The sequence below is a fragment of the Anticarsia gemmatalis genome, chromosome 30 (assembly GCF_050436995.1).
Source record: "Anticarsia gemmatalis isolate Benzon Research Colony breed Stoneville strain chromosome 30, ilAntGemm2 primary, whole genome shotgun sequence".
NCBI classification, from domain to species: Eukaryota; Metazoa; Arthropoda; class Insecta; order Lepidoptera; family Erebidae; genus Anticarsia; species Anticarsia gemmatalis.
The window spans coordinates 3942442-4193147 of record NC_134774.1 but is presented as its reverse complement, the minus strand read 5'-3'; the positions used below and the strand labels follow the sequence as shown (position 1 = coordinate 4193147).

General features: G+C 38.1%; 16 protein-coding genes, 3 long non-coding RNA genes and 1 other non-coding gene across 28 annotated transcripts; 11 read left to right on the top strand and 9 right to left on the bottom strand.

Moving 5' to 3' along the window:
* The first annotated feature begins 8730 nt into the window (after positions 1-8730).
* LOC142985530 (uncharacterized) lies at positions 8731-28429 on the top strand. 3 transcript variants are annotated; one of them, XM_076133751.1, is made up of 3 exons: positions 8731-8982; positions 9470-9645; positions 27617-28429. In XM_076133751.1, the coding sequence occupies exon 3, from the start codon at positions 27764-27766 to the stop codon at positions 28343-28345; it is 582 nt and encodes a 193-aa protein (XP_075989866.1). In that variant the 5' UTR covers positions 8731-8982; positions 9470-9645; positions 27617-27763; the 3' UTR covers positions 28346-28429. The 3 variants fall into 3 exon arrangements, with proteins under 3 accessions (XP_075989866.1, XP_075989867.1, XP_075989868.1); XM_076133752.1 differs by lacking the exons at positions 8731-8982; positions 9470-9645 and adding an exon at positions 17187-17337; XM_076133753.1 differs by lacking the exons at positions 8731-8982; positions 9470-9645 and adding an exon at positions 17202-17337 and having other exon boundaries at positions 27708-28429.
* Positions 17105-29738, bottom strand: LOC142985528 (solute carrier family 25 member 44). The gene is made up of 8 exons (XM_076133750.1): positions 29562-29738; positions 23210-23668; positions 21550-21701; positions 20825-20914; positions 20272-20394; positions 19666-19849; positions 18500-18627; positions 17105-17317 (listed from the first exon to the last, which is right to left on the bottom strand). Exons 2-8 carry the CDS (start codon positions 23379-23381, stop codon positions 17123-17125), a joined length of 1044 nt encoding a protein of 347 aa, XP_075989865.1. The 5' UTR covers positions 23382-23668; positions 29562-29738; the 3' UTR covers positions 17105-17122.
* A 249-nt stretch (positions 29739-29987) lies between these two features.
* Positions 29988-34159, top strand: LOC142985598 (calmodulin-like protein 4). Its single transcript, XM_076133873.1, has 6 exons — positions 29988-30120; positions 30192-30222; positions 30767-30880; positions 32337-32428; positions 32893-33000; positions 33585-34159. The coding sequence occupies exons 1-6, from the start codon at positions 30118-30120 to the stop codon at positions 33684-33686; spliced, it is 450 nt and encodes a 149-aa protein (XP_075989988.1). The 5' UTR covers positions 29988-30117; the 3' UTR covers positions 33687-34159.
* Positions 34160-35885: 1726 nt separating this feature from the next.
* On the bottom strand, positions 35886-44518 carry LOC142985597 (uncharacterized). Its single transcript, XM_076133872.1, has 4 exons — positions 44098-44518; positions 43412-43502; positions 42228-42346; positions 35886-41257 (listed from the first exon to the last, which is right to left on the bottom strand). Exons 1-4 carry the CDS (start codon positions 44234-44236, stop codon positions 41082-41084), a joined length of 525 nt encoding a protein of 174 aa, XP_075989987.1. The 5' UTR covers positions 44237-44518; the 3' UTR covers positions 35886-41081.
* Positions 44519-45846: 1328 nt separating this feature from the next.
* LOC142985595 (calmodulin-like protein 4) lies at positions 45847-75494 on the top strand. Of its 4 annotated transcripts, XM_076133868.1 has the most exons (14): positions 45849-46330; positions 50247-50375; positions 51041-51176; positions 53175-53257; positions 54631-54735; positions 55331-55407; positions 56866-56948; positions 57351-57483; positions 57872-58008; positions 58741-58875; positions 68982-69095; positions 70297-70388; positions 71345-71452; positions 75350-75494. In XM_076133868.1, exons 1-14 carry the CDS (start codon positions 46028-46030, stop codon positions 75449-75451), a joined length of 1737 nt encoding a protein of 578 aa, XP_075989983.1. In that variant the 5' UTR covers positions 45849-46027; the 3' UTR covers positions 75452-75494. The 4 variants fall into 4 exon arrangements, 3 of the variants coding, with proteins under 3 accessions (XP_075989983.1, XP_075989985.1, XP_075989986.1); XR_012960213.1 differs by lacking the exons at positions 71345-71452; positions 75350-75494 and adding an exon at positions 68420-68450 and having other exon boundaries at positions 45847-46330; positions 70297-70322; XM_076133870.1 differs by lacking the exons at positions 45849-46330; positions 50247-50375; positions 51041-51176 and adding an exon at positions 51220-51420.
* Positions 50271-68028, bottom strand: LOC142985596 (uncharacterized). Of its 2 annotated transcripts, none has more exons than XR_012960215.1 (3): positions 67451-68028; positions 63082-63535; positions 50271-50361 (listed from the first exon to the last, which is right to left on the bottom strand). It is a non-coding gene; the product is annotated as an uncharacterized LOC142985596 (long non-coding RNA). The 2 variants fall into 2 exon arrangements; XR_012960214.1 differs by lacking the exon at positions 50271-50361 and adding an exon at positions 58767-58902.
* A 7814-nt stretch (positions 75495-83308) lies between the features above and the next one.
* On the bottom strand, positions 83309-88575 carry LOC142985471 (uncharacterized). Its single transcript, XM_076133668.1, has 4 exons — positions 88159-88575; positions 87409-87499; positions 86796-86914; positions 83309-86171 (listed from the first exon to the last, which is right to left on the bottom strand). Exons 1-4 carry the CDS (start codon positions 88295-88297, stop codon positions 85996-85998), a joined length of 525 nt encoding a protein of 174 aa, XP_075989783.1. The 5' UTR covers positions 88298-88575; the 3' UTR covers positions 83309-85995.
* A 1308-nt stretch (positions 88576-89883) lies between these two features.
* LOC142985630 (uncharacterized) lies at positions 89884-145977 on the top strand. The gene is made up of 46 exons (XM_076133915.1): positions 89884-90384; positions 95061-95189; positions 95949-96084; positions 96932-97014; positions 99500-99604; positions 100472-100548; positions 102189-102271; positions 103354-103486; positions 104159-104295; positions 104739-104873; positions 105456-105570; positions 106255-106321; positions 106698-106854; positions 107410-107494; positions 108405-108483; positions 108602-108666; positions 109383-109549; positions 110054-110134; positions 110561-112985; positions 113549-113669; positions 114188-114313; positions 114736-114830; positions 116278-119150; positions 119882-119964; positions 120547-120648; positions 121428-121535; positions 122226-122369; positions 123143-123241; positions 123651-123812; positions 124982-125208; positions 125726-125861; positions 127521-127680; positions 128206-128303; positions 128748-128867; positions 129457-129685; positions 130703-130822; positions 132858-132991; positions 133638-133760; positions 134400-134604; positions 135646-135803; positions 137554-137625; positions 138500-138586; positions 139811-139919; positions 140236-141209; positions 141757-141844; positions 142203-145977. The coding sequence occupies exons 1-46, from the start codon at positions 90082-90084 to the stop codon at positions 142379-142381; spliced, it is 11694 nt and encodes a 3897-aa protein (XP_075990030.1). The 5' UTR covers positions 89884-90081; the 3' UTR covers positions 142382-145977.
* Positions 145978-147155: 1178 nt separating this feature from the next.
* LOC142985601 (uncharacterized) lies at positions 147156-151715 on the bottom strand. The gene is made up of 3 exons (XR_012960216.1): positions 151561-151715; positions 150174-150293; positions 147156-149229 (listed from the first exon to the last, which is right to left on the bottom strand). It is a non-coding gene; the product is annotated as an uncharacterized LOC142985601 (long non-coding RNA).
* A 586-nt stretch (positions 151716-152301) lies between these two features.
* LOC142985604 (uncharacterized) lies at positions 152302-156661 on the top strand. The gene is made up of 4 exons (XM_076133880.1): positions 152302-152393; positions 153619-153826; positions 154552-155243; positions 155593-156661. The coding sequence occupies exons 2-4, from the start codon at positions 153625-153627 to the stop codon at positions 156448-156450; spliced, it is 1752 nt and encodes a 583-aa protein (XP_075989995.1). The 5' UTR covers positions 152302-152393; positions 153619-153624; the 3' UTR covers positions 156451-156661.
* Positions 156662-160421: 3760 nt separating this feature from the next.
* On the top strand, positions 160422-162258 carry LOC142985495 (uncharacterized). Its single transcript, XR_012960209.1, has 2 exons — positions 160422-160615; positions 161180-162258. It is a non-coding gene; the product is annotated as an uncharacterized LOC142985495 (long non-coding RNA).
* A 400-nt stretch (positions 162259-162658) lies between these two features.
* TRNAV-UAC (transfer RNA valine (anticodon UAC)) lies at positions 162659-162731 on the bottom strand. The gene has a single exon. It is a non-coding gene; the product is annotated as a tRNA-Val (tRNA).
* Positions 162732-168143: 5412 nt separating this feature from the next.
* Positions 168144-169870, bottom strand: LOC142985505 (transmembrane protein 267). Its single transcript, XM_076133717.1, has 2 exons — positions 169387-169870; positions 168144-168720 (listed from the first exon to the last, which is right to left on the bottom strand). The coding sequence occupies exons 1-2, from the start codon at positions 169666-169668 to the stop codon at positions 168391-168393; spliced, it is 612 nt and encodes a 203-aa protein (XP_075989832.1). The 5' UTR covers positions 169669-169870; the 3' UTR covers positions 168144-168390.
* A 1828-nt stretch (positions 169871-171698) lies between these two features.
* Positions 171699-184988, top strand: LOC142985428 (tubulin beta-1 chain-like). Its single transcript, XM_076133592.1, has 12 exons — positions 171699-171835; positions 173803-173914; positions 174892-175014; positions 175310-175411; positions 176076-176203; positions 176884-177051; positions 177950-178064; positions 181236-181306; positions 181723-181862; positions 182844-183003; positions 183535-183636; positions 184096-184988. The coding sequence occupies exons 1-12, from the start codon at positions 171779-171781 to the stop codon at positions 184204-184206; spliced, it is 1389 nt and encodes a 462-aa protein (XP_075989707.1). The 5' UTR covers positions 171699-171778; the 3' UTR covers positions 184207-184988.
* Positions 184989-185523: 535 nt separating this feature from the next.
* On the top strand, positions 185524-192101 carry LOC142985487 (uncharacterized). 3 transcript variants are annotated; one of them, XM_076133690.1, is made up of 3 exons: positions 185524-185663; positions 186317-186504; positions 191696-192101. In XM_076133690.1, the coding sequence occupies exons 1-3, from the start codon at positions 185642-185644 to the stop codon at positions 191834-191836; spliced, it is 351 nt and encodes a 116-aa protein (XP_075989805.1). In that variant the 5' UTR covers positions 185524-185641; the 3' UTR covers positions 191837-192101. The 3 variants fall into 3 exon arrangements, with proteins under 3 accessions (XP_075989805.1, XP_075989806.1, XP_075989807.1); XM_076133691.1 differs by lacking the exon at positions 191696-192101 and adding an exon at positions 190052-190214; XM_076133692.1 differs by lacking the exon at positions 191696-192101 and adding an exon at positions 189110-189227.
* A 2233-nt stretch (positions 192102-194334) lies between these two features.
* On the bottom strand, positions 194335-210759 carry LOC142985635 (uncharacterized). The gene is made up of 15 exons (XM_076133921.1): positions 210426-210759; positions 209753-209927; positions 209019-209060; positions 208481-208573; positions 207817-207951; positions 206575-207159; positions 205510-205664; positions 205139-205189; positions 204407-204545; positions 199574-199670; positions 199242-199387; positions 198599-198730; positions 197729-197929; positions 197295-197444; positions 194335-196743 (listed from the first exon to the last, which is right to left on the bottom strand). The coding sequence occupies exons 1-15, from the start codon at positions 210497-210499 to the stop codon at positions 196609-196611; spliced, it is 2310 nt and encodes a 769-aa protein (XP_075990036.1). The 5' UTR covers positions 210500-210759; the 3' UTR covers positions 194335-196608.
* Positions 210760-211078: 319 nt separating this feature from the next.
* On the top strand, positions 211079-235510 carry LOC142985544 (uncharacterized). The gene is made up of 16 exons (XM_076133778.1): positions 211079-211441; positions 213361-213535; positions 213797-213835; positions 214881-214973; positions 216382-216516; positions 222798-222990; positions 223805-223991; positions 224440-224656; positions 225275-225405; positions 226058-226132; positions 226812-226950; positions 228005-228114; positions 228727-228877; positions 229540-229671; positions 230393-230593; positions 232983-235510. Exons 1-16 carry the CDS (start codon positions 211368-211370, stop codon positions 233148-233150), a joined length of 2220 nt encoding a protein of 739 aa, XP_075989893.1. The 5' UTR covers positions 211079-211367; the 3' UTR covers positions 233151-235510.
* Positions 235511-236221: 711 nt separating this feature from the next.
* On the top strand, positions 236222-237383 carry Polr1E (RNA polymerase I subunit E). Its single transcript, XM_076133662.1, has one exon. It carries the CDS (start codon positions 236292-236294, stop codon positions 237366-237368), a length of 1077 nt encoding a protein of 358 aa, XP_075989777.1. The 5' UTR covers positions 236222-236291; the 3' UTR covers positions 237369-237383.
* Positions 237384-237851: 468 nt separating this feature from the next.
* On the top strand, positions 237852-240338 carry LOC142985391 (histone-lysine N-methyltransferase PRDM7-like). The gene is made up of 5 exons (XM_076133519.1): positions 237852-237864; positions 238492-238568; positions 238695-238788; positions 239340-239446; positions 240330-240338. Exons 1-5 carry the CDS (start codon positions 237852-237854, stop codon positions 240336-240338), a joined length of 300 nt encoding a protein of 99 aa, XP_075989634.1.
* Positions 240339-244513: 4175 nt separating this feature from the next.
* On the bottom strand, positions 244514-250458 carry LOC142985637 (uncharacterized). The gene is made up of 2 exons (XM_076133923.1): positions 250270-250458; positions 244514-249616 (listed from the first exon to the last, which is right to left on the bottom strand). Exon 2 carries the CDS (start codon positions 249497-249499, stop codon positions 247157-247159), a length of 2343 nt encoding a protein of 780 aa, XP_075990038.1. The 5' UTR covers positions 249500-249616; positions 250270-250458; the 3' UTR covers positions 244514-247156.
* Positions 250459-250706: the final 248 nt, after the last annotated feature.

Below are 250706 nucleotides of genomic sequence, written 5' to 3'. Positions count from 1 at the left end.
TGGCTTCGTCCGCGTGGTTTGTGACTAGAACAGAATTTTCATACAAACTTTCATCCCCTATTCTATCCCCTTAGGGGTGGAATTTATCAAAATCCTTTCTTAGCGGATGCCTGTGTCTTAACATCTACCTGCATGACAAATTTCAGCCCGATCCGTCCAGTGGTTTGGGCTGTGCGTTGATAGATCACTATGTCAGTCATTCAGTCACTCAGTCAGTCACCTTTGAGTTTAATAGATAGATACATACATACATAAATATATACATACATACATACATAATATCACGCCTGTTATACCCGAAGGTGTGGGCAGAGGTGCATAAAGTTCGCGTTTCGCCATTAACAATGTTAATCCCATGTTTTTCGCGCCTTTTTCTAATAGAAGTAGGCAGAGACAATAGAACGCCACTTGGTACAATCCTTACAAACTTCCCTTGCTTCATTCACATACATACATCTTGACATACAGGACCGCCATTATTTAAATTATTATCGCATTTGGCATCTAAAAATCTTACTTCTTCTTCTTATCGTATAGTTAGTGGTCAGCCTAGTGTCAAAGTTGTTCAAGCAGCCCCAAGGCCTTTGACATGGCTTAACGACTGTTATCTTAGTTGACAATACCCGAGACCGACTTTTAACGTGCTCCCCGAAACACTCACCCAGTTCAAATACGTAAAAAAATTTCGGTAAACTACGGTTTTCATCAATTTAATGTAGCGCATCACTAATGCCCGGTTTCTGAGTACATTTAGCGGTAGTTTATCTATGCAATAGCGTCTTTTTATGAGTTTTAACGTTATTGCATAGATAAACTACCGATAAATGTACCTCAGAAACCGGGGGATAATTGTATATTTGTAAGAAATCTATTTTTGACGGATTCGGTATTTTTACTTTTTGATATAAATAACAGGTTTGCAATACACTTACACATTTAAATTCCCACACTGACGTCGTTTATACAAAAACCCGAAACTTGGCAGAGTTTTGTAGAAATGTGCAATGCAATTCATACATTATTATTATAATACTTTCTTACTATAGCCCGACAACTTAGTAGAGAGTCTTAGCGTGATTTATCTGGATTATAATTCAAAATTATGTGCCACTATCACTTGCATATATCTACGGGTCACTGATGTTCTAAATTATGAATGTTGTATACTTCCGCTAACGGCGAACTAAGCATACAAGACTCTTTACTAAGTTGTTGGACTATAATATGGCAAGGGTCTCCTCTCAAACGCATATTATGAAAATTCTATCCACATAGGAGTTAAAGTATATTTTAAATAGATTTTATTATGTATCTTTGCTCTGCTGGTAAGCGTTGGGCCCAAATCAAATTGGGTAGTTGACTGTGTTACCGAAAAATGATTAAACTAGTACTCGTGAAAGGTTCATCTAAAATGCTCAGACTATGTAATTTATTTCGTAAAAAATGTTGAAATTGTAATTATAACAGACTGAAACATTTTATTAGACACTCATTTGATACCAACAAAAATATGACACAGTGACGTCACTACGTCGTATTTCGATGCAAAAATGTGTTTTTGACATTTCATAAAGAGTAGCTGATTTGACTGGTAGTCAATTATCCGATTATGAAGGCTCTGTAATGGCCGTTTCAAAAAATACCCAACCTTATTCACGGAGTACTGGTGAATTAGACATTTACCCTCTTACTCATAAAAATATATGAAGTTATGAAAGGCTTATAAAGTGTTTTGTTTCTTTCACTCCTTAGCGAAATGAAAGAGAGAAAACATATTATAGTAGCTTTTTAACTAAAATAGGTTTATAGTGTGTTTATGAATAAGAGGGTAAAACTAGTTGATATATAACGTTTAGATTTATAAATAGATTTTAAATGCGAACAAATTGTATTTGTTGTGTTTTAAAAAAGATTTTAAAATTCAGTGTTTTTTATGCAAGTTTTATGTAACTTTAGAAACTAAGATCTCCTTTGTAACGTTGCCTGTAATTTAGAAAATGTGTTAATTCGAGTCGATACGATAGACTCCTTTACACACACTCTATAGCGCATGACACAACAATCGCTGGTGTAAGGAGAAAGCAAAGAGCCGTTGCCGCGCTGACCTCCCCGCGCCCGCGAACAACATCGCTCTCTCAGAGCACAAGCATTATACTGTACCATACTTCTTCTTATCGTATGGTTAGTGGTCAACCTAGTGTCAAAGTTGTTCAAGCCGCCCGAAGGCCTTTGACATGGCTTAACGACTGTTATCTTAATCGACAACAACCGAGATCGACTTTTTACGTGCTCTCCGAAGCACGGAGAGGCTCAGCTCAAATACCACTATGTGGTCACCCATCTATAGAATGACCGCGCCAACGGTTGCTTCACCCACAGATCGTTTACCGACCGGTGAGCGCAACTGGCTATGAGCGCCTCTAATACCACCATACTAAGAACGTGCGATAGAGTGTGAGATAGCGTGTCTTTCTTTCCCTTTACATGCGAGCGCTTTCACGCGCGATTGTTGTTTCATGCGCGATAGAGTATGTGTGTAAAGGTGGCCAGTAACCCATTAGTTAAACGGGTAAGTCATTTAATGACAGCTATGCTTTATAAGTGGTAGTACCAAGTTCGAATCCTGTGTGAAGAAATATGTATATTTAATGTGTATGTCTTGTGTGTCTGAATAGTGTTGTTGTTATCAAAAACCGTAAATTTTACATTTTGTGGCATGATTTTTATCTCGTGTACTTAAAAGTTTCAACGACTGATTTTTGTCGCTAAAGGCAAGATTTTTGAAGAAAATTTAGGCCAAATTTGAGCCCAAATTTTCTACTATCTCCTTGCAAAATTTCTTTAAAATCGATTCAGCGATTTACCTATAACTACGTAATAGACAGACTACCTTTTTTACTATTAGTATCGTTTACACGGTGTATGAATCGATCATCTTCCGTTTGCTTGACGTTTTGGCGCAGATTCTATTAGTTAAAGTCGTAATATTGACAAAAGTTTTTATAGTTTAACCCTCTAACTCACACTATAAACCTATTGTAGTTAAAAAGCTACTATAATATGTTCTCTCTTTCATTTCGCTAAGGAGTGAAAGAAACAAAACACTTTATAAGCCTTTGATAACTTCATATATTTTTATGAATAAGAGGGTAAGTATCGGTGTATATATTATGAAGAGTTCGTGTAAAAATATATATAGTGACTGACGTCATTTGAATACGTAATCAGAGCTATGAATATGTAATGCAACCGTTTTGGTATAGAGTAATAATAGTATAATAGTTTTTAACATAGGTCACTCTACGTACAGTCAGCTTCTTATATAAAGTGACAGATAACATATCCAGTTATAAAGGGACTCCTAAAGTGATCAATAATAATAATACAACCAAAGTCATCTAATTATGTAAGTCATTCATCTTGCACAATGATATCGGAACATGGACATCGTCAAATATGTGAGTTCGTTCAAAGTGCCATAATCATAGTAACAAACACGGCGCCAATGGTTTCTAAGCATCCAAAGTATTCAAAAATATGGAACAAACATTAGGTACATGAAAATGAACTATGTCACTATGCATGTCTGATTGGTGTCTGGGCATTAGAGTGTCCGCCGTACGTAAGGTCACCGGGTCGTATCCCGGGAATCTTACTTGTTTAATAAGTATTTTTTTTAATGTCTATTTGACTTAAAAGCTAAATTATGCTCGCCAATTACCCACGATCCTAAAATAAGAGATGAGACCTAAACAACCTTCTAAAAATGTACCTAAGTGATTTGAACTCTTCCTGCATTCTACGTATCATCACATAATTCCAGGTCAAAATAATAACTCGTAAAATAACAAGGTTTTACTTCAATTGAAATGGTTGTTTATTATCTTAAAATATATAACAAAAAAATATCAAAAACGTGTATATCCACCTTCAGCAATAATAACATCGCTAAGTCGCTGACGCACTGACGGATTGCACCGCGTTAAAACAAAATCTGTCTCCCCTTAACGACTCCCATACATTTTCAACGTGTCTCCTCAAGTTTTCCGTACTTCTTATCGTAGTATAATCCCATAGTTGAATCATTTTACCCCACAAGTTTTCTATTGGGTTTAAGTCAGGACTACGTGCAGGAAAAATTATTCGTTCCAAATCTCTTGTTTCATTTGAATAATTTGATACTACCCTGGAATTATGAACAGAACTGTTGTCCTGTATGAAACGGATTCTTTCGTTTGGATAAAATACTCGGGCCGTGGGCAACAAAACATCATTAAGGATATCTTTATATCTTTGGCCATTAAGTCTGCCGCCAACCTCGACTAATTCTCCCGGACCGCTTTGGGACATCCAACCCCAGAATCCGAGTGTGATACGTCCACTCCTGTTACCAGGTAACACATTTCTTTCTTCGTATCTGGTGTTGTTTAACCTCCATAAAGATAGACGACCACGAGCAGTAGAACAAAATACTTTTTCGTCTACAAAAACGACATTTTCAAAATTAAAATCTAAATAACGTCGTGCGAACTCTAATCTTTGTGCTTTGTGCCTCGGCGTAAGTGCAGGTTTCTTGGCGGGTATTCTATTATGTAAACCTTTCTCGTGTAATCGTCTCCTTATTGTGGTCTGTGATACTTGAAACTCAAATGCCAAATTACGCGTGTTTAAAAAACGATCGCTTCGAGCTTTCTGCACTATTCGCGTATCTTGATCAGTGTTTGTCCGGCGTGGACGATCAGTTGTTACATGGTAACGGAGAATACCCTCTGTATTCCATCTATCCGTCCATCGATAAACTGTGTTCCTCTGTAAGAAAGAAACTGAATTATTATAACATGAAAGAATTTATGCAGTACAAAATACAAAAAAATAAAATAACATACAATATAAAGAGAAGTCAACTTACGGATATTCCAAGTTCGTTCGCAATGTCTGTTACAGAAACACCTTCTTGTTGCAAGTGAATGATTTTGTGTTTCATTCCATCATTAATTCGAAATGAGGCCATGTTTTTCCAATTAAATTGTAATAATTACTTTATTATATTAATTTATTTGCATTTATATGAATGACACATGACATTGATATGTAAACAATGATGTACATTATCTATGAAATCTTTCGAGTATTTATGCAAATTAGTATTAATTACTCTTTGATATCTAACGCGAATTATAAATCATGAAAATATGATAAAATTGAGGATAGAATAAACAAAACACATGCCAATGACGTCACGTTCATAATGAAAGGAACAACCAATGCTTTATCTCATTCATTTTGTTTTTAAATTTCAAAAGGTAGGTACCTTAAATATTCAGCGATAGAGTTCATTTTCATGTAGTGTTCCATATTTTTGAATACTTTGGATGCTTAGAAACCATTGGCGCCGTGTTTGTTACTATGATTATGGCACTTTGAACGAACTCACATATTTGACGATGTCCATGTTCCGATATCATTGTGCAAGATGAATGACTTACATAATTAGATGACTTTGGTTGTATTATTATTATTGATCACTTTAGGAGTCCCTTTATAACTGGATATGTTATCTGTCACTTTATATAAGAAGCTGACTGTACATGACATTACGCCTTTTTGGTACGATCCTTACAAACTTCTCTTGCTTCATTCACATATGTACTATCGAACAAACTGAATCATGACCCACCATGTGCTCATTTTGTAAAACACGTCTATATACGCGTAGGTCGAAATTGGCTTGATCCTACGTTTCCTTGGTGATGAATTTGTTATCTGTCATTATTGCGACAAATCTTTGTGCGTTAATACAATAATGCTTTGCTACCGTTTTCAACAGGCTCCGTGGCGTAGTGGGATAATGTTACGACTGCGACGCGTCAGGAGTGGGTTCGATACCCACTCAGGGCATGGTTCATTCGGCCATTATAGGAAATAATGTAACTATAAAAATTTTAATAATATAGGGTAACCAGCATAGTTATTACCCGGTTAAGGAATTGATACACAATTTTGGTCAATAGTATCTTTATTTGGTAAAACATTGACATAAACTCTATTATAAACGCAACTTAAATATTCTTTCTAAAAGAACATCAGTCCTTTGTTTCAATAACTTAATACTAATTCAATATAAAACACTTAAAAACCAGAAATACTGGCGAATACTGTCAATTCAAATGTGTTATCCTTAACAAATATTGCAACAAACTTACTTTTTCTTTTCGAACTACACACCTGTCGCACAAACGTCGGACATGAGGTCTATAATTAAAAATGTTACCAATATTCTAAAAGTGACATATATCGCAATTAATTTGAACTGGTTACTTTAGAAATTAAAATAAACGTATTATTCCTTAACATTGGCAATCACCGTATGATGGGCAATGACTGTAGTGGTTACCCTAATCGTTTCACAGATTTCTCAATGACGTGCTATTTGATATTTGACACAAATAGGTTTTTTCGTAGTGAAAAGAGTTTAGACTATTTACATTCTAGATTCAAAATAAGAGTGATTTATCGAAAACGTATCTACGCACTGTAATAACAAAGGTCAAAGTTGTCTGTAGCGTAATACATCATAACACAGTCGTATGCATGTTTAAAATGTCCTAAGTGCAACTTTGACGATAGAGATGAAATTCTTACTGTTTTGACGGTGTCAAGCGAATTATCGGCAAAATGGGTCATGATTCAGTTGGTTCGATAGTACATACATGTTGTCATACAGAACCGCCGGTTACGAGTACTACGCAATTATATGTGTTTCTATAAATACTGTAATTTTGCGAACTAGAAAGAGGTCGCGCGTAGAATTTGGATAAAAGAAAAAAACGTTCTTAGAAGCCAGTTTTTTCAAAGAAAAATAACTTTGACAATGTATGAATCTGAGAACTATATCAATGCAAATTTTACCAAATCAGGTGTTTTGAAAAACGTAGCTAGTCTATATCTTAACCCCTCCTTTCATTTCCATGCAAAATTACATGAAAATCGATCTAGTCGTTTAGTTGAAAATGGGACAGAGACTCTCGCATTTATAATATTAGATTTTTTGTGTACTAGCTAAAGATATACGAAATTATAACATCCAAATGTCCATATCGGCGATACAAATTATTTAATTTGCTTTTTCTGCTGCTTTTTATATACCACCATTAATTGTGTTCTATTTAAGTGCCAATTGAAACCCGAATTACTTTTTATAAAGTTCCTAATGCCTTCAAGTGGCTTGGCAAGCAAAAAATATAAAACATTGTCCTATTTCAGTGCCCAGGGCTTCCATTGTCGTCACTCAATAACTAAAACGGAGACGTCGTAGTATTCGTTTCTGATTTAACTATTATACATGAAATATTGCTATGACACTGACTGTTTTCTAACAAACTATCTAGTCTTGAGGCTTTCTAGATCTCGTACAAATACTAATATTCTTGTTGAAAATCAATAGATATTTGCTTCGAAATTATTTAAATATTCCAAAATAAGTAGAGACACAGCTATGGTATCTATTTTCAAATGTAAATAAAAAGATAATAACATTTCTTTCTGTCCATGTATACAATATAATTAAAACAATAACCACACTAGGCGTTGCCTGTACCGTGGTATCAATAAGTAAATAATAGGCATAGCAGAACTTTAAACATGACTTAACTTTTTTTTTTCAGGAGTATTTCTATGCTGACCAAAAGCCGTTCTATTTCTGGTTTCCCGCTAATTTGTAACGTCTGTCTATCCATTTAGGAATATATATTATTCTTATTTAAGTCAAAAAGAGTTTATCAAACAAACACATCTACTAAACTAACAAAAACCAGCTATTTCGCGTGTGACACCATTTAAGACCTATTTAGATAATTATAGTCGATATCAAACACTGTACAAGCCGACGGCCTACCACGCCCTCTGAGGTAAAGACCCTCAGAGGTACAAACCCTCTTTTGGGGGCAAAAGGTAAACATACTGTAAGAGGTAATAGGCCTCTTTCTGTGTTGACCTCCTTGTTTTAATAGTAGATCTTATTTTTATCGTTTTAATAATTAATGAGTGAATTAAATAGGTCTACTCTCTATTAAATTATATAATACTCTGTATATTGTCTATTTAACTAAAACATTACTGTCTTTTTGGCGCGAAACGTCCGTGTGGATGTAGTTAATAAAACCATATGTATATTTATTAAGGACAAATGTCAGGATTCCTATGTTTTAATAGTTAACAAATAACGTGCGATTGTGATGCTTTGATAGAAAATTGGAAAGAAAAACCGTTATTAACCAGAAAAGTAGCGCATGTACGTATTTTATCCTAATATCTGACGAGATTATTTGAAATTGAACCGTTATTCACCGATAATGTCACCACATTTACATCTGTCAACGTAATATTCAATGCGACGATCAGTCATTGTTGAACCGTAAAAACCGTAACTTACCGATAATACAGCACTATTCAGATATATCTGTGTTTAGCTAGAAGCGTATTATTTGCGTAAATGCAAGCAATGCAAGCTGTAAACTTAGTATTTGTGATGAAAGTGAAATTGTGTACAATTTGTAATGTAAAACAAAATAAATATATTACATTTTATATTTTGTTTTAATGTTTACCTGACTTTAGCCTTGATGTTAATGTATCTATATAAGTATGTATTTAGAAGTATATAAGGATGTTTATCAGTTATTTGGTTACCATAGTACAAGCTCTGCTTAGTTTGGAATCAAATGACCGTGTGTGAGTTGTCCAATGATATTTATTTTATTACTTTACCCTACGGACCGAAACTGCGTTAAACAGTATTAAGAAGTACAGTTATTGTTACAGTAGAAAATTGTACTACCTACCTTTGATGAGAAATAAATATATTTTATTGTAAAAATCATCTACCCTCATATTTTGACATTTCCGATTATCAAATGCATTTTGACAGAACATGCAATAAAAGTGTTTGTGCAGTGTAATTTTAAGTGTAGCAGCTGTTTAAAAGTAAGTATTAACACATATCTTACTATATTTAACTGCTATAATTCGCAGTAATATATCGTGTTATAACCCAGGTAACTGTGTTGTGGAGGTCAGATAGACAGTCGCTCCATGTAAAATACTGGTATTCAGCTGCATCCGGTGAGACTGGAAGCTGACTCCAACATAGTTGGAAGAAAGGCTAGACTGATGATGATAAATATGCATTAATGTCATGCTATAGAATTATCTAGTCTTCAGAGTTCATTACTCCTTTACAACAGTCTAGGAAAAGACTACCCTTAATATAAGATCTAATTCAAGTTATTTCCTGCCTACTTTAAGGTTTCTATGAAAACAAAGCATCCGTCTCGATTAGGGTTTTATGTAGAACATTTTTAGTAAATATATAGTGCAAAGAAAGGACTTGCTGAAAAATACCTACTTTATTCTCTTCATACAAGTTTAATTAGGTACCTACATAAACAAAATCTTCTTTCTTTTGTTGCAGCTTCTAAAAATCGGTAAAAAAAAAACAAGAAAACATTACAATTGATAAACTACCTAAGTACCTACTCGTTTTACGCAGGTGTGTAAAATACGTACCTACCTTCGCTGTCGTTCTGCTGGCTTTATTTCAGCCTATAAGGAAGGAGAACGTATACCGAACATGTTTTCAAATTCTAGGTAAGTACTAAGAATTTATAAATTGAATAGCTGACTGGGTAATCGAAAAATGATTTAACTTGTACTCATAAAAGGTTAATTCAAAATGCTCCTACTATTTAGTTATAGTATATTTTTGCATAAATTATGTTGAAATTAAAATAATTACGACTGGAACATTAAATTCGGTACTCGGTAGATCCTATCGAAAATATAGTACCTACCTACTAGTGATACTTCATTAACCCCCGGTTTTTGAGGTACATTTAGCGGTAGTTTATCTATTCAATTGTGTTTTTTTATATGAATTTAAACGCTATTGAATAGATAAACTACCGCTAAATGTACCAGAAACCGGGCGGGCATAAGTCGTATTTTTATAACATAAAATAGTTTTTGACATTTCATATAGGCCTGTTGAAAGTAATTTGAAAAACCGTGGTATAAAACCCGACAGAACTGACCCTTGTAATCGTAAATAGGCACTCTATTTATATACTAACCACAGAGCATAAAATAAAAAAAATAAACTCAATTCCTAGTAAAATATTAGCAGTAGGTAAACATTATGCGGTTTTTTGTACTTTAACCTCAAAATGAAACAATATTGTTACGCATAAAATTATAGTTCCGAAACAGTATAATCGTAATAATTATATAAGTAATAAAATTTGCGCTACTTTCGTAGCTATGTGTAAATATTTGTAAAACGGGGTCAACATTTGATAACTTATCTTAATATTTGAAAACTAGTGTTGAAACGCGGCTTTGAGCGTCTAGTTTCATATTTTTATTAATTTACGCCTTTTTTTCTTACACTAAGTAAGGTCGATGACCGGAGCGTGGCAATATTCACCATGTGGCTTAGTCATATTATCATATTCCCAACCTTTTAAGAACTGCCGCCCTCGTAACAAGTAAAAACATCGATAATTCCCTTTACATAATATGTTTTTTGTTTTTCGTTATTGTTCTTTGGGCCTACGACCGCTCCAGGAAAAGCTTAAACGCCCGTTATCAGACTGTTTCGCCTCCTTTGGGAATCTATGCGCTAGGTCGTGGCCTCATAGATTAATATCCTAAACGGAACAAATATTTCTTAGACTCACAGACAGTTGTTTCGTGTCTGTCTGTAGTATAGTATATGTCCGTTTTAGTATTTTTGAAGAAACCTTTGCGATAGATAAGGAATGTCTGGGTAATTTATAACCTATATTAAGTATTTCAAGCTTTGCTAAGTTTGGATTAGGATGACCATTTGGCAACCACTAAGGACTATCGGGCAAAAGAGGTTGAAGATTTATGCTTGTAGCCGTAGCACTGCAAACACTACTGAATCAGCAATATGACTGACTGGAGATTTCTCTAAATAAATATATTTAACGTTCATCTGACGACAAACTAAACAAAGCTTGTACTATAACAAAACAAAAGCCTTTAGTAAATAAATTCAGACAGACATGTAAATATACATATTTATTAAATAAACAGATAAAAACTATTTATACAGTCATCGCGCCATATAATATTTAAAAGATAAAATATCGCGTGTTCAAGATTATTGTCACGCGTTTGATAAAAGATAATTTGAGTTGGCAACACCGGAGCACGAGGATTGACATGTTTTTGAACGGAAGTTTAGAATTCTTTGTTCGAATTCAGCGGGAAAATAAACAAAATGGCTTTAAGAATTGCTAAAATTCTTGATTCGTAAATATAGACATTTAATTTATTAGTTCTGGAAAAGTACCGATTAATTTGTCATGAGAAATATTGTCAAATTTTTACCTACACATTTGCTATCATCTTAAAATAACTATTAGTTACTCTAGCAGACACTTATCTGCAAGTCTATGAAACTGTTTATATAGCTCAGTTTCACAGCTCATTAAATATTTATGCTCATATAGTAAAGTAAAGTAAAGTAAAGTAAATCTTTATTGTATTGACTGAGTATAGGTACAGGTGTTATAATACATAATACGTTCTTGTATCAATCAGCCTGTTTAAGGCATACAATATTTTATCTTAAAACTAATTCTTAAATCTAGGTAGGTACATAAGTCAGAGGTAGAGTAATATAATATAGTTTATAAATAGATTAGTTATTTCTAAGGTCTAAAAATTCTTGGATGGTGTAAAAGCATTTTTCAATTAACCAATTCTTTAACTTTTTTTGAAAAAATTGAAATGGTAGCTCTCTCAGGGTCTGGGGAATTTTATTGTAAACTTTGACACACATAAATATACAATTTTTATGGTAAAGACTAGTATTACATTTTGGTACTATTATTTTTGTTGAATCTCTTTGGCTAAATAGATGCCTTTCGGATTTTTTTTCAAAAAGTTGAGGGTTTTTCCTTACAAACATTCCAATTTCGAGTATATAAAGAGAGCAAAGTGTTAAAATTTTTGTTTTTTTAAATAGAGGTTTGCAAGAATCGAGAGGTTCGGCGTTACAAATTGCTCTAATACATTTTTTTTGACCTAAAAACACTTCATTGATTGAAGTAGAATTACCCCATAACAACAGACCATACCGTAAAACTGAGCCAACATAACCATGATATGCTGTTATTGCAGCACTTTCTGAAGCGGTAACGCGTAAATGTCTAAGAGCATATATAAATTTATTTATTTTTGTGCATACATTATTAATATGGGCTTTCCAATTGCAATAATTGTCTACAGTAATACCTAAGAATTTAATATGATTGGTTGGTTCTATGCTCACGCTATCAAGTTGTACTGTTATATCTTTAGTAATTGTTTTGTAGTTTGAAAATTGTATGTATTTAGTCTTCGATGAATTTACATTAAGGTTATTGTAGGTAAGCCATTTTAGTATATCACTTAATGTTTGGTTAATTTCTAACTCATGGTCTGAACTATTGCGGATAGTGTTGGGTATTGTTATGCAAATGTCGTCGGCGAACAAGATACACGGATGATGTGTGATGTTAGGTAACCTGTCTGCAAGATAAAGTGGTAGCTTCCCCCGATTTCTGAGGTACATTTAGCGTTAGATTATCTATTCAATAGCGTTTAAACTCGTATAAAAAAAGAGTTTGAATTACTTTTAATATATAAACTACCGCTAAATGTGACTCAGAAACCGGGTGTTAGTTAATTCAAATGCTGGTTAGAGATTTAGGTACAGTCTCAAATTATTATTTATGCTGCGTGTTTTTTATCCTTTCAATTTTAGATTGCAAGTCGGGGTCATAGACCTCCTTGATACTCAGAGCATCTAAAACCATTGGTCTTACGATTGATCTCTCTCTGGTCGTGTTCGTCCCACCGGACTATGAGAGTGAAGGAATAAAGAGTGTACCTGTGTATTGTACACACACTTGGACACTATAGACAAACTTATGCTTAGGTCTATAACTGCACGTTAGCGTGGTCACCTCGCTACAATAACCGTGTGATAGGTTCGAATCTCACTTAGTACAAATATTTGTGTGAGCACGAGTATCTGTTCCGAGCCTGGTTGTTAATGTATTTAAATAAGTGTGTATTCAGAAGTATATATGTTACTGTAAAAGCCCGAACGGTGGTAAATCCTAAGATTTTCCGGTATAACCTAAGATTTACCAACTCGCAATGGTAAAAGTCCGAACAATTCTTTTATTTCGAACTTCTACCTATATTCACTTGATGATATCGAGATGTCGCCGGAGCCCCGCTTCGCGGGGCTCCTCCTTCTGGGTGGTTATTTTTTCTAACCTAACCTACCCATACCTACAACCACCCAACCTAACCTACCTTTCTAACCTAACCTACCCATGTCGCTTTTCCCAAAACTCCTTCTATATAACTATGTCACAGTATATAATTATACCGTGAAATAGTTATAAACATAGTTATGAAGGAGGATTTTTTTATATATCGTAACAAAGTTTTTTAACTCTGGCTTGTTCGGACTTATACCATTGAGAGTTGGTAAATCTTAGGTTTTACCGGAAAATCTTAGGATTTACCACAGTTCGGGCTTTTACAGTAACATATATAATATAAGTATGTTTATCAGTTATTTGGTTACCATAGTAAAAGCTCTGCTTAGTATGCAATCAAATGACCGTGTGTGAGTTGTCTAATGATATTTATTTATGCTTATGTGCTGTTTCATTGAAGTTATAATAGTACCTCGTTATCAGCTAGGACATTAATACAAGTAATATGCAGATTACTCATAGATTATAATAATATTTAACACTAGCTGACCCGCGCAACTTCGCTTGCGTCACATAAGAGAGAATGGATCATAATTTTCCCCGGTTTTGTAACATTTTTCACTGTTACTCTGCACTTATTGGTGGTAGCGTGATGATATATAGCCTATAGCCTTCCGCGATAAATGGACTATCTAACACTGAAAGAATTTTTCAAATCTGACCAGTAGCACAGAATAAGTAATAGTACTACCGTACAGAAGGTCCACTTCCGAACAAAAGTGAAGATTAGGCATAAAAAATTACCTACACTAACGACTGCCACACGAAATTGAAACTTATCGCGCTGCGCGAGCGTTCATAGTCCATTGGGTATCGCCGCGCGTCTCCGGTTTCACCGCCAGAACACAGGGTTATCACTAGTCGATATAAATATTAAAATAAATCAATAAAGAGAACAGTGTGTACTTATGCAAATACAATACTTCAAAACATGTTAATCTGTTCCTAATAGTGTTTGAAAAACCCATTAACCATTATAAAATAAAATTATAATTGTATTGCTGTCTGGCCATTAAATAAATATAGGTAGCTTTACTAACACGCAACATAACTTTACTATAGGTTAAATCAAAGAAGCGAATAGAACGAACGATTGGCCGCCGCCACTTTTTTCATAGGTATTCCGTGGATTGCGCCGACGATATTAAAAAATGATATTTATTATATTATTATGATATTTTCGATTCCGTATTGTCTTTGTTCACACATAAACACTACAGTATCTTTTAGCTTTTTTACGGGATTTTTTGTTGTTTAGTTGACATTTTTTTTATTTAAACAGAAAACAGATTAAGAAAATAGATAAGTGTAGCTAGCACTAAATCGCGCGACGCGGTCAGCGAGCGCGCCAAGTGGCAACCTACTGAGATAGGCCGCATATGCGGCCCGGCGGCCGATCATACCTACTCTGCGGAGTGGAACCCCCCTGCCAGTAGTTCCTGAGATTAGCGCGTTCAAACAAATAAACATTTCAAACAAACTCTTCAGCTTTATAATATTAGCATAGATGAGATACGTATGAGTGTTAGTTAATATTAGTCAGCTGACAGCTGAGTCAGACAAAATTATCTATTTTGTCGATAACGAGATATTCTAGGTAGGTATTATAAACAAAAGTATATATTTTGGTATTACAAGCTTCCCCCCGCGACTGTCCCCGTGAAAAGATTTCCGGGTGTAAAAAGTATCCTATGTGTTAACGACTGTTATGTTAATCGACAACAACCGGGGCCGACATTTTACGTGCCCTCCAAAGCACGAAGATGCCCAGTTCAAATACCACTATGCGGTCACACATCTATGTAATGACTGCGCAAATGGTTGCTTAACCAACAGATCGTTTACCGACCGGTGAGCGCAACTGGCTATGGGCGCCTTAAATTTTTTTGCCGTCTTTAAATTTGAATGGATTGAAAGTAAAAATAAATAAATTTAACCCATTACTGTCCCACTGCTGGGCAAGGGTCTCCTCCCGTAATGAGGGAGGGTTTAGGCCTTGAGTCCACCACGCTGGCCAAGTGCGGGTTGGGGACTTTGCATGCCCTCAATAAATGTTTTAAACAAATTTTAGACATGCAAGGTTTCCTCACGATGTTTTCCTTCACCGTTGGAACAAGTGATAATTATTTCTAATACACACATAACTTCGAAAAGTCATTGGTGTGTTGCCTCGGGTTCGAACCTGCGATCACTTGAGTGGGAGGTGTCAACTTATACCACTCGGCTATTACTGCTTACCTTACCTACCTACCTAACTATTTATAACACTCAGCTGTCACATATGACTGACTAATAAATTGTTATTATTTCTATAAATGTCGCTATGTTGAGTAATTATTGACAATGTAGGCACGAGTTTAGGTCAAAGTTCAAACCGATTACTATTTTATATAGTTTATTGTATTTAAATAGTGTTACTGATAGCCGAGTTTGTTTCCCACGCACTAGGGCTTGAAACCTAGGCAACGTAAAGACGTTTCCTAGTTATGTGTGAATTGTAGTCCGACAACTTAGTAAAGAACCTTACAGTGTACTATTTATCTAGAATATAATTAATATCTCTGTTTATCTTAAAATAAAGTATCTGTATCAAACAGGTCACCGTCAGCTGTATAAGTCGAGTCACTGATGTTCTACATTCTGTATGTTGTATACCTGTTGTGTGTCGAAGTACCGACAATTCCGAACAATGTACACTAAGTGAAAACCAAGTGAGGGTAGGCGTCGAAACTCGCGCCGCAAGAAGACGACGCTTAGCAGCCACATCAGTCAGCTCGTGACTACGGTCGTTGTAATGCGATCGAAACGTCGGGCAGCAAATAAGGTATCCTAACCTTTAAATTTTCAATCGCGTATAAAATAGAGTATATCCTATTTCATTAGATATCCCATTTATGAATTTCCAATTGGTCCACCGAGTGTGAAATTTTCAACGCCAAAGCAAACTTAAGCCTATATTATCTTCAAAACGTAATCTTATCATAACAGCTGTTTAAGTATGAATCAATAAATACTTAAAACAATTAAGATAAGTGTTGCGATGTGTTTACAACACGTGTTTCTGAAGAACTACTTGAAGCATGGAATTAACATATGAAAATACACGTGCTCATTTAAAAACAAAGATAGTAATAATTTAGCCCCACCTTACTACCTACCTAAGTGTGGTAATAATAATAAGTATTTGAGGTGGGCGTCTCTGTGCTTCGGAGGGCACGTAAAAAGTCGGTCCCGGTTGTTGTATACTAAGATGACAGTCGTTAAGCCATGACAAAGGCCTCTCGGGCGGCTTGAACAACTTTGACACTAGGTTGACCACTAACTATACGACACAGTACGATAAATGAACGAGCTCATTTGAAAACAAAAATAGTGATAATTTTCTATATTTACTCTTATGTTGAGTGCACTTAACCACTAGATGGCACTGTACTATTATTTCACACCAATATTAGTTCGCGTTCTTTGTCGCTAGATGGCATTGGACTAAATACGCCCATTGGTTTTAAATTTCACCGCTAGATGGCATTGTTCTAAATTAGTCTCTTGGAAGTATGATAGTTAGCGCTCTTTGTCGCTAGATGGCACTGCAATAAGTTTTCCGATTAGTTACAAATCCAGTCGCTAGATGGCATTGCACTACGTTTGTCACTTTATTAGCGATGTTAGAGGGTCGCTTTTTAGACACTTTCGTAGGGTTTAATAGGGGTAAAAGGGGGTTGGTGGTAAATAAAACAGTCATATCTCGTCGTGATCGTATATTACCAGCGCACGTGCGGCCGGTACTCGGCGCTGAGCGCGACCCGCTTGATGGACTCGTAGCCCAGGATGATGGAGAACGAGAAGCAGGCGGACTGCAGCAGGCGCGCCGACAGCCCCTTCATGTACAGCCCCGCCAGCCCCTCCTCCGCCCACAGCGACCTGAACACTTGCCGCATCGTGCCTACGCCTTCCACCTGACGAACAAAATAAGTTGGTAAGCATTTCATGTGGGAAAAAGCGAAATGTTTCGGAAATACTGGCAATTTGAATTACAGTTACTGAAAATGAAAGTGCTTAATTAGTTAGCTAGCTAAGAAACTATGGGCATATTGACAGATGCATAGTAGATGCTTTTAATGAAAATATCCGCGATTGTATGAGTTCTACAGGGATGATTAGAGATTCTCTAGGCATAACGAGAACATCCCTATGCATGACAAATACCTCAAATCCTCAGGCATTCCAAAGGATCCCGTGACATCCCAAATCTTCTTTTAACATCCTAACCCATCCCATCCCATAAAATCTTGACGCAACCCTACACATCCCAAGGCATCCCAAAGGATCCCGTGACATCCCAAAGCATATTTCAACATTCTAACGCATCCTGTCATAGAGAATATGGAAGCATACACATTCCAAAGCATCTCTTTGCATCCCAAGGCATCCAATATATCCCTATACACATAAAACTCCATATTTACCTGTACATGCCAAAGCATCCTTCAACATACCAACGCATCCCTACGCATCCTAAAGCATCCCGTGGCATCCTATGACATCCCTAGGCATCCTATGACACTCCAAAGCATCCCAAAACTTCCCGAAACATCCTTCAACATCTTAAGGCATCCTAAAGCATACAATAACATTAAAAGCCCTTATTTACCTGTAACCTAGCTCGCACGATGTCCAGTGGGTTGGTGAGGAAGGTGGTGGTGAACCCGCCCAGAGTGCCCGCCACGCATTGTATGAACAAGTGAGACACCCACGCCGGCGTGACAGACATCCCAATACATTCCTTACCATCCCAAAGCATTACTAAACATCCCATAACACGAAAGTAGGTAAAATACCCTAGCATCCTTCGCAATCCCAAAGCATTCTTCAACATATCAACGCATCCGTAACATTCGATCCTAAGGCATCTTTACGCATCATATGACATCCCAAAGCATCCTTCAACATACCAACGCATCCCTACGCATCGTATGACATCCCAAAGCATGCTTATTTATCCCAAAGTATTCCAAGACATCCCAAAGCTACCTACGACATCCCTACGCATTCTATGACATCCCGTAGCATCCTATGACATCCCAAAGCATCCCAAGGCATCCAAAAGCATACAAATAATATTAAAAGCCCGTATTGACCTGTAGTCTAGCTCGCACGATGTCCAGCGGGTTGGTGAGGAAGGTGGTGGTGAACCCGCCCAGAGTGCCCGCCACGCATTGTATGAACAAGTGGGACACCCACGCCGGCGTTATTTTCAGGAGTTCGTCTGAAAATAAATGAAATATGGTTTTAAAAGTACTGAGTCGAGAATTATAGAAAACTAGCTGACCCGCGCAACTTCGCTTGCGTCACATAAGAGAGAATGGGTCAGAATTTTCCACGTTTTTGTAACACTTTTTACTGTTACTCTGCTCCTATTGGTCGTAGCGTGATGATATAAAATATGCTTTTTTTTCACGAAAAATATTCTCAAAATTATTTATATCTCTTAATATTTATAATGAAATCGCGCTAAGGCATATCCGCCATTAAAACAGTTGCCATGACAACGGAATTTTGTTAATTCAGTGTCATTATAATATGGATTATTCGCGACTTCGTTCGCCACATGAATTTTCCCGGGAAATGCGTCATTTTCCCGAGGTAAAAGTAGCCTATGTCCTTTCTGGGGTATCAAAATATCTCCATACCAAATTTCATGCAAATTGGTTCAGTAGTTTAGGCGTGATTGAGTAACAGACAGAGTTACTTTCACATTTATAATATTAGTATGGATATAATCGTATCAAGAGGTCTCGGGTTCCATTCCCAGGTTGGTAACAATAATACAATCGGTCCCAAGTAATATTGGTCTTTTCTTATTATTATTAGAGATCTTTTTCAATGGTAAACTTTGAGGAGCTCGGCTTAGTTAACAACAGCCGCGCGGATCGATCTCTCGTGGTAAGCAACGCTTGCAGAGGTTGATCTGTGGATGGGTGACCATCTTATACATATCGAGTTCCTCCGTGTTTCGGAAGGCACGTTAAATTGTGGGTCCCGGAAGTCATTTTCGAAGATCATTGACAGTCGTTAACAATAGTCAGACGCTTGAAAGTCTGACAACCAGTCTTACCGAAGGGTATCGTGTTATAACCCAGGTAACTGTGTTGTGGAGGTCAGATAGACAGTCGCTTCATGTAAAACACTAGTATTCAGCTGTAACCGGTGAAACTGGAAGCCGATTCCAACATAGTTGGAAGAAAGGCTAGACTGATAATGATGAGTAACATCATCTTTAACCACAGATAGTTATCAAACTAACCTTGATAAGCAGTATACAGTGCCCACCACAGCGCCGAGTTGGGCACATACGCGGCTAAACTCGCGGCATAGCCTCTGTAATAGCCGAGAGGTCCGTGCAACTGGTACACCCTCACAGCCACCTCCCTCGCCAGGGCCGCTTTAGACATACGCTTGTCCAAATCTAGTCCTAGGGGGTTCATTTGCTGAAAAAATATAAAAAAAAAACATTATAAACTTATATGAAACATTTTTTCGCCGTGGTTTAGTTAATAACAGCCGCGCGGATCGATAGCTAGTTAAGCTACGCTTGCCGAGGTTGTTCTGGGGATGGGTGACCATTTTTTACATATGAAGTGTTTCGGAAGACACATTAAATTGTCATTTTCGAAGATCTTTGATGGCCGTAAACAGTAGTCAGAAGTCTGACAAACAGTATTATCGAAGGATATCGTGTTATAACCCAGGTAACTGTGTTGTGGAGGTCAGATAGGCAGTCGCTTCATGTAAAATACTGGTATTTAGCTGCATCCGGTGAGACTGGAAGCCGACTCTAATATAGTTCCTGAGATAAGCGCGTTCAAACAAACTCTTTAATTTTATAATATTAGTATAGATGACCACTTACCGAGTACCTAGCGCCGGTTCTGCCTCTAACCAGGCCTAGGACCATAAGATGTTGGCTCAAAACATCAAATGGTACAATTATGGTCTGACCAACTATGGACGCGCATCCACCTCCTATAAACGACTGTGGAGGAAATAAAATAAATATAAATATCATTGGACAACTCACACACGGTCATTTGATTCCAAACTAAGCAGAGCTTGTGTTAACCAAATAACTGATAAACATACTTATATACTTCTAAATACATACTTATATAGGTAAATTGACCACCAGGCTCAAAAAACAATAAATATACAATTTTATTCATAAGCCTAACACAGCTGTATTTTATTACGAAGTGTAAGGATCGTTTCCCGGGTCAGACAAGATGCTATAGTTTACAAAGTAACCGTCTTATTCATAAACACACTATAAACCTATTTTAGTTAAAAAGCTACTATAATGTGTTCTTTCTTTCATTTCGCTAAGGAGTGAAAGAAACAAAACACTTTATAAGCCTTTCATAACTTTATATATTTTTATGTATAAGAGGGTAAGTTTAGACACTTACCTTCATTTTAGGGCTGACGTCATATTTGCCTAGCTCGTGTCTCACGCCCTCATACGTAGAGATATAGAATATGCCTGAGATTATCTGAAACTGAACGAAAAATTACAGGTTAATATTATATTTACTTACATTTCTATTAAATACACATATTAATACAATATTTACCTACATTTTAACAAGACTAATTTATAAAGTAACCTATAAAAAATATATATTATAGAATTTATTGTTTAAGAAATCTCAATTGCTTTAAAATTCAATTGAATAATAAGACCCCTATACATACTTAAACACATAAATACTCACTCTCAACAACTATAGCACTCTAAATAGGCCCGAGACCCCCTCGCGGGCGGATATCTTAATGATAACGTGGATGACCCCCAAATATTTCCCACTTATAAATACTTAAATACTCATGCTAGACAGCCAGAAGCCTCTATAGAGTCCCGAGACCCCTTCGTAGACGTATATTTTAATGATAGCGCCGATGACCCCCAAACATGTTCTGCATACATTGTAATACTAGACTGGTAAATAATTTTATTTACTGTAAATGAACAAATACTCACGCTAGATAGCCAGAAGCCTCTATAGAGTCCCGAGACCCCCTCGTGGGCGTATATCTTGATAATAGCGTAAGTGACCCCCTTATATCAATGTTATGCTAAGCAATACCTAATGACCCCCATTCATATTCTACATTTGAATGAACAGATACTCACGCTAGATAGCCAGAAGCCTCTATAGAGTCCCGAGACCCCCTCGTGGGCGTATATCTTGGTGATGGCGTCAGTGACCCCCTTGTACGCCTCTTTTCTGCGTTGCACTTGTATTTGTGTTTTTACTAATGTTAGGGGGTAAAGCGCGCATCTTACTGTGAAAGAAAAATAATATAAGTTAATTATTTATGATAAAAAAAGTTGATATTTTTGGTTGAAAGGCATTCAATGATCTAGGATAATTATAAAATTGTTTGTTTGTTTGAACGCGCTAATCTCAGGAACTACTGGTCCGATTTGAAATATTCTTTCAGTGTTAGATGGCCCATTTATCGAGGAAGGCTATATATCATCACGCTACGACCACTAGGAGCAGAGTACCATTAAAAAATGTTACAAAAACGGGGAAAATTTTGACCCATTCTCTCTTATGTGACGCAAGCGAAGTTGCGCGGGTCAGCTAGTTTATGATAAAAAAAAAGTTGATATTTTTGGGTGAAAGGCATTAAATACTCTGGGATACTATCTATACTTATATTATAAAATTGTAGAGTTTGTTTGTTTGAACGCGCTAATCACAGGAACTGCTGATGCGAATTGAAGGATTCTTTAACTGTTGGATAGCCTGTTTATTGAGGAAGCAATAGGCTATATAACATTGCGCTACAAATATAAGGAGCGGAGTAGCAACGGAAAATATTTCTAAAACGGGGAAAATTAATACTAATAATATTAGTATAGATTTTATTTTCGATGGGCATTACTACATTAGTATTTGTTCTGAGTCTGGATGTCAATTTATCTATATAAGTATGTATTTAGAAGTATATAAGTATGTTTATCAGTTGTCTGGTTAGCATAGTACAAACTCTGCTTAGTTTGGAATCAGATGACCGTGTGTGAGTTGTACAAAAATATTTATTTATTTACACTTATTTAACGGTTATGTTAAACTGTCGACTAAGCGTTAGTTAACTTTTTTAGCTAATATCGTTATCATGATATAACAAAGACATCTTATAAATGAGGCGATTGTCATTGAACACTTATCTATACATACATTAATAGATAAAATAATGGCCTAGTTTAGACTTAGCCTAATTTTACTTTAATTTTTGCATAATATCTTTGTAAAAATATATTTTGATTGTTTCTAATGGCAGTTCGGAGTTTGGTAGTGTGTTTATATAGAAATAGGCACGGCCCCTATTACATGGGTCTAACATTGTTAAATAATAAGTACGATTATTCATACTAAGATTAAAAATGTAAAAATATTTTAATTTTTGTTTTATATTTTTTTTTGTTGTTCTTTATGTTCATGAAAAATACTCTTTTAATGACGATTAAGTTAAAAAATATATAAAAAGTACTTTGTGTGTAGACTAACTGCACTTTTAAGCTAAACAGCTGAACAAATTTAGCAAAAAAAAAGTGTATGGAGATATTGAAACCTTGGAGTCAAACATAAGCTATTTGTTTTTAAAAATTCAGTCCCTAAGTTGAAACGGCTTAACCGATTTTGATGAAATTTGGCAAGATGATAGATTGTACCACAGTGTGACATACGCTATCTACGCGATCATAGTAAATAGAAGTAATAATAGAACTACACGGGTAAAGCCGCCGCCATAAGCTAGTAATTTAAAGAAAATCAACTCACCTGTGAAACTACTAAGTGTGTACAACGGGAAAAACTTGCTCTTATCCATCATCCCCCATTCTATGGTGGTGATGAGCTGAGGGGGCGGAGTCTCCACCATCGTAGCCGCCATCGCTCCCGGCCTTTCTACCCCCTTTACGCTTTCCACAAGCTCCCGTACATACAACAACATCTAACTACTCTACAATCTTTGGTAATTAAAAGTTTTGCAAACTTTCAAAAAATATATTGGAATCAACAAAAAAATAAATATATATAATCTATTATTCACTTAATTATTAAAATTTCACTATTTTTTTTTGCTTTGCTTTGCTATAACTATTTTTTTTCTACGTCAACTTTTTGATTTTTTTAGTCTGGCAAGACTAGGTTATCTTGGCGTCCAATTTTTGTGGCCGCTGTATAGGCTCTTCCATGTTTTTATTTAATTAGTAATTACGACTAGACGGCACTATGATCCTGTGGACAAACAGAAAAACGAATTAGTCACATTATCTATACTAATATTATAAAGCTGAAGAGTTTGTTTGTTTGAACGCACTAATCTCAGGAACTTATTTTAGAATAGAAATACGACATAGTGTCGTCACAGTATCGTATTTTTATTGGTACCAAATAAGTGTCTAATAAAATGTTTCAGTCTGTAATAATTACAATTTCATCTTTATTTACGAAAAAAATACATCTGACCACTTTAGATGAACCTTTTAATTAAAAGTTTAATTATATTAGGGTAAATCTATAAAAATAGTTGTAAGGACGAAATAAATAAAATAAATTTAACCCATTAATGTCCCACTGCTGGTCAAGGGTCTCCTCCCGTAATGAGGGTGGGGTTAGGCCTTTAGTCCACCACGCTGGCCAAGTGCGTGTTGGGGAAGGACGAATAAATAAATAGCTAAAACTAGCCAATTGTAGCGACGCGGTCCATGTCTCATAAGACCTACATTTTCTAGCGTCCTTTGTAAAAGTCCTTGATTAAAATTTCGCTTAACCCACTGATCGTTTACCGAGCGGTGAGCGCAACTTGCTATGAGCTGAAATGATTGGATAGATAACAAGTACATCTATAATGTAAATAAACACTTCAGTTATATTTATATCGTAATATATTATATTCATATAGCAACTAATACAATGTTGCTTTGAAGATAAGGACCAAGTATAGCGCCCTGTAGTACTCCAGTCTTAAAATAAGTGAATATTGTCTGCGCGGTAGTGTGTCCAACTGGAGACCACGAGGTACCGGGTTAAATTCCCTGGTCAGACAAAGTGCTAGTCCTGCAGTAAAAAGTATCTTATCTTATGTTTAATCTAGGATATATACCATGTGTGTTATCCAAGTTATGTGTGTATCTATACTAATATTATAAAGCTGAAGAGTTTGTTTGTTCGTTTGTTTGAACGTGCTAATCTCAGGAACTTCTGGACCGATTTGAAAAATTATTTTGGGGGGAAGGCTATATATCATCACGTTATGAACAATAGGAGCAGAGTACCAGTAAAAAATGTTACAAGAACGATTATGACCCATTCTCTCTTATGTGATGCAAGCGAAGTTGCGCGGGTCAGCTAGGTAGAAATAATTATCACATGTGAAAGAAAACGTTAGTGCAACCTTGCATGTCTGACAGTTGTTTAGAGCAGTTCTTGAAGGTATGCAAAGTCCCCAACCCGCAGTTGGTCAGCGTGGTGGACTCAAGGCCTAATCCCTCCCTCGTTACGGGAGGAGACACTAGCCCGGCAGTGGTACATCATTGGGTTGAATTTGTTTGTTAAAATCCGTTAACTAGCGGTTTCGTGATAAAATAACAAACATACAAAAATTCAACCCCACAAACTTTAGCATTTACTAGCTGACCCGCGCAACTTCCCTTGCGTCACGTCAGAGGGTCAAAGTTTTCCCCGTTTTTGTAACATTTTTTACTGGTACTCTGCTCCTATTGGTCGTAGCGTGATGTTATATAGCCTATAGCCTTCCTCGATAAATGGGCTATCTAACACTGAAATAATTTTTCAAATCGGTACAGCAGTTCCTGAGATTAGCGCGTTCAAATAAACAAACTCTTCAGCTTTATAATATTAGTATAGATAGCAGTCCAAAGTTTCGTAACGTGCCCGGTATATGTCAATAAGCTCGCCCCCTATTACATGAGACTAACATTGTTAGCAAAATATGGGTGTGTTATACACAGCTGTTCACCGGAACTAAGAATACAAGCGTTGGTGTTATAAGAATATTGTTTGTTCCTTGTTCACCTTTACGTCGAACAGTTAAACCGATTTATATAAATTTTGAATGTTTATATTGCAAAATATGGTGTAATATATAAAGTTGAAAAGAGCTTTTTAAGCATGCGTTAACATCGTGATACTATTACAAATAAAAACATTGTAATATTGGGAGGTTGTCTGGGTAAACGGAAAAATTATTAATTTATTTATTCAAGTATCAATGACTCAATGTGTTAGTTATAATTTTACGAAAAATTTCTAAATCTCGCGACATAAGAACTTATTTTTCATTAAATAGTTAAAATAATAAAATAAACTTTATCTTAAAGTACCTAACAATGTATTAATAATTCTATGTAACAAAAATGCATCGCGTTGGGGGACCGCTCGTAAACTAACAATTTAAATACAAATAGTCTTATTAAGCAAGCAAGGTCCATCATTTATAACACCGCTCTTTTTGCGTCGGGGGTTAAAAAGTATTAAACTCGTACTCGTAAAAGGTTCATCTAAAATGCTCAGACTAGGTATGTAATTTTTTTTCGTAAATAATGTTGAAATTGTAAATGTTACAAACTGAAACTATGTCGTATTTATATACTAAAATGTATCTTGTACTGGTGAAAATTTTATTCCATTTTAACTGTTTTTGTACTGCGCCAAAACGTCAATAAAACAAAAGTAAAATGCGATAATTTTTGTTTAATATTAGAAAATAATCATTCTCTGTGAAATTCTAAAAGTTTCTATAACAATATTTCATGTTGTCGTATTTTTGCCTCTGTGGCGCAGAGATCCTTGGTTCGAAACCTGAGTCGGGCCAAAGTCTTTTCTGAGTTTTCTGTTAAAGAAATCTCAAAGATTCCCCAGAGAAGTTGAGGTCGTAGACCTCCGTGTCTCGGAGAGCACGTAAAGCCGTCGGTCGTGCGCCTGATCTCTCACTGATTGAGTCAATGAAATTTGCATTTTTAACTAAACTGCGTCCACAAGTCATTATACATATATAATGTACATTACATACATACATTAAATCACGACATTTCCTATAGGAGTAGTAAGACTAGAGAACCATACTTTGTATGATTCTTACAAACTTCCTTTGCTTCATTCACATCCATACATCTTGTTGTACATTACATTGTTATATTAACATAATACATAGTTGAACTTAATCAAGGTAAGCAAGAGACAACCACAGAACAGATCAAGTTGCATGATTCATAGCCCGGTTTATCAATCAATATCTAATATATATATATATATAATTAATACTAATATTATAAAGCTGAAGAGTTTGTTTGTTTGTTTGAACGTGCTAATCTCAGGAACTACTGGTCCGATTTGAAAAATTATTTCAGTGTTAGATAGCCTATTTATGGAGGAAGGTTATAGGCTATATATCATCACGCTACGACCAATAGGAGCAGAGTACCAGTAAAAAATGTTACAAAAACGGGGAAAATTTCAACCATTCTCTCTTATGTGACGCAAGCTAAGTTGCGCGGGTCAGCTAGTAATATATAAAACTCTTCCGTTAGTGACTGACTGATGGACAACACACAGTCGAAACTACTGAGCGTACAAACTTGACATTTGCTATGAACATTCACTTAGCAAGTGTAGAGGAGCACTAAGAGAGGGTTCATGTGAAAATCCATGTGGGTTATTATATTTTGGATGCTGAATAACAATCATATTACTGAAATAAATATTATTGAGACATATAAGACTACCATTACTTTCATATTAAGTTAGGACTTATAATATTAACAATGTTAATGCAATGAGATTATTAAGAGAAAATCATAGTATTTTAGTATATAGTAAATATTATTTTATCCCTCTATAGAGTGCCACAAATAGGAATAATTTAAGAAAAAAAACCTCTCCTTTTTCCCTAAATAAATCCTATTCCTGAATAGTAACATTGTAGCGGCTCGCTACATACAGCGACATCTACTGGGACCAGCGCGCAACCAACCACCACGCGCAGTGGGACTGACGTCACAAGTCCTAGATCGCGCTATCGAAGTTTGCACTGCAACTGACTATATATACAAGTTCCCGACTACAACAGTCGGGCAGCCTAGGCCCACCAGGCATGATCACCTCGCCTGGTCGGAGGATCCTCCCTTTGTGCTGGAGGAACATGATCACCTCGTTCCTCCACAGTGGTGACCCCGACGTGATTGGAAGCAGCCTTCACGAAGATCAGACCAGCAGCAGCAAACCTTCGCACCCTCATCACTCTTCACTCCTACAGCAGCAGTCGTACAACTCCAGCCAGCATCTTCGGCCACACCAGGGCACTCCACGAACATGTCGCTCACGCACATGACTGGCATACCCTACGGCCTCAGCGGCATCCAACCTGGGCATCATCGTCACGCTACTCTGACGCACCCAGGGCACCGCAACGCTTCGTCTCGACTCATCAGACAACAAGCACCTCGCCCCGACTCACTGGGGACACTTCACCGCACACCGCACACCGCACCTCTCCGACTCACTGGGACTTGCGGCATACAGTTCCGACTCACTGGGACTAGCGGCATACAGTTCCGACTCACTGGAACTCTTCAATGCATGGCACTGGAGAGACTGACTGACATGAAGAGAAGATCGACCTACGGTCTGAGGGGGAGTGATGTAGCGGCTCGCTACATACAGCGACATCTACTGGGACCAGCGCGCAACCAACCACCACGCGCAGTGGGACTGACGTCACAAGTCCTAGATCGCGCTATCGAAGTTTGCACTGCAACTGACTATATATACAAGTTCCCGACTACAACAGTCGGGCAGCCTAGGCCCACCAGGCATGATCACCTCGCCTGGTCGGAGGATCCTCCCTTTGTGCTGGAGGAACATGATCACCTCGTTCCTCCACAACATTACTAACTATTAAATACCTATAATATAAATACCTACCTATAAAGAATATATAAATATAATACCTATAATAATAAGATAATACATTTTTTATTTATATCTTTCAACCTAACCAGCTAAGCTATAGTATTTGTGTCTAAAATGCTTTTAAGACTTAGTTCAGTAGGACAATAGCAGAGATTGAACTCCTTATTTTGGCATAAATAGAATATACTTTTAACTATTATGTTTCTTTGACATGATATTAAATAATGCCCTATGATATTTTGTCTAGCATATTTTATATGAGAAAGTTTTTATTTGTACTAGAATATTCAATAATTAATATTAATATAAAAGTTTGTAGAGATTGTACCTACCAAGTGGTGCTCTTTAGTCTCTGGCCTCTGCCTACCCCAATGGGAAAAAGTGTGATATTATGCATGTATGTATTTAAAAAATTGTTTGTTTAAAAACCAACTATGCTTAACTAATGTCTGAACTGTACAACAATATACATAAATACAATATTTTTTACTCAAATATTTCGTAACAATATTTGTTAAGCATGAAGCATTGTTACTATGGAAATGTAGTTATAATTTTGAATGTATGACCTTCACTGAACAAATGAATAAATAAGCCGCAAAAAACTCTTACGACAAGGTTATTGAACTTTGCTAAGTTAGTTTCATTGAAAGGACATTGCAAATTTTATTGTTTGAGGATAAATTTCATCACTAAAATGTAACATAAATTAAAATGAATAGAATTCCAATAGGACTCATATTAGATTCCAATATGATATTAATATTTTAAAAAAATGTTTCGTACAGTTCGGAAACGGAAAAAAGTAAATAAGGAAAATTAGAAAAAAAAAAACAATGTGGTCAGACTATTCGACATTTCGAATATGTTAACTACCGTAAACATACAATTATGTCATACGGCCCTGAATCCATAATTTCTGTATTAAAAATCGATAATTTGTTTTATTATTACAAAAGGGCTGATAAATAATAACTTACACTAATATAGATGTACACGTAATAGGCTTAGTCGATAAACGACGTAGAAAAATAAATCGATACAATGTTATAACCTAATATGATGTTCTCTAATCTCTAACGAGATTTACAAGGGCTAAAGGACGTTTATTGTCGTCTTATCAATGTTAAGTACAAGGTAAAATGCTAATTTCGACACAAAAAGTAGCAGATTTTCAATGTTAAACGTAATTACTCACGTTATCGTATTCTCAATATCCATAGCAGGTGAGAGTCGATGGATCACTCGAATAACTTGTTGATCACTGAAAACTATATTGAAAAACGTTTTATGTAATAATTCGCTCAATTTAGATAATTACACCATGGAAAAATATGCCTTCAGTAATGTCAGCTGATAGGTCATCCATGTTGGTTCACAGATAATTAAATCTCCTTATTGGAATACGAGTCTTTTGATCCGAAAAAAAAATCTTTTATGAATAGTATTTTTACGTGGTACCTAACTGCTCTTTTGAAAGTTATATGCTTTCTGAATGATTAACAACAACGCAGATGATATAAAAGAAGTAGAATTAAATAAGCAAAGTAGATTAAGTTAAAATACGTAAGAACATGACAAATTATTTTTTTATACCAACACATGCTCAACAGCTTGCAAACCTCACGAACCACGTAGCTGGAACGCGTTCAACTACTTTGTTGACATAATTCTGAACTGTCAAAAAAGTTTTTGTCTTCGTTTCACTTCCTTTGCTTTTAATTTAATTTATTTACTTTAATTTATTGAGAAAAATGGTAAATATCATTGCTATTTGTGTAATATATTAATTGCTTTTATTTTCTAACACTTAAATGCTTTATTTCAGGCGCGTTATTTCAAAGAACAGGACATTGATGGTAAGATTAGTTATCAGATTAAAAATGTTTTTTTTTTTCAGTAGATTATCAGATCTGTAGATATGACTTCATATTCATAAAAAACTTAATTTTATTGTAATAAACGTAGGCAATTATGTATAAAACTTTATCTTAGTTGTAAAAACAGACCGAAAAATGTACAAGTAGCACAAACTAACTGCGCTTTCTTTATGCAAATTTTTACTCCGAACTAAATTTCGAAACACACATAGTACCTACTTTTAACTCTACCATATATTTTATTGCATTCATAGGCATCTATGATACTCCATCAGCTTGTTAAAATAAAATAATTAAACTAAGTACAAAATACAAACTTTTTTAGCACCTACTAATGTACTTACCTACTTGCTAGCTTTAACTAAAAATATATACCATTGAGAATTAAACCAAAAGCTCTACCCTTAATTTCTTCTTTTAACCACAATATAAGGCCTCTTTTTATCCTTAAGTTTAACTCTAATATTGTTTGTAGTTGAGATTTAAAATGAAAATGACACTATGATTTTTCTTTAATTTCCAGAGTTTCGTGAATGCTTCTACTTATTCGCTCGTTCAGGACAGATTACATCTCTGGATGAGTTGACAGTGGTGATGAGGTCTCTTGGCATGAGCCCTACTATACAGGAACTTGCAGGTAATATAATCATATTAACATGACTGATAAAGTTTTTCCCCGTTTTTGTAACTTTTTTTACTGATACTCTGCTCCTATTGGCCGTAGCATGACGATATATAGCCTATAGCCTTCCTTGATAAATGGGCTATCTAACACTGAAAGAATTTTTCAAATCAGACCAGTAGTTCCTGAGATTAGCGCGTTCAAACAAACAAACAAACAAACTCTTCAGCTTTATAATATTAGTATAGATAAATAAATACACAGATTATACCGCTGAACCAATTTAAAAAACTGCAATTATTTGGCACAGAGTGTAAGTGGCATTGAAGCTTAGCACTATTTGAGGTCTGTACATATTACTAAGACTGCTATCTATCTGTCTTAGCAGGCTATAATGTAATATTGAAATTGTGGTTTAAAAGAAGCAAATTTGTGGCTTAAAAATAGGCACAAATTTAATTCCAGTGTAAGGCACACAGAGGAAGTGGTATTATAGCTTACTAGCTGACCCGCGCAACTTCGCTTGCGTCACATAGGAGAGAATGGGTCAGAATTGACCACGTTTTTGTAACACTTTTTACTGTTACTCTGCTCCTATTGGTCGTAGCGTGGTGGTATAAAATATGCTTTTTTTCACGAAAAATATTCTCAAAATTATTTATATCTCGTAATATAACGAAGTCGCGCTAAAGCATATCCGCCATTAAAACAGTTGCCATGACAACGGAATTTTGTTAATTCAATGTCATTATAATATTTATTATTCGCGACTTCGTTCGCCACCTGGATTTTCCCGGGAAATGCGTCATTTTCCCGGGGTAAAAAGTAGCCTATGTCCTTTCTCGGGTATCAAAATATCTCCATACCAAATTTCATGCAAATTGGTTCAGTAGTTTAGGCGTGAAAGAGTAGCAGACAGACAGACAGACAGAGTTACTTTCGCATTTATAATATTAGTATGGACTATTATTTGAGGTCTGTACCAAACAGTTTAAAATAAACCCTATTACTAAGACTGCTGTCTGTCTGTCTCTGCAGGCTATAATGTAAAATTGATTTTGCGGTTTAAAAAAGCCACAAATGCAGTGTGAAACAGATAAAATAAGCTTAAGTTATTAAAATATAATTTAGATTCTAGAACTAAAAAAACATTTTTGTTACAATTTGGATATGAACTCATCTATACTAATATTATAATCTATACTAATATTATAAAGCTGAAGAGTTTGTTTGTTTGAATGCGCTAATCTCAGGAACTACTGGTCCGATTTGAAAAATTCTTTCAGTGTTAGATAGACCATTTATCGAGGAAGGCTTTAGGCTATATAACATCACGCTACGGCCATTAGGAGCGGAGTAGCAACGGAAAATGTTACAAAAACGGGGAAATTTTTTTTCATTCTTTCTTATGTGACGCAAGCGAAGTTGCGCGGGTCAGCTAGTAAATAATAATTCATGTATTTGTTTGCAGGTTATCTGAAAGGCAAGGGTGGTAAAATGTCTTTTGCTGATTTCCTGGAGGTGATGCACATACATTCCAGAGCTGAGAACTTGCCTACTGAGGTAAATACAAGTATATAAGTATGTATTTACAAGTATATAAGTATGTTTATCAGTTATTTGGTTACTATAGTACATGCTCTGCTTAGTTTGGAATCAAATGACAGTGTGTGAGTTGACTAATCATATTTATTTATTTAATTATGTTATCTGTACTAATATTGTAAGTGGAAATGTCTGTCTGTTAGGCTTTCATGGCTATACTGATGAATGATTTAGATAAAATTTGGCAGGGAGGGAGAATTTTTTATTTAGCTCTTTAGTATAAAATAATGGTATCACAAAAAAAGTTGTTTCAACAGATAAAAAAAAATATTTAATATGTATATCAAAACTAGAAACTTTAATTTAAAATGCTTTTTTAAATATTCCCATACAAATTACAATATTTTACCCATTATGACTAATAGAAAAGTAAATTTACTTCTCCATCATACTATACATTCACTATTTTTAATTACTTACAGGTGGTGAATGCTTTCAAAGCAGGCGATGCAGAGAAGAATGGAGTAATACCAGCGAGACAGTTGAGGAACTTGTTACAGAACTGGGGCGAAGGATTGTCTGCCAGAGAGGTTTGTTAAATGTACTAATTAATTGATCTATCCATAGATAAACAAGCGTGGCTTAGTTAACAACAGCCGCGCGGATCGATCTCTGAGGTTAAGTAACGCTTGCCGAGGTTGATCTGTGGATGGGTGACCATCTTAAACATATCGAGTTTCTCCGTGTTTCGGAAGGCACGTTAAATTGTGAGTCCCGGCTGTCATTTTCGAAGATCTTTGACAGTCGTTAACAGTAGTCAGAAGCTTGAACGTTATAGTCTAAGTATCGTGTTATAAGTCAGGTAACTGTGTTGTGGAGGTCAAATAGACAGTCGCTCCATGTAAAATACTGGTATTCAGCTGCATCCGGTGAGACTGGAAGCCGACTCTAACATAGTTGGAAGAAAGACTACTGTTGGATAGCCTATTTTATTGAGGAAAGCTATATAACATCACGCTACGACCAATAGGAACAGAGTACCAGTAAAAAATGTTACAAAAACGAAAATTACGACCCATTCCCTCGCATGTGACGCAAGCGAAGTTGCGCGGGTCAGCTATTGTAGATATTTAAACAAAGTTTTAATTTAAAATTATTATTTTTCTTTCCACAGGTCGACAATATATTCCGTGAGGCGAATGTGAACAACAATTCAAATGTGCGTTATGAAGACTTCGTGAAAATCGCGTGCGCGCCCGTTCCAGACTACTACTAGACAGAGGAAAAGATACCTTATTGTTGAAGACATAAAGATCAAAATATATAACAATCATTTTGTGCTGTTCCAAACTCGATTGATTTAACATTCCATTATCTCAGGAATAATGCCACTGGGCATCTCTTTCAAAATATTAAAAGCTTATTAGGTTAAGGTCATTTTGGGTAACTTTGAATCATTTGGGTAACGTTGCCAGTGGGAATATGAACTAGTTTCGATTATTTTTTCATATGAAACCAACACAATTGATAAAAGTTTATTTTAGTTTTGCAAACTTTTATCAATTGTGTTGGTTTCATATGAAAAAATAATCGAAACTAGTTCATATTCCCACTGTCAATGTTACCCAAATGATTCAAAGTTACCCAGGTTGACTGTAGCTTATATTTTTTATTATTATTATTACTATAATGTCGCCCGTCCAATTTATAATGTACTTAACGAAAATAAATTATTTATACGAAAATAAATACATACTTAATTTGCTTACCTCCTATTACATGGGACTAACATTTTTAATGGCGAAACGTGAGTATATTTCATATTATACACCTCTGCCTATACCCTCAGATACATAACAAGCTTGATAATATTATGTAAGTATTTCACCGCAATGTATTTTCAAAATATAATTTAACTAGAGGTCGTACGCGACTTCATCCGCGTGGAAACCCTTCCCGCGTAAATCCCGATCCATCGGGAACTCCGAGATAAAAAGTAGCCTATGTGTTATTCTGGAACTTCATCTACGTAAATACCAAATTTGATCGTAATCGATTCAGTAGTATTTGCGTGAAAGAGTAACAAACATCCATTCATACTCACAAACTTTCGCATTTATAATATTAAGTAGGATAAGAATTATTTAATTTCGTCTGGCAACTCACTACAAGCACCCCTCCATTATCTTTCACTGATGAATGCATAAAATATTGTTCTCGGCGTTTTTACGGCCATTTGATCGTGTGCGCTTGAACTGTACAGAGCTCTTACAAATTGTTATTTAAATATTGTATGCTGTGTGACGGCTAAATACGTGAAACTTTTATTACAAGTTCATACATACTATAATGCGAAAAGACTTTTTCCCCGACCTAATATGTGAAACTTTAAATAAGATAAGATCTCTGAACTATTTGATGCAATAAACAATTTTGAATTTGAATAAGTTATAAGTGACAACATGTGGTTCGAGCTCTCAGGTTAAGCTACACTTGCTAAGGTTGGTCTGCAGATTGGTGACCGTGTTATACATACTGAGTTCTTCAATGTTTCAGAAGGTACGTGCAGTTTTATTTTCAAAGGTCTTTGACAGTCGTTACTATATACAAGTAGTCTTACCGAGAGGTATCGTGTTATAACCCAGGTAACTGTGTTGTGGAGGTCAGATAGACAGTCGCTGCATGTAAAACACTGGTATTCAGCTGCATCCGTTGAAACTGGAACCCGAACAACATAGTTGGAAGATAGGCTATATTCTCCCTTTATAACTCGTCTTTGAAACTACATAATGAACCTCAATATTTAGTAACTGAGTGAAATTTAGACATAATATTCACTGCTTAAAACAAAAAACATAGGTACATTTTATTCGAAAAATTTAAATATTTTAAAAAGACCCCCATCAATTTCGCACTAGCATTAAAAAATTTAAGTACCCACATAGGACTTTTCTGTAAACCCGACAAAATGATTTTTTTTATACGAACTTTTTTTTTATTGGCCCTTTTTGTTTTAAAGCAGCGATATACACATCTATTTCAAGTGGCAATCGTATCCGTACCTTATTTTTAGTTAGGGGTAGAAAGCACCTAATGCTTTTTTGTATTAAAACAACGATATACAGACATTAATTGTTTAAATTGGAAATTGAACCTACATATTTTTGACAGCCTCCGTGGCGCAGTGGTTTAGGTCACCACGCCGATACCACTATGTCGGGAGGTCGTGGGTTCGATTCCCACACGGAGCAATTATTTGTGCGATCCACAAATTATTGTTACGGGTCTGGTTGTGCTTTGTGTCCGTTGTTTGTATGTTTGTAAAAGTCCCAGCGACACGAGAAATTCTTAGTTAGGGAGTTGTCTTTAAAAAAAAACAAAATAAAATGTTTTCTTAAGTTAGTTTTTTTTTAGTTAGGAATTGAAAGAACCTTTAGAGCACATATAGTTAAAGGGTAGAAATAAAACAATAGTATTATGTTTTCCAAAACGGTGTATTATTTGAAAATGTAACAATTACTATATTGATATGGCACTCGTGTTCGTGGTCCTTCTAATATTATACTTAACAATACTTTACACAAATATACATATATTTATACTAAATATATCATTTGTATAAACAAATGTCAAATTACATGAAACTTTCCTTTGAAATTATGCTTCAGAAATCGTAAAAAAAAGAGTTAATACTTTTTTTAACAATTTAATTTATACACGGGTAACTGGTTAAATAAGGGATGCTCGTCAAATGTAAATGCATTCATTTTAAAATCATTGACGAAAATATATCATTCTGGAAATTATTAGTAAGACATATTTTTTGATTGTACATTTTGATTCAAACGACTGTAAAACTGCCCGGAAATTAAAAATCTCTTCCTTTGTATAAAGTCGGTTCAGTAGTGATAAATACATAAATTAATTACAGAAATATTTTTATGCATCTAACCATTTTCTACTAAAATTTAGTTTATCCATTTCGAAAATGTTACTTAAAAATAAGATTCTAAAATTGATTTATATTTTCACATTTTTTCATTTTAAAATATAATTATGATAAATAAAAATGAAAAGTCGTAGTTATTATAATATAATATTGACATTATTATACTAAATAAATATATTTGTGTAAAGTAATACATACAATTAATAATTTAAATATATCTAAAGCCTACAAAAAGCACATTGTTGAGCTTATGTCAAAACTTACATCTATATAATTACAGTGAGATGATGACTGAACAAAATTATATCTATCTTGAAATTAACATAATAGACTGTGTCCATAAATCAATATCATTGGACAAATCACTACTCACTCCAATATTTTTATTTAAATATACAATTCCGGTGATAAATGACGAAAAATAAAAAAAAAATCTTTTAATCGGCTTCATTAAAGGAGGTTTTCAATTCGACTGTATGTTAACTGTTTTTCTATTTGTTACCTCATAATTAGAGTTCCGTATCAAAGGGTCAAAACGGGACCCTATTACTGAGACTTCGCCTCGCTCGCTAATTTTAAAATCCTTAATACCTGCTTTATTTTCAAGAGCGTTTTCCTTTTCACATATAGTCCAACATTATTATTTCATAATAAATTCGAGGCTTTACAAACTTACGAACTACGTCATTTCATGTGTACTGTCAAGTTAGTAATAGTTCGCACGTTTGTAATGGCACGAGTTTAACTTAGTCATAGTCACATGTATTTGTCATGACTCATGACGTAGTTCGTACGATTGTAATAACCTGAGCGTTTATTTCAGTCATCATCACACTGAAATTATTATTATTAATAATTAATTATCTAATTAATCGACTAGTTAAAACACACGCTAACATCAAACATTGGGTAACGCAAATAAATTATAATTATTTATCTATGGTTCTGCTTCGCTTTGTTTGTCTTTGGTAGACAATAGACTAGAAATTTGTCTAAATATATATAACCTAAAGGTGACTGACTGACATAGTGATCTATCAACGCACAGCACAAACCACTGGACGGATCGAGCTGACATTTGTCATGCAGGTAGATGTTATGACGAAGACATCCGCTAAGAAAGGATTTTGATCAATTCTACCCTCAAGGGGATTAAATAGGGGATGAAAGTTTGTTTGAAAATTCTGTCCTAAGTCACAAACCACGCGTACGAAGTCACGGACAAGTGTTTTTAAAAATACAATTGATTTAAAATAATCATACTTTTCTTAAAAATGGTATTATAATTCTTTATGTATATCTGTTAGGCTTTCATAGCTAAATTTGACACGATAATTTTTGGCATATAAATAAAAAAAACATGGGATGGGCAACCCTTATCACTTAGGGGTATGAAAAATAGATGTTGGCCGATTCTCAGACTTACTCAATATGCTCACGAAATTTTATGAGAATCGGTTAAGCCGTTTCGGAGGAGTACGGTAACTAACATTGTGACATGGAAATCTAATATACAAAATTCTCGCGTCACAGTTTTCGTTGCCATACTCCTCCGAAACGGCTTGACCGATTCTCATGAAATTTTGTGCACATATTGACTAGGTCTGAGAATCGGCCAACATCTATTTTTAGTGACACTTTTTTTAAAAAAAATTATGGCAAAATAACGTTTGCCGAGTCAGCTAGTTTTATATAAAAGACTAGTCTATTGTCTACCAAATATATTGTTAGGATATGGTCAAACGGTGTATATATGTATATATAAAATTATATATATTCACTATGTATTGGCACTGCAGTACAGAGGTAACTTGTTATCTACATCAACTAAATTTTAGTATTATGTAGTATTTATTGAAACTTAATTTACACTAATATTAAAAATGCAAAAAAAAATGTTTGTGACTCAAACACGCCAAAATGCTAAATTGAATTTGATTAAATCTGGTAAACATATAGATGACACCAATTAACGCATTTGATGCACTGAATTTCTCATTTTTAAATCTGTATTCATTTTACCCGGACGAAGTCGCGGGCATAAGGGAGTCTTGTGTATAATTTGATAAATATTTTTAAATTTCAACATAAGTGACAAGAAATTTTGTGCTAAAAGTTGTTTAATATTTGGTACATAGATCATATTAGGTCGGGGAAAAAGTCTTTTCGCATTATAGTATGTATGAACTTGTAATAAAATCTCTTTAGCTTCAAGAATCACAAATGAGTACACGGTTCATTAGGTTTCTTTCAGTGAGCTCGTGAGGTAGGCAAATATCGAGCTTTTTTGTGTAGAGAAAAGATTGTATTACAAGTTCAATGGGAAAAGACTTTTTCCCCGATCTAAAATTTTCGAAAAAAATTTTCTGTGGCAAGGAATGGCATCATTCCTTTTTAAACACGAGTGGAGCCGCGTGATTGCTAGTATATTTATGTAAAACATTAAGTTTCAACAAATAACAATAATAACATCTATATGAAAGCGATCAGTGAGTTTGTAAGGCGGTAGGTATAGGAAAATATTTAATTTGTCACACTAATCTTGAGTTAATGAGGTTCTTTAATTAACTGCATCAACTGCAAACTGCGAACTGCATACGACTGCAGACTGCAAACTGCATACGACTGTAAACTGCAAACTGCAGACAGCACTTCGCGTTACATGTTTGACGAATTCTGTGGCGCAGTGGTTAAGGTCGCCACGCTACTATTGCGTTGGGAGTTCGATTCCCACACGGAACAATTATTGCGATCCACAAATAATTGTTTCGTGTCTGGTTGTACTTTGTGTCCGTTGTTTGTATGTTTGTAAAAGTTGATGTGGCGAAACGTGTGTGAAAGACCTCTGCTTATTCTTTCTGATTTAATAGGCGTGCTCTAGATTATTAACTTAACCCATTCCAATCCCACTGTTGGGCAAGGGTCTCCTCCCGGAATGAGGGAGGGGTTAGGCCTTCAGTCCACCACGCTGACCACGTGCGGATTGGGGACTTTGCATACTTTCAAGAACTGTTCTAAACAACTCTGACACGCAAGGTTGCATCATGATGTTTTCCTTCACCATTAGAACAAGTGATTATTATTTCTAATACACACATAACTTTGAAAAGTCATTGGTGTGTTGCCTCGGGTTCGAACCGTCGACCACTTGCGTGGGAAGTACCAATTTATACCACTCGGCTATCAATGCTCAAGATTAGTGTCTCAAAAATCGTCAATATTAAATATTTATTTAAATGCTGTTTTCATTCATCATTAACAATCATCAAAGCTTTTAAAACTTTAAAACTAAAATGTCAATTTTAAGGTGAATTTTTGTTACACACATATTTGGTTCGGCATTAATCGGCCTATATTAATAGCCACCTCTCCACACAGCTTGTATCGCACGTTCCTAGTACGGTACAGTATAACGCTTGTGCTCTGAGAGAGCGATGTTGTTCGCGGGCGCGGGGAGGTGAGCGCGGCAACGGCTCCTTGCTTTCTCCTTACACAAACGATTGTTGTTTCATGCGCGATACAGTGTGTGTGTAAAGGTGACTAATATGTGTAGATAGATGAATGTTTAAGAAAAATGTCGCCGCGCCTGAATAAAAACCGAATTGTGCCGATCGCACCCGAAGGTACCCGATCGTCACAAGCCGAACAAGTGCAGTAATTGCTTCGAGTCGGTTTTGTTGTTCGATAAATACTGCAGAACCGAGTAAGTGTGTAGCATTAGAGAGAAGTTAATTGAGATTCATTTTTTTTAAATAAAATTATGTGAATTTAATAAAAACCCTGACATTTGTTTAAAAACAATTGGTGACTCGCGTAGTCTTGTTCACAAAGGTTTTTCATAAAATATGCGTTTAACATTTAACGGTAGTTTATCTATTCAATAGCGTTTTTTTATGAGTTTAAACGCTATTGAATAGACAAACTACCGCTAAATGTACCTCAGAAACTGAGGGTAAATCAGGGTTTTCATTAAAAATTTAGTTTTAACATGAATTTTGCACTTATTAGGTTTAGGAGTTAAAATTACTTTTAAATTTAACAATCCAAGGATTCCTAACTATAATTTAGTTAGCACAAAATATTAAATTAATTAAAAAGTGCTATCTAGCAGTTGCAAAAGTGCACAGGAGAAGAAATTTTCAAATGATGAGTATGTAATTTCGAAAACGACACATGTTACGCTATTTTCTACGTGACATACGTCCTTTTAGAAATGAAACACTCAATTTTATAATTTTTCGAGTCTACCAATTCGCGGTGTGGCGGATAATTTTAACAATATTTTTTTAGGATGGCAATTATTGTGAACACTTGAACAGTGTTGCCAACTGTTTTGTGTTGGTTTTTAATTAAAATTGTCCAATTTATATAATTTGTCTTATTTTAGCATTTCAGATTATTTCCATTATTTCCGTAATATAAATATTTAATGTTTTTCGCAGATATGCTGAACCAATCTTGATGTAATTTAGACTGGAGATAATGCCATTGCGTCGGAAGGTCGCGGATTTGATTCCACACGAAAAAAAAATATGCGATAAAGAAAACAAAAACTTAAACAAAACTCTGTCCATCATTTTGCAATCCTTATCATAGATGCCCTTTTAAATTTACCGCGTAATATATTGTTAAAATTATCCGCAAAATTTTCTTACAAATTACACAATCTTTACTTACAAGGGCACTAAGCTACACAGCCATTATTTTGCACTAGCAACACTATCAAACGTGTTTGTTCTTCACAGTGTTGCCAGGTTTCCGTCGCCGGAAGTTGCCCATTTGTCGCAATATTTGCGTGTTCTCATCATCTACTTCTCTGTCCATGCCGGAAGTGCCCGGGATTTGGCCGAAGAGTTTTAATTTCGTTGGTAGGTATATAAGGCCTAGGAGTGTTATTACTGGAAAGAAAAAAATACAATTATATATAGTTTTTTTATAGAAAGTAAAAAATACTAGTAGTGTCTGGCTTACCCCCGGTTTCAAAAGCGTTTTTTGTATGAGTTTCAATGCTATTGAATAGATAAACTACTGCTAAATGTACCTCAGTAACCGTAGAAGGTACAGATTTAAGTCACCACGCCGCTTTCACTGCGTCCGGAGGTCGTGGTTTCGATTCCCACACGAAACAATTAATTGTGTGATCCACAAATAATTGTTTTGGTTCTGGTTGTACTTTGTGTCCGTTGTTTGTATGTTTGTAAAAGTCCCCGCGACACAAGAGCAATTCTTAGTGCGGGTGTTGTCTTTAAAAAAACCATACTAGCTTATTCGCGCAACTTCTGACTGATTCAAACAATTATTTGTGGATCGCACAAATAATTGCTCCGTGTGGGAATTGAACCCACGACCCCCGACGCAATGGTAGCGGCGTGGTTACCTAAACTACTGCGCCACGGAGGCAGTCGATTAATATGGCAAAATCTTCATCAGGTCATTTAGTACTAATATAAATTAACTAGCTGACCCGCGCAACTTCGCTTGCGTCACATAAGAGAGAATGGGTCAAAATTTTACCCGTTTTTGCAACATTTTTTATTACTACACTGCTCCGATTTGTCGTAGCGTAATAATATATAGCCTATAGCGTTCCTCGACAAATGGGCTATCTAACACTGAAATAATTTTTCAAATCGGACCAGTAGTTCCTGAGATTAGCGCGTTCAAGCAAACAAACTCTTCAGCTTTATAATATTAGCATATTAGCATATAGATAAAGCTGTTTTAAAGTTTGTTTATTTGATGAAAATGGGCAAAATTTTGACCCATTTTCTCTTATGTGACGCAAGCGAAGTTGCGCGAGTCCTCTAGTCAGTTATAAGGCAAAACGTTCACCAGGTCATTTAGTACTAATATAAATGAAATACTTACTGTTCAACACGCAAGGGAACACGACGTAAAAGTTGAGGTCTGTTGAATGAAAGTAGAAAGCCTCGGTGAAGTATAATATTATCGTGAGCGTTAGAGACCAGTAGCCCATTGATACCACTCTGTAATATAGAAAAAAATAGGTAGATTCAGTCATTGTAACGACTATCATAAGAGTTAATATTTTACCTAAATTAATAAATGATTTGACGTTTTTAAACTCTCGCGACTTATACACATAATATTATAATGCAACGGGTCTTATACGCGATTGAAAATTTAAAGGTTAGGATACCTTATTTGCTGCCCGACGTTTCGATCGCATTACAACGACCGTGGTCACGAGCTGACGTCAGCAAATAAGGTATCCTTACCTTTAAATAAATGATTTGATTTTGATTTTGAGCTGTCTGGAAATTAGACCCTTTTATAGCAAATGTATTAATTTCCTTATGCAGGTCCACAAGAGCATATTAAGTTTATAAGTAAAAAAAAAACTGATCACTATGGTCAAATATGGGATACATAGGCATGTCAACTAATATTTCACATTTTAAAAAAATTGGTATGATAATAACCTATGTAATAACTTAAGGTCTTTAAAGTAACTAAATAGATTAATTGACTTGGTATTACATAGATCTCACAACTTTTTACGGCAGAAAGACAGAGCTGCGAGACTTGGGGTTTTTTACAGAATGTTTTTGATTGCATAAATACTTATGCAGGAGCAGTGATAGCCGAGTGGTATAAGTTGACACCTCCCACACAAGTGGTCGACGGTTCGAACCCAAGGTAACACACGAATGACTTTTCAAAGTTATGCGTGTATTAGAAATAATTATCACATGCTCCAACTGTGAAGGAAATCATAGTGTATATATAATTAGGCACCTTGCATGCCTAAAATTTGTTTAATACATTTACTGAGGGCATGCAAAGTCCCCAACACGCACTTGGCCAGCGTGGTGGACTCAAGTAGTACAACTACAGTACTTGCTGTAACAGTGAAGGAATACATAGCAAGCAAGCAAGTTACAGCAAGTGATAATTATTTCTCCACAAGAGCATATTAAGTTTAAAAGTGAAATAAAACTGATTACTATGGTCAAATATGGGATACATAGGCATGTCAATTAATATTTCAACATAAGGAATGATTTACAAGTAATAATATAAATACTTACGGTCTATAATGTATGTACAGTGTACAATGTATGAGAGCCAATGCTTTGAGCACAGAGTACATCCCCAACATTCTAGATATTGTGAAGTCACCTGGAATTACAACAAGTTTATTAATTAAACATTAGCCTATAAATAAAGCATTATAATGACATTTATGTGGTATGTGGATGTTAAAAGTAAATAGTAAGTAAGGGAGAGTGAAAATGATGATTGGAGAATGGAGAGAAAAAATATAATACAACAGGTTGATTTGTAAAAACCTATTCTGCTTATATACAGTTGAACTTTACAGCAAAAATAGTTTATTTAAAACCTTTAGACCCTACAATTATATGTACATTAAATCACAACTATTTAGGTATAGGTTTGAGAAAAAAAGAACACCACTTGTACAATCCATTTCAATTTTCCATTTCTTTGATGTTTAGTTACATTCCTATTAGATTCTTATTGATTATCTAAACATGTTCAGTCTAAACCAGTATTCTAGCATAATATAATTTAGCAGAAAGGAAGATAAAGACTAAACACAGACAGTAGGAAACACGTGTAGAACTTTTTATTGATCAAAACTCACGTGCTCGAAACTTCATAGCAATTTAAATATTACGACAATAAAAATGTTAATTAGAAATTGTTTATATAACAAAAACAGTACTTTTATAGACTTTTATGTGGTACTTACCGTCTAAATGCTCGTCCCCATTATTATTGAGAAACGATCTCCTTTCGATATAAGACCGGCCAGCGGTCCCTAGGTCCATAAATGCTACAAAAGCTATCCATCCTCGAAAGGCATACAAAACTTTATTCTGTACAGCCATTGCTTATAAATAATTAAAACTATTTTACACAACAGTTCCGGTACACACTTTTGACCTATTTGCAGCACTAATTATAGATTTAAAAAAACATTACAAAAGATTTATGGTAAACAGCTGGTTTTATTTCATTATTCCTAAATAAATAAGCGTCGTGGTTTATTTAAACTATCGCGTGTTTGTTACAGCGTGCATCGCAATGCGGCATTTTACCTGCAATATAGTTTTTGATATACATTTTATAAATATATTTGAAAATAACTTTGAAAAGGTGTTTCGCGCAGAATCGGCTTCTGTCAATTGTCATTACCTGTCAATTTAATGACAGGTATCCGACAATGCTGCCAGTAGTGGTAGCAATTTATAATTTCTACCAATGGTAGAAACATATTTAGCGCTACCTATTACTGAATAGCAAGCAACTTTGTCGTGTCACTCGAAGCTGCATACGACTAAATGTGTTTTTTTTTTAAATCTATAAGGAGTTTCATAAACCAAAACAACTTTTTTAAAGGACATGTGGTTTTGATAATAATAATAAAGATCTACCAGGGTCTGAGATTCCTATAAGAACGCTATCTACACTCTTATTTTCTTATTTTGGGGAATAACAGCGTCTGTAGAACATTGTTTTCCTTAAGAGTGCATCTGCTCTGAATCCTTTTTCATAGCGAGATTAGTCTGTATAGGTAACAGATTTATAGATATGTAGGTACCTAATCGATTCATTCAGCAGTGCGAACGTCAGAAATATGAAACGAAATAAACCATGGTACTTATTCAAGATTGCCTTTATTGTTACTGTGCGCAAGTCAATGTCAAAACTTGCTTCAAAATGCGCTAATGTAGGTATTGGAAACTGTGAACTGATATTGACAAATGAGTACCTACCTAGGTAGAATTTTGACGTTGACGTGCGCACAGTATAAAAAGACCGGGTGAAGAATAAAAAGACCGGAAAATATAAAGAATTTTAAATAATACGAAGTATGTTACGCTTAGAAGCCATTCATGTTGTTACTTTGCTTTCCATTTCAAATATTGACTAGTCTGTACGCGGTTTGATGTTGTTTGTCATGAAGGAGTATCTCGTCATTCTCCAGCCTTATTGCATTCACATTGATCCAAATACTTGTGCTATCTTCAGCCTTCTTTGCTTGACAAGTGAGCTAGATGATTGGGATAAAAGGAACAAACTAACTTTCAATAAAAAATGCTACAGTTCATATCTGTACTTTGCAATTTGCACACTATGTTCATACAACATGTTGAGCTTTTAAAGACCTACCGCAGGAAAATAGAATAATTTTTTTAGAAAAAAAAAGAACAGCTCATTAAATAAACATGCTGATAGAGGTTCTAGTGAGCTTTAACAGTGCATCATGCATGCTGTATGCTTTAGCCAAATATGCATGAAATTCAGGTTTACAATCGGCTTATGTTTGAAAGAAGTTTAGACTGAAGTCTAGTAAATAAGGATCTGGTGTTTATTAATATAATTTACTCAATGAATATCTAAATTTATTAAGAGCCAGAACAATTTGTTTGCGAGCTCGTCAAAAAAATTGCCATTAAAAATAATGTCACGTTATCCGCTCGAAACTGGTCACAAAATACCTAAAAATATCGTCGCCATATTGGTATTGTCAAAAACTTCGGGATATATTGGTGCCGATGAAAAAATGGTTTCAAGTCTTTTAATTAACGAGTTGATCGTTTTCGAGTGATCTTAAAGGACCAGCGGTGACTTTAGATGTTACGTTTGTCGTATGAGTTGTGTTATTCGGTTCTTAAATGATGTTTTCCATGGAGAAATGTTTAGGCCGTAGTGGTAATGGAACGGCGGAGGGTGCTGATCTTTTCGCCGGCGGTGGCGAGGGGTTGGGCAAAGAGGGAGTGCCTTCGGACGAAGTGGCTTCGGCAGTGGCAGCAGTCTCCGACGAGATCGGAGACATCCTGAAAGACGAGCTCGGGGACGCGGACAGGGCGGACCAAATCGGCGCAGAGCTGGCGGACCTGAGCGCGGAGCTCGGGCTGCTGGCCGGTCTCGCGGACGGCGAGCCCCAGCAAGACTTTCCGTCACTCTTCGAAATAGCCGTGAGTACCAATATGGCTGACTTCGCTGTCTCTTTCATTTATGTGTTTTTATACGGCTCTCGCCTGCAGTCTTCATCATATCCACTCCCAAGTGTCATTGAACTCTTCATAGGTAATCTAAGGCGTAAATCGTAATGTTTTGTGTACATTACACTGCATTATATGCATTGAAAAAACGTCTATATTAGCTATTGATTACTAATTGTTTGTGCAAACCTGTTTTAGCCTTACTTGATGAATTTTTATTCATAAAATTTTCATGATATTATTAGACATACTGGTTTTGGGTCTAGATGAGGATGTTTAGTATATATTTGTGTATAGTTCAATCCTCAGGTGGTTTTTTCATACATCTTAGTTGTACTTTTTTTGGTGCATAGATAATATATCTCTATATGCAGTATAGAAAAGAGTTTGGTACTAATAAGTATTTCATACCAGTGCACTTATTTAGTATCACAGACTGTTCTTTGCAGATTCAGTGCATATTCTCATTGATTAAAAAGATCTAGTTCACAATTTCTAATGTCTAAAGGGATAAAATTGAACTGATAAATATGTTGTAGTTCTGCTGCACTTATTCCTCATTAAACAAACAACCACTCATAATAATTACTAATAATTAACATTATCTATATCTAAGACAAGGGGGACTTCCCCATAAACTTAAGTTCTTTAGTTATTTAAAAAAACATCATGTGTTAAAATATTATTAAAACCTATACAACTGACAGTCTGATACCTTATTCAATAAAAATCATTACATATGCAATTAAAAAAGAATAACCGGCACTCTGTATGACAAGATGTATGAATGTGAATGAAGCAAGGGAAGTTTGTAAAGATTGTATCAAGTAGCATTCTTTGGTCTCTGCCTACCCCTATTGGAAAAGAGAGTGACATTATGTATGTATGTAAATAAGAATGTAGTGGTTTGAGACAGTTACTTTCATTAAGAAACACTAACTAATTCTCGCTTAGATTTTGTTTATGTGGAAAGAAATCCCAGGTCTTATTAAATTGCTTAAAATTAAAAGCATTTCTAATCATTTTTATGTATTAATAATATTAACTTGTCTCCCAGCACTTATTAAATTTCTTAAAATGAAAAAGCATCCATTATAGTTATCTACAAATAATATTGACATGTCTTCATATAGATACCTAGTATATGTATAAATTATATAGGTATTTACTTTCATGTCTTAGTGGTAAATGGAAGTATTGATTAGGGCTACATATTTATTTATTTACTCCGGAACCAGTGGTCTTGTGTGATAAGATGTATGTATGAACCAAGGGAAGTATGTAAGGATTGTATCAAACTTTGGTCTCTGCCTTCCCCTTATAGGAAAAGGGTGTGATATTATGTATGTATAATAAGCCAAATCTTTGTTCTAAGTAATATCTATTATCACACTTCTAAATATTTCAAGAAAAAGTATTGTTTTGTTTATAAGTGATCATTGATGCATTGTAAACAAACTTTTCATTTCATTTCATTCATACTGTTTACACAAGTGGGCTTTTATTTAACAAGAGAGATTAACTTGTAAGTAAATGTTAACTTCATTATTTCTTAATGTTCTTTTTTAACCCATTGCTGTCTCTCTGCTTGGCAAGGGTCTACTCCCGTAGTGAAGGAGGGGCTAGACCTTAAGTCTATGCCGACTAAGTGATTGTTAGGGACTTAGGATGCCTTCAAAGAATGTTTTAGAGTTCTCCCTATATAAAATCAAATTATGTTCTTGATTGTACATACATACATAAAATCATGTTATATGCTAAGGTTTAGGCAGAGGTGTGTGCATTATTAAGTCTTTATTATTTTTGTAACTGTATTCATTGTTGAAGACTCAAGTTATGAAGAATCAGTGTGAATACATACGTAACTAGAAATATTTGATTCATTTTGAAACTTTAGTCCCAACTTGAGCAGGGTGTGGAGGCCACTCTCCACCCACCAGGGTCTCATCAGGGTCCCAACTTCAAGTTGGGACCCTGATGAGAAGGAGACAGGCTCACGGGACTGCTGAGTCAGGCTTAGAACTATACAGTGGTCTTTTCTTATGTATACTAATGTATGAGAACGAGATTGTTATTGGCGAAATGTAGGTGTATTTCATACATTTCTGCCTGCATGGGTATAACATAGGTGATTTTATGTATGTACGTCTTTGACTGATAATGACAACTTATTTAGTTAATAGTCAAGGGTAAATACCTTTGTTATCCTAATATATGATAACAATATAAACAACATTATCATATAAATATGTTGTTATAAAAAGAAAATATAGGTTCCTTATCATTTTAATCCTACTAATATTATAAATGTGAAAGTTTTGAGTACGGATGGTAGGATGTATGATTGTTAGTCTTTCAAACAAGAACTAAAGATGATGGACAGATTTTAATGAAGTTTGTAAAATAGATTAACATATGATGCTTTTTCTTCAGGAAATAATTATAAATTTAAAAACAAACAAGCTTCAAATGGAGATTGCAGGATAGTCCTTTTGATTCATAGATTAACACATAGGATACTTTTTCTATAAAAAATATTATTATATTTAAAGACATACAAGGCCCAAATGGAGATGGTAGGACAGGTTCTTAGGTAGAGGTCTTTGCCCAGCAGTAGGATGCAGATTTACATAAGCATGGTATAAAGAAGTGTCTGCTAAGTTTTCCTCTGCACCCCAACGTCTAGAGTAGCAAGGAGGGGATGAAACAAAGGATCAGGAATGGTCGAAGTGTCAGCCAGGCATTAACTGGCACCCCCACCTCTAAGATAAGATAGGATAAGTGACTCTGTATCATTGACTATCATAAGTGTCAGCATTTGACCTAAATGAATAAATGATTTGATTTTGACTGCTATTTATGGTTTTTTTAGACAACTTGATTGAACAGTTAATTTAGGTATTCATATAACAATCCAATTGGAATGTTATATTCTAGTTATGTAGTGATACCAGGTTTTCAATGATCTCCATTTAATATACACATACATACATAATATTAGACCTTTTTCTCTTAGTGGTAGGCAGAGACCAAAGAACGTCACTTGGTACGATCCTTACAAACTTCCCTTGCCTCATTCACATACATACATGTTGTCATACAGGACCGCCGGTTACGTGTAGCACCTGACCTTTATACAACACATCACCGATATGATCTGTGTATGTCTTTCTAGGGCGTCTTACCATTCCCCTTAGACAGATTTTCGTTTCCGATTGATGCCCGAATTTTGAGGCACATTTAGCAGATTTTTACTGTTTAAAATGTCATATTATATGAGCTTAAACCCTATTGAATAGATAAACTACCGCTAAATGTACCTCAGAATCACGGCATAGCAAATTTTGACATGTTACAATATTAGAAATGTCCACACGGTACCGCGTATAATAGTTAGTTTGTAAACATAGCATGAGTCAGCATTTTACAACAGAATGTTTAGGTCAATGACATTGAAATCACTTTCATATTAGTTATTGTCAATGAGGCTAAGTAACAACAGCCGCGCGAATAGATCTGTCAGGTTAAGCGACGCTTGCTGAGGTTGGTCAGTGGATGGGTAAACGCGGTGGTATTTGAACTGTGTGGGCACGTAAAAAGTCTCCCGGTTGTTGTCAATTAAGATAAGTCGTTAAGCCACGTCAAAGGCCTTCGGGACTGTTATCTTAGAAAACTTTCTTCTACTTAGTAAATAACAGCCAGGACCGACTATTTACGTCTCCTCCAAAGCACGAAGACGCCCAGTTTTAATACCACTATGCGGTCACCCATCTATGGTATGACCGCGCCAAGATTTGCTTAACCCACAGATCGTTTACCGACCGGTGAGCGCAACTTTCTATGAGCTCGTCCCGATTGGTTATTCATCTACTTGTGTGTTGTCCCACAGATGGGTCACCGCGGCTCCGGCAGCGGGTCTTCATCGTCGTCGTGGTCCGGCGGCCGCGGAGGACGACCGAGACGTCACTCCCGGCCTCAGAGGGCACCCCGGCGGCGGCCCATCGCTAAAGGAAAAGAGGTAAACTTTTTACTATAGGTAAGGTCAATTTGGGTAACTTTGAATCGTTTGGGTACCAACCAACACAATTGATAAAGGTTTATTTTAGTTTTGCAAACTAATATCAATTGTGTTGGTTTCATATAAAAAAATATCGAAACTAGTTCAAATTTTCGCTGTCAATGTTACCCAAATGATTCAAAGTTACCCAAGTTGACTGTATTGTACAACTAGAGGCAGTGATAGCCGAGTGGTTTAAGTTGTTTCAACGCTAGTGGTTGCCGGTTCGAACCCGAGGCAATATGTATTGCTGATCAATTTACTACCTCCGTGGCGCAGCGGTTGTCGCCACGCCACCGCGTCGGGAGGTCGTGAGTTCAATTCCGACAAGGAACAATTATTTGTGTGATTCACAAAGTTGTTTTAGGTCTGGTTCTACAATTGGAACCATCGAGTACCGAGAGTTTGACATTTATAATGTATTAGAGGCGCTGATCAGATTTTCATACAAAATTTCTTGCTAGCTGGTTAAAACTCGATAGTTGTATAGAATCCAGCTCATTATCAGCTTAGTCTCTTTTCCAATCAGTAGTTTAGGCGTGATTGAGTAACAGACAGACATACAGTCAGACAGAGCTACTTTCGCATTTATAATATTAACTATGGATTTACTTTTCCTTGTACAGATGTGTCGTCGTCGCAGCGCGGCGGCTCGTCGCGCGGTGTGCATGCGCGTGCGGCGCGTGGAGGTGCTCTCCGACGCGTCCGACGTGGGCGCCGACTCGGACAGCGACGACCAGTGGACCGAGCTCGACGACGTCCGTGAGTATACGCCCTTATCACTACTTTACGAAGACAATCTGACAGAACATACGTCATATGTGTAGAAAAACACTCGACCGTTCACACTCAACCGATGATGCGTCGTTGCGAAGCCCATACAAGTTAAGTTACGCCCGACGCAACGACCGGTACCGATAATGTATCGCAGATAGACCTGCGTCGTACCTTAGACACGTCGTCCCAGCTCAGAGGCACGACCAGTGGACCGAGCTCGACGACGTCCGTGAGTATATGCCCTTATCACTACTTGCATAATAATAAACTAGCTTAGCTCGATCCGTCCAGTGGTGTGTGCTGTGAATTGATAGATCACAGATGTCAAACAGTCACCTTTGTTTTTACTTGGGGAATGCATGAAATTGCATTCTCTACCTCCGAGGGAGCGCTGGAGTATGTGGGGCTCTCCTAACCAGTAGGGCTAGGTCTAGCCACTAAACCACCAAGGTGTTGCCTCCTCGCCGCTTGGTGCCGAGCCTATGGGAACGCCTCTGGGCACACATCCGCAGCCCTGACGTGGCCGTCCACAGTGTGGGACGACACCCCGACACACGGGTGCCGTCCCCCCATATGCCCCCTTGTGTAATGGCCAAAAAGCTCCCCCGAGTTCGCCGGCCAGGGTGACGTCAGACAGTCACCTATTAGTTGTATATATGCCCCTTGGGGGACGATTTTCCAAAAACACTGAAACACGTGTTTATTTAGTTTTTATTAGTTAGTTAACTGCCTCCGTGCTTAGTGGTTTAGGTCGCCACGCAAATACAACTGTGTCGAGAAGTCGTGGGTTCGATTCCCACACGGAACATTTATTTGTGATCCACAAATAATTGTTTCGGGTCTGGTTATACTTTGTGTCTATTTGTATGTTTGTAAAAGTCCCCGCGACACAAGAACCAATATTAGTGCGGGATTTTTAAAAAAGAAAGAAACATTAAAGGACATAAGTATCTGCAGTTACCATATTAAATTTGTTAGTGCCTATCTAGCCTTTCTTCCAACTATGTTGGAGTCGGCTTCCAGTCTCACCGTAAGCATCTGAACACCAGTATGTTACATGCAGCGACTGTCTATCAGACCTCCACAACACAGTTACCTGACTTATAACACGATATCCTTCAGTAAGACTAAGCTTCTGACTACTGAGTATGGTTGTCAGTTAATATTATTTATCATCACTACATAGTATAAAACAAAGTCGCCCATTTTGTCTGTAGTCCCTTCGTATGCATAAAACTTTAAAACTACGCAACGGATTTTGATGCGGTTTTCACTAAAAGAAAGAGTATTTTCTCCGACAGGTTTTTATATATAATTGAAATACATTGAAACTATATTAGCTGAGTTATAGCGATTTATGTCCAAGAAGTCAGAAAAAAAATCTAATTGAAGATTGCATTTGTGCGTGCGCCGCTTATACCGTTGGATACAAGTAAGAACAATGTATAGCAAAAACATTGGTCTTTATTAGTTCTACAAAAAAGTCCGCGATGACATATATCCAGCTTTTTTATTTAAGTCACAAAAACTACTTTTCTGTATTAAAAAAACATTTAATTCGTTGGGTGATGTTTAACTGGTGATATAACCAATAATACATATATCCTTATCAAAATAAGTAAGTTCATCATCACGAGCATTTAATTTAGATTATTTTTGCAGTTTACAGTGTGTTATTTAGACATATAGTTTAGGAGATATCACGATATTAGTATTGCGGCACGGTACGGGCCGGCCGCGGCGGCGGGGGCGCTAATCTCAGGAACTACAGGTCCGATTTGCAAAATTCTGTCAGTGTTAGATAGCCCATTTATCGATGAAGGCTACAGGTTATATATCATCACGCTACGACCAATAGGAGCAGAGTACCAGTAAAAAATGTTATAAAAACGGGGAAAATTATGACCCATTCTCTCCTACGTGACGCAAGCGAAGTTGCGCGGGTCAGCTAGTTTGAACTAATACAGAATATTATTTGTGCAGCTGGTTCGTCGGACAGTTCCTCCATGAAGGAGGCAGCGGCGGTCACAGACATGGACTGCAATGGATACCAACACAAGGCTTCCGTGAGTATACAATACATTTAATAAATTTAACCCATTACTGTCCCACTGCTGGGCAAGGCTCTCCTCCCGTAATGAGGGAGGGGTTTAGGCCTTGAGTCCACCACGCTGGCCAAGTGCGGGTTGGGGCCTTTGCATGCCCTCAATAAATGTATTAAACAAATTTTTAGGTATGCAAGGTTTCCTCACGATGTTTTCTTTCACCGTTAGAGCAAGTGATAATTATTTCGGTTACCTATCTTAATCCCGAATTTTAAAATTCCGAACATCATAATCCAGAAAACGATTGGACATTTTATCAAAATCCCGAATTTTAAAATTCCGAAGTTTTATTTGCCATACAATCGCAACTCCAAATTTCACTTACCCATTTATTCATTTGTACGATGTTTCAGAATCCAGACACACGAAATCTAAATGCACAAAATCCAGATGACCGTAATCCATATACTAGAAAGCCCGATGTTTTAAAACACAGATTTTTGAATGTCAAATAATTGAAATCCAGATTTTTTAAATCAAGATTTTTCAAATTCAAATAAACGATATCCAGAAAAACTAAATCCATGTATTTTAAATCCGGTAATATAATATTAATGTACTAAATTTTGTTCGGTATTTTAGTAATCTGGCAACATAAATCAGTTTGTTTATTTAAAGGTACGTAGTTCTAACCTAATCTACTGAATCGAATTTGACACTTATATCTGTATCTAATGGGCAAGCAAAACAAAAGCGAGTCGGTTCTGGCACTCGCCGGCCGCTGCCGCGGCACGCTCGCTTCGCTCGCTCGGCTCGTGCGGGGGGTCACAGTTCTAACCTAACCTAACCTACTGAATCGTATTTGACACTTAAACCTATCTATAATCAAGGAAAGCAAATAAAAGGATTATTAAAATTCTGGTAATAGTTCATCTGGAATATGATTGTATGGAAATCAAATAAAACGATTATGAAAATCTGGTAATAGTTTATTTGGAAAATGGTACGATGGGAAATAAAAAAAAGTATTCCGAGAATCTGGTATAACTGTATCTGGATTATGAGAATATGGGAAACAAAAAAATACTTTTTGTAAATTTGGTTTTAGTGCATCTGGAAATTGATTCATCTGGGAAATTAAAAAAGGGATTTTAAAAAGTTGTCAATCATTACACCTGTCTTTTAAAAGTTCTACCAAGCGTTTTCGGGGTTTTAAGATTCGGGTAACAGAAATTCGAGATTTTAATAGGTTACCAATTATTTCTAATACACACTTAACTTGGAAAAGTCATTGGTGTGTTGCCTCGGGTTCGAACCTGCGACCACTTGCGTGGGAGGTATCAACTTATACCACTCGGCTATATGGATTTTATAAATAAATTGTTGTTGTACAGGCTGAAGCGCCCGCCATGGGTCAGTTCCTGCTGCCGCTGCTGAGCGCTGACGCGTCCACGCCAGACCCTGAACACTTCCTCATCAGACATGAGGATATATTGCAGGTAACTGTTTAACCCCAAACTTCGTAATGAACTATTACAGAAGAGTTAGTTTATATGAAATGTGAGTGATGTTTCTTATCCTACCCCGGAGAAGAACCTAGAACCTCAGAATCAACTATTATAACAGGTTGTCTATCTAGCCTATGAGCTTATTTTAATAGGCTGTTCCAGAAGTTACCCTCTTATTCATAAACACACTGTAAACCTATTTTAGTTAAAAAACTACTGTAATATTAGGTCGGGGAAAAAGTCTTCGCATTATAGTATGTATGAACTTGTAATAAAATCTTTTCTCTACACAAAAAAGCTCGATATTTGGGTACCTTACGAGCTCACTGAAAGAAACCTAATGAACCGTGTACTCATTTGTGATTCTTGAAGCCAAAGAGATTTTATTACAAGTTCATACATTCATACATACTACATATAATGCGAAAAACCTTTTTCCCCGACCTAATGTTTTCTCTTTTTCATTTCGCTAAGGAGTGAAAGAAACAAAACACTTTATAAGCCCTTCATAACTTATGCTTATACTTTTTATGAATAAGAGGGTAATTCTAAGAGCTAATGTTAATAAATATGTGTATTGTTACAGCTGCTCGCGTCCGCGGAGGAGAGCGTGCGCGATGATATACCACTGGAAGACGACACGCCACTCGAACAGTCTGACATGTGAGTACCGTAGTAACCAATACTGTTTTAAAAAGTACTAGCTTGTACTACCCGCTACTTCGTCCGTCATCTGAATTTTCCCATGGGAATGCGTCATTTTTCCGGGGTAAAAAGTAGCCTATGTCCTTTCTCGGGTATCAAAATATCTCCATACCAAATTTCATGCAAATTGGTTCAGTAGTTTAGGCGTGATTGAGTAACAGACAGACAGAGAAAATAACACGTTTATAGTGTGGGGACCCACCCCAATTTTTATTTTTTGTGCTGCAACGGAAAAGCATAATTTGTGAAAATGTCAACTTCCTAGCTATTACGGTTTACGAGATACAGCCTGGAGACAGACAGGCAGCGGAGGCTTAGTTATAGGGTCCCGTTTTACCCTATCGGTACGGAACCCTAAAAAAATAACTATATTTTCCTTAAATAGTTTATCAGTAAAGACCAGTCTTCTTATCGTATGGTTAGTGGTCAACCTAGTGTCAAAGTTGTTCAAGCCCGAAGACCTTTGATTTGACGTGGCTTAACGACTGTTATCTTAATTGACAACAACCAGGACCGACTTTTTACGTGCCCTCCGAAGCACGGAGACGCCCTGTTCAAATACCACTATGCGGTCACCCATCTATGGAATGACCGCGCCAAGGTTTGCTTAACTCACGTATCGTTTACCGACCGGTGAGCGCAACTGGACACAAAGACCAATAATATGTGACAAAAAGATATATTTTTTACTACGACGCGAAATAATGTAAAAAACATAAGATTGTCAAAATATTTTGTTGGCATTGTATCAATAACTGAGACTCATTGAGTGAAAGACGAATTATTTTTACAATACCAAATACCTATGCATTTTGGCAAACATTGTTAACAAAAAAACTATTAAGAAATGCATAAGAGTATAGCTATTTCATAATATATTTATAAGTAAAGTGTTAAAAATAGCTTTTAATTGATTAGTTCATGGTATAACTGACCCACTGCTGGGCAAGGGTCTCCTCCCGTAATGAGGGAGTGGTAGGCCTTGAGTCCACCACACTGGCCAAGTGCGGGTTAGGGACTTTGCATGCCTTCAAGAACTATTCTATAGAACTTTTTGCACGTTTGGCGCAGTGGTTTAAGCGGTTATCTCGCCGCAACAACCATAGCGCCGTGTGTGGTGGCTTCGAATCCCACCCGGGACAAATCTTTGTGTGATGAGCACGAGTATTTGTCCTGAGCCTGGTTGTCAATTTATCTATATAAGTATGTTTATCAGTTATTTGGTTACCATAGTACAAGCTATTATTTTGTCCAATGATATTTATATTATATTTACATTAATGTCCCACTGCAAGGGTTTCCTCCCGTAATAAGGGAGGGTTTAGGCCTTGAGTCCACCACGCTGGCCAAGTGCGGGTTAGGGACTTTGCATACCTTCAAGAACTATTCTATAGAAATGTTGTTGTGTTGTTGCAGGTTGTCCAACAGCGATATGATAGACTACGAGGAGACGCCCGTCTCACCCGAGGAGGAGGCCGCGCTGTTACACTACGTGTGTGGTGAGTCGCATTCAAGTGATAATACTAGAGGAGGGGGGGGGGGGAATAGGGAAATGAGATGTAGGAGTTAGGGGGAATGTGAGAATGACATGCGGGAGAGGTAAAATGAAGTTTGGAGGGGGGGGGGGGGGGCTTATCCTCCGCGACCGGGCGGGGGCCACCGCGAGATGGGGCCTGTAGTGGGGAGCCGGAGGTCGGTGGGAGTAGGCAGACGGCCGCTCCCGGGTAAAGGTGGTCGGAGGAGGGCCGGTAGAGTTTGAGGCTGAGAGAAGGTAGTATGTTCTTTAGATAAAGAGAGAGAGAGGGGGCGTACATACGTGAAGAAAGCATGGGACATAATGGGACGTGGGGAGGGGGAATTAATGTAAAAAGATATTGAAAATGTATTTTTCTTGTGTTCAGAAGCGGAGCGCGTGACGTGCGAGGGTGGTGCGGGCGCGGCCACGTTCAGCCCCGTGCAGGAGTGGCTGCTGGGCGTGTTCCACTCGTGGTGCGAGATCAGCGCGCTCATGTTCACGCTCATCGGGAGCAACATGTCAGTACCGCATCATTATGGACCAACATTTCTTATATCATATGACGATAGATGGCGTTACTTGTACGTTGTTGTTTAGTGTCGACGGCCGGTAGATGGCACTAGTTGTATGTTGTTTGGTTACGATGAGCACTAGATGGCGTTAGTTGTATGTTACTGTTGAATTCTTTTTTCCAGAATATCCTACGTCTGGTAAGTTTGGTATACTAGGGATTCCTTTCAGGATCTTACTAGGTATTGTTAGGTATCTAATTTTCTTGCAATGGAGCTCAATTCCTATCTATTGCGGTACTAATATGAATTCACTTGTAAACCTGAAATGTTAGAAAGCTAAGGATATAACTCATATTTAATGAATATTAATGGATTTGTTATGTGTTGCGTGCAGGAGCGTGGAGATGGTGACGGAGGAGTGGGTGTACCGCGCGCGGTTCGGCTGCCACTGCCGCCTGTGCCTGTGCCTCGCCAACAACGCGGACGCGCTCGCCGCGCTCGTGCGCGACGTCGTGTGGGCGCTCGCGCACTGTCAGTACCCCTGCTACCACCCTAAACAGTCCCCCCCATAAGCATTCTTATCTAGGACCCCCCCTAATAACAATTAGGATCCCCCCTTAACAGTCTAGGACCCATAAACAGTATAGGACCCCTAAACAGACTAGGACCCATAAACAGTCTAGGGCCCCTTAACAATGTAGGACCCCTAAACAGTCTAGGGCCCTTAAACAGCATGGGGCCCCTAAACAGTATAACTCCTACCTTTCAAATAAGTTTAGGACCCCTTCGTAAACAGTCTAGGACGACTCATAAACAGTCTGGTACCCCCCATACATAGTCCACTCATAAATAGTCTAAGACCCCTAATAATAATTCCAGGACTCAACAGTCTAGGACCCCTCGAAACAATCCTATCTAAACACCAGATTTTTGTTCCTCTTGTGATTGTGAGTCCGGGGACAAGTTATTCTGATAAAAGTTGTATATTGAATTACTATTGTATTATTTATTTTCTTTTAAAAAGACAACTCCCGCACTAAGAATTTGTCTTATGTCGCGGGGACTTTTACAAACATACAAACAACGGACACAAAGTACAACCAGACCCGAAACAAATATCTGTGAATCTCACAAATAATTGTCCCGTGTGGGAATCGAGCCCACGACCTCCTGACGCAATGGTAGCGGCGTGGTGACCTAAACCACTGCGCCACGGAGGCAGTCAGTGCGATATAGTAAAGTTGACTATTATTCCTCCCTTAGGTGGCAGCACGGTGGGCGCGGCGGCGCGGGTAGTCCGAGCGCTGCGGGCGGGCGGCGGGGGAGGGGCGCTGAGCCACGAGCACCTGCAGCACTGGGACCTGGCCACGCTGCGCCGCGCGCTGCAGCCCGCACAAGGTAGCTTATTATATACTACTACCTGACCTGGCAAACGTTGTTTTGCCATATAAATTAAAATAAAAAAAATAGTGTCACTTAGGAGTATGAAAAATAGATGTTGGCCGATTCTCAGGCCTACTCATGCTCACAAAATTTCATGAGATTCGGTCAAGCCGTTTCGGAGGAGTACGGTAACGAAAACTGTGGCGCGAGAATTTTATATATTAGATTACTAGCTGACCCGCGCAACCTCGCTTGCGTCACATAAGAGAGAATGGGTCAAAATTTCCCTCGTTTTTGTAACGTTTTTTTACTGACACTCTGCTCCTTTTGGTCGTAGCGTGATGATATACAGGGTGTAAACGACAGCCTACCGAAAACGAAAAAAAATGACTTTAGACACGATTCTGGTGCTTATGGCGTTGAAAATTTTCATCGGTTTTTTCTTGATTTTTCCGATTTTTTATGCGTTTTTTTTTATTTTTTCTGGTATTATTTCGTTAATACTACACAATGCAACATGAATATGAAAAAAAAACCGTCATATTACTGTTTTTCACAAAAAACAGCAATGGATTAAAACAACGTATAAATTCGCTATCAGCTGTTCGGCCAACGACACCGCGCCGGCGGCGGCCGGCCGCGACGGTCGACGTCACGCCGCTTACCTACGCGCGCCACACAGACACGATTACGCACACAGCTGTCAACCTCACACTCACTAGTATGCAGCGTTACTTAGTATTTGTTCTATGTTAAAAATGAAAATTACATAATTATCCCGCTCTCCGATAAAAGGTAAATTCATAAGATTTAAAATGTGTGATATCTTATTATTATTACACGTACAAATACATACAGAACAACAAAAAATCCTATTGATATTCTTTAGCGCTATAAAAATCTCTAATAAACAATTTAACATGTATTGTCGCTTTGTTCCATTTGTTCTTGCAAAATTCTATTCGATATTTACACGCTCATTCATACTTCATACAAGCGCGGTGCGACTCGAAAAGTAGATGGCCGTAGTGACGCGTGACGCCGCGACCGCGCGTGGATGTTACATAGATGGGATGCGGCAAAATGGATGCTAAGTAATTCTCCGGGGATTATGAATTATGATAAGTTAGTTTCTCTGATAAGAATATTAATGGATATTGATTGTTATCATTGTTATGTACCTACATTTTTTATGGTTTAATTAAATAAACGTTTCGTGTTTATTTTATTTACTTTAAGCTGATTTTATGTTATAAATATCAAAGTTTTTTAAACTTACATCAATAATGTTTGTAATGTTATTTGGTATTTGAATAAAACTACAATGCAACCAGTAACAACTGTGACAAGTAAAAATAGTAATGCCAGATCAATATTTTATTGAATCTAATCTCTCGCTGGGATCCTAACTCGTCGCTCGTCACCCAATCGGCGGCGCGCGCGCGGACGGCGCGGAGGGAGCGGGTGGCACGGGCGAGGGGCGGCGCGAGTGAGCGGAGAGGCGCCCGCGCCGGCGGCTCTCTTTGATTGATAGTTCGAGCAATTCGCTCGCGGAAGACGGAAGCTCTTCACCGGTGTCGTTCGTTATGTCCTATTCGTCGTGTCGTGTGTCGTGTGTGAACTGTTGTTTATTATTACTTGTTATTGTTCCGGTTTTGAGTTGTTAGTGGTTTTGTTGTTATTATTTTTGTTGTTATTGTTTTCGAAGATCAGTTGTGTTCGTAAATAAGAAGAAATGTTGATGTGTTATGTATGGTGAAGCACGTGGAAGTGCACGGCGTGCTCTGCACCTGTACGTCCGGATCCAAAGGTACTCAAACTCTCGCCATACACCAGGTATTTGCGTGTTGATAGACATTGATAACAATTTGTTTTAGCACTTTCTTATTATTGGTTACATTTTGCTATTATTGTTTGATTTCACGTAAGCCAAGTAGGTACCTACCTACTTACAATTTTACTATGAGCTATTGTAACATACGGGCCTGCTTACGATACCATAAACGCTACATGAGATTGTTATCTAATGATAGCGTTGCATACTAGTGAGCCCATAGACGTGGTGGTACGCGTACGTACCTACGACGCGTCGCGACATGTCGTCGCTCAGCGCGCCGCCGCCGCCAGAAATCTCGTAGGCATGCGCGGAGATACATCGCGTTGTTCACTATACATTGAACGCTCAAAAATGACGAACTCGGGAACCAATCATTTCCGAGAAATATCGTTGGAGTAAATTTCGTGCATACAGTGTCACAAACTTACCAGTAAAGTTTTCGGTTAGCTGTCATTTACACCCTGTATAGCCTACAGCCTTCTTCAATAAACAGGCTATTCAATCTATACTTATAATAAATCTGTAGAGAGGTCAATTCTGTACATTGAATATATTTAAAAAAAAACCAATGGGGGGTGTTTAGTAACGGATACTGATACCGAATCTGCAATTTATAATTTTCTTTTCTGTCTGTCTGTCTGTCCTCCGTCTGTATGTGTCGCTATCACGTAAAAACTGCCGGATAGAATGCACTGAAATTTGGTATATGCATAGAATAAGTAGTGGAGCAATTTCTGGGATACTTTTTATAGCATAAAATTTCATAGATTTTTAGAAAATTTAAAAAAATACGTAGAAATCGTTTGAACCTGCGTTTCCCTATAGAGACCATAGATGGCGTTGCAATCTATTTCACAACATTGAATTGGCATAGTTAACGCGGCGCCGGCCGTATCGATACCTGTTGTTTGCACCAACCAATAGATGGCGTTATAATCCGCAACAAAGCATGTTTTTCCTAATTAATTTATTTTGATTGCTTTATTGTAAAAAAAATACCTTTGAAACTGGCTATACATTTATAAGATTTTCAAACATAAATGTTGTATGATATATTACACAAAAATGTTGGTTTACGTGGGTCCGGTGCGGTCAGGATACCCTAGATGGCAAACCGAGTAATTTCGATTGTTGTCGTTGTTCGCCGCAACTAACAGATGGCGTTGTAGTTCGTAACACAACCAAATTAATTGGTTGCATTAAGGAAATAAATTGGATAGCTATGAAACAGACTATGTGGTAAGTTTTAAAAAATAAACAACGGATGATATATAAAAAATAATAACGGGTTACGCGGTTTCGGACGTATCATCGCAAGTATAACATTATTACGCGTGTGAAGAGCTCCGGCGCAGATAGGTCTGTCTGTAGCTATAATAATATTCTGAATCCAGACGGGTAAGCAATGGTCTGTCTATAATAAGGTATTATATTTTACATTGTAAACTGGTACGGATACAGACGAGAGCGGAAAAGAAGGTAACCACTGGAAATCAGGCCTGCCTGAGCCTGTGTCACATTGTGTGCCCTTCGGGTCCCTTTCGTAAATAACCATTAGATGACAAAAGGGTTGTTAGCATATTTATGTGTAGGTGTATCGAGTGCTTCGCAATTCGCGTGCTCAAACGAATAAGCAACAGTACGAAATTCACGCGAGCGGAGCCGCACGGGTCAGCTAGTAGTAAAATAATTCTTCAATTCGGACCTGTAGTTTCGGAGATTAACGCGTTAAAACAAACAAACACTTCAGCTTTATAATATTAGTATAGACTTTTATTTTCGATGGACTTTACTACACTTATTTAAAGGTTATTTAAAAATGTTGACTAACCATTAGTTAACTTTTTTAGATTATGTCGTTATCATGATAAAACATCTTATAAATGAGGTGATTGTCATTGAACACTTATCTATACATACATTAATAGATAAAAAAATATTACCCTAGTTTAGACTTAGCCTAATTTTACTTGAATTTTTGCATAATATCTTTGTTGAATTATTTTGATTGTGTTCAATAGCCCGGAGTTTGGTGGTGTGTTGATATGGCAATAGGCTCGGCCCCTATTACATGGGCCTAACATCTATACTTATATTATAAAACTGAAGAGTTTGTTTGTTTGTTTGATTGTTTGTTTGTTTGTTTGTTTGTTTGTTTGAACGCGCTAATCTCAGGAACTACTGTACCGATTTGAAAAATTCTTTCAGTGTTAGATAGCCCATTTATCGAGTAAGGCTATAGGCTATACATATCATTAAGCTACGGCCAATAGGAGTAGTGTACCAGTAAAATATGTTACAAAAAACGGGGGAAAATTTCGCCCATTCTCTAATGTGACGCAAGCGAATTGCGCTTGTCAGCTAGTAAATAAATTAACACTCACCTGTGAAACTACTAAGTGTGTACAACGGGAAAAACTTGCTTTTATCCATCATCCCCCATTCTATGGTGGTGATGAGCTGAGGGGGGGGAGTCTCCACCATCGTAGCCGCCATCGCTCCGTGTCTCTTTACCCCCTTTACGCTTTCCACAAGCTCCCGTACATACAACAACATCTAACTACCCTACTCTTTGGTAACTCAAAGTTTTTCAAACTTTCAAAAAATATATTGGAATCAACAAAAAAATAAATATATATAATCTATTATTCACTTAATTATTAAAATTTCACTATTTTTTTTTATTTGCTTTGCTATAACTATTTTTTTTCTACGTCAACTTGTTTTTTTTTAGTCTGGCAAGACTAGGTTATCTTGGCGTCCAATTTTTGTGGCCGCTGTATAGGCTCTTCCATGTTTTTATTTAATTAGTAATTACGACTAGACGGCACTATGATCCTGTGGACAAATAGAAAAAAAACAAATTAGTTGCATTATTCTAAAACAAGCCTGGTTTCGATAGTTATTATTTATTTTACCCCATTACTGTCCCACTGCTGGGCAAGGGTCTCCTCCCGTAATGAGAGAGGGGTTAGGCCTTGAGTCCACCACGCTGACCAATTGCGGGTTGGGGACTTTGCATGAATGTATTAAACAAATTTTAGGCATGCAAAGTTTTCCAATACACACATAACTTCGAAAAGTCATTGGTATGTTGCCTCAGGTTCGAACCTGCGACCACTTGCGTGGGAGGTACCAACTTAAAGTTGTCTTTCAACCACCTATTCTAACCCGCTGGGGCATGATTGATATTGATCTATCTCGTAGAGTTCAACCAGCCTTTATCAACCACTGTCTATGAAATGTCATTAACACATTTTAGTATAGAAACACGACGCAGTGACGTCACTATGTCATATTTTCGTTGGTATCAAATGAGTGTCTAATAAAATGTTTCAGTCTGTTATAATTATAATTTCAACATTATTTACGAAAAAAGCTACATAGTCTGAGCATTTTAGATGAACCTTTTACGAGTACAAGTTTAATTATATTGTGGTAAACCTGTGAAAATAGTTGTAAAGATAAATAAATAAATAGCTAAAACTAGCCAATTACGCTTAAACGCGGTCCATGTCTCATAAGACCTACATTTTCTAGCGTCCTTTGTAAATATCCTTGCGTTAAATTTCGCTTAAGCCACAGATCGTTTACCGACCGGTGAGCGCAACTTGCTATGAGCTGAAATGATTGGATAGATAACAAGTACATCTACAATGTAAATAAACACTTGAGTTATATTTATATCGTAATATATTATATTCATATAGCAACTATTACAATGTTGCTTTGTAGATAAGGACCAAGAATAGCGCCCTGTAGTACTCCAGTCTTAAAACCTATACTTAATATTCGAAAGCGACCCGCGCAACTTCGCTTGCGTCACATTAGAGAGAATGGGTAAAATTCTTTCCCGTTTTTGTAACATTTTTTACTGGTACTCTGCTCCTATTGGTCGTATCGTGATGTTATATAGCCTATAGCCTTCCTCGATAAATAGTCTATTCAACACAAAAATATATTTTCAAATCGGACCAGTAGTTCCTGAGATTAGCGCGTTCAAACAAACTCTTCAGCTTTATAATATTAGTATAGATTATCAATAGCAGTCCAAAGTTTCGTAACGTGCCCGGTATATGTCAATAAGTTTGCCCCCTATTACATGAGACTAACATTGTTAGCAAAATGGGTGTGTTATACACAGCTGCTCACCGGAACTAAGAATACAAGCATGGTGTTATAAGAATATTGTTTGTTCCTTGTTCACCTTTACGTCGAACAGTTAAACCGATTTATATAAATTTAGAATGTTTATATTGCAAAATATGGTGTAATATATAAATTTAAATAACTGTGATACTCGCGCACGAAGGGTTTCGTACTATCATCTGCTGAATTTAAAGTTTTTACCTGTTACCGTTTTTAATATTGAGCAAAAAATTACGAAAAATAACTCTTTTATTGTATGAGGAACCCCCTTAATACATATTAGGTCGGGGAAAAAGTCTTTTCGCATTATAGTATGTATGAACTTGTAATAAAATATCTTTGGCTTCAACAATCACAAATGAGTACACGGTTCATTAGGTTTCTTTCAGTGAACTCGTGAGGTACACAAATATCAAGCTTTTTTGTGTAGAGAAAAGATTTTATTACAAGTTCATACATACTATAATGCGAAAAGACGTTATCCCCAACCTAATCTTTATATATATAATTCTTCTGTAAGTGTGTATGTCACTGAACTTCTCTTAAACGACTGGACCGATTATGATGAAATTTTGTGTGTGTTCAAGGGGATCTGAGAATGGTTTACATTATTAAAAATAGTTTACAAATTTTCAAAATAAAGACTTGTTGACAGGACAAAGTCTGTCGGGTCCCTAGTATTTTTTAAAATTTTTAGCTTGTTGTTATAGCGGCAACGAGCATCGTATTTATTGTCTACCTACAGAGCCATAGAAACGCGTAAATATTTTCAGCTCTTGTATTTTCAAACAAACACTTAGTTACATTTGTATTTATTACTAAACTATGTACACAACTCATTATAAATAATACTATGTATCTTACTAATATTATAAGTACGAATGTTTGTAAGTATGGAAGGATGTGTATGTTTGTCACTCTATTACGAAAAAAATACTAGACGGATTTTAATGAAATTTGGTACTCCTATAGCTTATAACCTGGACACTTTTTCCCTGAGAAATCTTTTCTCGGGGACAAGATTTTTTTTCCTTTTTATATTTTTTTCTGTACACCACTTTTTCCCTTTTATAATTTGCTATTGAAGAGCGAGACCTCCTAGCACAGGTATACTTTTTACTTAAAAGGAGGTCTCTATGTAACATTTATTGTAAAAGTTGTACAAGAAAACGAAATAAACATTTTTGATTTTTTGGATGCAGTTGCGGGTGGAAGCTAGTTATAAATAATATTATGTACATAACATTGTTATAAGTACATAATGCATAGTTGAACATAATCAAGGCAACAACCACAGAACATATCAAGTTGCTTGATTCACAGTACACAGTAAATGTTATTCTATCCCTCAATAGAGTGCCACAAATAGGAATAATTTAAGAGAAAAAACCTCTCCTTTTTCCCTAAAAAATACTATTCCTGAATAGTAACATTACTACCTATAATATATATTTTTTTATTCCAATCTTGTCTACCTAACCAGCTAAGCTATAGTATCTGTGTTAAAGACTTAGGTCAGTAGGACAATAGCAGAGATTGAACTCATTATTTTGGTATAAATAGAATATACTTTTAACTATTATGTTTCTTTGACATGATATTAAATAATGCCCTATGATATTTGCCCAGTACATTTTTTTAATAAGGTTTTTTATTTATACAAGAATATTAAAAAATATATATTATTATAAAAGTTTGTAGGGATTGTACCAAGTGGTGTTCTTTGGTCACTGCCTGAAAGTAGTCTGAAAAAGTGTGATATTATGTATGTATGCATTTAAAAATTTGTTTGGTTATTTGCAAACTATGTTAAACTAATGACTGAATTGCACAACAATATACATAAATACAATATTTTTTACTCAAATATTTCGTAACAATATTTGTTAAGCATGAAGCATTGTTACTATAGAAATGTAGTTATAATTTTGAATGAATGACCTTGATTGAACAAGTGAATAAATATGCCGCAAAAAAAACTCTTACGACAAGGTTATTGAACTTTGCTAAGTTAGTTTCATTGAAAGGACATTGCAAATTTTATTGTTTGAGGATACATTTCATTACTTAAATGTAATATAAATTAAAATGAATAGAATTCCAATAGGACTCTTATTAGATTCCAAGATATAATATGATATTAATATTTAAAAAAAATATTTCGTACAGTTCGGAAACGGAAAAAAGTAAATAAGGAAAATTAGAAAAAAAAAAAAAACAATGTGGTCAGACTATTCGACATTTCGAATATGTTAACTACTGTAAACATACAATTATGTCATACGGCCCTGAATCTATAATTTCTGTATTAAAAATCGATAATTCAAAAAATGTATTACATGATATTGTTTTATTATTACAACAGGGCTGATAAATAATAACTTACACTAATATAGATGTACACGTAATAGGCTTAGTCGATAAACGACGTAGAAAAATAAATCGATACAATGTTATAACCTAATATGATGTTCTCTAATCTCTAACGAGATTTACAAGGGCTAAAGGACGTTTATTGTCGTCTTATCAATGTTAAGTACAAGGTAAAATGCTAATTTCGACACAAAAAGTAGCAGATTTTCAATGTTAAACGTAATTACTCACGTTATCGTATTCTCAATATCCATAGCAGGTGAGAGTCGATGGATCACTCGAATAACTTGTTGATCACTGAAAACTATATTGAAAAACGTTTTATGTAATAATTCGCTCAATTTAGATAATTACACCATGGAAAAATATGCCTTCAGTAATGTCAGCTGATAGGTCATCCATGTTGGTTCACAGATAATAAAATTTCTGACCTAGAATACGAGTCTTTTGATCCGAAAAAAAATCTTTTATGAAAAGTATTTTTACGTGGTACCTAACTGCTCTTTTATTTATTTATTTATTTATTATTATTAAAACAGTGTTTCTTACATGAAACTTATACTTATGGTCCACAAAACTGTTTGAACAGTTTGTCTGTGGACACGGTCGAGTCTCATTTAATTATAGCAGTACTTAAGATGTACATATATGTATATATTGTATAAGAGCTTTGATTATATATTATAAGTTTATGTATTATAATGTATTTATATTGTATGTATAAGAGTAATATTATATGGTTCAGTAGCTTGTGTTTTATACATGTATATTTGTATGTATGTTTATAGATATTTATAAAGTACTAAGTAGATACTTTTTTTTATTTTTTAGAAAACTTATTTTTAAAAAATTTGAAATTTATATGCTTTCTGAATGATTAACAACAACGCAGATGATATAAAAGAAGTAGAATTATATAAGTATAATAGATCTGGGTCTTATTATGTAAGAATATAACAAATATTTTTTTATACCAACGAATGCTCAACGATTAGCAAACTTCACGTAGCTGGAACGCATTCAACTACTTTATTGACATAATTCTGAACTGTCAAAAAAGGTTTTGTCTTCGTTTCACTTACTTTATTTTTAATTTAATTTATTTACCTTTAATTTATTGAGAAAAATGGTAACTATCATTGTTATTTGTATAATATATCAATTGCTTTTATTTTCTAACACTTAATTACTTTATTTCAGGCGCGTTATTTCAAAGAACAGGACATTGATGGTAAGATTAGTTATCAGAAAAATGTTTTTTTTTTCTGTAGATTATCTATAGATATGACTTCATATTCATAAAAAAACTTAATTTTATTGTAATAAACGTAGGCAATTATGTATAAAACTTTACCTTAGCTGTAAAAACAGACCGAAACATGTACAAGTAGCACAAACTAACTGTGCTTTCTTTATGCAAATTTTTACTCCGAACTAAGTTTCGAAACATATATAGTAGGTACTTTTAATTCTTCCATATTATATTTTATTGCATTCTCAGGCATCTATGATACTCCATCAGCTTGTTAAAATAAAATAATTAAACTAAGTACCAAATACAACCTTTTTAGCACCTACTAATGTACTTACCTACTTGCTATCCTTAACTAGAAATATATTACCATTGAGAATTAAACCAAAAGCTTTCCTCTTAATTTCTTCTTTTAACTTAATTATACTTATTTTTTCTTTAAGTTCAACTTTAATATTATTTGTAGATAGGTATAAAATCAAACTGACAACTTGTTTCTTTAATTTCCAGAGTTTCGTGAATGCTTCTACTTATTCGCGCGTTCAGGACAGATCACATCATTGGATGAGTTGACTGTGGTGATGAGGTCTCTTGGCATGAGCCCTACTATACAGGAGCTTGCAGGTAATATAATCATACTAATATGACTGATGAAGTTTTTCCCCGTTTTTGTAACTTTTTTTACTGATACTCTGCTCCTATTGGCCGTAGCATGACAATATATAGCCTATAGCCTTCCTTGATAAATGGGCTATCTAACACTGAAAGAATTTTTCAAATCAGACCAGTAGTTCCTGAGATTAGCGCGTTCAAACAAACAAACAAACAAACTCTTCAGCTTTATAATATTAGTATAGATAAATAAATACACAGATTATACCGCTGAACCAATTTAAAAAACTGCAATTATTTGGCACAGAGTGTAAGTGGCATTGAAGCTTAGCACTATTTGAGGTCTGTACATATTACTAAGACTGCTATCTATCTGTCTTAGCAGGCTATAATGTAATATTGAAATTGTGGTTTAAAAGAAGCAAATTTGTGGCTTAAAAATAGGCACAAATTTAATTCCAGTGTAAGGCACACAGAGGAAGTGGTATTATAGCTTACTAGCTGACCCGCGCAACTTCGCTTGCGTCACATAGGAGAGAATGGGTCAGAATTGACCACGTTTTTGTAACACTTTTTACTGTTACTCTGCTCCTATTGGTCGTAGCGTGGTGATATAAAATATGCTTTTTTTCACGAAAAATATTCTCAAAATTATTTATATCTCGTAATATAACGAAGTCGCGCTAAAGCATATCCGCCATTAAAACAGTTGCCATGACAACGGAATTTTGTTGATTCAATGTCATTATAATATTTATTATTCGCGACTTCGTTCGCCACCTGGATTTTCCCGGGAAATGCGTCATTTTCTCGGGGTAAAAAGTAGCCTATGTCCTTTCTCGGGTATCAAAATATCTCCATACCAAATTTCATGCAAATTGGTTCAGTAGTTTAGGCGTGAAAGAGTAGCAGACAGACAGACAGACAGACAGACAGAGTTACTTTCGCATTTATAATATTAGTATGGACTATTATTTGAGGTCTGTACCAAACAGTTTAAAATAAACCCTATTACTAAGACTGCTGTCTGTCTGTCTCTGCAGGCTATAATGTAAAATTGATTTTGCGGTTTAAAAAAGCCACAAATGCAGTGTGAAACAGATAAAATAAGCTTAAGTTATAAAAATATATTTAGTTTCTAAAACAAAAAAACCATTTTTGTTACAATCTGAATATCAACTCATAAATAATTCATGTATTTGTAAATTTCCAGGCTATTTGAAAGGCAAGGGTGGTAAAATGTCTTTTGCTGACTTCCTGGAGGTGATGCACATACATTCCAGAGCTGAGAACTTGCCTACTGAGGTAAATACAAGTATATAAGTGTGTATTTACAAGTATATAAGTATGTTTATCAGTTATTTGGTTACTATAGTACAAGCTCTGCTTAGTTTGGCATTAAATGACTATGTGTGGGTTGACTAACCATATCCAATTATGTAATTATTAATATTAGTATAGATAATAATCTATACTAATATTATAAGTGGGAATGTTTAAGAAATAAGGAAAGAAAAGAAATGAAATTTGTCTGGGAGATAGTTAAAAACTACGTATCAAAGGAGATCGGCAGATTTCGTACAGCTTAAAGTTTGTGTTGTTTCGTAACAGAATTTGTACCACTTATTAAGGGGACTAAGTCACTTATTTTTATTTGGGAGTATTATTTTTAGAAGTCCGGATTAATTAGAAAGTATTTGTTTATTTAAATAATAATTTTTGGTCTATGGCTTATATTTATTGACAACTAAAGAAAAAGAAAATCTCATGAGACGTCACTTTTCGTCTGACGTCTACGCATCCTCTAATTTGCTGTTGTTTTGGATTATGGTTTTGACAGCATCTGAGCAATTTAGCGAACTATCGGGGCTTCTAAAAATGGACATAACTTTAACCTCCCAACTTTTAAAAATATAAGAATTTTAAAATAAGCTTGTCTATCATATTAGCTACCAATTAAAACAAAAAGTAAACCTAAACATGACATTTTATAAGCTGTACGTATTCTTCATATAAACCTGCCGTTCACCTTTAGGCTATGGTTTTTCAAAATAACATCTTTTACTATGATAGAATGGTATCAATAAAAAAGTTGTTTCAATAGAAAAAAAAAGAAATATCAAACTAGAAACTTTAATTTAAGATGCTTTTTAAATACTCCCAAACAAACTATCACCCATTATGACTATTAATTAAATTAGCGTATATCTCCATTATATCATATTATTTATTTTATTGAGTATATTATAAATAACTTGCAGGTGGTAAACGCCTTCAAAGCAGGTGATGCAGAGAAGAATGGAGTAATCCCAGCGAGACAGTTGAGGAACTTGTTGCAGAACTGGGGAGAAGGATTGTCTGCCAGAGAGGTTTGTACATACAAGTTCTTTCTAGAAGGCACTCTTTTAAAGCAAAGCATCAAGTTGTGTTACGCCCATAGCCAGTTGCGCTCGCCGGTCGGTAAACGATCTGTGGGTTAAGCAACCGTTGGCGCGGTCATTGCATAGATGGGTGACCGCATAGTGGTATTGAGCTGGGCGTCTCCGTGCTTCGGAGGGCACGTTAAAAGTCGGTCCCGTTTATTGTCTACTAAGATAACAGTCGTTAAGCCATGTCAAAGGCCTCTCGGGCGGCTTGAACAACTTTTTACAAGTTCATACATACTATAATGCGAAAAGACTTTTTCCCCGACCTAATCTACTATATAAAAATAAGTCGGGTTTTCCTTCCTGACGCTATAACTCCAGAACGCACGAACCGATTTCCACGGTTTTGGATTCGTTGGAAAGGTCTCGAGCTCCGCGAGGTTTATAGCAAAGAAAATTCAGGAAAAAATTCAACAGAAAGGCGAAAAAACAGAGAAAATCATTTTTCTCATACAGCGCCATCTCTGATACATAGCATGTACTACATACCAATATTTGTATCGTATTTCTTTTAATATTTTTATTTGACAGCTACTCATTGTAGATGGTGCCGGTGCGTGATATATTGTTTGACAGAGAATTTCATGTGAAAAAACGGTATTGTGTTCAAAAAAGTAAAAAATATAAGTTATTCGTTTCCTAACATTTTAATTGGAAACCAACAAATCAATTACGTGTATTGTTCAGATTTTTATTCGATTTCAACAGCAGGCATTTTGTCTTTAAGGTGGTAAGTTAAACTGTGTAAATTATGTGGATCGTGCATTTGAGGTTAAATTCACTACTCTGTCCATAGTCCAAAATGCCTAGAGGACGACGTGCGAACATCGGCCGCCGCACAAGACATGCAAGCCAGCAACAAGTGTATTCACAGAACTTAAGCGAAGTAAGACAAAATATAATAAGAGAAAATGCCCGATTAAGACAGCGCGTGAGCACACGAAGATCATTGGCATCATACAATCGCTTGGCATTCCAATATGATCCCACTGCGAACTACAGTAATGATGAAAATTTAGATATTGGACCAATGACGACTGTATGCCGATATTGTAATGCGTTAAAGTTTAAAAGAGAAACGGCTGGATTGTGTTGCGCAAGTGGAAAAGTCAAACTGGATCCATTACTTACACCACCACAGCCACTGAAACAATTGTTCGATGGAAGTGATCACGATTCCTACCATTTTCTTCAACACATCCTTGAATACAATAACTGCTTTCGCATGACTTCCTTTGGAGCTAATATCATTCGAGAAGGCGGCTTTATGCCGACTTGCAAGGTAAAAGATACAACACACAGAACCAATCACTCACACTAACAAAATGAATTGCAACAATAAAAACTACATATACACCAAACACTACACCATCACACGATCAGAAGTTACACCGTATTCTTCAACAAATGATTGTTTGCAATTACAGATACAAGGACAAATATATCATTTGCATGGTTCAATGGTGCCATCACCGGATGAGCCGCATCAATTTCTGCAAATATATTTTATTTCGTCGATGGTGGATCAGCTGAATGTGCGTTGCAATATACAGGGAACACAACAGTTAAAGAGACGAATTATAGAACAGTTGCAAGCATTTTTTCACGCTAATAACGCTGTGGTTAATATGTTCAAAACAGCATTGGAACAAATGCCATCGGATACGCACAAATTTGTCATAAGAGCGGATTGTACCCCAACAGGTGAACACGTGCGAAGATTCAATGCACCCACCGTTAATGATGTTGCTGCAATTATTGTTGGCGATCCAACTAAATCGCGAGACATTGTCGTTCAGCGAAGAAGCAATATCATGCATCGTGTAAACGAGACACATCGTTTGTACGATGCGTTACAATATCCAATCATTTATTGGCAAGGGCAAGACGGATACGACATCACGTTGAAGATGGTCGATCCAATTACAGGTAAAATATTCACACACTAATTATATTGCTATTATTGGTTTCTATTAACAATTCATTTAATTTTGCATTTTCAGGTGTATCAACGAATAAAAATCTAAGCGCAATGAATTACTATGCGTATCGTTTGATGATTCGTACACATGAGGAGAATGTCATTCTGAAGTGCCGTCGGCTATTCCAGCAATTCGCTGTCGACATGTATGTCAAAGTCGAGACCGAACGTTTAGCGTTCATCCGATACAATCAGGCAAAGCTACGATCTGAGGACTATATACACTTGCGTGATGCTATTCATTCAGATGGCGATGTTCAGAATGTTGGACGTCTGACGATTCTTCCATCATCATATATCGGAAGCCCACGCCACATGCACGAATACGCTCAAGACGCTATGACGTACGTGCGAAATTATGGAACTCCGGATTTGTTTATTACGTTCACTTGCAATCCGAAGTGGATGGAAATTGAACGTGAGATGGAACCGGGACAAAAACCGCAAGATCGCCATGACATAATCGCCAGAGTATTTCAGCAAAAACTCAAGGTTATGATGGATGTGCTTACTAAGTATCGAGTTTTTGGTGACACACGTTGTTATATGTACTCGGTGGAATGGCAGAAGCGTGGACTACCGCATGCTCATATCCTAATTTGGTTGCTGAACAAATTACATTCAAATGAAGTGGATGACATCATATCAGCTGAAATTCCTGATCCAGTCACTGATCCCCATCTACACGACATTGTGACGACGCAGATGGTGCATGGACCGTGCGGTGCTTTGAATCCATTATCGCCTTGCATGGCTGATGGAAAGTGCACAAAACGATATCCGCGACCGTTAGTTGCTGAAACAGTCACAGGGCACGATGGATATCCAGTTTATCGTCGGCGTTCAAAAGAAGATAATGGTCGAACTATTAAAGTCAAAGTTCAAAATCAAGAGATTGAGATCGGAAATGAATTCATTGTACCATATTGCCCGCTGCTATCACGAATTTTCGAAACACATGCAAACGTTGAGAGTTGTCATTCGGCCAAATCAATCAAATATTTGTGCAAGTACGTCACAAAAGGCAGCGACATGGCTGTGTTTGGTATTGCGTCGGAAAATGCGAATGACGAAATCAGCAACTTCCAAATGGGCAGATACGTCAGTACTAATGAAGCACTGTGGCGATTATTGTCATTTCAAATTCATGAAAGATATCCCACAGTTGTACATTTAGCAGTGCATTTGGAAAATGGCCAAAGAGTTTACTTCACTGAGGCTAATGCCGCACAACGAGCTGAGAGACCACCATCGACAACATTGACTAGCTTCTTTTCAATGTGTGAAACAGATCCATTCGCAGCGACGCTGATGTACGTTGAAATGCCCAAGTATTACACTTGGAATCAATCAACAAAGAAATTCCAACGTCGCAAACAAGGCACCCCAGTTCCAGATTGGCCACAGGTGTTTTCCTCTGATGCACTAGGTCGTATGTATACTGTTCATCCTAGAAATGATGAATGTTTTTATTTGCGACTGCTGTTGGTAAATGTACGTGGACCAAAATCATTTGTGGTTTACCAAAGAGCACTTCAATGAATCTTCGAATAATTTGCGGACACGTATAACGCTTCGATTCAGTATTTACTTTGGATTCACTTTCATATACTTAGAGAAGTTCAACTAAATGACACTTCATTTTTGTATTCAAAATGAATTCATTACTGTTGTGAAATGCAATATTTTTTTCCTTTTAAAAAATATAAAACATAAAAAAATGTTTCTTCATCTCTTAATCACAAAACGAAATGTTACATAAAACGAAGCCATTTGGTGGCGAAACGGAGTTCGCCGGGTTTGCTAGTATTATGTAAAAAATGTTTGGTGTCCTAAAAATATTTATTTTCTATCCACAGGTAGACAATATATTCCGTGAGGCGAATGTGAACAACAATTCAAATGTGCGTTATGAAGACTTCGTGAAAATCGCGTGCGCGCCCGTTCCTGACTACTACTAGCAGAGGAAAATATACCTTATTATTATAGAAATAAAGATCAAAATATATAACAATCATAGCGTGCTGTTTCAAACTCGATCGATTTAATATTCCATTATTTCAGGAATAATGCCACTGGGCCTCTCTTTCAAAATATTAAAAGCTTATTAGGTTAAGGTCAACTTGGGTAACTTTGAATCATTTGGGTAACATTGAACGTGGGAATTTGAACTAGTTTCGATTATTTTTTCATATGAAACCAACACAATTGATAAAGATTTATTTTAGTTTTGCAAACTTTTATCAATTGTGTTGGTTTCATATGAAAAAATAATCGAAACTAGTTCATATTCCCACTGTCAATGTTACCCAAATGATTGAAAGTTACCCAGGTTGACTGTAGCTTATATTTTTTATTATTATAATGTCGCCCGTCCAATTTATAATGTACTTAACTAAAATAAATTATTTATACAAATTAATATTTAATTTACTTACACAATAACATGGGACTAACATTGTTAATGGCGAGACGTGAGTATATTTCATTTATACACCTCTGCCTATACCCTCAGATACATAACAAGCTTGATAATATTATTTCACCGCAATGTATTTTCAAAATATAATTTAACTAGAGGCCGCACGCGAATTCGTCGTCGTGGAAACCCTTCCCGCGTAAATCCCGATCCATCGGGAACTCCGGGATAAATAGTAGCCTATGTGTTATTCAGGATCTTCATCTACGTAAATACCAAATTTCATCGTTATCGATTCAGTAGTATTTGCGTGAAAGAGTAACAAACATCCATACATACTCACAAACTTTCGCATTTATAATATTAAGTAGGATAAGAATGAATTTCGTCTGGCAACTCACTACAGCTCGCCCCTCCTTTCACTGATGAATGCATAAAAGATTGTTCTCGGCGTTTTTGCGGCCATTTGATCATGAGCGTTTGAACTGTACAGAACTCTTACAAATTGTTATTTAAATATTACATGCTGTGTGGCGGCCATATACGTGAAACTTTTATTACAAGTTCATACATACTATAATGCGAAAAGACTTTTTCCCCGACCTTATATGTGAAACTTTAAATAAGATAAGATCTGTGAACTATTTGAGGCAATAAACAATTTTGAATTTGAATAAGTTCTTAGCGCCAACACGTGGATCTTTCGGGTCAAGCTACGCTCGCCGAGGTTGGTCTGCAGATTGGTGATTTTCCATAAAGAGTTCCTGTGTGTCTCGGAAGGTACGTGCAATTTTATTTTCAAAGATCTTTGACAGTCGTTACTATATACAAGTAGTCTTACCGAGGGGTATCGTGTTATAACCCAGGTAACTGTGTTGTGGAGGTCAGATAGACAGTCGCTGCATGTAAAATACTGGTATTCAGCTGCATCCGGTGAGACTGGAAGCAGACTCTGACATAGTTGAAAGGAAGACTCTATTCTCTCTTTTTAATTCGTCTTTAAAACTACATATTTAGTGACTGAGTTAAATTTAATCACATTTACTGCTTAAAACAAAAAATATAACTACATTTTATTTGGTATATTTCAATATTTTAAAAAGACTCCCATCAATTTCGCACTCCAAATAAAAAAATCAAGTACCCACTTAAGACTTATACACCTGATATTTTATTTTATAAGGAAAATATCAACATTTTTATATGTGGCCCTTTTGTTTTAAAGCAACGATATACAGACATTTTTCAGAGTTTTAATTGGAAATTAACCTACATACTTTTAGTTAGGGGTAGAAAGCACGTAATACGTTTAGTGAAAGCAGGGGCTCCCAACCTTTTCTTAGTCCGGGACCACTTTTATATTTTTCTGGTTAGCAGGGACCACTATGTAAGTGTATATTAAAAATAAAGTGTAGTAATCATCTTGAATTTTTTAAATGTTAATATCTTTCGCGTACCATATTTTGGCTTCCACGGACCACTGGTGGTCCGCGGACTGGTTGGGAACCACTGTTTTAAAGTAACGATATACACATCTATTTCAAGTGGCAATCGTATCCGTACCTTATTTTTAGTTAGGTGTAATAATACGTTTAGTTAAAGGGTATAAATAAAACAATAGTACTATATTTTCCAAAACGGTGTATTATTTGAAAATGTAACAATTACTATATTGATATGGCACTCGTGTTCGTGGTCCTTCTAATATTATACTTAACAATACTTTACACAAATATACATAATAACATTAGGTCGGGGAATAAGTCTTTTCGCATTATAGTATGTAAGAACTTGTAATAAAATCTCTTTGGCTTCAAGAATCACAAATGAGTACACGGTTCATTAGGTTTCTTCCGGCGAGCTCGTGAGGTACCCAAACATCGAGCTTTTTTGTGTAGAGAAAAGATTACAAGTTCATACATACTATAATGCGAAAAGAGTTTTTCCCCGACCACTAAAATTTCAAACTGCATGACATGTTCGTAAAAAAAACAATAGAAATATTATAAAGAACTTAAAGGTCTTTTTTGTTTACATTTTGAATCAAATGGCTTAAACTGAACATATAGGTAGCTATTATTTTAACATTTCGATTGTAACAACAAACTGACGAGGAATTGAAAACATTTTCTTTTTTATAAAGTCTGTTAAGCAATCATAAATACATACTTATTTTTATGTATTTAACCATTTTCTACTATGATTTCGTAGTACTTGAAAATAAAATTCAAAAAAATGATTTATTTTCTTAAAATTAAGTAAATATTTGATTTTAAATTATAATTATGATTGATAAAAATGAGCATTCGAAGTTATTATGATATAATATTGATATACTAAATAAATATATTTGTGTAAAGTAATACAATTAATAATTAATAATTTAAATATAATCTAAAGCCTACCGAAAGCACGTTGTTGAGCTTATGTCAAAACTTACATCTATATAATTACAGTGCGATGATGACTGAACAAAATTATATCTATCTTGAAATTAATATGAAAGACTGCCTCCGTGACGCCGAGGTTTAGGTTACCATGCCGCTACCGTTACGACGGGAGGTCGTGGATTCGATTCCTTCGTAACTATTTATGTGGGAATCGTAGTCTGGTTTTACTTTGTGTCCGTTGTTTGTAAAAGTCCCCGCGACACGAAAGCAATTTATTCTTAGAGCAGGAGTTGGCTTTTTTATAAAGAACATGTACGCAAAGAAATTCTCTAGTCTCTGCCCACCCCTATGGGAGCCAGGCGTGATTTTATGAATGTACAAATTAATATAGGTTAACAATATACATAAAAATAAAGTATTTGTTATAATTTTACATTTTAACATGATCTATAGAACAAACGCGTCTAATACAAAACCTAGCCTTTTCTTACAAAATAAAAACGTAATATTTTTTGTCGAAAAATAGTTTATCTATACTAATATTATAAAGCTGAAGAGTTTGTTTGTTTGTTTGTTTGTTTGTTTGTTTGAACGCGCTAATCTCGGGAACTACTGGTCCGATTTGAAAAATTCTTTCAGTGTTAGATAGCCCATTTATCGAGGAAGGCTATAGGCTATATATCATCACGCTACGACCAATAGGAGCAGAGTACCAGTGAAAAATGTTACAAAAACGGGGAAAATTATGATTCTCTTATGTGACGCAAGCGAAGTTGCGCGGGTCAGCTAGTTTAAATATACAATTATGAAGATACGTAAGTATAGAAAAGTTCATTCGATTGTAATACCGTTTATTTCAGTCATCATCACACTGACATTATTATTATTAATAATTAATTATCTAATTAATCGACTAGTTAAAACACACGCTAACATCAAACATTGGGTAACGCAAATAAATTATAATTATTTATCTATGGTTCTGCTTCGCTTTGTTTGTTTTTGATAGACAATAGACTAGAAAGTCTATGGATATATAAATGTTTAAGCTGCCCGAAAGACATTTGAAATGACTTAACGACTGTTATCTTAATTGACAACAACCGGGACCGACGTTTTAAGCACGGAGACGCTTAGCTCAAATACCATTAAACGGTCACCCATCTATATGATGTCTCCGCTAAGATTGCTTAACTCACGGAACGTTTACTTGTGAGAGCAGGCCATTTCAAGCGTGTTCACTAAGTCATGTCATTATATCGGAGTCTCTCGCTCACTACACATTGTCACATTACTATGATTCTTTTGATTATGACGTAGAGAACACGTTTGGCTCGAGTATAGCTATGAGCGCCTTAAAACTAGTCTATTGTCTACCAAATATATTGTTAGGATATGGTCAAACGGTGTATATATGTATATATAAAATTATATATATTCACTATGTATTGGCACTGCAGTACAGAGGTAACTTGTTATCTACATCAACTAAATTTTAGTATTATGTAGTGTGCACGATGAAATCATATTTAGACATAAAATATTACGTTCCATTCACGCATGTAGAACATTATAGAAATTTGTAGAAATAAGTATATTATTATTAGAAAATTCTAGTCGATAAAGAATAATAGTACGAAAGAATATTCGCGAACATTGTAAGCGGCGGCGATCCGTCGATCAAGCGCACCGACTGTTCCCGAATAGATAGAACGAGATAGATGTATAGGCGAGTCGCGTACGCGCGAGCGAGACGGCGGCGTTCTCGAACCTCGCGCGGTGCGGCACGGAGCGCTTGATCATTCCGTTTGATTCTAGATTAGTGTAGAAACTATATTTATGAATATAAATAGGGACGCGCGCTGCGTAACATCAGTTTAAGTTATAAACTCATGGTGATCAGACCACTAAGAAGAAAGAACATTGTATGAACATAGTGAATAGTGAACATAGCGAATATTATTGTATAGTTTAAGTTTTAAACTCATCAAGTGAAGATCACATCGGAGAAAGAAGAAAAGTACATAGTGAATAAACCGTACATAGTAAAGTATATGAACAGTGTAAATAGTTTATAATACAGTCCACTTTGAAGATTGAAGAAAATAAAAGTAAATATATTACTTCGCGTCAACTGGTGTTCTTATTGGAAGAATATTAGTCCTCCTCATTGCTGGTCCTTCGAGCCGGATTGAAACAGTGCCTGAACGAAAGAAGGATGCCTATTACGCGAACTGGAAAAGGAAAATCTATGGAAGAGTTGGCGACATCGGAGACTACTACTGCCCTCACGCCAGCCACAGAGATGTTGAACACCGCGACAATGTTGGAGCCCGCGACTTCGATGGGGTCAACGACCGCGACTACGGCCGCCACTACAGCTGTGCCTGCGATAACCGCCGAAGGTGCGAGGTCACGCGGGACGTCGCGTGTGTCAAAAATACGAAGAAGAGAAATTCTTGCGGCCGAAGAGGAAGTAGCCGCACTGAAGCTCGCTCTCGCCGAGTTAAAGTTGAGACGTCTTCGCGCCGAGATCGAGGACGAGGAAGAAGATTGTGCTTCATCGTCAGATGAAGATGAGGATGATGCACTCAGCCGAGTGGAAGAATGGCCGGACAAGAGCGAGGCCACCAAGGTGAAGGATCCTGTTTGGCGAGGACAGAATACTTCCAAGGAGGAGGGAGTACCTGCGCGTCAGCTGGACGTCACTTTGTTGGCGGAAGCGCTCGTGCAAGCTCTGCGGATGTCCAGAGAGGCGCCGCGGTATATTCAGGAGCTGCCTATCTTCACCGGAGAATGCAGTAGCTGGTTGCCGTACCGCGCTGCTTATCGAGAAACGTGCGGAATGTTCTCGAAAGTTGAGAACATCGCAAGAATAAGGAGAAGTTTGAAAGGAGCTGCTCGTGATGCCGTCAGCAGTCTTCTCTACAGCCAGCCGGATCCAGAAGCTATCATGGAGGCTCTGGAACGAAGATTTGGAAGACCGGACGCACTGGCTATGTATGAAATAGAGAAATTGAGAAAATTGCAGAGAGTAAATGACGAACCTCGCGAACTTTGTATATTCGCGAACAAAGTATCGAATATCGTCGCTACGATCGAGGCCCTTAAGAAACCTCACTATTTGTATAACCCGGAGCTGGTGAATATTACATTGAACAAACTCACACCTGTATTGAAAAGTAAGTGGTACGACTGCACCGACAAGTACAAAGAAGATGTACCGGACTTAAGGAGACTTGCCGCTTTCCTGAACGCCGAAGTTGACAAGTGTAGTACGTACGCACTACCCGAGAACGTCGCGACGACCGGCACACATATGAAGTTGCACAAGAATGAAAATGAGCCGCGCTACGAGCGAATTTATGCAGTGGTGGCGAAGAAACCACAGTGCCACGTATGTATGAATGAACATAGACTGGACGATTGTAGTAAATTTCGTAACGCGAGTGTGAATGAACGATGGGACATAGCGAAGAAGTGTAGATTGTGTTTCCGCTGCCTGCTTGGTACGCATAGACGTGATAAGTGTCGTGCGAAAGCTTGCGGTGAAGGTGGCTGCAACATGTCTCACCATCGGCTGTTGCACCATAGGAAGAACATTGGGAAAGCGCAGCTAGTGTTATCAGAGCCTGCCAAGACATCATCGAATGTAGAAATGGTGAAGATATGTACCGTGCGCGATCGTGAAACTCCCGCTGAAAAATGTAAGAAGAAAATGAAAATGCTCGGAGATCGGACCATACCGAACAAGTGGCTCACTAACCGCGCCAAAGGACAATTGCTGCAGTTCAATGACCCGTGTGGGAATAGTAAACACGTCGTGGCTGCAGCATGGAAACGTACAAGGGGAAGGTCGCACAGTGACCCTCCCTGGAGAAAACGTGAAGAGATTCACGGTGGAGAAAAACCGGTGTTGAGCGAGCAACGACGGCAGCGCTGGTTTTATAACTGCCAGCCTACACTCCAACACCGGCGGGAGCAGCGCACATCGGGAACATCTACAACCGAGGACATGGACATGGACATCGCCACGGACAACGCACATCCAGTGACGACCGAACAGAGGAGCCATCGTGCTGCCAAATGAATCGCGAGTTGCGACGGCGGGAGAAATGTGCACGATGAAATCATATTTAGACATAAAATATTACGTTCCATTCACGCATGTAGAACATTATAGAAATTTGTAGAAATAAGTATATTATTATTAGAAAATTCTAGTCGATAAAGAATAATAGTACGAAAGAATATTCGCGAACATTGTAAGCGGCGGCGATCCGTCGATCAAGCGCACCGACTGTTCCCGAATAGATAGAACGAGATAGATATATAGGCGAGTCGCGTACGCGCGAGCGAGACGGCGGCGTTCTCGAACCTCGCGCGGTGCGGCACGGAGCGCTTGATCATTCCGTTTGATTCTAGATTAGTGTAGAAACAATATTTATGAATATAAATAGGGACGCGCGCTGCGTAACATCAGTTTAAGTTATAAACTCATGGTGATCAGACCACTAAGAAGAAAGAACATTGTATGAACATAGTGAATAGTGAACATAGCGAATATTATTGTATAGTTTAAGTTTTAAACTCATCAAGTGAAGATCACATCGGAGAAAGAAGAAAAGTACATAGTGAATAAACCGTACATAGTAAAGTATATGAACAGTGTAAATAGTTTATAATACAGTCCACTTTGAAGATTGAAGAAAATAAAAGTAAATATATTACTTCGCGTCAACTGGTGTTCTTATTGGAAGAATATTAGTCCTCCTCATGTAGTATTTATTGAAACTTAATCTACACTAATATTAAGAATGCAAAAAAAATTGTCAAACACGCCAAAATGGTAAATTGAATTTGATTAAATATGGTAAATAGATGATACCAATTAACGCATTTGACGCACTGAATTTCTTATTTTTAAATCTGTAATCTTTTTACCCGGACGAAATCGCGGGCATATGGGAGTCTAGTGTATAATTTGAGAAATATATTTTTGAGTTTCAACATAAGTGACAAGAAATTTTGTGCTAAAAGTTGTTAAATATTTGGTACATAGATCATATTAGGTCGGGGAAAAGTCTTTTCGCATTATAGTATGTATGAACTTGTAATAACATCTCTTTGGCTTCAAGAATCACAAATAAGTACACGGTTCATTAGGTTTCTTTCAGTGAGCTCGTGAGGTACCCAAATATCGAGCTTTTTTGTGTAGAGAAAAGATTTTATTACAAGTTCAATGCGAAAAGACTTTTCCCCGATCTAATATTTTCGAAAATGTTTTTTAAGCGGCTTACATCGGCATAATTCCTTTTTAAACAGGAGCAGAGCCGCGCGTGATTGCTATTATATTTATGTAAAACATTAAGTTTCAATAAAAAACAATAATAACATCTATATGAAAGCGATCAGTGAGTTTGTAAGGCGGTAGGTATAGGAAAATATTTAATTTGTGACAGTAATCTTGAGTTAATGAGGTTCTTTTAATAACTGCATCGACTGCAAATGACTGCAAACTGCAGGCAGCACCTGCCACTGCGACTTACAATAGTAGCTTTGGCATGTCGATAATCAGAACCGATTGGTTCGAACAAATGTTAAATCGTAGTTTTAAGTTGCGTCTGATTGAACGCTGGTTTAAAATGAAACTATTAAGATTGTTTGATGTAGATTATTTTCATTTCAAACCAGTGTTTAATCACGCGTTAGTTTGAAATATAAAACTACGATTTGACATTTGTTGGAACCAATCCAATATGATTTTCGACTCGATACTGTCGATACCTATTTATTACATGGGACTAACACTGATAATCACGAAACGTGTATGAAAGATCTCGGCCTACACAGCATAACAGGCAACTTAACCCATTAATGTCCCACTGCTGGGCAAGGGTCTCCTCCCGTAATGAGGGAGGGGTTAGGCCTTGAGTCCACCACACTGACCAAGTGCGGGTTGGGGACTTTGCATACCTTCAAGAACTGTTCTAAACAACTCTGACATGCAAGGTTGCATCATGATGTTTTCCTTCACCGTTGGAACAAGTGATCATTATTTCTAATACACATAACTTGGAAAAGTCATTGGTGTGTTGCCTCGGTTTTGAAACTGCGACCACTTGCGTGGGAGGTACCAACTTATACCACTCGGCTATTAATGCTCAAGATTAATGTTTCAAATATTGTCAATATTTATTTAAATGCTGTTTTCATTCATCATTAACAATCATCAAAGCTTTTAAAACTTTAAAATTAAAATGTCAATTTTTAGGTGAATTTTTGATACACACATATTTGGTTCGGCATTAATCGGGCTATATTAATGGCCATCTTCCCACACAGCTTGTATCGCACGTTCCTAGTACGGTACAGTATAACGCTTGTGCTCTGAGAGAGCGATGTTGTTCGCGGGCGCGGGGAGGTGAGCGCGGCAACGGCTCTTTGCTTTCTCCTTACACGAGCGATTGTTGTTTCATGCGCGATACAGTGTGTGGGTAAAAGTGGCTAGTAGATGAATGTTCGTGAAAAATGTCGCTCAACATTGCTACGACTGAATAAAAACCGAATTGTGACGATCGCACCCGAAGGTACCCGATCGTCACAAGCCGAACAAGTGCAGTAATTGCTTCGAGTCGGTTTTGTTGTTCGATAAATACTGGCAACCGAATATGTGTGTAGTATTAGAGAGAAGTAAATTGAGATTCGTTTTTAAAATAAAATTATGTGAATTTAATAAAAACCCTGATATTTGTTTAAAAACAATTGGTGACTTGCGTAGTCTTGTTATCAAAGGTTTTTCATAAAATATGCGTTTTACATTTCGCGGTAGTTTATCTATTCAATAGCGTTTTTTTGTGAGTTTAAACGCTATTGAATAGATAAACTACCGCTAAATGTACCTCAGAAACTGGGGGTAAATCAGGGTTTTTAATTAAAATTAAATTTTAACGTGAATTTTGCACTTATTAGGTTTAGGAGTTAAAATTACTTTTAAATTTAACAATCCAAGGATTCCTAACTATAATTTTGTTAGCACGAAATATTAAATTAATTAAAAAGTGCTATCTAGCAGTTGCAAAAGTGCACAGGAGAAGAAATTTTCAAATTATGAGTACGTAATTTCGAAAACGACACAAGTTACGCTATTTTCAACGTGACATAAGCCCTTTCGAAATTAAACACTCAATTTTATAATTTTTCGAGTCTACCAATTCGCGGGGTGACGGATAATTGTAACAATATTTTTTTAGTATGGCAATAATTGTGAACACTTGGACAGTGTTGCCAACTGTCTGAGTTTTGTGTTAGTTTTTAATTAAAATTGTCCAATTTATATAATTTGTCTTATTTTAGCATTTCAGATTATTTCCATTAGTTCCGTAATATAAATCTTTTATGTTATTCGGCAATATGCTGAACCAATCTTCATGTAATTTAGACTGAAGATAGTGCGATTGCGTCGGAAGGTCGCGGATTTGATTCCACACGGAAAAAATATTTCGGCGATAAAGAAAAAAAATCTTAAACAAAACTCGGCCCATCATTTTACAATCCCCAGCAAAGATGCCTTAACGTTAAATATACCGCGTAACATATTGTTAAAATTATCCGCAAAATTTTTCTTACAAATTACACAATCGTTACTTACAAGGGCACTAAGCTACACAGCCATTATTTTGCACTAGCAACACTATCAAACGTGTTTGTTCTTCACAGTGTTGCCAGGTTTCCGTCGCCGGAAGTTGCCCATTTGTCGCAATATTTGCGTGTTTTCATCGTCTACTTCCCTGTCCATGCCGGAAGTGCCCGGGATTTGGCCGAACAGTTTTAGTTTTGTAGGTAGATATATAAGGCCTAGCAGTGTTATTACTGAAAAGAAAAAAATACAATTATATTTTTTTTTATTGGCAAGTAAAAAAAAAACTTTTGTAGTGTCTGGCTTACCCCCGGTTTCTGAGTACATTTAGCGGTAGTTTATCTATATAATAGCGTTGAAACCCATATTAAAAAAACGATATTGGATAGATAAACTACCGCTAAATGTACCTCAGAAACCGGGAGGTAGAGATTTAAGTTAACACGCCGCTATCAATGCGTCGGGAGGTCGTGGGTTCGATTGCCACAGGGGACAATTATTTGTGCGATCCATAAACATTTGTTTAGGCTCTGGTTGTACTTTGTGTCAGTTTTTTGTATGTTTGTAAAAGTCTTCGCGATACAAGAGCAATTCAAATGCGGGTGTTGTCTTTAAAAAAAATAAAAAGTATAGTAATATTATAAAGTTGGCGCGGTCATTCTATAAATGGGTGACCGCATAGTGGTATTTGAATTGAGCGTCTCCGCGCTTCGGAGGGCACGTAATAAGTCTTTCCCGATTGTTGTCTACAAAGATAACAGTCGTTAAGCCACGTCAAAGGTCTTCGGGCTTGAACAACTTTGACACTAGGTTGACCACTAACCATACGATAGTAGTAGTATAAATGAATTACTTACTGTTCAACACGCAAGGGAACACGACGTAAAAATTGAGGTCTGTCGAATGAAAGTAGAAAGCCTCCGTGAAATATAATATTATAGTGAGCGTTAGAGACCAGTAGCCCATTGATACCACTCTGAAATATAGAAAATATGTTTTAGTATAAAGGTATTGTAACATTATATTAGATTAGATAGCCGAGTGGTTTAAGTTGGCCCCTCCCACCCAAGTGGTCGTAGGTTCGAACCCGAGGCAACACACCAATGACTTTTCCAAGTTATGTGTGTATTAGAAATAATTATCACTTGTTCCAACGGTGAAGGAAAACATCGTGAGGAAACCTTACATGCCTATAATTTGTTGACATTTATTGAAGGCATGCAAAGTCCCCAACCCGCACTTGGCCAGCGTGGTGGACTCAAGTAGTACTACTACAGTACTTGCTGAAGGAAAACATAGTAAATGTTTTCCTTCACTGTTACAGCAAGTGATAATTATTTCTCCACAAGAGCATATTAAGTTTAAAAGTGAAACAAAACTGATTACTATGGTCAAATATGGGATACATAGGCATGTCAATTAATATTTCAACATAAGGAATGATTTACAAATAATAATATAAATACTTACGGTCTATAATGTATGTACAGTGTACAATGTATAAGAGCCAATGCTTTGAGCACAGAGTACATCCCCAACATTCTAGATATTGTGAAGTCACCTGGAATTACAATGTGTTCATTTATTAAACATTAGCCTATAAATAAAGCATTATAGGTACTTTAGCAGCATCTTATTACAATCATACATACATAAAATCAAGCAATAGAAGTAGGTAGACACATGGTACAATCCTTACAAACTTTCCTTATATCTAAACTAGCTGTTACAAAAACGAGGAAAATTTTGACCCATTCTCTCTTATGTGACGCAAGCGAAGTTGCGCAGGTCAGCTAGTTTGTGTGATAAGAGGTTTACAAATATCAATGATGATGAATATCCAATCACTGTCCTACTGTTAGGGCAAGGGTGAGTTCATCACACTGGCCAAGTGCAGATTGGGGACTATGAATACAACAAATTTTAGGCATGTAAAAGAGTTCATATTTTACTTTTTTATGTTCAATCACTTTCCTATTAGATTCTTATTGATTCTCTAAACCAGACCAGTCAAAACCACTGTTCTAGTATATAGTTTAGCAGAAAGGAAGATACAGACTAAATACAGACAGTAGAAAACACGTGTAGTACTTTTTATTGATCAAAACTCACGTGCTCGAAACTTCATAGCAATTTAAATATTACGACAATAAAAATGTAAATTAGAAATTGTTTATATAACAAAAACAGTAGTTTTATTGACTTAGCTTAAGTACTTACCGTCTAAATGCTCGTCCCCATTATTATTGAGAAACGATCTCCTTTCGATATAAGACCGGCCAGCGGTCCCTAGGTCCATAAATGCTACGAAAGCTATCCATCCTCGAAAGGCATACAAAACTTTATTCTGTACAGCCATTGCTTATAAATAATTAAAACTATTTTACACAACAGTTCCGGTACACACTTTTGACCTATTTGCAGCACTAATTATAGATTAAAAAAACATTACAAAAGATTTATGGTAAACAGCTGTTTTTATTTCATTATTCCTAAATAAATAAGCGTCGTGGTTTATTTAAACTATCGCGTGTTTGTTACAGCGTGCATCGCAATGCGGCATTTTACCTGCAATATAGTTTTTGATATACATTTTATAAATATATTTGAAAATAACTTTGAGGTGTTTCGCGCAGAATCGGCTTCTGTCAATTGTCATTACCTGTCAATTTAATGACAGGTATCCGAAAATGTTGCCAATAGTGGTAGCAATTTATAATTTGTACCAATGGTAGGAACATATTTGGCGCCATCTATTACTGAATAGCAAGCAACTTTGTCGTGTCACTCGAAGCTGCATACGACTTAATGTGTTTTTTTTTAAATCTAAAAGGAGTTTCGTAAACCAATACAACCTTTTTAAAGGACATGTGGTTTTGATAATAATAATAAAGATCCACCAGGATCTGAGATTCCTATAAGAACGCTATCTTCGCTCTTATTTACTTATTTTGGGGAATTACTGCATCTGTAGAACATTGTTTTCTTTAAGAGTGCATCTGCTCTGAATCCTCTTTCAAAGCGATATTAGTATTACAGATTTATAGATATGTTTCTAATCGAATCATTCGGCGGTGCGAACGTAAGAAATACGAAATTAGAGAAACTAAAATTATGGTACTTAATCAAGATTGCTTGTATTGTTACTGCGCGCAAGTCAATGTCAAAACTTGCTACAAAATGCGCTAATTTATTGGAAACTGAACTGATATTGACAAATGACGAGTACCTAGATAGAATTTTGACGTTGACATGCGCACAGTATAAAAAGACCGGGTGAAGAATAAAAAGACCGGATAATTTAAAGAAATTTAAATAATACTAATTATGTCACGCTCAGAAGCCACTCGTGCTGTTACTTTGCTTTTGCCCTCTGCCCAGCAATTTCAAATATCGACAAGCCTGTACGTGGTTTGTTGTGGTTTGCCATGAAAAGAGTACAACAGTATGACATTCTCCATCCGTATTGCATTCACATAAATGCAAAATGCTTGTGCTATCTTCAGCCTTGCTTGGGGCAAGTGTGCTAAATCACTGGATAGAAGGAACAAACTTACTTACAGTAAAAATGGTACAGTTCATTTCTGTACTTTGCAATTTGCAGTCTATGTTCATACCATACTGAGCTTTTAAAGGCCTACCGCAGGAGAATAAAACGGAATAAATTTATATAAAAAAAGAACAGCTTATTGAATAAACATATTGATCTCTCGAAGCTCTAGAACAGTGCATCATGCATGTCTGATCATACTGAATGCTTTTGCCGAATATGCATGAAATACTGAATTGCAATCGGTGCATGTTTTAAAGAAGTCTAGTAAATAAGGATCTGGTGAGCATTAATATAATTAATTCAATAAATATCTGAATTTATTAAGAGCCAGAACAATTTGTTTGCAAGCTCGTCACAAAAATTGCCATTAAAAATAATGTCACGTTATCCGCTCGAAACTGGTCACAAAATACCTAAAAATATCGTCGCCATATTGGTATTGTCAAAAACTTCGGGATATATTGGTGCCGATGAAAAAATGGTTTCAAGTCTTTTAATTAACGAGTTGATCGTTTTCGAGTGATCTTAAAGGACCAGCGGTGACTTTAGATGTTACGTTTGTCGTATGAGTTGTGTTATTCGGTTCTTAAATGATGTTTTCCATGGAGAAATGTTTAGGCCGTAGTGGTAATGGAACGGCGGAGGGTGCTGATCTTTTCGCCGGCGGTGGCGAGGGGTTGGGCAAAGAGGGAGTGCCTTCGGACGAAGTGGCTTCGGCAGTGGCAGCAGTCTCCGACGAGATCGGAGACATCCTGAAAGACGAGCTCGGGGACGCGGACAGGGCGGACCAAATCGGCGCAGAGCTGGCGGACCTGAGCGCGGAGCTCGGGCTGCTGGCCGGTCTCGCGGACGGCGAGCCCCAGCAAGACTTTCCGTCACTCTTCGAAATAGCCGTGAGTACCAATATGGCTGACTTCGCTGTCTCTTTCATTTATGTGTTTTTATACGGCTCTCGCCTGCAGTCTTCATCATATCCACTCCCAAGTGTCATTGAACTCTTCATAGGTAATCTAAGGCGTACATCGTAATGTTTTGTGTACATTACACTGCATTATATGCATTGAAAAAACGTCTATATTAGCTATTGATGATTACTAATTGTTTGTGCAAACCTGTTTTAGCCTTACTTGATGAATTTTTATTCATAAAATTTTCATGATATTATTAGACATACTGGTTTTGGGTCTAGATGAGGATGTTTAGTATATATTTGTGTATAGTTCAATCCTCAGGTGGTTTTTTCATACATCTTAGTTGTACTTTTTTTGGTGCATAGATAATATATCTCTATATGCAGTATAGAAAAGAGTTTGGTACTAATAAGTCCTTCATACCATTGCTCTGATTTGGTCTTGCATACTGTTAGTAGTTACTTAGTTGATTCAGTACATATTCTCATTGATTAATAAGGTTTAGTTCAAAATTTCTAATGTCTAAAGGGTTAAAAAGTGAACTGATAATTATGTTGTAGTTCTGCTGTACTTATTTCTCATTAATCAAACATCTACTCATAGTAATTGCTATTAATTAACATAATCTAATATCTAAACAAAGAAGGGACTTCCCCATAAACTAAAGATCAGTAGTTTTAAAAAAATATCTTATGTTATAAGAAAATCATTAGCTAAATTTTATTATAGTTAAATCCTGTATGTAGACAGCCTGATATCTTATTTAATAAAAATCATTACATTATCAATTAAATAAGAATAACCGGCACTCTGTATGACAAGATGTATGAATGTGAATGAAGCAAGGGAAGTTTGTAAGGATTGTATCAAGTGGCATTCTTTGGTCTCTGCCTACCCCTATTGGAAAAGAGAGTGACATTATGTATGCACATAAATAAGAATGTACAGGTTTGAAACACATGCTATCATTAAGAAACACTATATTTTTCTCTCTTACACTTTGTTAATGTGGAAAGAAATCCCAGCACTTATTAAATTTCTTAAAATGTAAAGTGTTTGCTAAAGTTATGTATTAATAATATTAACTTGTCTTCATTTAGGACATATAGATATCTAGTATATGTTTAAATTATATAGGTATTTACTTTCATGTCTTAGTAGTAAATGGAAGTATTGATTAAAACTACATATTTATTTATTTACTTCGGAACCAGTGGTCTTGTGTGATAAGATGTATGTATGAACCAAGGGAAGTATGTAAGGATTGTATCAAACTTTGGTCTCTGCCTTCCCCTTATAGGAAAAGGGTGTGATATTATGTATGTACTAGCTGACCCAGCAAACGTTGTTTGCCATAAAAATTTAATAAAAAACATTGTCCAGCAGACAAAATTGTGAATCTAAACCATTCTCAGATCTTCTTGAACACACACAAAAAAATTCATCAAATACGGTCCAGTCGTTTAAAAGAAGTTCAGTGACATACACACTTACAGAAGAATTATATATATAACGATAATAAGCCAAATCTTTCTCCTAAGTGATATCTATTATCACACTTCTAAATATTTCAGGAAAAAGCATTGTTTTGTTTATAAGTGATTATTGATGCATTGTAAACAAACTTTTCATTTCATTTCATTCATACTGTTTACACAAGTGGGCTTTAGTGAACAAAAGATTTTAACAATATTGCAAGCCTTATTTTTAAGTTTACTTATTTTTCTCTTAATGTTCTTTTCTAACCCATTACTGTCTCTCTGCTTGGCAAGGGTCTCCTCCCGTAGTGAGGGAGGGGTTAGACCTTGAGTCTATGCTGACTAAGTGATTGTTAGGGACTTAGGATGCCTTCAAAGAATGTTTTAGAGTTCTCCCTATATACAATCAAAATATGTTCTTGATTATACATACATAAAATCATGTTATATGCTAAGTTTTAGGCTGAGGTGTATTTATTAAGTCTTTATTATTTTCGTAACTTTACTCATTTATGAAGAATCAGTATGAATACATACATAACTAGAAATATTTGATTCATTTTGAAACTTTAGTCCCAACATGAGCAGGGTGTGGAGGCCACTCTCCACCCTTCCCAGCCTGCTCAAGTTGGGACCCTGATGTAAAGGAGACAGGCTCACGGGACTGCTGAGTCAGGCTTAGAACTATACAGTGGTCTTTTCTTATGTATACTAATGTATGAGAACAAGATTGTTATTGGCGAAACATAGGTGTATTTCATCCATTTCTGCCTGCATGGGTATAACATAGGTGATTTTATGTATGTACTTCTTTGACTGATAATGACAACTTATTTAGTTAATAGTCAAGGGTAAATACCTTTGTTATCCTAATATATGATAACAATATAAACATCATTATCATAATAAATATCTTGTTGTAGAAAGAAAGTAAAGATTCCTTATCATTTTAATCCTAGTAATATTATAAATGTGAAAGTTTGTGAGAATGCATGGTAGGAAGTATGTTTGTTACTCTTTCAAACAAGAACTAAAGATGATGGACAGATTTTAATGAAGTTTGTAAAATAGATTAACATATGATAGTTTTTCTTTAGGAAATAATTATAAATTTAAAAACATACAAGCCTCAAATGGAGATTGCAGGATAGTCCCTTTGATACATAGATTAACACATAGGATACTTTTTCTATAAAAAATACTATATTTAAAGACATACAAGGCCCAAATTGAGATAGCAGGATAGGTTCTTAGGTAGAGGTCTTTGCCCAGAAGTGGGATGCAGATTTACATATTCATGGCATAAAGAAGTGTCTGCTAAGTTTTGCTCTGCCCCCCAACGTCTAGAGTAGCAAAGGAGGGGATGAAACAAAGGATCAGGAATGTTCGAAGTGTCAGCCGGACATTAACTGGCACCCCCGCCCCTAAGATAAGATAGGATAAGTGACTCTGTATCATTGACTATCATAAGTGTCAGCATTTGACCTAAATGAATAAATGATTTGATTTTGACTGCTATTTATGGTTTTTTTAGACAAATTGATTGAACAGTTCATTTAGGTAGTCAAATAACAATCCAATTGGAATGTTATATTCTACTTATGTAGTGAGTCCAGGTTTTCAATGATCTTCATCTATACTAATACTAATATTATAAAGATGGAGAGTTTGTTTGTTTGTTTGTTTGTTTGTTTGAACGCGCTAATCTCAGGAACTACTGGTCCGATTTGTAAAATTCTTTCAATGTTACATAGCCCATTTATCGAGGAAGGCTATAGGCTATACAATATCATCACGCTACAACCCGAAATTTCACCCATTCTCAATAATGTGACGCAAGCGAAGTTGCGCGGGTCAGCTAGTTGAATATACACATACATACATAATATTACACCTTTTTCTCTTAGTGGTAGAGAGCAAAGAACGTCACTTGGTACGATCCTTACAAACTTCCCTTGCCTCATTCACATACATACATGTTGTCACACAGGAGCGCCAGTTACGAGTAGCACCGGACCTTTTAACAAGACATCACCGATATGATCTGTGTATGTCTTTCTAGGACATCTCCTCTGGCGTTTCCATTGACTTCAGAAAGACTTTTGTTTTCGATTGATGTCCTATTTCTGAGTAACATTTAGCAGTAGTGTATCTTTTCAATAGATTTCTTATTAACTTTTTTATTTATATTTTGTATTGTTTTTTCTTTCTTTTCAATAAACATTGCACACAGTAATTTATTTACTAAGGGCATGCTAAGTCCCCAACTCGCACTTGGCCAGAGTGGTGGACTCAAGGCCTAAACCCTCCCTCATTACGGGTGGAGACCCTTGCCCAGCAGTGGGACATTAATGGGTTAAACTTATTACCTAACAGTAAATCACTAATATTGACATTGTTATATGGATATATTGACATTTAAAAAGAGCAGGCCGTGAGTTTCTTGCCGTTTCTTCTCACGAGCTTTTCCGAAACGGTGATAGATAAAAAATACTATGACGATTTCGCATACTTGTTAAAGTTTATGAAATAAAGCATATTTGACTTTGACTAGTCAAAATTATGAGTTTAAACCCTATTGAATAAATAAACTACCGCTAAAATTACCTCAGAATCATGGTATAGCAAATTTTGACGTGTTACAACTCTAGAAATGTCCACACGGTACCGCGTACAGTGGTTAGTTTGTAAACATAGGATGAGTCAGCATTTTACAACAGAATGTTTAGGTCAATGGCATTGAAATCACTTTCATATTAGTTATTGTCAATGAGGCTAAGTAACAACGCGCGGATCGAGATTTCAGGTTAAGCGACGCTTGCCGAGGTTGGCCAGTGGATGGGTGACCGCGGTGGCATTTGAACTGAGCGTCTCCGTGCTTCGGAGGGCACGTTAATTGTAGGTCCCGGTTGTTGTCAATTAAGATAACAGTCGTTAAGCAACGTCAAAGGCCTTCGGGACTGTTATCTTTGTAGACAACCACCGGGATCAACTTTTACGTGCCTTCCAAAGCACAAGGGCAAAGGGGCTCAGTTCAAATACCACTATGCGGTCACCTATCTATAGATTGACCGCGCCAAGGGTTGCTTAACCCACAGATCGTTTACCGACCGCTGAACGCAACTGGCAATGCTAGCGCCTATCAATTGGTTATTAATGTACTTGTGTGTTGTCCCACAGATGGGTCACCGCGGCTCCGGCAGCGGGTCTTCATCGTCGTCGTGGTCCGGCGGCCGAGGAGGACGACCGAGACGTCACTCCCGGCCTCAGAGGGCACCCCGGCGGCGGCCCATCGCTAAAGGAAAAGAGGTAAATTATAAACACTAGAGATTTATTAAAGTTAAAAAAAATCGGTTCGGCTTTTCGGTCTAGCCGGGCGGTAAAAACAATATGTGTAGATCAGGAGTTCCCAACCTTTTCTTAGTCCGGGACCGCTTTTAAATTATTCTTGTTAACAGGGACAAAAAAAAAATCCCCGTTTTTGTAGCCTTCTACGATAAGTGGACTATCGAACACTGAAATATTTTTTGAAATCGGACCAGTAGATCCTGATATTAGCGCGTTCAAACAAACAAACTCTTCAGCTTTATAATATAGATTACTAGCTTTTACCCGCGACTTCGTCCGCCACCTGAATTTTCCCATGGGACCGCGTAATTTTCCCCGGGGTAAAAAGTAGACTATGTCCTTTCTGGGGTATCAAAATATATCCATATCAAATTTCATGCAAATTGGTTCAGTAGTTTAGGCGTGATTGAGTAACAGACAGACAGAGTGAGTTACTTTCGCATCTATACCAATATTATAAAGCTGAAGAGTTTGTTTGTTTGTTTGAACGCGCTAATCTCAGGAACTACTGGTCTGATTAGAAAAAATCTTTCAGTGTTAGATAGCCCATTTATCGAGGAAGGCTATAGGCTATATATCATCACGCTACGACCAATAGGAGCAGAGTACCAGTAACAGTGTTACAAAAACGGGGAATATTATGACCCATTCTCTCTTATGTGACGCAAGCAAAGTTGCGCGGGTCAGCTAGTACATACTAATTTATTTTTCTTGGTACAGATGTGTCGTCGTCGCAGCGCGGCGGCTCGTCGCGCGGTGTGCATGCGCGTGCGGCGCGTGGAGGTGCTCTCCGACGCGTCCGACGTGGGCGCCGACTCCGACAGTGACGACCAGTGGACCGAGCTCGACGACGTCCGTGAGTATACGCCTTTGTCACTTACTATCCTAGACTAGGTTTGGCCTGTGGATCAGGGGCGTAGCTACCGCCGTATCTGCCGTATCAATTATACGGCGCCCCCGGGCCACGGGGCCCCCCAAAAGTATGTAAGGAAAAAGAAATAATAATAATAATTTTTATTATTATTTAATATAATTTTCTTTTGTGAAAAATCTTTACTCCCAAACAATATAAGGGCTCCCAAACATTTTTTTATACGGGGTCACGCCAATGCTCGCTACGCCACTGCTGTGGATCTAAAAATTAAAATGTATCTCTGGCATAAGTATCATAGTTTTTGATATTTCGGCCATTTTGTGTGTTCTGGCCGAAATTTCAAAAACTATGATACTTATGCCAGAGAGAAATTTTAATTTTTAGATCAGTCGGGTGGTCGCCCATGCGTTGGTAAAGAATTATTCATTATTTACACCACACTCTGTATATACCTGACTGCCTCTGTGGCGCGGTCGCGACTGCCGTGCGAGACGTCTCGGGTTCGAATCCTGAGTCGGGCCAAAAAGACTGTGATTTTCTGTTAAGAATTTCTTAGAATTTGCCCCGAGTTGGTTGAGTTCGAAGACCTCCGTGCCTCGGAGAGCATGAAAAGCATTTAGTCCTGCGCCTGACCTCTCACTGGTCGTGTCTACCGTCCCACCGGGTTATGAGAGTGATGTAATAGAGAGTGTACCTGTGTATTGTGCACACACTTAGACACTATAAGAAAAGAGTGAATTAAGGTATCTTCAATATTTCAGTTTTCCTCCGTGGCCCTTTATTTTCCCAGCTTGTATACGTGTTTAAACTGGTTATGTTATTTGTGCAGCCGGTTCGTCGGACAGTTCCTCCATGAAGGAGGCGGCGGCGGTCACAGACATGGACTGCAATGGATACCAACACAAGGCTTCCGTGAGTATATAATACATTTAATAATTTAACCCATTAATAGTACGAGATCCGACCGCGTGATTTATACATTCACCTGTTTGATTGATGAAATATAATTTTTATCGATATTTATAACTAAACCAATGCAGATCCGCAAAGGTGGCCATCCAAATTTGGCCGCAATTAATTTTAATTAAAATGTAATTAATTATTTATTGTTGAACAATTACGTTCACTTGTTATTGTTAAAAAATATATTTCATTAGAAAGAAATATACCTGAGATACCAAGAAAGGTCAAGGTGCCATCCCTCACTTGGCCGCAACCTAATGTCAGCCAGGTGTAAACAGGTATAATTTCGTTAAATATATACGTTCATAATGTATTATCATGTTATACATACCAAATTGAAGATTAATTCTTTCCCTACATGATGAGATATAGGTGCCTATGCAAAAATGCCCGCAAATAGTGACTGCCAACGATTAAAGATAAATAAAAGCGAGAGAAACTTAAGATAAACACCGCATGTCGAATAAAGATAGAGCATGCCAGCTGCTTGTCGTTTTCATGCTACTGCACATGCGTCCATAGATAAGACTAAATACCGTACTGAATATTGCAATCACGTGTTTTTGACAGTCTTATGCGCCACGTTGTGTTTTTTCAAGTCCAAAATTATAAAACTTTGTTAATATTAATATTGATATATTTCATTCTTAACGTTATTAAAACGTAAGAATAAAATGAAGAAGTGTTTTTTGTTGTGTTACGAAAAGACTACAAAACTGAACTTCGACAAATTCTTGTACGACACTACTCTACTCCGACAAAATGGCACTCCGATGCGTTTTAATTTAGACAATACTAGAGTTGACACCTCCCACGCAAGTGATCGCATGTATGTATGTATTTTGTATGAAGGCATCGCCTATATTATGTTCATTAAAAAGAAATAAGATTTATCTTCACCGTTTCACCGTTGGAGCATGTGATAATTATTTCTAATACACACATAAGTTCGAAAAGTCATTGGTGTGTTGCCTCGGATTCGAACCTTCGTCAACTTATATACCACTCGGCTATCACTGCTCAAAAATAATATGCTGAAAAAACAGTTCATTAAAATACATTTTTTTTTAAATTTAATATATATTGGTGGCTTAGATGTGTCACGTCGATTCACGATATTGTCGAAGCACAACATTTCTGAGAAGAGTACTTCGAAGTTAACTGCTATCGACCTAGCATTATTGTCGAAGGAGTATGTCGTCGAAGTCGCATTGTTTCTTATTTAAGTTATGTCGAAGAAATGGTTTGTCGGTGTACAATAGTGTCTGAGACTAGGTATATCGAACTCTAGTATTGTCTAAATTAAAACGCATCGGAGTGCCATTTTGTCGGAGTAGAGTAGTGTCGTACAAGAATTTGTCGAAGTTCAGTTTTGTAGTCTTTTCGTAACACAACAAAAAACACTTCTTCATTTTATTCTTACGTTTTAATAACGTTAAGAATGAAATATATCAATATTAATATTAACAAAGTTTCATAATTTTGGACTTGAAAAAACACAACATGGCGCATAAGACTGTCAAAAACACGTGATTGCAATATTCAGTACGGTATTTAGTCTTATCTATGGACGCATGTGCAGTAGCATGAAAACGACAAGCAGCTGGCATGCTCTATCTTTATTCGACATGCGGTGTTTATCTTAAGTTTCTCTCGCTTTTATTTATCTTTAATCGTTGGCAGTCACTATTTGCGGGCATTTTTGCATAGGCACCTATATCTCATCATGTAGGGAAAGAATTAATCTTCAATTTGGTATGTATAACATGATAATACATTATGAACGTATATATTTAACGAAATTATACCTGTTTACACCTGGCTGACATTAGGTTGCGGCCAAGTGAGGGATGGCACCTTGACCTTTCTTGGTATCTCAGGTATATTTCTTTCTAATGAAATATGTTTTTTAACAATAACAAGTGAACGTAATTGTTCAACAATAAATAATTAATTACATTTTAATTAAAATTAATTGCGGCCAAATTTGGATGGCCACCTTTGCGGATCTGCATTGGTTTAGTTATGAATATCGATAAAAATTATATTTCATCAATCAAACAGGTGAATGTATAAATCACGCGGTCGGATCTTAGACTATAATGTCCTGCTGCTGGGCAAGGGTCTCCTCCCGTAATGAGGGAGGGGTAAGGCCTTAAGTCCAACACGCTGGCCAAGTGCGGGTTGAGGACTTTGCATGCCAACTTTACACACACACTGTATCGCGCATGAAACAACAATCGCTCGTGTAAGGAGAAAGCAAAGAGCCGTTGCCGCGCTCACCTCCCCGCGCCCGCGAACAACATCGCTCTCTCAGAGCACAAGCGTTATACTGTACCGTACCAGGAACGTGCGATACAAGCTGTGTGGAAAGGTGGCTAATAAATGTAAAGTTATGTTATATTTTGTTAATAAATTGTTATTGGTTGTCCAGGCTGAAGCGCCCGCCATGGGTCAGTTCCTGCTGCCGCTGCTGAGCGCTGACGCGTCCACGCCAGACCCTGAACACTTCCTCATCAGACATGAGGATATATTGCAGGTAAATATTCAACCCACTAGCAAAACTACTGACTATAAAATACAAGCCACGGCTTAGTTTAGACTCCAGTCCAGCCACAAATTACAAATGTACAAATAATGACTAAGAAAATTGACAATTGAGTACCATGTTATGTAATTTGTGAAATAAATCTGTTTTTTTTTATTAAATTTGAGGCGCTCATAGCCAGTTGCGCTCACCGGTCGGTAAACGATCTGTAAGTTAAGCGACCATAGGCACGGTCATTACATAGATGGGTGATTTAATTCATCCCGCTAGCTAAATACGCATATAGCCAGTTGCGCTCACTGGTCGGTAAACGATCTGTGGGTTAAGCAACTTTGGCGCGGTCATTACATAGATGGGTGACTGATGGTGTTTGACCTGGGCTTCTCCGTGCTTCGGAGGGCACGTAAAAAGTCGGTCCCAGCTGTAAGAATTTATCGGAGATTGCCTGAAGTTGAATTTGATACGATAATAATAAAAAGACTGCTGGACAAAAGTCTCCCTCTTAAATGATTGAGGGGTCAGGCATTGAGTCCACCACACTGGACAAGTGGACTTTGCAAGTGCACTACTGACCTCGACCGTAGCTCAGTGGGTTCAACTCCCACGTGATAGACTACCATAATAATAAATAAATATTTTTGAACAACTCACACACGGTCATCTGATTCCAAACTAAGCAGAGCTTGTACTGTAACCAAATAACTGATAAACATACTTATTTACTTCTAAATACATACTTATATAGATAAATGAACATCCAGGCTCAGAACATATACTCGTGCTCATCACACAAAGATTTGTCCCATAAGTCTTGAGGCTAAGAAGAGCTAACGTTAATAAATATGTGTGTTGTTACAGCTGCTCGCGTCCGCGGAGGAGAGCGTGCGAGATGATATACCGCTGGAAGACGACACGCCACTCGAACAGTCTGACATGTGAGTACTATACATAAAGAAGTACCGTAGTAATCAATACTCTTTATGACATACTAGCTTCGACGTGCGACTTAGGACACATGAATACTTTTCCCGGGGTAAAATTGAAAAAAAAGTATTATCCCATTCCATAGTAAAAAGTTATAGTATGGGATCCCCCCTTAAAAAAAACTAATATTAACCCTTTGACCGCCACGGTCGGCTATACTCGACAAATCAGAACGTGCTTACGACGCTATATTTTTGTTCTCGAAAGCGTTCTGAGCACGTTCTGATTTGTCGAGTATAGACGACCGTGGTGGTCAAACGGTTAATATTAGGTTTTTGTTTTGTATTTGCTGTTATAGCGGCAACGGAAAACATAATTTGTGAAAATGTCAGCTTCCTAGCTATTATGGTTTATGAAATACAGCCTGGTGACAATCGGACAGTGGAGGTTTAGTAATAGGGTCCCGTTTTACCCTTTGGGTATGGAACCCTAAAAAAAAATAACTATATTTTGTTAAAGTAGTTTATCTGTAAAGATCAATCTTCTTGTCGTATGGTTAGTGGTCAACCTAGTGTCAAAGTTGTTCAAGCCCGAAGGCCTTTGACATGGCTTAACGACTGTTATCTTAGTAGACAACAACCGGGACCGACTTTTTACGTGCCCTCCGAAGCACGGAGACGCCTTGTTCAAATACAACTATCCGGTCACCCATCTATGTAATGACCGCGCCAAGGTTTGCTTAACCCACGGATCGTTTACCGACCGGCGAGCGCAACTGGACACAAAGACCAATAATATTTGACTGATAGATATATTATACTACGACGCAAAATAATGTAAAAAATAAGATTGTCAAAATATTTAGTTGGCATTGTATCAATAACTGAGACTCATTGAGTGAAAGACGAATTATTTTTACAATACCAAATACCTATGCATTTTGGCACACATTGTAAACAAAAAAACTGTACAGAAATGCATAATACTATAGTTATTTCATAATATATTTAAAGTCAGATTGAAACTAATTAATTTAAGGTTTATTTATTAATTAATTATTCATAGTTTAGGTTAGTATTAGGTCGCGGAAAAAGTCTTTTCGCATTATAGTATGTATGAACTTGTAATAAAATCTTTTATCTACACAAAAAAGCTCGATATTTGTGTACCTCACGAGCTCACTGAAAGAAACCTAATGAACCGTGTACTCATTTGTGATTCTTGAAGCCAAAGAGATTTTATTACAAGTTCATACATACTATAATGCGAAAAGACTTTTTCCGCGACCTAATAATTCTTTATTAATGTTAAAATTATGTAAAATGTTTTACTTATGTGACAAATAAAGAAGTAAAGCCTATATCCGTGTTTCGGAAGGCACGTTAAATTGTGAGTCCCGGCTGTCAATTTCGAAGATCTTTGACAGTCGTTAACAGCAGTCAGAAGCTTGAGAGTCTGACAACCAGTCTTACTTAGTATCGTGTTATCCCAGGTAACTGTATTGTGGAGGTCAGATAGGCAGTCACTCCATGTAAAATACTGGTATTCAGCTGCATCCGGTGAGGCTGGAAGCCGACTCCAACATAGTTTGGAAGAAAGGCTAAGCCATGTAAGAAGTAAAGGCTATAATTAACTGTTGTTGTTGTTGCAGGTTGTCCAACAGCGATATGATAGACTACGAGGAGACGCCCGTCTCACCCGAGGAGGAGGCCGCGCTGTTACACTACGTGTGTGGTGAGTCACGATTATAATGCTGCCGTCCTCTAACTATAATGCCGTTATCTACAAAAACAATGTTTCGAGATATTTGATAAAAAGGCGCGAGAAAAGAAATATGCAATGCTGTTTCGTAACTATCTGGAAACTGCGATAGGCGCCCATAGCCAGTTGCGCTCACCGGTCGGTAAACGATCTGTGGGTTAAGCAACCCTTGACGCGGTCATTCCATAGATGGGTGACCGCATAGTGGTATTTGAGCTGGGCGTCTCCGTGCTTCGGAGGGCACGTAAAAAGTCGGTCCCGGCTGTTGTCTACTAAGATAACAGTCGTTAAGCCATGTCAAAGGCCTTCGGGCGGCTTGAACAATTTTGACACTAGGTTGACCACTAACCATACGATAAGAAGAAGAAGAACTGCGATTTGAAACATCTTTAGCAGCATCTGCATTATAGTTAGAGGACTGCAGAATACTAGTATTAGTCGAGAGTGTAGAAGAAGGGTGTGTACAGGACAGAGGGGGCGGGGGGAGTGAGAGAATGACATGCTTTGGGGGCTAGATTTAGTTTATCCTCCGCGACCGTGCGGGGCTGTACCGCGAGATGCGGCGTGGTGGGTCTGTAGCGGGGAGCCGGAGGCCTGTGGGCCCCGGTGTGACCGCGGCGGCTGGGAGTAGGCAGACGGCTGCTCCAGGGTAAAGGTGGTCGCAGGAGGGCCGGTAGAGTTTGAGGAGGAGAGAAGGTAGTATGTTCTTTGAAGAAGAAGAGAGAGAGCGGACATAAGTACATTTGTTGTTGTTTCGACAATGAGATGTGCATGCCTGAAGAGGGCATGGGACGTAATGGGACGTGGAGAGGGGGAATTAATGTAAAAAGATATTAATGTCCCACTGCTGGGCAAGGGTCTCCTCCCGTAATGAGGGAGGGGTTTAGGCCTTGAGTCCACCACGCTGGCCAAGTGCGGGTTGGGGTCTTTGCATGCCCTCAATCAATGTATTAAACAAATTTTAGGCATGCAAGGTTTCCTCACGATGTTTTCCTTCATCGTTGGAGTATGTGATAATTAAAAAGATATTGAAAATGTATTTTTCGTGTGTACAGAAGCGGAGCGCGTGACGTGCGAGGGTGGTGCGGGCGCGGCCACGTTCAGCCCCGTGCAGGAGTGGCTGCTGGGCGTGTTCCACTCGTGGTGCGAGATCAGCGCGCTCATGTTCACGCTCATCGGGAGCAACATGTCAGTACACCGAGTATATACACTATATATTATATATATACACACCAGTGTCACCGTGTGTTAGTTTATAACATATTAGAACAGGAGTAACATGTCAGTACCGACACCCCTACCTTAGCTTATATCATATGACGATAGATGTCGCTAGTTGTTCGTTGTTGTTCGGTGTCGGCGGCCGATAGATGGCACTAGTTGTATGTTGTTTGATTACGACGGCCGGTAGATGGCGTTAGTCGTATGTTACTTTTGTATTTTTTTGTCCTACATGTAGTAGGGTTGGTATATTTGGTATTAATAGGCATCTCATTTTCTTGCAATAGAGCGTTCGTAAGTTCGCTTCCTGCACTATTGACATGACCATACTTGTAACATAGGCTTCCAAGCTCAACATACAATATTAGAAAACTAAGGATAACAATCATCCATACTAATATTATAAATACGAAAGTAAGTCTGTCTGTCTGTTACTCAATCACGCCTAAACTACTGAACCAATTTGCATGAAATTAGATATGGAGATATTTTGATACCCGAGAAAGGACATAAGCTACTTTTTACACCGGGAAAATGACGCATTCCCATGGGAAAATTCAAGTAGCGGACATAGTCGCGGGTAAAAGCTTGTATTTTATAAATATTAATGATATTTACTTTCTTGTGTGTCGTGTGCAGGAGCGTGGAGATGGTGACGGAGGAGTGGGTGTACCGCGCGCGGTTCGGCTGCCACTGCCGCCTGTGCCTGTGCCTCGCCAACAACGCGGACGCGCTCGCCGCGCTCGTGCGGGACGTCGTGTGGGCGCTCGCGCACTGTCAGTACTCCTCCTACCCCCCCTAAACAGACCCTTCAACAGTCTAGGACCCCTAAACAATATACGACCCTAAACAATATAGGACCCCTAAACAGTCGAGGGCACTTAAACAGGCTAGGACCCCTAAACAGTCTAGGACCCCTAAACAGTCTAGGGCCCCTAAAAATTCTAGGGCCCCTAAACAATCTAGGGCCCCTAAACAGTCTAAGACCCCTAAACAATCTGGGCCCCTAATCAGTCTAGGGCCCCTAAGCAGCCTAGGGCCCCTAAACAGCCTAGGGCCCATGAGCTGTATAGGGCTCCTATAGGGCCCCTAGACAGACTAGGGCCCCTAAACAGTCTAGGATCCTCCTCTTAAACAGTCAGAACTGCTCCCCCTGCCCTAGAACAATAGCTAGTAGTAGTTTAAAGTACTTTAAAGTGACCATATTTTCCTCCCTTAGGTGGCAGCACGGTGGGCGCGGCGGCGCGGGTAGTCCGGGCACTGCGGGCGGGCGGCGGGGGCGGCGCGCTGAGCCACGAGCACCTGCAGCACTGGGACCTGGCCACGCTGCGCCGCGCGCTGCAGCCCGCACAAGGTAGCTCATTATATACTATTACTAGCGGACTCGACAGACGTAGTCCTGTCTAATAAATTAAAATAAAAAAAATAGTGTCACTTAGAAGTATGAAAAATAGATGTTGGCAGATTCTCAGACCTACTCAATATGCTCACAAAATTTCATGAGAATCGGTCAAGCCGTTTCGGAGGAGTATGGCAACGAAAACTGTGACGCGAGAATTTTATATATTAGATTACTAGCTGACCCGCACTACCTCGCTTGCGTCACATAAGAGAGAATGGGTCAAAATTTTCCCCGTTTTGTAACGTTTTTTATTCGTACTGTGCTCCTTTTGATCGTAGCGTGATGATATATAGCCTTCCTCGATATATGGGCTATCTAACACTGAAAGAATTTTTCAAATCTTAACAATTATTTGTGCGATCCACAAATAATTGTTCCGTGTAGGGTAATAAACAGTCCCACGGCCTCCCGACGCAATGGTTGCGGCGTGGTGACTTAAACCACTGCGCCACGGAGGCAGTCAACAGTTACTAAGCTAAGTTTTATTTTATCTGTAACAAAAATAAATGGTTTAATTAGAATATTTGTGTGCAGGTCCAGCGATAATCCACGAGCAGCTCATGAAGCTAGCGGCTCAGAACGAGACGGCGGCGCAGATCGTCAACAAGATATGCCTGTGCCGACAGTTCGACAAACCGCTGGACAAACAGTGAGTTACCTTAATTAAACGGTATTTACCCTCTTAAATAAATTAAACCAATTAATGTCCCACTGCTGGGCAAGGGTCTCCTCCCGTAATGAGGGAGGGGTTAGGCCTTGAGTCCACCACGCTGGCCAAGTGCGGGTTAGGGACTTTGCATGCCCTCAATAATGTTTTTGAACAAATTTTTAGGCATACAAGGTTTCCTCACGATGTTTTCCTTCACCGTTGGAACAAGTGATAAAAATTTCTAATACACACATAACTTGGATAAGTCATTGGTGTGTTGCCTCGGGTTTGAACCTGCGACCACTTGCGTGGGAGGTGTCAACGTATACCACTCGGCTATCAATGCTCTCTTTACTCTTTACCCTCTTATTCATAAAAATATATAAGGTTCTAAAAGGCTTATAAAGTGTTTTGTTTCTTTCACTCCTTAGCGAAATGAAAAAGAGAAAACATATTATAGTCGCTTTTTAACTAAAATAGGTTTATAATGCGTTTATGAATAAGAGGGTTAGTTTTATGCAAACAAACTGTCATTTTACGGTCACCGATATGGTCTGTGTATGTCTTACTACAGTGTCCTTTTTAACTAAGAAAACTACTTGGTCTCTGCCTACCCTTATACGTAAAAGGTCTGATATTTTTTATGTATGTTTGTATTAAAACTAGTTTATTTTGTGTTAATAGGAATGCAGTGGAGAGATTCGTCAAAATATTGGAAAATTTCAAAGCAGCTTCTACTATCACGTTCAAGGTAAGATTTATAGGGTTATTAGTTTTTGCTTGCGATTTTCCTACAAATTTTCATCCCCTATTTTATTCCCTTGGGGGTAGAATTGATCAAAATCCTTTCTTAGCCTATGTGAAACATCTACTTGTATGAAAAAAATCAGCTCATTCCGTCCAGTGGTTTGTGCTGTGTGTTTATAGATCACTATGTCAGTCAAGTCACCTTTGAGTTATATATAATTATATAGATATATTGATATAATATGCCGAATTGGATGAGATAAGCGCAGGACTGTACAAAGTAGCGTACTGAAGGAGAGGCCTTCACTCAACAGTGGGAGGAAATGGGCTGATTAGACAGATAGATAGAATATATTGATGTATTGTGTTGTTGTTGCTAGGTGGAGATGATCCCGGTGGGCGGCGGCGGCGCGGGCCCGCGCTGGGGCTGGGTGGCGGAGGCGCGCGCGCGCCTGGCGCGCTACCTGCGCCCGCACCAGCGGGCCAGCACCAGCGCCCGGCTCAGGGACATGGCCGCCCGGACCACGCCGCACGACCGTATGTAACACTCACAACCCCACTCAATATGCTCGACTAGGGCCCCTAAATATGGTTCGAAAATTTCCTTGCATACAGACCATAAATGCCCTTAAATATACTTTGAGAACACCCTTTAATGTAGCCGACGTGAACTCAAAATAAGATCGATAAAAGTGCCTAAATATGGCTGGCAGAGTGCTTCTAAGTAAAATCTAAATGAAACTTAGGATAAATATGGTTACGAGCACGAATAGATGGTCTGAAATTTCCCCTAAAGATGGTCCGATTATACCCTAAGGCAAGGGTTCCCAAACTTTTTTAGTCCAGGACCACTTTTCTATTATTTTTGTTAGCAGGGACCACTATGTAAGTATATTAAAAATAAAATGAAATAAACATGAATGAATTATGAATTAAATTTAAAAGTCATTCGCGGATCATATTTTGACTTCCACGGACCAATGGTTGGGAACCAATGCCTTAAGGTGATCTAAAAGGCCTTAAAATCTGTTGATGTTATCGAGATGGATGCATGTATGTACATATGTTTGTATGTATGTTTGTATGCGACAGTGAGCGCGTGGTCGGGCTACAAGCACCGCTGCGACTGTCTCACGCCGCGAACTTTATGTGCTCAGCAGAGGAAACAACTCCTAAGGTAAGTATACACTAGTTACAATATACTTATATACTGACTTACTAGAGGAGCTCGTGCCTTAGTTAACAACAGCCGCGCGGATCTATCCCTGAGGTTAAGCCATGCTTGCCGAGGTTGATTTGTGGATGGGTGACCATCTTATATATATCGAGTTCCTCCGTGTTTCGCAAGGCACGTTAAATTGTGGGTCCCGGCTGTCATTTTTGCAGATCTTTGACAGTCGTTAACAGTAGTCAGTAGCTTGAAAGTCTGACAACCAGTCTTATCGAAGGGTATCGTGTTATAACCCAGGTAATTGGGTTGTGGAGGTCAGATAGACAGTCGCTCCATGTAACATACTGGTATTCAGCTGCATCCGGTGAGACTGGAAGCCGACTACAACATAGCTTAGAAGAAAGGCTAAGCTGATATACTAACTATCTTACTAATAAACATGGTATAAGAAATCAAGTTTCTGAATACACTAGCAGATAGCCGTGTGGTATAAGTTCGTACCTCCCACACAAATGGTCAACGGTTCGAACCCGAGGCAATACACCAATAGCCGGGTCCGAGCGAGCAGCCTCGCAAGGCAATTGGTGTCTTGGTCTCTTTTCTTTGAGATCGAAATGAGCGGGACCGAGGTATTGCCTCGCGAGGCCGCTCGCTTAGTCAGAACCCGGCTCATGGCTTTTCCAAGTTGTGTGTGTATTAGAAATAATGATCACTTGTTCCAACGGTGAAGGAAAACATAGTGATATAACATTGCCTAAGAGTTGTTTAGAACAGTTCTTGAAGGTATGCAAAGTACCTAACATTTGGCCAGCGTGGTGGACTCAAGGCCTAACTCTTCCTCGTTTGGGAGAAGACCCTTGCCCAGCAGTGAGACAGTAATGTGTTAAATTAATTTATTTATATGTATGTTTTACAGAATCTCATTCTTCGGTATGATGCAAGCTGTGAATGAGTTCAACGGAGCCAAACCTGGGACCGCCGCCGACGGCGATAAGGTAACAAACCTATCTACTTTACAACGTGCAGCGTCGGCAACTGAAAGCAGTGGCGTAACTACAGGGTGGCAATATTAATATTTATTTTATTGTCTGTATGTTTGTTTGTGTTGTGCAGCCGCCGAACGAGGAAGCGCCCGCCGCGAGCAGAGAGTTGCAGCAAGGAGATGGCACCGGAGCCAAGTGAGTATCTTGTATACAATACTAACTTATACCCGCGACTTCGTCCGCATGGTTTAGTGTCTTAGGACTTATTTTATCTCCTTGAGGGTAGAATTGATCAAAATCCTTTCTTAGCGGATGCCTACGTCATAACATCTACCTGCATGACAAATTTCGATTCGACAAGTATGGGATTTATGAATATTTCTGTTTATCTATTCAGAATCAAAACACGCTATTGAAAAGATAAACTACCGCTAAAAGTAACTCAGATACCGGGGGTGAGTCAGTCACCTTTGAGTTATCAACGCATAGTCCAAACCACTGGATCGAGCTGAATTTTGGCATGCAGATAGATGTTATGGCGTAGGCATATCGCTCACTTGCGACGACAATGACGAAAAATTTAAAATTGTTATTTTTAGTTATTCGAAACCGCCTTAATGCGCTCTTTATTCTGGGAAAACGCGATATTTTTTACTCCAAAAATGGCGGCGTAACGAGAGAAAGTGACGCAACTATCGCAGTGTAGCACTAGCGACGATCAAATGTTTAAAAATGGTACTTATACTGTAAAGTTGAGGTTTTCGAAATGTCACATCATCGTCGCAAGTGAGCGATAGGTCAGACAGTCACCTTTGTGCAATATTATTTAGATATAAAGATTTCTTCAATTTCGAGAGGTCGTGATTGCAAGCTGAGTGAAGAAGGGTGTTAATATAGTGTTAATATTGCAGACCTCCGGAAGAGCGGGAGGGTAGCGGCGAGAGTGGCACGGCGGAGAGCGGCGAGGAGGCCACCGCGGACAGTGGCGACAGCGCCGACAGTGGCGACAGCGCCGAGGGACAGCCCGCGAACGACAACGACAATAGCGACAGTAACCCCACCATCGACCTGGACGACTGTGAGTACCGAGACGACATGGCGACGTCGCCATATACGTATCGTGTGAGAGTTATACCAGTTATCTTATTTGGCGACGTCGCCATATGCCTGTCGTGTGTAAGTTATGCCAGTAAAGTGGTTTGGTGACGTCGCCATATACGTACCGTGTGAATGTTATGCCAGTAGACTTATTTGGCAACGTCGCCATATACGTATCGTGTGGGAGTTATGCCAGGAAACTTTTTAGCGACGTCGCCATATACGTATCGTGTGAAAGTTGCCAGTAAAATTGTTTGGCGACGTCGCCAAAAACGTATAGTATGTAAATTATGCCAGTACAGTTATTTGGCGACGTCGCCAAATTCAGAAACACTAAAAACCTATTTCAGTTACAAAGCTACCATAATATGTTCTCTTTTTCATTTCGCTAATGATTGAAAGAAACAAAACACTTCATAAGCCTTTCATAACTTCATATATTTTTATGGATAAGAGACTTAGAATAATATTGGTATTGTTGCAGACGTGGCCACCGGCGCGGAGGGGCAGCCGGCGAACGATAACGACAATACTGACAGTAATCCCACCATAGACCTCGACGATTGTGAGTTAAATATTATATTTTATTAAATAGTCCGACAACTTATCCCACCATTAAGAGCGCGTTCCCACTATGTCGTGACGACAGATAGTCGTGTAGTTCAAATGTCGTCTCTAGCTGTTCCCATTGTAACGACTGTTTGTCGTCAAAAACTGTTATCGTGGAGTGACGACGGCATTTTATCGTTTCACGGCAGTCGCTGTATCGTTTGCACATCATTAGCAAGCTACCGTTAGATCGTCGCCGAGATTTTGACGGGCCGATGTGCCGGCAATATAAAACACATATGCACTTGTCCACACGCTGCCGTTGCCGTCGCACCGTACAAGCTAAACTAGCGAAAGCAAAATATTAAATTCGGCCCGAAACGGACAAACGCCCTAATACATATAAAAAGCTATTTTTTTACACGCTTACCTTATTTTATAGTGTCGGACTCGGACGCGGCGTCAGGCACAGCATCGCTCGGGCTCTCGACATCATCCTCGCTGGACTCTGCGTCGGAGCTGCTGCTGGCGGCCGCGGCGGCCGTGGAGTCCGGCGGCGAGGACGGCGAGGCGGCACCCGGCGAGCTGTGCCGGACCGTCCGGCACCTCATGCGGTCCATCGCGTCCATCGAGAGACTCATGGACCGCGTGCTCAAGCACTGCGACGAGTGGCCCGCCCCGCCCGCCAGGAACGACCATGAAGCTAGGTGGGTGTTTGTTTGTCGTATGCTGTGCCGGACCGTCCGGCACCTCATGCGGTCCATCGCGTCCATCGAGAGACTCATGGACCGCGTGCTCAAGCACTGCGACGAGTGGCCCGCCCCGCCCGCCAGGAACGACCATGAAGCTAGGTGGGTGTTTGTTTGTCGTATGCTGTGCCGGACCGTCCGGCACCTCATGCGGTCCATCGCGTCCATCGAGAGACTCATGGACCGCGTGCTCAAGCACTGCGACGAGTGGCCCGCCCCGCCCGCCAGGAACGACCATGAAGCTAGGTGGGTGTTTGTTTGTCGTATGCTGTGCCGGACCGTCCGGCACCTCATGCGGTCCATCGCGTCCATCGAGAGACTCATGGACCGCGTGCTCAAGCACTGCGACGAGTGGCCCGCCCCGCCCGCCAGGAACGACCATGAAGCTAGGTGGGTGTTTGTTTGTCGTATGCTGTGCCGGACCGTCCGGCACCTCATGCGGTCCATCGCGTCCATCGAGAGACTCATGGACCGCGTGCTCAAGCACTGCGACGAGTGGCCCGCCCCGCCCGCCAGGAACGACCATGAAGCTAGGTGGGTGTTTGTTTGTCGTATGCTGTGCCGGACCGTCCGGCACCTCATGCGGTCCATCGCGTCCATCGAGAGACTCATGGACCGCGTGCTCAAGCACTGCGACGAGTGGCCCGCCCCGCCCGCCAGGAACGACCATGAAGCTAGGTGGGTGTTTGTTTGTCGTATGCTGTGCCGGACCGTCCGGCACCTCATGCGGTCCATCGCGTCCATCGAGAGACTCATGGACCGCGTGCTCAAGCACTGCGACGAGTGGCCCGCCCCGCCCGCCAGGAACGACCATGAAGCTAGGTGGGTGTTTGTTTGTCGTATGCTGTGCCGGACCGTCCGGCACCTCATGCGGTCCATCGCGTCCATCGAGAGACTCATGGACCGCGTGCTCAAGCACTGCGACGAGTGGCCCGCCCCGCCCGCCAGGAACGACCATGAAGCTAGGTGGGTGTTTGTTTGTCGTATGCTGTGCCGGACCGTCCGGCACCTCATGCGGTCCATCGCGTCCATCGAGAGACTCATGGACCGCGTGCTCAAGCACTGCGACGAGTGGCCCGCCCCGCCCGCCAGGAACGACCATGAAGCTAGGTGGGTGTTTGTTTGTCGTATGCTGTGCCGGACCGTCCGGCACCTCATGCGGTCCATCGCGTCCATCGAGAGACTCATGGACCGCGTGCTCAAGCACTGCGACGAGTGGCCCGCCCCGCCCGCCAGGAACGACCATGAAGCTAGGTGGGTGTTTGTTTGTCGTATGCTGTGCCGGACCGTCCGGCACCTCATGCGGTCCATCGCGTCCATCGAGAGACTCATGGACCGCGTGCTCAAGCACTGCGACGAGTGGCCCGCCCCGCCCGCCAGGAACGACCATGAAGCTAGGTGGGTGTTTGTTTGTCGTATGCTGTGCCGGACCGTCCGGCACCTCATGCGGTCCATCGCGTCCATCGAGAGACTCATGGACCGCGTGCTCAAGCACTGCGACGAGTGGCCCGCCCCGCCCGCCAGGAACGACCATGAAGCTAGGTGGGTGTTTGTTTGTCGTATGCTGTGCCGGACCGTCCGGCACCTCATGCGGTCCATCGCGTCCATCGAGAGACTCATGGACCGCGTGCTCAAGCACTGCGACGAGTGGCCCGCCCCGCCCGCCAGGAACGACCATGAAGCTAGGTGGGTGTTTGTTTGTCGTATGCTGTGCCGGACCGTCCGGCACCTCATGCGGTCCATCGCGTCCATCGAGAGACTCATGGACCGCGTGCTCAAGCACTGCGACGAGTGGCCCGCCCCGCCCGCCAGGAACGACCATGAAGCTAGGTGGGTGTTTGTTTGTCGTATGCTGTGCCGGACCGTCCGGCACCTCATGCGGTCCATCGCGTCCATCGAGAGACTCATGGACCGCGTGCTCAAGCACTGCGACGAGTGGCCCGCCCCGCCCGCCAGGAACGACCATGAAGCTAGGTGGGTGTTTGTTTGTCGTATGCTGTGCCGGACCGTCCGGCACCTCATGCGGTCCATCGCGTCCATCGAGAGACTCATGGACCGCGTGCTCAAGCACTGCGACGAGTGGCCCGCCCCGCCCGCCAGGAACGACCATGAAGCTAGGTGGGTGTTTGTTTGTCGTATGCTGTGCCGGACCGTCCGGCACCTCATGCGGTCCATCGCGTCCATCGAGTGTTTGTTTGAACGCGCTAATCTCATGAACTACAGGTCCGATTCGAAAAAATCTTTCAGTGTTAAATAACCCATTTATCGAGGAAGGCTATAGGCTATATATCATAACGCTACGACGAATAGGAGCAGAGTAACAGTAAAAAAAAATACAAAAATGGGGAAACATGTTGACCCATTCTCTCTTATGTGACGCAAGCGAAGTTGCGCTTTGTAGATTTTTATAAACTGGGACCCATTCAGTAGTCGCTTTTGCCCAGCGACCATCCGACATGCGGCAGATGTAACCGGTATGTATGTATATAATATTGAAACCAACACAATTGATAAAGGTTTATTTTAGTTTTGCAAACTTTTATCAATTGTGTTAGTTTCATATGAAATAATAATCGAAACTAGTTCAAATTCCCACGTTCAATGTTACCCAAATGATTCAAAGTTACCCAAGTTGACTGTATGTATGTATATTAATTATAATTTGTATGTTTGTATCGCAGGAAGCGCGTGGACATGGGCCTGTCGGAGGTGGACCGCAAGCTGATGGCCATGTACCGGCGCCTGCCCGAGGTGCACCGCCGCCAGCTGCAGGTCTACCGCAAGCAGAAGAAACTGTCCACCGTGAGTGTAGTACTAATGCCTTATAGACTAGACTAGACCGCTGCGTGGCTCAGTGGCTCAGTGGTTCAGCTCACTACCACGACAGAACGCAAGCAGAAGAAGCTGTCTACCGTGAGTGTAGTACTAACACCTTATAGACTAGACTAGACCGCTCCGTGGCGCAGTGGTTCAGTGCTTCTGTGGTTCAAATCACCACCACGATAAAAATTGTTTAAATTACTTTGCATAAATAAATTTAACCCATTAGGCTAAGTTCATATAACCGCTCGGAGCTGAATTTTCGACCGAGCGGTACAAGATCGAAGTAAACAGCTAGTATCGTCTATCGGTCATATGAACTTAACCTTAATATCCCACTACTGGGCAAGGGCCTCTTCTTGTAATGAGGGAGGGGTTAGGCCTTGAGTCCACCACGCTGGCCAAGTGCGGGTTGGGCACTTTGCATGATGACTGATATATTAAAAAAAAATATGTAAATTTGTTAACACCATAGCTCTACTCAGTATTCTCCCTTGCAGGTGTGCATGCAGCTGGTGGGCGGGCGGGCCCCCGCGCCCCCTCCCCCCGGCTCGCCGCCCCCCGCGGCCCCCCCACAGCCGTGCCGCGCGCTGTGCCCCGAGTACCACCTGCAGAGGTTCAAGGAGGTAAGCGCTTACTATATTATTATATACTACTAGCTGACCCGCGCAACTTCGCTTGCGTCACATAAGAGAGAATGGGTCAAAACTTTTCCCCTCCCCCTTTAATACGGTAGTTAACTACCAGTCAAAACTTAACTAACTTAACTACCGTATAGAAATACGACGTAGTGACGTCACTATGTCATATTTTCGATGGTATCAAATGAGTGTCTCATAAAATCTTTCAGTCAACATTATTTACTAAAAAAGCTACATAGTCTAAGCATTTTAGATAATTTTTTTACGAGTTTAATATTTTTTTGTTAACCGAGTCAAATAGCCAATTGAGAACTCCCTCCTTTTGAAGTCGGCTAACTAAATAAGCTTTGAACAATAACATACTTTTAAAACGTTGACTTAAGTTATTGTATGTGAATGTATAACAGGTTCGACGCAAGGTGATGCACATGCGCGACCAGCAGCTCTACTACCATAGACTACGGATGTGGCTCGAAGACCAGCTGCGCCAGGAGAGAGAGAGGTAATCCATACTAATATTATAAATGCGAAAGTAACTCTGTCTGTCTGTCTGTCTGTCTGTCTGTCTGTCTGTCTGTCTGCTACTCAATCACGCCTAAACTACTGAACCAATTTGCATGAAATTTGGTATGGAGATATTTTCAAACCCGAGAAAGGACATAGGCTACATTTTACCCCGGGAAAATGACGCATTTCCCGGGAAAATTCAGTTGGCGAACGAAGTCCCGAATAATCAATATTATAATGACATTGCAATAACAAAATTCCGTTGTCATGGCAACTGTTTTAATGGCGGATATGCCTTAGTGCGACTTCGTTGTATTATGAGATATAATTGATATAAATAATTTTGCGATATTTTTCGTATCAAATTTTTATAACAACCTCATGTCTGTACATATAATGATATTAAAGAAAAACTAAGATGGGGGATGTTCATACAACCAATAGAAGCCAAAAATATGATTTTTTTTGTCTATCTGTCTGTCTGTTCGTTGTTTGCTTTTCACGCAAAAGCAACTGGACGGATTTTGATAAAACTTATTTTATTATATAGCTATTAGTCCTCGCTAACATATAGGCTATTTTCTTTGGAAATTCGCTCTTTAAGAGGGGTAGAAAGAGAGGAGTTTATACGAAACTTCGTCAGTTTTGGAGCTAATTCGTTTAAAATTAATATTTGGCAATATGATTAGAAATTAAAAATGAAGCAATAAAGTTTTTTGGAAATTCTGCCTTAACGGGGGTGAAAAAGAGGGGGGTAAGTTTTTATGAAACTCCGTCGGTTTTGGAGCTAAATCTATATAAAATTAAGTTGTTTAGCAAGCAAGTAGTCATGATCTCCTGGTAACTGTGAAAAGGTTTATAGAGAGTTAAAAAAGTGTGAGCGAAGCTACGCGGGTCAGCTAGTGTGTTTATATTATATTATTTCGGGGAAAAGTCTTTTCGCATTATAGTATGTATGAACTTGTAATAAAATCTTATCTCTACACAAAAAAAGCTCGATATTTGGGTACTTCACGAGCTCACTGAAAGAAACCTAATGAACCGTGTACTCATTTGTGATTGTTGAAGCCAAACAGATTTTATGACAAGTTCATACATACTATAATGCGGAAAGACTTTTTCCCCGACCTAATACAACCGCTTTGCACGGTGTCGGGTGCGATTTCCGGGTCGAGCAATATACACAAAAATGTAAAAGAGTGTTTCTGAGGCATATTTGTCAGCGTATACAACTGACGCACGGGTCTCGGGTTTGATTTCTAGGTCGGGTAAAGTGTAATTGGACGTTTCTAATTTATATAAGAATATTTCTCAATAGTAGCCCGGAGTTTGGTAACGTGCCCGGTATATAGTAATAGGCCAGCCCTCTATTACATGGAACTAAAATAAATAGTAAAAATTACTTATATTCAGTGTATAATAAAATATATTTTTAATTCCAGTCTACCAGAAAGCAACGTGACATTAATCGAAGACCTCCCCCGCCGCAAACGTCGGACCGCCAGTCCGAAAGTGCCCCGTCTAACCACTGCGCCCAAGAGGAAACTCAAGCCCGTCTCCCCATCCATTTCCAAGCCTCACAAGATACTACAGATGCTTAAACACAAAGCCCCGGCTCAAACGACACAGCTCTTAACCGACGACATAAAGAATGATGATGATTTAATAAAATCCGAAGCGGAACCACCCGAAGCGTTTCCATTAGAAAGAGAAGACAATATAAGTGATACGGAAACTATCGTAGGAGAGAAAGAGACAGATCTATGTAAGGATATGAAGGAATGTCTTGCTAAGTTCTCGAATTTTGCGTTGAATTCAGATCCTAGTGAGACGGCGAAATATCCCGAATCAGTGAGTCCTCCTTTACAGGAAATGTCGCCCACGACCCCTGAACCGTTGCCTGTATACTCATCTAAGCCAAATCAACGATTATTAAGTGTAAAGAAATTTTTGAAAGACGAAGAATTCATCACTCCGACCCCTGAAGCACTTCATATCCCATTAAACGCCAGACGGACTCCCGTGTTAGTGAAGGAGGAAAAATCTGAAAACGACAAGGACCCTAACATATATAAATATGTGTCTTTTGGCTTAGAAATAAAAAAAGCTATGGAGGAGTGTCAAAATATAATTAATTCTTACAACAGTATTAAGGATAAAAAAGACGATGGCCAGTTATCGCTTGAACATATATGCGAAGTGATGATGACTTTAGACAAAAATTCAGCAGATTTCCTTGAAAAAATGGACGAAGACACTGAAAATTTAGACATGAACACGGCTAACACGAAACTCGCTGAATTGGTTGAAAATATGCCGCAAATTCTAGCTAATATGCCCGAAATTGCGTCGAAACTTTCAGAATTTGCAAACGCCAGTTTTGAATTACCCGAATTCGCGTCTATCATGAACAGTCTACCTGACGTCAATAATGAAGCTCAATTGACTCCTGAAACGCTGAAACAAATACGCGAACTGAAACTCAGTAAGACGAGGGACAGTGTGAAAGTGACAAAAAATACTACGAAACGTAAAACTCAGCGAAAAATCAAAAATAACATCGAACCTAATGATTTAATTGGTACAATGACATTTGAACTCGACAATAAAGATATAGTCGAACTACTTAAAGATGAGAAAGATATACAGTCTTTAATGAAAAATAAGAATAAGGAGGATTTTAAAGATCTACTCTTTTCAATCAGCGCCCAAGTCGTTATAAACAAAGTATTTGAGTACCTAAAACAAAGCAAGTCCCCAGAACTAGCGAAATGTCTCGAAGACGACAAGGAATTATTCTCTCTACCTTGTTTAAACTCTGAAATGTGTTCGAAAGCGTCAACTTTGTTCGATAATTCGGTCAAAGATGCGCTTAGTATGGACGAATTGCGGGACTTGGTGAAATCAAGGTTTAATTCGTGGAAGCACTATGTAGCTACGAAGTTTAAAAGTATACCGGTCGAGTTACTCGAAAATGAGATAGAAGCTATGTTAGATAAGTTTTATAGCTACATACAAGATTTAGCCGCGAAAAATTTCGCACACGTCAATGATAGAATTGTGCAAAAAATTGATGAGTTACGAAAGAGTGGAGATTTCAAAGATTCCGATTCGGATTGCAAGGAGTCCGTTAAACAGATTTTATTGACTACTTCTGTAGGGAACACCCTAGATTTATTAGTAATGAAGTTCCCTAAACTCACTAATGATAAGAAACTATTAGTAAAAGGATTGAAATTTAAATATATGAATGTATTATCTCGATGTGTGGAGTCACAGCCGCTAGCGAATTGGCTGATAGCGGATCCAGAACTAGCGATAACAACTATACAGGAATTAATGAATTTCGAAGTGAAAAAAGCAGAGAATGTTCCAGAATTTTCTTCTCTCAATTTGGAGAGGAAGAGAGATTATTTCATAGAACGGTTACGAGATGTGAACAAACAATACATGGAGACTCTACCTAAGAAAGCATTGTCTGGGGACGAATGGCTAGTAATGCTTTATAAATTAGAACAGTATGAAGTGAAATTAAAAGACGCTATAAACAAATTAGCGCCGGTTAAAACGACACAGACGGCATCCGAAGCTGAAATCCTAGCCGCAAAAGGTCTAAGCAAAATTATAGGGAAAGCGAGCATTCGTGTAGTCAAAAAAACCGAACCGCCTAAGAAAAAAGAGGTACCTAAAGAGGTGAAAGAAGAAGACAAAAAATGTAAAAATGACGCTTTACTAGCCAAATGCGAAGCGATTTTAACATCAAAAGGCGAGAAATCCTTACTAGACAGCTTCTATACAATCAAATCTTATATAACTCAAGGTTTACCAGTACCGGAGACTTATAAAAAGCACGTAATTTCCATATGTTCGAGTATCGACGCTAAATTACTAGACGAGGATATTGAAGATAGTTTAAAATCTGATAATAACGAGAGCTCTTCACCAGACAGTTGTAAACCACAGACCCAGGAAGAGTTAGCTAAATACTCCGCACAAGCGTTAAGAAACGCGAAACAAACTTTAAACGCCGTCGCCTTTAAGAATATAAGTCGGAACGGTCAATCGAAATCAGAAAGCGAAGTTTGTGATACACCAAAAACTGATTGTAAATGGACTAACGATTGTTCCTGCAGTGCTTGTAAGGATAACGATAGTTCCTTATGCCTGAGTAATAATATAAGCGATATTGTGCAAAAATGTATCGAATTTGATAAGAAAGATAGAAAAGTTAAGGAGGTTAAGAAGCCGGTGGTGAAGCCTAAGACTGTCGCTAAGGCTTGCGAGAATACTAATCATCAACAACATATATGTAAAGGTATGTATATAATGTATTATTAAAAAAAATAAAAAACCCCCGATTTTATACATTTTTTTTTATCATTCTTTTTATATATTGGCTAATTAGGTTAAGCCGTTCTAATATTCCTGTCCCTAGGGATATAATTATATACCGTAATATAGTTATAAAGAAGAAGTTTTGGGCAAACCGACATGGGTAGGTTAGGTTAGAAGTGGTTATTTTTTTTTAAACCACCCAGAAGGAGGAGCCCCGCGAAGCGGGGCTCCGGCGACATCTTCAAACTCTCATTATAACTATGTTACGGCATATAATTATATCCCTAGGGATATAACTATGTTACGGCTTTATCTATCTTACTGCGACATTCCCATCACCAATTTTCTCATCATACGAAGCTATTTGAGACCCCGTCCGAATTTCCTTTAATACAAAAAAACTAAATTGAAATCACTGCATCCATTCGAGAGTTATGATGCCACATACTTATGTGCGAGTGTTCTTAGACATGTTTGATAAAAATCTGTTGAGCCGTTAAAAAGTTGTAGGGCGTGAAAGTGAGGGGAGGAGAGGAAATTACTCGGATGGGGTCGCAAATAGCTTCGTATGATGAGAAAGTTGGTAGTGGGAATATTAGAACGGCTTAACCTAACTAGCCAATATATAAAAGGTATGAAAAAAAATTGTGGGATTTTTTAAATATAAAATTTATAGATATTATATTTATTATTATTTGTGTGATATTGCAGTGGGTCACGGCGGGACGGCGTGTGCGGGCGAGGGAGCCGACCAGCCCTGCACCTGCTGCTACTGCACCGTGTTCGGACACGCCGTGAGTATATCATTAAATATATAATAAATAGTTGACCTGCGCAACTTCGCTTGCGCCCAATAAGAGAGAATGGGTGAAATTTTTCCCCGAACATTAATTACTGTTACTCTGCTCCTTTTGGTCGTAGCGTGATGATATATAGCCTATGTCCTTTCTCGGGTATCAAAATATCTCCATACCAAATTTCATGCAAATTGGTTCAGTAGTTTAGGCGTGATTGAGTAGCAGACAGACAGACAGACAGAGCTATTTTCGCATTTATAATATTAATATGGATATCCTATGAAATCAATATTAGGTCGGGGAAAAAGTCTTTTCGCATTAGGACGCGTAAATCGAAGCAGCAATATCGTGATGAATGATATCGTAGTAGCATTGTGACATTTAAAAATATTAGGCCGGGGAAAAGTCTTTTCGCATTATAGTATGTATGAAGAGAGAGACATAGGGGGGGCTGAAGATGGAGAGGGAGGGGGGGGGGTGAATCGTGGTAGCAATATCCTGATAAGTGATATAATAGTAGCATTGTGACCTTATATATACCGCATAGGCCCCGTTGTACATGTTAGTCTTGTGTATCAGCCGCCGCTGACGACGCCGGTGCCGCCCAAGTTCAACGAGACGCGCGAACGACTCAGATCTATACTCAACAAGAAGAAACAACAGTGCAAGAACGCTAACAATGTAAGTCTTATCGTATGGTTAGTGGTCAACCTAGTGTCAAAGTTGTTCATGCCCGAAGGCCTTTGACGAGGCTTAACGACTGTTATCTTAGTAGACAACAACCGGGACCGACTTTTGACGTGCTCTCCGAAGCACGGAGACGCTCAGTTCAACTACCATTATGTGGCGCAGTGGTTTAGGTCACCACGCCGCTACCATTGCGTCGGGAGGTCGTGGGTTCGATTCCCGCACGGGACAATTATTTGTGCCACAAATATTTTTTCGGGTCTGGTTGTACTTTGTGTCCGTTGTTTGTATGTTTGTAATAGTCCCCGCGGCACAAGAACAATTCTTAGTGCGAGAGTTGTCTTTTTAAAAAAAGTATACTAGTTGTGAAAATAGCTTCATCAGTCGAAAATTTAAGAAGATTTATACCAACTTTCATCCACTATTTTATTTCCTTAGGAGTGAAATTTATCAAAATTCTTCCTTGGGGGATGCCTACGTCATCGTAACTTGATGCATGGAAGGTTTCAGTTCGATCATTTTAAAATTGGCAAAAGTTTCATACAAAATTTCATTCACTTATAATAATTAATGTCCCACTGTTGGGCAAGGGTCTATTCCTGCGAATGGAGGAGGGGTAAGGCCTTGAGTCTACCACGCTGGCCAAGTGCGGGACTTTGCATGCTCTCTTGAAATGTGGTTCAAAGCCTTCGTTACTCTTGGATCAAGTGGTTTCTTATAGTAATAATTGAAATGATATGTTAATGTAATGTACATATGTATGTATGTGTCAGGGCGGCGAGGCGGAGGCGGCGGGTGCTCGCGCGGTGGGCGCGGCGGCCGAGGCGCCCCCCGCGCCCAAGCCGCAGCTCAAGCCGCCGCCCGTCGCGCCCAAGCCTCCGGTCAGTACCTACTTATTCTATATCATTATTTATTTAAAGAAAATTGATTAAACTTGTACTCCTGAATGTTCATCTAAAATTGACTGCCTATGCTGCGTAGGCGTGGTTTAGTTTGCCACGCCGCTACCGTTGCGTCGTGAGGTTCTGGGTTCGATTCCCACACGGAACAATTGTTTGTGCAATCCACTAATAATTGTTTAGGTTCTGGTTGTACATACTTTGTGTCGTGACACTAGAGCAATTCTAGGTCCGGGAGTTTTAAAACAATGTGAGTGTACATGTGTATTGTGATCATCACCTTCACCATGATCATCATCATCACCATGATCATCACATCACCATGATCATCATCATTATTTCCTCACCCGCAAAAGAGCGTGTGTGTAAAAGCACCTCATATCTCCGTCCCGCTCATTTCGATCTTAAAGGAAAGAGACCGAGATACCTCTCAGCTGCTCACTCAGTCAGTACCCGGCTAATGATTATGCCTTACATCATCAAAGACTTATACCTAATAGAAAGATTGTTAAAACTAATTGGCGATTAAAAAGAGTGTCCAGGAGTTTGTTGGCAGCTCTTCTCATTGGTTCTTCCGAACTGGCGGTAAATTCACTCTCTGTATCATTGACTATCATAAGTGTCAGCATTTGACCTATATGAATAAATGATTTGATTGTTTCTCATCTCCAGGCACTGCCCAAGTCCCAGCCGCCGAACCTGACCGCGGCGCAGGTGCAACAGAAGCGCCTCTCCATAGACAACCAGCAGCGGCAGCTGGCCGACAAGATGGCCAACATGGTGGTCACCGACAAACATCCTGACAACAAACCTAAGGTATGTGATCACAACGCTCTACACGTTGGCCCCAATATTGGCCCCAACGCTATTCCTCTAGAACAGGGGCTCCCAACCTTTTCTTAGTCCGGGACCGCTTTTATATTATTTTGGTTAGCAGGGACCACTATGTGAGTATATTAAAAATAAAGTGTAGTAATGATCGTGGACCATATTTTGACTTCCACGGACCACTGGTTGTCAACTACTGGTCTAAAAATTGGTCCCAACGTTGGAACGAGCGTTGGTAGTTAGCTCGTGTCAGTTTCATCAAAGGTATCTGCGCCAACGCTCGCGATCTGACGGGACAGAACTATACTCTGTCCATTATATTATTAGTCTTTTGACGGCATGACGATTGACGTATTTAGTGATATCCTGAAGATTCTTGTATTCCTTACCATTCCGATTATAGTACTGAAAAAATTAACCCATTACTGTCCCACTGCTGGGCAAGGGTCTCCTTCCGTATTGAGGGAGGGGTTAGGCCTTGAGTCCACCACGCTGACCAAATGCGGGTTGGGGACTTTGCATGCCCTCAATAAATGTATTAAACATTTTTTTAGGCATGCAAGGTTTCCTCACGATGTTTTCCTTCACCGTTGGAGCATGTGATAATTATTTCTAATACACACATAACTTGGAAAAGTCATTGGTGTGTTGCCTCGGGTTCGAACTTGCAACCTCTTGCGTGGGAGGTACCAACTTATACCACTCGGCTATCACTACTCTAAATCGAAATTTATTTATTTATTGTACAATTTTTATTTCAGGCTCTACAACGCACGGTACCTATACAAGTGAACGTGCCTCCAGGACTGAAAGCTGAGGGGAAAGTCAATCCCAACGCGATGGAACAAATTCGATTACAGGTTGGTGCAATACACGTATTATATCTATACTAATACTAGCTGACCTGGCTTAACCAGCGAACGATGCTTTGTCGTATAGATTATACTATAATGGCTATAAAAAAATAGGGGTAGTGATAAAAAAAGAGTATTTTTTAATGCCACATTATAAAAAAATGAAAAGAAAAATTTTCGTCAAAAAAAAAAAAAGACTGGTTGTCAGACTTTCAAGCTTCTGACTACTGTTAACGACCGTCAAAGATCTTCGAAAATGACAGTCGGGACCCACAATTTAACGTGCCTTCCGAAACACGGAGGAACTCGTTATGTATAAGATGGTCACCCATCCACAGAACGACCTCGGCAAGCATAGCTTAACCTCAGAGATCGATCCGCGCGGCTGTTGTTATAAACACTGATATTGTTCCAGCAACTGAAGCAAGCCACTCAAGCCCAGTACCAGCAGCAGCTGCAACAGAACCAGCTAAGCCAGCAACAGAAGAAGCCCGAGCCCATCTACGACTTGCCTATACACAACAAGCCCACGCTGACGGCTCATCAACACCATCAGATTAGACAACAACACCAGCAGGTTAGTAAGCCGTTCGGCGGCTTAAGCCCTCCGACGGCTTAAGCGATCCGGCGGCTTGTCACTTATAAGCACCATGGCTTGTCATTGTAAGGTGTCCGGGGTCCTATACGCCCTCCGACGGCTTAAACCTTCCGGCGGCTTATTGCTTATAAGCCGTCCGGCGGCTTATAGCGACTTGTCTTTTATATGTCCCTTGGTTGATTGTCTTATATAAGACACTCAGTGGCTTATCTCATATAAGCCCATCTACGACCTGCCCATACACAACAAGCCCACGCTGACGGCTCATCAACACCATCAGATTAGACAACAACACCAGCAGGTCAGTAAGCCGTCCGACGGCTTAAGCCATTTGGCGGCTAATCACTTACAAGCCCTCCGGCGGCTTATCATCTCTAAGTCTTCCGGCGGCATATATCTTATAAGCCCCCCGGTGTGTTATCACTTATAAGCCCTCCGGCGGCTTATCACTAATAAGCCCTCCGGCGGCTTATCACTAATAAGCCCTCCGGCGGCTTATCACTTATAAGGCTTCCAGCGGCTTTTCACTTATAATCCTTCCGGCGGCTTATCACTTATAAGCCTTCCGGTGGCTTATCACTTATAAGCCTTCCGGCGGCTTATCACTAATAAGCCATCCGGCGTCTTGTCACGTATAAGCCCTCCGGCGGCTTATCACTAATAAGCCCTCCGGCGGCTTATCACTAATAAGCCCTCCGGCGGCTTATCACTTATAAGCCTTCCGGCGGCTTATCACTTATAAGCCTTCCGGTGGCTTAACACTTGTAAGCCATCCGGCGTCTTGTCACTTATAAGCCCTCCGGTGGCTTATTACTTATAAGCCCTCCGGTGGCTTATCATTTCTAAGCCTACCGGCGGCCTATCAGTTATACGCCCTCCGGTGGCTTATCATTTGTAAGCCCATCTACGACTTGCCCATACACAACAAGCCCACGCTGACGGCTCAACAACACCAGTAGATCAGTAAGCCGTCCCCGGCTTATTACTATTAAAGCACTAACTTTTCTTATAAGTGAAATTTCTAAAAGGAACAAAACAAAGCATCTCACGTGACCATAGTTAGCTTAACAATACCGTCGCTAAGTTATTGACACACCCAAAAAATTACAACCAAATTATCTATAACCTAAAACTATTATTTGTCACAGCTCCTTCAACAAAAACTTCAACAACAACAACAGCAGCAAGCCGCGCAACAACAGGCCGCGCAGCAAGCGCAACAGGCCGCGCAACAAGCCGCGCAACAAGCCGCCCAGCAAGCCGCGCAACAAGCCGCCCAGCAACAGCGACAGAGTCGCCCGCAACAACAGCGCACTACCGTGTCGCTGTCCAGTCGGGATACGAGCGTGTTCTCTACCTCGTCCGGCTGTTCCGGGTATACATACAAACATACATATTATTATTATTATATATTATATACATCAATCTGTAGGTGATCGACTGATCGTGTTCCTCCAACACAAAGGGAGGATCCTCCGACCAGGCGAGGTGATCACGCCAGCGGGCTTATCACGTATCTCAGTTGACAGCTAGTGTACGTCAAATTGTTGGTCACTATTCAGTACATTGCTGCTTTGACGTAACGTGGTCATCACTCTATTCTAAGAGAGAAAACAATGTACAGCATAGTGGCTTTTAAGTAAATGTCAGTTGAGATACGTGATAGCCCCCCTGGTGGGCCTAGGCTGCCTTGCCAGCTCTTCTCATAAGGCTGTACACTTTCCGAGCTAGTGGTAGATTCACTAATTGTAACGACTATCATAAGTGTCTATATTTGACCTAAATTAATAAATGATTTGATTTTTATTTTGATAAGATTAAGAAGATGATACTTTATCTGGTGGATAGGTTATCTGACGCTTATTAATATAACATTTGTATGTTTGTTACAGTGGGTCATGCTGGCGCGGCAACCGGCCGGAAGACACGAGAGACTTGGACGCGTTGCTGCAGTACATTGAAGGACCTTCGCGACATGTGGACCGAGGCAAGAAGCGAGCTAAGAAACAAAGGCAGAAGGCTAAAAAGGTATGAATTATTATTTACTTGAGGCCGTCTGTGACGTCGTCCGCTACCAGAAATTTCCAAAAATTCAAATTATATTTATTTGCATAAAATATGGTACAAGAGGTGGTTTACAATATAAATTGGTTGGTTCCCATGGGAATGCGTCATTTTCTCGGTGTAAAAAGTACCTTATGTCCTTTCTCGGGTATCAAAATACGTCCATACAAAACTTCGTCTACTAAGATAAGTTGTTAAGCTACGTCAAAGGCCTAGGTTGACCACTAACTATATGACAGAAGAAGAATTACTTGAAGGTGCGGCGCAGACGACAGACTATATGCAGTAGACGACGACTATATATAGCAGACGAAATTATATGCAGTAACTCACACGCGTTGTGTGTTACTGCATATAAAATAAAAAAATGTTTATTTACCAGTCACAGTCCAATTCTTAAAAACTATGCTATAATAAACTTACAATTTTCTATCTATACTAATATTATAAAGCTGAAGAGTTTGTTTGTTTATTTGTTTGTTTGTTTGAACGCGCTAATCTCGGGAACTACTGGTCCGATTTGAAAATTTTTTTCAAATCATACCATTCATATCATCACGCTACGACCAATAGGAGCAGAGTACCAGTGAAAAATGTTACAAAAACGGGGAAAATTATGATTCTCTTATGTGACGCAAGCGAAGTTGCGCGGGTCAGCTAGTATATAATAATATTTCTAGTAACTCTTCCACTAGGCTGAGCCTGTCTCGGAAGAGTCAAATAGTAGCAGTATCCAGTTTTTTGTCCCTGGTTCGATACAGTACAGAGAGTCTTATTAAAATAAAAGATAGGAAACATTAAAATATAATTGCATAGGTTCAAATATAATTGCATAGGTTTTATTTTCACGGACTAAAAAGTGCGTCACGGATAGTCTGTCGTCTGCGCCGCACCTTAAAGATAAACAGGCACATTGGGAGGCGCCCTTAGCCAGTTGCGCTCACCGGTCGGTAAACGATCTGTGGGTTAAGCAACCCCTGGCGCGGTCATTACATAGATGGGTGACCGCATAGTGGTATTTGAGCTGGGCGTCTCCGTGCTTCGGAGGGCACGTAAAAAGTCGGTCCCGGCTGTTGCCTACTAAGATAACAGTCGTTAAGCCATGTCAAAGGTCTTCGGGCTTGAACCACTTTGACTCTAGGTTGACCACTAACCATACGATAAACATCACTTTCTATCCTATGGTCGCTTGGAAGAGATTGCCTTGTGCGATAAGGCAGCTGATTGTGCATTGGAACTGTATCTAGGTTAAGTTTATACTGTTGTTATTTACCTACTTCAATATTATATAGTGATAGCCGAGTGGTATAAGTTGACACCTCCCACGCAAAAGTGGTCGCAGGTTCGAACCCGAGGCAACACACCAATGACTTTTCCAAGTTATGTGTGTATTAGAAATTATTATCACTTGCTTTAACGGTGAAGGAAAACATCGTGAGGAAACCTTGCATGCCTAACATTTGTTTAATACAGTTATTGAGGGCATGTAAAGTTCCCAACCCGCACTTGGCGTGGTGGACTCAAGGCCTAATCCGTCCCTCATTACGGGAGAAGACCCTTGCCTAGCAGTGGGACAATAATGGGTTAAATTTATTTATTTATTTTATTTGTGTGTCCGCCCAGATGGAGGCCCGGCTGGTGGAGGAGCGCGCCACGGTGTCCCGCGAGCTGTCCCGCGCGCGGCGCGAGGCGGCGGCGCTGCACGCGGCGCACGCGGCCGCGGCCCGGAGGGTGGCGCACACCAGACAGCTGCTGGACGCCACCAACAAGGGCAAGAAGAAAGGTGACCATCAGCCTAACCTAACTACATCAGTCTAGACTTCCTTCCAGACTATTCCGGCTTCCAGTATCACCGCAGCTGAATAGCCACCTCTCCACACAGTATCGCACGTTCCTAGCACGGTACAGTATAACGCTTGTGCTCTGAGAGAGCGATGTTGTTCGCGGGCGCGGGGAGGTGAGCGCGGCAACGGCTCTTTGCTTTCTCCTTACACGAGCGATTGTTGTTTCACGCGCGATACAGTGTGTGTTAAGGTGGCTATTTATATTACCAATGTTTTACATGGAGACTGCCTATCGGACCTCTACAAAACCGTAGAACTTTTAGATAGCTAAACTAAATTAAATAATTCTTATTTTTCAATATATTTGAAACTGTCGGAACAAAGATTATATAGATAAAATCGTTCCGATCATAATCCTACGGAAATGGAATCAACACAACGGTACAAAAATTGTACAAAATCCCGTTGAAGTCGGGCAGTCCGCAGTAAATAAATAAATATTTAATTAATAATTTTAATTGCAGGTAAAAAGCAGAAATTGAATCCGGCACAGCAGGCTAAAGTGCAGTTAGTTGCCGAACAACTCGGTGAAATAACTACACTCATGAACCATACGGCTAAGGTAAGATTCTATTATATAGACATTTATCTAAATATATATAACTCAAAGGTGACAGACTGCCTACCATATATTTTTTTAATTTAAAGAAAATTTCTCCTGCACTAAAAATTGGACACAAACAACGGACTCAAAGTACAACCGGACCCGAAACAATTTATTTTGAAACGCAATAATAATTGTTCCGTGTGGGAATCCAACCCACGACCTCCCGACGCAATGGCAGCGGCGTGGTGATCTAACCCACTGCGCCACGGAGGCAGTCCAGTTTCTAAGTTACATTTAGCGTAGTTCATATATTCAAATTGTCAGTTTTATATGAGCTTAAACTCTATTGGACAGATAAACTACCTCTAAATGTGCCTCAGAAACCGAGGGTATGTCAGTCAGTCAGTCACCTTTGTCACACCTGGTTACACACGTATTTACTTATATATTTGGTTTCAGGAGATGCAAGCGGCTGAAAAGCAGGTGATGGAGTGGAGCCGCCGGCTGCAGCAGTGCGAGAGACAGCTGAGCGAGGCTCGAGCTATACAAGGAAATGATACTGCACAACCAGCGACCCATGTAAGTGTACCTACATATTAGCTCAGGGAAAAAGTCTCTCCGCATTATAGTATGTATGAACTTGTAATAAAATCTTTTCTCTACACAAAAAAGCTCGATATTTGTGTACCTCACGAGCTCACTGAAAGAAACCTAATGAACCGTGTACTTATTTGTGATTGTTGAAGCCAAAGAGATTTTATTACAAGTTCATATATACTATAATGCGAAAAGACTTTTTCCCCGACCTAATACTTACACATACACATACACATATTTTACATGAAGCGACCTCCACAACACAGTTACCTAGGTTATAACACGATACTAAGTAAGACTGATTGTCAGACTTTCAAGCTTCTGACTACTACTACGTCATTTTCAAAGATCTTTGACAGTCGTCAACAGTAGTCAGAAGCTTAAAAGTCTGACAACCAGTCTTACTAGGTATCGTGTTATAACCCAGGTAACTGTGTTGTGGAGGTCAGATAGACAGTCGCTCCATGTAAAATACTAGTATTCAGCTGTATCCGGTGAGACTGGAAGCCGACTCCAACATAGCTTAGAATGCTAAGCTGATATAATATTCTAACATATTTTCTACCCACAGCCTGATCAAGCCGCCATACAGAAACAACAACAAATGCAACAACAGCATTTAGAGCAACAACGGCTTGAGCAACAAAGGATCGAGCAGCAACGGCTCGAGCAGCAAAGACTCGAGCAACAGAGGCTCGAGCAACAGCGGCTTGAGCAACAGAGACTCGAACAGCAACGACAAATACAGTTAGAGTTTGAAAGACAGAAGAATGAGAAGCAAAAGAATGCTACTATTATCAGTGAGTTTTTTGTTTAATTTTTTGTCGGAAACTTGGTTTTGACTATAGTGTAGTTGCCTACGAGTCAAATCAGCTCAAAGTCAAATATTCTTTATTTCATAAACTTTAACAAGTATTTGAAATCGTCAAAATATTTTTTATCTACCACCGTTTCGGAAAAGCTGTTGCTCGTGAGAAGAAACGGCAAGAAACTCACGGCTTGCTTTTTTTAAATGTCAATATTTCCAAATTAATAACAATGTCTAATTAACAATAGTAAAAAATATATTAAAATTAACAATAATATTCTTTATGAAATGTCAAAAACACATCTATATATATATAAAAATGAAGCCTAATATGTATAATTTTGCATATTTTAGGCGGTACTAAGTTTGCCGAATCAGATAGTTTTAGTATAGAAACACGACGTAGTGACGTCACTATACAATATACATATGTTTTCGTTGGTATCAAATGAGTGTCTAATAAAATGTTTCAGTCTGTAATAATTACAATTTCAACATTATTTACGAAAAGCTACATAGTCTGAGCATTTTAGATGAACCTTTTACGAGTGCGAGTTTAATAATTTTTCGTTAACACAGTCAAGTACCCAATTGCCATATACCGGGTATAGTAAGGCCTAGCTTTACACACACCACTCTTCGCTTGAACAACTGATGAGCGCGGCGCGTGCTCTCTCCTTTCCCTTTGCACACTCTTTAGGCTAAGTTCAACCGCGCGGTACAAGATCGAAGTAAACAGTTAGTATCGTCTACATCACCGCGTCATACCGCGCGTCGCGCTAGTTCTTGAACCGCGTAACCGCGCGGTTTCTTGGTTCTGCTACCGCGCGGTGATGTAGACAATACTAGCTGTTTACTCCGATCTTGTACCGCGCGGCTCCGCGTGGTCATATGATCTTAGCCTTTATGCGCGAAAGTGTGTGTGTGTGTAGAGCTGGCTTTTAAGTCCGCTTGTATACTTTTGTCAATAAATAAATAAGATATGTACATGAGCGCGTGTCACGGGCAGGTCGCACGGGCAACCTGGTGTGTGTGCGGCGCTCGCCGGGCGACGGCGCCGTGACCGTGTGCGTGGCCGAGCGACACCCGCCCGGCGCCAGGCAGGCGGCGCCGCGGACCAGCGCTAGTGGTGAGTGACATACTATCACATATCAACCTGGTGTGTGTGCGTGTGTGTGTGTGTGTGTGTGTGTGAGCGACACCCGCCCGGCGCCAGGCAGGCGGCGCCGCGGACCAGCGCTAGTGGTGAGTGACATACTATCACATATCAACCTGGTGTGTGTGTGTGTGTGTGTGTGTGTGTGTGTGTGAGCGACACCCGCCCGGCGCCAGGCAGGCGGCGCCGCGGACCAGCGCTAGTGGTGAGTGACATACTATCACATATCAACCTGGTGTGTGTGCGTGTGTGTGTGTGTGAGCGACACCCGCCCGGCGCCAGGCAGGCGGCGCCGCGGACCAGCGCTAGTGGTGAGTGACATACTATCACATATCAACCTGGTGTGTGTGCGTGTGTGTGTGTGTGAGCGACACCCGCCCGGCGCCAGGCAGGCGGCGCCGCGGACCAGCGCTAGTGGTGAGTGACATACTATCACATATCAACCTGGTGTGTGTGCGTGTGTGTGTGTGTGAGCGACACCCGCCCGGCGCCAGGCAGGCGGCGCCGCGGACCAGCGCTAGTGGTGAGTGACATACTATCACATATCAACCTGGTGTGTGTGCGTGTGTGTGTGTGTGAGCGACACCCGCCCGGCGCCAGGCAGGCGGCGCCGCGGACCAGCGCTAGTGGTGAGTGACATACTATCACATATCAACCTGGTGTGTGTGCGTGTGTGTGTGTGTGAGCGACACCCGCCCGGCGCCAGGCAGGCGGCGCCGCGGACCAGCGCTAGTGGTGAGTGACATACTATCACATATCAACCTGGTGTGTGTGTGTGTGTGTGTGTGTGAGCGACACCCGCCCGGCGCCAGGCAGGCGGCGCCGCGGACCAGCGCTAGTGGTGAGTGACATACTATCACATATCAACCTGGTGTGTGTGCGTGTGTGTGTGTGTGAGCGACACCCGCCCGGCGCCAGGCAGGCGGCGCCGCGGACCAGCGCTAGTGGTGAGTGACATACTATCACATATCAACCTGGTGTGTGTGCGTGTGTGTGTGTGTGAGCGACACCCGCCCGGCGCCAGGCAGGCGGCGCCGCGGACCAGCGCTAGTGGTGAGTGACATACTATCACATATCAACCTGGTGTGTGTGCGTGTGTGTGTGTGTGAGCGACACCCGCCCGGCGCCAGGCAGGCGGCGCCGCGGACCAGCGCTAGTGGTGAGTGACATAAATAAATATTATTGAACAACTCACACACGGTCATTTGATTCCAAACTATGCAGAGCTTGTACTATGGTAACCAAATAACTGATAAACATACTTATATACTTCTAAATATATACTCATATATACTTAATAGATAGCTCTCTATGTTCACTTGCTTCCTTTAGTTCAGTGCTTCCCAAAATATGGTCCACGAATGATATTAAAATTTCAAATTTTCAGATTCAGATTATTACACTTTATTTTTAACCCATTGACCGTCACGGTCGGCTATACTCGACAAATCAGAACATGTTCTCTACGCTATATTTTTATCGACATTTGCCGACGAGAGCCTCGTTCTGATTTGTCGAGTATAGCCGACCGTGACGGTCAAAGTGTTAAATATAGACATTTATACTAGCAATAATAACTCGTGGCTTAGTTAACAACAGCCGCGCGGATCGATCTCTGAGGTTAAGTTATGCTTGCCGAGGTGGTTCTGTGGATGGATGACCGTCTTATACATATCGAGTTCTTTCGTGTTTCGGAAGGCACGTTAAATTTTGGGTCCCGGCTGTCAATTTCGAAGATCTTTGACAATCGTTAACAGTAGTCAGAAGCTTGAAAGTCTGACAACCAGTCTTACCGAAGGATATCGTGTTATAAGCCAGGTAATTGGGTTGTGGAGATCAGATAGACAGTCGCTGCATGTAAAACACTGATATTCAGCTGCATCCGGTGAGAATGGAAGCCGACTCCAACATAGTTTGGAAGAAAGGCTAAGCCATGATGATACTAGCAATAATAATGTGGCTTTCAAAAGGTTAAGACAATGAAATTAAACTAACTGATATCTTTCAGTATTGACCATGCCACAAGAGGCGCCCAAGCCGCAGCCCAAGCCGGCCGCGCCGCCCACCGACGGCCGCAAGCAGACCTGGGAGCAAGCGCTAGCTCACATCAACCAACTGGCTAAAGGAGCGAACAAAGAAAAGGTAATATTTATTTTTATTCTATTCATAGCCGAGTGGTATAAGTTGTCACCCCCCACGCAAGTGGTCGCAGGTTCGAACCCTGACTTTTCCAAGTACTCCATGTTATGTGTGTATCTATCTATCTATATGTTACTGTAAAAGCCCGAACTGTGGTAAATCCTAAGATTTTCCGGTAAAACCTAAGATTTACCAGCTCTCAATGGTAAAAGTCCGAACAAGCCGGAGTTTAAAAACTATGTTACTTACGGTATATGCTGAGTCCCCAACCCGCACTTGGCCAGCGTGGTGGACTCAAGGCCTAACCCCTCCCTTATTACGGGAGGAGACCCTTGCCCAGCAATGGGACATTAATGGCTTAAATTTATTTATTAATCATACGTACATACCATGGCTCATAGCCAGTTGCGCTCACCGGTCGGTAAACGATCTATGGATTAAGCAACCGTTGGCGCGGTCATTCCATAGATGGGTGACCGCATAGTGGTATTTGAACTGAACGTCTCCGTGCTACGTCGGTCCCGGTTGTTGTCTATTAAGATAACAGTCGTTAAGCCACGTCAAAGGTCTTCGGGCTTGAACAACTTTGACACTAGGTTGACCACTAACCATACGATAGAACTTGATATTTAAACATTATTTTTTCTAGAAAAAGACTAAGGAACCACAAAAGCCCGTACAGAAAGTGAACAAGGAGTCTCAGAGCTCCAACTCGCTGTCTGACACACAAACACTGTCCAACAAACAGAAGAGAATGCTCGCCAAACAACAGGTACGTGTGTATCATCATTTTCAATATCCTATTATAACACATTTATTGAGGGCATGCAAAGTCCCCAACCCGCACTTGGCCAGCGTGGTGGACTCAAGGCCTAACCCCTCCCTCATTACGGGAGGAGACCCTTGCCCAGCAGTGGGACATAAATGGGTTAAATTTGTTTTATTTATTTTTATAGAATATTAGCTTTCATCCGCGACTTCGTCCGCCACCTGAATTTTCCCATGGGAACGCGTCATTTTCCCGGCGTAAAAAGTAGCCTATGTCCTTTCTCGGGTATCAAAACATCTCCATACCAAATTTCATGCAAATTGGTTCAATAGTTTAGGCGTGATTGAGTAACAGTCAGACAGAGTTACTTTCGCATTTATAATATTAGTATGGATAATCTCCGTGCCTCGGAGAGCACGTGTCGCCGTCGGTCCTGCGCCTGACCTCTCACTGGTCGTGTCGGTTATCCGTCCCACCAAACTATGAGAGTGATGGAATAGAGAGTGTACCTGTGTATTGTGCACACACTTGGACACTATAAACAAAGTCCTGCACAGATGGCCAGTTTCAATGAAACTGACCGCCGTAGCCGTATATCGGCTAGGAGGACATTATTATTATGGATAAAATTTAATCTTTTAGGCTGAAGACGAGGAGAGAAAGAAACAAGCCGACGCGAAATCTAAGAAAGCCGACGTCAAAAAGCCGGTGGAACAGAAGCCGGAAGCGAAAGTCAAGAACGAAAAGAAACCGGAAGTGACGAAGAAGATTGAGCCTGTCAAGAAGAAAGAAGAGAAGAAGGAGAAGAAAGAGAAGAAAGGGAAAGAGAACAAGTTGGAGAAGAATGGTGAGAGATTATTTACTATATTTTTTTGAGTTGGTTTTGCGTGAAATGGTTTCTCTCGGGAACTCCGCGATAAAAAGTAGTTACTATGTGTTATTCTGAGTCTTCAGCTACCTATATACCAAACAAGCTGACCCGCGCAACTTCGCTTGCGTCACATAAGAGAGAATGGGTGAATTTTTTACCCGTTTTTGTAACATTTTTTACTGGTACTCTGCTCCTATGGGCCGTAGCGCGATGATATATAGCCTATAGCCTTCCTCGATAAATGAGCTATCTAACACTGAAATATTTTTTTAAATAGGACCAGTAGTTCCTGAGATTAGCGCGTTCAAACAAACAAATATTAGTATAGATTTCATCGTAATCAGTTCAGTAATTTTTGCGTTAAAGAGTAACAAACATACATACATAGTCACAAACTTTCGCATTTATAATATTGATAGGATATGAATCTAGGTTAATTTCAGTTCAGTCAGTTGAAACTTTAAGTTTTATACAAACTTTTATTCCCTATTTTATCCCCTTGAGGGTAGAATTGATGAAAATCCTTTCTTTAGCGGATGTCTACGTCATAACATCTACCTGCATGACAAATGTCAGCTCGATCCGTCCAGTGGTTTGTGCTGTGCGTTGATAGATCACTATGTCAGTCAGTCACATTTGAGTTATATATAATTATACAGATATTAGCAGACCCGGCAAACGTTGTTTAGTCATATGAATAAAAAAAATGTCTCTTAGGGGTATGAAAAATAGATGTTGGTCGATTCTCAGACCTACTCAATATGCTCACAAAATTTCATGAGAATCGGTCAAGCCGTTTCGGTGGAGTATGGTAACGAAAACTGGGACGCGAGAATATTATATATTAGATATAACATACACCGTCTTATTCATAAAAACATATGAAGTTATGAAAGGCTGTGTATTGTTACTTTCACTCCTTAGCGAAATGATAAAGAGAAATCATATTATAGTAGCATTTTAACTAAAATAGGTTTATAGTGTGTTTATGAATAAGAGGGTATATTTTTATTCCAGCGCCCACGCCACAGCCGAAACAACCGAAGCAAGCCGCCCAACAACAGCCCCAACAACAAAACAACAAGAAGGAGAAGAAACAACAACAGCAACAACAGAACAAGCCGCAGGTCATCAACATCACGCCCGACACTACCATAGAAGTTGTTAGCAAAAAGGTTAGTTTAAACAACACTAAACAACTCACAACAACAGATGTAATAAGTCATCAACATCACGCCTGACACTACCATAGAAGTTGTTAGCAAAAAGGTTAGTTTAAACAACTCACAACAACACTCAACAACACCCAACAACACTCAACAACTCACAACAACAGATATAGCAAGTAATCAACATCACGCCCGACACTAACATAGAAGTTGTTAGCAAAAAGGTTAGTTTAAACAACTCACAACAACACTCAACAACAGATGTAATAAGTCATCAACATCACGCCCGACACTACCATAGAAGTTGTTAGCAAAAAGGTTAGTTTGAACAACACAGACACAAAACCACACCCTATCTGCCCAAACAACTTTTAACAACACACACAACAGAATTTAAAACAGTCTCAACTAGTGAATGCAATCCCGATCTCGCGGGATCCCGATCTCGCGAGATCCCGTGTATTTTTTCGGGATCAATCCCGAAGCATAATATGACGAGATCCCGTTCGGGATTGTCGGAGAGGGCATTTTCAGCAGCTGGCTACATTGCAATAGACTTAAGATGCCGATTAGAAGCTCGTACTATTGATACACTTTGTATTTTAAGAGGCTACTTTCAAAATGCCATGTGATTACTTTTTATTTTGATCTCCTGGAGCTACACCTACTTTTTTGATTATGTTCATGTTATTACACCTGTTAATTATGTTACGTTGTTAGTAATATTGAAAAATAAAGGCTTTTATTTTCTTTCAAATAATAATTTATTGCATTCACCACACTATCACACACATATTACATTAAACAAGCCGTTCGAATTGTATTATTTTTACTAACTAGACGGGATCCCGAAAATCTCGGGATCCCGCGGGATTGATATTTCTGATCGCGAGGGATCTCGAGTTGACGATCTCGAGTCGGGATTGCATTCCCTAGTCTCAACATTACCTAACAACATCCAACAACAACACTCGGGTAAGTTAAACAACAATGAACAACAGCTCCCGCAACAAACATTGTTTGATTTAACAAAAAGAAAGTTATTCAATACCACGCAATAACACATAAAAATAGCACCTTCGACTTTAGTAATAAAAGTTAAAGTTATCGAAGTTGTTAGCAAAAATGTAAGCATAAACAACACTCAACAACACTCAACAACACCCAACAACACTCGACAACACTTACGACTTTAGCTTACTAATAAAAGTTGAAGTTATAAAAGTTGTTAGCAAAAATGTAAGCTTAAACAACACTCAACAACACTCAACAACACCCAACAACACTCGACAACACTTACGACTTTAGCTTACTAATAAAAGTTGAAGTTATAAAAGTTGTTAGCAAAAATGTAAGCTTAAACAACACTCAACAACACTCAACAACACCCAACAACACCCAACAACACTCGACAACACTTACGACTTTAGCTTCCTAATAAAAGTTGAAGTTATAAAAGTTGTTAGCAAAAATGTAAGCTTAAACAACACTCAACAACACCCAACAACACTCGACAACACTTACGACTTTAGATTACTAATAAAAGTTGAAGTTATAAAAGTTGTTAGCAAAAATGTAAGCTTAAACAACACTCAACAACACGCAACGGCTCTCAACAACACTTACAACTTTAGCTTACTAATAAAAGTTGTTAGTAAAAAAGTAAGCTTAAACAACACCCAACAACACTCAACAACAGTCAACAACACATAGAAATATGTTGCAATTAAATGTTAAATATAATGTGTGTTTACAGAATCCGTGTGTGAATGAGGCGGAGAAGCCAGCGTCTTGCAGCATCATGGAGCAACTTAGCTGTGGCGTGCAGGTATGTGACCACCCTTCTTTAAGGCTAATCTACGCTTGCCGAGCTTGTTCTGTGGATGGGTGACCAAAGACTGACAACCAGTCTTACCGAAGGGTATCGCGTTATAAGTCAGGTAACTGGGTAAGGAGGTCAGATAGACAGTCGCTGCATGTAAAATACTGGTATTCAGCTGCATCCGGTGAGACTGGAAGCCGACTCCAACATAGTTGGACGAACCTAACCATCCCTGTTATAACACGATACCCCTCGGTAAAACTGCTTGTCAGACTTTCAAGCTTCTGACTACTGTTAACGACTGTCAAAGATCTTCGAAAATGACAGCCGGTGCCCACAATTTAACGTGCCTTCCGAAATATTATGGTCACCTATCCACAGGACAACGTCGGCAAGTGTAGCTTAACCCGAGAGATAGACAATATATTTACGGAATAATTTATGCGACTATCATTCATTCGCTAGTTATAAATTTTCGTTCGGTCATTCACTCATTAAATGAAATCATTCATATGCATATTTTAACCGACTTTAAGAAAGGAGGAGGTTATCAATTGTACTATATTTTTTTATTAGTAGGATAAAGTGAGCCCATAGCCAGTTGCGCTCACCGGTCGGTAAACGATATGTGGGTTAAGCAACCGTTGGCGCGCTCATTCTATAGATGGATGGCATGCGGTCATCCAGTGGCATTTGAACTGGGCGTCTCCGTGCTTCGGAGGGCACGTAAAACGTCAGTCTCGAGGGTTGTCTATTAAGATAACAGTCGTTAAGGCACATCAAAGGTCTTCGGGCTTGAACAACTTTGACACTAGGTTGACCACTAACCATACAATAAGAAGAAGATTAGTAGGATAAATGTGTAATATTAATGTTACAGGTGGCAGACCTCAAGTTGCCCCCCGGCATCACTCTGACTAGAGTACAGCCCAGTGAGAAGAAAGAACCGCCGCCTATCAAATCTGTGGTATGTTATATTTATATATATTAGGTCGGGGAAAAGTCTTTTCGCATTATAGTATGTATGACCCTCCACCTCTAGACTTCGTCCCCCCGGCCGAGGAACTCCCACCAGGACACAATATGCCGCGGTCAACATGGAAATCCCTCAATAGGTTACGAACCCGGGTAGGCCGCAGCAAGGAGAACATGGCCAGGTGTGTTTTCTCGACAGGTCAAATATTTCTTGTAGATGTGGAGCCACAGAGGACATGGCCCACATGTTGACATGCCCGGAGTGCTGACTCTTGCTCATACCAGGACCTTATGAGCTGTACAGAAAACGCCGTACACGTAGCTGAATACTGGGCTGGCAGTATATAGCAAGACAGAAAGTGTCATACACTATTTTAAATTAATACTATAATTTGTTTGCCATCGACACGCTAAGAAGAAGAAGAAGTATGTATGAACTTGTAATAAAATCTTTTCTCTACACAAAAAAGCTCGATATTTGGGTACATGGGTACACGAGCTCACTGAAAGAAACCTAATGAACCGTGTACTCATTTGTGATTGTTGAAGCCAAAGAGATTTTATTACAAGTTCATACATACTATAATGCGAAAAGACTTTTTCCCCGACCTAATATACTACCTCCGTAGCGCAGTGGTTAAATTGCGTCGGGAGATCGTGGGTTAGATTCCCACACGGAACAATTGTTTGTGCGATCCACAGATATTTGTTTCGGGTCTGGTTGTACTTTGTGTCAGTTGTTTGTATGTTTGTAAAAGTCCCCGCGACAGAAGAGCAATTCTGAGTGCGGGAGTTGTCTGAGGTCTTATTGAATGCTATGTATTTTTATATGAAATAGCTGATTCGCTCAACTTCGCTTGCGTCACATAAGAGAGAATGGGTGAAATTTTTCCACGTTTTTGTAACACTTTTCGTTGCTACTGCGCTCCTATTAGTTGCAGCGTGATGTTATATAGCCTAAAACCTTCCTCGATAAATGGTCTATTCTACTCAAAAATATTTTTTCAAATCGGGCCAGTAGTTCCTGAGATTAGCGCGTTCAAACAAACTCTTGAGCTTTATAATATTAGTATAGATGTCTTATCATAAGTGTCAATATTTGACCTAAATTAATAAATGATTTGATTTCGATTTGATTTATTATAATTTCAATTAATTATAGTCGAATTTCAGCGAACATTAGTAGTAAAACTAATATATTATAACATTGTTCTAGCCGCTATGGAAGTGCAACCAGCTGCCAGCGACCCCCACGCCGGTGCCGCGTCCAGCGCCCGTCATCAACGCGGACCCTTCGCTCATGATGTTCACCACCTCGCAGCCGGGTAAGTTTCCTCTCCTCCCCTCACTTTCACCCCCTACAACTTTTTAACGGCTCAACAGATTTTTATCAAACATGTCTAAGAACACTCGCACATATGTAACCTTTAATACAAAAAAAACTAAATCGAAATCGCTGCATCCGTTCGGGAGTTATGATGCCACAGACAGACACACACACACAGACTCATCAAACTTATAACACCCCTCTTTTTGCGTCGAGAGTTAATAAGAATATCAATTACCACGTTGAAAAATAATTAATATTGAGTAAAAAGAGGCGACATATTTTGGTGTTTAATAAATTATTTTTGTCCACAGAACCACCGCCGAAACCAGCCCCAATTCCCGAACCACCCCCAGTAGTTGGCAAATCAAAGAAAGCTAAGAAAAAGGCTAAAAAGGCGGCCGCGGCGGCCGAAACGACTGACAATAAGCAGGACGGGACCAAGATGGTTACCTTGCGCAACCCCATGTTTCATCCTAACTTGCCATCGGTGCAAATAACAAACCAACAGCCGGCGCAAAAGAAGCAGGAGATACGAATCCCAGACCCTATACCTATGCCGCCGAATGCTTGCCAGGCAACTATCACGCCGACGTCAAACGGAATGTATACAATTCGAAATCCTTTAATGACGATGATGCATCAGCAAAGTTTGATGGGGATTCGAACCCCAACCCCTCAAATGAACCCGATGTACGGCCCGCAATACAACTACGTCAACCCAAATAGTTACCAACCACCGAATCAGAGTCAATATGAATCGAGAAACTCGCCAAAACAAGACGATTTTCAAACCCGTATCATGAATTTGGCATCATTCACTCAGAAAAATGAGGAAGGGTACTCGTTGTTTAAAACTTCAGACGACAACCAACAAAGGAATTTCCTAACTCCGGAGTATTATGAAAACCACAGCCCTAAGCCTGTTGTCTCACCTAATCCTATAGGTACTAGGCCCACGGAACAACGGAATTTCGATCACGATTCGTCGTTATTCGCGAATCCTATACAACGACCGGAGCCTATAGGAACTCCGTTAAAGAAAGAGGAGAGTAACGATTTCACTGGTTTATACACTCCGTTCGGACAAGAAGACAGGAATGTTTTCAGGAATGCACTGTTTAGTGATAAAAATGAACATCAGAGTGTTAAAAATGATGATATTGGTATAAATAATATGGCCAATGGGGATTCGTTGCCGTATTTTCAAAGATTAAGGGTCGGTTCGAAGTTAAATAACGAAGTTACTATACATCATGTCACGGAAAGCAAATTTTATAAGAATCAGGTGAGTTTGTTTTATATTTGAACACTAGCGCAACTTCGCTTGCGTCACATAAGAGAGCATGGGTCAAAATTTTGACCGTTTTTGTAACATTTTTCACTGGTACTCTGCTCCTATTGGCCGTAGCGTGATGATATATAGCATATAACCTTCCTCGATAAATGGACTATCTAACACTAAGAATTTTTCAAATCGGACCAGTAGTTCCTGAGATTAGCGCGTTCAAACAAATAAACTCTTGAGCTTTATAATATTAGTATAGATATAATGTCCCACTACTAGGCTTTTCTCCTCACGTAATGAAGGAAATGTGTGTATTAGAAATAATTATCACACGCTCCAACGGTGAAGGAAAACATCGTGAGGAAACCTTGCATGCCTAAAAATTGTTTAATACATTTATTGAGGTCCAGCGTCCCCAACCCGCAGTTGGTCAGTGTGGTGGACTTAAGGCCTAACAATTCCCTCATTACGGGAGGAGACCCTTGCCCAGCAGTGGGACAGTAATGGGTTAAACTTATTATTTAATTGTGTGGTATGTATTGTGCAGGAGGCAACGGGCGGCGAGTGTGAGGAGTCCTTGTTCAGCCGCGCGGCGCCGAGCTGGCCCCCGCCCGCGGCGCCGCCTGCTAAGACAGGTACTACCTTTATTTTTACGTAAAATCAAAATCAAATCATTTATTAATTTAGGTCAAATATTGACACTTATGATAGTCGTTACAATTACTGAATCTAACACTAGCTCGGAAAGTGTACAGCCTTATGAGAAGAGCTAGCAACAAACTCACACACACTCTTTTCAATCGCCAAAAGTTGATACAGTAATTGATCATGCAATCATATTTTTTCGTCTTCGTACAGACAAAAGCTATTAAAAATCCGAACTTTTTATTTTTTTCAAATAAAAATGTTTAGAATTAAAAAACTTTGTTTAGAACTTATCTCGTCTACTTGGCCTTAGCATAAATACTGATTTATATTTGTTTTTTATTTCAGAATCGAGCGTGTTTCTTCCTGATTCCAGTATAACTAACCTCTCGTCGCTTGAAGTGTCCGAACGTGAGATAGAATCGTTCAAGCGGTTCGAATTCTACTTCGAGCCGCCGCAACACAAGCCTAAAGTTCAGCTCGATGTGAGAGATATTGCTGCTGCGTTGAGACAAAACCACAAGTAGAAATAGTCTTACTATAAGTCTATAGCCACCTTTACACACACTGTATCGCGCATGAAACAACAATCGCTTGTGTAAGGAGAAAGCAAAGAGCCGTTGCCGCGCTCACCTCCCCGCGCCCGCGAACAACATCGCTCTCTCAGAGCACAAGCGTTATACTGTACCGTGCTAGGAACGTGCGATACAGGCTGTGTGGGAAGATGGCTAATATATATCGCAACACGGAATACCTAACACAAGAGGAAGGGTCATGTGGGCGTGGCGCGCGTGCCATATAAAGTACTAGCTGACCCGCGCAACTTCGCTTGCGTCCAATAAGAGAGAATGGGTGAAATTTTTCCCCGTTTTTGTCACATTAATTACTGGTTCTTTACTCCTTTTGGACGTAGCGTGATGATATATAACCTATGTCCTTTCTCGGGTATCAAAATATCTCCATACCAAATTTATTGCAAATTGGTTCAGTAGTTTAGGCGTGATTGAGTAGCAGACAGACAGAATTACTTTCGCATTTATAATATTAGTATGGATGTGCAGCTATACATACCCTAGTACTTAGCAAAGAGATGACACTAAAACCACGTAGATATAATACGGTAGTTGACTACCAGTCAAATCAGCTACTCTTTATGAAATGTCAAAAACACATTTTGACGTCACTATGTCATATTTTCGTTGGTATCAAATGAGTGTCTAAAATGTTTCAGTCTGGTAATTACAATTTCAACATTATTTACGAAAAGCTACATAGTCTGAGCATTTTAGATGAACCTTTTACGAGTACGAGTTTAATAATTTTTCGTTAACACAGTCAACTACCTTATTCCGAAATTAAAGTATTAGTGCAAATTATGAATCTAATGCCATTGAAATACTGTTGGTTATATAATTTGTAATAGTCGTTTATTCTTTTCCATATATATTTGACTGCCTCCGTGGCGCAGTGGTTTAGGTCACCACGCCGCTACCATTGCGTCGGGAGGTCGTGGGTTCGATTCCCACACGGGACAATTATTTGTGCGATCCACATATAATTGTTTCGTGTCCGTTTGTACTTTTTTTCTGTAGTTTGTATGTTTGTAAAAGTCAGACACAAGAGCAATTCTTAGTGCGGGAGTTGTCTTTTAAAAAAAATGTCAGTCACCTTTGAGTTATATAATTTAAATAATTTTATTGCTTACTAAGTTATATATACAAAAGGATCTTATATTAGGGTAGTGCTAGGCACATATAATAATAATCTTTCCTCTTGCATTAGTTATTTCGTGGTATATAGACTGCTATGTAAATGTGACGGTTGGCGCAGACAAAGACTAGGATTACCAGATGGCATAAATTTCCGGGATCTTGAAGAATACTTGCTTTTATTAAGCTGTTGGTTTGTCGTATGGTTAGTGGTCAACCTAGTGTCAAAGTTGTTCAAGCCCGAAGACCTTTGACATGGCTTAACGACTGTTATCTTAGTATACAAGAACAGAGACCCCGACTTTGTACGTAACCTCCGAAGCACGGAGACGCCCAGCTCAAATACCAATAAGCGGTCACCCATCTATGTTATGACCGCGCCAAGGGTTGCTTAACCCACAGATCGTTTACCGACCGGTGAGCGCAACTGGCTATAGGCGTCTCTTTACTAAGACGCTTTTTTGCTCATTCATACTAACCCCCGGTTTCTTAGGTACATTTATCTATTCAATAGCGTTAAAACTCATATAAAATACGCTATTGAATAGATAAACTACCGCTAAATGTACTCAGAGACCGGGGGTTAGAGTAGTCTTGGACCGGAGACCGAAATTATTACGTTCGTGGCCTTACAAAATTCATGGAAATGATCAACCTAGATCTGGCAGCCCTACTTAAGACTACGACTGCTACTGGATTTTAAATCTATACTAATACTAGCTGACCCGCGCAACTTCGCTTGCGTCACATAAGAGAGAATGGGTCAAAATTTTCCCCGTTTTTGTAACATTTTTTACTGGTACTCTGCTCCTACTGGTCGTAGCGTGATGGTATATAGCCTATAGCCTTCCTCGATAAATGGACTATCTAACACTAAAATATTTTTTTGACTAAAATAGTTTGTTTGAACGCGCTGATCTCAGGAATTACTGATCCGATTTCAAAAATTATTTCAGTGTTAGATAGCCTATTTATTTAGAAAGGTTATAGGCTATGTATCATCACGCTACGACCAATAGAAGCGGAGTAGCAACGAGAAATGTTACAAAAACGGGGAAAATTATGACGCATTCTCTCTTATGTGACGCAAGCGAAGTTGCGCGGGTCAGTTAGTACACACATATGTGAGACCGAGACACTAAGTCTTCTTGTCGTATGGTTAGTGGTCAACCTAGTGTCAAAGTTGTTCAAGCCCGAAGACCATTGACATGGCTTAACGACTGTTATCTTAATAGACTACAACCGTGACCGACGTAGCACAGAGACACCCAGTTCAAATATCACTATGCGGTCACCCATCTATGGAATGACCGCGCCAAGCGTTGCGTTACCGGCTATCGGTGTCTTGTTTGTAAGTAAAGTGTTTGCAGGTTTTTTGTCTCGGTCTCTCTTGCGAAATCTTGTGGAATGATGTAATAATATTATATGATCAATACTGGTCCCAGTAGTTGAAAATATGCATCTAACAAGAAGAAGGAAATATTTTTATATTTGAATTGTAAAATACAAATAAAATACAAATGCACTTTGTTTCGCTAAGTTGAAACTTTAACGGAGCGATATTGAAAAATATAAAAAATACGGGCAGATGCGCCTTTTTTCCATATTCCAACAATATTTATTAATTAAATTTAACCCATTACTGTCCCACTGCTGGGCAAGGGTCTCCTCCCGTAATGAGGGAGGGGTTAGACCTTGAGTCCACCACGCTGGCAGCATAATGATAAAATTTTGACAAATACAAGATGCGTATTTTCAATTATCGGGACAGAATACCTGATTTTACTAATACGGTAAAAGTAACATATAATTTAACAGTTGTTTAAATTATCTGCTAAATATCTGACGGTAACGGCATGTTTCTTAATCTAAAGTAACAGCCATATAGGAATAAAGTTCTACTAATAGTCTTATGAAGAAACAATTTGTAAGACAAATGCGAAAAAGTCTATAGCCACCTTTACACACACACTGTATCGCGCATGAAACAACAATCGCTCGTGTAAGGAGAAAGCAAAGAGCCGTTGCCGCGCTCACGTCCCCGCGCCCGCGAACAACATCGCTCTCTCAGAGCACAAGCGTTATACTGTACCGTGCTAGGAACGTGCGATACAAGCTGTGGGAAGATGGCTATTGGTTTCACCAATTACTTTAGTTAAGAAACTAGCCGTTTATTTTATAGACGTCGTAAAACTGCCACTCTATCAATAAGAGTATCTGTTTAATATATATACTGACATGTTAAATAAGGATTTGACTCTACTGCCTACAAATGGCAGTGTTTTGTGTCCGGGTTTGGTGCCTGGACGATGCTAAAGTTTTTATAATGACATAGTTGATATTTCGGTAGAACAAGTAAAATGTATAACATAATGAATAAAACTTTACAATTAAGAATACATTATCATAGAGAATGGTTGTCTTTCATTTTTGACTACTCTCTCTCTCTTCCTGGCTATTCGTCCCATATGGTTGTGGGGTCAGCCTTCCTTACACCTTTCCTCCACTTCGCCCTATCCTTGACGTCGTCTTCCTCAACTTCACATGCCTTCATGTTCATGTTCATGCCGCAACACTTCTGTCCACGTGGTCTTGGGTCTCCCTCTTCTCTTTCATTTTTGACTACGAAAAAAATAAATTAATAAAAACCAATGGCGCAGTGGTTAAGGTCGCCACGCCAGTACCATTGCGATTGGAGGTCGTGAATTCGATAGATCGCAGAATTAATTGTTCCGTGTGGTAATCGAACCTACGACGCAATGGTAGCGGCATGCCGACCTACCTTCGTTTGAACAGTTATATCCCGATGATTCCAATCCCGTGGGAATTTTGATCCCATCGATCCCATACAAGCCTTATCTTGACAGATTTTTTTGAAATGACTGCCGGGATTCACAATTTATCGTGCCTTATAAAACACAAAGGAGCTCGGTATGCATAATACGGTCACCCATCTACAAACCAACCCCGGCAAGCGAAGCTTAACCTGAGAGATCGATCGCATTTGGTGCATAAAATACCATATCAAATGCACGTTTGGCGCAGTGGTTAAAGCGGTCACCTCGCCGCAATAACCGTAGCGCCGCGTATGATGGGTTCGAATCCCACCCGGGACAAATATTTGTTTGATGAGCACGAGTATTTGTTCTGAGCCTGGTTATGAATCTATACTAATATTATAAAGCTGAAGAGTTCTTTTGTTTGTTTGTTTGAACGCGCTAATCTCTGGAACTACTGGTCCAATTTGAAAATTCTCTCAGTGTTAGATAGCCCATTTATTGAGGAAGGTTATAGGCTATATATCTCATCACGCTACCACCAAAAAGAGCATAGTACCAGTGAAAAATGTTACAAGAACCAGAAAAAATATGACGCATTCTCTCTTATGAGACGCAAGCGAAGTTGCGCGGGTCAGCTAGTTATCTGTACTAATATTATAAAGCTGAAGAGTTTGTTTGTTTGTTTGAACGCGCTAATCTCAGGAACTACTAGTATAAGTATGTATTATATGTGTTTATCAGTAATTTGGTGACCATAGTACAAGCTCTGCTTAGATTAGAATCAAATGACCGTGCGTGACTTGTCCAATGATATTTATATTTATTATGCCTAGTAAGTATATAAAATTGACTATGGGCAGATGCGGAAAGAAAAAAAACATTTACTTTTCAAAATTTTTATTGAAATAAATGTTAGATAATAAAAAAAAACTTAGAACTATATTCACACAGAAAGAGAGGGAAGCACAGCGTGGGGGGTGGCACAAAATATTTGTATTCATATACAATTATAATTTATAGACAATAGCACATGACCTGACCCATACATCTTACTATATCATCATCATCATTATCATCATCTCAGCCGGGAATCGTCCACTGCTGGACAAAGGCCTCCCCCAACGAACGCCAATAGGACCGGTCCTGGGCCGCCCTCATCCATCGGACTCCGGCAACCCTTACCAGGTCGTCGGTCCATCTTGTGGGGGGCCTGCCAACACTACGTTTCCCGGTTCGTGGTCTTACTATATAGGTATAAATAAAAGGTAACTGACATAGTTGTCTATCAACGCACTGGACGGATCGGACTGAAATTTGTCATGCAGGTAGATGTCATGACGTAGACATCCGCTAAGAAAGGATTTTGATCAATTCTACCCTCAAGGGGATTAAATTAGGGATGAAAGTGTGTATGAAAATTCTGTCCTAAGTCACACAAACGAAGTGGGAGCTAGTTAATGATAAGACCCGTCGTTCTCCCACCCGCTCTGTGTTTTGTGGTTAACTATTATTATTAAACAAATACCTTAACAATAATATAATCTTAACTGCTTAAAGCGTCTTATTCATAAAAATACATGAAGTTATGAAAGGCTTATATAGTGTTTTCTTTCTTTCACTCCTTAGCGAAATGAAAGAGAGAAAACATATTTTAGTAGTTGTTTAACTAAAATAGGTATAAATTGTGTTTATGACTAAGAGGGTTAGTATTTTCCATTTGTTTTTATAATTTTAAAGTACAACTCCCGTACCAAGAATTACTCTTGTGTCGCGGGAAGTTTTACAAACATGCAAATAACTGACACAAAGTACAACCAGACTTTGGAAGAACCGAATTAAGAAACAATTATTTGTGGATTGCACAAATAATTGTTCCGTGTGGGAATCGAAGCCACGGCTTCACAATGCAGTATAGCGGCGTGGCGACTATCTTAATCAATGTAAACAGCCAAACTCACGATCTAAATAGGATGCATCATGCAATTCACATGTCGAATGAAGGTTTGAGATTCTATATTTCTCACAAGAATACTATAATTCACTTATGTAAGAAAATTTAACAAACATAAAATAGTTTAGTCTAGCGTACATAAAGAAATTGAAAAGAATGAATCAATGAACTGCTAGGTATATAACCTACCAACGACTGCCCTTGTACTCAAGTAAATTGTCTTTATGAACTCTTCCAAATAAATGATCAATTTCAGAAACTATCCCCATTTTCTTATTACAAATATCACAACTAAATATATCAGAATTATATAATTTCTTCATATTATTTTTTGACAACAAGGTTTTGTACATTTTCATATACAGTTCGCCATCTTTGCACTCTGGTCTATAGTAGACATATTTTTTTAAATTCCCTTTGTCCATGGTTGATAAAATTTTCCAGTTCCAATGATCATAGCCATTTTTAACATGATCTAAACAATCTGTGACAGAAGTTCGACAATATACACAATAATAATAACTATTGTTTTTTTAATTAAAGTGTGTTGATCTAGAAACATATCGTAAGCTTTTTCATGGGGTGTACCGATAAAATGTTGTACAATATTATGACGGGTATTCGGCAAAAAGTTTTCACAAATATAACAATAAACTTCGTGTTCATTTTCACGCATAAAATATTTACAAATTTCTTGGAATTGTTGATCACTAACATTGTATTCCGATTCTGAGTCTGTGTATTCGTCACTAGCATAATAGTAAGCCGACATTTTTTTTTATATTTTTTCGACTTCAAATTCGTATTGTTTTTTTATCTCGTAACACCAGTCTTTCGCTTTACGGACACAAATTCCCGTTCTTATGATTTAGCCATATGGCTGTAGAAACTAGGTATATATTATAATGCTCTGCTTAACTGATTTTCTTCCTTATCTGTAAAAAAAAATGATAAAGCATTAATAAAAATGATTGACTGTGTGTCTTATCCTATCTTATCTTAGGGGTGGGGGGTGCCGGGTAATGTCCGGCTAACACTTCGACCATTCCTAGACTAGACGTTGGGGGGCAAGAGCAAAACTTAACAACTTTAGCCTCATCGGTAGTAGCCTGTAGGTCTTCTGGTTTATGGTAACCGCATCCTAGAAGATCCATTCTTTTCCTTCCTAAAGCATCAATGCAGAAGACTGTGTAAGTGTATGCGACTGCTAACGACAAAGCCTCGGGTTCGATTGCCAGATCATGTAAAATACTTTCTTGTTGGAATAAATAAAAAATTTCGTATTGTGTGAAATTAACTAACGCGGTTTTAACCCTTTGACCGCCACGGTCAGCTATACTCGACAAATCAGAACGTGCTCGTGGTGGTCAAAGGGTTAATGTAACAAATCTATACTTCTATACTAATATTATAAAGCTGAAGAGTTTGTTTGTTTGTTTGAACGCGCTAATCTCAGAAACTACTGGTCCGATTTGAAAAATTCTTTCAGTGTTAGATAGCCCCTTTATTGAGGAAAGCTATAGGCTATTATCATCACGCTACGACCAATAGGAGCAGAGTACCAGTATTTTTTTTTACAAAAACGGGGAAAATTATGACCCATTCTCTCTTATATGACGCAAACGAAGTTGTGCGAGTCAGCTAGTATCTAATATGTAATGTGACACAATCCGGTGACTATTCTAGGGAGCACTATGAGAATACAGCCAGAGACAGTCACAGGACTGGTATAGCAAAACTCAAGGAAAAGTTATTCAGGCAGGCTATTAGGATGAGGTGATAATGGATTGAGAAACTAGGAAATTACGGGGACTATGACGCCTGCAAAAACCAATGCTATACTTGTAAGAATATGCTATTACTGTACCTAGGTACCTACCTATAAATATACGTCGACAACTTGGTACAGAGTCTTGTATGCAAGGTCCGCGGCTGGAGGTATACAACATTCAGAATTTATAACATCAGCGACCCGCAGACTTATACAGCTAACGGCTACCTGAAATGCACAGAATTAATTATAAGTTGATACCTTCCACGCAACACACCGCACCACCAGACTTTTCGAAGATATACATGTGAGTATTAGAAATAATGATCACTTGTTCCAACAGTGAAGGAAAACATCGTGATGTAACCTTGCATGCCTGAGAGTTCCTTAGAACAGTTTTTGAAGGTATGCAAAGTCCTCAACCCGCAATTGGCCAGCGTGGTGGACTCAAGGCCTAACCCCTCCCTCATTACGGAAGGAGACCCTTGCCCAGCAGTGGGATATAAATAGTTTCTTTACTACGTTTTCTGGCTTTAGTCCGCGTTATGCGCCATTTAATTTAAACAAGTTACTGCGAAGAAGGCGAACAAAATACACATTTATACTATATACTATATGTATACTATAATACTATATTCTATCTATATCTATATACTAATCTATATACTAATAATAAAAAGCTGAAGAGGTTGTTGGTTTGAACGCGCTAATCTCAGGAACTAGGTACTGGTCCGATTTGAACAAAATATGTTAGTGTTAGATAGCCCATTTATCGAAGAAGGCTATAGGCTATATATCATCACGCTACGACCAATAGGAGCAGAGTACCACTAAAACATGCAATACAAAAACGGGGAAAATTTTGACCCATTCTTTCTTATGTGACGCAAGCGAAGTTGCGCGGGTCAGCTATACATATTAAACATAAATAAAACTCTTCCGTTACTGACTGACTGGTGTACAACGCACAGCCGAAACTACTGAGCGTACAAACTGGAAATTTGCTATGAAAATACCTTAGCAAATGAAGAGGAGCCGTAAAAGAGGACTTTTAACAATCCATATACCTATCAATTCTACTTTCCTGGTACAATTTCATCCGCGTATGAAGTTTGTGTTAACCTGGGTTGCAAATCTGTGTAAGTACCAAATATCATCATAACGGTTCAGTAGTTTTTACGCAAAATCCTTACTTTCAATATTTAAAGGATTATTGAACTATGGCTTATGTTATACGTTTTAATATTCGCTAACAATTAAGTTCAATGTATTTTACGCATAAAGTGTCAAATCTGGAAAAAGCAGCAGTGGAAAAATAGTTTGATTGCATCTTTTCGCGATAACTTTACCTTGAATACCTATATTTTGCATTTCACAAATATGCATACGAATAGAAAGTACTTCCAGACACTTCTATGGCGGCGCGGCGTCATAGTTCGGCTCTGTATTTAAAGAAATCTAAATTGTACTGTACAATGTACATTATGTTGCTTACCGTGTTATTTTCTATTATACATGAAGTAATATTTATATTCACGAAATCACTTTCAAACAACTTTTATTTTGTAATTTATTCAAAATGTGCGACGCAGCAGAAAAGCCAAGAGCTAGTAAGTAATGTAAGTATCGACCTTAAGACGTCATTGACATTTTTTTTACAATATGGATATGAGAAATATACATAAGAAGTTTGTGGTTAAGCTTTATGGTAGGGTAAAATTAATGTCATAGATTAAAATCAATAAAATAAGCCTAAGATAAGTTGAAATTTCAAATGTAATTTATATATAATGTTATATATTTGCAGATTAATTATTTACAGTTAAGTTAGTTTAAGGTGTATCATTAAAAATAAAACGTAGGTACCAAAAACAAAAGCGGGTAGCAAATCAGTATTTTCTAATGGAAATACCATTGAAAAAATATTTCTTTTGTTTTCGTTTTAAATTAAACTATTTGTTTTTAACTCGCAAGGCATAAAATCAAAGTTTCAAATTTTAATTAATTTATATGATTCTGACGAAGAAAAGGTATTAAAAAAAAAAGAAAAAAATCGACAAAAGATTTTTTTTTTTTAATATTCGTGGTGATCCTAGCTTTATGCCTAATTCCACCAATAACACAGTATTAAATAAAATATAGGTATGAAGAATTGTTTTTAGACGTATTATTAAATTAGTAGAATTGTTTTCACATCTGGCAATGACTACGTTTCTGCTGTCAAAGTGATATGTTATTGATTTTCGCCGGCATTGTTATTTATTTTGTATACAGTGCACCAAGTACAATAGAAATCAATTAATACGGGCTGTAATTCAATTAAATGTGGTTTGTAATATTCATTATTTGTTTCTATTCATTAAATATAAGTATGCAAATCGTTGGTGGCAGAACTTAAATTCTTATTAGAAATAATAACTGCAAGCGGACTGGCCCGACTTCGTCCGGGTATAGTGCAAAATTATCCCGTTGATTCTATTCCCGTGGCAATTTTGATCTGTTCGGTCCCATACAAACCTTGTCACGACAGCTACGAGCTATATAGCTATATAAAAAGATATAATAATATAAATTATCCAATTAAGTTTAGTTGTTCAGAAGTTACGCGCGTGCGTAAATTTCAGTGAATCTTTCTATGTATTTTATAGAAGATAAGATATAAGATATATAAAACCTCTTTCTGAGCCTTGGAGAGCGATTAAAGAAAGCCATCTGACCAGTATTGAACTAAACCAGTAGTTCCTTAGAGTACAGTATGTCGCTTAGAATGCCTCTGCGGCGTGGTCGGTAGTGTGTACTACAGCCGCACAAGAGTTCTCGGGTTCCAATCCGAGGTCCAAAAAGTCTTTTCTGAGAATATTTTTAGATATTTCCCCCGAATTACGAAGTTCAGGTTGTAGAACTCCGTGCCTCGGAGAGCACGTAAAGGCGTCGGTCCTGTGTCTGACCTCTCACTGGTCCTGTCGGTTATCAGTCCCACCGGGCTATGAGAATGAAGGAAGAGAGTGAAGTTTATTGTGCACACACTTGGACACTATAAACTGTAAATAAGTGGCTCCGAACCAGTGGTCCGCCAATGATTTTTATTTTTTTATTAGTACACATTAATTTTAATATACTTACATAGTGGTCCCCGCTAACAAGAATAATATAAAAGTGGTTCCGGACTAAGACAAGGTTGGGAACCCCCGCTATAAAGCAAATACACAATGTATACTAAATATAAATAAAATAAATAAATATTATCGGACAACTCACACACGGTCATTTGATTCCAAACTAAGCAGAGCTTGTACTATGGTAACCACATAACTGATAAACATACTTATATACTTCTAAATACATACTTATATAGATACATTAACATCCAGGCTCAGAACAAATACTCGTGCTCATCACACAAAGATTTGTCCCGGGTGGGATTCGAACCCACCACACGCGGCGCTATGGTTGTTGCGGCGAGGTGACCGCTTAAACCACTGCGCCAAACGTGCAGTTACTAGTTACTACTGTCTGTTCTGGTAAATTTACAGAGAATATTAATTTATTTCAGATCATTATGGCGATGTCTTTCAAGCTACCTGACGTGGAGTATGTGTTGCCTTATGACTGTATAGACATGGCTTATATAAATAGAGTGTTGGATTACAAACATAGCGACCGGGTGCTAATGTCAAAAGCAGAATTAGACGGTGTACATGCATACGTCCAAGTCCAAGTTGTCTCCGAGGAGGCTGAGGAGAATGAAGATTATGTGGACAGTAAGTCAATCCATACTAATATTATAAATGCGAAAGTAACTCTGTCTGTCTGTCTGCTACTTCATCACGCTTAAACTACTGAACCAATTTGTATGAAATTTGGTATGGAGATATTTTGATACCCGAGAAAGGACATAGGCTATATATCATCACGCTACGACCAAAAGGAGCAGAGTACCAGTAATTAATGTTACAACAACGGGGAAAAATTTCACCCATTCTCTCTTATTGGACGCAGCGAAGTTGCGCGGGTCAGCTAGTTTAATATATAAAATTCTCGCGTCACAGTTGTCGTTGCCATACTCCTCTGGCTTGACCGATTCTCATGAAATTTTGTGAGCATGAGTAGTTCTGAGAATTGGCCAACATCTATTTTTCATACCCATAATTGACACTATTTTTTTTTAATTTATTTGGCAAAGCAAAGTTTGCTGGTCAGCTAGTTTTTAATAAATATCTATACTAATATTATAAAGCTGAAGAGATTATTTGATTGAATGCGTTAATCTCAGGAACTACTGGTCCGATTTGATAAATTCTTTCAGTGTTAGATAGCCCATATATCGAGGAAGGGTATAGGCTATATAACATCACGCTACGACCGATAGGAGCAGAGTACCAGTAAAAAATGTTACGGAAACGGGGAAAATTTTGACCTATTCTCTCTTATGTGACGCAAGCGAAGTTGTGCATCTAGTTTTATATTATTTTTTATTTTATTACAGAAGAGGCTGAGAAATACATGTGTCATACGTGCAATAAAGAAGTACCACACAAATATTATAAAGAACATATACAGAGTAAAAAACATCAGAATTTTACTAAAATGGTGGACAAAATTGTAGAAAACTCGTTTAAAGAACTGCAGCATAATGAGAAATTTGGTGACGATGTACAGTCTTTCTACTGCTCGAGTTGCTGCGAAGCCGTCCTCGAAGAAAATAAATTCAAGCATTATTCGTCTACCCTACATTTACAGTCAATCGAAAACGATAAAATTGCCGAACAATTTTTAAATATGTATTTCGAAGATCAATTTGATAATGTAACGGAAACGGACGAGAACACTATTGAGGGTAGCGCGGAAAATTTGAACTTAGATTCTAGTGAGGTGCAACAGAATTTTTGCGAAACTCGATATTTCGAAAGATATTTAAAAGAAATGATTGTGAAATATTATTTTCGAAATCAGCTGCATATTAATATAGAGTTAGTAGACGATTCTATATATGTGGTGACCTCGAAAGGGGACAAACAGAAGGTTACATTGGAAGGTTTCCATGGTTATAAAGAAATTCATGGTACCGTGTACTGTCAGATATGTTGTACGAGGGTCAATGACCCGGAAGCACATAGTCGCACTGAGTTACATATAAACAGCGTCACGAGAACCATTGACGACAATTTTGCGAGAAAAGTAAGTTTATTTTTCATTCATTCTTTTATTAGTACAGCTCGTGGCTTAGTTAACAGCCGCACGGATCAATTAAGTTAAGCAACGCTTGCCGAGGTTGATCTGTGAATGGGTGACCATTATATACATATCGAGTTTCTCCGTGTTTCGGAAGATACGTTGAATTGTAGGTCCCGGCTGTCATTTTCGAAGATCTTTGACGGTCGTTCACAGTAGTCAGAAGCTTGAAAGTCTGACAACCAGTCTTACCGAAGGGATTAACTTTTAACCGCAAACGTTGAAGGAAATAAGCCATGGTAGCGGCACGTTGTATATATGACAAAAAATATTTATTTATATGTGTTTTTTACAGATAAACGATCGTTGGAACCACTGCCTAGTGTGTAATGAGCAGGTTCGAGCTGACTCCGACCACGTCATAGACGACCAGCATAAGACACTGCTAGCGAACACCGCATTCAAACAAAACCCGGAACATACATACTTCTTCACGATCCACCTCGACTCCCAAAACTTTACAATCAATAAAAAAATAAACACACCAATTTCCGAACGAAACGACACTTCGAATTTGGCGGCAGAAAAAAAAGAAACTGTCAAACAGTTTGACGTTTCCGATGATGAATCTGACGTTTCGAATATCGACCTTGTGTTTGAGGAACCAATAGCACACGATGGAAAATATTATTCGTATTGTAAACAATTCACTTTTTTCGGTAATAATGTTCATTGTAACGTTTGTAAGTCGGCCATTGTACATGTCCCTTCAAAAATTGTGGATCACGTAGAAAGTAGCAGGCATAAGGAAGCTGTAAGCAAATTGTTTAAGCAAAATAAAATTTCCGTCATTGCGAAAGTACCTTTATACCATTGCGAGTTTTGTGACATGTTAGTCGACAACTTCATGTCGCATATACAATGCCCTGAACACAGCAACTGGACGAATATTAATAAAAAATCGAATATAAATAAATTAAATGATTATATTTACGTAAATAAAGAGACTACCGAAGAGGCTGTGATGTTTAGGAGAATGTTTCAGAAACTTCTTGTACGAAATAAAATGATAAAACAAGGTGACTCATGTTATTGTCGTATATGCGAGTTAATTGTACATGAGTCTTTTGAAATACGGCATATGTTCAGTGACTTACATCGCGGTAAACTTAAGGAATATCTTAAAATGTTCATACCACAAACTGTTGGTTGAATTTTGCAAAAAGCAGACTATACTAGACTAGACTGCCAAACGAAAAAAAAAATAATTGCTTTAAAACAAAAAGGCCACAAAATTTTACCGAGAAATAAAAAACCTTTTCATTACAGTCAACTTTGAATCATTTGGGTAACATTGAACGTGGGAATTTGAACTAGTTTCCATTATTTCTTCATATGAAACCAACACAATAGATAAAGGTTTATTTTAGTTTTGCAAACTTTTATCAATTGTGCTGGTTTCATATGAAAAAATAATCGAAACTAGTTCAAATTCCCACGTTCAATGTTACCCAAATGATTCAAAGTTACCCAAGTTGACTGTAGGTACGTATAAAAATAGACACATTTTCTGGGGTTTCCAATAAAGACTTAATATTTTTATTTGTTTTTTGTTAAATTTGGATTTATAGATTTGTGGCCCATTTGTTTAAAAGCAGCTATTTGTTCATTTTAAGTTACATTAACCCTCGGTTTCTGAGGTACATTTAGCGGTAGTGTATCTATTCAATAGCGTATAAACTCATAAAAAAACACTATTGAATAGATAAACTACCGCTAAATGTATCTCAGAAACCGAACTTAAGAGAGTATCGGAGGACTTTCGAAAAATTGCATTCTCTGAAAGAAGCGCAGTGGTTAAAGTCGCCACGCCGCTACCATTGCGTCGGGAGGTCGTGGGTTCAATTACCACACGGAACAATTAATTGTGCGATCCACAAATATTTGTTTCGGGTCTGGTTGTACTTTGTGTCCGTTGTTTGTATGTTTGTAGTCTCCGCGACACAAGAGCATTCTTAGAGCGGGAGTTGTCTTATAAAATAAGAAAAAAAAAATAAGAAAATATAATTTTTCTATGGACTATAAAAAAGCTCACCCCCACTTTGCCACCTATTACATGGAACTAACATTGTTAATGGCGAAACGTGGGTGTTAACTTCTGCCTACATCCTCGGTTATAGCAGGCATGATGTTATATAAGTACGAAAAAGCACAATATAATTATCATTATATAGTATATAAGTGATTTATAAATATACTCAGGAGGTTTAAAAACGTTCTCACTACGTCATAATCAAAATAATCATAGGAATGTGACAATAGCTTCCCACACAGCTTGTATCGCACGTTCCTAGTACGGTACAGTATAACGCTTGTGCTCTGAGAGAGCGATGTTGTTCGCGGGCGCGGGGAGGTGAGCGCGGCAACGGCTCTTTGCTTTCTCCTTACACGAGCGATTGTTGTTTCATGCGCGATACAGTGTGTGTGTAAAGGTGGCTATAGACCCATGCTAAAAAACTATATGTTAGGAATATAATGCGATGAATATCTGCCATGTTGCGACTCATGCAACTAAGTTATGTCAAACTATTTTTTTTTTCTATTCGAAGGTGAACAGAAAGATTTCATGTTTAAAAATTAGGGCGCTTTAGAATTCTCAATGATTTATTTTTCGTTGAACCCGAATGGAATTCGTTTATATTTATATGATTGAAAATCTAGAAATATTTATCATTTCGTAAACTTTGCTTTAGGTGTATAACATCCAAAATTATCTTTTTATTTTTTAAGAAATTAAATTTCGACAATTATTGAAGTCAATGTACCTAATTTTTCTAATCTATTTCTTATAGTGTTGCCATTATATTACGCAACTTAATTGTAGTTTAAAATTAAGCATAAATATCTTAAAAATATGTATACACTTATATTTTCAATGGTGAAAGAAAACATCGTGATGCAACCTTGCATGTCTGAGAGTTGTTTAGAACAGTTCTTGAAGGTATGCAAAGTTCCCAAACCGCACTTGGACAGCGTGGTGGACTCAAAGCCTAACCTATCCCTTATTCTGGGAGGAGACCCTTGCCCAGCATTGTTTTTTTTTGCTTCCATTCCCATGGGAATTTCGATCCCATCAATCCCATACAGTCCTCGTCCCGTCAGTTACAAATAAAAGAAATTTTAATTTAGTTTAGTTGTTCAAAAGTTTTGCGCGTATTACGGTTCTCCATTTTGATTTGTTAAGATTACTTTGTTAAAAAAATCTTTTGAAAATGATATAGTGTATACATATTTATACTGGGTGTGGCTTAAATAATGGATAATCCTTTACCAGTGGGCTAATTATTATTATTATTTGTACGTCTTATTTTAATCTCGGGACTACAGAGTCCTCTCTAGATTCGAGCACATCTATTCAGGATTTAATTGCAAAAAACGGATTTAAAAAAAGTCTTAATTTGTGATCACGGCATCAAAAAGTACGAGCGTAAATCGCTTTCTTAATCACACATAATGGCCGAAATTTTAAAAACTATCATAATTGTGCCAGAGACAAATTTTAATATTTAGATCAGTCGGGAAGTCGCCCATCCGCTGGTAAAGGATTATCCATTATTTACGCCACACCCTGTATATTTGACTGTACTCATAGTTTTAGTGTTAAAGCCAAAGAATATAATATCAGTATTATTGTATCTAGTCTTATAATGTAACAAACACGGAATAACTAATGCAAGAGGAAAGGGCATGTGGGCGTGGCGAGCGTGCCATATCTATACTAATATTATAAAGCTGAAGAGTTTGTTTGTTTGAACGCGCTAATCTTAGGAACTACTGGTCCAATTTGAAAATTATTTCAGTGTTAGATAGCCCATTTATCGAGGGAGGCTATAGGCTATATATCATCACGCTACGACCAATAGGAGCAGAGTAGCAATAAAAAATGTTACAAAATCGGGGAAAATTATGACTCTCTTATGTGACGTAAGCGAAGTTGCGCGGGTGGTGGGTTCAAATCCCACCCAGGACAAATCTTTGTGTGATGAGCACGAGTATTTGTTCTGAGCCTGGATGTTAATGTATCTATATAAGTATGTATTTGGAAGTATGTTTATCAGTTATTTGGTTACCATAGTACAAGCTCTGCTTAGTTTGGAATCAAATGACCGTGTGAGAGTTGTCCGATGATATTTATTATTAAATGTCATCGGCTGAGTTTGGCGACAGCCATCTTCATTGAATTAGTATGACATGCCCTTTCCTCTTGTGTTAGTTATTCCGTAGTGAATAGTATTATTCGTAACCGGCGGTCCTGTATTACAAGATGTATAAATACTGCTCCCGTAGTTGAAAAGACGTATCTAGCTAACATTTTTGTCGAAATCTATACTAATATTATAAAGCTGAAGAGTTTGTTTGTTTGAACGCAGTAATCTCAGAAACTACTATTAGATAGCCAATTTATCGAGGAAGGTTATAGGCTATATATCATCACGTTACGACCAATAGGAGCAGAGTACCAGTAAAAAATGATACAATTTTTTTTATATTTCTTTAAGTCGCTCCGTACTTTAACTTTTGTTTGACGATTAAAACACTTTTTTCTTAGTTTCTAAATCTTGTTAGGTGCGTCTTTTTAACTATCGGGGGCAGTATATGAATGAAGCAAGGGAAGATCATACCAAGTGGTATTTTTGGTCTCTGCCTACTCCTATGGGGAAAAGGCGTGATATTTATGTATTTTATAATATAAGTAATAGATGTCAAAATGAAATATTGTTTTATTTCTCAGGTTGGCTACACAAATATTTTGGCCAGAATTAATCAACCTAGCCGGGCGGCAAAATAGAATATGATTGTGTAGATATAATAATTTGACTGCCTCCGTGGCGCAGTGGTTTAGGTCGCCACGTCGCTACGCACGACGGGAGGTCGTGGATTCGATTCCTACACGGGACAATTATTGCGTGATTCACAGTTCATGTTTCGTGTCTGGTTGTACTTTGTGTCCGTCGTTTGTATGTTTGTAAAAGTCCCCGCGACACAAGACCAGTTCCTAGTGCGGGAGTTGTCTTTTTTATAAACAAAAAAAATCTGATCAGTTTTGAACTAGTGGTCCACAGAACTTAAAATATGGTTTATGCATTTTGCATTCGAACCCAAACTGGGAATCGACTTCGAGACTTCTAGAATAACAGTCGTATACACTACCGATATAACCACAGAGCCACTCATAGTCATATTATATTAAAATGTATTTTTTATAGGCAATAAAAGTAACATACAATTTTTACGATATATTTCATAAAAATATATGTTTAATGTTTTATAGTAACTTTGTAGAAATATGAAAAAATACGTTCTATTCTCTTTTATAAGTAAGTAATAATTTTTTTGCCTATAATGTCCCACTACTGGGCAAGGGTCTCCTCCCAAACGAGGGAGGGGTAAGGCCTTGAGTCCACCACGCTGGCCAAGTGCGGTAACTGAATGCCGTTAAAAAATGGATTAAACAATATTAATTAAATTTAAATTGTTAAATGTTCATTAGAAGCGGTAATAGCCGAATGGTTCAAGTTGACACCTTCACGCAAGTGGTTGCAGGTTTGAACCCGAGCCAACACACCAATGACTTTTCCAAGTTATATGTGTATTAGAAATAATTATCACATGCTCCAACGGCGAAGGAAAACATCGTGATGTAATCTTGCATGCCTAAAAAACATTTATTGAGGGCATGCAAAGTCCCCAACCAGAACTTAGCCAGCGTGGTAGACTCAAGGTCTAATCCCTCCCCCTCGTTTAGGAGGAGAACCTTGCCTTGCAGTGGGACACTAATGGGTTAATTTTTTTTAAGAGGACGTCAACCTTCACGGACGCTCTGCCATCTTTTATTACGATTGTTTCAGTGAAAGCTAATTAATATAAAGGTTTATTTTCAGTCACCGTCGCAGCAGTAAGACAAGACCCGCGCAGCGTCAATGTAGCCCTAGAAACTTCGCTCTTATTTGAACCTAAAGATATTACAGACAATCTCGATTTTGTAAACAATATCAGAAAATTCGTTGACAAAGTTTACCATTCGCTTGAACCACAGCCGGGAAAGAAATACCACGTAAAGGAAATATCTTTGTCTGACACTCTAAAACAATTAGGAAACCAAATTCTCGGTTCTGGCACATCAAAACTTGTGTCCATGTTTTTAAATAATCCTAATAGCAACGCGAACATTCTCGATGCGCTCTCCGATCCGAATTTAAGAAAATTTTTCGGCAACATGGCGCTCGATTGGCTCAATAGCGATGGCGGGAAACTGACGAAAAAAATACGCAGATTCATAAAAGAAAATGGCGAAATACATAATTTTACCAATCGCATCGATTCTTATGACGAAGAGGATTTGAGGAAATTCGATAAGTTTATTAGGAAAATGGATAATTATTTACGTAGAAATAAAGATTCGAGTAAAATTATAAAAGACTGGTTGGATTTGGGTGTTTTTGAGTTGTATACTGAAATGAATTTTGGTTCGAAAGTGAAATTGTTGAATGACATGAAATTACTGAAAAAGTATATTACTGGTGAGAATAATGATAAAACGGTTAATAAAAATGTTGATAAGGTTAGGTCAAGAGTGGAAGTACATAGCAAGGAGGTCAAATCTAGGGAAGACGTGTCTGGAAGCTTCGGAGAAGAGGTACATAAGCACCATAGACACTCCCATAAGAATATATTGCCTCGTGATCTGAAAAAACCTACTTAAAGTTACAAATATAGTCTAATAACTTAGTAGAGAGTGTTGTATGCAAGGTTCGCGGCTGGAGGTATACACCATTCAGAATGTAGAACATCAGTGACTCGACTTATACAGCTGACGGTGACCTGTTTGATACAGATACTTTATTTTGGAAATACCTACACAGAATTATGTTTAAAATCTGGATAAATCGTGCATGACAAGGCTTCCTAAGTTGTCGGACTAGTAGATGCAGTGAAAAAATAAATGTTTTACGAAATCCATTGTTTTTTGTACTTATTAAGAATTTGGGTACCTACTGATTTTAGCCTGTCATGTTTGCCGCTTTTTACGAAAAATCTATGCAATTTTGTCATAAGCGTTCATAGTTAGTGCAAGGAGGACCAACTCCCATAGAAAAACTAGTATCAGTCTTACACAAGCGTAGCCGTGCTAGTCTATATAAAAAAGTAATCGTTGAATGAGTTGCTTAGCCCTAATCTTGAGCACCGCTAGACCAATTTGAATAATTTTTAATATTTCGGGAATGATTTTCTTAAACGAAAACAGAAATAAATTGAGAATAATACTAATTTACATATAAACAAATCCGCGTGGGTCAGCTAATAATAAGTGAAAGTATTATATAAAGTCAAACTAAAAAGTAAAAAATGACAAAAAGATGTGATTCCGGCCAGGATCGAACTGGCGGCCTTCTGCGTGTAAAGCAGATGTGATAACCACTACACCACGGAACCCGTTGAATCTGTCGCCAAAATTATAAATTAGTTTATACAACGAATGATAACCATTTATTTGCCACATTTTTAATTGTTATTGAATTTCTAAGTTTTGAGTTTAAAGGAAAATAATATAAGTAGTAAGTTTCTTTATTTCCAACGAAAATTCTAAATGACGCCTAGTTTTTTTTATTAAGATCTTACTAATTTGCTTACATTTGGGTAATATAAATAAATAGAAGGTCAGGTGCGTAGTACTTCTAATTATTGTCGGTCCTGTATGACAAGATGTATGGATTTGAATGAAGCAAGGTAAGTTTTTAGGTATCGTAGTAAACAACTTTGGTTTGCGTCCCCTTATAAGAAGAATTCGTTACGGTATCTATGTGTAAGTCAATATTTTAAATACTAATAACTTTATACGTATGAAATAATATTACTTTTCTCTGAATATAATAGTAAGTTAAATAATTTTTGACAGTGCCATCTATCGACGAATAGCGACACTACTAGCTTTAAACAGTAAAAGCTTCCGATCAATAGATGGCGCTAATCGGGGACAAACAATGACAAACTTTTGTTTAGTTATTAGTATATTGCTTTTGTGTCTCAAATATTGCCTGTTTCTGTATTTTTTACGACATTAATTATTTATATAAATAGATAACTTCGACGCTTATTGTAAACCCTACTGACCTAGATAATACTTCCAGGACCTAGAATGACCTGTAAACCTAGATAGAAAATAGGTAATTGATTGAATGCACGCATGCGTAGTTCAGAAATATAAGACCTAGGATGCATTGCAATATAGAGGAAATGCAACGCCAACTAATAATTAAAAACGCTAATAAATGTACGAAAATATGCCATTCAATTTCTTGCTGTATTTATTGCGCTGAGTCTAGTGTGTGTGCCTGCCTGCCTGCCTGCCTGACTGCTCGAGTACGTATCCAAGATACGAACCTTGTACCCAGTAACCACTGACCCAAAGGGAATTTATATTAGTACTAAAGAATGCTTTCTTAAAATGGTTACTTAAACGCATAATTAGAAAATTTCAAAGATTGAATTGAAGATAAAAGTAAAAGAAAACTATAATTTATTTAAAATTGAAGACATTTTATTCAATAAATTATTAATTGTTATATTTATTTGACGGATAGCGTTTGACAAACCGAATCACGGCCTAATGGCGGCTATGCACCGCGCATGCGCCAAACACAATGTAGATTTGTCGGCCAACACCACCGCGTCCAAGTTTTATAGGAACGAAATGTTAAAAATATAACAAAAGCAATTTATTTAACTGTTATTTGTTTCAAAATTAAACATGGACAATGTTTCTGTGAACAATTAAGTTGATGTGAAGTGACCGTGATTTGCCACAATAAACGAATTTAGTACTTCAAAAAACTATTTTACTTATTGTCCGATCTGAATTAAGTATATAACAAACTGTGCATCATTATTGACGAGATCTACATAAGTTTCAGTGATAATATACACAGAAAATCGTAAGAATAAACTTTAAAAACAGCCATTTTATTTCAAGTGTTGTGGACGTTATGAAATCAATTTTAAAACTATTTAATTACTCTTGAAATCAAATAATACAAGTGGTGAATAAAAAGAAGAAAATAAAAGCATAAAATACAAGTGAAATAAGTCAGACTTGAGAAAAACAGAGACATAATCAAATAAAAATATTTATTATGCTGTGTGCGAAGACATCAGCGGCATTTTGGCAGCGTGGACTAAGGCAATTGGACAAAATGCCAAAACAAAACAGCGGGAAAATATCAAATTGAAACGTTTTTATTTGTAATTTATTGTATAAGATTTAAAATAATATTTGTTAACTTATAGAGAGTTTAAGACTTAACGAATATTGAAGAGAACCTTTTAATTATTGTTAAAAAAATATCGGCTCTATACATATATTATTATAAAAAAAAATCGTCTGACATTTTACATTTTTTTATCTTCTACAACTATTTACAAAAGACTGTCTATGGTTTAAAAAAAATATTTCCCGCCAAATATTTTCTTGCAATATTTATTTACTAAATAATAAAAAGTAAATTATTTCCACCAAAATGATTGCTGAAGAGTTTGACCATGTCCATGATGAAGATCAAGAGAGGTTTGAATATTATTGCGAAGAAGTAACGCACTTCTGTGCTTATTTAAATGTATTTATTCTTATTGTTATGGTCACCGCTTACGCCATTTATTTGGCAGTAACATACCGTTACACCCCAGATACAATCATAGAGTAAAATAATGTAAGAATTTTGAAGTTTATTTTTTGTTTTTTAAAAAATAACTCCTAATTTTTGAAAGACTGATTTATATTTACTTGAGACGATGTTTATGAAGTAATAATATACCTTCTTTCTGGATTAAATACTTATATTGATTGGCTTACCAAATTAAATAATAAATATCATTGGACAACTCACATACGGTCACATTACAAACTAAGCAGAGAATGTATTGTGACCAGACAAGTGATTACCTTATATACTTCTAAATACATACTTATTAAGATTTACAGCCATATGTTGGTGGACTTTGTCATATCTATAACTTTGTGAGAGTTTATTATTTGGTTAAGTAGTGAAGCTGGCCTCAATTTTCTAATTAATTATTAGTTCATCTTTTGTTTATTGGTCAAAAGCAACAACGATGGGTAGCATAAGTACGACTTTTCCCCGATAGAGGCGCTACATGTACTATTCTCAGTTTAAATTCTTTATTTATCTTGCACCTATGTTATGTTATTACGGTGTAATTAATTTGATTAGTTAATTTCTTACGTATTCTTAGCTGTTTTGTACTAATCAGGGCGTAATCAAAGCTTATTTTTTTCCGTTACGTAGGACTATCTTTGTTAAAAGCGAAACGCGGGTGTATTTTATACACCTCTGCCTACACTTTCGGCTATAATATTATGTATGTATATTATTAAGTAACGTGTCCTGAATATGTCATAATTTAAATAAGAAATGAAATAATTATAATAATTTCCCGTCAAAAAATATTTAAGTATATAAAAAAATATTGTATTAAAACAGAATGTTTATAATAATATATAAAATTTGTATACAAAGTCCCAAATCCGCGCTTGTTGACTCAATGCCTAACCCCTCTCTCATTACGAGAGGAGACCCTTGCCCAGCAGCGGGACAGTAATGGGTTAAATTTATTTATCTAGAACTAGCTGACCCGCGCAGCTCACGCTTTCTTGTTTTTATTTAATACCGCGCATTTTCAAGTTTATTCACCTTTTACAACTTCTCTGGACCTCCACAAATAATTCAAGACCAAAATTAGCCAAATCGGTCCAGATGTTCACGAGTTTTAGCGAGACTAACGAACAGCAATTCATTTTTATCAATAAAATATGGTGTGAAGTGGCGTCATCTATGACTGACTAGTTTTTTTTTCTCTCGTACGCGGGATGTCCCGTCTGCCAGGCAAGGTTTCTGTATTCTTGGACTTATGAAATTGGTCTTTGCCAACCTACTACCAACCGCCATTACAAAATGGCGGGATTTTTTGTATATTTAAAAAAATATGGTTTTAATAAAATTGTGGATTATTGAATAGATATTAATAAATTCAATTATACATATTATGTTATACATAAATGAAGTTTTATTTTTCCCCTAGTATTTTCTTGCATTTCACTGGAAATAAATAAGGTACTAAACAAAAGGATCGAGAATTTCGATATCTCCTAAATATACTCAGTTGTCTAACAAATTTAGGTATTTTATTATTTTTATATAAACGTAAATAAATAATAAACCATGAACTTAATGTTGGTAGTTTTTCCTCACATAAAGACGTCTCTTGGTAGTTTTTCCTCACTTGAAGACGTGATGAAGACGTCTCTTGGTAGTATTTCCTCATTTGAAGACGTGATGAAGACGTCTCTTGGTAGTTTTTCCTCACTTGAAGACGTGATGAAGACGTCTCTTGGTAGTTTTTCCTCACTTGAAGACGTGATGAAGACGTCTCTTGGTAGTTTTTTCTCTCATGAAGACGTCTCTTGGTAGTTTTTCCTCACTTGAAGACGTGATGAAGACGTCTCTTGGTAGTTTTTTCTCTCATGAAGACGTCTCTTGGTAGTTTTTCCTCTCATGACGACGACTCTTGGTAGTTTTTCCTCTCATGAAGACGTCTCTTGGTAGTTTTTCCTCACTTGAAGACGTGATGACGACGTCTCTAGGTAGTATTTCCTCACTTGAAGACGTGATGAAGACGTCTCTTGGTAGTTTTTTCTCACATAAGGACGTCTCTTGGTAGTTTTTCCTCTCATGAAGACGTCTCTTGGTAGATTTTTTCTCATGAAGACGTCTCTTGGTAGTTTTTCCTCTCATGAAGACGTCTCTTGGTAGTTTTTCCTCTCATGATGACGACTCTTGGTAGTTTTTCCTCTCATGATGACGTCTCTTGGTAGTTTTTCCTCACATAAAGACGCCTCTTGGTAGGTTTTCCTCACTTGAAGACGTCTCTTGGTAGTTTTTCCTCTCAAGAAGACGTCTCTTGGTAGTTTTTCCTCTCATAAAGACATCTCTTGGTAGCTTTTCCTCTCATGAAGACGTCTCTTGGTAGTTTTTTCTCTCATGAAGATGACTCTTGGTACGTTTTCCTCACTTGAAGACGTCTCTTGGTAGTTTTTCCTCTCATGAAGACGTCTCTTGGTAGTTTTTCCTCTCATGAGGACGTCTCTTGGTAGTTTTTCCTCTCATAAAGACGTCTCTTGGTAGTTTTTCCTCTCATGAAGATTACTCTTGGTAGTTTTTCCTCACTTGAAGAGGTCTCTTGGTAGTTTTTCCTCAAATAAAGACGCCTCTTGGTAGTTTTTCCTCTCATGAAGAGGTCTCTTGGTAGTTTTTCCTCTCATGAAGATTACTCTTGGTAGTTTTTCCTCACTTGAAGAGGTCTCTTGGTAGTTGGGAGAGGAACAGTTTGCCTTCAAATCGCTCTCCTGTAAAATTACTATAATGTACTGACTAATTATACTTAGGAGGTAACGATAAATTGCCTTTCTATAAGGCCTCCATGGCGCCGTTGGTAGTCCCGGCTGTAGACGACTAAGATATAATATGACTTGTATGTACATTCCATACTAATATTATAAATGCGAAAGTAACTCTGTCTGTCTGTCTGCTACTCAATCACGCCTAAACTACTGAACCAATTTGCATGAAATTTGGTATGGAGATATTTTGATACCCGAGAAAGAACATAGGCTATATATCATCACGCTACGAAAAGGAGCAGAGTACCAGTAATTAATGTTACAAAAACGGGGAAAATTTTCACCCATTCTCTCTTATTGGACGCAAGCGAAGTTGCGCGGGTCAGCTAGTTGTACATTATGTACCGTACACATCTAAAAATAAACAAAATAACTTGTCTAATATAAAAAATATTATTTATTTTTCTTTTTTATACACTGTTTAACAGTACAGATACAAAATTGTGATAAAAATATAGGCATTTTACATATAGTGCTAATTGGTTATCAACTATATAACATTAATTTCTTTATTTTAATCATTTTCTAGGAATGTCATTGATTAATTATTTAGAACTTACTAAATAACAAATATAAAGCACACTGTGATGAATATAACAATATAAATTTCACAAAAAAACTTCAAACAGCAGTATAATCAACAAATACATGCCTAGTAAAATCTCCTTTAAACAATAAATAAAAATATGCAGTCACATGTGGCAACACTGCAAGCAAAAAAACATATAAATTCTTGTCTATAGGCGGTGAACTTCCAAAAGGATATAACCATAGACCACGTCTATTCCCATCTCTAATATGGTGGCTAGAGAATGCTAAGACCACCATAAAGGTGAGTATGTATATATTTAATTTTCTATTTAAATAACTATACAATAATAATATAACAGTAATCAGTAAAAAGAATGTTGTACAATGAAATATTCCTCGTTGTTTCAAATTTGTCAGGTCCTGCAACAAAAGATTTGGTTAATAACATAAAAAATACCTGTGAAAGAAAAAAATGGATGTGAATGAATCATGGGAAGTTTGTAAGGATTGTACCTAGTGGAGTTCTCTGGTCCCTATTTACCACTATTATAGGAAGGTGTGTTTTGATGTGCCTATATATTTTATAATTGCCAAATAAAAATGATAGGTGGTAATCCTGACCAAAATTACTGATGGGACTGGAAAGTCACGGAGAGGACTTTGCCCAGCAGTGGGACACAGAAATGAGTGATAAAGAAATTACTTAGTTTCAACTCTAAGAAACTGTAAATTTTAATAATTATAAATGTTTCAGGACAACTTATGCTTGGTTTCTGTTTTGACACTATTGAATAGATAAACTACCGCTAAATATACCTCAGAAACTTAGGATTAACCAGGTAAACTTATTTAAATACTTTTAAATTCATAATTAATAAAGATAAATTTACAACCAAGCTCAGAACAAATACTTGTGCTCATCACACTGATATTTGGCATTGGTGATACTAACCCACCATAATACCATTTAAAAATAAAGTTACTAAATTTATATGTAAATCAAAACGTTTTTACTGAGAGATTTATAATTATTGTCATAAAAAATACAAACTGAAAATTACTCATAATATTTTAAGCTTAACTCACCTTTAAATAAATAGATTTCGCCACAAAAATATGATCTATATCAATAAACGACGACAATATAGTACAAAATAACACATTTAAAGCGCTGGCCTCAGAATTTAAGTTATTTTCGTAACTAAAAAACATTAAAGATGATAAAAAACCAAGACTGCCATGAACAATGCTGTCCGAAATGGCGCGAAATGGAAATGAGGCCGAATACTTCGATTTAAAAACAACAAAATCTCCTAAATAGGCCGTACAGATGATTACCAAACTGAGTATTGCTTTTAAAAATCTCATTTTACTTTTTTTTTTATACAGGTTATGATTTTATTTACACCATTGTTATACAGAATTAATTTCTCGAAGTTCGTTTTGCCGGTCACATTATTTGGACAGTTGATTTTATTGCATTTTTATGCACTTTAAACAAAGTATAAATAGTTATGAAAGTTATTTTGACATTTTCTGTTTTGAAGTAGTTTGACATTGAAATGTTATGGTGCACGTTCGGAAACTATGAAAACAGTTCTTAAGACATTGACAGGGTTTATTTCATTTTAGACCTAAATATTTTAGTCAATGGTGCTCGGTGATGTATCGTTGTATTACAGTGACAAGCGTATGATAATATAACGTTTGATAAACAAAATACACCTTACAATTTAATCTGCAAAATGTGCCAAAAATATTCCTATTTTTGTGTAATTAGGTTTTATTTTGGTTTCAGGACGGTACAAAGAACTGTCATCTTGGAAAGAAAAAAATAACTACAAAAGCCATTAGCCAAGGCCGGGCTTATTATGTTATCAATGATATTGCACACAATCTCTTATTTATTTTAATCTTAATCATCATGACTAAAGCGATAATGATTCTTACGATACTATTAAAACTACTTATTATTAACACGATTTATAAATGGGTTAATTTTATAAACTAATGCACTTGTACTAATGTACCTAATGCACTTGTTTATTTAGGTGAAAAATTAGTCTCACTAATATTATTAATGCGAAAGTTTCTAGGCATGGATAGATGTTTTTGTTACTCTTTCATGAAAACACTACTGGACGCATTTCAATCAAATTTGGTACAATGAAATATTATCATGGCTTAGTTTACAACAGCGCCGACCATTCTCTGAGGTTAAGCTATGCTTGCCGAAGTTGTTCTGTGGATGGGTGACCATCTTATAAATATCGGTTCTCAGTGTTTGGAAAGCACGTTAAATTGTAGGTCCCGGCTGTTACTTTCGGAAGTCTAACAACCAGTCTTACCGAAAGGTATCATTTTATAACACAGGCAACTGCATGGATTGTGGATGTCAGAGAGACAGTCGCTCCATGGAAAGTACTAGTATTCAGCTGCATCCGGTGAGACTGGAAGCTGACTCCAACATAGTTTGGAAGAAAGGCTATATCATCACGCTACGACCAACAGGAGCAGAGTACCAGTAAAATGTTACAAAGACGGGAGAAAATGTGATCCATTCTCTTTCATGCGACGCAAGCGAAGTTGCGCGGGTCAGCTAGTATATAACCTCAAAAAAGTTGCCTAACCCTATAGTCATGGAGTTATTCATACCTACAATATATTTAGAAAAGTAAAAAGTATTTACGAAAGGCCACACCTTATGTCAAATTGAAATATCAGTCGGATGACGAATAAAAACCATAATAACTTGAACTCCCGAACAAAACATTTAACACTGGTAGAGGGGTCAATTTAAATGGTTTTATATCCAGTATAATAAGAACTCTTTCGTCGAACTATTTTAATGAAATGAGAGGTCTTATTATTTGGTTATAAATATATGGACTCTTATCACTTATCACTATCAGTAAAGTGGTGCATTAGTTATCAGCAGTGTTGCCAGTTGCGATTTAAAATTACCCTTTATATTATTTCCTTAAAAAATGTTTTTTTAAAGGAAATCTTTTTTTTGACAGTTTTCTTATATAACAGTCGTTAATGTCACCGGTATTAGGGAGACACGGGTTCAATTCCTGTGTAGAAACAATTATCTGTCAAATTTATATGCGTCACATAAGAGAGATGGGCCAAGATATTTTCCGTTTTTGTAACATTTTTTTACTGGTACTCTGCTCCTTTTGGTTGTAGCGTGATGATATATAACCTTAAAACTTCCTCGATAAATGGACTATCTAACACTGAAAGAATTTTTAAAATCGGACCAGTAGTTTCTGAGATTTGCGCATTCAAACAAACAAACAAACTCTTCAGCTATATAATATTAGTATAGATTACCTGCAAAAGATGGTAATTATTTAAATCTGGCAACACCACAATCACAATTTACCCAGAAATGTACGATAAGGCAGTGAGACATTAGTCCAGTCGTAGTGTTACATTAATATTAGTTAAATTTACTTAAAAGTGATCAAAAATGCGTGAAATAGTACATGTTCAAGCTGGCCAGTGTGGTAACCAAATAGGATCGAAGGTAAATAGCAAATAACTTTATAAGTCTAGCCTTTCTTCCAACTATGTTGGAGTCGGCTTCCAGTCTCATACACAGCTGAATACCAGTATTTTACATGCAGCGACTGTCTATCGGACCTCCACAACACAGTTACCTGGGATATAACACGATAGTAAGACTGGTTGTCAGACTTTCAAGCTTCTGACTACTGTTAACGACTGTCAAAGATCTTTGATGACAACCGGGACGAACAATTTAACGTTCCATCCGATACTCGACATGTATAAGAGGATCACCCATCCACAGTACGACCTCGGCAAGCGTAGCTTAACCTCAGAGATCGATCCGCGCGGCTGTTGTTAGCTAAGCCACTAGCTCTTCTAGCGCAGTCTATTTCTATCCCACTGCTGGGCAAAAGTCCCCTCCCGGAATGAGGGAGGAGTCTTGAGTCCACCACATTGGACTTTGGCTCCAAGAACTGTGTTAAACAACTGTCAGACATTTCATTCATCATGTTTTCCTTCACCGTTATAACGAGTGATCAGTCTAGCCTTTCTTCCAACTATGTTGGAGTCGGCTTCCAGTCTTTTCTTTTTTTTTTCTTTCTTTTTTAAAAGACAACTCCCGCACTAAGAATTGCTCTTGTGTCGCGGAGACTACAAACATACAGACAACGGACACAAAGCACAACCAGACCCGAAACAATTATTTGTGGTTCGCACAAATAATTGCTCCGTGTGGGAATCGAACCCACGACCACCCGACGCAGTGGTATCGGCGTGGCAACCTAAACCACTGCGCCACGGAGGCAGTCTTCCAGTCTCACCGGATGCAGCTGAATATCAGTATTTTACATGGAGCGACTGTCTATCGGACCTCCACAACATAGTTACCTGGGTTATAACACGATACTTAGTAACAATCATTATATAAATATTTAGTAAAAAGGACTCATAAGTAGATTAACTCATAAATCGATAAGCAATTATGTTATTGAGTTAATTCAGAGAATTTACTATCTATAACATGATTAATATTTAATAATAATTCTAGGTATGATAAAAACTAGACGAAGTTTGTTAAACTGAGGATAGAATTTATTCCTCGATGAAACTATTTACTTAAAATATTGAATATTAAATATTATACATGTTGTCATAAAATCAAAATCAAACTTTGCACCGTACTATCATACTTAATTTACCTACATTTCATTTATGCATCCCTTTCTTTTCTATAAATTCAATAATCGGACCTCTCTTTCACACCCACTGCAACGCATCACATGCAAAAAATCTGATCTATAGGCAAATATTGCAAAATTAAATTACTGTAATCATAATTGCATGTAATTTGTATTTAGCGCCATCTCGTGGTGAGTAGCTAAACTAATTTTTAACTTTATCATGCTTATAAGCACTTTTTAAATATTGAGCCTAGATTGTTTTACAATGCTAGCTAAAAGCAGGCTGAAGTCTTTCCAACTATGTTATAGACTACTATAAACGTAATCATTAATAAAACCTAACTACAATAATAGTACATACAAAAGAAAAATGGTTATTCGTAATATGTATTTACAACATATACCTACATAAGTAAAATCACAACTTTTCCACAAAAGCAAGCAGAAAGCAAACAACATCACTTGGTACGATCTTTACAAACTTCTCATGCTTCATTCACATACATAATTTATATAAAACTCTTCCGTCACTGACTGACTGATGGACAACGAACAGTCGAAACTACTGAGCGTACAAACTTGACATTTGCTATGAACATTCCTTAGTATATTATTTAGTGATATTTAGCGGTAGTTTATCTATTCAATAGCGTTTAGCGTTTTTTTATATGAGTTTTGATTTATTGAATAGATAAACTACCGCTAAATGAACCTCAGAAGCCGAGGGTACGAGCGGATTTTTAGAAATTCCTTGCGGGCACAGCCGTGGGCATAAATCTAATTATTTTCATTATTATTTCAGTTCTGGGAGATAATTTCTGATGAGCATGGCGTAGATCCGGAAGGTATCTATAAGGGAGAGAGTGACCTGCAACTGGAGAGAATCGGCGTCTATTACAATGAGGCCTCCACCGGTAAATATTACACTATTTTTCTTTGTGTATCTTCTTATGATTCCGTGTTTCGGAAGGCACGTTAAATTGTGGGTCCCGGCTGTCATTTTCGAAGATCTTTGACAGTCGTTAACAGTAGTCAGAAAGCTTGAAAGTCTGACAACCAGTCTTACCGAAGGGTATCGTGTTAATACCCAAGTAACTGGGTTGTGGAGGTCAGATAGGCAGTCGCTCCATGTAAAACACTGGTATTCAGCTGCATCCGGTAAGACTGGAAGCCGACTCCAACATAGTTTGGAACAAAGGCTAAGCGAATATATATACTTTGTGTATCTTCTTCTATATCTATATCAAAATAAGATTTTTTTTAAAAGACACCCCTCGCACTAATAATAATAGCTCTTGTGTCGCGGGGAGTTTTACAAACATACAAACAACGGACGCAAAGCACAACCAGACCCGAAACAATTATTCGTGGATCGCACAAATAATTGCTCCGAGTGGGAATCGAACCTACGACCTGTACGATGCAGTGGTGGCGTGGTGACCCGAACCACTGCGATGGAAGCAGGAACTCAAATGTTACTGACTGACTGACGTGGTGGTGGGTTCCAATCTCACCCGGGACAAATCTTTGTGTGATGAGCACGAGGATTTGTTCTGAGCCTGGATGTTAATGTATCTATATAAGTATGTATTTACAAGTATAAAAGTATGTTTATCAGTTATTTGGTTACCATAGTACAAGCTCTGCTTAGTTTGGAATCAAATTACCATGTGTGAGTTGTCCAATGATATTTATTTATAATATTTTTTTACTTTAAATGACGTGTGTGTTGTCCAATGATTAAATAATTCAACCCATTAATGTCTCACTGTTGGGCAAGGGTCTCCCGTAATGAGGGAGGGGTTAGGCCTTGAGTCCACCACGCTGGCCAGGTGTGGGGACTCTGCATACCTTCAAGAACTGTTTAAAAGACTTGATATTTTATTTGCAGGCAAGTACGTTCCTCGAGCGGTTCTGGTGGACTTGGAGCCAGGGACTATGGACTCCGTGAGGTCTGGACCTTATGGGCAGCTGTTTAGACCCGATAACTTTGTGTTTGGCCAAAGTGGAGCTGGTAAGTTCAGCCAGTCTTATCTATCTATTCTAATATTATAAAGCTGAAGAGTTTTTTTGTTTGAACGCGCTAATCTCAGGAACTACAGATCCGATTTGAAAAAATCTTTCAGTGTTAGACAGCCCATTTATCGAGGAAGACTATAGGCTACATATCATTACGCTATAGCCAATAGGAGCAGAGTACCAATAAGAAATGTTACAAAAACGGGTAAAATTTTGACCCATTCTCTCTTATGTGACGCAAGCGAAGTTGCGCGGGTCAGCTAGTGACTAATAATTACAATACTGTGCAGGTAACAACTGGGCAAAGGGTCACTACACCGAGGGTGCGGAACTGGTGGACTCTGTCATGGACGTCATCAGAAAGGAGGCAGAAGGCTGCGACTGTCTGCAAGGTAAGCTGTTGGATTATAATCTTGTAGCGTGCTTACCTTACATTACGTTATCGCCAGGACAAACCCTTACCATGAATGATGTCAAAGTTGTTCAAGCCGCCCGAGAGGCCTTTAACATGGCTTAACGACTGCTATCTTAGTAGACAAAAACCGGGACCGACTTTTTACGTGCCGTCCGAAGCACGGAGACGCCCAACTCAAATACCACTATGCGGTCACCCATCTATGGAATGACCGCGCCAAGGGTTGCTTAACCCACAGATCGTTTGCCGACCGGTGAGTGCAACTGGCTATGGGCGCTTCAACACACACACATCGGACCTCCACAACACAGTTACCTTATAAACACAATATTCAGTAAGACCTAGTCGCAGCAAGGAGAACATGGCCAGGTGGGGTATCCTCGACAGGTCAAATATTTCTTGTAGATGTGGAGCCACAGAGGACATGGCCCACATGTTGTCATGCCCGGAGTGCCCTGACTCTCGCTCTTACCAGGACCTTATGAGCTGTACAGAAACGCTAAACTGGCTGGCAGTGTATAACAAGACAGAAAGTGATACTTACACTATTTTAAATGTTAATACTATAATTTGTTTGCCATCGACACGCTAAGAAGAAGAAGAAGTAAGACCTATATGTTTTAAAAGTCCTCTTTTCCCAGGTTTCCAGCTGACTCACTCTCTCGGTGGAGGTACTGGCTCTGGAATGGGCACTCTTCTCCTCAGCAAGATCCGTGAGGAGTTCCCAGACAGAATCATGAAGACTTTCAGCGTTGTACCATCGCCTAAGGTAAAGTGCTTGAAAACCAGTGGCGTAACTTGGAAATTATTATTATTGGACAACTCACACACGGTCATTTGATTCCAAACTAAGGAGAACTTGTACTATAGTAACCAAATAACTGATAAACATACTTATATACTCCAAAACACTTATTTATATAGATACATTAATAAAAAAGGGTTATGAATGTGCTAAATGAAATGCAAAAGTTCATGTATCAACCAAACCTTACTATATTTGTTCTTTACAACACTTGGAAGTATATAGATGTTTCTGGCACAGTATATTATTATGTCGACATTTAATATAATATAACTCTAAAATAACGTTACTTTTCAACCCCGACGCAAAAGGGTTGTTATAAGTTTGACGTGTCTGTCTGTCTGTCTGTGGCATCATAACTCCCGAACGGATGCAGCGATTTAAATTTAGTTACGGGGGACCGCTCCTAAACTAACACAAATATTGTAATTAAGCAAGGAAGGTCCTCCACCGGGGGACGTATTTTTTATAAATATTCATACATTCTTAGGTAGGTTATACTTTATGATTAAAGGAGATCATCCAGGCTCCATACATTTTTGGGCCTTTTTTTTAGAGTTCACTTCCTTTTTGTTACTTATTTCAGTTATTTGAATAAATAATTGATGTTTTATTTGTTTTTCTACCATTATCTATGATCACAGGTGAGCGAGGTGGTTCTGGAGCCGTACAACGCGACATTGTCTGTACACCAACTGGTAGAAAACACAGACATGTCATTCTGTATCGACAACGAGGCTCTCTACAATATATGCTTCAGGACCTTACGACTCAGCAGCCCTAGCTATGGCGACCTTAACCATCTTATATCGGTAAGTTACTCGTATATATAAACCTTTTTTTAGCGCTGTGCAATATATGTTTTATGTATGTTAAAACTATTCATTAAATTAATACGTTAAATAATAATTTTATATGTACAAACGAAAAAAAAAAATGAATTAAATATAAATAAAATGAAAATTGTGTATCATAAAATATCTCCGCATCGCCGTCCTCGGGTAACGTGCCCAGAAGGCTGGCAGCAGTTTATATAAAACTAGTTTTTCATTATTTTTTTTACCTATCTATACTAATATTATAAAGCGGAAGAGTTTGTGCTTCGCTTGAGTCACGTAAGAGAGAATGGGTCAAAATTTTCCCCGTTTTTTTACATTTTTGACTGGTACTCTGCTCCTATTGGTCGTAGCGTGATGTTATATACCTTAAAGATAGTATATACCTTAAAGCTTTTCTCGATAAATGGACTATCTAACATTGAAATAATTTTTCAAATCGGACTCGTAGTTCCTGAGATTAGCGCGTTCAAACAAACAAACTCTTCAGCTTTATAATCTACTAGCTGACCCGCGCAACTTCGCTTGCGCCACGTAAGAGAGAATGGAGAATTTTTCCCCGTTTTTGTAACACATTTTACTGGTACTCTGCTCCTATTGGTTCAAGTAAAACGTGGCGCGTTCAAGAACTATTACTATTACTTACTATTCTCAAGAACTACTGGTCCGATTTGAAAAATTCAGTGTTAGATAGCCCATTTATCAAGGAAGGCTATAGGCTATATATCATCACGCTACGACCAATAGGAGCAGAGTACCAGTAATTTTTTTTACAAAAACGGGGAACATTTTGACCCATTCTCTCTTATGTTACGCAAGCGAAGTTGCGCGGGTCTGCTTATTAGTATAGATGTGAACTGAATATAATTTACAGTTGACAATGTCGGGAGTGACCACTTGCCTTCGTTTCCCGGGACAACTGAACGCTGACTTGAGGAAACTGGCTGTCAACATGGTACCCTTCCCTAGGTTGCATTTCTTCATGCCCGGTAGGTACCCTACTAATATTATAAATGCGAAAGTTTGAGAGAATGTATGTATTAGGTCGGGGAAAAAGTCTTTTCGCATTATAGTATGTATGAACTTGTAATAAAATCTCTGGCTACAAGAATCACAAATGAGTTCACGGTTCATTAGGTTTCTTTCAGTGAGCTCGTGAGGTACCCAAATATTGAGCTTTTTTGTGTAGAGAAAAGATTTTATTACAAGTTTAATGCGAAAAGACTTTTTTCTTGACCTAATTTATTATGTATGGATGTTTGTTACTCTTTCACGCAAATACTACTGAACAGATTACGATGAAATTTGGTATGTAAGTAGCTGAAGACCCAGAATAACACATAAGTTACTTATTATCCCAGAGTTCGCGAGGGATCGGGATTTACACGGGAAGGGATTCCACGTGGACGAAGTCGCGTGCGGCCTCTAGTAAATAATAAAAATAAATTTAACCCATTAATGTCCCACTGCTGGGCAAGGGTCTCCTCCCGTAATGAGTGAAGGGTTAGGCCTTGAGTCCACCACGCTGGACAAGTGCGGGTTGGGGACTTTGCATACCTTCAAGAACTGTTTTAAAGAACTCTCAGGCGTGCAAGGTTGCATCACGATGTTTTCCTTCACCGTTATAACAAGTGATCATTATTTCTAATACACGTATAACTTGGAAAAGTCATTGGTGTGTTGCCTCGGGTTCGAACCGTCGACCACTTGCGTGGGAGGTGCCAACTTATACCAGGGTGAATTTCAACAAATGCCATTTTTTTATCATATCGGTGCTTTTTTTGTTTATGTACATATTTTGCTTATTTTTTAGGTTTTATGTAATCTTTAGGATAGTATATATTCCCAAATTTAACATCATCAACATATCATGTAAAACTTAGAAGAAAAATCAGTTTGAATTCTGGTTTCCACCGATATGATAAACCGGCACCGATTTTTTTTTTATGTACACCGATATGAAAAGGTTATCCACCGATATGATAAATTTATCCACCGAAATGATAAACTTATCCACCGAAATGATAACATATCCAGCGATATGATAATCTATCTATCTTTGAAATATAGTTAGTATAGGTGCCTATATATTTTTACAAGGGTGAACGAACTGAAGACCTGAACTGTCTGGTCTCATGAAAGAAGAATACATCCAACGAGAATTGATTTAAAAATAAATTATACCTATTTTATTATATTTACTTTCTACTTTTTCTTTTTAATTATTTTACTATAGGTTCTTAGAGTTTTAATAAAGAATATACATTTGTATTACCAATGTCTTTATTAAAATGAAGCACAAAGATAAATAAAAAATCTCTTAAGGGATAAAATTGCAAAATACACATTTATTACTGTGGACGATCCAGCTAATTGTTTTACAATAATAACAATAAAAATAACTGTAAGTCTAAATACCTAATTAATCAGTCTTTTCAGTTTAACATTAAACATAACCACACTACAATAATCACAGCTTTAATTATTATTTACCTTAAAAAAAAACTTTGTTTTCAGTACAAATCACAGATTATAGATCGTTTATATCTAACATCAACAATCAACATCTAGTAAACAATCTTAACGCTACTGCTAATAAGCAAATACTCTACATCTAGTCAAATATTTAGTAAAGTTAAGCATACATTAAATCTGCTAGGATGCATTAAAATCTGATAAATGATTAAAAGTCGTAAAACAAAAGTTGATGTTTATGGTTTCAGTAATATAGTCCTGAGAGGTTGTTAGTTTTTTACTAATAACCCAATACTAATAAATCATTATTAGTATTATATAGTAAGTTTTTATAATAACCGCAGCCACATCAACATCGCTCCGGCGCTGGCGCCGCGACCGCACCGCACGAAATTACACAGGATCTACCGATATGATAAAAAGACACCGAGATGATAAAACAATCCACCGTTATGATAAAGCAATCCACCGACATGATAAAACAATCCACCGATATGATAAAGCAATACACCGATGTGAAAGAAACTGTACGTCCATAACACCGATATGATAACCTAGGACACCGATTGAATTTTCTTATCATTTCGGTGTAAATTATCATATCGGTGGTAAAAAATGCCACCGATTACACCGATATGAGAACACCGACGTGAGAAAAAACACACGTTTTAGAAGATTAAAGAAAATGTATTATATTTAGGATAAATTGAGTAACAGCCAATGAAGTTAATTCACTTGCTGATGCTGTTAGAACCAAACAATAATAATAAAACTACTCATTACACTGAAAAAATGGAACCACCGATAACATAAAATAATTGTCCGGGAGCAACTGAAATGGCATACTTACGTTATTGGCGGGAAAATGCAGCGACTTGACACACGTCCGTCTTCACTGCGCGCTAGCGCACACTAACGAGGGAAATAATATTGGGGTGGGGACGCTGTCGGACCCGCCGATGTAAAGTTAGGTTTAAATTACTTTTGGCCACCGATATGAGAGCATTTTTCGAGACAAGTATGTTTGTGCCTCTCAGTAATTATAAACGTCGGTTATGTATTAAAATATGCTCTATGTTAATAATAAAACTAATAGTCTATTAAATAAAATTAGTTACATACTTAACTTACTTATTTTTACAAGTGTATAAGCATTTTTGTCAGTAAAAAAAGTAGAGGGACAGCCACCGATATGAGAAAAATTGAGGTTTATGTATTTTTTTCTACCCTTATATATAGTCCTAGGCAAATTATATTTTTGCCACAACCCAATAACTGCCTATTGAATACAAAAAAAAAGAATCCAGAACAATATTTCTTTTTTCAAATACGAATTTCACTAAAGACAAAAAAAAAAGTCATTTGGGAAATTCACCCACCACTTACTAGCTGACCCGCGCAACTTCGCTTGCGTCACATAAGAGAAACATAATTTTTCCCGTTTTTGTAACATTTTTCACTGGTACTCTGCTCCTATTGGTCGTAGCGTGATGATATATAGCCTATAGCCTTCCTCGATAAATGGGCTATCTGAAAGAATTTTTCAAATCGGACCAGTAGTTCCTGAGATTAGGGCGTTCAAACAAACAAACAAACAAACAAACCCTTCAGCTTTATAATATTAGTATAGATAAGACTAAGTTTTTCGAGCTAGTGGCAGATTCAAAATGATTTTGTTTTTGCAGGTTTTGCGCCGCTAACAGCAAGGAATTCATTCAACTACCGTCCACAGACTGTTGCCGAGTTAATGAGTCAGGTACAGATCTTTAAAAATATTAACTATACTTTTTTTTTTCATTGTAATAATTTTCTTGTTTGATGATGACGTCACATGGTAGAATTTTCCTGGTAGTTTTCACGGTAAAGTTGTCTCATGGTAGAATTTTCCCGGTAGATTTCATGGTGAAGACGTCACATTGTAGAATTTTCCTTGGTAGATTTCATTATAAAGACGTCACGTCAGTCTTTTCGAATTAAATCTCTTTGGCTTTAAGAATCACAAATGAGTACACGGTTCATTAGGTTTCTTTCAGCGAGCTCGTGAGGTACCCAAATATCGAGCTTTTTGTATAGAGAAAAGATTTTATTACAAGTTCATACATACTATAATGCGAAAAGACTTTTTCCCCGACCTTATATGTTTAAAATCTTAATAATAACTGTGTATTTCAGATGTTCAATGCAAGCAACATGATGACAGCTGCTGATCCTCGTCACGGGCGGTATCTGACGGTGGCCACCATATTCCGCGGCCGGATGTCCATGAGAGAGGTTGATGAACAGATCCTGGCCATACAAAACAAGAATTCAAGGTATTTTTTTCTATTTTTTTTTTTTTTTTTTTTTAAACACAACTCCCGCACTAAGAATTGCTCTTGTGTCGCGGGGACTTTAACAAACATACAAGCAACGGACACAAAGTACAACCAGACCCGAAACAGTTTGTGGATCGCACAAATAATTGTCCCGTGTGGGAATCGAACCCACCTCCCGACGCCACGGTTGCGGCGTGGTGACCTAAACCACTGCGCCACGGAGGCAGTCTTATTTGTATAGAGTCCATAGCCAGTTACGCTCACCGAAACGATGTGTGAGTTAAGAAAACCTTAGCACGGTCATTACAAAGATGGGTGACCGCATAGTGTTATTTGAACATGCGGCGTGCTTCGAATGGCACGTAAGAAGCCGGTCCCGGTTGTTGTCTATTAAGATAACAGTCGTTAAGCCACGTCAAAGGCCTTCGGGCGGCAACTAAAAAATTATAAGATATTATATGAAATGAATTAATTTTACATTTCGTTAGTACATATAAAAATTGTATTTACCTAATGTTCAATTATAAAATCTTAATATATAAAAATGAAATCCGTTTTCCTTGGTCACGGCATCACGCGTGAATGGCTGGACCGATTTCACTCATTTTTATTGTGTTGTATTTGTTGTTATTAGGAGGTTCTTACGGAAAAAAATATGAAGAAAATCTCTCAGAAATATTGAAAAATAGACATTTAATTTTGCATATTTTAGGCGGTACGAAGTTCGCCGGGTCAGCTTGTAAATAAATAAATTTAACCCATTAATGTCCCACTGCTGGGCAAGGGTCTCCTCCCGTAATGAGGGAGGGGTTAGGCCTTGAGTCCACCACGCTGGCCAAGTGCGGGTTGGGGACTTTGCATGCCCTCTATAAATGTATTAAACAAATTTTAGGCATGCAAGGTTTCCTCACGATGTTTTCCTTGTTGTAAATAAATAAATAGAAAAAAATATGTGAGTTAATACTTATTTGATTGCAGCTACTTCGTGGAATGGATCCCCAACAACCTCAAGGTAGCCGTGTGTGACATTCCGCCGCGCGGGCTCAAGATGTCGGCCACATTCATGGGCAACAGTACCGCCGTGCAGGAGATCTTCAAACGAATCAGTGAACAGTTCACAGCCATGTTCAGGAGACGGGTGAGACGACTTCATCAATTATTGTATCAACCACATTGTAAATCTTTTGGCGATTGAAAAGAGTGGCCTTGAGTTTCTTGCTAGCTCTTCTCATAAGGCTGTACACTTTCCGAGCTAGTGGTAGATTCAGTTATTGTAACGACTAGGTACCGTCAACCTTGGTAACTTTGAATCTAAACTATGAAACCAACACAATTGATAAAGATTTATTTTAGTTTTGCAAACTTTTATCAATTGTGTTAGTTTCATATGAAAAAATAATCGAAACTAGTTCAAATTCCCACGTTCAATGTTACCCAAATGATTCAAAGTTACCCAAATTGACCTTATCATAAGTGTCAATATTTGACCTAAATGAATTAATGATTTGATTTGAACTAGCTTCAACGGATTTTTTTAAATAGATAGGGGTGATTCAAGGTTGCATCACGGTGTTTTCCTTCACCGCTGCAACAAGTGATAATTTATTTCTACTGCGCGTAACGTGCAGTTAATCATAGCCTAGTTGATTAATTTTCTTAATTGTTTTAGGCCTTCCTTCACTGGTACACGGGCGAGGGTATGGATGAGATGGAGTTCACTGAGGCCGCCAGCAACATGGCTGACCTCATCTCTGAGTACCAGCAGTATCAGGTATGTAGCTATTGTAGCTCGATTCTCCACCATTGAGTAGTTGACTGTGTTGACAAAAAATATTAACCTTGTACCACAGAATAATAAGTACTTGTACTCGTAAAAGGTTCATTTAAAATGCTCAGACTATGTACCTTTTTTCTTAAATAATGATAATTGTAATTATTACACACTGAAACATTTTATTAGACACTCATTTGATACCAACGAAAATAAGACACTGTGACGTCACTACGTCATATTTCTAAACTAAAAATGTCCGAAATCGATGTCCTTGAAAATGTTGAAGCGTAACTTATGTCTATTCATGTGTTACTAGTGCCAAATTAGTTAATAATTAGTTAATTCGTTTTTGACATTTCATAAAGAGTAGCTGAGTTGACTGGTAGGCAACTACCCTATTGTTATAGCCGCTATTATTTTCTAAGGTAATTTAATACGATATTTTATCGTCAACAGGAGGCCGCCGTAGAGGACGATGAAGTCTTCGACGAAGAAGAAGAGGAAATCCTTGAAGCGTCGCACTACCCGCCCATACAAGCGCGCTCGGCTGAGGCAGAACAAATATAAATGTTGCTACTCCACGATAGATGGCGACACGGATAATTTGCAACGAGATAATAAAATTTAAATTGTGTAAACGTATTATTTGAAGTAACTTAGCAGTTTGAATAAATAAATAATGATGTATTACTTGAACTTTATATTGTTTTCAAATTAATTTTGCCTTTTAAATGGTAATTTATTTGAAGAAGGTTATAAGAATTCCAAACGTCTTTAAATTTTGATTAAAATCTTTTTAAATTAACGTAGTTGATAGAATTTAAATCAAATTACAGAAATAATCATTCAAAATTCATTCGTGAAGTTATTTTTTAATGCAAATAAGATTTTTCTTATACATCGAAGCGTTTATCCCGTGATAAAAGATTTTCAGTGATTTTCCTACTATTTCGTGAAATAAATAGAAGTAATAATTTTCACAGAAAATTAAACTTTTTATAAACATTTTTAATTGAATTGAATTATTTTTGTAACTTTTGTTTTGTCAGTTTTCTGTGTCGCTTAAAAAAGTTATGAGTATAGTTTTTAATAATGTAGCCTCTTGAACAACAGATGGCATTACTATTACTTGTATTTATAATATTCATGAGTGCTCGATTGTCGTAACTTTGATTTGCTTGAGTTTTAATTACTTGTTAAATAATTTATTTGTTAATTTACAGTTTCATTTGTCGTTATATGAATTAAATATTATAATTTTCATGTTGTAGTAAGGCCATCTAGTGATGAAAGTTGAAGGTTTTCTTTGTGAAGGTGTTTTTTTATTATTAAAAGTATTATTTTGTGGATTTGTTGCATTTTGTTATTAGCCCTATTGTCCAGCAATTTATTATCTGAAGTTTTAGAGTCTATTATGATAGGAAAATGCGTTAATTCAACAGAGTTATCAATATTATTTTGTATTATTCAGACATCTTGCATTCTACCAAAAAAGTTACGAAAGATCTCTTATTTGTATTATGTAAAAAGCATCTTTTGGATTAATCAAGCATTTAATTAATTTCTATATTATTTCGATTTAATAATCCTACGGCCATATTGGCATTTATTTATGCTTTGGGAAACAGCCAGCTTGTAAATACCTACCTACGACAAAATAGGTTATGTCTTTGTAATTTAATATTACGTTAGTTTTCGGTCGCAAAGGATATTTTTCCATGATTATTGCAAAATGTCGGTGTATAAAAATTAAGCATAATCAATTTTATACGCAGCGTTTAATCGCAATAAGATATTTTAATCGATTTCACAGCTGCTCTAAAATCGATAAAAATATTGTATTTAATAAAAAAGAACATGAAAATAATTATGATTACATACAAATTATGCTTCGCTGTTTAATTAAATTAAGATAATCATTTAACAAATGAAAGAAATCTGCCATTTTCATTTACTAAACTGATTCTTTACATTTGACGTTTTCGCGCCATTAAAATCAAACATGGCAGCCATTTACTTTTTCTGTAAGTTTTTTTTAATTATGGACATTGTTGAAATTACGCCTTAAACTGGCACGAAGGCACATTAAATTATGAGTCCCGGCTGTCATTCTCAAAGTTCTTTGACAGTCGTTACCAGTAGTCAGAAGCTTGAAAGTCTGACAACCAGTCTTACCGAGGGGTATCGAGTTATAACCCAGGTAACTGAGTTGTGAAGGTCTAATAGGCAGTCGCTACATGTAACATACTGATATTCAGCTGCATTTAGTGAGACTGGAAGCCGACGCCGACACAGTTGGAAGAAAGGCGATGATGTAGGTACTTTACTATGACGAAGAGGCGCCCATAGCCAGTTGCGCTCACCGGTCGGTAAACGATCTGTGGGTTAAGCAAACCTTGGCGCGGTCATTCCATAGATGGGTGACCGCATAGTGGTATTTGAACAGGGCGTCTCCATGCTTCGGAGGGCACGTAACGGTCCCGGTTGTTGACAATAAGATAACAGTCGCTAAGCCATGTCAAAGGCCTTACGGGCGGCTTGAACGACTTTGACACTAGGTTGACCACTAACCATACGATATGAATGAATGAACTATGACGAATAAATACTGTTGATCTTCTTATCTTAAAAAATAAATTCTAACATACTCCCTGATTAAATCACGTATATTTTTCAGTGTTAATATGCGTATGCAGTCAGTTACCTACTTACTTAGCCCACGAGGACCCGCAAATTCACCGCGCCGGTGTTGCCCGGTACAACAGCAACGATTTCTGGCCCATACCTCTGGCAGGCAAAGGGCATAGGTTCACTCATAGTCAGGCTTCTCTTAGCAAGAATGAAAAACTTCACGGACAGAATGAGGTAAATAAATAAAATTAGATATATACTGTCTTAGTAATAAACGTCGTATAAGCTCTGATAAGTTATACAGTATTTGGTCTTTTTCTTTGATTGTTTTAACCTAATAATGTCCCACTGCTGGACAAGGGTCTCCTCTTGTAATGAGGGAGGGGTTAGGCCTCGAGTCCACCACGCTGGTCAATTGCGTATTGGGGAATTTTCACATATATACAGTTTCAAAATTGATTGAAAGTGACAAAATACTGTTTCATTAATCAGAGCTTACACCACGTTTATTAGGCGACATTATTATGAAAAACTTTTAACCAAATTTGTGGAAAATAGGTCAATTCAAAGCCTAAAGGTCGACATAGTTTTATTTTTGATCTATAATCTATGCTTATTTTTAATGGAGGACTTTTAGCGCCAAAAAGCAGCGCTACAGGTTAATATTGTTTCAATAACTTTTGCATTAAATTGTCAACACCAGTCCGGAGTTTGGTAATGTAACCGGTAGATGGCAATAATCGTCATTATATGGGCAGAAAACTCTGCTGACAAAATGTGCTTACATCTTTTTAAATTGGGTACAAAGGATTTTATTTATTAAGGTAATTGAATTAGAGAAAGGTACTATTTTAAGCTACCATAAGACCTAAAACGTCAGTCAGGTACACAAAACTTATAGAACAAAAATCATATTTAAACATTATAAATATAGGTTCCTAATCATGATTTAAAAAACCTGATTTTAATTAAAAACTTTATCGATCAAATCGAAAAAAAATGTGTCTTATGCAACAAGTTTTTAAAAAAAAGGAGTATCAAAAAGGTAAGTTATTTAATTTAATTTATTGCTATTTAAAATAATTGGATCTGGTGTCACCGCTTCTAAATATATAATATTTATTTTTATATATAATTATTTTCTAAATATCGAAATAAAGAATTTTCAGTATTTGAGTGACTACAGCGTTTGTAAATCGTACTGATTTATTCAAAAACTATTGTTAATTTTACTTCTTAATGCTTAGAGTTTGATAAAATATTGCCAATCCTAGATGATCGGTTGAAGTCGATCGAAAAGTGTTCTATCGAATTTAACAAATCTATACTAATATAATAAAGCTGAAGAGTTTGTTTGTTTGTTTGTTTGTTTGTTTGAACGCGCTAATCTCAGGAACTACTGGTCCGATTTAAAAAATTCTTTCAGTGTTAGATAGCCCATTTATCGAGGAAGGCTTTAGGCTATATAACATCACGCTACGGTTATTAGGAGCGGAGTAGCAACGAAAAATGTTACAAAAACGGGGATTTTTTTTACCCATTCTCTTAGGTGACGCAAGCGAAGTTGCGCGGGTCAGCTAGTCTATACTAATATTATAAAGCTGAAGAGTTAGTTTGTTTGTTTGAACGCGCTAATCTCAGGAACTACTGGTCCGATTTGAAAAAATCTTTCAGTGTTAGATAGCTCATTTATCGAGGAAGGCTATAGGCTATCACATTATCATAACATCACGCTATAGTCATTAGGAGCGGAGTAGCAATTAAAATTGTTACAAAAACGGGGAAAATTTTGACCCATTCTCTTAGGTGACGCAAGCGAAGTTGCGCCGCGGGTCAGCTAGTAAAGGATAATAGGTAGATTTGACTTTTTAACTACAACTAATTGATTTTTCTTTACTTTTATAAAGTTTTCTTGATTTGTGTAATCTTGTTCAATAAATTTGAGTGTATACCGGTGTTTATATTTCCACAAGTAAGTATATAAGTCCTATATATTAAATACCCAAGAGAATTATGTATTTACCGGGCACATTACCAAACTCCAGGCATTTATCGATTACACTCACCGATCCGATCGGTAGACGATCAGTGAGTTAAGTAACATTTGACGCTGATAATATACAACGTTGACAAAAGCCAGAGGCATTAATTGAAACTAAAGAATACTATAGGTGCCCACTGTCAATCCGAAACTATTTAAAAACAGTTTACGAAAAGTATACGAATAATCATTATTCTAAGAAATTATTGAGCAAAATGCGTAAACTCCCTATGTAAAGATTTGGTCTGACCTGCCGTGACCTGCGTAACAAAACGGTCGTATCGCGGCGAATGATTTGTAAATAAATATGCCTATCTATTTCTCACATTGATATCAATTAATGCCTTTCGCTTCTATCAACGTTGTATAGAATAGCTGTGACTTAAGTATTTGTTCAGACAGACAACGTGATTAAATCTCTTGTTATAATTTGTTATGTCAACGGAAAAAAGATGGTGGATCCAGGGTTAGATATTTTCATAAAGAGTTTTGCATTTTAGATAAATTATAATTAAACCGCGAAATTAAGTACAACGTAAGTTAAATTAGACTTTTGAAATATTTTGTAGGGATTTATTTAAATTGATTGCGTTTTCAACCGTCGCCATTCTTAAAATCAGACAATTTCCTTCTAGACTTCAATCCTTTAAGCCTTCGGTTCGCTATTGTAACAAAATAAATGTATTAAAACCTCTCAAATTTTATGAAAACATTGATTATTAAATTAAAAAAGTACTTTTAATGTATTTATTGTAAAAATATCAAACAATTTATTAACAATAATTTGTATAATTTCAGACGAATTCAAACGAGAGGCTCGGACAAATGGTGCCGTTAGCGCTGGCTTACTCTTACTATTTCGATGATTAATATGTTTATTTATTTCGAAATAGTGTTAATAAATTAATTCGGATTAGCAATGTGTTTTATTCAAACGATTGTGTAAAGCAGAAACCAAATCAAATCATTTATTCGTTTAGGCAAATACGGACACTTATTATTTTATTTATTTTGTACAAATAAACATTACAATAAATTAGTGTTCATTGCAAGTAAACTCGCCAAACTTTGAACTTTGACGTTTGATGGCGAGAAGCGCACTTTTACAAAAATAATAACATGATAAAATAATAATAATAACATTATTTTATTATGATATAGGTACGGTTACAGATACTTATTCAAAATCAAATCATTTATTCATTTAGGTCAAATGCTGACACTTATGATAGTCAATGATACAGAGAGTGAATTTACCGCCAGTTCGGAAGGTAGGGCCAATGAGATGATGGCATTAGAAATGTCTAAAAACGGCCACTTTACACCCACGTTTAGCCAATAACAATGTTAGTCCCATGTAATATAGAGCGAGTCTAATGCCATCTATCGGGCACGTTACCAAACTCCGGACTACTGTAATTGAGAATAATCTAATATTAATTATAAAAAGAACACACTTAGTCCAACTTTGATTTGACTAGTAGTCAACTAGCCTTTTTCAAGTTATTTGGCGGCATTTTTAAAGCCATTAGCCATCTTTACACACACACTGTAAGTATCGCACGTTCCTAGTACGGTACAGTATAACGCTTGTGCTCTGAGAGAGCGATGTTGTTCGCGGGCGCGGGGAGGTGAGCGCGGCAACGGCTCTTTGCTTTCTCCTTACACGAGCGATTGTTGTTTCATGCGCGATACAGTGTGTGTGTGTAAAGGTGGCTATTATATTGTTTTTTATCACAGAATTGTTCTGAAATGAAAGAGGTTCTAAGAGACACACTACGTCGTATGAAGAGATTAGAAGATAAGTTGTCAAAATGTACGGGAAAGTCTGTCGAAAGAAGCGAAGAGCTTGTTGAATATGACCTTGAATGATTGTGTTTGAAAATAAATGATTAATTCAATATTTCAAGCATTTTAATTTAACAATTTTTTACTAATCAATTTGATTTGCTAGTTGCTACACACTCGGGTCGGCAGTATTAAATTTATCGAACAACAAAACCGACTCGAAGCAATTACTGCACTTGTTCGGCTTGTGACGATCGGGTACCTTCGGGTGCGATCGTCACAATTCGGTTTTTATTCAGGCGCGGCGATGTCGAGCGACATTTTTCCCGAATATTCATCTACTTATCGCCCGGCTTGGTCGAATGCCGCCTTACATATGTGTGTAGCCCTACGACGGCTATAGAAATTAGTCAACTGCGTTAACTTCCTAACATTAAATCACTGAGAATTTCTTGGCAGATCAATACAAGCAAGCATGTATACTAAAATAAGAATTGAAAACATCAGAGACTGTCTTATGGAGCTGACGGCCGCCTGTTACTTTTTATTTGATCTTTTTATTTTGGAAATACACATAATTTAAAGTAGGCGCAATATATCTTGACCGGCTTGAAGTAAGGCACAATAGAATATTGCGCGGTACCGTGTAACGTCACCATTTTGTCAAAAAATGTCATCAGCGCGCACTGCCGCTAACTTCAAACCGGTCGAGATAAATTTCGCGTATTTTAGTAATCTATATAAATGGTGCACTTTCTACTTAGTTGTCAGACTTTTGACTAAAAAGATGTTAGTTTATTGCTGTTTACCACACTCAAAACCAAACTCCTGACCGCTGTACTTTATCTATACTAATATTATAAAGCTGAAGAGTTTGTTTGTTTGATTGTCTGTTTGTTTGTTCGAACGCGCTAATCTTAGGACCTACTGGTCCGATTTGAAAAATTATTTCAGTGTTAGATAGCCCACATATCGAGGAAGGCTATAGGCTATAATCATCACGCTACGACTAATAGGAGCAGAGTACCAGTAAGAAATGTTACATAAACGGGGAAAATTTTCACCCATTCTCTCTTATGTGACGCAAGCGAAGTTGCGCGGGTCAGCTAGTCCCAAAATAAAAAAAATATGTATCTGATTTTCTATCAAACGAGCATTCGGTTGGAGTGTAGCAAAAGGGTGTCCAAGGCGATTAGGAATTCGTAGTTTAGTATTTGTTTTAAACCTTCAGAAGGAGAAGCCCGGGGCTCCGGCGACATCTTCAAACAACCATTGATTTAATTTTCGTCTCTTTGGATATAATATCAGGTCGCCAGAGCCCTGCTTTTAACGGGGCCCCTCCTTCTGGGTGGTTTAAAAAAAATAACCACGAAGGCTAAAGTGGCGCAAGGCTAAGGCACCTTTCATTTGTGACATATTATCCTAGCCGATATTTGGCTATGGTCTCAATACACAGGTACACTCTCTGTTCCGTCACTCTCATAGCCCAGTAGGACGGAAGACACGACCAGTGAGAGGTCAGGCGCAGGACCGACGGCTTTACAAGCTCTCCAAAGCACGGCGGTCTACAACTTCAACTATTTTCTTATATTTCAGAACTATAAAACCATGTTATCAACATTAAAAAACATTCGAAAAAGACTAAAGAAGATTGAAAATAGTTTGAAAAAGAAGTTACACACTAAAGTAGCGTATTCATATTACTCTATAGAAGATTCTTATGAGGGATTATTATAAATATGATAAAAAGGTCGATTTTTCTATTTTAAACACTAATATTAGGTCGGCAAAAAAGTCTTTTCGCATTATACTATGTATGAACTTGTAATAAAATCTCTTTGGCTTCAAGAATCACAAATGAGTACACGGTTCTTTAGGTTTCTTTCAGTGAGCTCGTGAGGTACCCAAATGTCGAGCTTTTTTGTGTAGAGAAAATATTTTTTTACAAGTTCATACATACTATAATTCGGAAAGACTTTATCCCGGCCTAATATAATAATATTAAGAAATGACTGTTTTTGTGGAATATAAATAAATATATTTGTTTACATTCCAGTTGGTTATTTAATTCCAAACTTAATATGCCATCAAAAACATTCTGTAAAAAACTCAAGTCTCGCCGTAAAAAGTTGTGAGATCTATATAATACCAAGTCGATTAATCTATTTAGTCTCTACTTAAAGGACCTTCTGTCTTAAGTTATTACGTATGTTATTATCATGCCAATTTAAAAAAAATACCTCTAAAACAAATAGACCGACCTGGCCATCGCATGATTTGATTATTAGTATGTATCACACTACACAACACGACGAGAAGTTAATGCTCCTGAAATGTTAATGGCGAATTTGTGTTTTCTTCCGATGACCAAGTCGATCTATTTGTTTTAAAGGTATTTTTTTTTTTAAATTGGCATGATAATAACATACGTAATAACTTAAGACAGAAGGTCCTTTAAGTAGAGACTAAATAGATTAATCGACTTGGTATTATATAGATCTCACAACTTTTTACGGCGAGACTTGAGTTTTTTACAGAATGTTTTTGATGGCATCTCACTTCTTTTTGTAAAGCGAATAGAGCAAACATAAGTCCAATTTGTATGGAAAGCCGTATTTTTTTCATAATTCAACATATTTTCCTATGGGAATGTTGTTCAGTTTCATGGGCTAAACACCCTTATCCACCCTATACCCCCTCCCGTGATGTCTCATATAGTAGATACATATTTACACCTATTTATTTTATTTTCTACAGAAATAATAATTTAATTCATTAACTGCAAATGTAACCTTGTAATCTTATACATTTATATGGGATTACAAAGTTATTGTTGCAGTTAGTGTATTTAGAAAACTTGACCGAAATTAGAAAATATTGAATTTTTCCCATGATTAAGACACTAAACCCTATTTGTATTCTAAATTTTAAGCTTCTAAGTCTGCTAGAAGTACCTTAGACTTTTGATGATCGGTGAGTCAGTGAGTCAGTGAATCAGTGAGTGACAAAATTCAAAATTTTAACAAGTTGTCATTCTTAAACTACTGGTTCAAATTGACTGAAATTTTAAATATACCGTGTTTATACAATGACTGATTAGTTGCTGAAAATCCAGGCTTCTTGTTTCATCCACTACGAAATTATAGGGGTGTCAAAAATAGCCTGAATTGCTTCGAGAAAAGGATGTTACGGCCGTGCCGCTTTTTTTTTGCTCGACTTGCGGGGGCACTTCCGTGCCCCCAGATAAGTTACTTAGGTACTTATTAGCAAATATTCGAATATATTTGCAAACCCAGAAAAGTATGAATGGAAGAAAATGTATATTTCAGCAAGTGACCCGTAAAAATATTGTCCTTGTAACCGATATTAGGCTATCGCGGCAAATTTCATTGAAACTAACCAACTGTATTAGACTTTTTTTTAAAGACAACTCCCGCACTAAGAATTGCTCTCGTGTCGCGGGGACTTTTACAAATATACGAACAACGGACACAAAGTACAACCAGACCCGAAATAACTATTTGTGGATCGCACAAATAATTGTTCCGTGTGGCAATCGAACCCACGAAATCTCGCTCGACGCAATGGTATTGGCGTGGCGACCTTAACCACTGCGCCACGGTGGCAGTCAAAACTTTGATAATAGTGTCTAAGTGTGTGCACAATACACAGGTACACTCTCTATTACATCACTCTCATAGTTTGGTGGGACGGTACACGATCAGTGAGAGGTCAGGCGCAGGACCGACGGCGACACGTGCTCTCCAAGGCACAGCGAAAATAGAAATCTATACTAATATTATAAAGCTGAAGAGTTTGTTTGTTTGAACGCGCTAATCTCAGGAACTACTGGACCGATTTGAAAAATTGTTTCAGTGTTAGATAGCCCATTTATCGAGGAAGGTTATAGGCTATATATCATCACGCTACGACCAATAGGAGCAGAGTACCAGTAAAAAATGTTACAAAAAAGGGGAAATCTATACTAATATTATAAAGCTGAAGAGTTTGTTTGTTTGTTTGAACGCGCTAATCTCAGTAACTACTGGACCGATTTGAAAAATTGTTTCAGTGTTAAATAGCCCATTTATCGAAGAAGGCTATAGGCTATATATCATCACGACTAACAGGAGCAGAGTCCCAGTAAAAAATGTTACAAAAACGAGGGAAATTTTCACCCATTCTCTCTTATGTGACGCAAGCGAAGTTGCGCGGGTCAGCTATTAAAAAATAAGTATACTCAAATTCATTTATTCAGCACTCATTTAAAAAATATTGCCTAGTATGCACTATATTACATTATGCAGAAATATTTACACTCACAATACAAAGATCTTTGACAGTCGTTAACAGTAGTCAGAAGCTTGAAAGTCTGACAACCAGTCTTACCGAGCATCGTGTTATATCCCAGGTAACTGTGTTGTGGAGGTTAGATAGACAGTCGCTCCATGTAAAATACTGGCATTCAGCTGCATCCGGTGAGACTGGAAGCCGACTACAACATAGTTGGAAGAAAGGCTAGGCTAATGATTTATAATATTACATGATTTTTTTGATCAGTCGGCAACAAAATGTAAAAAAGAACTCTTAAATACTGCAAATATATATAGATACTATAGGCTGACAACTTAGTAAAGAGCCTTTGCACGATTTATCATACATATTGATCTTTCTTTCTATCGTATGGTTTGTGGTCAACCTAGTGTCAAAGTTGTTCAAGTCCGTAGGCCTTTGACATGGCTTAACGACTGTTATCTTAATTGACAACAACCGGGACCGACTTTTGACGTACCCTCCAAAGCACGGAGATGCTCAGTTCAAATACTACAACGTCACCCATCTATGAAACCATCTCGGCAACGGTTGCTTAACCCACATATCGTTTACCGACCGGTGAGCGCAACTGGCTAGGAACGCCCCATATTTATCTATATTATACTTTTTTTAAAGACAATATTAGCATTAAGAATTGCTCATCTGTCGCGGGGACTTTTACAAACATACAAACAACGGACACAAAGTACAACCAGACCCGAAACAATTATTTGTGGATCGCACAAATAATTATTCCGAGTGGGATTTGAAACCACGACCTCTCGATACAACGGTAGCGGCGTGGCGACCTAAACCACTGCGCCACGGAGGTAGTTCAATATATTTTCAAAATAAAGTATCTGTATCAAACAGGTCTCCGTCAGCTGTATAAGTCGAGTCACTGATGTTATACATTCTGAATGTTGTATACCTCCAGCCGCGAACCTTGCATACAACACTCTCTACTAAGTTGTTGGCTACTATTGACTAGTTAATATAAACTGTGGACGCATATAAAGGCCTAACCCCTCCCTAATTACGGGAGGAGACCCTTGCCCAGCAGTGGGACATTAATGGGTTAAATTTATTTAGTATGTTTGAACTTCTAATAAAATCTTTTCTCTACACAAAATAGCTCGATATTTGGGTACCTCACGAGCTCTCTGAAAGAGACCTATTGAACCGTGTACTCATTTGTGATTCTTGAAGCCAAAGAGATTTTATTACAAGTTCATACATACTATAATGAGAAAAGACTTTTTCCCCAACCTATTATTATTATTTTTTTTATTTATTATTGCTTATTATTTTCAGGCAGGAGAACTTCATTATTATACTATTCATAATTGGGATTATCAACTTTTATTACATAGGTAAAGTAAGGCCTAAGGTATCATATAAATACTATTATTATCTACAAAATATTTATTTATTTACAAATTTTATAAAACATGAGAAAATAAATAAATTCTAGCTGTCTAACCTCCGGTTTCTGAGGTACATTTAGCGGTAGTTTATCTATTCAATAGCGTTTAAACTCATATAAAAATTTTATTTTATTGAATAGATAAACTACCGCTAAATGTACCTCAGAAACCGGACATAATTTAATTAAATTAAAATGTTTATTTTCATATATAAAGCCATTATTTTCAACTACGTATGACGCTGTAGCTGTGATTTGAAACCGGGGGTCATATATTGACCCCAATACATTCTAAGTTATAAAAGGATTTCATGTAAAAATGTCTGTCCGTACCTATTTTAAGGGTCATGGGAGATCAATTTTTTTTGACCCCCAACTAAATCTATGCCTCTTTTGTCTCCCCTCAGTCGGGAAACTTATGGGGGTATTACATTGTATGCACACGATTCTCATCTATACCAATATAATAAAGCTGAAGAGTTTGCGCTAATCTCAGGAACTACTGGTCCGATTTGAAAAATTCTTTCAGTGTTAGATAGCCCATTTATCGAGCAAAGCTATTGGCTATATATCATCACGCTACGACTAATAGGAGCAGAGTACCAGTGAAAAATGTAACAAGAACGGGGAAAATTTTGACCCATTCTCTCTAATGTGACGCAAGCGAATTTGCACGGGTCAGCTAGTTAACTATACACAGATTCGATTTCACAATTCTCCTGGTTTTTAGGGTCACGAGACACATATTAGGGTACAATATTGACCCCCACTAAATCTTCAAGTTATAATACACAGGTTTGTCTTCTATCATCGCGTTCATGTCCCCCAATTTGGGGTCACATTGGGGCCACACGTGACTGGATATTTCCATTTCGTGGGGCCCTTGGTGTGGAGGTAATTGACCCTAAAACAAAAAAAAATAGATTAACTTAGGTTTGATTCCCAGGTCGTGTAAAGTATTAATAGGTTTAGCAGGCATAAAAGTGGATTCTTTTTTTTTATGGGCTCATATAAAAAATATTTGGACCCGAAAAAGTGACTAGGGCTTATTAAATTACTAAGCCGGTATACTAGGGCCCGTCAAGTAACTACGACTATTGTAGGGCTCACAGCTTTTCTAGCGCTCATAATATTTGGGGCCTTAGAACATTACTTGGGTTCAATTAAATTGCAAGTGATATTCATGTTCCCATTAAGTAACTATTGGGGTCTACGACTAGGGCCCAAACAAGTACCTCCCTTTCTATTTCCTTAAGATTCAGGTCGTAATTTTTGAATTACTAGTGCCATAATCTACTGATGGGCCCATAATTTTCTTGTTGGCCCATTAAGTGACTTGTGGGGTCTACGACTAGGACCCAAATACCTCCCTTTCTAGAATCAGGCCGTTTTTTTTTTTTTGGTCACTAGTGTCAAATAAGGGCCCAGTATCTACTGATGGGCCCATCTTCTTACCTGTCTCGTCTCAGGTCTCCTCTTGCCTCGAGTACGTTTGGGCCACGGCTTCTTAAGATGTACATAAGTAATGTGCGCGCGTTTCTCGGCCGAGTGCTTGAACGCTTTCCCGCACATCTCGCATTTGAACGGTTTCAGGCCCGTGTGTATCTGTGAATAAGATATTAAGGTTAATAGGTATAAAAGGAAAGGTCATTTAAAAGGGCATAATGTACTATTAACTATACATGGGTTCAGCTTCGGAAGGGCCCACAAAGTATTAAGGGGTCCATGAACTGTCTAAGGGCCCATAAGTTACTAAAGGGCCCATGAGCTACCAACGGGCCCATAGTCTTCCGAAGGGCCCTCAGACCACTAAAGGGCCCAATTTTTTCCAAGGGCCCAAATTTTTCCAAGGGCCCAAATTTTTTTTTTATTTTTTTTTCTCTACTTACAAACATATGTCTCTGCCTGTTGCTGTGCGTGCTGAACTGTTTGCCACATATACCGCACACGTACGTAGCCCGCACCTCACTGTGCACCTTCTGATGCGCCACGAGTCTCTGCTTCTTCTGAAAAGACTTCTGACAAATGTCGCATTTGAACGGACGCTCGCTCGTGTGCACCCACGTGTGGTCTTTTAGTAGGGCTTGACTCTGAAAACGAAGAAAAAATTTGTATTTCATAACTTTTAAACTATACTAAGTAAAATGCGTGTTCGCGTTAATTCCCGTATCCTATTATATATTAAATAGCTGACCCGCGCAAATTCGCTTGCGTCACATAAGAGAGAATGGGTCCAAATTTTCCCCGTTTTTGTAACATTTTTTACTGCTGCTCTGCTCCTATTGGTCGTAGCGTGATGATATATAGCCTATAACCTTCCTCGATAAATGGGCTATCTAACACTGAAAATTTTTTTCAAATCGGAACAGTAGTTCCTGAGATTACCGCGTTCAAACAAACAAACAAACAAACTCTTCAGCTTTATAATATTAGTATATATTTGTTTTTACTTCTACGAGGCTAAATAACAACACCCGCGTGGTTCGATATCTTAAGTTAAGCTACGCATGCCGAGGTTGGTCTGTGGATGGGTGACCATATTACACATTTTAATATACCTTGCGAAACGTGGATAAACTCGATATTTCGTGTAATATGGTCACCCATCCACAGAACAACCTCGGCAAGCGTTGCTTAACCTCAGAGATCTAATCACCTCAGAGTTAACTAAGCCACGAGCTCCTACAACCTAACCATATGATAAGGAGGACTAACATTACATTAGGGCCCCACATAGTCTATGTATTTACAGTACGTACCTGGAACATTCTCCCGCAAACTTCGCACATACAAGGCGTCCTCATCGACGGGTACTTGGTTCGATTCTTGTCCGGGTGAGTTCTCCTGAAGTGACTGTGATACGCTCTTGAATCTTCTAGTTGTAAACCACACTGAAAGAAGTCAACGATTACGTTATATTGTGAGTCCCGGCTGTCATTTTCAAAGATCTTTGACAGTCGTTAACAGTAGTCAGAAGCTTGAAAGTCTGACAACCAGTCTTATTTAGTATCGTGTTATAACCCAGGTAACTGTGTTGTGGAGGTCAGATAGACAGTCGCTCCATGTAACATACTGGTATTCAGCTGCATCCGGTGAGACTGGAAGCCGACTCCAACATAGTTGGAAGTAAGGCTAGACTGATGATGGTCTAAAGTGAGGAAGGTCTAAAGTAATATTAGGTCGGGGAAAGTCTTTTCGCATTATAGTATGTATGAACTTGTAATAAAATCTTTTCTCTACACAAAAAAGCTCGATATTTGGGTACCTCACGAGCTCACTGAAAGAAACCTAATGAACCGTGTACTCATTTGTGATTCTTGAAGCCAAAGAGATTTTATTATAAGTTCATACATATTATAATGCGAAAAGACGTTTTCCCCGACCTGATATTTGGTTTCCTACCTGTTCACAAGGGAAAGGTCCATCGACTCTCTTCACAGGTCTGGTGCAGGACTTCTTCTTAATTCCCTCACTATCCTGTAACCTCCTCTCTTCGTTACTCCTCCGACCAGTGCGCGATTTTATAGAGTCACTCTCTTTGTCCTCTCCTGAAAAATAGGTATGCTTAGTACCATTACAGTTTAGTGAAAAGTAACATTAAAGGTAACCACCCTTGTCCCTTGAATTTAAGCTTCTGTGAACTCATGAAAGAGTCTTAATTTCCCACTGCTCGGCAAGGATTTCCTCCCGTAATGGAGACAGTAATGGATTAAAAAAAACTGTGAATCACGTACCTATATGTCTAGCGGCGACACTTAGATGTCTCCTATGTGCTTCTTCAGAGACGAACCGGACGTTACATAACTCACAGAAAGGCCCGTCTTCCGGTATCTGCAACATTCACGGCCGATATTAATATGCTATCTACGATTATGAGTCATTAGTCATCACCCACAGATCGTTTACCGACCGATGAGCGCAACTGGCTATCGGACATCAGGCATCATTCATCGGTCGTCGGTCATCATTCATAGGTCATAGGTCATCAGTCACTATTTATCATCATAATTCATCATTTACCGGTCATCGGTCATCAGAAGTCGGTCATCATTCATCATTCATCGGTCATCGGACGTCGGTTATCGTTCATCGGTCATTAGTTATTAGTTATTAGTCATCGGTCATTAGTCATTAGCCATCGGTCATCGGTCATTAGTCATTAACCATCAGTGATTAGTCATCAGTCGTTATACATCATCGGTCATCGATCATCATCATCAATCATCATCATCATCAATCATCATTCATCATCATCAATCATCATCATCAATCATTCATCATTCATCAATCATCATTCATCACTCATAGTTGACAGTTGACTCACCTGCATCTCGTGGAGGCGGTGTTTCAGTTTCTTGTGCAGCTCGATGCCCTTATTACTGACAAACGAGTAGCCACATATCTCACACACGTGGTCTGAAGGATGCTTCTTACGCAAGTGACCCATGTGTCGACAGTCTCATGTAGAGGCCCGACATCGGTCTTAAACCACTTACATAGGTCTAACATGACATCGTTAGTCATCGGTTATCATTCATCGGTCATCGGTCATCGGTCATCATTCATCATTCATCGGTCATCATTCATCATTCATCGGTCATCAGTCATTAGTAATAAGTCATTAGTCTTCGGTCACTAGTCATCATTCATCGATCATCATCATCATCATCAATCATCATCATCATTCATCAATCATCAGTCATAGTTGACAGTTGACTCACGTGCATCTCGTCGAGGCGGTGTTTCAGTTTCTTGTGCAGCTCGATGCCCTTATTACTGACAAACGAGTAGCCACATATCTCACACACGTGGTCTGAAGGATGCTTCTTACGCAAGTGACCCATGTGTCGACAGTCTCATGTAGAGGCCCGACATCGGTCTTAAACCACTTACACAGCTCTAACATGACATTGTCAGTCATCGGTCATCACTCATCATCATCAATCAATCATCATTCATAGTTGACAGTTGACTCACGTGCATCTCGTCGAGGCGGTGTTTCAGTTTCTTGTGCAGCTCGATGCCCTTATTACTGACAAACGAGTAGCCACATATCTCACACACGTGGTCTGAAGGATGCTTCTTACGCAAGTGACCCATGTGTCGACAGTCTCATGTAGAGGCCCGACATCGGTCTTAAACCACTTACACAGCTCTAACATGACATCGTCAGTCATCGGTCATCGGTCATCGGTCATCGGTCATCATTCATCGGTCATCATTCGTCATTCATCGGTCATTCATTCATCATTCATTAATCATTCATCGGTCATTCATTCATCATTCATCGGTCATCAGTCATCGGTCATCATTCATCAATCATCATCACTCTTCATCACTCATAGTTGACAGTTGACTCACGTGCATCTCGTCGAGGCGGTGTTTCAGTTTCTTGTGCAGCTCGATGCCCTTATTACTGACAAACGAGTAGCCACATATCTCACACACGTGGTCTGAAGGATGCTTCTTACGCAAGTGACCCATGTGTCGACAGTCTCATGTAGAGGCCCGACATCGCTCTTAAACCACTTACACAGCTCTAAAGTGACATTGTCAGTCATCGGTCACCATTCATCGGTCATCGGTCATAAGTCATCATTCATCGGTCGTAATTCATCTGTCGTCATTCGTCATTCATCGGTCATCGGTCATCGGTCATAAGTTATCATTCATCACTCATCGGTCATCGGTCATCGGTCATCGGTCATCGTTCATCAGTCATCGGTCATCGGTCGTAGGTCATTAGTTATCATTCATCGGTCATCGGACATTCATCATCATTCATCGGTCATTCATTCATCAATCATCATCATTCATCGATCATCATTCATCACTCACAGTTGACAGTTGACTCACGTGCATCTCGTCGAGGCGGTGTTTCAGTTTCTTGTGCAGCTCGATGCCCTTATTACTGACAAACGAGTAGCCACATATCTCACACACGTGGTCTGAAGGATGCTTCTTACGCAAGTGACCCATGTGTCGACAGTCTCATGTAGAGGCCCGACATCGGTCTTAAACCACTTACACAGCTCTAACATGACATCGTCAGTCATCGGTCATCATTCATCACTCATAGTTGACAGTTGACTCACGTGCATCTCGTCGAGGCGGTGTTTCAGTTTCTTGTGCAGCTCGATGCCCTTATTACTGACAAACGAGTAGCCACATATCTCACACACGTGGTCTGAAGGATGCTTCTTACGCAAGTGACCCATGTGTCGACAGTCTCATGTAGAGGCCCGACATCGCTCTTAAACCACTTACACAGCTCTAACATGACATCGTCAGTCATCGGTCATCATTCATAAGTCATCATTCATCGGTCATTAGTCATTAGTCATCGGTCATCATTTATCAGTCATCATCGGTCATCTTTCATCGGTCACTAGTCATCGGTCATTAGTCATCGGTCATTAGTCATCGGTCACTAGTCATCGGTCATTATTCATCGGTCATCGGTCATCACTTATCGGTCATCGGTCATCAGTCATTAGTCTTCGGTCACTAGTCATCGGTCATCAGTCATCATTCATCGGTCATTAGTCATCGGTCATCACTCATCATTCATCACTCACAGTTGACAGTTGACTCACGTGCATCTCGTCGAGGCGGTGTTTCAGTTTCTTGTGCAGCTCGATGCCCTTATTACTGACAAACGAGTAGCCACATATCTCACACACGTGGTCTGAAGGATGCTTCTTACGCAAGTGACCCATGTGTCGACAGTCTCATGTAGAGGCCCGACATCGCTCTTAAACCACTTACACAGCTCTAACATGACATCGTCAGTCATCGGTCATCATTCATCACTCATAGTTGACAGTTGACTCACGTGCATCTCGTCGAGGCGGTGTTTCAGTTTCTTGTGCAGCTCGATGCCCTTATTACTGACAAACGAGTAGCCACATATCTCACACACGTGGTCTGAAGGATGCTTCTTACGCAAGTGACCCATGTGTCGACAGTCTCATGTAGAGGCCCGACATCGCTCTTAAACCACTTACACAGCTCTAACATGACATCGTCAGTCATCGGTCATCATTCATCGGTCATCGTTCATTGGTCATTAGTCATCGGTCGTCGGTCATCATTCATCACTCATAGTTGACAGTTGACTCACCCGCATCTCGTCGAGGCGGTGTTTCAGTTTCTTGTGCAGCTCGATGCCCTTATTACTGACAAACGAGTAGCCACATATCTCACACACGTGGTCTGAAGGATGCTTCTTACGCAAGTGACCCATGTGTCGACAGTCTCATGTAGAGGCCCGACATCGCTCTTAAACCACTTACACAGCTCTAACATGACATCGTCAGTCATCGGTCATCATTCATCACTCACAGTTGACAGTTGACTCACCCGCATCTCGTCGAGGCGGTGTTTCAGTTTCTTGTGCAGCTCGATGCCCTTATTACTGACAAACGAGTAGCCACATATCTCACACACGTGGTCTGAAGGATGCTTCTTACGCAAGTGACCCATGTGTCGACAGTCTCATGTAGAGGCCCGACATCGCTCTTAAACCACTTACACAGCTCTAGTGACATCGACAGTCATCGGTCATCATTCATCGGTCACTAGTCATCGGTCATCATTCATCGGTCACTAGTCATCGGTCATCATTCATCGGTCACTAGTCATCGGTCATCATTCATCGGTCACTAGTCATCGGTCTTTAGTCATCGGTCATTAGTCATCATTCATCGGTCATCATTCATCACTCACAGTTGACAGTTGACTCACGTGCATCTCGTCGAGGCGGTGTTTCAGTTTCTTGTGCAGCTCGATGCCCTTATTACTGACAAACGAGTAGCCACATATCTCACACACGTGGTCTGAAGGATGCTTCTTACGCAAGTGACCCATGTGTCGACAGTCTCATGTAGAGGCCCGACATCGCTCTTAAACCACTTACACAGCTCTAACATGACATCGACAGTCATCGGTCATCAGTCATCGGTCATCGGTCATCATTCATCGGTCATTAGTCATCGGTCATCATTCGTCATTCATCGGTCATCATTCACAGTTGACTCACCTGCATCTCGTCGAGGCGGTGTTTCAGTTTCTTGTGCAGCTCGATGCCCTTATTACTGACAAACGAGTAGCCACATATCTCACACACGTGGTCTGAAGGATGCTTCTTACGCAAGTGACCCATGTGTCGACAGTCTCATGTAGAGGCCCGACATCGCTCTTAAACCACTTACACAGCTCTAATGTGACATCGTCAGTCATCGGTCACCGTTCGTCATTCATCGGTCATTAATCATCAGTCATTAGTCATCGGTCATCGGTCATCGGTCATCGGTCATCATTCATCGGTCATTATTCATCGTGCATCATTCATCGGTCATTCATTCATCATCATCGGTCATCGGTCATCATTCATCGGTCATCGGTCATCGGTCATCGGTCATCGGTCATCGGTCATCGGTCATCGGTCATCATTCATCGGTCATTATTCATCGTGCATCATTCATCGGTCATCGATCATCATCATCATCATCAATCATCATCATCATCATTCATCATTCATCGGTCACAGTTGACAGTTGACTCACGTGCATCTCGTCGAGGCGGTGTTTCAGTTTCTTGTGCAGCTCGATGCCCTTATTACTGACAAACGAGTAGCCACATATCTCACACACGTGGTCTGAAGGATGCTTCTTACGCAAGTGACCCATGTAAGTCGTGAACTTGCTGAAAATTTAAAACATAATTTATCTTCACAAATAATAATTTTTATCATTTCAATTATAATTTTACATGAATACCAATTTTATATAACTATAAATTTAAATTTGAAAACCCTGGAACCCTGGTCTTTCATACTTTTAATAGGTTCCCGGTAATTTGCCGTCATTCGGTTAATCTCCCCAATTTCACTCCTTACGACTTTTCAACGGCTCAACCGATTTTCAACAAACATGTCTAAGAACACTCGCACATAAGTAAATTTTAATTAAAAAAGAACTAAATTGAAATCACTCCATCCATTCGGGAGTTATGGTGCCACAGACACACAGACAGACGAACAGACACGTTAAACTTATAACACCCCTTTTTTTGCGTGGGGTGTCAAAAAGCATTGCCATTCAACGTGGCAATGCTGCCAGCCTTCTGGGCACGTTACCCGAGGACGGCGATGCGGAGATTGTTAAATTATAATAAGTGAAATAATAAATTTTTCGTTAAAACATTAATAAATTGGCGTGGACGGATGAACAGATGGATGAATGGACAGATGAATGGAGGAAAAAGATGTATAAGTGGGTAATATAAGTAATACTCACTGAAATTCCACAGGACAATGTGGACAACTGTATTTAGTACCATTATGCCACCTGAAACAAATATAACAAATAAATATAATAATATCTAAATGAAAATATATAACAAAGCTGATTTTCGCAACTTCGCTTGCGTCACATAAGAGAGAACGGGACACATTCTTCCCCCATTTTTGTGATATTTTTCACTGGTACTCTGCTTCTATTGGTCGTAGTGATGATATATAGCCTATAGCCTTCCCCGATAAACGGGCTTTCTAACACTGAAAGAATTTTTCAAATCGGACCAGTAGTTCCTGAAATTAGCGCGCTCAAACAAACAAACTCTTCAGCTTTATAATATTAGTAAAGATTTATAATATTAGTATAGATACCTGACATGTAGTCTGGCTGTCTGTCGATGTGTAGTCACATAGGTACATTGGTTACAACTGAACCGCTGCGTGTGGTGTGCGGTTGTGTGCTTGCGCAGTGCATGCGAATGTTTGAAGTGCGTCTTACATATAGTGCACTCGTGCTCGCCTGATTCCTGCAAAATGTAATAATATTAGGTCGGAGAAAGTCTTTTCGCATTATAGTATGTATGAACTTGTAATAAAATCTTTTCTCTACGCAAAAAAGCTCGATATTTGGGTACCTCACGAGCTCACTGAAGGAAACCTAATGAACCGTGTACTCATTTGCGATTCTTTAAGCCGAAGATATTTCTAGAGAATCGATGGGTCAGCGACATTTGTCGGCGGATCAGTAATGTCTATAGGTGGGTCAACGACATTTATGGGCTAGTCGGCGACAGTTGTTGAAAGGACGGCGACGACATTTGTCGGCGGATCAGCGACATTTGTCGGCGGGTCGGCGACATTAGCCGGCGGAACAGTGACATTTGTCGGCTAATTAGCGACATTTGTAGGCGGATCAGCGACATTTGTCGGCGGATCAGCGACATTTGTAGGCGGATCAGCGACATTTGTCGGCGGATCAGCGACATTTGTCGGCGGATCAGCGACATTTGTAGGCGGATCAGCGACATTTGTCGGCGGATCAGCGACATTTGTCGGCGGATCAGCGACATTTGTCGGCGGATCAGCGACATTTGTCGGCGGATCAGCGACATTTGTCGGCGGATCAGCGACATTTGTCGGCGGATCAGCGACAATTGTCGGCGGATCAGCGACATTTGTCGGCGAATCAGCGACAATTGTCGGCGGATCAGCGACATTTGTCGGCGAATCAGCGACAATTGTCGGCGGATCAGCGACAGTTGTTGAAAGGTCGGAAACATTTATTGGCCGGTCGGCGACATTTATCGGCCAGTCGGCGACATTAGGCCGCGAATCGGCGACATTTGTCGGCGGGTTTTGTATGTTAAATAATTTAACCCTCTCTTATTTCGGAATTTTTCCCAGCAGTGGGATAAAAATTAATACTACTATACTTACATTAGTATGCCTTATCGCGTGTGTATTATACGCATCTTCATCTAAAAACCCTTTATAACACACAGTACATTTAAATATCGCATTTCTATAGTTAGCACTCTCTTGTCTTTTAATAATATCAGCTATTTGCTCCTCAACCGTCAAATCCGTAACCGTAAAAAGGGTTTCCGTCAGATCATCGTTTAAAAACGGTTTTCGTCGCCGATCTATTTTCGGCAACACCGGCTTTTCGCTTTTCAACTGTCTTTTTAACACTTTTTTACGTTTTTTCGCTTGACATTTTTTTAAAGGTAGACTGTCGTCTGATGAGTAATGTTCGGATATAGGAAATTCTTTCTGAAAATCGTTTTCAGAATCGCTTTTCGGTATTTCTTCGAAAAATACCTCTTCTTTTACCTCCAAATCGAAATTTTCAGGATTTTTTTCTACTTTAGGTATATTATTGTGTTCTATATACTCTATGGGTAACTCTTCAATATGTGTCAGTTCCAAGTCATAGTGTTCAGGATTATTATTTTTAATTGTTAACGAAGAAGTTAGTTTGTATTTGTCTCTGTTTATTGTTTTTATACTGTTTATGGTTAACTGTAAAAGAAAAAAATGATTATAAAACAATTATTGTTACAAAAAATCGTCTTTGAAGTAGAATTTCAGGTTTCCTACACACATATTTAGTTCGGCAATAATCTTCTAAGCCGGGCGGGAAAATTGACTATGTACAGGCGAAATAAGAACCTCTCCCTTCTTTAAAGTCGGTGAAAAATAATTAAATGGTTGCTTTTATATTCGCCTTAATAAAGTAAAAATCTGCTTGTTACACAAATCTAAACTACTAAACAGATTTTGATCAAATTTTGCAAGAAGATAGTCTAAGACTTGGTATTAAACATAAAGTACTTTAGTATACAAAAATCAACCCTTAAGTGGGGGGGATTAATAGGGGATGAAAGTTTAAACACGTAGATATAGCTAATTATAAATAAACTAGCTGACCCGCGCAACTTCGCTTGCGTCACAAAAGAGAGAATGAGTCATATTTATCAGCCGTTAAAAAAAAATAACTGGTACTCTGCTCCTGTTGGTCGTAGCGTGATGTTAAATAGCCTATAGCCTTCCTCGATAAATGGGCTATCTAACACTGAAAGAATTTTCAAGTCGGACCAGTAGTTCCTGAGATTAGCGTGTTCAAACAAACAAACTCTTCAGCTTTATAATATTAGTATAGATTACATTTATACATACATGGTATTGTTTTTCCAACATCTCATTTAAAACTGAGTTGGCTCTCAAACTCTTGAGTTTGAACTCATTCGAGTTCAGTAACCTTTGAGCACATTCTGTGCATAACATTTGTGGTAATCTATCTGAGTCTGTTATCTGAAAGAGACGAAAAACATATTATAAAGACAATTTTTACATAAAAACAGAACATATTTTATGCAGTGTAGTTACAGATTGATTATGACAGTGTAGTTGAGATTGAGGCGCCCATAACCAGTTACCCTCACCGGTCGGTAAACGATCTGTGGGTTAAGCAACCGTTGGCGCGGTCATAACATAGATGGGTGACCGCATAGTGGTATTTGAGCTGGGCGTCTCCGTGCTTCACAGGATACGTAAAAAGTCGGTCCCGGTTGTTGTCTACTAAGATAACAGTCGTTAAGCCATGTCAAAGGCCACTCGGGCGGCTTGAACATCTTTGACACTAGGTTGACCACTAACCATACGACAAACAAACAGATTCAATACGTATTATAGTATAATAACTGAATATTAGGCGCAGTGGTTAACATGGTCACCTCGCCGCAATAACCGTAGCGCCGCGTGTGGTTTATAATCCCACCCGGGACAAATATTTGTGTTTCAACTATTTATACGGATAAATATGCTGACCGATATGACTTACCGTTATATTGGTTAGATTCTCATAAGCCTCTTTTAACTTTGTTATTTCTATAGGTAGCAGCTTCGAGTCCATTGTGAGGCAAATTCTGCAGACCTGCAATTCAATTATATTTAAGTACTAATTGAAAATAATTTCATGTATAATTTACCTTAAAATGCCTAACGTTTCGGCGCAGGTTGCACTCGCCGTGGTCGTAGGTTGACTGAACAAGTGCAACCTGCGCCGAAACGTTAGGCATTTTAAAGGTAAAATGCGTGTTCGCGTTAATTCCCGTAATCTATTATACATTAAACATGCAACGCGAGAGTTTAAAAGATATTTTGACATGCTCACGACGCCATATTTTGTCGACATTTGCCGACGAAACTGTCGTGAGCACTTTCTAATTTGTCGAGTATAGCCGACCGTGGAAGTCAAACGGTTAATAGAAATTAGAAAAGACCAATAGCACTGTACCCGGAAATCAAACCCAGGACTTTATATTATCAGTTTAACCACCATGAAGAAGATATTAGGAAAATTTAATAATTAATAATACCTTAGTAGTTACTTGCTCTCCATAGTCACTATTTGCTGGATTCTGGAACCAAAATACAGGAATATTTTAAGTTGTGTAAGATAAAAGTATAATCTATACTAATATTATTAAGCTGAAGAGTTTGTTTCTTTGTTTGAATGCACTAATCTCAGGAACTAATGATCCGATTTGAATAATTCTTTCAGTGCTAGATAGTCCATTTATCGAGGAAGGCTATAGACTATATATCATCACGCTACGACCAATAGGAGCAGAGTTCCCGTAAAAAGTGTTATAAAAACGGGGAAAATTTTGACCCATTCCCTCTTATGTGACGCAAGCGAAGTTGCGCGGGTCAGCTAGTAGAAAATATTAGACAAGCACCTGACTGTGAAAACTAAATATAAGATCTCACATGCTTGTAGTAAAATTACACATCCATATTTTGTGTAATATTCTTTAACAGACTTCAAAAGAAGCAGATTCTCGAATAGGCTGTTTTATCCTACTAATATTATAAATGCAAAAGTTTGTGAGAATGTATGTATGGATGTTTGTTACTCTTTCACGCAAATACTACTGAACTGATTACGATGAAATTTGTATAATATAGGTAGCTGTAGACCCAGAACAACACATAGGCTACTTTTTATCCCGGAGTTCCCGATGGATCGGGATTTACACAGGAAGGGTTTCTACGTGGATGAAGTCACGGGCAGACTCTAGTATTTTATAATACATGTATAGATACTAACCTGTTCAACCATAGGTATAGCACCCAACCGGACTTTACGTAACCCACTCTTGGTCTCATACATATCTTCACAGAGAAAATGTTCTGAACAGACCGCACTACGTTCTTTGGGCTCCCAGTCCAACTTGCCCAGTGCTTGGAGCCATGCTGTACGGATACTCCGTTCAGTTGGGAAGCTAAAATAATATAAATAATAAGTTTAACCCATTACTGTCCCGCTGCTGGGCTAGGGTCTCCTCCTGAGAGGGGTTAGGCCTTGAGTCCACCACGCTGGTCAAGTGCGGGTTGGGGACTTTGCATGCCCTCAATATTAATTGTAGAGTATTTGTAAGTACTATGTAAGTAAATAATTAGTTAGTTAAGTAAATGAGACAAAACTTAGGATATTAGCTTAAATTATACTACTTAAACACTGTAATCGCTTTAATTATGACATTTTAATAGGTTTTATTGAGAATATAAAAAAGATTTCCATATGACAGTCAATATAGATAATTTGGAATGTTTAATCTTTTAAAAAATTCTTAAGCAATTATTTTAAAGATAAGATTCTTACTAGAATATAGTCATATAAATGAAAATATATTAATAACATTAATTTTTATCCGTTTGTTTACTATCAAAAGCAGACTTAGCGTATTACGATATTTATTGAAAATGTATCAAAAACTCACATATGGAAAGTGATTCCTTGCAGTTTAGAGATATATCTTGAATCATTTTTGCAATTAGGCGCACAGCACCGCATTTTTGTAATGATTTTAGCACAATAAACACGAAATTGTGCCGAATACTAACTCGACGCCAGACACTTATTCGAATACGATTTTCTCGTATTGTAAGACATTTTCATACGATGTTTTTGCATTAATATGTCTGTTATATGTTTATAATCACAACTTGACATTCATTATTCGTATAAAATAAACTTATTTATTATGTTTAACGATTATTGCTGAAGAGAATAGACTGTCACTTGTCTAGCAGTCTAGCCGATAGCTATAACCAAGTTGAATCAGGGATAAACATTAATTTTACTCATATATATTTCGACTCTTTTCGCTTTCCCTTCTGTACGCATATTAGACAAAGAAAAGAAAACACTACTGTCAAATTTGCTATTTCCAAATTAGCAGTATTATAATAACAATGTATGACAATATAAATATACAATCTATCTTATATCTCTTTCTTGCAAAGTTATTGGCCATGTTGTTAGAAGCAGACAAAACAACCAAAGCTTCGAGTCCTCTATTGACAATGGTGTTGACCTTTGCAAAAAATAGTAAAGCTTTCCATTCAATGACATAAATCTAAAATACGGGTGTGTTAAAGCTTCCGAACGAACGGAGTAGTTAAAAAAAAACACCATAGTCGTAAGTGGACGCTTGTAAAATTTGACAGTTCGCGTATTCGCTAAAAAAATAACAATATTTTCGTAAAATAACTACGAATAATTTATTTGCCTATAATTCCTGTATTATAACTTAATTAGCTTTAAAATGATACCCCTAAAGCCGTAGCCTATGCACAATTTTCGGCAAAGAATAGCAATAGATGGGAGACAATGTTTATTTCGTAAATAATCAATTTTTATTATAAAAATTTTTACGAGAATGAGGTGTAGTGTTCAAAATTGTACAAATGATACAAAACGAACTACTAAAAGCCATGGAATCACGTTTCACATGTAAGTATTGAAAATAAGAAATGTTTACGTGCATCGTGTATCACACTCTCGAAAACATTAAATAAAAGAATATTTTATCAATGAAAAATAATATCGCTTTTTTGGATAGGCTTTTTACTCATTATAAATGCCGTATCTGAAGTAAAAACGTACTTGAATCCTATAGTAAATACTTAGCTAACACACACATCATATAACTGAATTTATGTGCTCGTTTTTTGATACCAGTAACAATTCCTTAGTTTACATTCATAGAAATCTAAAGATTAGACCTGGATAACGATCTCTCAATGTCGATTTAAGTATAAATTGGATTTTTGGTAAGAAAAACCAACAACTTTAATTTTCTCTTAAAAAATAACCCAGTAACTGTTCTAGACTTTCCTTTGAGTAGTTTTGTTTGCATACAAAGATTTAATATAATATATAATTGGAATCTAAACCATCAGTTAGCTTTTCAAGAGATATTTTTACAGATATTTCCATAATTTCTTCATATAGAATACAATAACATTAGAATTATTTCCCTACAGCTACACTATTTACTATATTTTACATTATAAAGGAAACATTTTTAGTTGATACTCTCTTTTCCTTAAAGAGAGTTTTATATTGTTGTCACTGATAAGTATACCTTTTTAGGTTTTTTTAAATAATTTATTCATATAATACAATAAGTTTTTCATGTATTCTCCTCGCCAAGTTAAACAGCTTGTTGACGAGATATGCTTGTTTACATTATGCTATTATACATATATTATGTTTAAAAATCTTTATATATATAATTCTTCTGTAAGTGTGTATGTCACTGAACTTCTCTTAAACAACTGGACCGCTTTTGATGAAATTTTTTGTGTGTGTTCAGGGGGATCTGAGAATGGTTTAGATTATTAAAAAAAGTTTAAAATTTTTAAATTAAAGATGTGTAGACAAGACAAAGTCTGTCGGGTCCGCTAGTAGAAGTAGAAATTAATAAAGTTCTTATAACTAAATATTAAAGTTACTAATAAATACAATTAAACAAACATTACAATCAAAGCTTTTTCTCTTTCTATCATTTGCTCACGGCCATGAACTTCACTTATAGTGTCTTCCTTCTTGCATCTTACCTCATTAAGACTTGACCTAGAGAGTTCTTTCTCTTCACTTCAGTTGACAAAGGACAACCTTGGCTAATGAAGAGTACTAAAATGCCTCACATATTTCGGGTTCCCAAAATGGCAAAACTTTGTTACTGCATGGATTAGCTACTTAGACTGGCCCTGCTAAGTTTTGAAGTGTCTCATATTTCTTAGCTCTGCTCACAAGTTACTAAACAATCTATGGATTAAGCAACTTGTGATGCTGTTGCAACATAGATAGGCAACTAATAAGTATTAGTTGAACTGAGCATCTCCATGCTTTAGAGAAATCTTAAAAGTCGATTGTACTTGTTGTTGATATAGTTTACAGTTGTTAAGAAGAGTCTAAGACCACAGTTGAATTAACCTTGACACTAGGTTGACTACTAACCATATGTTTGTAATATACCAGTGTAGCCTTGTTTCCAAACTATGTTGGAGTCGGCTTCCAGTCTCACGGGATGCAGCTGAATATCGGTGTTTTACATGGAGCGACTGTCTATCTGACCTCCACAACCCAGTTGGGATATATAACACGATACCCTTTCGGTAAGATTGGTTGTCAGACTTTCAAGTTTCTGACTACTGTTAACGACTGTCAATGATCTCCGAAAATTACAGCCGGGACCAACAATTTAACGTGCCTTACGAAACACGGAGGAACTCGATATGTATAAGATGGTCACCCATCCACAGAACAACCTCGGCAAGCGTGTTACCTCAGAGATCGATCCGTGCGGCTGTTGTTAACTAAGCTACAAGCTCCTGATTAATGAAATTATTTATATTATTCTCCAGGTTCCCCAAAGAGCCGAACCTCCGTACCGCGTGGATAGAAGCCCTCGGCATGGACGACTGGGAGCCAAAAGACCGTAGCACTATATGCTCTGAACACTTCCGCAATGAAGACTTCTATGAGACTAAACGAGGGTTGCGGAAGATCAAGGGTGGGGCTATACCAGTTATAACACAGGTGAGATATCTTTTTGACCCCCGACGAAAAAAGTTTCTGTCTGTGGCAACATAACTCCCGTATGCAGTGATATCAATTTTTGTTTTGTATTAAGGGTTACTTATGTGCGAGTGTTCTTAGACATGTTTGATGAAAATCGGTTGAGCCGTTTAAAAGTTGTAGGGGTGAAAGTGAGGGGAGGAGAGAAAATTTACTCGGATGGGGTCTCAAATAGCTTCGTATGATGAGAATGACAAGGGAATAATATATTTTCTTTTCCAGGAATCTGCTGAGGACCTCGACGCGCCGGCCGCTTTAAGGGTAAATATCCCTTCATTATAAAACACAGTCTTCCGCCAGGTCTGATTATACGTGACTAGCCCCGCGCAACTTCGCTTGCGTCACATAAGAGAAAATTGGTCACAATTTTTCCCGTTTTTGTAACATTTACTACTGGTACTCTGCTCCTACTGGTCGTAGCGTGATGATATACAGCCTATAGCCTTCCTAGATAAATGGGCTATCCTAACATTGAAATAATTTTTCAAATCGGACCAGTAGTTCCTGAGATTAGCGCGTTGAAACAAAAAACAAATTAACTCTTCAGCTTTATAATATTAGTATACATAAAGAAATAACCGGCCTAGTGAGAGTTGGAATCGAGCACGAAGGGTTTCATACCATGACTTATACATACAGCCGCATCATGCAAATGTCCTGTGTAGTGAAAGCAAAGCATAGACAATCCCTCATTCTGGGAGGAGATTAGGGTAGCCAGACCTAGGCTCATCATTTCCTGGACATTTCTGGTCCACGAACGGAATCGGTTGTGGTCCCCGTCCAAGACTACATTAAGTAGGAATTAACAAAAGAAAACGTCGTAGCATTGTGTATTAGTAGTTACTTTAGTACTTATTATTCTGTGGTATTAGTAAAAACCAGTATGTTTGCATTCTGTGACAGCAAAGTAAAATTACGGGACACGGGATAGCGTGACAAAATTCCGGGACAATCCCGGAAATCCCGGTCACCTGGCAAACCTGGAGCAGATTCTTGCCCTGTAGTGGGACAGTTATGAGTTAAAGTTACTTTATTAGTAAACTAGCTTCCGCGTGCGACTTCGTACGCGTGCAAAGGTTTCCCGTAGAAAAAAGTAATGCTATGTGTGAATCTTGAACCCCCTATTTTATCCCCTTAGGGGTAGAACTTATCCAAATCCTTAGCGGATGCCTACGTCATAACATCTACCTGCATGACAAATGTCAGCTCGATCCGTCCAGTGGTTTGTGCTGTGCGTTGATAGATCACTATATCAGTCAGTCACCTTTGAGTTTTATATATCTAGATTGTTGTTATTCTTTTTCAGGTGTGTCGGATATGCCTAGTGATGGATGTAAAGATGTATGACTTCAGGGACTACAAATTGGATCATATGTACGAACAAATCACTGGGATATTGGTGAGTGCCACCTAACTTTACCATTATATACAACTACGTGACTCGCGCAACTTCACTTGCGTTGTAGCGGATCGCTACATACAGCGACATCTGATGCGACGAGCGGACAACCACCAACGCGTAGTGTGACTGATGTCACAAGTCCTGAATCGCGCTATCGAAGTTTGCACTGCAACTGACTATATATACAAGTTCCCGACTACAACAGTCGGGCAGCCTAGGCCCACCAGGCACGATCACCTCGCCTGGTCGGAGGATCCTCCCTTTGTGTTGGAGGAACATGATCACCTCGTTCCTCCAAAGCGCCATATAAGAGAGAAAGTTGAGACGTTTGTCATATAAATGAGCGTTTTTGTAACTTTTTTACTGGTATGTTTCTCCTATTGGTCGTAGCTTGATGTTATATAGCCTATAGCCTTCAGTAGCCAGGCGCTTGAAAATCTGGTAACCAGTCTTACCGAGATGTATCGTGTACCAGGTAACTGTGTTGTGGAGGTCAGATAGACAGTCGCTGCATGTAAAACACTGGTATTCAGCTGCATCCGGTGAGACTGGAAGCCGACTACAACATGATTTGGAAGAAAGGCTAGACTGATATAACATATTATAGTAAAAAGCGCATCTAAATACATTGTGTATTTATAGTTTAGGTAGTAATTAAAATTGTTAAATTAAGAATATAAGCATACATAGATACATACAGACATAGGAACAGACGCGGGAAGCGACTTTACTTTACTGTGTAGTGTATTATTAGAACATTATTAATACTATGTTGTGGACATCGTTGGGGAAGCCCTATGTCAAGTAGCCCTATTCTCTTCTATTAAAATTGTTTGAAAATCTGATCAGCGCCTCTAGCGGTCTTCGTAGGAACTATTATTGCAGTACATTTTAAATGTCAAACTTTCGAAACTCGTTGGTTCTGATTGTACAGAATCGTGCTACAGCAGATGACGTTTACAGGCTGATATGATGATGATGATCATGTCACGATATCAACACTATGGCCCTGAGTTTCTTGCTAGCTCTTCTCATAAGGCTCTACCCCCCTTCCGAGCTAGTGGTGGATTCAGTAAATCTAACGACTATCATAAGTGTCAATATTTATACAATTGCATGTTTGGCGCAGTGGTTTAAGCGGTCACCTCGCCGCAACAACCGTAGCGCCGCGTGTGGTGGATTCGAATCCCACCCGGGACAAATCTTTGTGTGATGAGCACGAGTATTTGTTCTGAGCCTGGATGTTAATGTATCTACATAAGTATGTTTATCAGTTATTTGATTAGCATAGTACAAGCTCTGCTTAGTTTGGAATCAAATGACCGTGTGTGAGTTGTCCAATGATATTTATTTATTGGACCTAAATGAATAAATGATTTGATTTTGATTTTGCTATTGTCAACAGACTTGCGGTGAGGAGCGTCTTCCACAGCGCATATGTTGGGAGTGCGCCGCCAGAGTAACGAGCGCCGCGCGGTTCAGAACCACAGCCCTCACTAGCAATGCGTTGCTGATGGATATGCTAAACTGCGATACTTATGTAAGTATTACTACCTTACTACATTTCCTATAAATTATAATTATACCTTACTACCTTACTATAAATAAAAAATTGAAAACCCGCCATTTTTTTATACCTTTTACTAGCTGACGCAGCAAACGTTGTTTTGCCATAAAAATTAAAAAACAAAATGAGTTTCATGAGAATCGGTCAAGCCGTTTCGGAGGAGTACGGTAACGAAAACTGTGATGCGAGAATTTTATATGTCGGCGGGTTGCCACACTTCAGAACAAAGAAATGATAAATTTCGTTTGAAATACTACAGTACTAAATTAATATTGATGATTATTTTTGAAATACCTACTCTAGTTTGTAAGAAAATAGCATTTGTAAAATGAAAACACGTGTGCAATATTTTTATTCCATGTTAACATTTAAAAATTGATTTACACGTGTTTATAGTTTTTAAATTAATTTAAAACATGTAATTATTTAATTGTAACATTATTTTGTGTAAAAAACAATATTTAATTATGCATGGATAAGTATTTTGTTCGAATGAATGAGTCACCTAGTTTTACTATAAAAGGCCGAGCGCACGCCGGCTCGCGTCATTCTCACTCGAGCCGTCGTAGCGATCGGACCTCCCTGTTCGAGAATAAATTCAGGAAATTATTACTTGCGTTTCTTTTGATACCTGAAGATGAGCGACAACCCTGACCGTGCAAGTTGTGATGCCAGCAATGCTGGTATCACGCTTTCTAAAAATCAGCATGGGGACCCTGCTTCGTCATCAGAAGTGGGATCAGAACAAGCCCTGATCCTAACCACATCCTCAGCGACTTCGGTTCAACCTGTCATGACTGGAGCAGCGCAGGGTAGTACTAGGTTGATAGACCCTGTCACATCGAAAATGTCTGAAGCACAAACAATTAACCTGAATACCGTACAGCCCATCACAATGGGAATATCTACAGGCACGACGTGTACACCAATCGCTGCGGAAATACCAGCTCCCGCAGGGGTACCATTCATGCCAATAGGATTCACTTCCTACAATGAAGAAGTACATCCTCAAGGGACATCTGCAAATAGGGGAGTACATCTTCAACCAACCACTCCAATGGTCGGATGTCCTCCCCAGTTTATGATACAGATGATGGAAAGGATGTCTGAACGACTGCATTCTCCGCCGGAACCACGGATCAGGATCAAGGACATATATCTACCGTCATTTGACCCCGACAGTCATGTTGGAGTCCGGGAATGGTGCCAACACATAGATAAGGCAGCTGCCAGCTACAAGCTTAATGACCTGGATCTACGCACTAAGGTGTGTGGATTACTCAAGGGTCGTGCTAAGATGTGGATCGACGACTGGTTGGTGACAACATCCTCGTGGGAAGAATTCCGCGAAAAACTGATTACCACATTTGAGCCAGAGAATAGATACTCCCGTGATATACTACAGTTTCGGGAGCTTGTATATGACTCAAGCAAGGACATTTCTGAATTTTTATCCCGCGCCTGGGTTCTCTGGAGAAGAATTACGAAAGATCAACTGGATGATGAACTTTCAGTGGAAGCAGTAATAGGATGTATAAGCGATGAACGATTACGTATCGAGCTGTTGAATGCAAAAGCAAATACAGTTCCAGAACTCATCTCTGTGGCTTCTTCATTAAGAAAGAAGCGCCCTCACCAGAATCCTATCACATCAGTGCCTAAACGTGCGCGATATACAGATTCTTCTCAACCTGCTGTACGTTGCCAAATATGCAAAAGGACCAACCATAGCACCAATGATTGTAGATTCAAACCTTTGGAATCAACTTCAAATCTTCAAAGAACTAATACTACAACAATGGAGACATCAAAAAATGTAATTACTTGTTCGTTTTGCAAGAAAACGGGTCACACATTCGAAACGTGCTATAAACGACAAAATGCACTGACATCGAACGTGAACTGTATAGCTGGAACCAATCAAGCACCTATCACTGTTACGATTGGTTCAATAACAACACGTGCCATCTTCGATAGTGGAGCAGAGTGTTCATTGATTCGGGAAACTATCGCTGCAAAATTACCTGGTCAACGACGCTCTGCAGTTAACCACCTGAAGGGGATTGGTCAATTTCCGGTAATTTCATTAGTAGAGATGAAGACCATTTGCATCATTGACGCGATAAGGATTGAAATATTATTCTTTGTGGTTCCTGATCATGAGATGTCAGCTGATGTATTAATTGGTATGAATTTGATTCATGGTACCAACTTAAGCATGGTGATAACATCAGACGGTACCAGACTGATGCATCAGCAAATGGTTCATCATGTGACAGCAAAAAGTAGTACCTTTGAGAAATTAGATTGTGACCTGACTAATCCCGAAGAATTACAACAGTTACGCACGCTACTGGCTAAATATGAGCACTTGTTCATTCGAGGATATCCAAAAACACGCGTTAACACTGGAGAATTGGAAATAAGACTGAAGAATGCAGACAAATATGTTGAGCGAAGGCCTTATCGACTTAGTCCGGTGGAACGGGAGAAAGTTCGGGATATCATCAAAGATTTGCTGGAACATAACATCATTCGCGAAAGCAAATCTCCTTACTCGAGTCCTATAATTTTAGTTAAAAAAAAGAATGGAGATGATCGGCTATGTGTGGACTACAGGGAACTCAATTCAAATACATTACGCGACCATTATCCACTGCCATTGATCTCTGATCAGATTGATCAATTGGCCAATGGGTACTACTACAGTAGCTTTGACATGGCAGCTGGTTTTCATCAAATACCCATCGCAGAGACGTCCATTGAGAAGACTGCGTTTGTGACACCAGATGGTTTATACGAGTACATTACCATGCCGTTTGGATTGAGCAATGCCTGTTCGGTTTACCAGAGGTGTATCAATAGAGCATTGCACTCACTATTGGGAACAGTCGCACAAGTGTACGTTGATGACGTGCTCAGCAAAAGCACAAATTTCAGTGAAGGGCTAATCAACATTGAACGCATCCTAATAGCCTTACAAGAAGCTGGTTTCTCTATCAACGCCGACATGTGCAGTTTCTTTAAGCGGACCATCGAATATCTAGGCAACCTGGTATCAGACGGCCAAGTACGACCCAGCCCAAGAAAGGTGGAAGCTCTGATCAAAGCCCCGATACCGAAGACCGTCAAACAAGTGAGGCAATTCAATGGGCTCGCAAGCTATTTCAGAAAGTACATCCCGGATTTTTCGCGCATCATGGTACCGTTGTACGAATTAACCAAACAAGGAGCTAAATGGGAATGGGAAGACCGACACGAGAAGGCTAGGTCAACAATAATTCAATGCCTCACCTCAGCTCCAGTGCTGACCCTTTTTCAAGAAGGAGCACCAATACAGCTGTATACAGACGCAAGCAGTCTCGGATTTGGAGCAGTCCTCGTGCAAGTTTTTGAAGGACGACAACATGCGGTAGCTTTCATGAGTATGAGGACTACTGATACTGAAAGCCGGTACCATTCATACGAATTGGAAACATTGGCAGTGGTCAGAGCAATAAAACACTTTCGACAGTACCTGTACGGAAGGAAGTTTACAGTAATAACTGACTGTAATTCACTTAAGGCGTCGAAACATAAAAAGGACTTGTTACCAAGGATTCACCGCTGGTGGGCGTTCCTGCAAAACTATGATTTCGAGCTCGAATATCGTAAAGGAAACCGACTCCAGCATGCCGATTTCTTCAGCAGAAATCACGGTGAACTAGCAGTTAATATAATTACAAAAGACTTAGAATGGTTAAAGGTCGAACAACGACGAGATGAAGAACTTCGACCAATACTGAATAACCTGTTTGACAACAATCCAGTGGAAGGTTTTATCTTGGAAGAAGGTGTTCTGAAGAAGCACGTCCTAGACCCGACATTCGGCCAACAGCTGCGAATAGTAGTACCAAAGTCCTTCCAATGGAGTTTAATAAACTCCTTCCACACCACACTCAAGCACCCTGGTTGGGATAAAACCCTACAGAAAGTCAAAGAAACCTACTGGTTCAATAAGATGAGCACCACAATCCGAAGATATGTTGACAACTGCGTGGTATGTAGAACTTGTAAAGGCACATCTGGAGCAGTACAAGCTCAGCTACATCCGATTTAAAAACCAACATGTGCATTTCAAGTAATCCACATGGACATCACGGGAAAATTGGGAACCCAAGAGAATCAACAGTACGTTATTGTAACAGTGGATGCTTTCACAAAATACGTACTATTATACCATGCCACTGATAAAAGTCCACACAGTACGCTTGCCGCATTAAAACGTACGGTACATTTATTTGGAACACCAGTTCAAATAATTGTGGATGGAGGAAGAGAATTTTTAGGTGAATTCACACAATTTTGTGAACGGTTTGGCATAAATATTCATGCCATAGCGCCAGGTATCAGCCGAGCAAATGGCCAGGTGGAGAGAGTGGTAGCTACACTGAAAAACGCGCTGGTAATGATCAAGAATTATGAGACCGAAGAATGGCACAATACTCTTGAAGAACTACAGCTGGCGATGAATTGCACAGCACATCGTGTGACAGGAGTAGCACCACTCACGTTGATCACACAACGACAACATTGCGCACCACCAGGTTTACTTAACCTGGTTGACATCGATAACCAAACAATTGACATAGAGGCGTTGACTAGACAAGTGCAGCAACGACTGACTCAGACCGCTGAGTATGATAGACAACGCTTTAATTCCCGCAAGGCTAAAATAAATCATTTTCAACGTGGGGATTATGTTCTGATCAAAAATAATCCCCGCAATCAAACATCACTGGACCCTAAATTCAGTGTGCCCTACGAAATTATCAGGGTTCTCGAAAATGACCGCTATATGGTAAAAAAAGTGGTCGGCAGGGGGCGCTCCCGAAAAGTCGCCCACGATCAACTTCGGCGTGCACCACAACCGGGGAACCAAGATGCCGTGTCGGCGGGAGATGATCTCGAGACACCAGAAAATAACATCGCAACCACTCCTGATCCAGTGCCATCCACATCTCAAGCTGGCCAGCCAGTTCAGATAACTCATGATAAAGAACAATCATCATCGGATTAACCCGTGAGTCAAAATTTATTATTTTAACGACAGTTTCAACTATAACCTATAAGACTAAAATGTCTGGAGAGTGGTACCTCTGAGCTATACCAGGTGTTACCCTTGAGCTAACCACGGATCCTTGATGCATCCACAAGGGAACCTTGAGATACCGTCGGGACGCCTTGTGGAACCTATACACCACAGACTTGAAATAAATAAAGCAGTGCATTTAAGATATCTTGATGTACTTGTATGAAAAATGTTCCTATAAAAATAAGCAACATGGGTTGCTTACTGATACCAACCTGAAAGAAAAACGTTTTCTTAAATTCAGGCATTCAAGATTACAACCACAATGCAGGCAGGCGCAGAGCACGCGCCGCCTGTCAGAATGGCCGTGTCGGCGGGTTGCCACACTTCAGAACAAAGAAATGATAAATTTCGTTTGAAATACTACAGTACTAAATTAATATTGATGATTATTTTTGAAATACCTACTCTAGTTTGTAAGAAAATAGCATTTGTAAAATGAAAACACGTGTGCAATATTTTTATTCCAAGTTAACATTTAAAAATTGATTTACACGTGTTTATAGTTTTTAAATTAATTTAAAACATGTAATTATTTAATTGTAACATTATTTTGTGTAAAAAACAATATTTAATTATGCATGGATAAGTATTTTGTTCGAATGAATGAGTCACCTAGTTTTACTATAAAAGGCCGAGCGCACGCCGGCTCGCGTCATTCTCACTCGAGCCGTCGTAGCGATCGGACCTCCCTGTTCGAGAATAAATTCAGGAAATTATTACTTGCGTTTCTTTTGATACCTGAAGATGAGCGACAACCCTGACCGTGCAAGTTGTGATGCCAGCAATGCTGGTATCACGCTTTCTAAAAATCAGCATGGGGACCCTGCTTCGTCATATATATTAGACTAGCTGACAACTAGCAACTTCGCTTGCGTCCAATAAGAGAGAATGGGTGAAATTTTTCCCCGTTTTTGTAACATCTTTCACTGGTACTCTGGTCCTATTGGTCGTAGCGTGATGTTATATAGCCTATAACCTTCCTCGATAAATGGACTATTTAACACTGAAATAATTTTTCAAATCGGACCAACAGTTGCTGAGATTTACGAGCTCAAACAAACTCTTCAGCTTTATAATATTAGTATAGATAGTTTAAATAATTTCCTAATAATTGTTTCAGATAAAAATTCGTGACATAAAATCTATCAACCGGACACACTTGGGCTTGTCTTCTGCTCTGATAAGGGAGGTTTTGGAGCCTGAAGACGTGAAGGAGGTGAAGGTGAAAGAGGAGGGGTCGACGGAGGAGGGAGTGCTCGGAGGAGAGCTGCAGGACGTTGTGCCTATCACTGAAGTGCAGGTTAAGGATGAAGGTATGTAGGAGAGATTACTGGTTTGAAGGGACATTTGGGGTCACAAGAATAGGGGGTCTCATACATACAAGATAGGGGTCATTCAGACTTATTGAAAGGGGGTCGCAAATATAGGGAGTGGGGGTCGTTGTTAGAAGGGGTATATATTTTCTAGATTTAGGGGTTACACAAGTAACTACAAACAAACAACACAATAGATTTTATACTTCGAATCTGTAGTTCTCGAGGTTAGCGTGTTTAAGAAACTCCTTTTGACTCTTTCTTAAAAGAGCCGGAAATATTTTATACCCCTCTACCTACATCTTCGGGCATAAAAAGCGTGATGTTATGTATACTATTATGTCGGGGAAAAAGTATTTTCGTATTATAGTATGTATGAACTTGTAATAAAATCTCTTTGGCAACGGTTCATTAGGTTTCTCTCAGTGAGCTCGTGAGGTACCCAAATATAGAGCTAAATCTTTTCTCTACACAAAAAATGTGTAGAGAAAAGATTTTATTACAAGTTCATACATACTGTAATGCGAAAGTACTTTTTCCCGACCTAATACTTTCCGCCTACATACTCGCGCAATATTATGTATACTACTAGCTTTACCCGCGACTTCGTCCGTCATCTGAATTTTCCCATGGGAATGCGTCATTTTCCCGGGGTAAAAGTAGCCTATGTCCTTTCTCGGGTATCAAAATATATCCATACCAAATTTCATGCAAATTGGTTCAGTAGTTTAAGCGTGATTGAGTAGCAGACAGACAGACTTTCGAATTACTTTTTATAATATTAGTATGGATTTACTATTACATATTGTTTCAGGCAGCAACAACGAGATATTCTTCGACGAGTTTGACAATTTCGACGACGATGACGACAAGGCGTTAAGCGAGGTCTACGCGGACAAGGTGAAAGAAGTCAAGGTCAAGAAGAAGAAGGAGAAGACTGTCAAGAAGATCAAGCCTAAGAAGAGCGAAGAAGATGACACGCCAGACTCTACCATGGATAGGTGAGTTCATCAGTCTAGCCTTTCTTCCAACTATGTTGGAGTCAGCTTCCAATCTCACCGGATGCAGCTGAATACCAGTATTTCGGCAGCAGCTATTTATTTATGCAATACTAACTAGTAAAAGTTATTGAGGAAGGCTATAGGCTATGTATCATCACGATACAACCAATAGGAGCAGAGTAGCAATAAAAAATGTTACAAAAACGGGGAAAATTTTGACTCTTTTGACTTTCTCTCTTATGTGACGCAAGCGAAGTTGCGCGGGTCAGCTATTTCTAATACACACATAACCGCGTAAAGTCATTGGTGTGTTGCCTCGGATTCGAACCTGCGAGCACTTGCGAGGGAGATGTGAACTTATACCACTCAGCTATCACTGCTATCTTATGTTACCATAATAAATATGTATATCGTAGTGAAATTATTCATAGCCAAATTGTAATTTCAGATACAAAACGAATGACGTAAAACGACGCCGGCAGAGCGGACCCTTAGACGAGTCCCTATTCACTATAACAAGTCTAGATTACGAGACTCAGATACAAGAAGTGATGGCGCGCCAGAAGAGTGCGAGTTACACGCGGGCTCTGTACAAGTGTACTGTGTGCTACAGAGGGTTCCAGATCAAGGACCGATACGCCGCGCACGTGGTGCGACACAGCGAGGTAACACACACACACACACACACACACACGCACACGCACACTCACACTCTAAATAAAAATGAATGCATAGAAATGTTTAAAAAAATAAGCTTGCCTACCGTAACTACCACAAAAAACCATTACAATTGACCCTAAATTTTCAGAAAAACTGCACATACAACTACTTTTAAAATAAGTTTACATTCATAACTTTCAAAAGTAGTTCAAATTAACATGAAATTAATCTTTAGGACAAAATTAAATTAAAAATGAATACTCTTTTCAGCAAACCAACACACACGTACTCTAAAAATATCCTAACTCACTATAATTACAACTAAAAGTAATTAAAATATGATCCCAAATTATCTCTACGTCAACTTGGGTAACTTTGAATCATTTGGGTTACATTGACAGTGGGAATTTGAACTAGTTTCGATTATTTTTTCATATGAAACCAACACAATTCATAAAGATTCATTTTAGTTTTGCAAACTTTTATCAATTGTGTTGGTTTCATATGAAAAAAATAATGGAAACTAGTTCAAATTCCCACGTTCAATGTTACCCAAATGATTCTAAGTTACCCAAGTTGACTGCATACTAACATCAAATTTTAACTATTCCATTTCGTTTCAGCAATGCGGTGCCTTCGAGTGCTTCATTTGTAAGACGAGGTTAAAAACAAGCCGGGCGTTACGAAAACATTTGACGGCACAACACACAGAACAATATAGTTGTAAAGGATGTCCGTTCATCACTAGAAATAGGTATGTACAACTATCTATATATTAATACGTGAAGCAAATATTTTGGGTCCCTTTTTACGAAAAACGTGCGGACGTACAAGTATGAAGTTTGGCACACTTACAGTTTATGTGTAGGAGTGCAGAATACTAATATTTTTTAATAATAATGCTTATAAAGTGCATTAAATAAGTAAATAAGACATTACACATAAACTACCACGCATTTGACATTAATTTGTCTATATACATAGAGCGCTGACATAGACATAGAGTACCGTCTTAAAGGTTTACTAATGTCTTACTGAATGTCAAATTTTAATATTAAATAACTTTTTATTATTTAAATTGATTATAATCGAATTTCGACTAGTGGGCGACTAATAGTATTAATAATTTCGTCAAAGGGTATGGTAGACTCAGACACCTTTTATGAATAACAAAAGATTTAAAAATATTGATTTCCAATCGGCAACATATATCTGCAAAATCCGGATTATGGAGAATTTCATTTAATTCTAATGGCACTGACAAAAAAACGACAGTCACCGAAAAAAGTATTTGTAGATCGCACGAATAATTGTTCCGTGTGGGAATCGAATCACGACCTCTCGACGCAATGGTAGCGGCGTCGCGACCTGAACCACTGCGTTAAAGTAATGTATTTATTTTTCAGAGGAGTAGCCAGGGAACATGAAAAATGGCATGCAGGAACCAAATACCAATGTCCCCACTGCGCGAGTGAGTTCGAGTAAGTAATCTATACTAATATTATAAAGCCGAAGAGTTTGTTTGTTTAAACGCACTAATCTCAGCAACTACTGGTCCGATTTGAAAAATTATTTCAGTGTTAGAAAGCCCATTTATCGAGGAAGGCTATAGGCTATATATTATCATCACGCTATAACCAATAGGAGCAGAGTACCAGTAAAAAATGTTACAAAAACGGGAAAATTTTGACCCCTTCTCTCTTATGTGACGCAATGTAGTAATATAGTAATTTTATGTTTAGAAATGGCCATAGAATTGCCTGGAGTTAGGATGTTGAGGTTGTTGACCTCTCACTGGTCGTGTCGGATAGCCGTCTCACCGCACTATAAGAGTGATGTAATAGAGAGTGTACCTGTGTATTATATACCCGACACTAGTTTAAAATCTTTCACAGTTGGCTTGTTTCAATTAAATTGGCCGCCATGGCCGAATATCGGCTATTTATCTATATATATAAAAATGAATTGCTGTTCGTTAGTCTCGCTAAAACTCGAGAACCGATTTGGCTAATTTTGGTCTTAAACTATTTGTGGAATTCCAGAGAAGGCGTAAAAGGTGAATAAATTTAAAAATGCGCGGTATTAAATAAAAACAAGAAAGCGTGAACGGAGCTGCGCGGGTCAGCTAGTTAATAATATATTTTATTTCTATTTTTTCAGTAAATTAACTACTTACATGGGACACATACGCATCAAGCATGTATCGGATTTCGTGTGCGAGCTATGTGGCTACACTTTCGTCAGCAAGAAGGGCATAGACGTCCACAAGAAGAAGAAACATCGCCTCATCGATAAGACTGTGAGTGTTTGGGCAAACGTGGGCTTATTTGGGTTGTGGGCAAAATTGTGGGATGCCCACTAGTGGCCTTAGTTTGTATTATTATTGTGCATCTTTAAGCAAAATTTCATGTTGTTCATTTAAATAGTGGGCAAAATTGGGGATGCCCACTATTGGCCTTAGTTGGTTATAATATTGGGCATCTGTGAGCAAATTTTCGAGTTGCCCACTTTTTGCCCACTGCTGGGCTTAATAACAGTTGTATGTAGCTAAATTGGAGCATGATTTACTGTTAGCCGTAGATTTTATGAAGTGGGCAAAATTTCTTGTTGTCCACTTTTTATCCCACACCTATGTTAGTTAAGCTACATACATACATGGGACATATACGTATCAAGCATGTATCGGACTTCGTGTGCGAGTTATGTAGCTACACTTTCGTCAGTAAGAAGGGCATAGACGTCCACAAGAAGAAGAAACACCGCCTCATCGATAAGACTGTGAGTGTTGGGCAAACGTGGGCTAGATTGAATTGTGGGCAAAATTGTGCGATGCCCACTAGTGGCCTTAGTTCGTCTGATTATTGTGCATCTGTAAGCAAAATTTCATGTTGTTCATTTAGATAGTGGGCAAAATTGGGGGATGCCCACTAGTTGCCTTAGTTGGGTTTGATATTGGGCGACTAAGCAAAATTTCATGTTACCCACTTTTTGCCCATTGCTGGGCTCAATAAAGTTTGTATATGGACCAATTGCATCATTATTTACAGTTATGCGTTGATTTTATTAATAGTTTTATAAAGTGGCCAATATTACTTGTTGCCCAATATTTGGTAACTACTTTGCTGGGCTTACTTAATTGCAGGATCATATTTGATCAGATTTTACCATTGGGCTTACATTCTATTAGCCTTGGGCAAACATTGGTTACATAGAATTATTAACAAAATAGAAAAATGCCCACTAGTGTCCTTAATTTTTTAGATTAATATCAATATGCATACGAAATTTCGCGTTGCCCACTATTTGTCCATTGCTGGGCTTAAACTAATATGGCTGATGTAATGCTGTTTCAGGTTTCTCTAGAAGGTCCATACTGTGAAACGTGTGAAGTTAGGTTCATATCGGAAGAAGCTCACGACAGGCATCTGAAGCTATCTTCAAGGCATAGCAGTGATCACGACCCGTAAGTTTTCTTTTAAAACACAACTCCCGCACTAGGAATAGCTCTTGTGTCGCGAGGACTTTTACAAACATACAAACAACGGACACAAAGTACACCGAGACACGAAACAATAATTTGTGGATAGCACAAACAATTTTTACGTGTGGGAATCGAACCCACGACGTCGATGCGATGGTAGTGACGTGATCACCTTAACCACTGCGCCACGGAGGTCTTCAAGTTATTATTATATTGTCTTTAGTTCGATTCTCGGTCCACATCTTGATTTTAACAATAATATCATAAAAGGTGGTTTTTTATTCTTTATTCCTTGGTTTCTGCCTACCCCTATGGGAAAAAGGTGCGAACCCGAGGCAACACACCAATGACTTCGGAGTTATGTGTGTAATAGAAATAATTATCACATGCTCCAACGGTGAAGGAAAACATCGTGAGGTAACCTTGCATGCCTAAAATTTGTTTAAAACATTTATTGAAGGCAAAGTCCCCAACCCGCACTTGGCCAGCGTGGTGGACTCAAGGCCTAAACCCTCCCTCATTACGGGAGGAGACCCTTGCCCAGCAGTGGGACAGTAATGGGTTAAATTTATTTATTTATTATTTATTTCACAGTAATCGTATCCGCAATGATTCACAAAGCATGAATGCTGAAAGCAACGGCCGTGTGATGCGTAGAATAGAACGGCGCCCTGTAATACACCCGCGGGACCCGCAAGACAGACTGCAGCAACACGAACCACATACACCGGTTAATTGTGAACAAGTAAGCATTTATATTATTATTTAAACATAGATTTTAGGTCTAAAGTATGCAAGGTTAAGAATAAATATGCTTAAAGAATACCCTGGAATACACTAAGACGTAATAAAGAAACGATTTTGGCACTAAAGTATAAATAAGGTCTAAGAATAGTACCTTGAAGCACACCCTTACATAGGATAGGACTTAAATTTCTACCTTGCGGTACACCTAACCCTATTTTACATAATACTGGACCTAGATTTGTACCCTGACAGACACCCACTACGTAGGTTAGGACCTAAAATACTACCTTGCGGTACACCTAACCCTATTTTACACAAAAGTGGACCAAGATTTGTACCCTATCAGAAACTCCCTATGAAGGTTAGGACCTAATATACTACCTTGTGGTACATAAATATCTATACTAATATTATAAAGCTGAAGAGTTTGTTTGAACGCGCTAATCTCAGGAACTACTGGTCCGATTTGAAAAATTCTTCAGTGTCAGATAGCCCATTTATCGAGGAAGGCTATAAGCTATATATCACGCTACGACCAATAGGAGCAGAGTACCAGTAAAAAATGTTACAAAAACGGGCAAAATGATGACCCATTCTCTCTTAAGTGACGCAAGCGAAGTTGCGCGGGTCAGCTAGTTTAAAAATATATTATTTTTGCAGTGTGGCATACAGCTCCGAGATCTAAGACTATACGCGCAGCACTTTAGAAGAGCTCACCCGGACAAGAATCGAACCAAGTACCCTGCGATGAAGACGCCTTGTATGTGTGAACAGTGCGGGAAAATCTTTCAGGTAAAATCTAATAATAATAATATTATATAAAATTCTCGTGTCACAATGTTCGTACGCCTCCGAAACGACTTGACCGATTCTCATGAAATTTTGTGAGCATATTGAGTAGGTCTGAGAATCGGCCAACATCTATTTTTCATACCCCTTATGAAATGACCTGTATGAAATACAATATTATAAATGCGAAAGTAACTCTGTCTGTTGCTCAATCACGCCTAAACTACTAAACCAATTTGCATGAAGAAAAGTATGGCAGTTTGGATACCCGAGAAAGAACATAGACTACTTTTTACCCCGGGAATATGACGCATTAAGGAAAATTCAGGTGGCGGACTAACGGTTTAACTTAACTCATACAAAAAAAACGCAATTGAATAGATAAACTACCGCTAAATGTACTCAGACACCGTGGGTTAGTCGCGGGTAAAAGCTAGTTTTATATGTATACTAGCTGACCCGCGCAACTTCGCTTGCGTCACCTAAGAGAATGAGTCAAAATTTTCCCCGTTTTTGTAACATTTTTCGTTGCTACTCCGCTCCTAATGACCGTAGCGTGATGTTATATAGCCTATAGCCGTCCTCGATAAATGGGCAATCTAACACTGAAAGAATTTTTCAAATCGGACCAGTAGTTCTTGAGATTAGCGCGTTCAAACAAACAAACAAACAAACAAACTCTTCAGCTTTATTATATTAGTATAGATACAATTTTCTTTTACAGAGTATGGCCCTTCTAAAAGACCATATGTGGGTGCACACGGGCGAGAAGCGGTTCAAATGCGACCGTTGCACAAAGAGCTTCACGCAGAAGACGAACCTGGTGTTCCACATGCGCGTGCACAGCGCTACTAGACCCTCGTACGAGTGTCCGCTGTGCGGGAAACACTTTGCGTTCTTCAACAACCGTAGGAGGCATATGTTTGTGAGTATCGTAGCTTATACCCCCCCTCCCTCCCTCCCCAAGTGTCTTTAAGGCATCTCCCGAGTGTCTGAAAAGCCCCTCTAGCGTCTAAAATGCGCCCTCCCCCTCCATAGCGTCTCCACGTAGCGAATCCCGCCTTAAGTGTCTAACCCCCCCTCAGTGTTTCACCCCAGTCTCTTTAATATCCCACTCCCACTCTAAAGTCTGTCCCCCCCCCCCAAGTGTCTTCAATACATACCCCCCCCCCCCTCAGTGTCTTAAATGCCTCATCCTGAGGAGACTAGTTTGGGCACCCCACAAAGGCCAAAAATACCCCTTCCCCGTCTTTAAGTGTCTTAAATATCGACCAGTATAACACCCGCCCCCCTCCTCCTCCCCTCTCTATTAGTGACTTGTGTGTCAGTAGTGTAGTGTGTTGTACAAAGAGCATCAGTCGGACACTGAACCTGGTGTTCCACATGCGCGTGCACAGCGCTACTAGACCCTCGTACGAGTGTCCGCTGTGCGGGAAACACTTTGCCTTCTTCAACAACCGTAGGAGGCATATGTTTGTGAGTATCGTAGCTTAAATCCCTCCACAAGTGTCTTAAAAGCCCCTCCCTCAGCATTTCACCCCAGTCTCTTTAATATCCCACTCCCACTCTAAAGTTACTGGATAAAGTGTCTTCAATGCGCCCCCCCTCAGTGTCTTAAATGCCCCCCCCCCCCTCCATTCTGAAGAGACTACGTTGGGCGCACCCCATAAGAACCTAAAATACCCCTTCCCCGTCCTTAAGTGTCTTAAGTATCGACCAGTATAACACCCCCCTCCCTCTATTAGTGACTAGTGTCAGTAGCGTAGTGTGTTGTACAAAGAGCATCAGTCGGACACTGAACCTGGTGTTCCACATGCGCGTGCACAGCGCTACTAGACCCTCGTACGAGTGTCCGCTGTGCGGGAAACACTTTGCGTTCTTCAACAACCGCCGCAGACATATGTTTGTGAGTATCGTAGCTTAACACCCTCCCCAAGTGTCTTAAAGACCGTCCTCCCCCCTCCTACAGTCTTGAACGCCCCCCCCCCCATCCTAGAGTCTTAACCCCCCCCCAACCGTCGTGATTACCAAAATTTTGTCCCATGCTATGCTCGAACGAAGTTAACCCCCCCCCCCCCTTCTCAAGCCCCCTCCTCAGTCTCTTTAATGCCGCCCAAGTCTCTTTAATGACCCCCCCCACCTCCATCCTGAAGAGACTAGTTTGGGCACCCCACAAGGGCCTAAAATACCCCTTCCCCATTCTTAAGTGTCTTAAGTATCGATCTGTATAACCCCCCCCCCCCCCTCTATTAGTGACTTGTGAGTCAGTAGCGTAGTGTGTCGTACAAAGAGCATCAGTCGGACACTGAACCTGGTGTTCCACATGCGAGTGCACAGCGCTACTAGACCCTCGTACGAGTGTCCGCTGTGCGGGAAACACTTCGCGTTCTTCAACAACCGCAGGAGGCATATGTTTGTGAGTATCGTAGCTTAAAACCCTCCCCAAGCGTTTTAAACGCCGTCCTCGCCCCTGCTAGAGTCTTAAATGCACCGCCCTCTCTCCCCAAGTGTGGTTAAAGTCCCCCTATCTTGAAGTGAGTATGTGACCCCCCCAAGCGTCATAAATTAATCCCCCCTCCATCCTGAAGAGACTAGGTTGACCAATGAAATAGCTTAAATGCTCCACCACCCTTCTTCAAGTGAATAGGTTGACCAGCCCCCAAGGGTCTTAAATGACTCTTCCGCCCTCCTTAAGTCACTGAAATGACTCTCCCTCCTAGTGACTTCAGTATCGAAAACTATCTCCCGCCTCCCTCAGTTTTAAATAGTGACTGTAATGTGCTTATTTTTTTGAAGACGATGACTTCAAAAATTTGTTCAGTTTCGTAGTACTCGTAACCAGCTGAAATGTACATGTGAATTAAGCTAGGCCCACCTCTATGGGAAAAGGCTTTATTTTTATGTATGTATATTGTATATAACCTACGACCTTATGATCAGCAAGCGGAAAAACTACCAAACACAGTAATAAAAATTATAATCCATACTAATATTATAAATGCGAAAGTAACTCTGTCTGTCTGCTACTCAATCACGCCTAAACTACTAAACCAAAATGCATGATTGAAATTTGGTATGGACATATTTTGATACCCGAGAAAGGACATAGGCTACTTTTTACCCCGGGAAAATGACGCATTCCCATGGGAAAATTCAAGTGGCGAACGAAGTCGCGAATAACCAATATTATAATGACACTAGCTGACCCGCGCAACTTCGCTTGCGTCACATAAGAGAGAATGGGTTAGAATTTTCAACGTTTTTGTAACACTTTTTAAGTAAAAAGTGTTCTTAATAATATTTATTTTCAACAGATCCACACAGGCCTGAAGCCGTTCAAGTGTGATACATGTGGCAAATGTTTCACAACATCCGGCGAGCAGAGAGCTCATGTTGAACACGTGCATCTAAAGAAACCCTGGCCCAAACGAGCGAGGCACCGCCGAGACTGGAAGTGCGATGAACCTAGTGTTGAAGATTAAAATGACCCCCAAGTGGCCGGGGTCATGACCCCAAATTAATACTAACCAATTATTGACACTAGACTGAAACCCAGTGGGTTTTTAGCTTAGGGTCAAAATTAATAGCAAAATCAGCTGTGCAGGAGAGTCTAATTGGGGCCACTGACGGTACGATCATTATGTTAAAGAGACAGATTTAAATATGGTCTCAAAATATGATCATGTTTCTTTGATCTAAGGTCATTGACCCCTTATATATATGTACTGTGGGAGTGGACTTGTGTGGGGTCAAAATTGCCTAATCATGACAAATCAAGTGTTAATCTTAGTAGTGAAGTTAGAATAGCTAGTGATAAAGCAGTGCAGTGTAGTGGGGTCTAAAATGACTCAAAGTGTATATAGACAGTGAAATAGGCAAGTGTGGGGTCAAAAATGACTCCGGTATATGTGAATACGCCTATAGTTGTGTGACTATTTCTTAATAGTAGTTTGGTAACGTGCCCGGTATATGACAAGCTCGCCCCCTATTACATGGGACTAACATTGTTAATGGCGAAACGTGGATGTATTTATACTCTGCCTTCACCCTTAAGTATAATAGGCGTGATATTACGTATGTATGTTCATGTGACCTATTTTGCCCATAAAAATGTCAAAGGCCTAAGTGAAGGGACTTTTTAAAAACTTTTGGAGTCAAATATGATCCCAAAATTGACACAATTTGTACATTTTACAATTATTTTTATGTTCCTAATTAGTTTTTAGATAAATCATTGACTGCCTAAGATCTTTTTTATATGATATTTTAATATTTAGATGAGTAAGCTAATCTATACTAATATTATAAAGCTGAAGAGTTTGTTTGTATGTTTGTTTGTTTGTTTGAACGCGCTAATCTCAGGAACTGCTGGTCCGATTTGAAAAATTCTTTCAGTGTTAGATAACCCATTTATCGGGGAAGGCTATAGGCTATATAACATCACGCTACGGCCATTAGGAGCGGAGTAGCAACGAAAAATGTTACAAAAACGGGGAAAATTATGACCCATTTCTCTTCGGTGACGCAAGCGAAGTTGCGCGGGTCAGCTAGTCATGCTATAATATACAGTATGACTGGTGAGATACCTTCAATATTTGAGGACGTGATAGTATGCGAACATATATCATGAAATAAAATAACATAAAAACTAAATATTAAATAACTTCTTAGTAAACTTCGTACACAGTACACCGAGAGCCCAGTATTTAACTGCGGAATAATTGGACTATCGCAGCGCATTGCGCTATCAACACAGAATACATGGGCGAGTCCATTTTTGACAGCTTGTCGCTTAGCAACAAAACTAGTAAAGCGTGTCGTGAGTATAATATCCAAATTTCACTTATTTTTAGAGAAATTTCGATAAAAAATTAAGCTTCTATTTTTTTTACATCAAGTTAACGAGAATCGAGTACCGAGTACTCTCCATAAGTATTGAAGGTATCTCACCAATCATCCATACTTATATTATAAATGCGAAAGTAACTCTGTCTGTCTGTCTGTCTGTCGGTCTGTCTGCTACTCAATCACGCCTAAACTACTGAACCAATTAGGATGAAATTTGGTATGGAGATATTTTGATACCCGAGAAAGGACATAGGCTATATATCATCACGCTACGACCAAAAGGAGCAGAGTACCAGTAAAAAATGTTACAAAAACGGGGAAAAATTTCACCCATTCTCTCTTATTGGACGCAAGCGAAGTTTCACGGGTCAGCTAGTACTGTATAAATATTGCCGAACCCAATATGTGTGTAGCAAAACCTAATAAAATTATTGCATAGAAGCTAGATAAATTTATTTAATGTACAACGCTAATTAGTTTGATCTCTAGATGGGTAGGAGGTAAATTTTATACCTATAAGTGCCTAAGAGCATTTAAGTATATAGCAATGATAGAAATAATGATCACTTGTTATAACGGTGAAGGAAAACATCGTGATGAATGACATGTCTGACAGTTGTTTAACACAGTTCTTGAAGGTATGCAAAGTCCCCAACCCGCACTTGGTCAGTGTGGTGGACTCAAGGCTTAGGCTCTTTCAAACTGAGACGCTCATAACTACCGCTCACCGGTCGGTAAACGATCAGTGGGTTAAGCAACCTTACCGCGGACTTTAAATAGATGGGTGACCACGTATAAAGTGGAATATACATACATAATGATCATAAATATTAGTGAAAAATATTGTAACTGTACTTAGTTTTAGTTTTCATTAATGTTTGTGATCGTTATAAACATGGGATAATAATATCTATTAGTATGATAAGTGAAATTATTTATTTTAGCGTGTGCGTGTAGTTTATTTATTTAAAATGTGGCGTAATAAATGAATTCTTAATTATTTTGTTTGTTTTATTTTCTGTTATCAATCAGTATCATAATAATTATAATCAGCCAGTCATATAAAAAAACCTGGGTCTAAGATACTTCGGGCCTTTTGAGCCAATCAAATTTATACCCATTATGAAATTACAGCACTTTAAATGGCAACAGTTTATAAGGTTTTTGATCGCAAGAGCTTATACCTGAATACCTCATGAAATTATTATGTGTTAGAAATGATTATTACTTTCTTCGATAGTTAATAAAAACCATTCTATGTAAAAAAAGAAATTCTTCAACTTAAAAAAGTTGAGCTCAATCTTTTGTATTCATAAATAAATTTAATCAGTTTCTAAAGTGTTCCTATTTAATAAATTAAAGCTGTTTCTAAAGACCTGGTAATATTTGTTGTTATTCATTTAGTCGATTTTACTACATTTTTAGTAAGCTGCCATTTGTGTCAAAAAAAATAAAAAAACGAACGTTTACGAAGTATGCTTTGAAATAAATATTTTGATTACTCAAATATAAAAATGCTTTTACGAAGACCAATTTACTTATCTTTTATTTATCTATTCTGAAGGTAGTCCAATATAAAAATAATTTATAGATACATTACAATGGCACGTAAAAATGTTTAGAAAATGTAAATAATATCGTCACGCACCAACGTTCTTGGTAAATTTTACGCTTCTGTCATTTTGACTTATACAAACATAACCTAACTTTATAACAATATAAACACACGTGAAAAGTCACAATTTTAAGTTTATTTAAGTTAATTAAATGAAACAATGCCTAAGTTTCATATAGACGAAGTGGTTCCAAAAGGAGATGTCTATCCTATGCTTGTACATTTCCAAAATGGCTACACCACAGAGAATTTTAGAAGCAAAGGATGCTTTCTTCTCGAAGACGAAAACTCATCAAAAAAGACGATCGCTACGGATATAAGCGACATGATTTACTCCGGAGAGGAAGAACAAGAGGATTTGGGTAAAACTTTCGTCTTGGCGCGAAATAAACACAGTGGAAAAGTGAGATTGATTGAAGTCAGTAATATTGAATTAAAACCTGTTTTAAAAGCCAATTTGGATTCTACCGATGTATTAGACACTAGTTATTTAGAGTTAAGTAGGAAGTTCGGCTCTAAAAAGCACAAACAAATAATGGAACAGCGAGAGAAATTGAAGATAAACGTTACAACGGTTACGGAACAGATGCAAAATGTGACTGATAGCCTTACAGAGGATCAAATGGACTTATCATCTTATAATAAACTTGATTCTGATGAATTCTACATACCAGCGATTAATCGAGAAGCTTCCAAAGTTGACGAAGTGTACGATATGAATCAAATATTATCCGAAGACCAGTTTGAAAAAATATATGCAGAAATTGAAAATTCTGAGTATTTGAAAGATTTAAACCCGTTTTTGAAGTCTATAGCTACTAAGACACTTACTGAAAAGCAAACGGTACTATTAGTTTATGCAAATAGTCTATTACAACTTTTTGCATTGCTTATGAAAGATATAGGCAAGAAAAACTTTGTTGCCTGCCAGCATTCCGTTACGCTAAACGAAATAGTTTTAAAGAATTTCCTTAGCAACGTTAACGGTAAACGAGGGAGGTCTCCTCAGTACAAAGACAAGTCTTTATGCCATGCTTTAGTTTTTATATTATTGATAAATAATTATAAGTTTAATTTCGACGATCTGTGTCAGCAATTGAAGTTGACACAGAGAACTGTTACGTCAAAAGTGGCTTTAACCGGTGCTACGCTAGTTAACGTTGGTGGTAAAAAGATTGCTCAGTTAAAATTACCGCTAAGTAGACCAGCTTTAAGAAGAAAGAGTTCTAAGTTTTAAATAAATGTTTGTTATTATAAATTGGTGTTTTATTTCTTCACTATTTGATTTCTACTATCTGAAAGGGTATAAATAAAATAGATAAATAAATATCATTGGACAACTCACACACTGTGATTCGATTCTAAACTAAACAGTTTGTACTATGGTGACCAAATAACTGATAAACATACTTATATACTTCTAAATACATACTTACATAGATAAATTAACAACCAGTATGGGTCATGATTTGATGTAAATTGATAAACAATTTTAATTACTAAACTTTTTTTTAAGTAGGCAGAATAACTAATTGACGAAAAAAAAGTAATGTAGCATAGTTTATAAATTACGCGCCAAAAAAAAACAAACCTTAACAGTGCCTGCTAAACTGTATTTTATTCAAAAGCACTAAGTATATGTGTTTTGGTAACTATTTAAGAAATGTCCTTCAACTTACGCAAACGGAGTTCCGTAAGTTATTTAGAACCTACAGACAATATGGAAGATGATGGTAAGAATAAAACTATTTCCTTTCATAAATCATTTAAAATGTCAGCAAGTACAATACATACAATCCCGTTTTTTTTCAGATAAAAGTAATTATTCGAATACTGTTGAACATACTAATCTGGTAAGCAAATAAAATATCCAATTTTTGTATAATAATCTTGATAATTACATATTATTATACACTTATTACGTTTTATTTTTATGTAGGTACAGACATCAAATCGTTTAAGACAAAGACCTAGAATAAATTATTATGAACCTGAGGAACCGAATTTTGATGAATATGAATGTAAGTACATAAAAACAAGACTTTTATATAAACTTTTGTCAGTGTACATCAGGGGTTCCCAACCTTTTCTTAGCCAGGGACCACTTTCATATTATTCTTGTGAGCAGGGACCACTATGTATTATGTAAGTATCTTAAAAATAAAGTGTAATAATAATCCTGCAAATTTTAAGTTTTGAAATCATTCGCGGACCATATTTTGACTTCCACGGACCACTGGCTGGGAACCACTGGTGTACATTGATTCATTCGCTATAATCCAGACAAATCTTTGTTAGATTACCTATACATATATCTATTGCGTAGCTAAAAACATGATTTTTTTTGCCATATTGTGTAGTTTGCGAGGAGTGCGGTGACTATGTGTTCGAGTACTGCGCGATACACGGCCCTCTGCTGGTCATACCAGATGATAAGGTATTTCTTCTGAAATAATAATAAGTAACAAAACAACGGTGTATTTCATACTCTACTTATATCTTTGTTTATAACAGTGGTAAAAAGTAGTAAGTAAGACATAGCTACGTTGTGATCTCCCGCTAGGTATCGTCTAAGAACAAATATTGGAACGTAGTACCACGCGCCGCACTCACTGTGCCGCATGTGTTCCTGCATCTAGCGCCATCTATTATACCCGGTAAGAAATACACCACAAGAAAGCATTTTATTGCTAGAAGTAATTAGAATTATTTTCGTAAGCGTTTTTTAACGTTTTTTAAGAGCACTAAGGTCCCGCTGTAACAAGTACAAGTATACAAAGCTACGTAAACCTCCGAAACTCAACGCTTAAAGCCCTGTGTTATTATAATAGGTACCTACTAGCCGACTGACCCAAATTCGTCCGGGTATAATGAATAAATAAATAAATATTTTTACTTGTAAATAGGTACATACTTATATAGATACATTAACATCCAGACTCAGAACAAATACTCGTGCTCATCACACAAAGATTGGTCCCGGGTGGGATTAGAACCCGGTTTTGCCGCCCGGCTAGGCCGATTAATGCCGAACCGAATATGTGTGTAACAAACCTTGTACAAGCCTTAATAGTTTATGTGTACCTACTCGACAAATCAGAATGTGCTCACGACGCTTTCGGCGGCTATTGTCGACAAAAATATAGGCGACCGTGGCGGTCAAATGGTTAAAAACATCAACTGAGACATATTTGACTGCGTATATCAGGCGCGGGTATAGGCGTGTTCAGTACACTGACTCTGCCGCGCGGCGTGCGCTTCGGTCCGTACCGCGGACAGCGCGCCACCGACCTCGACTCCACGTACTGCTGGCAGGTAAATATATACTCTACACTATATAATACTTACCACCGGTTTCTGAGCTCCATTTAGCGGTAGTTTATCTATTCAATAGCGTTTAAACTCATAAAAAACGCTATTGAATAGATAAACTATCGTTAAATGTACTTAGAAGCCGGGGGTTAGAAACTTATGTATAAATAGTCTTATATTTAAAAAACGTATTACTGTCCCACTGCTGGGCTAGAATCTCCTCCCGGAATGAGGGAGGGGTTAAGTCACTATGCTGGTCAAATGTAAGTTGAAGACCTGTCTTCAAGAATGTTTGAAATAACTTCCAAGAATGGTTCATCACGATGTTTTCCTTCACTGTTATAACAAGTGATCATTACTTCTAATTTACACATCACTTGGACAAGTCATTGTTGTATTTCCTTGGATTCAAACTCTATTTAACTATCGAAGTTTAAAAGGCTTATAAAGTGTTTTGTTTCTTTCACTCCTTAGCGAAATGAACCAGAGAAAACATATTAAAGTAGTTTTTTAAATTAAAATAGGTTTATAGTGTGTAATTTATGAATAAGAGGGTAATTATCTTTCTTAATCTATACTTATAATAAATCTGTAGAGAGGTCAATTCTGTACATTGAATATATTTAAAAAAAAATCAATGGGGGATGTTTAGTAACGGATACTGATACCGAATCTGCAATTTATAATTTTCTTTTCTGTCTGTCTGTCTGTCTGTCTGTCCTCCGTCTGTATGTGTCACTATCACGTAAAAACTACCGGATAGAATGCACTGAAATTTGGTATATCCATAGAATAAGCAGTGGAGCAATTTTTAAGATACTTTTTACCTCATAAAATTGTTTAATTTTCTAGAAAATTGCAAATATGTAGTAAAAATCGTACACAGGTAACATAAATATATAAGCGATAATTTTGGCGATTTTCATGAGTGCCGCTGTGGCGTATTGGTATATTGTTCCGCAAACAATCATTTTGGTGTGCGATCGAACCTCATCGGAGACAGTACTTTTTGTGACTGTTTTACGTTTCAAAGTACTTTTTAAACATTTTCTATGGATTTTGTTAAGATTTTTGTGGAAATTGATATAAATTTTATTTCATAGTGCATTATTTTATTTGGGATCAAACCTAATCGGATACAATGACTTTTTGTGACTGTTTTACGATTCAAAATACTTTTTTAGCATATTTTAAACATTTTGGGTAGATTTTTGTATAATTTAATATTAATTTTATTTCATAGTGCATTATTTCATATGAACCTGAGTTTACATATAGGTACACATAATAGATGGCGCTGCAATCTATTTTATTTCAAAGTGCATTATTTCATATGAACCTGAGTTTACACATACACATCATAGATGGCGTTGCAATCAATTTTACAACATGCACCAACCTTATTGGTTTTTGTTTTATTTTTTTTTAAATTTAATGTCAATCAAAATTTTTATGCATTATGTATCATATGACGGGATGATAGGTAAAATTAAATTATCTACAATGTCTTATGAATATAAAATTATGGTTAACGCGGCGTTCGCGCCGGCCGTATCATCGTAGATCCCTACATGATTTCGCGAGTGAAGAACTTTAGCGCGGTTCCATACGCGTACGCTACATAGCAGGTAGGTACGCGGGCGCCGACAGGAACATGAGAGAAGACGGGTACGGACAGAAGGATAGGTCAAAACGAAAAAGTTTTTAAAGCATTTGCATGTAGGTATGTATATTATTTTGAAAGTATCTAGGTCTAAGTGAGCTGCAACGAATGCAATAGCACGACATTCACGCGAGCGGAGCCGCACGGGTCAGCTAGTACTACCTAAATTGTTTGTGCTACAATCGGTATAATATTATTATGTAGATATACGATCACAACAACAAACGTAGTCACGTGGTGGACGCGGGCGACGCCGCGCGCTCCAACTGGATGCGTTACGTGAACTGCTCCAGACACTGGTCTGAACAAAACCTCGTCGCTTATCAGTACAAGGGACAGCTGTATTACAGGTCATTATATCTTTATTATATCTTAATTCTAATAATAACTAGTGTGTTCATGTCATTGTGTGGGAGTGAGTTAAATTGTGAGTGTAAGTGAGTGTGTGAGAGTGACTTAATAATAATAATACTCTTTTATTGATAGTTATATTAGTTATCTTGACATTAACAATCCTAATATGCTATACAGTTCAATTCCTGATTCAGGTTAGCAATTTAGCATTAAGCATACAATAAAGTTTTTTTAAAATGAATATAATTTAATAGGATTTCCTAGAACATATTTTTACTTATTTAAAATTAAGTATGTAAAAACATTATATATCTTGTTGAAGTACCTGTTTTATAATTTTATCATGAAGAAATACCTAGTCTCGATCAACAAGGCTTAATTAATATTTTAGAACTATTAAAATAATTCCTCGCTTCACGGAGCTGCTGGTGTTCTACGGGAGCGAGTTCGCAAACGCTTTGCATGTCAACTTAAGTAGATACAACACAACTCAATATGAACAAATTATTTGTAAGTATTCAATAATATTACTCTGTTTAAACCGACTGTAATATTAGGTCGGGGAAAAAGTCTTTTCGCATTATAGTATGTATGAACTTGTAATAAAATCTCTTTGGCTTCAACAATCACAAATGAGTACACGGTGAGCTCGTGAGGTACCCAAATATCGAGCTTTTTTGTCTAGAGAAAAGATTTTATTATAAGTTCATACATACTATAATGCGAAAAGACTTTTTCCCGACCTAATTTAGGAAGGGGTTTCTCAACTTTGCAACTAAAATGTACCCGTACCACGATTCTCTACCACTATCGACTACCGACAACCGGCTAGCTATCGAAACAAAAATATATATGACAACCGGTTCAGCGCCTCTAGCGGGCGTATTGTAAACTATTATTGCAGTACAGTAGTTATGACTTCCTCCGTGGCGCAGTGGTTAAGGTCACCACGCTGCTACCATTGGGTCGAGAGGTTCGATTCCCACACGGAAGAATTATTTGTGCGATCAAATAGTTGTTTCGAGTATGGTTGTACTTTGTGTCCGTTGTTTGAATGTTTGTAAATGTCCCCGCGGTACAAGAGCAATTCTTAGTGCGGGAGATGTGCTTAAGAAAGTTTATAAATAAAAGTAATTTGTTTTCATTTTATCTGCCGGATAGTTAATTTAATACTTATCCACAAGTTGTGTAACTGCTATGTAATAGTTATAAACCATCTTACAGGTACCAATCATTTACCAACGCATGCTGAAAATATTTCAGAAATTTCAAACACACCGAAATCTTCTCAAATAGATAACAGAGAAAATTGTACTGACGAAGAAATATTCGAATTCAATGATTTTAATGTTATTAATGAAATATCTAATTCCTTTGATAATTCAAAAGAAAATCCTATCTTTATAGATGACACTGCAAACAACTTTAATAATACTATGAATAACAATATAAAAACCAAAAACGATTTCTCCAACATTTTCAAAAATAACTCTCAACCCGAAATTACAGCAATTTTACCCCAAAATATTCTTCAAAATAAAATAACTTTACCTAACAATGTTACTAACAAAAATAATCTAAATTTCAACAATAATTTACAAATAAATAATGACCAATTTAACTGTACAATTTGTGATAAGACTTTCGCTAAAAGACGATATCTTTTGACACATTATTTAAGGCATCAAGAACCTAAATTTAGATGTATTCATTGTAACTATACTACCTCAATTCAGCATAGCTTTAAGAGACATTTAACTGCACATGAAAAAAAGATCACTTTTTACTGTAAATTATGTAATTTTCATACTCAAGTACAGAAACAGTATGTCAGACATGTATTTCAACATAATAAGACTAATGTTACGGCTAGTATAAATAATAACGTGTTTAAAGCTATAGAAAGTAATACATTTGCTACCAATTATAATAGGACTAATAATACTTTGAATAATGCAACGACTAATGTAAATAATAGTGCGTTTAATACGACTAATGTGACTAATACATGTACTGATAAAATTGATAAAATTAATGATTATTTGACTAATAATAAAAGCGCGTTAAATATAGTTAATGTGACAAATAGATTTCCAACTGATTTGAATACGACCAATAATATTTCGACTAATGGTAATACAACTAGTATTAATAATATAACTAATGTAAGCGATGTAGTTACAAATACGACTACAACAACTAATCTATTTAAAACTACCACTGATTCCCCTAACAAAAGTGATATCACTAATATTATAACGACTAATTTGCCTAATGTAACTACTAGTCTAACGACCAGTAATGCGACTAATGTTATAAAAATTAATAGTAAAAGTTATTTTAATAAATTAAAACATTGTAATTTGTGTGATTTCGACACGTTTTCAAAGAAAAGTTATCGAATACATAGATTGAAGCATAAAGGTAATGTTTTCCAGTGCCAGTTATGTGAATATAAGAGTTATTCTAAAGCTAATTTAACTCAGCATTTGAAAAGAAGACATAAGATGTAATATATTTTTGAGATTGTTTTTTTCATTTTTGTTTTAATGGATAATTAAACAAGGCCTCCCCCTTCCTCGTTTGGCAGGAGACCCTTGAAATTAAAAAGGTCTTGATTTTTTCTTGATTATACTTAATAGGTTAACTGTTAATATCTATTATTGTTAAAATGAAATATCAACTTTATTAGTAAGAATATTAATTTATTTTTATGTAACTTATTAACCTTTTCGTTGAGTGTTTGTTAGTTATACTAGAAATGATATTATGGGAACATGCATTGAATTTACGTCTGGTTACATGCTAATGTGGTAACATGCGTCGTAACGTTGTGCAATTCGAGGTAAAACGCATGTTCGCGATAATTAAATAATAGATTATTATTTTATTGATTATGATTGTCAAAAATATTATGATTATGCATGTGAAAAATTGTTATTTTTTTTGTTATTCGTTGATTTCTTAATAAAGCTTAATAATAATAATATATTTTAACTAATCAGCCCGTTTCCGTCCACTGTTCAGTTGAGACTAAAAGATGGGTAGTTTAAAATGAAACAAATGTTATATCAATTAATATAATTTAATTGTGAAATAAATGAGATTCTGATTACATTGAGTTATATTGATTATTTATATAATCCATACTAATATTATAAATGCGAAAGTAACTCTGTCTGTCTGTCTGCTACTCAATCACGCCTAAACTACTGAACCAATTTGCATGAAATTTGGTATGGAGATATTTTGATACCCGAGAAAGGACATAGGCTACTTTTTAGCCCGGGAAAATGACGCATTTCCCGGGAAAATTCAGTTGGCGAACGAAGTCGCAAATATTCAATATTATAATGACACTGAATCAACAAAATTCCGTTGTCATGGCAACTGTTTTAATGGCGGATATGCCTAAGCGCGATTTCGTTATAATAAGAGATATAAATATTTGAGAATATTTTTCGTGAAAAAAAAGGATATTTTATATTATCACGCTACGACCAATAGGAGTAGAGTAACAGTAAAAAGTGTTACAAAAACGGGGAAAATTCTGACCCATTCTCTCTTATGTGACGCAAGCGAAGTTGCGCGGGTCAGCTAGTAATACTATAAAAGGTTCTATAAGGAAGCTATGATACATTGCTATTAAACACTGTGTAAAATATTTCAAACCATTTTTATGAATAAAATGTATGACGCAGATACAAGCTGATACTTCTACGAAAGGCTCTCAACAACTTCATATTTTCAAAACCTTTTTAATACGAATACTTAAAAAAATTCAGCTGCAAATATTTTTCAATGAAATTATATGTATGTTTGCAAAAATAGAGGTTTGAATGAACATATTCAGCGAATTGGAGCTGACTGTATTTCCTATAATTAGGGTTCCGTACCCAAAGAGTAAAACCTATTACTAAGCCTCCGTTGTCTGTCTGTCTCCGGGCTGTATCTCATAAACCGTGATAGCTAGAAAGCTGAAATTTTCGCAAATGATGTATTTCCGTTGCCGCTATAACAACGAACCCAAAAAAAATAATAATATGTATTAAAGCGGGTCTTTTTCGTATCCATTTGGTCAATACAAATTTTCTAATATAGATTACTAGCTGACCCGCGCAACTTCGCTTGCGTCACCTAAGAGAATGGGTCAACATTTTCCCCGTTTTTGTAACATTTTTCGTTGCTACTCCGCTCCTAATGACCGTAGCGTGATGTTATATAGCCTATAGCCTTCCTCGATAAATGGGCTATCTAACACTGAAAGAATTTAACTCAAATCGGACCAGTAGTTCCTGAGATTAGCGCGTTCAAACAAACAAACAAACAAACAAACAAACAAACTCTTCAGCTTTATTATATTAGTATAGATGGTACGGAACCCTACGTGCGCGAGTCCGTCTCGCACTTGGCCGGTTTTTATAATATGCTTAGTATTGAGGCAGTTTATTTGCCAGTGTTATATAAAAAATCAATAGTGCTGCTAAACTAATGGCTCTTATATCTAATCACACTCGATTAAAATACTTTGATTATTATACATTCTTATTTATAAATAGTGATGATATCAGTCAAAAATTACAATTATAAGACAACTACCGAATATAAAAACGTCTCTGAAAAAGAACTCCCGGTTTCTGAGGTACATTTAGAGGTAGTTTATCTATTCAATAGCGTTTTATTTATATGAGTTTAAACGCTATTGAATAGATAAACTACCGCTAAATGTAGCTCAGATACCGGGAGTAAGACGTATATCGCAGCGACTGATATATTTTTGAACATCTCTTAAAATGTAATTATGTTTCTATATTCGGGTTACAGGAGTTGATTTTTACACTTACAGTTAAATAGAGGTACTAAGCCTTGCTTCGAGTAGAAAGAGATAAAAAATCGCGGTATATATTGGCTTATGTAATAAATAGTCGATACTAAACTACGAAAGATACTGTATTTATTAGGTCGGGGAAAAAGTCTTTTCGCATTATAGTATGTATGAACTTGTAATAAAATCTCTTTGGCTTCAACAATCACAAATGAGTACACGGTTCATTAGGTTTCTTTCAGTGAGCTCGTGAGGTACCCAAATATCGAGCTTTTTTGTGTAGAGAAAAGATTTTATTACAAGTTCATACATACTATAATGCGAAAAGACTTTTTCCCCGACCTAATATTATTAGCTGCCATTTACATTTACGTAATATTTATTATCGGGCGCCCAAGAAAGTCTGCTTGAATTTCAGGTTTCAGCTCCACTCCTATTAGTCATAGCGTGATGTTATATAGCCTTCTTCAATGGACTAAGCTTTTTTCTGATCTGCCAATCGTCTATATGTATTTCTTTATATAACTGCCTTTGTCGGTAGTGTATGCGACTGCCTTGCAAGAGGTCCCGGGTTCGAATCCTGGGTCGGGCCAAAAAGTATTTTCTGACATTTTCTGTTAAGAAATTCTTAGAGATGCCCGGAGTTAGGAAGTTGAGGTCGTAGACCTCCGTGCCTCGGAGAGGACGTAAAGCCGTCGGCCCTGCGCCTGACCTCTCACTGGTCGTGTACCGTCCCACCGGACTATGAGAGTGATGTAATAGAGAGTGTACCTGTGTATTGTACACACACTTGGACACTATAAGCAAAGTCCTGGAGCTGGCTAGTTTGTAGTCAGTTATCGTCTAGGAGGACATTATCATGTATTTCTTTCTAAGGCGAAGTGGGCTCAGCTTTTATATCATCTTCTTCAATCAAATAATCTAAAGGTTCCAGTTTTATTTGCAACTCATCCGTCGTACTCTCTGGTAGATCATGTAGCATACCGAAACCGGAATAATCCGGATCTTCTTCACTCATTTCCGCGACACACAGTTCACTTAAAATTGTCTTACTTTTAGCCGCATCTCCGTTTGACATTTTATATCTCTGAATCGCGTATTCTAAAGCATTGTATGAAGAATGACATGACTCACATTTGAAGACCACAGAATCACGCAAATGTTTTATTTTCTGATAAACGTTGTAATGAAAATCGTCGTTGAAATTTTTTATGCAGTCTTCGCATTCAATTGTGAAAGTACGGCGGCGGGAGCCGAAATTCGCTAGCTCGTCCACTTCGAAATCATTATGGAATTTTTTGATATGTCTTTTTAAAGTTTTACGCGTACTGAAGTCTTTCATACAAAGTATACATCGTGGTAAAACTTTCTGTTTTATATTTGGGACTAAATTCACGTGACAGACTTCATTATGGCTGTCAAATCGTTCCTGTCCTTTGAAAACTAGATTACATTCCTCGCATTTGTAAATTTGATCTTCTGCTAAATGTTTCGTATTTAAATGTATATTTAACGCCTCATTGGAACTGAAGGATACTGAGCATAAATGGCAAGGGTATGTGTTCATGTTGAACGAATGTAGTAGTTTTAAATGTATTTTACAAGACTTCGCTGACTCGAATCGTTTATGACAAATGTGGCATTGTGGGAACGCGGCGGAATTAGGATGTTTAGTCCTAACATGTTTACGTAAACTGCGTTTCTCTTTAAATAAAGTTTCGCATTCAATACACTTATATCTTTGCATTCCTAGATGAGTATATTCTATGTGCCTACGAATGTTTCGCTTCGATTTAAATTGCTTATCACAATACTCGCAGCGCGACCAGGAATCGTTATTATGGACGATTTTTATATGAGACGCGAGATAATATTTGTTGCTGCATATTTTGTTACAAATTTCACATTCTACTTGTTCGTCAGTAGTGTGTTTTAATTTAATATGATGTTTTAAAGACCTATCGCTGTAGTACACCCGGTCACAATGTTCGCATTTAAACGCATCTTCTTCAATATTGGTTGATGAAATTTTCGAATCAGCTATTTGAGCTTGAGGATGAAATATCCTGGTATGAAATTCTAAACTGGATATGTCTGTGAAAAGCTTATCGCAATGACAACAGGAGTTTACGTTCGGAGGTGGCAGACAGACTTTCTTATGAGCTATCATTGTTTCTTTACAATAAAATTTGTTGAAGCACACATTACATGTAGATAAAGAGTATTCCGTATCATGATTAATCCGCATATGGTCTTTAAGTTCATAGACCGTAGGAAAAGCATGTTGGCAGTACTCACAATTATAAATATTGTGTAAAAATTCCGTCCCATATTGTTTCAGTAAGACTGTTTTACAGTACTTATAAAAATCTTTGAATGAATGCTCTAATTTTATATGTTGCCGTAATTGACTCTCTTCTTCGTAGATCTGTTGGCATATTTCACAGCAAATCTCTTCGGTCTTCATTTCTACTTTAACCGTGTCATAGTGATGATATTGAACATGACTGTCGAAATTTTCTCTCCCGATTATAATTTTATTACAAAATTGACAGTTAAATTGTTCCATACTGTCCGTACTATGCGCTGTACGTAGATGCCTTCTTAAACTCTGATTTGAGGTATAAACTTTTGGGCAAATATCACATTTGAATTCACCTTTCTCTCCATGAAACATTTCAATGTGACGTTTCAAATTCCTTGTGTTAGTGTAAACCTTTTCACATAGATGGCACTTTACTACGTCTTTTTCATTAATATTATGAACCGATTGGATATGAGTGATTAAGGAATGCTTTCCTCTAAATACTTTGTTACAATAATAGCAAGTTGGATATTCAACATTTGGGTTGTGCTGTTGATTAATATGTCTTTTCAAATTACGTTCCGTAGTAAACGTTTTATCACACATACGGCATCTTATATCATCTCCCAAACCTTGTAAGTGGACTGTTATCATATGAGACATGATATTCTGCTTCCTAGTGAAGATTCTTCCACAAATATCGCATTCCGGGAACGGTTGGCCTGTACTGTTATGGCCTCGAGTTAAATGTTGCTGTAGCCCGGCTGGACTGCCAAAATTCTGACCGCATATATCACAATGACTTGTAGAATTGATATGGCAGTTTTCTATATGAGTCTGTAGATTGTATTTTCTTGTAAATGTTCTTGAACAATAATTGCAGACAAAGTCTAATTGATTGACATACATTTTGATGTTGTTGCGGTTTGTTGTTTTCAAAGTAGATCCATGTTATTTTAAAGGTTGGTGTTATAAGGTCCCCTTATGAAGGTGGTGGGATTGTTTCCTTGTAGGCAGCTTTGTGATCTGAAAATGAAATAGATGAAAGATTCAATCATTGTGAGCCTATTATAATTGAATAAGGAGGTGTCATACAACATAAAAATGGTGATAAAAATCTATGTTTTGCTTAAGTGTGTGTAATGAATGAAGATGAATGGATATGAACGAAGCAAGGGAAGTTGCTAGACTTGTGTGGGATGGGAGAAAGGCATGATTTTATGACCATCCCACAGTCGGGTAAAGGTGTCATCCTGGACAAGAAAAGGTAAATATATTACAATCAATATAATAACAAATGGCTTGCATCACAAAATGAACAGTTTCTTAAAACAACCGGGAATGAGGAGTGAGTGACCAAACCAAGAGCTGGTGGGGTAAATGTATATTTAAATAATTACAAAATTAACCGGGTTTTCATCCAATAATTATTACGACAAAAATACGATGATCTATTGTTACACTCAACTGATAAATTGATAACCAAGCCCTGGCTTATATCGTCCAATTGATGAAGATAATTGAAGTTTGCATGTTTTGTTATAAATATCAATACAAAAACCATAATAATATTTTTATTAAATTGTTTATTTGTATCATAAATGGATACCTACACTACATTGTACGAATTGCATTGATTGTAAACCTGTAAATTAGTAATAAATATGATAGAAACTTACGTTCGTAATTTATTTCAACACTTTTAGTTTTAAAATCACATTAATTTCTACATTTTGTTATGATAACACATCGATTTATTGAATTTTTTGATTGAAGCACAGGAAATAAAATGTCCTGACGGGCTTCTACAAAGATACTTATTTTAGTTTGACGTTTCGAGACTTTCACGATGATAAAAATACAGGAATTTCAAGATGTTACGGTTCTAATTTTATTTATAACAATATTTGTTAAATAGTTATAAAATATACAAACAAGGATATATACATGTATGTGTGTAGTGATAAAAATTTACAGCTTCGGTGAGATTATATGATTGTGAATCGAGTTTCTTTCGTGAATCGTGATTTCAATAACAACAAAGTTACCGTGGTAACACCCGCGTCCATTGACAGGACGCTAGACGGAAAAAGATATGCGTTCATATTTATAAAAT

Coding starts and splice junctions, on each gene's coding strand:
- LOC142985528 (XM_076133750.1), bottom strand. CDS start 23,381: ATGTTGTTGTATGTACGGGAGCTTGTGGAAAGCGTAAAGGGGGTAGAA. Junction 21,702..23,209: donor CACACTTAGTAGTTTCACAG/GTGAGTTGATTT, acceptor TTTCTTTCACAG/TAAGATGCGCGCTTTACCCC. Junction 17,318..18,499: donor TCGTGCGAGCTAGACTACAG/GTCAATACGGGC, acceptor TTTGTTCGTCAG/GTGGAAGGCGTAGGCACGAT.
- LOC142985530 (XM_076133751.1), top strand. CDS start 27,764: ATGTCGCTCACGCACATGACTGGCATACCCTACGGCCTCAGCGGCATC.
- LOC142985598 (XM_076133873.1), top strand. Junction 30,881..32,336: donor TACTATACAGGAACTTGCAG/GTAATATAATCA, acceptor ATTTGTTTGCAG/GTTATCTGAAAGGCAAGGGT. Junction 32,429..32,892: donor CTGAGAACTTGCCTACTGAG/GTAAATACAAGT, acceptor AATTACTTACAG/GTGGTGAATGCTTTCAAAGC.
- LOC142985597 (XM_076133872.1), bottom strand. CDS start 44,236: ATGGCTGTACAGAATAAAGTTTTGTATGCCTTTCGAGGATGGATAGCT. Junction 43,503..44,097: donor TGGGGACGAGCATTTAGACG/GTAAGTACCACA, acceptor TTGTAATTCCAG/GTGACTTCACAATATCTAGA. Junction 41,258..42,227: donor GTTCCCTTGCGTGTTGAACA/GTAAGTATTTCA, acceptor TTTTCTTTCCAG/TAATAACACTCCTAGGCCTT.
- LOC142985595 (XM_076133868.1), top strand. CDS start 46,028: ATGATGTTTTCCATGGAGAAATGTTTAGGCCGTAGTGGTAATGGAACG. Junction 46,331..50,246: donor CGTCACTCTTCGAAATAGCC/GTGAGTACCAAT, acceptor GTTGTCCCACAG/ATGGGTCACCGCGGCTCCGG. Junction 57,484..57,871: donor ACGCTCATCGGGAGCAACAT/GTCAGTACCGCA, acceptor TGTTGCGTGCAG/GAGCGTGGAGATGGTGACGG.
- LOC142985471 (XM_076133668.1), bottom strand. CDS start 88,297: ATGGCTGTACAGAATAAAGTTTTGTATGCCTTTCGAGGATGGATAGCT. Junction 86,915..87,408: donor CTGTACATACATTATAGACC/GTAAGTATTTAT, acceptor TCTATATTTCAG/AGTGGTATCAATGGGCTACT. Junction 86,172..86,795: donor GTTCCCTTGCGTGTTGAACA/GTAAGTAATTCA, acceptor TTTTCTTTTCAG/TAATAACACTGCTAGGCCTT.
- LOC142985630 (XM_076133915.1), top strand. CDS start 90,082: ATGATGTTTTCCATGGAGAAATGTTTAGGCCGTAGTGGTAATGGAACG. Junction 113,670..114,187: donor AGCAGAAGAAACTGTCCACC/GTGAGTGTAGTA, acceptor TCTCCCTTGCAG/GTGTGCATGCAGCTGGTGGG. Junction 119,151..119,881: donor TCAACAACATATATGTAAAG/GTATGTATATAA, acceptor GTGATATTGCAG/TGGGTCACGGCGGGACGGCG.
- LOC142985604 (XM_076133880.1), top strand. CDS start 153,625: ATGGCGATGTCTTTCAAGCTACCTGACGTGGAGTATGTGTTGCCTTAT. Junction 153,827..154,551: donor GAATGAAGATTATGTGGACA/GTAAGTCAATCC, acceptor ATTTTATTACAG/AAGAGGCTGAGAAATACATG. Junction 155,244..155,592: donor ACGACAATTTTGCGAGAAAA/GTAAGTTTATTT, acceptor TGTTTTTTACAG/ATAAACGATCGTTGGAACCA.
- LOC142985505 (XM_076133717.1), bottom strand. CDS start 169,668: ATGAGATTTTTAAAAGCAATACTCAGTTTGGTAATCATCTGTACGGCC. Junction 168,721..169,386: donor CGAAATCTATTTATTTAAAG/GTGAGTTAAGCT, acceptor CTTTTGTTGCAG/GACCTGACAAATTTGAAACA.
- LOC142985428 (XM_076133592.1), top strand. CDS start 171,779: ATGCGTGAAATAGTACATGTTCAAGCTGGCCAGTGTGGTAACCAAATA. Junction 176,204..176,883: donor GCGTTGTACCATCGCCTAAG/GTAAAGTGCTTG, acceptor CTATGATCACAG/GTGAGCGAGGTGGTTCTGGA. Junction 178,065..181,235: donor GTTGCATTTCTTCATGCCCG/GTAGGTACCCTA, acceptor TTGTTTTTGCAG/GTTTTGCGCCGCTAACAGCA.
- LOC142985487 (XM_076133690.1), top strand. CDS start 185,642: ATGGCAGCCATTTACTTTTTCT. Junction 185,664..186,316: donor GGCAGCCATTTACTTTTTCT/GTAAGTTTTTTT, acceptor TATATTTTTCAG/TGTTAATATGCGTATGCAGT. Junction 186,505..191,695: donor AACTTCACGGACAGAATGAG/GTAAATAAATAA, acceptor CTTATATTTCAG/AACTATAAAACCATGTTATC.
- LOC142985635 (XM_076133921.1), bottom strand. CDS start 210,499: ATGCGGTGCTGTGCGCCTAATTGCAAAAATGATTCAAGATATATCTCT. Junction 205,190..205,509: donor ACAGCCAGACTACATGTCAG/GTATCTATACTA, acceptor TATTTGTTTCAG/GTGGCATAATGGTACTAAAT. Junction 199,388..199,573: donor TGTCGCCGCTAGACATATAG/GTACGTGATTCA, acceptor CCTATTTTTCAG/GAGAGGACAAAGAGAGTGAC.
- LOC142985544 (XM_076133778.1), top strand. CDS start 211,368: ATGAGGTGTAGTGTTCAAAATTGTACAAATGATACAAAACGAACTACT. Junction 211,442..213,360: donor CATGGAATCACGTTTCACAT/GTAAGTATTGAA, acceptor ATTATTCTCCAG/GTTCCCCAAAGAGCCGAACC. Junction 226,951..228,004: donor ATCGCCTCATCGATAAGACT/GTGAGTGTTTGG, acceptor ATGCTGTTTCAG/GTTTCTCTAGAAGGTCCATA.
- Polr1E (XM_076133662.1), top strand. CDS start 236,292: ATGCCTAAGTTTCATATAGACGAAGTGGTTCCAAAAGGAGATGTCTAT.
- LOC142985391 (XM_076133519.1), top strand. Junction 238,569..238,694: donor TGGTCATACCAGATGATAAG/GTATTTCTTCTG, acceptor ATCTCCCGCTAG/GTATCGTCTAAGAACAAATA. Junction 238,789..239,339: donor AGCGCCATCTATTATACCCG/GTAAGAAATACA, acceptor TGCGTATATCAG/GCGCGGGTATAGGCGTGTTC.
- LOC142985637 (XM_076133923.1), bottom strand. CDS start 249,499: ATGTATGTCAATCAATTAGACTTTGTCTGCAATTATTGTTCAAGAACA.